At 44.5% G+C, this 254,669-nt stretch overlaps 4 protein-coding genes across 6 annotated transcripts in view; 1 reads left to right on the forward strand and 3 right to left on the reverse strand.

The window, feature by feature from the left end:
* Window positions 1-5,468, reverse strand: part of gnav1 (guanine nucleotide binding protein (G protein) alpha v1) — a 53,583-nt gene extending 48,115 nt beyond the window's left edge. The window contains exons 1-2 of the mRNA XM_055653814.1: window positions 4,834-5,468; window positions 8-99 (exon numbers count right to left, since the gene is read on the reverse strand). Of these exons, the coding sequence (XP_055509789.1) occupies window positions 8-99; window positions 4,834-4,963 (222 nt within the window). The 5' untranslated portion in view covers window positions 4,964-5,468. The remainder of the gene's footprint in view (window positions 1-7; window positions 100-4,833) is intronic.
* Window positions 5,469-11,891: 6,423 nt separating this feature from the next.
* Window positions 11,892-44,920, reverse strand: pcyt2 (phosphate cytidylyltransferase 2, ethanolamine). Of its 2 annotated transcripts, XM_055653815.1 has the most exons (14): window positions 44,707-44,920; window positions 34,962-35,050; window positions 32,856-33,017; window positions 32,575-32,641; window positions 29,657-29,741; window positions 28,440-28,484; window positions 20,368-20,506; window positions 20,182-20,264; window positions 18,503-18,580; window positions 18,320-18,385; window positions 15,014-15,079; window positions 14,026-14,065; window positions 13,802-13,910; window positions 11,892-13,433 (listed from the first exon to the last, which is right to left on the reverse strand). In XM_055653815.1, exons 1-14 carry the CDS (start codon window positions 44,790-44,792, stop codon window positions 13,313-13,315), a joined length of 1,236 nt encoding a protein of 411 aa, XP_055509790.1. In that variant the 5' UTR covers window positions 44,793-44,920; the 3' UTR covers window positions 11,892-13,312. The 2 variants fall into 2 exon arrangements, with proteins under 2 accessions (XP_055509790.1, XP_055509791.1); XM_055653816.1 differs by lacking the exon at window positions 13,802-13,910 and having other exon boundaries at window positions 13,977-14,065; window positions 44,707-44,916.
* Window positions 44,921-48,867: 3,947 nt separating this feature from the next.
* Window positions 48,868-58,067, forward strand: cenpx (centromere protein X). Its single transcript, XM_055653817.1, has 5 exons — window positions 48,868-49,126; window positions 51,697-51,748; window positions 53,180-53,233; window positions 54,645-54,733; window positions 56,640-58,067. Exons 1-5 carry the CDS (start codon window positions 48,905-48,907, stop codon window positions 56,652-56,654), a joined length of 432 nt encoding a protein of 143 aa, XP_055509792.1. The 5' UTR covers window positions 48,868-48,904; the 3' UTR covers window positions 56,655-58,067.
* Window positions 58,068-66,161: 8,094 nt separating this feature from the next.
* On the reverse strand, window positions 66,162-236,947 carry aspscr1 (ASPSCR1 tether for SLC2A4, UBX domain containing). Of its 2 annotated transcripts, XM_055653819.1 has the most exons (18): window positions 236,942-236,947; window positions 221,945-222,061; window positions 218,947-219,002; window positions 216,464-216,578; window positions 200,434-200,534; window positions 181,104-181,161; window positions 172,066-172,139; window positions 165,444-166,038; window positions 145,876-145,944; window positions 143,950-144,098; window positions 139,976-140,057; window positions 136,709-136,775; window positions 131,802-131,864; window positions 129,514-129,566; window positions 84,586-84,637; window positions 81,292-81,361; window positions 70,245-70,423; window positions 66,162-66,440 (listed from the first exon to the last, which is right to left on the reverse strand). In XM_055653819.1, the coding sequence occupies exons 2-18, from the start codon at window positions 222,035-222,037 to the stop codon at window positions 66,430-66,432; spliced, it is 1,887 nt and encodes a 628-aa protein (XP_055509794.1). In that variant the 5' UTR covers window positions 222,038-222,061; window positions 236,942-236,947; the 3' UTR covers window positions 66,162-66,429. The 2 variants fall into 2 exon arrangements, with proteins under 2 accessions (XP_055509794.1, XP_055509793.1); XM_055653818.1 differs by lacking the exon at window positions 236,942-236,947 and having other exon boundaries at window positions 221,945-222,238.
* Window positions 236,948-254,669: the final 17,722 nt, after the last annotated feature.

Here is a 254,669-nt window from a genome sequence, read left to right on the forward strand (position 1 = left end):
CCAATACCTTGAAACTTATGAGCTCCTCTTCAGTGAATCCGTGATGGTGAATTATCTTCATTTGTTTAACCAAAGTGCTCTTCCCACTCTCAGCTGCACCTGGAACAGATGTAGTTTAGTTTAGTTTAGTTTAGAGATACAGCACGGAAACAGGCCCTTCGGCCCAGACCGGCCAGCGATCCCCGCACACCAACACCATCCTACACACACCAGGGACAATTTACACTTATACCAAGCAAACCTGCACGTCTTTGGAGTGTGGGAAGAAACCGAAGAGCTCGGAGAAAGCCCACGCAGGTCACGGGGAGAACATGCAAACTGGATTGTACCAAATAAAATGAGGAAGGGAATTCCTCCGTGCCCAGGCCAACTCCGTGCCCAGGCCAGGCCACTCTCTGCGTGCTGGTCCCCGTAGATGATCTGCGGCCACTCTTTACAAGGGACGGTGGCGCGGGGGTAGAGTCGCTGCCTCACGGCGCCAGAGACCCAGGTTCGATCCTGACTACAGGTGCCGTCTTTACGGGGTTTGTACATTCTCCCTGTGACTTGTAATTCGAGTTTCACTGTATCTCAATTGGTCCATGTGACAATAAACTGATCTTTGACCTGCGTGGGTTTTCCCCGGGTGCTCCGGGTTTCCTCCCACTTACTCCAAAGGCGTAAATATTTATAGGTCAATTGGATTCATGAAGTTGTAAGAATTGTCCCTAGTGACTGTAGGATAGCGTTAATGTGCAGGGATCGCTGGTCGGCGCGGACTCGACGTGCCGAAGGGCCTGTTTCCGAGATGTATCTCTAAACTACACCCAACTGCTCCACTCTTTTAAGCCTCTCTAATTAAGAACACCAATAACTGCTTATTGTATTCCTGGCTTGTTCTCTCAAGCACCCTATGCAATGTGAAAATATTGCCCCGTTTCTGAACGGCAAGGTGATTTTGTACACTGAGGGTGGCTCGACTGTAGTCGTGTGTACTCGTCTCACTGACTGAAACCACGCCACAAAATAAAGATCTCGACCCGAAACGTCGCCCATTTCCTTCTCTCCATAGATGCGGCCTCACCCCCGAGTTTCTCCAGCATTTCTCTGCACTGTATCTCTAAACTGAACGGAATTGCATCATCGGTAGACAAAAATGCTGGAGAAACTCAGCGGGTCAGGCAGCATCTATGGAGCGAAGGAATAGGTGACGTTTCGGGTGTCCAGGTCTGCCAGCTCCGGTTGGAGTTCCAGAGCCCCCACAGATGTCCTGCGGCACGGTGGCGCAGCGGTAAAGTTGGTGCCTCACAGCCCCAGAGACCCAGGTTCGATCCTGACCTCGGGTGCTGTCTGCGTGGTGTTTGCACGTTCCCCCTGTGGCCTGCGCGGGTTTTCACCGGGAGCTCTGGTTTCCTCGCACACTCCAAAGACGTGCAAGTTTGCAGGTTAATTGGCTTCTGTAAATTGCCCTCAGAGTGCAGGATGTGAAGTTGGGATAATATAGAACTAATGTGAACAGGTGATCGTTGGTCCCCGTGGACTCGGTGGGCCAAAGGGCTTGTTTCCACGTTGTATCTCTGAACTAAAGGGCCTGTCCCACTGTACGAGGTAATTCAAGAGTTCTCCCGAGTTTCCCCCGATTCGAACTCGGAGATTTACGGTAATAGCCGCTCGTAGGTACTCGGGGCTCTCGTGGAAATTTTTCAACATGTTGAAAAATCTTCACGAGCTTACCACGTTTCCCAAGTACCTGCCGTTAGCGTTACGAGCCGCTAAGAGACGTCCCGAGCTCCGACGTACCCGCTACGTACATTCTACGTACTTACCACGAGTTTGATTTATTTTTTTTTAAACTCAGGAGAGCTCTTGATTTACCTCGTACAGTGGGACAGGCCCTTAAAACTAAACACAGCTTAAAATACTCAGCCTGGCACAGACTGATAGACAATGACACATGAAATCACCCACTCTCCCATTTATTTGTCATACCCGATACATCACATTATTCAAGGTATTTCTTAATGGGCAGGCCCAGAGGACAGGGTTTGGAGCAACCTTTTAGGTACTTGGCAAGACATGGAGTGCTGGAGGAACTCAGCGGGTCAAACAGTTTCTTCCCAGCTGATATCAGGCAACTGAACCACACTACCAACAACTACAGAGCAGTCCTGGACTGTCTACCTCATTGGAGATCCTTAGATCATCTTTTGATCGGACTTTACCTTGCACTAAACGTTTTCACTGGATATGTTGAGAAAGCAGGAACGGGGTACTGATTTTCGATGATCAGCCATGATCATATTGAATAGCGGCGCTGGCTCGAAGGGCCGAATGGCCTACTCCTGCACCTATTTTCTCTGTTTCTCCCAAGTTCTCCCCTCTCCAATCCCCAAGCCAAGACGTGCAGTAGTGTGAAAAAACACACCTCCAGATTCAGGGACAGTTTCTTCCCATCTGTTATCTGTCCCAATCCTATCAACAACTAGAGATCTGTCCAGAGCTATTAACTACCTCAATGGAGACCCTCGGACTATCTTTGATGGGACTTTATCTTGCATAAAACATTATTCCATTTGTCTGTACACTGTGGATGGCTCCACTGTAATCATTTATTGTATTTTCGCTGACAGGTTTAGCAGATAACAAAAGCTTTTCACTGTACCATGTGACAAACTCAACTCCAACTCATCTGTAAAAAGAATGAACTGAATACAATTCAAGCTGGGACCCTTCTTCAGATCCTGCACAGATTAACTCGAAGACTTTAGAGATACAGTGCGGACCTGGCACTCTGGCCCACCGAGTCCGCACCGACCAGCGATGCCCGGACACTAGGGACAATTCACAATTTTTACCAAAGCCAATTAACCTACAAACTTGTACGTCTTTGGAGTGTGGGAGGAAACAGGAGCAGGCGTTAGAGGTTATTGGGAGAAGGCAGGAGAATGGGGTTGGGAGGGAGTAATGGATCAGCCATGATGGAATGGTCTAATTCTACTCCTATTCCTTACGAGCACCCGGGGAAAACCCATGTGGTCACAGGGAGAACGTACAAACTCCGTACAGACAGCACCCGTTATCAGTATCGAACTCGGGTCTCTGGCGCTGTAAGGCAGCAACTCAACCGCTGCTCCAACGTGCCGCCCAAAGATGGGGCCCAAGATGGCCGCCGAGCCGCTGAGCTCCTCCAGCACTTTGTGTTTTGCTCACGATTCTAGCATCTGCAGTTCCTTGTGCCTCCATTTTAAGTGATTAGTATAGAGAACAGTCGCAATGCACGCTAATTAAGCAAGGTTAGAAAATCAATAGCCTCAGTCCCGCGATTGCATCTGATACCATCCAGGACTCCATTGTGTAGCCAATTTGAATTCGGATTGCCTAAAAGGCAATTGCCAATTTATGATTAGAACCATTTAAATTCCCCCTCTCTCCTGAAAAGTTTCTAACTTGTGACATTTTTAATGCCCTGAATTAAACACTTAATGACTAACTTAAAAAGGTTATTTTGAAATGAAGTGCAATTTGTGTTTGGTGGGTAAGGCAATGAATGACTCACAAGTTTCTCATTTAGCCCGACGTGAGGTCAGTCATGCTCTTCTCATCACTAAATGATTATTGAATATTTATCTCGGCTCCACACAATGGAATCCCTTATTTTTTGTTATTCCAACCAAAAAATTAAAATCGAAGTCATGTGAAGCTGGTTTGACCCAAATAGATGAATAGCAGCTTGTAAGAGTTTGGTTTGAACTGGGTCTTTACAATTGAAAAAAAGTTTTTTTAGCCGACTTTCGACACAAAAATAACCGCTGAAACTCAAATATGGGCTACAAGGTAAAGACTCGGCCACAGACACCTTCATCGTTAGCAGCTAGATCACCGTTGAATAGATCTTAATCCAGTGTCAATATTTTGCAACCCACCCAACAGGAGCTCAGTCCAAATTATTTAAACTCGGGGAAATGTTTTACAAAGTAATGGGGCGACCACTGTGCAGATTTGCTGCCTTACAGCGCTTGCAGCGTCGGCTTCGATCCAGACTACGGGTGCGGTCTGTACGGAGTTTGCACGTTCTCCCCGTGACCGTGTGGGTTTTCCACGAGATCTTCGTTTTCCTCCCACACTCCAAAGATGTACAGGTTTATAGGTTAATTGGCTTGGTATAAGTGTAAATTGTCCCTAGTGTGTGTGTGTGTAGGGTGGATCACTAGTCGATGCGGACTCGGTGGGCCTGAAGGGCCCGTTTCCATGCTGTATCTCTAAAGTAAAGTTTTGCTTATTGTCATGTGTACTGAGGTACAGTGAAAAGCTTTTGTTGCTGCTATCCAGTCAGTGGAATATAGATACATGCTAAAGGCAATAACGTCTAGAGCAAGGTAATGCCAGCAAAGACTAATCAAGGATAGGCCGGGGGGTCACCAATGAGGTACAAACTAGATAGACACAAAAAGCTGGAGTAACTCAGCGGGACAGGTAGGAATCTCTGGAGAGGAGGAATAGCTGACGTTTCAGGTCGAGACCCTTCTTCAGTCCAGGACAGCTCTCTGGTTGTTGGTGGGATGATTCAGATAACAGCTGGGAAGAAACTGTCCCTGAATCTGGAGGTGTGCGTTTTCACACTTCTGTACCTTTTGCTTCAGACAGAATCCAATGAGAATTGGCAGCAAACGCCTTCCAAATGGAAAAGGTACAAGTAATGCCAGAGACAGAGAGACAGAAAAATATTACCAAGAAGGAAGAGTGAAACTGCATCTAAATATAGGAGGGTTAAAAGTAACGTGTGTCATTACTGCCCGCCACAGCTCAAACCCACAGAACAAACAAACAAACTGAAGCCAGCAAACTTTTACTGACCTAGCAACAAGATCTTTACCGCGTTCATCTCCAGCTTGGCGTGTTCGTAGAGGGCTCGGTCAATCCTGTCGCTGTGCAGTCGTGCCTGGCGCTGCTCGGCGCTGCTCTCTGGTCCCAGGCACAGACCCATCGCCGCCGACCATTGCAAACTCAAAAGAGAAGCCAAGCGCCAGGTGAATAGTTTCACCCCCAAACTCTCAGGTCGAGCGGGGTCTAGTTCCCTCCCGGCTGCCCAGCGCGGTTGTTCCACATGACGCGGAGTCCTGCAGCAAACTTGTGTGTGTGTGTGTGTGTGTGTCCCTCTCTCTCTCTGTGTGCCCTACTCTACAAAAAAAGTTTGAATCACTCCCTGGTGAAACCTGAAGGAAATGACGTCTGCCTGTTAAATAGGGTGGCTCCTCGTTTTTGGGAATTGTTGAGAGCCAACTTTGCTAAATAATAATGTTCACTTTGTTTTGGCTTTTTTTATTTTTAAACAACATGTGAATAACGCAGATTATGTGTCTTGATACTAATGTACCTGCTGTAATGCTAATGACTGCTAGTCAAGTGTGTTTAATTGTCCTGTGTCCCAGACAGAACAATGACAATCTTGCTTGCATCAGCACAACACAATGTGTAAACAGTAAACAGTATAACAAATTAGAAAAAAAAGTTATGTGTATAATATATATATATTTACACACACACGTGCACATACACACATGTACACACACTCATATATACATATACACACATATATACATATACAAATGTACACACACACACACACATTTATACACATACACACATGTACACACACACATATATATACATATACACACATATATACATATACAAATGTACACACACACACACACATTTATACACATACACACATGTACACACACATATATACATATACAAATGTACACACACACACATTTATACACATACACACATGTAACACACACATATATATACATATACACACATATATACACACACACACACACACACACACACACACACATTTATACACATACATGTACACACACACATTTATATATATATAGGTGCTGAGAATTCCATTCTGCATAGCACTATGTGTCATTCCCTTTGCTCTATTAATCGATGGTTCCTTATTATCACAAGCAAAGTGAGTATTATTCTGCATACAGTTCAGTAAATTATTACTATGCCTGTGTTGAACCGAGCCGGAGGTTGTGCCACCGGGAACAAAGGAGTCGGTAAGGGGGGGGGCGCTGTGGGGGGGGGGGGGGGGGGGCAGTGAGGGGGGAGGGGGCAGTGGAAGAAAGAATAGGAGGACCCCGTGTGGGGGAGGGGAAGAGAGGGGGGGGGAGGATAAACAAAGGAGGACCTTGCGTGGGATACTTTGTAACTGTGGCCGCGCCCTTTACATGGCCACTATTTACATACTTTGGGTATTCAAGCAAAGAATTTCACTCTGATTTGTCACATGTATTCTATTCAATTCAATTATACATTTTCACAATCCCGGATTAAGTACAAAGCTACCTATTGTACTTGAGTTTGGCTTGAATGTGCAAAAATGGATAGGGAAGGAGTAGAGGGATATGGGCCAAAACGCAGGCTGGTGGGACTAGTGTAGATGGAGCATCTTGGTCAGCATGGGCAAGTTGGGCCGAAGGGCCTGTTTCCACGCTGTATGACCCCGTGACTGTATAATATTATCTGAAGGAATACCAGATAATATATAGATGGTATTGTAATAATATCAGTATATATATTATCCAATTTGATTGATAGCATGCAATAAAAGCTTTTCACTGGACTTTGTTAAACTTGAATGTACATGTTGTGTCTATCATCAATGTAAACCAGCATCTGCAGTTCCTTTCTACACAATAGAATTAGCCTTTTAGGTCAGTTTTAACAAACGGTCTCATATCTTAAACATTAATAAATGAATAAGTTTATTGGCCAAGTATTCACATACAAGGAATTTGCCTTGGTGCTCCGCCCGCAAGCGACAACATGACATACAGTGAGTTAGGAATGACACATAAACCAAAACCCACGTAACTATTTGTTTTTCCACAGATGCTGCCTGACCTGCTGCGTATTTTCAACATTTTCTGCTTTTTTTCCAATTTCAGATCTCCAACAATTGCATTTTGTTGGTGTTTTTTAAAAAAAAATTAGAGTTATCTCATGAATGTTGAACGAGCAAAAGGGCAGTGTTCTGGAAATAATGCATAATATTGTATCCAGGTACAAATTGACCTACTATGAGATGAATAAAACGGAAAATACTGGAAACACACACCAGATCAGGCAGCATCTGCTGAATGAGATGGTTGAGAGCCTCAGGTTCCTTGGCTTTAATATTACCAACAATCTCTCATGGACCGGCCACTTTGAGGCGACATCCTATTAGATTCCAGGCAGAGCATTTTAGTGCGGGAACGACATGGCGGACATGTTATAACATAGACAGATGTTTCAACATACTGTATGGCTGAACCTCTGAAGACATGTTATGTCTGGCAGAAGCCCTTGTGGAAATGTTGTCCAACTCTGTTACATACTAGACACAAAATAGACAATAGGTGCAGGAGTAGGCCATTAGGCCCTTCGAGCCAGCACCGCCATTCAATGCGATCATGGCTGATCATCCCCAATCAGTACCAAATGTTGTTCCTGCCTTTTCCCCATATCCCCTTACTCCGCTACCTTTAAGAGACCTATCCAGCTCTCTCTTGAAAGCATCCAGAGAACCTGCCTCCACCTGAGGCAGAGAATTCCACACACATAATGTATCAAAACCCTGACTCTCAGTCTGAAGAAGGGTCCCGACCCGAAACGTCACCTATTCCCTTTCTCCAGAGTTGCTGCCTAACCAGCTGAGTTACTCCAGCTTTGAGTGCCTTATCTTCAGTTTAAACCAGCATCCGCAGTTCCTTCCTACACATCTGTTTCATACACACCGAGCTGTCTGATTTACTGGCAAAAGATTATCAACTGTCATAAGATCTGTGCCAATATCTTTAAAAAAAAAAATCCATGTTCTTTTTTGGACGGGTAATACATTGTGACCTGCTATTACAGTTGCAATTGTTACCTGTGGATATAGTGCTCAAGTCTTCATAAAAAAAATAAATCAAGAATCAGTAGATATGCTGTATTTTTTAATCAATTGCTCATCATTCCCATTTCCTGAGGTAATTGAGGACAAGTTAATGTTTTGAGGATCCCGGCCCAAAATGTCACTTATTCTTTTCCTCCAGGGTGTTGCCTAACTCGCTAAGTTACTCCAGCATTTTGTGTCTATCTTAAAGTTTTTAATCCCTTGCCATCTATTGTCCCATAAGACTATGACTTTCATCCAGGATAAAGACTATATTTGGGCACTTAAACTGTAGTCAGACATGAGACAGTGTGGAATTGAGATCACAGAATATGGATGTATTCATTTATTATTGGCTACCTAGTTATTCTCTCCAAAGATAGATACGAAATGCTGGAGTAACTCGAGCGAGTCAGATAGCATCTCTGGAGGTCGAGACCCTTCTTCAGTAATTGTTCTCTCCCCTTTGTTCATCTTTTCCCCCATCTGGTTCCATCAGCCCATCATCCCCTCTCCACCTGGTCCCACCAGATGCCAAACCTGTCTCTCTCCACACAAACGCCGCCTTGTTTCATCCTCCCCTTACATCGTCGAGACCAAACGCAGACTGGGCGATCGTTTCGCGGAACACCCTCACTCAGTCGACCTGAACCTACCTGACCTCCCGGTTGCTGGACACTTTAATTCTCCTTCCCATTCCTACACAGACCTTTCTGTCCTTGGTCTCCTCCATTGTCCGAGTGAGGCTAAATGCAAATTGGAGGGACAGCATTCCCTCTCTCTCTATCCATCCCCAACCAAATTGCACTAGCTTCTCATTTTCACCCTACACACAACTAACAATGGCCTTTCCTTTATCTTCGTTACTTTTTTTGCATATTTATCATTTTGCATAACTTGTTCTTTATCTTTCCACATCACCGTCTGTATCTCTCATTTCCCTTATCTCTAACCAGTCTGAAGGGTCTCGACCCGAAACGTCACCCATTCCTTCTCTCCAGAGATGCTGCCTCTCCTGCTGAGTTACTCCAGCTTTTTGTGTCTATCTCCACTTAACACCCACTCGGCTAACCCCTTCCAACTACAATATACAGGTAACATTTCCTGGACCCTTTCAGCCATGATGTAGAATCTCAACCCAAAACGTCAACGTACGTACACTTTTTGGCTCCACAGATGCAGTTTGAACTGTTGGATTCTCTCCAGTATTCTGCTTTTTTTGTTCTAGATGTTCCAGCATCTGCATTCTCTTTTGGCCGAATGTTTTGGTGTTGCATTATTGGTAGAAAGCAGATACATACACAATTCAATGGAATCACAGGCAGTAAGTCGCATGTAGCCCTTGTAAATTAAAAAAAACTGGAATAATGCTCCACAACAATAAGTTTTAGAATTTACAATATAGAGCCTTGGGCATACAGATGAAGATATTTAGGAAACAGATCTTGAATTTGAATGTAATGGTCACACCATTCCCCCACCATGTCCCCCTGGACACCCGGTGGCGCTGTTACTAGCTGCCTCCGCCCACGGTCTGGTTGGCTCTTTTACTATTTGTTATGTTTAGAGTTTAGAGTGTGTTTTTTTCAGTTTTATGTGGTGGAAGCAGGTAGGGTAAGGGGGGAACCGTGCTTCAGTTGCTTCCTGGCGAGGATGCGGCTATTATCCGAGTCGCGTCCTCGCCCCCCCCCCCACGGCCTACCAACTGGATTGGCGCGGCGTTTCCTGCCGGGACTGGATCAGAGCTTCAGCAGCTGCGGCACTGCGCTGCGCTCGATACATCGTGGAGCGGGCGAGGCCTTACCTGGGATCGCCGCTTGGAGCTCCGGAATGTTGTGCCGCTGCTCCAACATCGCGGAGCTCCCAGCGCAGGTGGCGCTGACTTTAACATCACGGAGTCCTGGGACCCTATGCCGGGGGTCACCAGCGTGAATCTCCGCCCAGCGCGGCCTGTGGACATCGGGAGCCGCGGACTCCGGTGGAAGGTGGCCGATTCAGAGGTCCAGGCCGCTGAGGATGTTCTCCCGTTCGACGTCGGGTTCCATCGTTCCCGGCGAGAGGGCCTGAACATCGGGCCGCCCGTAGCGGCGACTACGGGGTGCTCGGGAGGCCCCGACCACGGGTGAACATTGGGGAATATCAGAGAGGAGGTTGACTGGACTTTGGTTCCTTCCCTCACAGTGGGGAACTTTAGTGCCGCTGCGGGGATGTGTGTGTTGTGGACTACTGTATTCTGTGTTTTTGTGGGGTTTTTAATTTTATTTTTTGTATGACTGTAAGGGAATTTCGTTGTCTCTTAATTGAAGGCAATGACAATGAATTAAATCAAGTCAAATCAAATAAAGTCTAGTCACCGGGGTCTATTCTTGTTCAATAAAACGTGTTCAATAAAGGAATCCAAATCCAGCAGTTATGCTGTAACTCTTACTTAAAAAATTAATTTCCACTTAAGTGCAGCAATGAAGAAACTCTTGTAGTTTCAGGTGAAGTACTAAATCAACGTCCCATCTACCATTTTAGGTACATGTTGGTAAATTCTCCAATATTGTGATTAACATTTCACCTTTGCTCAAAAGCACAAAATTAATTTGGTCGTTATCAGATTGTTGTTATGGAAACTTGCTGGGCACAAAGTCGCTGCCAGATTTCCTGTATTAGAACAGTGACAGTTACTGAAGATAGACACACAATGCTGGAATAAACTGAGCGGGTCAGGCAGCACCTCTGGTGAATGTTTTGGGTTGGGACCCTTCTTCAAACTTTTACATTTACTATATTAACCAAAATTTTCATTAAAGCTGCAGCATGAAAGAATTTAATTGTTCCTGTTCATTGACTTAACACTTAACATTTAAAAAATACTTAAGTATTCTTACACGCCTCGGAACTCTGGTATAATTGCAGGTGATATATTTTGTCATGGTCAAATTTGAGAACTGTACTATATAATAGATTCTCAATGGATAGCGATTTTAAAAGAAGCCAATATTCAGAATTACAGAGTGCAGCATAGGTTTACAAGGTTAATTCCCGGGATGGAGGGACTGTTATATGCTGAGAGAATGGAGCAGCTGGGCTTGTACAATCTGGAGTTTAGAAGGTTGAGAGGAGATCTCATTGAAACATATAAGATTGTTAAGGGTTTGGACACGCTAGAGGCAGGAAACATGTTCCCGATGTTGGGGGAGTTCAGAACCAGGGGCCACAGTTTAATAATAAGGAGTAAGCCATTTAGAACGGAGAAGAAGAAACACTTTTTCTCAAAGAGAGTGGTGAGTCTGTGGAATTCTCTGCCTCAGAGGACGGTGGAGGCAGGTTCTCTGGATGCTTTCAAGAGAGAGCTGGATAGGGCTCTTAAAAATAGCGGAGTCAGGGGATATGGGGAGAAGGCAGGAACGTGGTACTGATTGGGGATGATCAGCCATGATCACCCTTGAATGGCGGTGCTGGCTCGAAGGGCCGAATTACCTACTCCTGCACCTATTGTCTATACAACCAAACATATTTTCCTAAGCTGACTGATCCATTGACAAAAGGCAGTGGGAACAAAGCTTGCAATTGATCGTAGTATTTATATATGTGTTAAAAACACAGTTTGAAGGTCCAGCATAGAAACGAATGTCACATTTTTTGTGCAATCTATTCTCCAAAGACCTAACCTTATTTAGACATTAACTTTCCTCTTCCCTATATCATGACCTTTAATACTTCAGGGAGTAACTGTAATATAGATATCAATTAAGCGATAACATATTCTAAAAAAAGTCATGGTAATGCAAATAAAATATCCATGCAAAGATTGCTTGAGAAACAAAATATTAATGAAAAATGCCGACGAAAGCACATTAACATTAGATATTTGCAATGATTTCTGAAGTCAGTATCATGTTAATTCACCTATATATATATATATATATATAATATACCGTACGATATATTAAGACAAGAGACTTCTCTTAAATCACCATTGGTGTGAAGTTGACATTTAATTTCAAAGCTTTATGGACACAGGTTTGTCAGGACATACATTCATAGAAGTATAACTTTGGAGTTAAACATAAAATAAGATCTTGAAATGAACTCAGAAGCAAAAAAATGAAACAAACTAGAACAGTGATAAACAGATTTACAGAACATAATCATTACACAAAAAAATTCACAGTATGCAAAGGGAAAAACAACAAATACTATTTACTTGAGTCTCTAGTGACACATATTAAAATAATACCCTGACATTATAGTGTTATTGGCTCAGTTTCATAGCCCAACTAGTTCTCAATGTTAGTCATCTTCACCTAATTATTGGAGAATGTGGACCATGAAGGGGTAGGTGTAAAATTCAAAATAAAATGACATTAAATGGTACACCATAACTTCTAATTAGATGAACCTTAAGAGCAAGAACTTTGTTCAAGCTATTTACATTGCCAAATGCTGGAATGCAAACCAGATCTAAAGAAAAATGCAGACATTTTGAACTTTTATTTTCTTTAAACTGTCGTGAAAAGAGAATTTGAATATTTCTAATATATTTACCATCATACCATTGTTTATACGAGCAACTAGAATTTATTGGACAGTGTGTATTGCAGACTTCTATTGAAGTGCTGTGTGGTCCCCTGAAATAATAGTTACCAAAGTACATAGTGTTCATCAGATAAGAGTCAGAACTATAGCATTAATCGGAACTACTACATATGCAAAAAAAAAACGAATCAAAAATTCCATCAGTGCCAAGTTATTCTTCAAAACCACCGAGGGTTATCTTTTGGCCGGGACTGGGAGCAGTGGCGAGGTACCCCTTAAAGTTTTTATTCAACAAACTTAAAGATTTGAAATTGCTTCCTGCACTGTGAATAGAGGAAATTAAAATATAAACCCTGGCTTATTATCTGCAAATCGATTGTTACTGTTGTTTTGTTGGTAAACATTAAATCCGTCTCGATTTTCAATTGCACCTTAAAATACCTTTATAAATAGAAAAGCAGCATGATACATAAATAAAATCAAATCGCCTTTTAAGTGCAATAGATTTTGTGAAAAGTCTACAATATCAGAGCTTTTACATTCAATGAACTGAATATAGAATATGTAATCTTAAATTATATTCTTCAAAGTTGTTACTGCACTGTAAACACATTCACTAACCAACCATACACTTACAAGCAGCTGCCTTAGTACTCTCATATGTTTAGTACTCCCATACGTTTCGTGCATCCCATAATTTTAAATTAAAACTACTATTAAAAATTATTGCCAAACAAACCCACTGCAAATCTGAAATACTAAAATCTGGTAAACATAATAAAAAACAGTGCTGAAGTAAGATGATTCATTAGATTTAGTGTAATGATGTAAATGCCCATCACAATCGCGTGCCATATCGCACTACTGACAGTGTTTGTGCTCTGGGATTTCTTTAATTTGTTCGTCGGCTTTCTTCTTGATTGCTTCTATTGCAGCCAGCTCTTTCGCTTCTTTCTTTTGGTTTCTTGCCTCAAATTGTAACCTTTAAACCGGGATAAAAGAAAATATGTTCAAAAATCTGAGCAAAGAACGTATATAGCGCCCATTAATTGCTCAAAAAGTTGACCTGCATTACTTTAGTTTAGTGATATAGCATGGAAACAGGCCCTTTGGCCCGCCAAGACCACTGATTTTAGGGCTAAGGGAATCAAGGGATTATGGGGGGGAAAGCCGGAACGGGGTACTGATTATCGACGAACAGCCGTGATCATATTGGATGGGCTCGAAGGGCCAACTCATGCACCTATTTTCTATGTTTCTATGATCATCCGTTTACTCTAGTTCCCACTTTCACATCCACTACTTGTCCACACTTGTGACAAATTTACAGAGGCCAATTAACTTGCAAACCTGCATGTCCTTTGAGATGTGGGAGAAAACCGGAGCACCCGGAGGAAACCCACACCGTCGCAGGGAGAACGTGCAAACTCCACATCGACAGCACCCAGGATTTTTCCACCTGAAGTAAAGCAGAGGTACAAAGGAAATGGGCAACAGAAGCTGAGAATATATCTAATTCTATTACCTGTTCTTAATTATTCTTTGCACAATGTGGTCTGTAGTGAGATCATTACCACTGTGGATGGTTTTGAAGATGTTGCGTCTTTTAGGCTCCTTCAAGAAAAAAGATGAAATCAGAAAAAAATAATGAGGACTCAAAGTGCAGAAATAATTTAAGATCTATAATCATTTCACTTGCAAGCTTAAGCTAAAATTATCAATCTTCATGATAAATTCATTGAGAATGTGAAGTTGTTCATTACCATTTAATATAGACTTTTAGAGTTTAGAGAAACAGCGTGGAAACAGGCCCTTCGGCCCATCGAGTCCACACCGACCAGCTATCACCCCATACGCTAACACTATCCTACACACTACAACCAATTTTACAATTTTACAGAAGCTAATCAACCTACAAATTTGTACGTCTTTGGAGTATGGGAGGAAACCGGAGCGCCCGGAGAAAACCCACGCAGTCACAGGGAGAATGTAAAAAAATCCGTACAGGCAGCACCTGTAGTGAAGATTGAACCTGGGTCGCTGGTGCAGTAAGGCAGCAACTCTACTGCTGCACCACTGTGCCGCCGTGACATAAAGGTACATCTTGTTAACTTTTAAACGCCATCCCACAGTTACACATGAACACTGATATTGACATAATTCCAAAAATAATGAATGTGCTACAGATACCATCAAAGCAAGGCTTAAAAACACAAAAAACTGGAAACTTTTTTTAAATGTGATTTCTCAAAGAATGGTTCCAAAGCAGCTTTCCCCTGTCGATGATTTTATTAAATAATCTACTCAAGCATTATGATGTGTATTAGTAAAGAGAGTTCTAAATTTGCATACTGATACTTATCCATTGCCGGACCAGCAGGTTCAGGAACAGCTTCTTCCCTGCGGCTGTTACACTACTTAACTCTGCACCTTGGTGATCGCTTCAGCTCTTCTGGGTGAGATGCTAACTGCATTTTGTTGTCTCTGTACTGTACACTGCACAATGACAATAACGATTGAATCCGAATCTGAAGTTTATTACAGAGACAAATCTTAACTCACCGCATATGGATCTGTATTGTCCTTGTCGGCCATTACTTCTGTTTTACCGTGACAGACCAAGTCAACCTGTAGGGAAAAAAAAGGTGTAGGAAGGAACTGCAGATGCTGATTTAAACCAAAGACAGACACAAAAAGCTGGATCAGGCTGGATCTCTGGAGAAAAGGAATTAGTTCTTGAAAACATGAGTTCTCAGTCTTTACAGTAATTAATTATAACTACAGTGAATTGCCTGTTTTGTTGTATTTCCCTTTAGGCCATTAGCAAGCAGTTCACAATTCATTCTTCATTTCACAATGAATATATCCGTTAGAACAGCAAACAATTTGGATTTGGTCTGGCGCTTCAAGGCTCAAATTCTTTGATGTCACTAATCTTTTCACATTCCTTTGTTCCATTCAACACAGCTAGGAAATCAAAATATTTAAGATTCTTTGAGGGTTAGAAAGTGGGATCGTTTTTTTTAAAATCATTCATCCTGTAAATTTAAATGGACTTCAATAACATAAACTTTAAACCTAATGAAACAAAATCCTTGGTGCAAAGCTATGAAAATAATAACCAGAAGGTTCACGTGTGAGACCCAAGGTGAAATTCAATTGAGATAGTCATACTACGTGGAAACAGGCCCATCGGCCCAACCTGGCCATGTCCCATCTACACTATCTACATGTCCCATCTACACTAGTCCCAGCTGCCCGCACGTGGCCAATAGCCCACAAAACCTATCCTTATCCATAGCTCTCTGTGATGAATTTGTGGAATTCCCTGCCACAGAGGGCAGTGGAGGCCAAATCACTGGATGGATTTAAGAGAGTTAGATAGAGCTCATGGGGCTAGTGGAATCAAGGGATATGGGGAGAAGGCAGGCACGGGTTATTGATTGGGGACAATCGGCCATGATCACGATGGATGGCGGTGCTGGCTCGAAGGGCCGAATGGCCTCCTCCTGCACCTATTTTCTATGTTTCTATGAGGCATTTGAGAAATGATCAGATATATGGGTTAAGCCCCTCGGATGCACATTTGCTTTTTGTTTGTATACCAGGCCCACTATTCTCCAATATTGGTAAGAATGAAAGAAAAATTATTTTTTTAAAGATTTCTTAATCTCCAGCATAAATTCATTAAACAAAACACAAACATTTTCCTGCTGCAATATAAGTATACGTTGATATGGTTTAGCTGCATTGTTAATCTTATAGCAAAACATGATTTTGCAGAGTAAGGTTTTTTCCCTCACAAAGATAACAAGCAGCTGAATGTTTTATGAAATCTTGGATTAAAGAATTGCATGATAAAACAAAGTGTTATTTGTGCTCCAGGCAAGACAACAAAGCTATTCTGACAATAAAAAAAGGTCTTTAATTTAGAGACTGCGGCACTTTTGCTTTTGTCGATGTTTCACTGTATGCCCTCTAGTGGCCCATTACTGTTACAGACAATGAAAGAGAGAAGTGGCAAAGTATTGGAAAATGCTGATTCATTGATTTCCTTTAAAACTGCTGGCAAAAACAGGTTGCTGTGATTATTTTGTTAGCCAGTTATCGGACAACTCACTAATATTTTAAGAGTTAACAGTTATGTTTTGTAGTTTAGGAAGGAACTGCAGATGCAGACGTTACAAGGCCTTCTACGCCCACACCTCCAGACTCAGGAACAACTTCATTCCCAGAGCTATTGCGGCTCTGAACCGGCCCTGCTGAGTGCCCCCCACCCCCATGGACTGTCTCCCTCGGATGGTCACGTCGCACAGATACATCTGCACTTTAGTCTGTTTTGACTGTTTTACTGTTCTTTTTACAAACCATGTTCTCGGGGTATCTAAATCTAAATTGTATTAGTTATTTAAGTTATGACATTGGATGGAAGCTGCATACCAAATCTCATTGCACTTATGTGCAATGACAATAAAATATATTATTATTATTATTATTATTATTATTATACCGAAAATAGACTGAAAAAGCTGGAGTAGCTCTGTGGGGCGGCCAGCATCTATGCAAAAAAGGAATAGGTGACGTTTCGGGAAGGGTTCCGTCCCAAAACCTCACCTATTCCTTTTCTCCAGAGATGTTGTCTGACTTGCTGAGTTACTCCAGCTTTTTGTGTCTATCTTTGCTTTGCAGGTTAGTTTAGCTTGGAGATACAGCGCGTCAACAGGCCCTTCGGCCCACCGAGTCCTCACCGACTAGCGATCCCCGCACAATAACACTATCGTACTCACACTAAGGACAATATTTTTACATTTATACCAAGCCAATTAACCTACAAACCTGTCCATCGTTGGAGTGTGGGAGGAAACCGAAGATCTCGGAGAAATCCCACGCGGTCACCGGGAGAACGTATAAACTCCTTACAGACAGCACCCAGTAGATGGGTCTAACCCAGGCTATAAGGCAGCAACTCTACCGCTGTGACACCGTTCCACCCCAATCTTTATTCTTTAAGATCAACCATTTTAATTTAAATTTATATGAAGGAGCTCTCCTATTTTCTCCATATATTGTTTGTAGTATATGTCTAATGATTGGGATAACTTTGGATGGAAATTATATACGAGCTCAAAAACAGGAAGAAATAAATTGCATTTCAAAATATTTCAATTCCCTTTACGACTATATTTTCAAAAGGTACCTGCCAGCCATCATGACAACGAGTTTGTAGAGGGAAGAAAGTATTAGGTGGAATAGTATGCAGTCAATTTAAAGTGACACCAGAACCAGGGGCCATAGTTTAAGAATAAAGGGTAAGCCATTTAGAACTGAGATGAGGAAACACACAGGGAGTTGTGAGTCTGTGGAATTCTCTGCCTCAGACAAGAACGGAACTCACTATCAAAACATGGAGGGGACGGGGGACACAATTCTTTGGGCGGCTCAATCCAGCGCTAAATGCAGTTCAACTGCCTGTCTCACTGGGTTAACTAACAGCCCTGTCTGGACTGACGGGACACCAGCGTTGGCCAATATTTCCCGCAAGCCCAGGCAGGTTAACCTGGCAGGGTTGTCGCCCACCTCTCAAAACATGGGGGGGGGGGCGTGTCCCCTCTGCCCCCCCCCCCCCCCCCCCCGGGTTTTCCGCCCCTGGCCTCAGAGGGTGGTGGAGGCCGGTTCTCTGGATACTTTCAGGTGAGAGCTGGATAGGGCTCTTAAAGATAGCGGAGTCAAGGGATATGGGGAGAAGGCAGGAACGGGGTACCGATTGGGGATGATCAGCCATGATCACATTGAATGGCAGTGCTGGTTCGAAGGGCCGAATGGCCTACTCCTGCACCTATTGTCTATTGCCAATTGAAATAATCGTACCTTGAAGTGATCCACCAAATCCGCAGTCACCGAATAAGGTGCTCCGATGACTACTTCAGAGACATACTGAAAGGAAAATAAATTAAAGAAACACAAAAATGTGTCAGTAAAATGTGGAACTTCATGGTGTGCTAGAATTTGTAGTGGAGTTAAAGAAAGAACTGCTGAAATCTCAGTACTCACCCTGCAGGCCAGTACACTGAGTGTCCTTTCATGCACATTCATAATTGGATAATTCTTGCCTTTGTATCGGTTGACTTCCTGCAAAAGCAACAAGGTGTTTGATAAAAAAATGTCAAGCTGAGATCGCACACAACATAGAAACATAGAAATTAGGTGCAGGAGTAGGCCATTCGGCCCTTCGAGCCTGCACCGCCATTTAATATGATCATGGCTGATCATCCAACTCAGTATCCCGTACCTGCCTTTTCTCCATACCCTCTGATCCCCTTGGCCACAAGGGCCACATCTAACTCCCTCTTAAATATAGCCAATGAACTGGCCTCAACTACCCTCTGTGGCAGAGAGTTCCAGAGATTCACCACTCTCTGTGTGAAAAAAGTTCTCCTCATCTCGGTTTTAAAGGATTTCCCCCTTATCCTTAAGCTGTGACCCCTTGTCCTGGACTTCCCCAACATCGGAAACAATCTTCCTGCATCTAGCCTGTCCAACCCCTTAAGAATTTTGTAAGTTTCTATAAGATCCCCTCTCAATCTCCTAAACTCTAGAGAGTATAAACCAAGTAAACCAACAAGTACAATCAAGGTAGAAGGCAAAGCATGTGGGTCACCCCGAACTTGCTGAGCAAGAAGAGATAAAACACGATGAAAAGAGACAAAGAGAAATGTTCCAGAGAAAAACATGTCCTGGCATAACATGCAACACGCCCAGAATCTATTGACTTAATCCATAATAGAATTCCTGCCCAACCATGCAGAGTTTCCTCCTATTCAATGCACTGGCGGTAGGTAGGTCATTAAAACTGTTTGTTACTGCAGGCTAATATCACACACATTTCATAATGTTTAAGAAGGAACTGCAGATGCTGGAAAATCAAAGGTAGACAAAAATGCTGGAGAAACTCAGCGGGTGAGGCAGCATCTATGGAGCGAAGGAAATGGGCGACGTTTCGGGTCTCGACCCGAAACGTCGCCCATTTCCTTCGCTCCATAGATGCTGCCTCACCCTCTGAGTTTCTCCAGCATTTTTGTCTACACACATTTCATAATGTATTTTAATATCCATCTGTCTACATGAGCCCACCCAACATGCTTCAATGTCTCTACAGCCAGAAGAGTTCATAGGTGACTTCAAAATTTAAAGCAAAGCATGGCAAAATATTGAAATCTCACATTTAAATTAATAATCACTTAAAAGGTAACATAAAGTTACAATACTTTGACTGGGTAGAGCTACTGCCTTAAAGCACCAGAGACCCGGGTTCGATCCTGACTGCGGGTGCTATCTGTACATTCTCCCTGTGACCTGCGTGGGTTTTCTCTTGAGATCGTCAATTTCCTCCCATACTCCACGGACGTACATGTTCCTAGGTTAATTGGCTTGGCATGAATGTAAAATTGTCCCTAGCGTGTGTAGGATAGTGTTAGTGAGCGGGGATTGCTGGATGGTGCTGACTCGGTGGGCCGAAAGGCCGGTTTCCGCACTGTATCTCTGAACTAAACTACACTTAAAACCGGTGATACAACTGATGCACAGTAAAAATGAATAAACGAACGGCAAAACATTTCCACATCGGCGGAAGTGCTTACTTTCTCGCAGAAATTTATTATGGCTTCAAGAAATAAATGACACTGGAACATACTGTTAGAAACACATATCAAAATTGAGTAAATTGCACTTACTTGATCAAAATGCAGACCAACAATAACATAAGGCCTCTCTGCCAACTTGTACACACTTTCGAGAAAGTCTACATGACCAATATCTTCATGAATTGTAAAGGAATAAAAAATTGATCGTGCTATTTTATGGTCCATATATTATGCATGCATTAAACTCTGAACAAGATTAATTCTCAGTAAGGATACGGAACAAATCAAATGCTCCTGCCACGTAGATTATAGTATCATTCGGTTGAGGCTCTTTCCCAGATGCAAACTGAATAATTTTTTGAGAGGTCTGTAAAAACTGAGACACTCCAGTCCACGGGCTGTGACCTTTCGGTCCCTGTGAGAAAGAAAACAAAATTTAAGAAACTTGCAGTGAATGCCAAATTAACAGCCGAGGCGGCATGATGGCGCAGCAGTAGAGCTGCTGCCTCACAACGCCAGAGACCCGGGTTCCATCCTGACTACAGGTGCAGCCTGTACAGTTTATACGTTCTCCCCTTGGGTTTTCTGCGAGAGTTCCGGTTTCCTCCCACATTACAAAGACGTGCAGGTTTGTAGACTAATTGACTTCGGTAAAAATTGTAAATTGTCCCTAGTGTGTAGGATGGTCCTAGTGTGCGGGGGCTGCTGGTTGCGTTGACTCGGAGGGCCTGTTTCTGCGTTGTATCTATAAACTAAATAAAACCCTTAAATTGGACATCTACACACCTCGAAATGCATTCCCTGGTGGGTAAACAAAATTATTTCTTAGCGATCACCTGCAAGTGAAGACGCAGATTATATTGGTCACATTGTTCACAATAGACAGTAGGTGCAGGAGTAGGCCATTCGGCCCTTCGAGCCAGTACCGCCATTCAATGTGATCATGGCTGATCATCCCCAATCAGTACCCTGTTCCTGCCTTCTCCCCATATCCACTAACTCCGCTATCTTTAAGATCCCTATCTAGCTCTCTCTTGAAAGCATCCAGAGAACCTGCCTCCACCACCCTCTGAGGCAGAGAATTCCACAGAATCACCACTCTCTGTGAGAAAAAGTGTTTCCTCGTCTCCGTTCTAAATGGCTTACTCCTTATTCTTAAACTGTGGCCCCTGGTTCTGGACTCCCCCAACATCGGGAACATGTTTCCTGCCTCTCGCGTGTCCAAGCCCTTAACAATCTTATATGTTCACAATTTGTCCCATGAATTCCTAAAGCAGCCAGGTGATGTGACAGTTCTTTGTATCCACATTAACTCATTCAGAAGTTCTAGGAGCAGAATTAGGCCAGTCAACCCATCAAGTCTCCTCCACCATTCAATCATGGCTGACCCATCTTTCGTTCTCAACTCCATTCTCCTGCCTTCTCTCCATAACCCCAGACACCCGTACTATTCAAGAATCTGTCAATCTCTGCCGTAAAAAATATCCATTGACTTGGCCTCCACAGCCGTCTGTGATATAGATGCAAAAATGTAAAACCAAGCAGGGTGATTTCAGACAGCTATACTCTGGAATAAAGTTTTACCTAACACACTAAATGTGGACTAAATTACAACTCTAAAGTAAATTCAAGAGTATCAAGTTTTTACTTTAACTTTAACTAAGCAATATGATCTTGGTTCTAAAGCTGATGAACATAGTGTTCTGAATGTGCTCAACAAGATGAAAGCATTTCTTTATTCTTGCCCGTTTTACAGTCTTTATGAATTATTTCCAATTTGCAGCAGAACATGTATCACTGGAACAACTTAAGTGTTTTTTTTTTTCTTTTAAAAACAACATACTTTCTCCCTTCCACAATACTGGAATGGCATCTAGCTCGTTGGCAATTGACTCCAATTACTTATGATCTAAAGTTTGAGATTCATAAAACCCCAGTTGATGGAGAAACATGAAACAACTTTTGAAAAGTTGTACAGAATTCCAAAGATATATATCGTGTCACAGTCTTGGACGTTGCTACTCATGTTAACATGGAAGGTGAAGCAATGCCTTTAGATCTCAGAAAGGAATCTAAACCTGAAGTTTTGCATTGGGCAGCTACTGCTCTGGATAACAATAACATCAGAAAGTTTTTACTAAGGCACCTTTGTAGATCATTTGGTAACCGATTTTGTTTTGAAACTGAACTAAGAAGATTTAACAAAATTATACATCCGATTTAAAAAATGGCAGCGTGCAGCTTTGAGGTAAGTGAAGAATACATTTTCTATAAATGCACAATAATTATAAATTAGGTACTACCTGCACTTTGTTCATTGCACATCGCAGAATTTTTATAACCTAAAATTTCCTGTGCCACTCCCCAAAGACAAGTGACTTGTTAAGATAAGAATATTTTAATGCAATGGTTTGAATTATCTTTATGGGCTAGAAGGAGATGAACAAATATGGTATGGCAACATCCATGCTGACTCCCCCCCCCTTCATCTTCTTTCCTTCTTCTGTCAAGGATATTTTGTGGATTAGTACCAAGCCAACTGGTGGAATTAAGACATCTATCTTACAGCTTGGTAACACACTCACATCAATAAATTTTAAAATTCACAAAAAGCAGGTTATGTATCTATATTATAATTGAGGATCAGTGTACATAAAACTGTAGAACAGTATAGCCTGGGAACAGGCCCTTAGGCCCACAGTGTTTGTGTCGAACCTGATGCCAAGTTAAATGTAATACTACAATTGTGTTAAACTGTCATCAGATTTGAAATAAGCGGTTTCATGGTGCTAATTCTTTTGTCATTTTTAGACATTTGTCATGTTCCAATTTTCAGGACAACAATGAATTGACCAATTATAGATAACCAGCCCTTCCTGTTTAGCCTCACGTTCTCCTGCCCTACTTTAATATTTCTACCCTCACGAGCACAAGACACAGCGACTTATCCTGAGATAACTCCCTGGAAGTCTTACTTTTTAACCTCTACCTAATTCCCTAAACTCATTTTGCAGGATCTCATCCCTCTTTCTATCCTTTATAGACAATAGACGCAGGAGTAGGCCATTCAGCCCTTCCAGCCAGTATCGCCATTCAATGTGATAATGGCTGATCATCGACAATCAGTACCCCGTTCCTGCCTTCTCCCCATATCCCCTGACTCCGCTATCTTTAAGAGCCCTATCTAGCTCTCTCTTGAAAGTATCCAGAGAAACGGCCTCCACCGTCCTCTGAGGCAGAGAATTCCACAGACTCACCACTCTCTGTGTGAAGAAGTGTTTCCTCATCTCCGTTCTAAATGGCTTACCCCTTATTCTTAAACAGTGGTCCCTGGTTCTAGGCTCCCCCAACATCGGGAACACGTTTCCTGCCTCTACCGTATACCAGCAACAATCATAGATCAAATGCCTTTTGGTGAGTTTAGTATGTTTACCAGTTCCCCTTTATCCACAACACATTAAAGAACCCCAATACATTGGGTGAGCATGATTTCCTTTACATAAAGCCACGTTGGCTTTGCCCGAGTACCCTGATATGTTTAAGTGCTCTCCTGTTGCATCTGTTATGGTGACTTGTAGTATTTCTCCTGTGACAGATGTAAAGCTAATTGGCCCGTACGTAGTTTCCAACTTTCTGTTTCCAGTTCTTTTTGAAAATTAAAACCAACTCATCAACTACTTCACAAGCACTTCTTTTAAGGCCCTTCGTGAAAACCTAGAGTGTTGATCAACACACGGGAATATGATATTCTTGTAATCGCAGAGACATAGTTAATAGAAAGGCTGGTTCTGGCAACAATCCAGGGTATATAAGATTCAGGTAGATGGTGGAGGAAGTAAAAGAGAAAGCAATACAATATTGATTAGAGACCATTGCAGCAGTTATTAAGAAGGATTTCTTATAAGACTCTTCAAATGAAGCAATGGTTAGAGTTTAGTAAAAAAAAAGGACGATCACTTTATTAGGGTATACTACAAGCCTCCCAACAGTTAGTAGGAGATAGAAGAGTTAAACAATAGACAATAGGTGCAGGAGTAGGCCATTCGGCCATATGAGCCAGCATCACCATTCACCGTGATCATGGCTTATTATCCACAATCAGTACCCAGTTCCTGCCTTTTCACCATATCCCCCAGACTCCGCTATCTTTAAGAGCTCTATCCAACTCTCTATTGAAAGCATACAGAGAATTGGCCTCCACTGCCTTCTGAAGCAGAGAATTCCACAGATTCACAACCCTTTGTGTGAAAAAGCTTTTCCTCATATCCATGGTAAATGGCTTACCTCGTATTCTGAAACTGTGGCCCCTGGTTCTGGACTACCCCAACATCGGGAACATGTTTCCTGCGTTTAGCATGTCCAAACCCTTAATAATCATATGTTTCAATAAGATCCACTCTCATCCTTCTAAATTCCAGAGTATACAAGCCCAGCCGCTCCATTCTCTCAACATATGACAGTCCCGCCATCCTGGGAATTAACCTCGTGAAAACTATGCTGCACTCCCTCTATAGCAAGAACGTCCTTCCTCCAATTTTGAAACCAAAACTGCACACAATGTAGACAAGCCACAGCGAGGTGTACGAGCAACTAGGTTACAGTAGTAGGGGATTTTAACTTCCCCAGGATTAACTTTGATCACCTTTGTGTGAAATTAGTATAACTGTGATCATCTTTGTCCGATAGGTGTGGAGGGGGTGGGCCCAGGAGAACTATTTGAGCCCATGAGTAGTAGATTATCCCACCAGATAAAAGGCATGAAATGAGGTGAATGAAGCTGGGCAAGTAGTTGAACTGTACGTGATGAGCATTTGGGGATTGTGATTGTAACTCAGCGAGTTTGGATGACTGCCCTTATGGAATTCACAAATCACTACCAAACAATTTGAGATATGGAATTAAAATTTGCTCTTTGAAAATGTAAATGAGAAATAAATCAATCAGAAAATGTATCCAGAGAAGTAGTGTGCCAAGGACAATGATTGCACGCAGCTGGTACAATTAAGGGATTTGCTTTGCAAACTGACAAGGCAATTGCTTCTATTGAGACTGTACAACATCACGTTATCAAACAATGTAGACAAAAATGCTGGAGAAACTCAGCGGGTGAGGCAATGTCTATGGAGCGAAGGAATAGGTGACGTTTCGGGTCGAGACCCTTCTTCAGACCTGCTGAGTTTCTCCAGCATTTTTATCAAACAATGTAATGTGCATTTACAGTTAATTAAAACAGCCATTCTCTGGTTACACAATGTAGACAAGCCACAGCGTTCTTGTGCCTAGAACACAATCAGAATTCCATTGCCCATTGACTGTGAAAATGCAGGGGAGCTACTGTTGTGGGAAAACTTCCTGCAGGAATACATCTCTAATTATAACATGGGGTTCAATGGGGGAAAAAAGGATTAACGTTTCAGAAAATCATGATACATGCAATTTTCTACAAACACACACTTGCGGTACGCCATGATTAAAGACAAGGATAAGAATGACCCAGAAAATTTGCTCCAAACTGGGAGAAGGCCGATTTCAATATCATAAGACAGGGCTCGGCAAAAGTAGATTGGGTGTAATGTCTGGAAACAAGGAACTGCAGATGATGATTTACCAAAAAAAGACATAAAATGCTGGAGTAACTCAGCGGGTCAGGCAGCATCCCTGGAGGATGGACGACATTTAGGGTTGGCATCCTTCTTCAGACATGCTGTGCTTAGTTTTCCCTTTGTGAAATCTTGACTGTAGAAGGGTCCCGACCTGAAACATCACCCATCTATGTTCTCCAGAGATGCTGCCTGACCGCTGAGTTACTCCAGTGCTTTGTGTCTTTTTTTCTGGGTGCAACATCTTTTCGCTTGGGACCCACCTCTTGGCGAAAGCAAAACTCAATGGTAAAATTCATTATTGCCTTGAGTGCGCCAGCACAGCCTTTGACTACCTGAGGAAAACAGTGTTTAAAAATCAAGATCTCAACCCAACGCTGCAGCAACCCCTTCCCTCCTACATGCTTCTGAGAGATGGACCACAGGTAAGAGTTATCTTAATGGAGAAATGAAACGATACAATGATGTTGTGAAAGACTCCTGGTTCAAAATGAAATGGAAATGAGCATTGAGATGGAATTGAAAACCTCAAGTCCTTTTCTCAAGTGCATACACAAGAAACACATTATTCACCAAGCTACCCTTATGGGTCTGTCTCAATTAATCAACTTTTTCGGCGACTGCCGGCACCCGTCATGGGTCGGCGAAAATTTTCAACATGTTGAAAATTCAGCGGAGACCAGAAAGACGCAACGACTCCTTGGGTGACTGAGAGACTACTCACGACCATACAGGCGGCACCCTGGCGACATGTAGCGGGATGAAGCCTGTATTAGTCGTGAGTAGTCGCCCAAAGAGTCGTACCTTGTTCTGGTTGCCGCTGGATTTTCAACACGTTGAAAATTTTCAGAGACCTACTGCGACTATGACGGGTGCCGGCAAGTCGCCGAAAAAAAATGCGTAAGTGGGACAGGCCCTTTACATTCACCCACCCACATGCACAACCTTCCCCACCAATGGAAGTTTGCAAGTTCCACACTGACCTCATCAGCCATCTCAGAACCTCCAGTGGAAGTTAGTCATCCTCATTTCTGAGAGACCGCTCGTAATAGTCTGCAATGCAACTTGTGTCATGAGAACATTGGCCACAATAACATGCAATGTGATGCTAATTGCAGAGCCAACATTTGTGTGTAACTCCTGATACACCAGACAGGATGATGGTCTGAGTAGGAAATACCTAATGATAATCATATGGTCCAAAAATATGTTTGGCTTAACCTCTTCTATATTTAAGATTTTAATGGGAATGCAATATTTTGAAAAATTACTTGGGAGACACAAGAGACTGCAGATGCTGTAATCATGAGCAAAGCACAAACTGTTGGAGGAACTCAGCAGTCCATAAAGCATCTGTGGAGGAAAACGTTTCGGGTTGGAACGCTTCAAGACAGGAGGGGCGGGGAGCCTCGAATTCAGTTTTGTTGAAGGGTCTCGAACCAAAACGACGTATGCCTATTCCCGTCCACAGATGCTGTCTGGCCCGCTGAGTATGTCCAGCACTTTGTTTATTACAAGCCATCTGATGAAACAAAGTCCAGTCAACCTCCTACGCAGCATTCCAGACTTTGCTTTAGTAAATGAATTGCATGACATAAAAAACAGGAAATAAGTTTCAACATACTTATGGATATACACTACGGCAAATTGGTGGATAAAGGAAATGTATAACTTTAATATTTAATGCCAATATTTTGATTGTCAGTAATCCTAGTAATTTGTACACTTGATTCAATTGCAATGTTTATTATGTCTTTAATCATATTTGGCCAGCTGATAACTTCAGAGACATGAAGGAGTACTTTGATCTGATAAAAAATTTACACCGACTGCAACTGGCAAGCAAGTTTTCTGCAGCATGCCAATGGTTTTCTGAGCCTTCCAGTGCTTACTTTATCTTCATTTTTTCCCCCTTTGTTTATCTCCGAATTGCTATTTTCCATTGCAGAACAAAGAAGCTTCCTTAAAATGCAGTAGCACTCATTTTTATTTACCTTTAATTCACTAACACATATTTAAAAGACACTTAAACTGGTTGGATATTATGGCTGATAATAACACGACCAGGGCATTGTAAAACATTGTGTAGAAAGGGACTGCAGTTGCTGCTTTAAACCAGACACAAAATGCTGGAGTAACTCAGCATATCTGGATAGAAGGAATGGGCGACGTTTTGGATCGTGACACTTTTTCCATACTGAGTCAGGGGAGAGGGAGATAGAGATAAGGAAGTGTAAGGTGTGAAACTGAGACAAAGGGCACGGAGATCAAGGAAAATGTATAATAGATCATTGTTAGCCAGACCAAGCGCAGGCTCGGCGATCGTTTCGCTGAACACCTCCTCTCAGTCCACCTAAACCTACCTGATCTCCCGATTGTTAAACACTTTAACTCCCACGCTGAGTTTTCTGTCCTGGGCCTCCTTCGGTGTCAGAGTGAGGCCCAGTGCAAATTGGAGGAACAGCACCTCATATTTGGCTTGGGCAGCTTACACCCCAGCGGTATGAATATTGACTTCTCTAACTTCAAGTAACGCTTGCTTTCCCTCTCTCTCTCCGTCCCTCCCCCCTTCCCAGTTCTCCGACTAGTCTGACTGTCCTTGTTCATATTTTATCTTTGCATTATTTTGTTTTATTTGAGTTTCGATATTTTCATGGCATTGGGAATTTTAAAAGGTTTAATAAAATCACAACATTTATGAAAAACAAAGTACCTGCTGGGAATAAGAAACAAAAATGTAAGTGATACCTTGCCAAAGTTGTCCGTGTGCTCCTGGTAATCTGAATTTTTTTCCTGCGGAGAAAGTCAAGAGAAAATAGTTATTTCTTTTAAAAGGTATTATTTCATAGTATTAAATATAGTTTATAATACTTTCATCCAATTAAATTTTTTTTTTTAAATTTCTATCCCTTCCTGTGGAGAGCTCAAAGCATTAACCCTTTCTCTCTCTCTCTCTCTACAGATGCTGCCCAACCTGAAAGCAGCATTAACTTTTAAAAATTGACAGTAGAATGTGTCTGTGATTTTAGTTTCAAATTAAGTTCAATCTTCTGAATACCAAAAAATTCATCATGAAATGAATAAGCAGGCTTATGCATGGCCCTTTTTTAAGAGGGCAGGATTTTAAAAGATTTAGTAAAAAATCATTTGGACTGAACCACCGATGACAGGAACAAGGGGTCACGCTTAAGGATGACAGGGGAAATCTTTTAAACCGAATGGAAATTTTTTTCACGCAAAGGTTGAATCTCTGGAGCTCCGGCCAGAGGGTAGTTGTTTCATTGGCTATATTTAAGAGGGAGTTAATGTGGCCCTTGTGGCTAAGGGGATCAGGGGGTATCTCAAACGGGATACTGAGTTGGATGATCAGCCATGATCATATCATTTGAGTGAGGCTCGAACAAAGGGCCGAATGGCTTAACAGTTAAAAGATAATTTCTTTTTAAAATGATCCCTATGACAACAATAAAATGGAAATTACTGAAACTTTGTCAAAACAGTTAAATGTATTTAATAAATTATCTCAAACACACAAACATTTGAGTGACGTCACAAATACTTAACAGTTAAAAGATAATTTTTAAAATGATCCCAATTACAATAATATTTAGAAACTTTTCAACATTTTGAATATTTTCGGCGACCTGCTGCGACTATGACGGGTGCCGGCAGTCGCCGAAAAAAATCGCATAAGTGGGACAGGCCCTTTACTACAGATGGATTCAGATTTCCTCCATTATAAGATTTTAAAAAATTAATTAAAGATAGAAACAATTGCTGGAGTAACTCGGTGGGTCAGGTAGCATCTCTGGAGAAAATAGATAGGTGACGTTTTGTTTTTGGGATATTCTCTGGAGACGCTGACTGACCCGATGAGTTACTCCTGCATTTGATGTCCATCCATGGTATGAACCAGCATTCGCAGATCCTTGTATATAAACAAATAAATGATGTTGTTTACTCACAATGTTGCTATGATGAGCTTTAGTCAGGAGCAGCATTCGACCAACCAGGTCAGTAGTAGAAACCCCTTGTGTGCGTTTACATTCTCTGAAAGATTTGAAAAGAAACTAGAATGTACATTGTCATTCAATTAACCCATACAAACTGAACCTTTCCCTCAGCTTATTTGCAATTGAAATCCTTATTTATGTGCTCGCTTACCCGTGACCACTCCAACACCCTTCCAGCTTGCTCTGTCTGGAGATTTGGGCTCATCAATAACTCTGCTCCTCATGTTTAACTTGCACCTAGTTCCGTTCAAAGACAACCCCAGTGCCCGTTGATTGACCATCCATCCGAATCAACACCTTCATTTTTTAAATCTCCAGTCTTGCTCCCAAATTCCTCCCCATTTCTGTGACATACAACAAACAAGAATAATGGCTTGCTGATTTATATCCCGCTACCTTTGGCTGCTGTGCCTGCAGTTACTTTGTCTCTCTTTGGAATTCTTTTCTGAAACCTCTTCACCTCTCTGTGCTCTTAAAAGTTGGCTAACTTTTGATTGTATGTCCTAATATCTTCTTTTGATCAATGTCCAATTGTGTTTGATAATGTTTCTGTGAACTACCTTGGGGGCATATAAGTACATTAAGGATACGATACAGTGGCATCCCTTAATTTACAAAGGATTTATTATTTTGTTGTTGTAGTACAAATGATTCTTTGGGGTAAATGTCCTTGATATACAATGCAGTTTACACTTTAACAATTTTCTTAAGTTAGGGGATCGAGAGGGGTAATTGTTATATGACCAATTTGCGGCAACTTAAATTCTTGGAATGCTGTCTATACCAAAATTTCTCAGATTCAGTTCAACTTTAATTGTCATTGTGCAATGTACAGTACAGAGACAACGAAATGCAGTTAGTATCTAGTAGACTGATAACGAAGCTAAAATAGATTGCTGTTTGCACATTCATATAAATACATACTGAAACAAACCAGTACTCTTGACAAAATTAACTATTGAAAGTACACCTCAATTAGGTGTAGCAAAAACGTGAACTATAGAAGAGCATCACGTGTAATGTCAGGCAGAGATGTGAAAATGGAGAGAATGGAAAATAGGTTAGGTGTGTAATCAGAAGCTAAATGTGTCTGGGTTTGTGAATGATCCTTGAAAAAGCTACACTGTTAATGGCAAGACTTGAAAGTACAAGTAGCAGGGGGAGTGCGTAATTTTGAAACTTCTGAAAGTGCCAAAACATTCAATACTGGTTTGAATGTTTCAAGAAGCATGCAAATGTGCATAATATTTGTCTTGTAAGGGAGGCCTACAAGAAAACCCTAAGGAGCTGAAACAAATCTTTGAAAAAGCTGGCTATTATCCTGAACAAATGTTTTAAGGTAGATAAAATTGGTCTGCTTTGGAAGAAAATACCCTTGTGCATAGTGAATTTGAGGGGTGAGGAAACTGCACCAGACTTCAATATAGCCAAAAACTACATTGGGGACAATACCAATATTGAGTGCCAAATTAAAATTCTTAGTCTGGATTACTTTGACAGGATACTCAAAGGGATACTCAAAGGTCTAATTCCAATGTTATGGCTGTCCATGAATAATGCTTGCATGATAGGTCCTGCTCTTCAAAGAGGATATCATGGCATCTCTCTCCTCCTTCACTGACCTCCTTCAATACATGAGGAATAATCTGGACGATAAAAATTTGCTCATTGATGACAATGTATCTGGACGAGAGATGACAACTGAGGACATGGGTGACAACACCCAGTTAGCAATTTTCCCTTTAAGACTTTAAGATTGATGCATTCTATGGAGCATGGTGTCAGTGACAAACCCACTATTCAGGAGCCTTGGAAAACACAAAATATCAAGATAGCCCTGAACTACATCAGTACCTATATCTGGTCTGTCAAGCCCAGCTAGCAATGTTTAGGTTTCTGTGAGATATCATGCTTCTCATGCTTCTATACTCCAATAGATTGAAGTTTCACCAACCCAATCTCTGCACGAAACAGAATATATTACACTGGCAACACAATGGTTTTGCAGTTAGTGTAAATGTCTCACAGTCAATGACAACCTCCAATGCTGTGTGTGTGAAGTTTGCATGTTCTCCCTGTGACACTGCATGCTGGCTTCCTCTGGCTGCTCTAGTTCCTCTCACATCCCATAAATGTGTTATATAAAGACTAACAAAGTCACCATATCTTTGTGTTAGACAAAAATGCTGGAGGAACTCAGCGGGTGAGGCAGCATCTATGGGGAGAAGAAATAGGCGACCTTTCTGAAGAAGAGTCTCAACGCGAAACGTCGCCTATTTCTTCTCTATATAGATGCTGCCTCACCCACTGAGTTCCACCAGCATTTTTGTCTACCGTCGATTTTTCCAGCATCTGTTCTTTCTTAAACATCTTTGTGTTAAAATGGGTGTGTAAACATTTTGAGACAGTAGCCCCTAATTCTGCAATCTCCCACAAGAGGATAAGTTCACTCAGCCAAATCCCTTGAGAAACGTGTACTTCACTTGGTGAGTAAATAATGCATGTTTTTATTATATTAATTTCAGTTGAGCTTTTTTTTTTAAAGTCATTTTTTATGTCATATACATACACATACTCATGAATATATTCATGAATGTACATAGATGTTACAGCTCACTTTGCCAATTCCTCACAAGATACGCCCACATTATTTATGTAACATTACTGGTGAAGTCATCACCTATTGTCCAACCCTTGAGAAAGTAACAAAAAACAATATTTTTGATTCTCTGTTGACTTTCGGATAAGAGTCTTCGCACAATGTTGCTACATCGAGAATTCCAGGATTTAGGACAAGCAAAAATATAGGAACAACAATCTATTTCTAACAAAATAGGAAAACAGTGGAACTTTGTACTTAGTGCTGCTACCTGTATCTGCCTGCCTTCTTTACTTCGTCATATGTATCCTTTCCATCAGCAGTCAAGGTTATATCATCTACAAAGAAAACACAATTGTCACTGGACTATAGATAAGAAAGCAACAGAAGAAAATACCCAAGGAACCTGGCCTGAAATTAATGGTTCCCACTGAAGTTCAGTAGAAAATGCAACAAGCTTCCAGATAAATTAAATAGTTGATCATCATTATACCACCTTAAGCATCAGAGAAGTCGTACCATTTCTGTTTCAAATAATTTGATACAACATACCTCCATGGACACAGAAATCACAGTTGTATTTATCCAGTGTTTCAAGTGTTGTTACGTATGGTGCACCCTCGATGACCTCATCAACCCACTTGATTGCACGGACCATCTTGTAACGTTCCTCTTGTGTAAATACAGGTGGGCCTTTGTGCTTGGACACTTCCTCTGAAAACAGACCACAGAGGATTCAATTATTCGTTTTCTTAACCTTCCTTTTGTATGTTAAAATGGGGGTGAAAAGAAAATGAATTACATCTTGGCAACATATATTTTCAAATTCTAGCTATTACCAAATAACCATTTAATATATTATGACATTATGGTTGATTACTATTTCAGACTATTTCTCTGGTCACAATTTCATTGTTTTTTCTGTGTACAGCTGACATGTGACAGTGATTATACATCAAGAAGTGGCTATGTGTCTATAATACACTGGGATGTTGAGAACTTGTGAAAGGTGCCGTACAAAACAGACTCTCAGCGAATGCAGAACCAAACAGTCTCTCCAGTTTAGGTTCTCACTCATGTACCTGTGGAACATGCACATGATTCTATGCTTTAATCATAAAGAGAAATGTCTCGAGGGCACAGTTAGCTCAGATTATAGGTGATCGGACTTTGCTGGCTTTACCTTGCACTAAATATTATTCTCCTATCAACACACTGTAAATGGCTTGATTGTAATCAGTCTTTCTGCTGACTGGATAGCATGCAACAAAAGCTTTTCACGGTACATGTGACAATAAACTAAACTGATAACTGATTATCAGAGGTAGATAGAAATGCTGGAGAAACTCAGCGGGTGAGGCAGCATCTATGGAGCGAAGGAAATAGGCAATGTTTTGGATCGAGATCCTTCTCTAGTCTGATGTGAGGGTGTGGGTGGCGGGAAGAAGAAAGGAAGAGGCGGAGATAGTGGGCTGAGGGAGAGCTGGGAAGGGGAGGAGAAGGCAGGGACTACCTGAAATTAGAGGTCAATGTTCATACCGCTGGGGTGTAATCAGAGGTACTGAGAGGTGCTTTATTTACAAACATGAGTTTATAAGTACGTTTTCACGTCTTTTGCATTGCTAGGAAATGTATTGAGAGAGTTCAATACTGTTTGGATATACTTAAATGATTTAGATGAAGGAATTAAAAGTAACATTAGCAAATGACGCAAAGCTGGGTGGCAGTGTGAACTTTGAAGAGGATGCTATGAGGATGCAGTGACTTAGACAGGTTGGGTGAGTGGGCAGATGCAGTATAATGTGAATAAATGTGAAGTTATCCACTTTGGAGGCAAGAACTGGAAGGCAGGTTATTGTCTGAATGGCGTGAGGTTAGGAAAAGGGGAAGTACAATAAGACCTGGATGTCCTAGTGCATCAGTCACTGAAAGTAAGCATACAGGTACAGCAGGCAGTGAAGAAAGCTAATGGCATGTTGGCCTTCATAAAGAGAGGAGTTGAGCATAGGAACGAAAAGGTCCAATGAGACCACACCTGGAGTATTGTGTGCAGTTTTGGTCTCCTAATTTGAGGAAGGGCATTCTTGCTATTGAGAGAATGCAGTGTAGGTTCACAAGTTTAATTCCTGGGATGGCAGGACTGCCATATGATGAAAGAGTGGAGCGACTGGGCTTGTATTCACTGGAATTTGGAAGGATGAGAGGGAATCTTATAGAAACATATAAAAGTATTAAGGGATTGGACACACTAGATGCAGGAAACATGTACTCGATGTTGGGGGAGTCCAGAACCAGGGGCCACAGTTTAAGAATAAGGGGTAGGCCATTTACAACTGGGATGAGGAAAACGTTTTCACCCAGAGAGTTGTGAATTTGTGGAATTCTCTGCCTCAGAAGGCAATGGGGGACGATTCACTGGATGCATTCAAAAGAGAGTTCAACAGAGCTCTTAGGGCTAGTGGAATCAAGGGGTATGGGGCGAAGGCAGGAACAGGGTACTGATTGTGGATGATCAGCCAATATCACATTGAATGGCGGTGCTGGCCCAAAGGGCCGAATGGCCTACTACTGCACCTATTGTCTATGTATCTATGTTCAAATTATTGAGACCGAGTAATGATATGTAATACATGAGGAGTGATTTGTTTTACAACTTACCATCTGTATGTACTCCTACAATAAGATAGTCACCCATAGAACGAGCTTGCCTCAGCTGGTTGGAGTGTCCATAATGCACCATATCATAGCTGAAATACAGATAAATATATAAATATAAAACTCTCCACATTAATGAAAGGTGGTACAGTGGTTTATCATAACGGTGGTTTTATTAAAATGGCTCACAGAAAGCTCAAAACTTTAAAATCACATAATCCTCATTCACTTACAATTTGTTAGTTACAAAGCTCCCACTGATGTTGCTACTGTTTCAATTTTTCAAAAAATAAAATAAGAGACATTGTTGAATCAATAATTGATTTTTCATCGTTAGTACTACCACAATGATTAGCAGCAAGAATTGCTAAACTGGTATTTCCTTCTCAAATAGGACAGAGAACAGTACAGGAACAGGTCCTTTGGCCCACAATGTTTGTGCCAAACATGATGTCAAGATGAATTAATCTTATGTGCCTGCACATGATCCATATTAGTCCATTCCTTGCATATCCATCTAAAAATCTCTTAAATCCCACTATCACATCTACCTCCATCACCACTCCATGTAGTGCGTTCCAGGCTGGTGTGCATTCCCCCCTGCAACCTATTAGCTTTGTTTCTATCTGCATCAGAACTGACCTCGTCTACCTGTTTTGCTCTCTCCATTAGCACTGCCTAACTTGCTTGGTTCCCACACTCTGTTATTAATAACACACAAAGCAGCATAATCACCTTCTAGCCTCATTATTCATTTGAGCAGGCAGTTACCCAAAATTGTCAAATTCAATATTAAATCCTGCGAGTTGCAGCATGCCCAGAGAGAAGACGAGAGGCTGTTCCTCAAGCTTGCACTCAGCATTGTTAGAGATTGTGGGAAACTTACCACTGAGAAATCTCAATAGAAGTGGAATGGAAAAGTAAACTGATGACGGCTAGTTCAAGGTTGCCCCTGAACGGAGGCATTCTGCAAAATTGTGCAAGCCTTCAATGCTCCACAGAAAACCATCCAAGTTTGTCCAACCTCTCCATATAGCAACTACCTCAAATCCAGCCACATCCTGGTGAAGTAACTCAGCAGGTCACGCAGCATCCCTGGAGAAAACAAATAGGTGACATTTCGGGTCAAGACCTTTCTTGAGCCTGAAGAAAGTTCTCGACCAGAAGCATCACCTATTCCTTTTCTCCAGAGAGGCTGCCTGACATGCTGTTATTCCAACCTTTTGTGTTTGTCTTTGGTTTAAACCAGCATCTGCAATACCTCCCGGCACATCCTGGTGAAGTTCTTCATCTGCTCCAAAGCTTCTGCATCTTTCCTGTACTGCAGCAATGTCTTCATTGCTGCAGTACAGGAGAGATGTGGAGGCTTTGGAATGTCTTCTTTGCCTAATTCAAACCCAATCTACCAAATCTCCATGGATCGATCCAATTTTGTCGATCCAAAGATGTTATACCATTTAATTACACAAAAGGACATATGATCACATGCTTAAAATAAATATTTACAGAGTTTTTGACACCAAGTTGGAAGTTCTGTTCAAAGTATTATTGGGATGGCGTTGAACTTTGTAGATAAACATGTGCGCTGTGCTGATATTATCTGATAATGGCAGGAGTTACTGATGTGCTATTGCACTGCCTCCAATGATAAACATTTACAAAACAGCAAATCTACCTGATTATTTCTCAAGAAAAGAGAAAGCAAGGAAAAGGCAGGAGGGAAGGGGAGGAAGAGCAGTGAGTGAAGAAAGATTACGCAGGAGGAACAAAAGAAAGGATGGAGGGAGGGTGGAGGAAAATGGGAAGTAGGAGGCAAGAGAAGAGGAAGGGAGGGTTTTGATTGAGAGTAAAGGTGGATCTAGTTCGAAGCAAATATGTCAGAAAGCCTCCCTATAAAACAGATTGGTTTACATGGAAACCAAAGCACATCTATCCAAAAATTCAGCCACTTGCATTTTTTTAAACAAATGCCAACTCGGATTTCAAGGGAGAACAGAAAATGTAATTGTTTACGAGTACAGAAAAACATTACAACACAAAGACCTTTGATCTGACACGAAGCAAGTGAGTAATTAATGTGCATTTATGACGTGAATTCCCTCTGAGTGCAGAGGTTAGTTTCCTCTACAGTCATCACAAGGGATCACCCCCACACTACAGTGATTATGTTGCAATGCATCAACAACATTTCCTGTGACTTCATCATTCAGATCACTCAAAATAATAATAAACATTTATGATGAAATTCAAATAATACAATCTAACCTTGAAAGAACTGTTTGCATTTATCTCAATATTTCTCAGAAACAAATTTAATTCCTCCATTTAATGCTGCGAATAAGTCTGAAGCTGGTTCAATGGGCTAGTAAGTGCCTCAAAAGACTATTTGATAATTCTAACTAAGCCAAATACTTTTTTTAACAAGGCATCCACAAACATATACTTCCAGCACCGAATGCTTTAATTGGCAATAGAAATGTTACAAACTGTAGACCAGGGCTGAACATGGAACGTTGCTGGTTGTAAAATTAAGTATGGCTCATAAACAGCTAGAACCTACCCATGTCCTACAGAGATGCTGCCTGACCCACTGAGATACTCCACACTTTGTCCTTCTTCACCACAATTTCAAAGGAACTCATTTCTCAGAGATGGAGAACTCAGCAAAAAAGAAAAGACGAATACATGGCTGAAGTGAAAATGTAGCCTTGGTTATCTTTACTGTCTTGAAGATGTTGACTCACTTAGATGCTGGTCAACAAACATGGAAAGGGTGATAAAAATACTTCTGGATTTCACTAAGCTGACCTTGCCCAGGCAATAAAGTAATATCAAAAGAGAGTACTTTCCTGATTAGGCCAGCTCAGATATTGGGTACAGAAATCAAATACTTTCCACCCTTTTAAACTGATTTCTATTCAGTAGCTTTATTTATAAAAGCACAGTTGAGGTGTATCAGGAAGGAATTGACCTCCTTCACACATTTGGAAGACAAAGCATGAGTAAATATGTTTTCGATACATGATTGCTTTACATTCCATACATCTTCAAAAATTGCTAAAGGGCCTGTCCCACTTTCATGACCTTTTTCACTCGTGGACATTTTTCATCAGGCTAGAAAAACGCCCCGACCTACTCGATGCCACGAGTACCTACGACTAGCATCACGACCATGCTGCGAGTACGAGTCAAGGGCAAACTCAGCAGAGGTCGTGAAAGTGGGACAGGCCCTTAACTATTGGACTGCCTATTCCAAGTAAAATTCTCATGGCAAATTGAAATTTTGTAAAATATACTTCAATTGGCCATAATGCACTTTTCTCCAGAGATGCTGCCCGAACCGCTGATTTACTCCAGCTTTTTGTGTCTGTTTTCGGTTTAACCATCATCTGCAGTTCCTCCCTACACACTTGTGCCGATTAATAGTAATTGTGCAATGTAACACATAGATGTTTAAAACATGATATTTATGGGCATGGTAAATGTTATCAGAAGTTATCTTTTGAGCAATTTTTCTTTCTCCATCGCCCTCCCCCTTCCCAGTTCTCCCACTAGTCTTACTGTCTCCGACTACATTCTGTCCCGCCCCCTCCCCTGACATCAGTCTGACCCGAAACGTCACCCATTCCTTCTCTCCAGAGATGTTGCCTGACCCGCTGAGTTACTATATTGAGCAATTAATTTGTTTGCATAAAGATAATTCATCACAAAGGTGCAAGGTGTCCATCTGTACACAGGCTTGCCCATTTCCACATGATGGAAGATGGAAACATTGCCACAAATATCTAACATTGGCAGGTGATTAAGTTGGAAACAAGAAGTTTCATTTCAAAGATATCAGTAGCCGAATACAAATTTTGCAGATAATAAATCTATCAGAAGTCTTAGCTGAAGGAGGAACAAATTGATGCTCCTTTCTCAATCATCGTCCAATATAATGACAGGAAATATTAGAGAATTCACTGAAAGGTTTCATCAGTGCAGTAGCATCTAATATCACTGTGACTGATACAACACTTACCCTTCGTCACTTCCCTCCCCGACATTAAGAACCCCAATATTCCTTGCATGGTACGCTGCAATTCACTTGCATTTCTACCAGTTAAATATACTGTGTGCAATATGGTCTCCTCTGAATTGAAGATACTAAATTGAGACTGTGTGACTACTTCACAAAACACAAGTGATGTTTCTGACTGCTTGCCATTTTATTCAACCCACTCTTCTCCTCCAAAAACATCTTTGGCCTCCACCACACGGTTCCAACAAATCCCAATGCACGCCCATTAGACAACACCTTACGTGTAAGAAGGAACTGCAGATGCTGGTATAAACCGAAGATAGACACAAAAAGCAGGAGTAACTCAGCGGGACAGGCAGCATCTCTGGAGAGAAGGAATGGGTGACGTTTCAGGTCGAGACCCTTCTTCAGTACCTTAAATTCCTTATCTTCTGCCTAGGCACAATGTAGCTCGTGGGATTTAACAATGAGCTCAGCATCAACTTTAGTTAGTGCCATAACTAGCTAGCTTTAATGTAAAGTTATTAACCTGTCACAACGACTCTACTTTTCTCTCTCTATACCTGCTGCCTGATCAGCTGTGTAAATCAACCAATCTCTTTTATTTCAGACCCAGCAATTGCTGGTCCAACAATTGTTATGCCTTCTGTGTTTTGTTTTTTAAAGTGGACACAATCGTGATCTTATGGCAGAGTATGCTTGTGGGTTAGTGGCCTACTTTATGCTCCTAAATTATACTTATGTTTATATCTCACTTAAACAAGGGGCAGAAAGAATGGCATTAGAGTAGAGTTGAATGCCCCTTATTGTTTTTGGCAAACTATTCCCACATCAGTGTCACTAGATTAAATTAGATTAGATTCAACTTTATTGTCATTGCACATCGTACAAGTTCAGGTACAACGAAATGCAGTTTTGCATCTAACCAGAGTGCAAAGTAGAAAAGTGCTGATTAAGATGATATATACAAATGAGGATATATTGGTGTATGTACATAGGCATATACATATATACAGATAGTTGTTAGGGTGCAAAAGATTGACATGTGCGATATTCTGATGAATAAGAGCTTACTTCTGTTTGCCAGTAAGAATTAAGTGTTCCGTGATATGGTACACATGACAATTAAACAGTCTTCATCTTCACCTAAGATAGACACAAAAAGCTGGAGTAACTCAGCGGGACAGGTAGCATCTCTGGAGAGAAGGAATGGGTGACGTTTCAGGTCGAGACCCTTATTCAGAGTTCTTCAACTCCAAAGAGAATCAACTAAAGTCAAGCTATTCTTTTTCCACAATTCAACATTTCCACCCTGGCAAGATCCTCCTGGTGTTATCATATATTTCTGAAAAATATTGCAGTAATGAACAATTAAAAAAATTACAAAATGACCCATCACCACTTGCTTTTGTATTCCATGCCCTTATCAATTCACCTCACCTTGAGATCCTGTAACATTCAGAGAAATGCACGCTAAATCCTTCTCCACCAGTGCACTCACTGTATCCTTCACTATCCTAAAGTATGCATTCCCTTGTCTATCCTGTTCCCCCCCCCCCCCCCCCCCCCTCCCTCCCCCAAAGCACTGTCAATGTTGGCATTACATTAAAAGTTCATCATAACACATGACAAAGTCCAAATTATTATATCTAGTGATGCAACAAAGAAGGTATCTTTAGAACCAACAAACTGCCCTCAAGCCACTAATATACCCAGCAAGCATGCATAATTGCTTCTGACTCAGAACTAATTTGGAATTGGGCACATCTCCAAGCTTTATGCTTTTATGACCAATCTGTCACGTGGCTTATCAAATCAATAACTAGTGTAATAGTTTTGTAACAACCAATGGGACACAGCAATGTCATGTAAATGAAAGTAGTTATGTTTAGTATTTTGTTGCATATCCTTTCCATGCAATAACTGCTTGAAATCTGCAATTCATGGACATCACCAATTGCTGGGTGTCTTCTCTGGTGATGCTCTGCCAGGCATGTATTGCAGCCATCTTTAGCTTATGCCTGTTTTGGGGGCTAGTCCCCTTCAGTATTCTCTTCAGCATATAGAAGGCATACTCAATTGGGTTCAGATCGGGCGATTGACATAACCACTCAAGAATTGACAATTTTTTAGCTTTGAAGAACTCCTTTGTTGCTTTAGCAGTATGTTTGAGATCATTGTCTTGCTGTAGAATGAACCACCGGCCAATGGGTTTTGACGCAGATAGGATGTGTCTATACATTTCAAAATTCATTATGCTACTACCATCAGCAGTTGTATCATCAATGAAGATAAGTGAGCCAGTATCTTCAGCAGCCATACATGCTCAGGCCAAAACACCCCCACCACCATGTTTCACAGACGAAGTGGTATGTTTTGGAACTTGGGCAGTTCCTTCTCTCCTCCATACTTTGCTCTTGCCGTCACTCTGATATGTTAATCTTCGTCTCATCTGTCCACAAGACCCTTTTCCAAGAACTGTGGTTGCTCTTTTAAGTACTTCTTGGCAAACTGTAATGTGGCCATCCTATTTTTGCGGCTAACCAGTGGTTTGCATCTTGCAGTGTAGCCTCTGTATTTTTGTTGATGAAGTCTTCTGAAGATAGTGGTCATTGACAAATCCACACCCGACTCCTGAAGTGTGTTTCTGATCTGTTGGACAGGTGTTTGGGGATTTTTCTTTATTATAGAGAGAATTCTGTTATCAGCTGTGGAGGTATTCCTTGGCCTGCCAGTCCCTTTGCAATTAGTAAACTCACCAGTACTTTCTTTCTTCTTAATGATGTTCCAAATAGTTGATTTTGGTAAGCCTAAGGTTTGGCTGATGTCTCTAACAACAGTTTTATTCTTGTTTCTCAGTCTCATGATGGCCTTTTTGACTTTCATTGGCACAACATTGGTCCTCGTGTTGATAAACAGCAATAGAAGTTTCCAAAGGTGATGGAAAGCCTGGAGGAAAATCTAGGTGCTGAGACTATAAACACAGCTGTAATTTTTACATGGTGAAACCAAAATGTATAAAAATGGCCTTTCATAAAATCTGACAACGTGCACTTTAACCACATGTGATTTTTTTGTTACAAATCTCTAATTGTGGAGTACAGAGGCAAATAACTAAATGATGGGTCTTTGTCCCAAACATTATGGAGGGCACTGTATATATTAGCCTAAACCCCGATGGGGCAGTAGAAATGACATGAGAGTCAATTTGAATGTCCCAATTTGTTTTTGGCAAAATATCGGTACGTCAGAGTCACTACTTCTGGTTACCAAGCTGTATTCCATAGTGACAGCACTAATGCTCAAGTAGCACTGATTGTTACCTCATACAAATAAGACAACAACAGGAGAAGCTATAATTAAATAATAAATTAATATCTCAATGAGAAAAGGTGGCAAAAGCTTGTCAGCATGTAAAGAGAGCCATTCCATACAAATGCCTTGTCTTTTAATGCCTTTCACCCAATTTTCCAGTGAATATATCTTAGTCTAGGGTCTTCACTAAATCAATTACACACACATACTACAAAAGAGTAATGTGTTTATTTAGGAGAGTTTACTGATTTGGAGAGGTAAAGACTTCTCCAAATCAGTAAACTCTGCTAAATAAACACATTACTATTTTTGTAAACTAAAATCTAATGTCACCATAACCCAAGCGCAGTTTATTCCCGTTCAATCACTGGAATAGTCCGAGAGCAGGGAACTTGACAGCAGGGGATTTTGGTATTACTGAGAGACTGAAGGGTCTCGACCCAAAACGTCACCTATTCCTTCTCTCCAGAGATGCTGCCTGCCCAGCTGAGTTACTCCTGCATTATGTGTCTATCTTCGATTTAAACCAGCATCTGCAGTTCTTTCCTAATAGAGTAGCATCAAGTTATTTCAATTCATCAAAACGTGATACAGAAAAGTACTCACTCCCTCAGTTTACACAGAAACATTGAAATCAATCATATTTCTACCAAATCTTTAATTAAATGGGTAGGCTGATCAAGTATATGTGTCGCATGTAAGCCTAATGAACTTAAAACCATGACTCCTATTTACAAGTCACTATACTGGTGGAAAGCAGGCTTTCTACACCAATTGCCCCACATGGTCAATATGAAAAATGTGTGTAAAAAGGTAAAATTCATCAAAAGGGCCAGTGGGTAAGGAGTGAGCATTTTAAGAACGAGAAAGGGATTAGCATTTGAAAAGGAGAGGAAAATCAGGCAAGCATTTGAAGGATGTGGGAAGAGAGACAACTTTGCTCTTTTAAAAGACAGGCATGAGAGGTGGAATCCGAGACAGACATTTAAAGGGGCGAGGGAGGGAGGGAAAGGGGGAGATGCAACGAGACCTGGGTGTCATGGTACACCAGTCATTAAAAGTAGGCATGCAGGTGCAGCAGGCAGTGAAGAAGGCGAATAGTATGTTAGCATTCATAGCAAAAGGATTTGAGTATAGGAGCAGGGAGGTTCTACTGCAGTTGTACAGGGTCTTGGTGAGACCACACCTGAAGTATTGCGTACAGTTTTGGAGTCCTAATCTTAGGAAAGACATTCTTGAGGGAGTTACAGAGAAGGTTTACCAGACTGATTCCTGGGATGTCAGGACTTTCATATGAAGAAAGACTGGATAGACTCGTTTTGTACTCGCTAGAATTTAGAAGATTGAGGGGGGATCTTATAGAAACTTACAAAATACTTAAGGGGTTGGACAGGCTAGATACAGGAAGATTGTTTCCGATGTTGGGGAAGTCCAGAACAAGGGGTCACAGTTTAAGGATAAGGGGGAAATCTTTTAGGACCGAGATGAGGAAAACATTTTTCACACAGAGAGTGGTGAATCTCTGGAATTCTCTGCTGCAGAAGGTAGTTGAGGCCAGTTCGTTGGCTATATTTAAGAGGGAGTTAGATGTGGCCCTTGTGGCTAAAGGGATCAGGGGGTATGGAGAGAAGGCAGGTACAGGATACTGAGTTGGATGATCAGCCATGATCATAGTGAATGGCGGTGCAGGCTCGAAGGACCGAATGGCCTACTCCTGCACCTACTGTCTATGTTTCTATGTTTAAAGGGCGGAGATCAGGACAAACATTTAAAGAGGTAGAGATGGTACCAAGTATTTAAAGAGCGCAGCCCGGCGCAAGTATTTTAAGGGGGAATATAGGGGCAAGTATTTGAAGAGGAAAAACGGGGCAAGCATTTAAAAGGGGAGATCGGGGGGAAGTATTTAAAGGGGAAAGATAGGGTTTCGAGGATAGGAGGTCCGGGCATTTCGGGACAAGTATTTAGAGGAGTAGGCTATCGGGGCAAGTACTTAAAGGGGGAGAGGTAAAAACATGTAAAGAGGGGAGATCGGGGGGTGTATTTAAAAGGAGAAATTGGGGCAAACATTTAAAGAGGGAGATCTGGGCGAACATTTTAAAGAGGGAGAGATGGTGCCAAGCATTTAATGGGGGAGATCGGGGCAAGTACTTAATGGGGGAACGAGGAAAACATTTAAAGAGGGGAGCTCAGGGAGGGGGGGGGGGGCGATGTATTTAAAGGAGAGAGATGGGGGCAAGCATTTGACTTAGGCAAGTGTTGGCAGGGGGAGATCGGGACATGTATTTGGAGGAGGAGATCGGGACAAGCATGTGAAGTATTCGGGGTGTATTTGCCGCACACAGTGCTGGGCCTCCACCGCAAGGGGACATGGATAAGGAAAGGACACGGTCGACGCGGCTGCCTCTCACTCACCAGCCATCGCACCAGACCCTCACCACCCGCTTCCTCTTCTCGGGGGAAACGCTTTCGTGCGAGGAGGAGACGCCGTTCCGGAACATGTTGCCTTGGGCTGTGGAAGGGGGGCGACTGGACTGGAATGGACTGGACTGGACTGGATTGGACTGGACTGGACTGGACTGGACTGGGCTCCGCTGTCGGTCGTCGTCCTTCTCCCTCCCTCTCTCCCTCACTCACTCGCTCGCGCCCCCGGAACTGGCCTCAAGCCCCGCCCCCCCCCCACCCTCCACTCACGCCACCCGCTCTCCGCCAATCGGCGCTCTTCCCTCCCTCCCCTCCCCCACTGGCCACTCCCCTCCCCTCCCGCCGCCGGAAGTGAAGGCCAGAGGCTGGCAGGGTGGGCGACGGCACGGTCGGGAGGGCGAGTGCTGCCCCTCCCGCCCGCGAAAACCTCAGCGGATTTTCCCGATCTGCTGAGGGAAAAATGCTTAGTGGGCTTGGCCTTGGATAGGTGCGGTGGGTGGGATACGTGACTGATGGTTATCCAGTCGACCAGAGGTTAGAATACGTGACTGGGGATTTTCCTCAGTCGACAGCCACCCTTGGGCACCAGCTTTGGGCACCAGCACTGACGGCCAAAGATCGTAGAGGGACAAGATAGACCACTCCTTCGAAATTCAATGGGCTGACGTGTAGTACGCAACGGAACGTCATGGCCGCCATTTGTTACAGCGACACTCGACTTCCGGTATTCCACCCGCTGTGATTCAAAGCAAAGATTATAGAGCTCCGCTATAATCTTTGATCCAAAGCAAAGATCCTCAAGTATCTTGTAGCGGGAACAGACCCCTCCTTTGTGTAGTTTCCCTTGCATTGTATTGCTTTAACACACACTGCAAAAAATTAAATTTAACGTATATATATTTAATATATTTATATGAATGTGTGTCTGTGTGTGAGAGGCAAGTTAGAGATAATAGTTTATTCTCATGTATCAGAAGCTACTTTGATTTAAATAATCGCTATTAATTTATTTGTCTTGTAAGATGATATACATAAACCATAAAGGCAATTATATATATAATTATATAGTAATAAATATATGCATATATATATTTACACCACACATATATACACATACATATATATATATATATATATACACACACATATATACACATACATACATACATATACACATACATATCCACACATACAAATACACACATACATATGGATACATTTATATGCATACATACACACATATAAACATATATATACATACATATATACACACATATACATATACATGCATATATATACACATACATATATATTTATACATATGATTAACATGTAGAGGAACCAACGAGAGAGCAGGCTATTTTAGACTGGGTATTGAGTAATGAGGAAGGGCTAGTTAGCAATCTTGTTGTACTGCCCCCTTGGGCAAGAGTGACCATAATATGGTTGAGTTCTTCATTAGGCAGGCAGTGACTAGTGGGGTACCGCAAGGCTCAGTGCTGGGACCCCACCTATTTACAATATATATTAATGATCTGGATGAGGGAATTGAAGGCAATATCTCCAAGTTTGCGGATGACACTAAGCTGGGGGACAGTGTTAGCTGTGAGGAGGATGCTAGGAGACTGCAAGGTGACTTGGATAGGCTGGGTGAGTGGGCAAATGTTTGGCAGATGCAGTATAATGTGGATAAATGTGAGGTTATCCATTTTGGTGGCAAAAACAGGAAAGCAGACTATTATCTAAATGGCGGCCGACTAGGAAAAGGGGAGATGCAGCGAGACCTGGGTGTCATGGTACACCAGTCATTGAAAGTAGGCATGCAGGTGCAGCAGGCAGTGAAGAAAGCGAATGGTATGTTAGCTTTCATAGCGAAAGGATTGGAGTATAGGAGCAGGGAGTTTCTACTGCAGTTGTACAGGGTCTTGGTGAGACCACACCTGGAGTATTGGGTACAGTTTTGGTCTCCAAATCTGAGGAAGGACATTATTGCCATAGAGGGAGTGCAGAGAAGGTTCACCAGACTGATTCCTGGGATGTCAGGACTGTCTTATGAAGAAAGACTGGATACACTTGGTTTATACTCTCTAGAATTTAGGAGATTGAGAGGGGATCTTATAGAAACTTACAAAATTCTTAAGGGGTTGGACAGACTAGATGCAGGAAGATTGCTCCCGATGTTGGGGAAGTCCAGGACAAGGGGTCACAGCTTAAGGATAAGGGGGAAATCTTTTAAAACCGAGATGAGAAGAACCTTTTTCACACAGAGAGTGGTGAATCTCTGGAACTCTCTGCCGCAGAGGGTAGTCGAGGCCAGTTCATTGGCTATATTTAAGAGGGAGTTAGATGTGGCCCTTGTGGCTAAGGGGATCAGAGGGTATGGAGAGAAGGCAGGTACGGGATACTGAGTTGGATGGTCAGCCATGATCATATTGAATGGCGGTGCAGGCTCGAAGGGACGAATGGCCTACTCCTGCACCTAATTTCTATGTTTCTATTATTTTCCAACGATCAATAGATTTACGATCAGTTCCTGTGGATTGGAGGATAGCTAATACTATCCCACTTTTCAAGAAAGGAGCGAGAGAGAAAATGGGGAATTACAGACCAGTTAGCCTGACTTTGGTGGTGTGAAAGATGCTGGAGTCAATTATTAAAGATGTAATAATGGGGCATTTGGATAGCAGTAAAAGCATTAGTCCAAGTCAACATGGATTTATGATTTTACAATGCATTTAAGCCTCTCCCATTTTTATGAGATGAATTCCTGGAACATGCAGGAAGTTTATTGTAACCTAGTGCTACTTGCCTGAACAATGGATGATATATCACTTAAATGCAATTGTTTTCAGTTGTGTGGAGAGACCTGTATATTGAAAATGTGTTTTGCCTCTAATATGTCAATTTACCTTAAATGTAGAAGAGCTTATTAAAATCTTCTTACAAAGACAATTAAGTATTTTCTATCTATCCTCTTTTGGACCCAAGGCATAGCAGAGCTGCCAACTCTCACGAAGAGGTAAGGGAGGGAGAGATGGAAGGGTGGGAGAGAGGGAAGGGAAGGAGATCGCGAAGAGAGGGGGAGAGAGAGAGAGAGAGAGAGAGATCGAGAGGAGGGGAGAGAGAGATCGAAAGAGAGGGAGAAGGGGGGAAAGGGAGAAGGGGGGAGGGGAGAAGGGGAAAGGGGGGGGGGGACAGGGAGAAGGGGGACAGGGACAAGGGGGAGAGGGAGAAGGGGGGGAGAGGGGAGAAGGGGGAGGGAGAAGGGGAAAGGGGGGGACAGGGAGAAGGGGGGGAGGGAGAAGGAGGAGAGGGAGAAGGGGGGCAGGGAGAAGGAGGATAGGGGAGAGTGGAACGGTAGCACATTATAACGCGCAGCCGTCCCATTCCGACCAAAGATTATGGAGCAGAGCCCCACTAGTATCTTTGATTGCGGCCACCGCCACCGAACCCCCCTACCCACCATTGCACCCAAAGATGATAGAGCAGAGTTATATAATATTTGATTGCACCCTTCTTCACGGCGGGCTTGTGATGTCTTGTATGTATGTATGTGAGTGTGTTGTTTGCTATGTCCCTATGTTCGAGGAATATAATGGGTAACAGCCGCCCATTCTCGTACTCGAAAAATCTCCTGGTCACTGGACCTGATGTGTCCGCGGGCCATATTGTGCAGACTAATCCCTTACAAAACAAAACCAAAAACGTACAGAAGTGTTAAAATTGTCTTTATTATTGTGGTGAGTAAAGAACTATTAAAAATAAGTCTAAGAACTTTCTAATGTACCGACTAATGTTTCCCAATGGCCGTTGATGGGAGAACAGAAAATACCATTTTCACGACAGAATATCGACTGAAAATAATAAAAATATTTTCTCACCTTTCTTTTTTATTGGGGAACCTAAAGAATGACAGGTTGGGTCGTTTAGATTTACGATTAGAATACTTGATAGCGGAGCAGTGAGATGTAGATTTAGCTGAGGACGCCATTACAGCCCAATAAATGCTTAACAATATGGCGTCGACGGTCACACACGTCATACTACGCGTTTTTCGAGGAGTGGTCTATCTTGTCCCTCTACGATCTTTGCTGACGGCGTCAACGGATCAGGGGAGGGAGGCAGGGAGGGGGCGGGGACTCGATGATTGACGCTGGGACCCGCCAATCACAACGGGGGTGCTGTCAAAATGAGCGTGAAGGGCGGCCGAACGGGCCAATCAGCTGCCGGGCCCGCTCCCGACGTCATGAAACGGGGGGGAGGGGTGGCGCCCGAGCATGTGTTGATTGACGGCGGGTGTAACCAATCACAACGGCAGGAAATGTGCGGAGTGGGTGAATCACGTTGCGGCAATCCGTGGCCGGGGGGCGGGACTAGGCAGGGAGCGATGGAGTCCGCCAAGTTCAAGAAGGTTAGTGTCAATGGAGTCATACGGCCATAGAGCCACGGGGTCACAGATCTAGGGAGCCATGTAGGCGATTGGGGCCATGGAGTCACACAGTGTGGAAACAGGCCTTTCCACCCAACTTGCCCACACCGGCCAACATGTCCCAGCTACACTAGTCCCACTTGCCTGCGCTTGGCCCATGTCCTCCCAAACCTGTCCTATCCATGTACCTGTCTAACTGTTTCTTAAACATTGGGATAGCCTCAGCCTCAACTGCCTCCACTGGCAGATAGTTCCATACACCCTTTGTGTGAAAAAGGTTTCCCTTCAGATTTCTATTAAAATCTTTTCCCCTTCATCTGAAACCTCTGTTCTCTGTTCCTCGATTCACCTACTCTGGGCAAGAGACCCTTGTCTGTCTACCGGATCTATTCCTCTCATGATTTTACACACCTCTATAAGATCTGTAAGTGTGTAGGGAGCATCTGCAGATGCTGGGCTATACCGAAGATAAGACACAAAATGCTGAAGTAACTCAGCGGGCCAGGCAACATCCCTGGAGAATATGGATAGGTGATGTTTAGGTGACATTTCCTCAGACTCCTCGTCCTAGGAGTAGGTGGCTGTATTTATCTTTAGCTCATGTAATCAATGCAAGGCAGGTTCATTGATGCTATTTAACCTTCTGAAATGGGCTCCCAGAGGAGGACAGAATTCTTGCAAGAGATGTTTGATCCGATATTTGGATAGGAAGGGTTTAGAGACAGGTGAGTCAACTAGGACAGGTCCGGAATGGCCCTATTGCTTTTCTCCAGAAATGCTGTCTGATTTGCTGAGTTACTCCATCTTTTTGTGTCCATCTACAGAATGGGCAAGGTGGGCCGAAGGGCTTGTTTCCAAGCTGTATGATAAAGCACAATTGAACTATTGGTATAACTCTACGACTCTATTATGGCTCTGTCTCAGTTGGAAATATTTGACCTTTATAGTTCTTTTTGTAATCAAAATTTATGAATCAATTATTGCAGCCCTTAAATAGACACAGCATTCACTGCCCTCCAGTCTTCTGTCACGTCACCTGTCAGAAGTGTGAAAACGTACACCTCCAGATTCAGGGACAGTTTCTTCCCAGCTGTTATCAGGCAACTGAATCATCCTACCACAACCAGAGAGGAGTGCTGAACTACTATCTACCTTTTTGGTGACCTTTGGACTTCCATTGACTGGACTTTGCTGGCTTTACCTTGCACTAAACGTTATTCCCTTTTCATGTATCTACACTGTAAATGGCTCAATAGTAATCATGTATTGTCTTTCCGCTGATTGGATAGCAAGCAACAAAAGCTTTTCACTGTACCTCGGTACACATGACTATAAATTAAACTGGAACCTATGAGTATAATCCAGTTATTAACTGCACAGCCGTTATCTTCAAAATTTGTTATTTTTCATTCGAAATCTGAAGTTTGCATCTCTTCAATTTCCAGGAATGAATTTATAAAAGAGTTGATGGCCCAACTTGCCCACACCGGCCAACATGACCCAGTCACACCAGTCTCACCTGCCTGCATTTATTTGGTCCATATCCATCCAAACCTCTGGGCAAGACACTGCATCTCCCCGATCTATTCCTCTCATGATCTTATACACCTCTATAATAAGATTACCCCCTCATCCTCCTGCGCTCAAAGGAATAGTTCCATCCTACTCAACCTCTCCCTATAGCTCAGACCCTCTAGTCCTGGCAACATCCTCGTAAATCTTTGTACCCTTTCCAGCTTGACAACATCTTTCCTATAACACGGTGCCCCGAACTGAACACAATACTCCAAATGCGGCCTTACCAACGTCTTGTACAACTGCAGCATGACCTCCCAACTTCTATATTCAATACTCTGACTGATGAAGGCCGATGTGCCCCCTAATATACCACTGACTCTACCTTCATGGAACCATGCACCTGCACTCCTAGATCCATCTGCTGTGACTATCCAGAGGCCGACCATTCTCTGTGTTGGTCCTGCTCTTGTTAGACTTTCCAAAATGCAACTCCTCACATTTCTCCACAGTAAATTCCATCAACTATTCCTCAGCCCGCCTAGCCAATCGATCCAGATCCTGCTGCAATCTTTCACAACCATCTTCACTATCTGCAAAACCACCCACTTTTGTATCATCTGCAAACTTGCTAATCTTGCCGTGTATGTTCACATTCAAATCATTGATGTAGATTGTTGTTGATGACAAAATCATTGAAAAAGATGACAATGAGAATGAGAGGATGATAATCAAAATAACATTTAGTGCAGGATAAAGCAAGCAAAGCCTGAACAAAGATAGTACGAGGATCACCAAAGCGGTAAATAGTAGTTCAAGACTGCTCTCTGGTTGTGATAGGATGATTCAGTTGCCTGATAACAGCTGGGTAGAAACTGGTTTAAATCGATGCTGGTTTAAATCGAAGGTAGACACAAAATGCTGGAGTAACTCAGCGGAACAGGCAGTATCTTTTTTTTTGTGGGACAGGCAGCATTCTGTGTCTACCTTGGGTAGAAACTGTCCCTGAATCTTCAATATGAACCTTTTTGTTTCAGGAATTGGTCAGCAAGTTACTGCATTTCTATTTTATGGATCAGAAAACTAAAGGTAAGTTTATTTTTCTTCATCTAGAATAATCTTTACGTAATCATTGCTGCAAATTGCTACATCCATTAATTTAAGAAATTAACCTCCCAGATAAATTGATAAAATCCACCAGTACAATGCTGTGTGGTGTAGGCCAAAGCCTAAATATTTTTCCATTTTGAGACATATTTTCCAGAAAGAAATCTCTTCCTCCCTGCCATTGTGCAAGAGGTAAGAAGATAATATGTGGAAGAAATAAATTTTCCACAATAATAGTCCATTGACAAAAGATTCCAATTAAATGTAGGAATTAAAACATGTTGTTTTGCCAGAGATGGTCTTTCTTCACTGCAAATAATTCTCCCTCGAGATTTAGATTAGTTTTAGTTGAGAGATTGGGCGGGGAAACAGGCACTTCGGCCCTCTGAGTCCGCGCGACCAGTGATCCCCGTACTCTAACACTATCCTACACACACACACAAGGGACTATTTACAATTTTACCGAAGCCAAGTAACCTACAAACCCGTACACCTTTGTAGTGTGGGAGGAAACCGGAGTGCCACACAAGTCACAGGGAGAACGTACAAACTCCGTACAGACAGCACCGGTAGTCATGAACAAAGTCAGGTCTCTGGCACTGTCAGGCAGCAGCTCTACCGCTGCACCACCGTGTCGCCCAAGGTAAACAGTATGATGGTATAGGTGGTAAACAGTAAGGTTAGGTTTATTATTGTCACATTGCCAAGGTACAAGGAAAAAACTTTTGTTTGTTTACTATTCAATCAAATCAGATAATGCTGTATATGAATACAATCAAACCAAACACAGGTAAACTCATACAAGAGTGCAGAATATATTTTCTCAGCTTTGCAGCCTAACAGTTTCAGAGAGAAGGTTCAATGTCTGCAATGAGGTAGGTTAGAAAATGAGGAGAGTACGCTTTCTTATGGACTCTTCAGAAGCCTGATAACAGAAGGGAAGAAGCTGTTCCTGCATCTGGTGGTGCCTGCTTTCAAGCTTTTGTCTCTTCTGCCCGACGGGAGCAGGGAGAAGGAGTGACCGGGATGGGAATGGTCCTTGATGTAGAAGATAGCCACAAATAGCTGCAGTAACTCAGCGGGGTCAGGCAGCATCTCTGGAGAAAAGGAATAGGTGACGTTTCGGGTCGAGGCCCTTCTTCAGACTGAGAGTCGGGGGGGAAAGGGAAATGAGAGATATTGACGGTGATATGGAGAGATATAAAACAAATGAATGAAAGATATGGAAAGAAGTAACGATGATAAAGGAAACTGGCCATGGTTAGCTGTGGGCTAGTTGAAAATGAGTTACAGACAATGAGACTCAACAAAAACTTGATTATGTTAGTTAGTGGATACTAATTGCTGTTGTGAAAAAAATGTTTTTTAACTGAAATATAATCTTTACCTTCTGCGTTTTCTGTTTATTTGCAGTCAGTGGCGACGCTGTCATCATTATGTGTGAAATGATAAAGTTGTTTGTGATGGGTAAGCTTGCAAAATAAGTGGTGTAGAGTTATGATTTTATTTCATGAAATTTACGGATTTAATTAATTTACAATAGGATTACATTAAGAAGGGATTACAATAACAATACTAGTCATTTGATCCAACTGATTTGCACTATTTCAAAAACATGGAAGAGTACTTTATGGACTATCTTACAAATCAATCCAAACATTAAACATACAGTTTTAAAATAATGAAAAATGATCTAGGTTGAAACTGATTGCTGCCATTATTCTTAGCGGGTTTAGGAGAGGAAATCTTTTGCTCTGCACCAAAATCAGACAGATTTATCTGTCCAAATACACGGTGGCACAGCGGTAGAGTTGCTGCCTTACAACACCAGGGACCCTCTTGATTCAAAACATCAGCCATCCGTTTTCTTCAGAGATGCCGTGTGTCCCGCTGAGTTCCTCCAGCACTTTACGTGTATCAATAGGTGCCGTTTTGGGTTGCGACCCTCCTTCAGTCTCCAGTGTTGCTTCGTGACCCCTGTAGCTGCATTACTCCAACATTTTGTGTCCTTGAACCTCACGCTAAGTATAGTCTATGAATGCTGATGGTTAGTTGCAGTTAGACACAAAAAGCTGGACAGGGCAGCATCTCTTGAGAGAAGGAATGGGGGACGTTTCGGATCAAGACCCTTCTTCAGACTCACATAACCCGAAACATAGAAAATAGGTGCAGGAGGATGCCCTTCGGCCCTTCGAGCCAGCACCACCATTCATTGTGATCATGGCTGATTGTCCCCAATCAATAACCCGTGCCTGCCTTCTCCCCATATCCCCTGATTCCACTAGCCCCTAGAGCTCTATCTAACTCTCTCTTAAATCCATCCAGTGATTTGGCCTCCACTGCCCTCTGTGGCAGGGAATTCCACAAATTCACAACTCTCTGGGTGAAAAAGTTTTTTTCTCACCTCAGTCTTCAAAGGCCTCCCCTTTATTCTAAGACTGTGGCCCCTGGTTCTGGACTCGCCCAACATTGGGAACATATTTCCTGCATCTAGCTTGTCCAGTCCTTCTCTCCAGAGATGCTGCCTGTCCCGCTGAGTTACTCCAGCTTAGCGCTAAGGGAATCAAGGGATATGGGGGGAAAAGCCGGAACGGGGTACTGATTTTGGATGATTAGCCATGAACATATTGAATGGCCGAAGGGCCGAATGGCCTACTCCTGCACCTATTATCTATATTTCTATCTGCAGTTCCTTCCCAAACACGGTTAGTTACAGTTTATACCTTAGGGTTTCCTCAAAGCAATACTAATGGCAAATATCACACGTCATCGGAGTTGAGAGAGTTTGTTGGTCTGGTGGCTCAATGGTTCTATCGCAGACGAGTTCAGTGTTTTTGTCACAGTTTAAAAAAATACAAAACTCTTCTCACTGTTCCAGAGGCAGCAGCTCGAACAGCCCGTCAGGCTGTGTCTGAAGACTCTAAAGCAGCAGAGATCGACCACTTTGAGAAGATTTTGCCACAGTTGGTATGTAAACGGCCCCATATATCTCCTTCAGTCTTTGTCCCTCTCGTCTTAAGTTGAGACTGAGTTTGATTTATGGTCATTTCTTTTGCCCTCATTAATCTAGTTTAGTTCATTGCCACACACACCGAGTTACAGTGAAAATCTTTTGTTGCGTGCTAACCAGTCAGGGGAAAGACAACACGTGATTGCAATCGAGCCGTCCACAGTGTGCAGACACATGAGAAAGGGAATAACCGTTCAGTGCAAGATAATGTCCAGATAAGTTTGAAGAACATAGTTAAAGTTAGACATGCTGCAGTTGGAGTAGATGTTGCAGCGAGTGGAGCGATTGTGATGGGTGATTGCAGATCCACTTCTGGGGTCAGCACACATAGACTCGCCAGGCCTGGGCACCATCTTGGATCTTAAAGCGATGTCCTCCAGTCTTTGACATTTCCACCCTGGGGGGAACATAGTTCTGACTGCCCACCCTATCCATGCCTCTCGTCATTGTACATATCAGGTCTCCCCTCAGCCTCCAGCGTTCTAGAGAACACAATCCAAGATTGTCCAACTTGTGTGATATGCACCATGTTTACATATTTACATGTTCTGTTGTACTGCAGCAAGTAAAAATTTCATGGTCCCATCCGGGACACATGACAATAAAACACCCTTGACTCGTGACTTGACTCCTGTAGCTAATACCAAAGAGAAGAACAATAGAGGACCCGGCGAGGGGGGGACCGCCGTGAGGGAGGGGGGGGGGGGGGGGGGGGGGGGGGGGGGGGGGGGGAGAGGGAGAACAATAGACAATAGGTGCAGGAGTAGGCCATACGCCCCTTCGAGCCAGCACCACCATTCAATGTGAACATGGCTGATCATCCCCAATCAGTACCCCTTTTCCTGCCTTCTCCCCATATCCCCTGACTCTGCTATTTTTAAGAGCCCTATCTAGCTCTCTCTTGAAAGCATCCAGAGAACCTGCCTCCACCACCCTCTGAGGCAGAGAATTTCACAGGCTCACAACTCTCTGTATTTTCTCATCTCCGTTCTACAGGAACTCCACACTCACCACTCTCTGTGAGAAAAAGTGTTTCCTCGTCTCCGTTCTAAATGGCTTACTCCGTATTCTTAAACTGTGGCCCCTGGTTCTGGACTCCCCCAACATCGGGAACCTGTTTCCTGCCTCTAGCGTGTCCGAACCCTTAACAATCTGATATATGTTTCAATGAGATTCCCTCTCATCCTTCTAAACTCCAGAGTGTACAAGCCCAGCTGCTCCATTCTCTCAGCATATGACAGTCCCGCCATCCCGGGAATTAACCTTGTAAACCTACGCTGCACTCCCTCAATAGCAAGAACAATGGAGGACATTCCATTCCATACCCTGTAATCTGGGCAGCATTCTGGTGAACCTCCTCTGCACACTCCCCAAAGCCCACACATCCTTCCTACAAGGGGGTGATTAGAACCGCACGCAATATTCCAAATATGGTCGGTATCATTTACAGATGGGTTTGATAACAACAAAATATTTTGTCAAGGGTTTATAAACCCCCACTAGAACAAGCCAGCATTTGAGCTACTTCTTTAGTGTTAGACCCCTGGCTCAGTTGGGCTGATGAGGAACTGACATACACTTCCAACACCATGGGTGTCGACCCGAAACGTCACCAAGTCCTTCTCTCCATAGAGGCAGGCTCATCCGCTGAGTTACTCCAGCATTTAGTGTCTGCATGTGCATCCACCTGATCTATTCCTCTCATGATAATGACCATTATTTTATTCTCTGGCTAGTGATGGATGGGATATCCGCATTTATAAAATGGAGATGAACAGGTTGAAAGGAGCTACTGATGGAAAATAATTGGGCTACATTGTGCTGAAACTTTGAGTTGATGAAGTGAAACGTGTTGTCTTTCAGCTTCTGGATTTCTAGGATGGGGTATTGCCGCTGGGTGCCAGCCGCTGTGTACAGCTCGGGAATGGGTCCCTTCGTGCCGCCTCCAGCCTCTCGCTCAAAACCAGACCGTCCCCGCTATCGGAAACCGCTGCCACCGCTTGTGTAACTGATGGCACGATGACTCTTCACTATTTAAATGTGACGGACGTTGTAGATTTGAAGGCAGTTTTTCTCGAGAGGTTTATGTCAGCGATGCACTTGAGACCATTACTGTCGAAGGGGCTCGACCCCGAAACGTCACCCATTCCTTCTCTCCAGAGATGCTGCCTGCCCAGCTGAGTTACTCCAGCATTTTGTGTCTGTCTTCACTGTTCAATCTTATGTGCAGGAAGGAACTGCAGATGCTGGTTTATACCGAAGATAGACACAAAATGCTGGGGTAAATCGGCGGGTCGGGCAGCGTGACTGGCGTAAAAGAATAGGTGACGATTCGGGTCGAGATCCTTCATCTCCCCTCCTCCACCCTGGTCGTTTAACCAGTTCCACAGTTCACTGCATTGTATCTCTCTTGAGATCGCATCTTCCCAAGCCAACAGTGGGCCTAAGAAGGGTTCCAACCTGAAACATCACCTATTCTTTTTCTCCAGAGATGCTGCCTGACCCACTGAGTTACTCCAGCTTTGCGTGACTGTTCAATCTTATGCCAACTTTGAAGAAGTTCTCCTCTTCTCTCCGTTTTGTGGAGAGTTCTGTGAGACCTATCCATGTACTCCAGAAATGCTGCCTGACCCATTGAGTTGCTCCAGCACTTTGTGTCTTTTATTTCCCCTTCAATGTGTTCACTTTTTGAAGGAGCTACACTGTGTACCACTGCTGACCAGAATGGACATTCATGTCTTTCAATTATAGAGCTTCAAACTCTTGCTTCCCAGCTCGATCAATCTTTAACATAAAGCGAAGGAAGGTCGACACAAAATGCTGGAGTAACTCAGAGGCACAGGCAGCATCTCTGGAGAGAAGGAACGGGTGATGTTTCGGGTCGAGACCCTTCTTCAGACTTTAAAATAAAGCTACTGTCTTAAGGCAGCCGGCTAGAATACGAGCCAACATTCAACAAACGCTAATTCACAATATTGTGTTAAACGTTCAAAGACTTGAGTACTGAGAGACCTTGAAGGTTCTCAAGGTTCACAGTACATGAAACCATTAGAGCTGAGAAGAGCAAGTGAATGATTTGGATATCGGTATTATTGACTGTGTGCTTTTTGTATCCAGTACAGAATGTACATGTATTCAAAACAGAAAGTTATTAGTACTTTTTGAATTGCAAGAACATATGATAATTGTATCTGGCCTTTTCAATGTACTGTACAAAGTTACAAAGGGCAGATTAAACATGTTGCCTCTCTTTGTAAATGCATTTCCTAAATAAATGAAACTTAGGAAGAACTTGTGCAATGGGCAATTTATTTAAAGAATTGTAATTAAAATATTGTAATTAATTTAATGAATTACATATTCCCTCCAGGCAGATAGTCTTTTGAGTTTCGAGTAACAGACCAGATTATGACTCGTAGTCTGACATCAGACTCGATAATGCCTTGAACCCGGTGTCAGACTAGATAATGACCAGCAATCGAGCGTCAAACTAGATTATGACTAGTCATTGTGTCGGACTAGATAATAACTAGTGATCCCGTGGGTAGGAAGGCACTGCAGATGTCGGGCAATTACTCCAGCACTTTGTGTCTACCTTTGTAGTAAACCAGCATCTGCAGTTCCTTGTTTCGACAATCTTCTTAAAGCGTCAATAATCCTCCTCTTCCACAAGAGGGCAATGCATACCATGTTGGGAATCGCTGGAATAAAATCTGTTCATCAAACCCTTTACGATATGAGGCTTGTAAATCTTGCTTGCAGCTGCTATATATTTTTCTAAGACTTCATGTTTTAGTGGTCCAATTTCTCACAGTCTGTACCTCAACTCCATGGCATCTTGTATTAGTTTTGCATCTTGTGTAGTTAAGTTTAGAGAGACATCGTTTCTAAACAGGCCCTTCGGCCCACCGAGTTTATGCCGACCAACGATCACCTATACACTAGGTACACAAAAATGCTGGAGGAACTCAGCGGGTGCAGCAGCATCTATGGAGCGAAGGAAATAGGCAACGTTTCAGGCCGAAACCCAAGGGTTTCGGCCCGAAACGTTGCCTATTTCCTTCGCTCCATAGATGCTGCTGCACCCCATAACCTTCCTCCAGCACTTTTGTGTACCTTCGAACCTCTGACGCCTGGTGCAGTGGCTTCTGGATGCCCTATACACTAGTTCTGTCCCACGCATGCTGGGACGAATACACCAAAGCCAATTCACCACAGCGGGTCAGAGGTTATGGGGAGAAGGAAGGCAGGAGTTCGGGCCGGGGTTAGGAGGGAGAGATAGACCAGCCGTGATTGAATGGCGGAGTTGGCTTGATGGGCCGAATTGCTTATTCCTACTCCTATTCCTTATGACCTTATAAACCTGTACGTCCTTTTGGAGTGTGGGAGGAAACCGGAGCTACCGGAGAAAACACACGGGGTCGCAGGGGAGAACGTGCAAACTCCGTAGAGACAGCACCCGCAGTCCGGATCGAACCCGGGTCTCCGTCCGGCGCTGTGAGGCAGCAACTCTACCGCTGTGCCACTAATGCCCATCATGTGCATAATCCTTCAAGCAATTTGTCTCTGTATTACTCCAAAGCAAACATCTTGAAAAGAATAAAACACAAGAACCCAAAGTGGTTTTGTTTATGACTGCAACAATCAGCTGATGTCTGAAGAAGGGTCCCAACATGAAATGTTACCAATCCATGTTCTCCAAAGATTCTGCCAGACCCAGGTGCTGAGTTACTCCAGCACTTTGTCTTTCATTAGCTGTTGTTAATAATTGGCATGAAATTCTAAGTAGACGCAAGGAACTGCAGATGCTGAAAAAGACACAAAGTGCTCCTTTAGGCCCACCATATCCCTGTAAACCTGTCCTATCTAAGTAGCTGCCTAAATGTTTCGTAAACAATGCGATAGTCCTAGCCCCAACTACATAGAAAATAGGTGCAGGAGGCTATTCGGCCCTTCATTGCGATCATGGCTGATCGTCCCCAATCAATAACCCGTGCCTGCCTTCTCCCCAAATCCCTTGATTCCACCAGCCCCTAGAGCTCTATCTAACTCTCTCTTAAATCCATCCAATGATTTGGCCTCCACTGCCCTCTGGCAGGAATTTCCAGAAATTCACAACTCTCCGGGTGAAAAAGTAATTTTTCTCACCTCAGTCTTAAATGACCTCCCCTTTATTCTAAGATCTACCTCCTCCGGCACCCCATACATCTGACACCCTTTGCGTGAAAAAGTTACCCCTCCGACTCCTATTCAATCGTACCCCCACCCCCCACCTTAAACCTATGTCCTCTGGTCCTCGATTCCCCTACTCTGGGCAAGAGATTCTGTGCATCTACCCGACCTATTCCTCTCATGATTTTATACACCTCTATAAGATCTATAATAAGTGTGCAGGAAGTAACTGCCCGATCTATAGGGTGATTTCACGAAAGGTCACTGGAGCGTAGATCCGCACCCACGTGACCTAAAATCTGAAGTGGAGGACATGCGATACATCCGGTACATGTTAGTGAATGGGAAAACACGCACTTTCACACCCGTTAAAAACATCGAAAACGGACAGTTTTTGAGCTGCAATTTACTGTGCCAGTCGGGGTGACTGTGAGGCACAGCTACCTAGATTTACAGTCCAAAAAAAAGATAGAAACTAAGGTAAAATCAAGAGGGAGCTGAAGGTGAAAATCCAGCGGAAATGCTTATCGGACATTTGCCGTGGAGATTTAAACATCCGAAATATCGGGAATTATCGCGTTTACTCGCTGCATTTCATCAAAAGTAAGGCATTATTGACTTTTTTATCTTTATTGATGAAATGCAGCGAGCAAACGCGATAATTCCCGATATTTTGGATCTTTAAATCTCCACGGCAAATGTCCGCTGGTCATTTCCGCTGGATTTGCACCTTCAGCTCCCTCTTGATTTTACCTTAGTTTCTATCTTTTTTTTGGACTGTAAATCTAGGTAGCTGTGCCTCACGGTCACCCCGACTGGCACAGTAAATTGCAGCTCAAAAACTGGCCGTTTTCGATGTTTTTAACGGGTGTGAAAGTGCGTGTTTTCCCATTCACTAACATGTACCGGATGTATAGCATGTCCTCCACTTCAGATTTTCGGTCACGTGGGTGCGGATCTACGCTCCAGTGACCTTTCGTGAAATCACCCTATTCGACCCATTCACCTGCCCAATCTGTTCATCTCATTGTTACGAGAATACACTGAAGACAACTCATTTAGATTTGCAAGAAGTCTGAAGGAAGGGTCTCGACCCGTTCCTTCTCTCCAGAGATGCTGCCTGTCCCGCTGAGTCAACTCCAGCATTTTTGTGTCCGTCTTTTAGATTTACAAGAGCAACTGGTTGTGGTCATGTGGAGAGGAGCTAACGGTAGTTCAGCTCTTCCCCCCCTCCCCGACCTGCACTTTACACAGTGTGGCAGGTGCTCACAGCCTGCCTGCCACTTCAAAGGGCCTCGGGGAAAGAGAGCGCCAGGCTGCAAGGCGGCGGCAGCAGCAGCAGCAGCAAGTGCCAGGAACGCAAGGGGTTCCTGCACGGACTTTGAAATTCATTCAGCTCCAAAGTGGTGTTTGGTTTAGAAGAACGTGTCAGGCGTCAGTGCGGGGACCACACTAGTTGTGGCCGACAGAAGGAGTCCGTTTACTAATACGGAAGTGTCAGACCTCCTTTAGATAATCAGCACTTCATAATTATATGTAAGGGTTCATATTCTGTACACAAGTACAATGACTTCCTTTGTACCAGCTGATTAAAGAGCTCGCAGTGTTTGATTTCAATGAATATTTTTATTAGGAGACGGATGAAAGTCTATGTTTAACCTTTAAACCTCCTTTACCAAACCCTTTTCATTCTTTTCCTCTCTTCCTGTTCAGTTTTTTTTCTCGCAGCAATTCTGTGCTCAATGGATGAAATGCAGAGCAGACTCTCGATATACAAACTATAGAACTCTTAAAGAGTACACGAGCCACACCAAGATAATATTACGTTTAATCCATTCAACCAGTTGGAAGGAGCTGCAGATCATATGGTTCATAAGTGATTGGAGCAGAATTAGGCCATTCAGCCCATCGAGTCTACTCCGCCATTCAATCATGGCTGATCTATCTCTCCCTCCCAACCCCATTCTCCTGTCTTCTCCACATAACCCCTGACACCCATGCTAATTAAAAATCTATCGATTGCTGCCGTAAAAATATCCATTGACTTGGCCTCCACAGCCGTCTGAGGCCATGAATTTCATGAAACCAGATACTGGCTTACACAAAAAAGCTGGAGTAACTCAGCGGGGTCAGGCAGCATCTCCGGAGAAAAGGAATAGGCGACGTTTTGGGTCGAGACCCTTCTTCAGACCGAGAGTCAGGGGAAAGGGAAACAAGAGATATAGACGGTGATGTAGAGAGATATAGAACAAATGAATGAAAGATATGCAAAAAAGTAACGATGATCAAGGAAATGTGGAGCCCACAATGGTCCATTGTTGGCTGTGGGCGAGGTGATAACGAGTTATACAGACAATGAAACTCACTAGGACAACAGTGAAACTAGTGCAATGACTAGGGTGGGGGAAGGACGGAGAGAGAGGGGATGCAAGGATTACTTGGTGTTGGAGAAATCAATATTCATGCCGCTGGGGTGCAAGCTGCCCAAGCAAAATGTGAGGTGCTGTTCCTCCAATATGCGTTTGGCCTCACTCTGACAGTGGAGGAGGCCCAGGACAGAAAGATCAGTGTGGGAAGGGGGAAGGGGGAAGGGGAGGTAGAGTGTTGAACAAACCAGAAGATCACGTCGGCTAAGGCAGATTGTTGGCACAATAAGTAACGTGACATGATCAAGTTAACAGTGGAACTCTGGAAGAAGCAGCGCAAACATCTCCGTCCGTCTTGCAAAATACAACCATGGGGAGAAGGCGGGAGAATGGTGTTTAGAGGAAGGATAGATCAGCCATGATTGAATGACGGAGTGGGCTCGATGGGCCGAATGGCCTACTTCTGCTCCTAGAACCTATGAATTCAGCAGAGCACCACTCATTTCATGCCAGAGTAACTCAGCATGTGACTCAGAAGGGTCCTCGACCCGAAACGTCACCCGTTCCTTCTCCCCAGAGATGCTGCCTGTCCCGCTGAGTTACTCCGGCATTTTGTGTCTACCTTGGGTGTAAACCGGCATCTGCAGTTCTGTCCTACGCCACCCTTTTCACAGCAGGTTGGCTTTCCCTCTGCGCTAAACTATCGATTCAAAAACACGTCGTGTCAAAGGAATGCTGATAATAACGACACTGCAAATATCATGAATAAATATACTGCCCCAAGTAGGTTCAAATATGACATTATGTGGAGGCAACCTAGAATTTGTCATTTTATCTCATTTAAAAATTTGTGAGTATGTCATGATCGATATCCTGTGGAATTCTTGTTTAAAAAATAACGATTTGATTATCAGTCACCATAAAATGAATCTTTTATCTCATGGTTTGGAGGGATCTGGGCTAAATGCAGGCACATGGGACTAGCTTAGATGGTCTGAGGAAGAGTCTCGACCCGAAACGTCACCCATTCCTTCTCACCAGAGATGCTGCCTGTCCCGCTGAGTTATTTTGTATCTAGCTTCGATGGGGCATCTAGCTACATAGAACAGTACAGCACAAGCACAGGCCCTTCGGCCCACAATGTCTGTGCCGAGCATGATGACAAGTCAAAGGCGGCACGGTGGCGCAGTTGGAGAGTTGCTGCCACACAGAGGCCCGGGTTTGATCCTGATTACGGGTGCTGTCTGTCTGGAGTTTATATGTTCTCCCTGGTTTCCTCCCACACTCCAAAGACATACAGTTTTGTAGGTTAATTGGCTTCTGTAAATTATCCTTGATAATTGATAGAGAGAATGGAGCGGCTGGGCTTGTACACTCTGGAGTTTAGAAGGATGAGAGGGTATCTCATTGAAACATATAACATTGTTAAGAGTTTGGACACGCCAGAGGCAGGAAACATGTTCCCGATGTTGGGGGAGTTCAGAACCAGGAGCCACAGTTTAAGAATAAGGAGTAAGCCATTTAGAACGGAGACGAGGAAACACTTTTTCTCACAGAGTTGTGAGTCTGTGGAATTCTCTGCCTCGGAGGGCGGTGGAGATGGGTACTCTGGATGCTTTCAAGAGAGAGCTGGATAGGGCTCTTAAAAATAGCGGAGTCAGGGGATATGTGTTTATTGTTGTTTTTTATTGTATGTATGACTGCTTAAATTTCGTTCAGACTTCGGTCTGAATGACAAATAAAAGGCTATTCTATTCTATATGGGGAGAAGGCAGGAACGGGGTACTGAATGGGGAAGATCGGCCATGATCACATTGAATGGCGGTGCTGGCTCGAAGGGCCGAATGGCCTACTCCTGCACCTATTGTCTATCCCTGGTGTGTAGGATGGAACTAGTGTACGGGGCGGTCACTGGTCGGCACGGACCTGGTTGGGCCGAAGGGCCTATTTCCACGCTGTCTCTAAAACTAAAAGCAAACTCTTATCTGCCTGCACATCCATGTGCCTATCCAAACGTCACGTAAATGCCACCACCCTCTGTGTTGAACAAAATTGCCCAGCATGGACGATTCGGGCCGAAGGGCCCATTTCAATGCTGTGTGACTCAAGAGGTAAAATCTTCACAAAGTCATTTGTTGTTGATACTTGAATCGTTGTTTTTTTAACAAAAGCTGAATAAGGGGAACGTGGCCACTAAGATTCAAATTGCTGTTGCTGGCTCCACAGCACCAGCAGATGAAGAGGGAAAGTAGCGTTTCTCTGCAGCCTTTAGTTTATTGTCACGTGTTCCGAGGTACCTTTGTTGCGTGCTATAACCAGTCGAGCCGTCCACAGTGTATAGATCCATGATAAAGGGAGTAACGCTTAGTGCAAGGTAAAGTCCAATTAAAGATTGTCCGAAGGTCTACAGTGAGGTAGATAGTAGTTCAGGACCGCTCTCCAGCTGTTGGTGGGATGGTTCACTTACAAAATTCTTAAGGGGTTGGACAGGCTAGATGCAGGAAGATTGTTCCCGATGTTGGGGAAGTCCAGGACAAGGGGTCACAGTTTAAGGATAAAGGGGAAATCTTTTAGGACCGAGATGAGGGAAACTTTTTTCACAGAGAGTGGTGAATCTCTGGAATCCTCTGCCGCAGAAGGTAGTTGAGGCCAGTTCATTGGCTATATTTAAGAGGGAGTTAGATGTGGCCCTTGTGGCTAAAGGGATCAGGGGGTATGGCGAGAAGGCAGGTACAGGATACTGAGTTGGATGATCAGCTATGATCATATTGAATGGCGGTGCAGGCTCGAAGGGCCGAATGGCCTACTCCTGCACCTATGTCTATGTTTCTATGGTTCAGTTGTCTGATCACAGCTGGGAAGAAACTGCCCCTGAATCTGGAGGTGTGCGTTTTCACACTTCTGTACCTCTGGCCTGATGGGAGAGGGGAGAAGAGGGAGTGACCGGGGGTGAGACTGGTCCTTGATTATACTGCTGGCCTTGCCGAGTCAGTGTGAGGTGTAGATGGAGTCGATGGAAGGGAGCTTTTTCTTCAGCCAACAATGGACCATTGTGAGCTCCACCTTTCTCGGGTCTTCGGTCTTTGTTCTGTGCCTTTTCATGCCTCTAGATTCCCTCTCCCCTGACACTCAGTCTGAGGAAGGATCTCGTCCCGAAACGTCACCTATTCCTTTTCTTCAGAGATGCTGCCTGACCCGCTGAGTTACTCCAGCTTTTTCTGTCTATTAATGGCAGCACAGTGGCGCAGCGGTAGAGTTGCTGCCTCCCAGCGCCAGAGAGCCGAGTCCGATCCAGACTATGGGTGCTGTCTGTAAGGAATTTGCACGTTCTCCCTGTGATCTGCGTGGGTTTTCTCTGAGATCTTCGGTTTCCTCGCAAGCTGCAAAGACGTAGGGGTTTGTTGGTTAATAAGCTTGGCATAAATGTATAATGTGTCGGGTATTGTTAGTGTGTGGGGATCGTTGGTCGATGCCGACCCGGTGGGCACTGTTTCAACACTGTATCTCTAAACTAAACAATTGATGGGAGGTCGGTTTGTGTGATGGGTCTGGGCTGCGTCCACAATTCTCTGCAATTTCTTACGGACTTGGATGGAGCAGTTCCCGAACCAAGCTGCGATGCGTGCCGGTAAAATGCTTTCTAGGGACTGGGGTAACTACCACAGCACCTCCGCACCCCACTCTCGTCTCCTGCTGGAACCCAGGATGGAAAAAGTCCAGATTATCCGAGGAACGAGCATTAAAAAAAAAACTTCCATCCCACTTTGAAATGAAATACTTGAAAAGCAGCAACATCAAAGATTTCCCTTTTTAAAGGAATGTATTGATCTTAACGAACACTTAAGTATTATTTTCTGGCAGTCATTTTTTTTATTTCAAGCATAATAACGGAAGCGTTTCACAAAGCAGCTCCATTTGTGCTGAGTTTCCATTTGTTTTATTGCAAAACCCTTGCTAATCTAGGAGCAAATCTTTTACACGATTAATACATTTCAGATCATTCAATTCTTCAAGGGAAAAAAAAGCAACAAGAAAAAAAAAAGTTCTTTCCAGGCGAAGGACCAACGCTATTTGCCCCACAAGTTAATCTGTACCTTCCGAGACTTCTCTTCATCTTAGCGTTTTCCTGTAAATGGGAACAAACAAAAATGAGAACATTCTAGTGCCCTGCACTCATAGAACAGTGGAGCAAAAGAACTGGCCCTTCGGCCCACAATGTCTGTGCCGAACATGATGCCTGCACATCACCCATATCCCTGTGCCTGTCCAAATGCCACTATCGTATCTGCCTCCACCACCACCCCCCGGCAGCACGTTCCAAACAAAAACTTGCTCCCGCTGGGAAAGTTCATAATCTATTTTATTCAAACTCAACATGCTCAGATCAGTGAAACCAAGCAGTTGTAGCAGTCTGAGGAAGGGTCTCGACCCGAAACGTCACCCATTCCTTCTCCCTAGAGATGCTGCCTGTCCCGCTGAGTTACTCCAGCACTTTGTGTCTGTCTTCAGTTGTAGTCATACAGCTTGGAACGTCACCCATTTCTTCATCCCAGCTTGCCCATGTGGACCAACATGCAGGCCCCATCTACACCAGCCTCACCTGCCTGCTTTTGCCCCACATACCTCTAAACCTACCCTATCTTTGTACCTGTCTAAATGTTTCTTAAACGTTGTGGTAGTCCCTGACTCACCTACCTCCTCCTCCGGCTGCTCGTTCCATACACCCACAAACATTTGTGTAAAAAAAAGTTACCCCTCAGGTTCCTATTAAATCTTTTCCCCTCTCACCTTAAACCTATGTCCTCTGGTTCTTGATTCACCTACACCGGGCAAAAGACTCTGTGTGTTTACCCGATCTATTCCTCTCATGCTTGTGTGTGCTCAAACAAACAAACACTGCAGTGCACAGTGTAAAAGAAGTTTTAGACTGTAAAGCTGCAAGTGCTTTATTTAACCCTGGTAAAAATTGTAAATTTAAACAGGCATGTGCCACTGGAAAAAATCTTCTTCAACTATGTGTCTGAGCGCTGGATATTTCTGCGATCAGACAATTTCTTCAGAAGATCAAAGATTGCGAGCGGATCTTCGGAAAGGAACAACAAGTTCTTCTTTTCTTCACCATTAATTGCACCACATCCAAAGGACTCGCAGTATGGAATAGTTCACTTCCACCTCTATCCCTTCCTCTGGCTTCATATTCCATAACCTCTTCTCTCCGAGCTCACACCTTTTGTTTTTTCATCTCTAGCCTTTGTCCCACCATGTACCAATAAAAATACCCACCCTCCAGGGGTCACAGTTTAAGAATAAGGGGGAGGCCATTTAGGACTGAGATGAGGAAAAATGTTTTCACCCAGAGAGTTGTGAATCTGTGGAATTCTCTGGCACAGAAGGCAGTGGAGCCAATTCGCTGGATGTTTTCAAGAGAGTTAGATATAGCTCTTAGGGCTAACGGACTCAAGGAATATGGGGAGAAAGCAGGAACGGGGTACTGATTTAGGATGATCAGCCATGGTAGAATGGCGGTGCTGGCTCGAAGGGCCTCCTCCTGCACCTATTTTCTGTGTTTCTAATGAAACCGACAATCTCGGAGAAAACCCACGCAGGTCACGGGGAGAACGTGCCAACTCCGCCCAGACAACAGCCGTAGTTGGGATCTGGTAATGTGGAGACTGTTCAACACCGCTGTGTGTCAGGATGTGTCTGAAACACGTGCTGGAGAGTCTGGCAAACCACAGTCTGGTTTGGGCAGAAGACGAGAGTGATCTAAACATCTCACCTGTTGGCGCTTGGCTCCCCTCAATAGCAGGAGTGAGGATGAGCCAGTCCAGCCCAGCCAGCTAGCCTCCAACAAACCCAAACAGCTGAAACTCTTTGAGCTGATCCACATCTCCAGGGCTGGTGAGCGGCCAAGCTTGACGGAGCCAAACTCCAAACCTCAAACCATCTCTCTTGGCTTCATTTGAGACGGCTGTTCACATTCAGAGGCAATTAAACCTGCCGCCCCCCTGTTTACTCTCCAAAAACAGAATGAACAACTAAACAAACGCTTCCAGGACCTCCTGAAACACATGGAGATGTCACCACAAACTGCGCAGTTCCAGTGGTAGCTGCAGGAGTTGTTGGATAATTACATGTTGGCACCCATAAACACGAGGAAGAACAATTTCACAGAATTTTACTTGAAGAGCAAAAACAAAACAAAAAAAGCTGCAAATGTGGGAAACAGAAAATACAAAGAGAATGTGGTAGAAATGCAAAACAGGTCAGCCAGCATCTCTGGGGAAAGAGCAGAGTTAGTGTCGAAGGTAAACACAAAATGCTGGAGTAACTCAGCGGGTGAGAGAAGGAATGGGCGATGTTTCAGGTCGAGACCCTTCTTCAGACTGATGTCAGTGGAGTGGGAGGGACACAGATAGAATGTAGGCTGGTGGGAGAACTGGGAAGGGGAAGTGGATGGAGAGAGTGGGAAACCTGAACTATGAGAAGTCAATGTTCATACCGCTCGGGTGTAAACTACCCAAACAAAATATGAGGTGCTGCTCCTCCAATTTGCGCTGGGCCTCACTCTGAACATGGAGGAGGCCCAGGACAGAAAGGTCAGATTGGGAATGGGAGGGGGAGTTGATGTGCTGAGCCACCGGGAGATCAGGTTGGTTAAGACGGACTGAGCGGAGGCAGAGTTAGTGTTTCAGGTCAATGAGATTCAAGATAGACACAAAAAGCTGGAGTAAAGGGCCTGTCGCACTTTCACAACCTAATTCACAACCTTTTTTACTCGTGGACATTTTTCATCAGGTTAGAAAAACACCCGACCCATTTGATGCCACGTGTACTTACGACTGGCATCATGACCTACCTACGGCCTCGTGACGACCATAACGACCAGTATGAGTCAAGAGCAAACTCGGCAGAGGTTGTGAATTAGGTCGTGAAAGTGGGACATGCCCTTAACTCTCTGGAGCAAGGGAATAGGTGACGTTTCGGGTCGAGTCCCAGCTTTAACCTGTTTCTCTCTCCAAAGATGCTGTCTAACTTGCTGTGTCTCTTCCATGTTTTCTGTTTTTTTTTAATTTTTAGAATGATCGTTGCACAATCATTATGTGGCTCCGGGGAGTGATGTGGGGCAGAGAGAGCTCGGAGTACAGGCCTTGCAAGTGGCGTCACAGGTGGGTAGGGTGGTCAGAGTATTGAGTATAGAGGTTGGGAGGTCGTGTTGCAGTTATATAAGACAATAGTGAGGCTACATTTAGAGTATTGTGTTCAGTTTAGGGCACCGTGTTATAGGCAAGGTGCAAGGGGCTAGGAACCGGAGTGGCAAATGTTTTACTTCAAGGGTGGTGTACGCATGGAATAAGCTGCCAGGGAAAGTAGTTGAGGCAGGTACTGAGAAGACACTTGGAAAGATACATGATGGGAACGGTGTAGAGGGATAAGTTGGCCTAGTTTCGATGGGTGTCTATGTTAGCATGGGTGAGTTGGACATAAGATCCTGTTTCTGAGCTGCACAGCCTCGCAGGTGAATTCAGTACTACGAGCGAGAGACATGGGCAGCAAAGAAATGCTAATTATCATGTATTATTGCAGCGCCGGAGACCCGGGTTCCATCCTTACGGGTGCTGTCTGTATGGAGTTTGCACGTTCTCCCCGTGACCATGCGGGTTTTCTCCGGGTGCTTCGGTTTCCATCCCCCACACTCCAAAGACGTGCAGGTTTGTAGGTTAATTGGCTTGGGTTTGTACACTCACTATGGGTGTAAAATTGTCCCCAGCGTGTGTAGGCTTGTGTTAATGTGCGGGGATCGCCCGCCCGCCTGCCCGCCCGTCAATGCGGACTCGGTGGGCTGAAGGGCCTGTTTCCGTGCTGTGTCCCCGAAACAATAACTGAGCTAAAAGAGGGTGGAGATGAACACATGGCAGCAGTTTTTTACCTGGCAGCTTGAGCCATTTGGGCACTTTGCTCGGGGGAGCTGGCTTGGAGCCCGATGCTGATGCCGCTGTTCCCGCTTCCCTCCTCGTCTCCTCGTCCTGCAGGCTGCTGGCACAGGGTTGAAGCTCTGCGTCTGACGGCAGCGAACTGGTGGAAGGAGCTGCATTCCTGGAGATGGAGCTGAAGAGGACAGAGAATGAAGAAGGGCCTCGACCCGAAACAGCCCCCATTCCGCCGCTCCAGAGTTGCTGCCTGTCCCGCTGAGTTACTCCAGCTTTGGCGCAAGCCATCATCTGCAGTTCCTTCCGACACAGGGATGGCTGCGCAACTTGGATGCCGCTTTCAAAGCTTAAGAGGCCATGGGAACTCACTCACGCAGGGCTCTAACGGAACCCAAGCACCGTGAACAAAGCGGATTTTGTGACCCAGGAGGTAATTAGCTGATCAGAGAGACTCAAAGCTGCAGGGGTTAAATCAAACAGACAAAAGCCAGCATGCTAATCACCGCTCTGCTTCCGGCTTGCTATCATTGCTTCAGCTGCCTTGCTCTCTCTATCTGACCTGTCTTTACACCACCTGACTGCTGAGAGGAGGCCGTGGACTGTGAGGAGTATAACCAAGGTGCCCTGCTGAGGGGACTTAGTTGGCGGCACGGTGGCGCAGCGGTAGAGTTGCTGCCTCACAGCGCCAGAGACCCGGGTTCGATCCTGACTACGGGTGCTGTCTGTACGGAGTTTGCACGTTCTCCTGTGACCGGGTGGGGTTTTCTCCGGGTGCTCCGGTCTCCTCCCACATCCCAAAGACGTGCAGGCATGTAGGTTAATTGGCTTTGGTAACATTGTAAATTGTCCGCAATGTGTCGGATAGTGCTGGTGTACGGGGTGATCGCTGGTCAGCCGAGGGGCCTGCTTCCACGCCGTATCTCTAAAGTTTAAAATGCTCATAATGCGGTCTGCACAAATATACTTTACTCTAGAGACACAGCTCGGAAACAGGCCCTCCAGCCCAACGAGCCCGTTCCCATCAGTGATCACTAGTGTACGGGGTGTACACTAGTACTGCCCTACATACTCGGGACAATTTTACAACTTACCAAAGCCAATTAACCTACAAGCCTGTACATCTTCATAATGTGGGCCGAACACCCAGGGGAAAGCACCCGGAGAAAACCCACGCAGCCACGGGGAGAACGTGCAAACTCCGTACAGACAGCACACGAGGTCAGGATGGAACCCGGGTCTCTGGCGCTGTGAGGCGGCCACTTTATCGTGTTGCCCTATTCGCTGTTTGCCTTGGTCGAGAACAGTAACGTGAAGAATGAAGTTACCTTTGATGCACCCGTATATGTAAGATGTTTTGATACAGTTGTTTTCACTGGCACCTTAGTAAAGAAGCTCCAACTGCCAAGGTGTCAGTAACAAAGCGGTAAGGAGCTGATTTCTACACTCTGCTTCCAAGCCTGAGCTGTTTCTGTGATGCTTTGCTATAAATGTGGGTTCTGTGAAATCACCGTTGCCAACTCCAGCATTCTGCTGAGAGCGAAGGCACATGGTTCTCACTCACTCACTCACTCGCCTCCGGATTCAGGCTGAGTCGACTGAGGAAGCAGCACGGATTTCAAAGTCATGGAAGAACTCTTCCATTTCCCGGAGGATAGGCCACTGGCAGCCAAGTGGTGAGTGCAGAGTTTGAAGGAGAAACGCGTGGGGAAAGCCATTTAATTTTCTGAGATCAGATTCAGATTCAGATTCAGATTCAATTTTAATTGACATTGTCAGTGTACAGTACAGAGACAACGAAATGCATTTAGCATCTCCCTTGAAGAGCGACATAGCAAACGATTTGAATAAAAAAAAAATAATAATAATGTCCGGAGGGGGGGGGGGGGGGGTGATGGCAGTCACCGAGGTACGTTGTTAGTAGAGTGACAGCCGCTGGAAAAGAAGCTGTTCCTCGACCTGCTGGTTCGGCAACGGAGAGACCTGTAGCGCCTCCCGGATGGTAGGAGGGTAAACAGTCCATGGTTGGGGTGAGAGCAGTCCTTGGCGATGCTGAGCACCCTCCGCAGACAGCGCTTGCTTTGGACAGACTCAATGGAGGGGAGCGTGGAACCGGTGATGCGTTGGGCAATTTTCACCACCCTCTGCAATGCCTTCCGGTCGGAGATAGAGCAGTTGCCATACCATACTGTGATGCAGTTGGTAAGAATGCTCTCGATAGGATGGGAAACATTTCCCCCTTTTTGGCCTTTCTCATTCCCAGGTGTGGGGTGGGCTGGGCTGACCAGCTGGCTGCTAAGTTCATCATAGATTCTACCAGCAAAATGAGGACATTCGACCAATAGTTTTATCAAGTTTACGAAGTTTATGAATATGTTTATTGGCCAAGTATTCACATACAAGGAATTTGCCTTGACGCTCTGCCCACAGGTGACAACATGACATACAGTGACAGTTAGGAATGACACGTAAAACATTCAACATTAATAATAAAACATTATCGATTAAACATGTGAATTAAAGTCTACGCTGCCATTCAATCGTGGGTGGTCTATCTTTCCCTCTCAACCCCATTCTCCTGCCTTCAACCCATAACCTCTGACACTCTTATAATCTATCAATCTTCACCTTAAAAATATCCATTGACTCGACCTCCACAGCCGTTTGTGGCAATGAACTCCACAGATTCACCACCCTCTGACTAAAGAAATTTCCCCTCATCCCCTTTCTAAAGGCACGTCCTTTTATTCTGAGGCTGTGGCCTCTGGTCCTAGACTCTCCCACTAGTGGAAATATAATAATAATAATAATAAATTTAATTTTTATAGCGCTTTTCTAAGACTCAAAGTCGCTTTACAATAGTAACAGACAATAGCAAACCTGCAAAATATCCCCAGCACATCTACTCCATCTAGGTTTTTCACTATTCGGTACATTTCAATGAGGGTCCCCACCCCATCCTTCAAAACTCCAGCGAGTACAGGCCCAGTCCCCCCAAACGCCCATCATGTTAGCCCAATCATTCCTGGGATCATTCTCGTAAACCTCCTCTGGACCCTCTCCAGAGCCAGTACATCCTTCCTCAGATATGGGGCCCAAAACCGGGTAGATTCACAGTCTCTTGCCCAGAGTGGGTGAATCGAGGACCAGCGGGCATAGGTTTAAGGAGAAGGGGAAAAGATTTAATAGGAATCTGAGGGGTAACTTTTTCACACCAAAGGTGGTGGATGCATGGAACAAGCTGCCAGAGGAGGTAGTCGAGGCTGGGACTATCCCAACATTTAAGAAGCAGTTAGACAGGTACATGGATAGGACAGGTTTGGAGGGATATGGACTAAATGCTGGCAGGTGGGACTAGTGTAGCTGGGACATGTTGGCCGGTGTGGGCAAGTTGGGCCTTAGGGCCAGTTACCACTCTGTATCACTCTATGACTGTAAAACCGCTCATGATACGCCTGGCTTCTGACAGCGTACGTCTGACCATCAGCAGGGGAACGACTCTATTCAACGTGAAGAATCGTTTAGTCTCCGCCCTGTGCCACTTACAGTTCGGGATGTCTGCGGGGCCAGCCTTTTGTCTGTGTGGGAAGGAACTGCAGATGCCGGTTTACACCGAAGATAGACACAAAATGCTGGAGTGCCTCAGCGGGTCTGGCAGCATCTGGGACCAAAAGGAATGGGCGACGTTTCGGGTCTGAAGAAGGGTCTCAACCCGAAACGTTACCTATTCCTTTTCCCCAGAGATGCTGCCTGACATGCTGGGGTTACTCCAGCATTTTGTGTCTGTCTTTGGCCTTTTGTCTTTGTTCCGCACCAGCACATCACTGGAAGGTCAAACATCATGACCCACGGCAGTGGACACTGGCTTGAACTGTGTCTCTGCCCGCTAACTTATTTTTAGAGCAGAATCACCCACAGGCCAGCTACAACGTAGATCCAAGAGAACAAGAGTGTTGAATTGTCATGGAGGCTGTGAACAGAACAATTACATTCTTAAATGCTGCACACCAACACAACGACAAATAAATCCACAATCATCAAATGCAGTATGTTTTCAGTAACACGAGGGAACCAGAACAGAATAGGTGTGCAGCTATATCACTCCTTGACAGTAGATTCACAGGTGGACAAGGTGGTCAAAAAGGATTTCGGCACTTTGGCCTTCGTCAGTATTGAGTGTAGAAGTTGGGAGGTCATGTTGAAGTTATATGAGACGTTGGTGAGGCCGCTTTTCGAGTATTATGTTCAGTTTTGGGCACTGCTATGGGAAAGATGTTGTCAAGTTGGAATGGGTGCAGAATAGATTTAAGAGGATGTTTTTCAGGATTAGGGGGGGGGTCTGAGCTATAGGGAGAGGTTGAGCAGGCTGGGACTCTATTCCTTGGAGCGCAGGAGGATCTTAGAAAGGTGTACGATCACCAAAGAAATAACGGTGTCATCCATTCCACATGTCTCCAATTCACTCCCAGGTATTTCATATCATTTGAATGTTCTGCTGTATCCAAGAAGATAGCCAACTGCTCATTCAATCAAATTGACCAGCAGTGAAGAGCTTAATTTAGTTTAGAGATCGACAATAGACACTGCATGGAAACAGGCCCTTCGGCCCACCACGTCCACCCTGGCCATCGGTCTCTTTTCACACTAGTTCTGTGTTATCCCACTTTTTCACCCTCTCCCTACACACTGGGGGGGCAATTTACAGAGGGCCACTCAACCAAAAAACACACACACGTCTTTGGGATGTGGGAGGAAACCGGAGCACCTGGAGGAAACCCATGCGGTCACAGGGAGAACGTGCAAACTCCACACGCACAGAGAGCACCCAAAGTCAGGATTGAACCTGAGACTGGCGCCGTGAAGCACCACAGTGCTCTGTTGTAAAGAGGTGCGTATACCTAACCCCCCCCCCCCCCCCCCCCCCCCCCCCAAAATCTCTCCAAGCAACTGATGAAACATTGTACAATCTCAGTAGATTCCTGCAGACCACAGGATCTGAAGAAGGATCCTGACCCAAAACATCACCTACCCATGTTCTCACAAGTTCACGTTATAGGAGGAGAATTAGGCCATTCGGCCCATCGAGTCCACTCCTCCATTCAATCATGGCTGATCTCTGCCTCCTCATCCCATTTCCCCGCCTTCTCTCCATAACCTTTGACATCCGTTCTAATCAAAAATTTGTCTGTCTCTGCCTTAAAAATATCCACTGACTTGGCCTCCACAGCCCCCTGTGGCAATGAGTTCCACAGATTAACTACCCTCTGACTAAAGAAGTTCCTCCTCACCTCCTTTCTAAAAGTGCGCTCTTTAATAATGAGACTAAGACCTCTGGTCCTAGACTCTCCCACCAGTGCAAACATCCTCTCCCACATCCATTCTATCTATGCCTTTCATTATTCTGTACGTTTCAATGAGGTCCCCCCCTCAACCTTCTAAACTCCAGCGAGTAGAGGCCCAGTGCTGTCAAACGCTCCAGAGATGCTGCCTGACCCCCCCCCTGAGTTACTCCAGCACTTTGCGTTTTTTTGGGGGGTAAACTGGCATCTGCATTCTCTTGGACAGCAAATGGCAACGTAAGGTTTGTTATCTAATCGACCCTGAATGCCACCAAGAGCTGGCTGTAAATGATTATAAAATAACGCACGATGCTTGCCCCAAAACAGAATTACTGCTTCTTATTACATATGTTTTCTGTCTTTAGATGGGCTGAGAAATTGAGCTGAAAGAATTAACAAGTTTTAAAAAGCAGGAGACTCTTTTTGGAGTTTGGGTCCAAGTAATGAATAAATACCACCTCGGCAGAGGCACATTTCTGTGGATGGTCTGGTCAAGGAAGCCCTTTGGAGAGCCATATGTTACCTACATTAGGAAGTTTTTCCTCTTTGAAATGCTGAAATGTGTGTAAAATTTGCAGACTTAGAGACCATTATTAGTTGTTCTTGGAACCAAGAGTTAGAATCGGAGAACAGGAGGCCATTCGCCACGTTGTACCGGTGCCAGCTCTTTGAAACATGGATTCAATCAATGCCACTCCTCTCCACTTTCCCCACAGCTCTGCCAATTTCTTTTCAAGTGCATATACAGACCCCGTTCGAAAGTTCCTACATCTGCTTCCAAAGCAGTTCAAGGCAGCACGTTGCCAATCGTTAGACTCACTGCTCAAACAAAGGCCACCGTGGGTTGACAATCACCGCAGACGGACCTGATCCTCTGCTTGTGAACAGTCCCTCAGCAAAAACAAACAATTCCTCCCTACCTACGCCACCACAACAGACTTTAGACGTTCACACAGAGAGTTGTGAGTCTGTGGAATTCAAAGTTTGAGTCGGTTTATAAGACCACAAGACCATGAGATATACTGTAGGGGGCAGGATGAGGCCATTCAGCCCTTCGGGTCCGCTCCACCATTGCATCGTGGCTGAGAGAATGGAGCGGCTGGGCTTGTACACTCTGGAGTTTAGAAGGATGAGAGGGTACCTTATTGAAACATAGAAGATTATTAAGGGCTTGGACACGCTAGCGGCAGGAAACATGTTCCCCAGAGTTGGGGGAGTCCAGAACCAGGGGCCACAGATTAAGAATAAGGAGTAAGCCATTTAGAACGGAGACGAGGAAACTCTTTTTCTCACAGAGAGTGGTGAGTCTGTGGAATTCTCTGCCTCAGAGGGCGGTGGAGGCAGGTTCTCCGGATGCTTTCAAGAGAGGGGGGGAAAGAGGGTACGGTAAGGGGGAAACCGTCCTTCATCGCTTCCTGGTGAGGATGCAACTATTATTTGAGTCGCGGAGGTCAATCCAGTAGGTAGGCCGCGGCCTTTCCTGCCGGGACCGACCAGAGCTCCAGCAGCGGTGGCGCAGCGCTGGATACATCGCGGAGCGGGCGATGCCTCACTTGGGATCGCCGTTTGGAGCTCCGGAGTGTTGGGCCTGCTGCATCGAAAATCCCAACGCGGGCGGCGCTGACTTTAACATCGCGGAGTCCTGGGACCCTTTGCCGGAGGTCACCAGCGTGAATCTCCGCCCAGCTCGGCCTGTGGACTTCGGGAGCCGCGGACTCCGGTGGAAGGTGGCCGATTCAGAGGTCCAGGCCGCTGAGGATGTTCTCCCGTTTGACGTCGGGTTCCATCGTTCCCGGCGAGAGGGCCTGAACATCGGGCCACCCGTAGCGGCGACTACGGGGTGCTCGGGAGCATCTGGGAAGATCAGCGAGAAGGTTGACTGGACTTTGGTTCTTTCCCTCACAGTGGGGAACTTTGGTGCCGCTGCGGGGATGTTGTGTCGTGGACTTCTGTGTTTTGTGTTTTTTTTAATTTATTTGTATGACTGTAAGGAAAATAGCATTTCGATGTCTCTTAATTGAGACAATGACAATAAATTGAATCCAATCCAATTCGATCCAAGAGAGAGCTAGATAGGGCTCTTAAAAATAGCCCTATCTAGTCAGGGGAGACGGGGAGAAGGCAGGAACGGGATACTGATCGGGGATGATCAGCCATGAACACATTGAAGTTGTAGTTGTACAGTTGTACAGGGTCTTGGTGAGACCACACCTGGAGTATTGCGTACAGTTTTGGTCTCCTAATCTGAGGAAATACATTCTTGCCATAGAGGGAGTACAGAGAAGGTTCACCAGACTGATTCCTGGGATGTCAGGACTTTCATATGAAGAAAGACTGGATAGACTCGGCTTGTACTCGCTAGAATTTAGAAGATTGAGGGGGGGTCTTATAGAAACTTACAAAATTCTTAAGGGGCTGGACAGACTAGATTCAGGAAGATTGTTCCCGATGTTGGGGAAGTCCAGAACAAGGGGTCACAGTTTAAGGATAAGGGTGAAATCTTTTAGGCCCGAGATGAGAAAAACATTTTTCACACAGAGAGTGTTTAATCTGTGGAATCCTCTGCCAGAGAAGGTAGTTGAGGCCAGTTCATTGGCTATATTTAAGAGGGTTAGATGTGGCCCTTGTGACTAAAGGGATCAGGGGGTATGGAGAGAAGGCAGGTAGAGGATACTGAGTTGGATGATCAGCCATGATCATATTGAATGGCGGTGCAGGCTCAAAGGGCCGAATGGCCTACTCCTGCACCTATTGTCTATTGTCTATCAGTGTTTCCACTGACTGGTTAGCATGCAACAAAACTATTCACTGTACCTCGGTATACGTGACAATAAACTAACCTAACTAAACTAAGTTAATGAAGGGAAAATAAGTCTCAACAGGCAAGATATAATCAGAATGCTTGCATTATTGAAAGGAATCGGATTTAATAGCTTTAAAAAATGCCAGCCAAGTTGGAAGGGGAAAATTGTCTGTGAAAGACAAATTATGGAATGAACGGGGTCTCAACACGAAACGGCGCCTGGCCATTTCCCTTCACAGATGCTGCCTGATCCGCCGAGTTCCTTCAGCAGTTTGTTTTTTACTTCTGGAATGCATTTCGGCCACTGCACATGAACGGGTTTCTTTCACTGCTGTTTTCCAAAATGCCCATTTTACATTAATGGATGCATTTATTCCAGGAACAAACAGAGAAAACTTTTAAACATGTAATTTATTTTGCAATCCCTTTCCACCTCTTCACTGACGTATTTTATTCTGTGATTTTTGCCCGACTGCAAAATAAATAAATCAATCACTTTAAAAAAAAAAATAAAAAATGCTGTTATCTCCATATTATTTATGATCGATAAGTAACCATGGAAATGGCAAATTGTTGATAAAAACACCTGTGTTTATGAATATTGTGTGCCAGTAAAGACCAGCCAGCTGTAAAAGATTACCTGCACTCTTGCTCGCAAACAACAGAATACATTCACAACCCAAATCACAATATAAAATTGTCTTCCATCAGTATGTGGTCAAAAATTGCTGGAGAAACTCAGCGGGTGAGGCAGCATCTACAGAGAGAAGGAATAGGCGACGTTTCAGGTCGAGACCCTGAAGGTCTATTCTTGCTATTGAGGGAGTGCAGCGTAGGTTTACAAGGTTAATTCCCGGGATGGCAGGACTGTCATATGCTGAGAGAATGGAGCGGCTGGGCTTGTACACTCTGGAGTTTAGAAGGATGAGAGGGCATCTTATTGAAACATATAATATTGTTAAGGGCTTGGACACGCTAGAGGCAGGAAATATGTTCCCGATGTTGGGGGAGTCCAGAACCAGGGGCCACAGTTTAAGAATAAAGGGCAAGCCATTTAGAACAGGGATGATGAAACGCTTTTTCTCACAGAGAGTTGTGAGTCTGTGGAATTCTCTGCCTCAGAGGGTGGTGGAGGCCGGTTCTCTGGATGCTTTCAAGAGAGAGCTAGATAGGGCTCTTAAAGATAGCAGAGTCAGGGGATATGGGAAGAAGGCAGGAACGAGGTACTGATTGGAGATGATCAGCCATGATCACATTGAATGACGGTGCTGGCTCAAAGGGTTGAATGGCCTACTCCTGCACCCAGGGGCGGAAAACCCAGGGGGGCCAGGGGGGACACGCCATGTTTTGAGAGGTGGGGGACATCCCCCTCAAGTTTTTGTGATCCCGATTTTAAAATCTCCGCTTTTAGCGCTGGATTGAGCCTCCGAAGCCTCGCGCGCACGTGCGTGTGTGCGCATGCGCGCGAGGCTGCCAAAAAATTGTGTCCCCCGTCCCCTCCATGTTTTGATAGTGAGTTCCGCTCTTGCCTGCACCTATTGACTATTGTTCTGTCTTATACCAGTATTCATCCAACACCTTTCTCTGTGAAGTATCACTTTCACCCATAATCATTTTCAGCTTCAGTGGGTTATACATGCCGGCCAGCGACTACAGCAGTGTCCAGTTAGTAAAACAAAGAACATTTCAACACTAACTACAGCGTCAGCAGTTTACTGTGCACTGAATAATAACATCAAAAATGTTCTATTTGTTGAGTGCAGCAACAACAATGCATTCATTAATTTTCAATTTGTCAACGCTGCATAATCTGATCCATGGGGTTGAGCCTGGAAGAACTTGGCAATGACAGGGGAGGGATGCATGGTGGCGCAGCGGTAGAGTTGCTGCCTCACAGCGCCAGTGACCAGGGTTCCATCCTGGCTACTGGTGCTGACTGTACAGAGTTTGTACGTTCTCCCTGGGACCGGGTGGGTTTTCTCCAGGTGCTCCGGTTTCCTCCCAACTCCAAAGACATGCAGGTTTGTAGGCTAATTGGCTTCTGTAAATTGTCCCTAGTGTCTGGGATAGTATTAGCGTACGGGGTCGGCGCGGACGCAGGGGGCCGAAGGGCCTGTTTCTGCACTGTGTCTCTGAAGTCTGGATTAACTCAGCGGGTCAGGCAGCATCTGTGGAGACCAAGGATAGGTGAAGTCCCTTCTTCAGACTGATTGTCGGGGGAGAGAAGAAAGCTGGAAAAGAGGTGGGGCAGGACAAAGAGTGGCATGTAATACAGTCGAGAAGGGGTTACTTTTGGCAGGCAGGAGGGTGGAACAAAGGCCAGAGATAAGAACAGGTGCAAGACAGGTTTGAAGAGCTGTGCATTGTGACCTACCCATGTTCTCCAGATATGCTGCCTGATCCACTGGATTACTCCAGCACTCTGGGCGCTTCATTCATTTTGACGCTAGGAACAATTTTCTCATTTCTAGAAATGGAGGCGGGAAACATAGATGGCCGAGCGAGGAAAGGAGAGGACAGGAGAGGGACGTCGGTTCACGGGCCGATCCGGTCGAGGTTGACGGAGGAAGGCCATGCAGGAGCCTGGGGCTCGCCTGGATCGGGAGCCGCTCCAGTAGACCGAGCACGCAGGCAGATCGGAGTTTGGAAATGGGCCAAAACAAGGGCATGCCCACATGGGCAAATATGTAAAAAGAATGTCACTGTGCACTTGCACACGAGACAAATGAAGCATTCAACCATTAAGGCAGTCAACTTCACAAGTGTATACGGCGATGCAAAGATCATTGAACAATCAATGTCTGTTCGATTTTAAGTTTAGAAAATTGGTTTCACAAACAATCTCGCAATTACCTCTGGATTAGCAAAAGACTACACGCAAAATGTTACTGCAATGAAGGTACGAACCTGATTAAAGCAAGGTCTGCCTGAGACACAGAGACGGGTGGCTTCAGGAACTCTTCACACAAGTAGTGATCTAAGTGGGATAAGAGGAGATCAAAATATTTCAAGGGACAACTAGCCCTCTTAAAAAGAGACCCTGGCCTGTAAAGCAGAGAGTCAAGAGAGAATTCAGACACTCTCTAATGAAAAATGTTCTTGGGCTCCGACCTGAAAGGATTTCCCATTATCCTCCAAGATGCTGCCCGAGTCCTGGACTTCCCTAACATAGAAACAGATCTTAGGTGAGCCTGTCCAAACCCCTTAAGAAATCAATAGATTCTAGAGAGATCAACCAACTCTATCCCGTACCTGCCTTCTCTCATAAGAATGTCTAATCAAAAAGCAATGAATGGTCCCCCCACTGTGGCAGAGAGTGCCAGGGGGTCACCAAGACTCTGACAGAATGAGACATTTAATGACTGATGCCCCCTTACCTCAATAGCTGGTGACCCTCCGCATGGACTCCCCCTGAAACACCATGCTGTCCTCCACAATATGATGCCTCATTCTAGAGAGCCTATTACTCCAGCACTCTGTGCTCTATGCAAGGTTCCAGCATCTACAGCTCCTTGTGTCTGCATTTAATGTAAAGTGTTTTTGATCCAGAAAAGTTACAAGGAGGTAGCTGGTCATAGTGCGAAACAGCACGGAAATAAGCCCCTTGGCCCAACTCATCCCTGATGACAAAGAGGCGTAATCAAAGCTAGTTCCACTTGCTTGACTTCCAAACATTTCCTCTCCATGTCATTGTCTTTTAAATGTCATCATTATATCTGCCTTTACGCCGATCACGGGCAGTTGCGGTGGCGCAGCGGTAGAGTTGCTGCCTTACAGCGCCAGGGACGCGGGTTCGATCCTGACTCCGGGTGCTGTCTGTACGGGGTTTGAACGTTCTCCCCGTGACCTGCGTGGGCATTCTTCGAGATCTTTGGTTTCCTCCCGCACCTCAAAGACGTACAGGTTTGCAGGTTAATCGGCTTGGTAAATGTAAAAATTGTCCCTGGTGGGTGTAGGATGGTGTTAATGTGTGTGGATCGCTGGTCGGTGCAGGCCCGGTGGGCCGAAAGGGACTGTCTCTAGTGTGTGTAGGATAGTGTTAATGTGGGGGGACCGCTGGTCGGCGCAGACTCGATGGGCCGAATGGCCTGCTCCCGCGCCGCAACTCTAAACTAAAATTAAATATTTCAGACAAGTGAAGGTATTTGACCCAGCCATCGCATTCATTAATTTAAGCTATCATTTATCTTAATTATACAGGTGAAAACTGTCAAGAGGTGCATGGTAGAGCTGCATCACTCCACTGGGTAGATGGGACAAAATGCCAAATGACAGGGAGAAACTATCCTGTTACACAAGGGTTCACAGCTATCACAGTCTATACCAACACGTAGGAATCAATGATGTAGGCTGATGAAGCGCCTCGACCCGAAACATCACCTATTCCTTTTCTCCAGAGATGCTGCCTGACCAGCTCAGTTACTCCAACATTTTATGTCAATTTACATAGAAACAAAGAACTGCAGGTGCTGGCTTGTACCAAATGATAGACACAAAGTGCTGGAGTAACTCAGCGGGCCAGGCAGCATCTGTGGATAGAAGGAATGGGCGACGTTTCAGGTTGGGAACCTTCTTCAGACTGGTCATGTGCAGTGCTTTTAAGGTTTCTCCTGCACACTTGACACCTGGCTGTGCCAACCACTTCCTGGTCCAGCACAGCCGCTCACAACCTGAAAATACATGCAAGATGGACATAAAATGCTGTAGTAACTCAGCGGGACAGGCAGCATCTCCGGAGAGAAGGAATGGGCCACGTTTCGGAACCTGACCCTTCTGCGGACTGAATCAGGGAAGTGGGAGACACAGAGATAAGGAAGTGTAAGGTGTGAAAATGTGACAAAGGGGATGGAGATCAAGTAAAAATGTAGAATAAATCATTGTTTGCTAGGAGAAGTTAACAACAAAGCAAACAGAGATAAAATGTAAACGAGAACAGTCAGACGAGGGGGAGGGATGGAGAGAGAGGGAAGGCAAAAGTTAGAAAAGTCAATATTCATACCGCTGGGGTGTAAGCTACACAAGAGAAATATGAGGTGCTATTCCACCAATTTCCATTGGGCCTCATTTTGACAATGGAGGAGGCCCAGGACAGCAAGGTCAGTGTGGGAATGGGAGGGGGAGTTAAAGTGTTTAGCAACCGGGAGATCAGGTAGGTTTAGGTGGACTGTGTTCAGCAAAACTGACATAGCTGGAAAGCTGCTTATTTCGTTGATTGCCGTCGTCAATGAATCTGTCAAGTTTAGGAATGGGCTGAGAGGATCCTGGTGATTCTTGCAATGGTCAGAGATGCATTAAGATCAGCACAAGATGCAATTCCCTCATAACCTTATTGAGCTTAGCTACCTGGGCGGCACAGTGGCGCAACGGTTCCATCCTGACAACGGGGGCTGTCTGTACACATTCTCCCCGTGACCGCGTGGGATCTCTCTTGGTGCTTCGGCTTCCTCCCGCACTCTAAAGATGTACAGAATTGTAGGCTGATTGGCTTCGGTAAAATTGCAAATTGTCCCTAGTGTGTAAACTGATCTGAATGCATCTGTGACCATTGCAAGAATCACCTGGACCCACTGAGCCCATGCCTAGTGTGTAGGGTTTAAGAAGGAACTGCAGATGCTGGAAAATCGAAGGTACACAAAAATGCTGGAGAAACTCAGCGGGTGCAGCAGCACCTATGGAGCGAAGGAAATAGGCAACGTTTCGGGACGAAACGTTGCCTATTTCCTTCGCTCCATAGGTGCTGCTGCACCCGCTGAGTTTCTCCAGCATTTTTGTGTAACTAGTGTGTAGGGGGGCATGGCTGGTGTACGGGGTGATCGCTGGACATGGACTTGGTGGGTCGAAGGGCCTGTTTTCCTCGCTGTATCTCCAAAAGTTGAAGTAAAGCCTAAAGTTTGAATTCTACTGTTCAAGTCAATCAACTGTTCTTTAAGCCAATGGACCTTATTTCCTCTGTTGCCGTTAATTCACGCTGAAGATCAATTAGTTAAGATTGCGGGCGGGAGGACCAGAAATAGGAGATTGCTTATTTTAATATGTAGACCCATGCCGAACACCAAAAAGGTAGCAGGTGGAAGAAGAAGCATCATGAAGCCAATTCCAGAAGAAATTACACAACGTATCCAGGGGCAGGAAGAGTCATAGAACAAAATCACTGAAACAGTAACTCGTGGAAATCAAAATAAGTAAGGTTATGTTACTCACCCATTCTAACTTCAGAGCCAAAGTGGACAAGAGCTGCAGGAAATAAGTTTGCCTGAAGCAAAAAGAACAAAGAATAGTGATGTATCTCCACAGATGGCTGTCATTATGTCTTCACTCTCAAGCTAACGCAAACCCAACAACCCAAAGCGCCGGCCATGAAGCCACAGAAATGAATACTAAACAGATTTTCTCTCTCCCTTTACCGAGACCCGCCAGGACACTTGCAGATCTGCGCTCTTGTAGCTCGCAGATGTGGGGCTGCCGTCTACATTAAGCCCGGATGAAACATGGACAAATATAGCAATGCAAAGAAAAAGAAAATAAATCAAGTTTTATCAAATTTGGCAAAGAAAGCTTGCACCTAGATGGAACCGTCAGCACATTCTAAAATGCTTTGCAAACACGAAAACAGTTCTTCATGCAATTTCACACCGCAGATGAGTAAAAAAGTTTTGCATAGATAGATATGCCATTTATTGTCATTATACATGTACAATGAAATTAAAAGCTGCTCGTACTCAGTGCATACATATAATTTAGTACAAAAAACAAGAAACAGAAAACAAAAACAGTTCTAAAACAGAAGGGGGAAGGGGGGGGGGGGGGGGGGGGGGGGGGATAGGTGCACAATTCTGCGGCGCTATATACATATATACAGATGGAAGTCCGGGTGTTGGGCTGTGAAGTCAGTGCATGTGTGAATTTGAATTAAGAGTAGTTATAATTTTCGGAAAACAATTATTCCTGAGTCTATTTGTCCTGGATTTGATGCACCTATAGCATCGAACAGTCCAAGCGCAGGATGGGAGCTGTCTTTGATGATATTCCTTGCCCTGCTAAGGCAGCGGGAGGTGTAGATATCCATCAGGGAGGGGAGAGGGCAACCAATGATCTTCTGTGCTGTCCTAGTTACCCTCTGAAGCCTCTCCCTGTCTGCCATGATGCAGCTGCCATATCATGCTGTAATGCGGTATGTCAGCAGGCTCTCGTTTTGCATCTTTGATGACACTAGTTGGTATGGGGAAGTCCAGGACAAGCGGTCACAGCTTAAGGATAAGGGGGAAATCCTTTAAGACCGAGATGAGAAAAACATATTTCACACAGAGAGTGGTGAATCTCTGGAACTCTCTGCCACAGAGGGTAGTTGAGGCCAGTTCATTGGCTATATTTAAGAGGGAGTTAGATGTGGCCTTTGTGGCTAAAGGGATCAGGGGGTATGGAGAGAAGGCAGGTACGGGATACTGAGATGGATGATCAGCCATGATCATATTGAATGGCAGTGCAGGCTCGAAGGGCCGAATGGCCTACTCCTACACCTATTTTCTATGCATCTATCTATGTGATCAGAATCTCAGCTCTTTATTAAAAGTTTTATCACCTGCTGGGCATTATTGATTTCTCTAATGTCAAGTAACCCTTTCATTCCCCTCTCTCTCCGTCCCTCCCCCACCCTAGTCACCGTACCAGTTTCACTGTCGCCCTGTTGAGTTTCACTGTCTGTATAACTCATTATCACCTAGCCCCACAGCCAACAATGGACCATTGTGGGCTCCACCTGTCCATTATCATTGTTACTTTTTGCATATATTTCATTCACTTGTTCTATGTACCGTCTATATCTCTCGTTGCCCTTTCCCCTGACTCTCAGCCGGAAGAAGGGCCTTGACCCGAAACGTCGCCTATTCCTTTTCTCCAGAGATGCTGCCTGACCCGCTGAGTTACTCCAGCATTTTGTGTCTACAAACAGCAAACAGTTTCTAGAACCTCCTTCTTATCTGGAAGTTAACACCTTCAACAATGCGGCCAGGATTATGAGCAAGAATCCTTTACTTAAGATGGACACAAAAATTGCTGGAGTTAAGGGCCTGTCCCGCTTACGCAACCTTTTCGGCGGCTGCCGGCATCCGTCATAGGTCGCCGAAAGTTTTCAACATGTTGAAAATTCAGTGGGGACCAGAAAGATGCCATGACTCTTTGGGTGACTAGGAGACATCTCACGACCATACAGGTGACCTCTGGCGACATGTCGCGGGTGTCACCAGGGGGCATTTCGCCAGGGGTCGCCTGTATGGTCGTAAGAGGTTTCCAAAGAGTCGTAGCGTCTTTCTGGTGGCCGAAAAGGTCGCGCAAGTGTGACAGGCCCTTAACTCAGCAGGGTCAGGCAGCATCTCTGGAGAAAAAGAATGGGTGACGTTTCCGCTGAGTTACTCCAACGCTTTCCGTCTTTTTTCTTGTAAACCGACATCTGCAGTTCCTGTTTCATACAGCTGAATAATTACACATTATGACTGCTGAGAAGTTGTTGGCAAAGTGTGCTGAGTAAAGTAGATGCGGTTCAGTACTTTCAATACACATCACATGTCGTGTGGAAGCATTGCTTATTCAAACCAATCCATCAGACGCCGATTCTCTCTACGACGTCTATTCCGGGTGTGGGTAGGGCCGATACCTGGAGTTCAGGGAGAGCAAGATCTATCTACATTTCTTTATGGATGATATATCCCAGGGACACGAGGCAGAGCTGATCAAAGACCGTGTTAACTGCCCACATCTGGTCCACTGACCTTATCCACAGCATCCATGCACATGGATAGAGTGCACTGGTTTGCATTTATTTTCTTGTGAATTCGAATGCAATGCCCCTACTCCCGGAATATTTATCTGCACGTCGTTCTGCTCGAAACGTGGCTGATTGATTTATTTGAACATAGAAAAGGGGGCAGGGGACTTAGAATCAACTTTGGGCCGAATGATCCCAGCGAAAGGCTGTGGGGAGAAGGTCTGAAGAGGGGGGTCTCGACCCAAAACGCCACCTGTTCCTCTTCTCCAGAGATGCTGTTTGACCCGCTGAGTCACTCCAGCTCTTTGTGCCTAGCTTCGGGGAGAATTACCTAGTGAATAGTCAAAAGGCAGTCGGGGCCCCTGCCAGCTGTACCTCAGAGTGAGAGACAGGGGTCGCTCTCCGCTTTGCAGCTCCGAGCTGCGCATTCTTTGGGTTTTAAAAAAAAAACCCGCTGTGAATCTTTCATGGGATAGGTTACATCAGGCTGATGATAATCTTATGGGGGAGCATTCCACAGCATCCTTTGCCTTTGAATCACATACAAAGTAATCGACCGCGTCAAGCAAGTGTCAGCGACTTCCCCTTTCTTCCACACAACAAATCATTTCACTTCCTCGTGTTTAGGTTGTTATATGTCCCTTACATCCACTGTGTGAATCTTTGGAATGCAGGAATTAATTACTGGATGGAGTCGGGGGGGTGGGGTGGGGGGTGAGGGTGACAGTGGCAGAGATCGCTAAGAGTAAGGCTGTCTCTCTGTTTCTCCATGAGCCAAGTGGCAATTAGCAATAAATTAAACTATATCTTAATATTCCAGTTTTGATCAACTTTTATCATACGTGGGTCTGGCACGCTTCCAAGTGGCCCCGTTCTGCAGCTTAAATTATACCAATTAAACTTGATCTGAAATCAGAAGGCTTAGGCAGCGCTGGAATTATTTTTGAATGCTAAATGCCCTGAGATAAGTGCAACAAACGACAGGTAGCAATCAAGATCTCTACGGCTTACTCTCTCATTAAAGGGCATTTCCTGTCAATTAGTTCCCACGCAGTTATTTTCTGCCCATTTGGCAAGGGGAAGGCAGTGCAGCGTGAGGCTGTAAAAACTCCATAATTCTGGCACATCAGCTCCTGTCATAAGCAGAAAACAGTGCATTGTTTGCAGTCGGCAGCCAGGCACAACTTGGCACCGCGCCTGTCACACACTGAATCTTCCCATTCTCAAGGACATGTATTTAGTTTTGAGTCCACCTCTTGGTTCTTTGCAACGTTTGGTTTGAAAATAACGCGCTGCACAAAAAAGTCTACCTTGCAAGGTGTCTTCCACTCCCCGCGCGGTTGCTGGTGGGAAGACCAGGGTCTTACACGGCAAAATAAAACCCAGGGGCCACAGTTTAAGAATAAGGAGTAAGCCATTTGGAACGGAGACGAGGAAACACTTTTTCTCACAGAGAGTGGTGAGTCTGTGGAATTCTCTGCCTCAGAGGGCAGTGGAGGCAGGTTCTCTGGATGCTTTCAAGAGAGAGCTAGATAGGGCTCTTAAAAATAGCGGAGTCAGGGGATATGGGGAAAAGGCAGGAACGGGGTACTGATTGGGGATGATCAGCCATGATCACATTGAATGGCGGTGCTGGCTCGAAGGGCCGAATGGCCAACTCCTGCACCTATTGTCTATTGTCTATTGACATTTGTCAAACAACTGCATCTTTGTTCGAAATTTTAACCGGGGAGGAACTGTGGTTTCGTGGAGTGAGGGTGGTATTCCAGACTGGGGTGCCAGGCATAAAGAGCCCAGGGATGGTGACGTTCCCATTTTCCAACTAATACACAAGCTCCGTTCCCCAGCGAACCATGAATGGAGATATTAACCTACGGTGCACAATCCATTGAAATAATCGAGACGGGTAGCACAGAAACAGGCAACACAGAAACAGCCCTTCGGCCCAACTTGTCCGTGGCAACCGATACGCCCTGGCGGAGCTACGCGTAGAAAGGAACTGCGCGTGCTGGTATATACCGAAGATAGAGACAAAGTGCTGGAGTAACTCAGCGGGTCAGGCAGCATCTCTGGAGGAAAAGGATGGGTGGCGTTTCGGGTCGGGACCCTTCTTCAGACTGCAGCCTCAGCATTGCAAACATTGGTGAATCTGATTGTTTCTACGCTAAGGTGTGGGAAAGCTTCATCCAAAAGATGATTTTTTTTTAATGGTTTTCTCTCACAATCACAGTGGACTTTGTATTGAAGCCTAGACTTAGCAGGGATATCTGTTTATAAAGAAAAATTCTACATAAAGTCAACAGAGAAAATGAAGCCAAGGAGACTTATTTAATTAGAATGTGATGTTCAAGAAAGGAACTGCAGATGCTGGAAAATTGAAGGTAGACAAAAATGCTGGAGAAACTCAGCGGGTGCGGCAGCATCTTAGAGTGAAGGAAATAGGCAACGTTTCGGGCCAAACCCCTTCTTCAGACTGATGCAGGGGGGGGGGGGGGGGGGGGGCTGTTTGAGGGCGGCACGGTGGCGCAGCGGTAGAGCTGGGGTAGAGTAAATGCAGCGCCGGAGACCCGGGTTCGATCCCGACTACGGGTGCTGTCTGTACGGAGTTTGTACATTCTCCCCGTGACCGGCGTGGCTTTTCTCCGAGATCTTCGGTTTCCTCCCACACTCCAAAGACGTGCAGGTTTGTAGGCTAATTGGCTTGGTAAATGTAAAATTTGTCCCTGGGTGGGTGTAGGATGGTGTTAATGTGCATGGATCGCTGGTCGGTGCAGGCCCAGTGGGCCGAAAGGGCCTGTCTCCGCGCTGTGTCTCTCAACGAAACTAAACGAAACCTCAGAACTAATTCATAGTATTCTTGAAGTTGTGAAGAAGGGGAGGCGGGGGAGAAGTGTGGCGTGTGGAAGAGTTTAAAAGAATCCTTTATTAATGCGCTTAAAACATTCCTAAAGCTCTCACAAACGCAATGTGGAAATATACATTACATTAAAAATTCAAATGATCAAACACATCCAGATGGTCACCTCTACAATGCCGGGCAACCTGGAGCCTTCCATAAATTACACCAAGAACAAAGCAGACGAGGGAGCATATTATAGTCGATTCTTTCATCCAAACTCATTGTTGCAATTCGACAGTGTCACACTGCAGGTCACGTTCTGCTGCTTAGTAAATAATGAGATAATTTGTCTTACAAGACAAGGTTACAGGATTATGAAAATATAAATCACATTTCCACACGTATGAATTTATAATTCTCCATCATAAGCGGTAGAGTTGCTGCCTCACAGCACCAGAGAACCAGGTTCGATCCCGACCACGGATGCTGTCTGCACATTCTCCCTATGGCCGTGCGGGTTTTCATCGGATGCTCATGTTTTCCTCCCACATTCCAGACAGCTTAGCTTAGTTTTAGGGATACAGGGTGGAAACAGGCCCTTTGGCCCACTGAGTCCATGCTGACCAACAATCACCCCTTATACAAGTTCTAGCCTACACACACCCAGGGACAATTTTTACACAAGCCAATTAACCTACAAACTTGCACGTTTTTGGAGTGTGGGAGGAAACCCGGAGCACCTGGAGAAAACCCAATGCGGTGATAGGGAGAGCGCACAAGCTCCATACAGACAGCAGCCGTGGTCAGGATGGAACCCGGGTCTCTGACACTGTAAGGCAGCATCTCTACCCCTGTGCCCGCCCCTTTTATTTTATCTTTTTAATTTTACATTTCTAACATCTGCAATTTCTTTGATTTTTACTTTTGACTGTGTTTTCCTTAATAGATGTCTCAGCTATCTTCAAAACTGCTCCCCTTTGTGGAGATGCATCAGCACACTCTTACTCCCGCCCATCTCACTTGATGATTCCATTATTAAACATAGAAACATAGAAATTAGGTGCAGGAGTAGGCCATTCGGCCCTTCGAGCCTGCACCGCCATTCAATATGATCATGGCTGATCATCCACCTCAGTGTCCTGTACCTGCTTTCTCTCCATACCCCCTGATCCCTTTAGCCACAAGGGCCACATCTAACTCCCTCTTAAATATAGCCAATGAACTGGCCTCAACTACCTTCTGTGGCAGAGAATTCCAGAGATTCACCACTCTCTGCGTGAAAAATGTTTTTCTCATCTCGGTCCTAAAATATTTCCCCCTTATCCTTAAACTGTGACCCCTTGTCCTGGACTTCCCCAACATAGGGAACAATCTTCCTGCATCTAGCCTGTCCAGCCCCTTAAGAATTTTGTAAGTTTCTATAAGATCCCCCCTCAGTCTTCTAAATTCTAGCGAGTACAAACCGAGTCTCTATCCTGTCTTTCTTCATATGAAAGTCCTGACATCCCAGGAATCAGTCTGGTAAACCTTCTCTGTACTCCCTCTATGGCAAGAATGTCTTATCTTAGATTAGGAGACCAAATTGTAGTTTAACTTTTGTTTTGCACTACTCGATATTGCACTACAATCTTGAGCCACTCTGCTGATCACGTGTATTTGACAATACATTAGCCGAGATTACTGACACGGCTGCAGATGCTGATTTATACCAGTTAGACATAAAATGCTGGAGCATTTGAGTGGGCCAGGCAGCATCTCTGGATAGCAGGAGTGGGTGACGTTTCGGGTCGGAGCAGTAGCTGAAGAAGGGTTCTGACCCGAAACGTCACCTATTCCTTTCCTCCAAACATGCTGCCTGGCCCGCTCCGTTACTCCAGCATTTTATGTCTAACTTCGGTATAAATCAGCATCTGCAGTTCCTTCCTACACAGTTCCAGCACTTTGTGTTTATCTTACTGACAGAACTACTTTGTACTGACGAGAATGTACAAATGATTCAGGTACATCCAATGAATAAACACTCGGAGAATCTCTCATCCAAAAGATAAATCACCGGAAGATTTCAGGACGCCACAATAGGCAGATAGAGCGTTAGTTTGTTTAACTATTTGTCCAAAGGGCAGCACATCCTTGCATGAAGCAGCAAGGCTGAGGTTTCTCATGTGGAGAACTCACTAAAACCCACACACCCAAAAGACACTTGACAGAGATCGGGTATCAGCCAGTAAGCAGGCAGCCAAGGGGCTTCTAATGTTGACAGGATGTAACTGTACAAATTGAGAACAGTTTCAAACAGTAAATACATGTCATCTGAAGGTGAGGGCACACACTGAAGGGTCTCGACCCGAAACGTCATCTATTCCTTCGCTCCATAGATGCTGCCTCACCCGCTGAGTTTCTCCAGCATTTTTGTCTCCCTTCGATTTTTCCAGCATCTGCAGTTCCTTCTTAAATTATATTATTAGTGAGTAACTTGTTGAAGTTGGATAAGTTTTGTATCTGAAATATAGTGGAGAGTCAAAATACTCTGCTGGTTTAAACCTGGAAACATGCCAGGGCGTCACAGTGCCAGAGCCCCGGGTTCGATCCTGGCTACGGGCGCTGTCTGTACGCAATTTGTGCATTCTCCCGGTGACCTGCGTAGGTTTTCTTCCGGGTGCCCCGGTTTCCTCCGGTTTCCTCCCACACTCCAAAGACGTGCAGGTTTGTAGGCTAATTGGCTTTGGTAAAGATTGTAAATTGTCCCTCGTGTGTAGGATTGTGCTAGTGTACGGGGATTTCCGGCCAGCACGGACTCGGTGGGATGAAGGGCCTGTTTCCACCCTCTATCTCCAAACCAGGTGGACTTGTAACTCAGACAAAGTTGCTTTTTTTTTTGTTGTTGCACACTCCTGGAAAACATTTCTGACTTTTGGATGACAGATTAGTAATGATGCCAAGGGTGACGGGGAGAAAACAGGAAAATTGAGGTTGAGAGGGAAAGATAGATAATCTGTGATTGAATGGTGGAGTAGACTCAATGGGCTGAATGGCCTAATTCTGCTGCTATCGCTTATGAACCAGCCGCTAACTAGATTACCTCTCTGTACGATAAAACAGTTCCATCTGGGGCTCCCTGAAACTTTTTCCCATTGAGGCTTACCCTGTGTTTGTAAGCTGTTAATATAGAACTTAAAAGCCTCAACATTTTGCGATTTTTAACTGGAATATTAATTCCAGATAATTATTGGGTAGAATTGGAAGTAAAATATCGAAAATAATACTGCTGGAGAAAATGAGTAATTTGATTTTATTTTGGTTCATTAATGTTAATGTGCTTTGTGAAGAGGTTAAGCCTGTGCATTAAAAATGCTACTGTCCAGAGTTGATTGTAATTTATTTAATCGACCCAATTCCCAAATATCAAGTAAATCCTCTCGAGTAGGTCGTGCTCCAAATGTGGTGAAAGATTCCTTTCTTTCTTCTCCATTTGATGCTTATGGACTTGGGCTGTTTGTAATTAAAACCACTTGCCTGCACTATCTGCTCTTTGCATGGCTGAAAGATCAAACAAAGAAATTATCGCTAGACACCAGCTTTAAACAAAAACATGGAATGGAAAAGGCTATCTCCAGCCTGAATGGGACCCATTGAATGTATTTTAAATGAGTACAACAAATGTAATGGCACCCTTCCACTGAGCAGCCTTCTCTACCAAATAACTCAAGTCAGGATCGCAAGTTTAAAAAAAATATATATATAAATAACTGTAGGGTAAAGTCAAACCCTTGATGTTCTCACCCGCACCTAAAGTATGTGCTTTTCATTGACGCTGTACGCAGTGGACATCTTTTGCAGTTCGCAAGCCATGCATATGTTTCCCATCAAACAGCATCTGCACAGGAATGCCTTCCCAACATTTCGAAAGCTAAGCAGGGAAGACACTCCATTCTAGTTTTCCGATTAGGAACTGCTGCCTCTAATTGTACAAAGTAGTCAAGCATCATTTGATGCTTAAATGACCAGTCAGAAAAGCAAGTGCAAGGAGCTGAAAAGTGGAATCGACCTTGTATGGGTTTGTTCTTTCGCAACGACCATCCATCTCACTTTTGATGAACTTAGTATAAAGTAGTCTTGCATTCGGGATACGGTGGCACAGCGGCAGAGTTGCTGCCGCCCAGCGCCAGACCCGGGTTCGATCCTGACTACGGGTGCTGTCTGTGCGGCGTTTGGACGTTCTCCCTTCGACCCGTGTGAATTTCCAGCAGGCGCTCTGGCTTCCTCCTACACTCCAAAGGCGTGCAGGTTTGTAGATTAATTGGCTTGGTAAAATTGTAAATTGTCCCTAGTGTGCAAGATAGTTCTGGTGTATGGCGATCGCTGGTCGGCGTGGACTCGATGGGCCAAAGGGCCTGTTTCCTCGAAACTAAACTAAAGGATATGGGTAAGAAAGAACTGCAGACGCTGGAAAAATCGAAGGTAGACAAAAAAGCTGGAGAAACTCAGCAGGTTTTCATATGGGTGACATGATGGATATGGGTAACATTTTCTCTGCTTTTGTAAATACAAGACTCCATCTCCTGTCAGCAGTTTATTAACCCGGACTCCAAAAGAAACAGGAGACTGTGACCCGAAAACCTAACAAACACAACAGCTTCAAGACTTGACAGGACAGAGTGTAATGTCAAAATCTGCCGATTACACACAGGGCTCAAGGATATCTTCAACAATGCGAGGATAGTGACAGACTACTGTGGGAATGGATGGAATGGGTTGGCACATTTTCAGCTGAAACTCAGCTCTATGAACGAAAGGACTTTGTATATGAATGCACAGGAAATGCAATTATAACTTAAACGTTGCACTTTTATGCAAATCTCTGAAGATAGCTAAGTAAGATGAGACGGCTAGCTTCCACACAGAAGTATGAAAGTAGCACAAAAACGTTACAAAACACCAGCCAGGTCTCTGAGGTAATTGTTTAACTCTGAGCATCGCACCCAAGGACAGGCGTCAAAGTCTTAACGAAGGAAACAAGTTTACTGCAATATTACCAGGGATGAGGGACTTCATTTACGAGAAGAGATCAGAAAAGCTGGTGTGTGGGAAGGAACTGCAGATGCTGGTTTACACCAAAGATAGACACATAAACGCTGGAGTAACTCAGCGGGTCAGGCAGCATCTCTGGAGAAAAGGAACGGGTGACGTTTCGGGTCAGACTGAAGAAGGGTCTCGACCCGAAATGTCACTTATTCATTCCTTCTCTCCAGAGATGCTGCCTGTCCTGCTGAGTTACTCCAGCTTTTTGTGTCTATCTTCGGTTTAAACCAGCATCTGCAGTTCCTTCCTGCAAATGTATGAATAGTATGCCAGGGTATTTAGGAACAGGGAGAAATCATTAAAGTTGACATAGCTTTTATCTGACTAAGTGGTCAAGAATGGGAGTGATTATGAGAATGAACATCACTATAGATGCCTGAAGCACCAGTTTTCAGGCATTTAGCATTCTAGCCAGAGACCGGAAATGTGAAATATTGGTGTTTTACAAAATCACCCAATGCAGCCAGACAGTTTCACACCACCCTTTCTTTTTTTAAAAAGCTTTACCTATTAAATCAAATATGACAAAAGAGATTTAATGGGGCTTGAAATCAATGAAACTAGTCTATTTGAAAGCTTTAGTTTAGTTTACAGAGAGGTGGCACAGCGGTAGAGTTGCTGCCTCTCCACGTCGGAGACCCGGGTTCCATCCCGACTGCGGGTGCTGTCTACGGAGTCTGTACGCTCGCCCCGTGACTGCGTGGGTTTTCTCTGAGATCTTCGGTTTCCTCCCACGAGTCCAAGTTCAAATGTATTTGTCACATGCACCATAAGGTGGGGTGCAATGGCATTTACACACTCCAAAGACATGCAGATTTGTAAGTTAATTGGCTTGGTATAAAATGTAAATTTTCCCTAGTGTGTGTAGGATAGTGTTGGGATCGCTGGTCGTTGTGGACTCGGTGGGCCAAAGGACCTGTTTCCGCACTGCATTTCTAATCTAGTTCAGAGATACAGTATGAAAACAGGCCCTTCAGCCCACCGGGTCTAGGCTAACCACAATCACCCATACACTAGTTCTATCCTACACACACACACGCTAGGGACAATTGACAAAAGCCACTAACAGAAGCCATTTAACCTAAACACCTGTACCAACCTGTAAGTCTTTGGAATATGGGAAGAAACTAGATCACGCGTAAAAAATCCATGCGGTCATAGGGAGAACGCAAAAACTCCGTACAGACTCAGGATCAAAGCAGGGTCTCTGAAGCGGCAGCAACTCTATCGCAGTGCCACTCTGAGTGTTTTATTTTTGAGTATATACTCATTTAATTACACATAAAAATCATAAGGCAGAATAATACCATCTCATGATACAGTCCTACCTAACCAAGATTTTTCATTTTGACCGGGAATACAAGTCAAAACAATTTCACAAATTACCAAACAGGCAAATATGGCAAATGCTTCAGTTGAGGTGGAGTTTAAAGAGCCAGCAGATCATCTGAAAGCTTCAGAAATTGTGTTATAGCGGATTCTGTACGTTAAAAGTATCATGTTTAAGAGAGAACTGCAGATGCGGGAAAAATCGACGGTAGACAAAAATGCTGGAGAAATTCAGCGGGTGAGGCAGCATCTGTGGAGCGAAGGAATAGGTGACGTTTCGGGTCGAAACGTCACCTATTCTTTCGCTCCATAGATGCTGCCTCACCCGCTGAGTTTCTCCAGCATTTTTTGTCTACCTTAAAAGTATCGTCACATCTTTGAGCAAGCTCAGAAGATGTGCCAATGACATTGATTGAGAGGTGATCAGTGTCAATAACATTGATCGACAGCCGATCAATAAAATTGATTTTCCCTCAATCAATGTCATTGACACAGATCTGCCAGAGCACTGAACTCCAAGGGAAGTGGTCAGGAGCTAAATATGTAGCACTTCCGACGACAGCATTTCAACATGGCATGGGAATGTTCGCTTGGAATTGACATTCTATTCAGGACTGGTGGCCCAGTGCGTCACGGTGGCGCAGAGTTGCTGCCGTACAGCGTCAGAGACCCGGGTTCGATCCCAACTACGGGTGCTGTCTGTACGGAGTTTGTACGTTCTCCCCATGACCAGCGTGGGTTTCCCCCGTGTTGCTCTGGTTTGCTCCCACACTCCAAAGACGTACGGGTTTGTAGGTTAATTGGCGACGGTAAAAGTTGTAAATGGTCCCCAGTGTGTAGGATAGTGCTAGTGTACGGGGCGATCGCTGGTGGGACGAAGGGCTTATTTCTGCGCTGTATTTCTAAACTAAACTAAGATGGTGGTTTATACCAAAATGGAGACAAAGTGCTGGAGTAACTCAGCGGATCAGGCGGCATCTCTGGAGATTACAAAACGGTATGGAAATGTTAGTGTGGAATTGACACAGGACTGGAGACACAGTCACTGCAGTTGCTGCAATCTGCACCAGAAACAAAAGACTCACACCCCTCTATACTGGCTACTTTCTATTCAAAAAGGCACAACAGAGGATGTACTTCCTGCGGCAGCTGAGAAAGCACAATCTGCCACAGGCAATGATGGTCCAATTCTACACGGCCATCGTAGAGTCTGTTCTCACCTTCTCCATCATGGTCTGGTTTGGCTCAGCCACCAAGCACGACACCTGGAGGCTGCAGCGAATCGTCTGATCAGCAGAGAAGATTATTGGCTGCAACCTTCCCTCCATTGATGAACTGTACACTGCAAGGGCCAGGAAGCGAGCGGGCAAGATCATCTCTGACCCCTCTCAGGTACACAAAATTGCTGGAGAAACTCAGCGGGTGCAGCAGCATCTATGGAGCGAAGAAAATAGGCGACGTTTCGGGCCAAAACCCTTCTTCAGACAGGGTTTCGGCCCGAAACGTCACCTATTTTCTTCGCTCCATAGATGCTGCTGCACCCGCTGAGTTTCTCCAGCAATTTTGTGTACCTTCGATCTTCCAGCATCTGCAGTTCCTTCTTGAACACTCTGACCCCTCTCACCCTGGCCACAAACTCTTTGAATCACTTCCCTCTAGAAGGCGACTCCGGACTGTCAAAGCTGCCACAGCCAGACATAAAAACAGTGTTTATCCACCAGTAGTTGCTCTACTCAACAGCCAAAAATCTGTAGCCTCCCTTTGATCTGGTATTTTGTTGGTTCACATGTTTGATCAATGGTGTTTTATCATTAATGTTTTATTATTATTAATGTTTAGTGTTTTCTGAGTCATTCGTAACTGTCACTGTATGTCATGTTGTTATTTGTGGGCGGAGCACCAAGGCAAATTCCTTGTATGTGAATACTTGGCCAATAAACTTACTTACTTACTTTCAGTCGTGAAGAAAGGTCTCAACCCTGAAACATTCCCTCCACAGATGCTACCTAATCTGCTGAGTTCCCCCATTGCTCTCAAATCCAGAGCTTACTGATTACTAGGGAGGCTACCGCCTCACTAAACAATTTAACGGACAAAGCAAAACCACAGGCATTTTCTTTAGAAAATATAGCGTGCAATTTTTTTTAAGTTAATCACTTAAAACAAAGAAAAACATCACTACATTAGTGTTAAGCCTCACCAGAAAAAAAATGTTGTTTGATGGTCCAAAATTAGCATCCAATTTAGTTGCCTCCCTTGTTTACCAAGAGTTTAAATTTAAATCTGAGTAAAAGTTGAAAACTGAATGAAATATGTCCATCTTAAGGTCATTCAGATCTAACATGTATCACAGTCACTTGTGTAGGAAGGAACTGCAGATGCTGTTTTAAATCGAAGATAGACGCAAAGTGCTGGAGTAACTCAGCAGGACAGGCAGCATCTCTGGAGAGAAGGAATGGGTGAGGAATGGATGACTTCAGTCTGAAGGGTCTCGACCCGAAATGTCACCCATGGGAACCGGTGAACCCACACACACCACTCCCACCCCGCCTCTCCCCTATACCCACCTTCCCCACACCCCCTCGCCCCCACACACCTCACCACCAGCCCCCGACAGGCCTCGCCTGAAGCCGTCCCCCCGGCTACAGAACACTCCTGCCGTTGCGTTGGGGGAACTGGTGAGTGGTGGAATATTGCATTGGGGAATGGGTTACGTTGGGTGACCAGGCCTCCCGCATAACTGGGACCCAATGGGTCCCACTTAGTCTAGAATCCTTCTGAACCATTTCTTTCCATGTACAGATACTGGAGGGAAAATTGGCAATTTACATAAAGAAAAAGTGCCTCATCACACGGTGCTTAATAAAAATCTGCGCAATGTGCCTCCGCCTTATATTAACTACTTATGATCACTGTATCTTCAGATCGCCCAGCGCGGGGGAGCTGAGACTGCCCCCCGATGCAGGAGCTTGATCGCCCCGACGCGAGGGCCCAAACTCCGCCAGCTACGGGAGCCAAGATCGCCCCGTCAACGGAAGGTTCGAGGCCCCCGACCGCGCAAGAACAAAGAAGGGAAGAGATTGAACTTTGTTTCGCCTTCCATCACAGTGAGGAATGTGGAGGAGTCACTGTGGTGGATGTTTATGTTAAAATGTGTTTTGTGTGTTCCGTTGCTTTTTATTGGTATGGCAATGAAATTCCTCGTATGTTGCAAAACATACTTGGCTAATAAAGTATGATTATGATGATGATGATTGTGAAGTAGTTATTAAAAATAACTTTTTGATTGAAGTGCTATTTGATTGAAACATGCTAGATTTTCCTGGTCTTAATAAGGTAACCCCAGTGGCAATTTTGAAAATTAGAGTCACTGATTCAAAATTAGGAGTCATCCATTCTAGCCAGAGGTGAGGTGTTGTTTTTTTTCCTCTCTGAGACTTGTGGCTTTTTATTTGCAACATAAATGCTTGCCCATTATTCCTGCTGATGGCTTCCGACTATTTTTTCCACGATGGCCTATCTTGGCAAAAGATCAGTTGCCAAAAGGAGCTTTGTTCTCGGTCCGCAGCGCTCTGCGTGCTGTCTTGGCAAGAATAACCACTGAGAATTAAAAGAGATCCGATGGCCTGATGCACAGCCGACATGGCGGTCAAAAACAAGCAAACACAATCAATGGATGGACAAGGGCCCCGACCCAAAACAGTGCCTATCCAGGTTCTCCTGTGATGCCGGCCACTCTTCACCCCTCTCCCATCAGGCAAGAGGTACAGAAGTGTGAAAACGCTCACCTCCAGATTCAGGGACAGTTTCTTCCCAGCTGTTATCAGGCAACTGAACCATCCTACCAACAACTAGAGAGCAGTCCTGAGCTACCATCTACCTCATTGAAGACCCTTGGACTATCTTTTATCGTGCTTTACCTGGCACTAAACGCTAGAACTGTAGTGCGTGGGTCTCAAAAGGAAGCACGAAGTCCAGTGTTTTGAGAGGCACCTTTTATTATGTTCCTCCCGGTTGTAGGGAAGACCAAACAAGAGAAAGATGGCACCCAAACCCCTGCCTTTAAACCCTCTGGCTAAGAGCCGCCTCCGGACTGAACCACTCCCGTGCCGAGGGGTTCGACAGTATGATGGCACGACCCTTGGGAGCCGCCACAGAACCTTCATCACGTAACAGTACACCATGGACGGCTCAATTGTAATCATGTATAGTCTTTCCGCTGACTGGATAGCACGCAACAAAAAGCTTTTCACTGTACCTCGGTACACATGACAATAAACTAAACTAAAGAAGCTGCCAGAGCCGCTGTTACTCCAGTTACTGAAAGTAAGCATGCAGGAACAGCGGGCAGTGAAGAAAGCGAATGGCATGTTGGCCTTCATAACATGAGGAGTTGAGTATTGGAGCAAAGAGGTCCTTCTGCAGTTGTACAGGGCCCTAGTGAGACCACATTGTATGCAGTTTTGGTCTCCAAATTTGAGGAAGGACATTCTTGGTATTGAGGGAGTGCAGCGTAGGTTCAAAAGGTTAATTTCCAGGATGGCGGGACTGTCAGATGTTGATAGAATGGAGCGGCTGGGCTTTTATACTCTGGAATTTAGAAGGGTGAGAAGAGATCTTATTGAAACATAGAAGATTATTAAGGGTTTGGACACGCTAGAGGCAGGAAACATGTTCCTGATGTTGAGGGAGTCCAGAACCAAGGGCCACAGTTTAAGAATAAGGGGTAAGCCGTTGAGAACGGAGATGAGGAAATACTTTTTCACCCAGAGTTGTGAATCTGTGGAATTCTCTCAGAGGGCGGTGGAGGGCGGTTCTCTGGATGCTTTCAAGAGAGTTAGAAAGAGCTCTGAAAGATAGCGGAGTCAAGAGATATGGGGAGGAGGCAGGAACGTGGTACTGATTGTGGATGATCAACCATGATCACATTGAATGGCGGTGCTAGCTCGAGGGCCAAATGGCCTAATCCTGCACCCATTGTCTATTGTCTATTGTCACCTCGGGTCAATTTTTCAAACAAAATCAATTGTCTGTCAAATTGCTTTTGTTGACGACCTAGTGTGTGGATAGTGTTTGCCATATCCCTTGTTAAAAATAACAAGGGCTTAGTGCGGGGTATGTCAACACTTTCCTAAGATTCCTTAAATGTTATTTTTGATTAACCATACAAAGTCTTCAATCAAATACAAATCGACTGCAGCATAAAGCAGGTGTTTTCAAATTTGTGCTTTGTAATTCTGAAGCTCTTGGGGAAAAGAAAGTAAGGTCCGCACTAAGTCTAGCTTAAAGCAAAGGCTTTATAAGTTTAGTAGGCGATTACAAACATTTCACAGCGTAATCCTCAAGCTCAGTCTTGAAACACTTGCATCCATTCTGCAACAGCGAACGCACAGACTCTGGCGACTTTAGTGAGGGGGTCGGCTTAATATTGGACAGCCAAATTTATTTTTATTTATCTTTGAAGCATCAGTCCCAGGACGCAGTTTATTTATGATTATTCTGGTGACCTTGCAAAGGAATGCTTTTGGCTAAATCAAGAAAGAGTCCTGGCTGGCATGGAGCAAAGCACACAAAGTGCTGGAGATACTCAGCGGGCCAGGCGGAGAGAATGGACGGGCGACGTTTCGGGTCGGGACCCATCGTCGGACTAAAAAGGGGAAAAGTTCTTCTGAGCGGGCACACTTGTAGCTGATTTTGCAGTGGAGCGGTAAAATGGAGACACAAGATTCTACAGATGTTGGTATCTTGAGCAAAACACAAAGTGCAGGAAAACCCAGCGGGTCAGGCAGCCTCTGTGGAGGGAATGGACGGCTGACGTTCGGGTTGGTTCTGTCGGCATTGGTTACTTTTAAGTAAAATGATAATTTAGGATAAAGATATGATGCTAATCAAAAATAAACAAATGAGTTTCCTGTGTTTCCTCTGTATCCTATTTTAAATATATATTATAGACATATAAGATCTGTATTTACATATACACATTTACCTAACAATCCCGAAGTACTTTAGTTGGTTTCTAATAATTGTAGAGTATTTTAATATGTAGAAAAAATTGAACTGTCTTCATGGGTGGCATGGTGGCACAGTGGAAGAGTTGCTGCCTCACAGCGCCAGAGCCTCTGCTTTCCTCCCACACTCCAAAGACGTGCAGGTTTGTAAGTTAATTTGGCTTCGGTAAAAATTGTAAATCGTCCCTAGTGTGAGGGATGGTGCTTAAGTACGGGAATCGCTGGTCAGCGCGGACTCGAAGGGCCGAAGGGCCTGTTTCCACCCCATATCTCTAAACTAAAAAAAAAGATCAATGCAAAAAAACAATCTAAGGGAGGCTTACAGAGGAATTTAACTTTGAACAATTTTGGAGGGGCACCATAACATACTTGTATGCCTGCCCAACGTGTCTGTAAAGTACTTCAACGATGTCCAGGGGCACTCATGTCCCTGTTGGTTGTCACATCTTCCCCCATTCCTGGCTCACAACTCGGGCCATCGTAGCGGCGATTGCGGAGAGCTCGAGGCCCCGACCACGGGTGAACAAAGAGGAAGGAAGATGACTGAGCTCACGGTGGGAAACGCTAATTCCGCTGTGTGGGGATGGTCATGTTAAATTCTATCGTGTGTTGTGCTCTTTTTATTCGCATGGCTGTATGGTAACCCAAATTTTGCTGTACCAATTGGTACAGTGAGCAATAACTGTAAACTTGAAACTTGAACTTGATCTCTGGAGAGAAGGAATGGGTGACGTTTCGTGAAGGGCCTCGACCCGAAACGTTACCCGTTCCTTCTCTCCAGAGATGCTGCCTGTCCTAACTCAACCATCTGAGTTACTCCAGCATTTTGTGTCTATCTTCGGTTTAAACCAGCATCTGCAGTTCCTTCCTACACGTTAAGGTTAATTTATGTGCCTTTAAACACATTCTGCTCAGCCTCATCTCAAGATATTCTGCAGCAGAACCTCACATTCCAATAAAATTCTGTCAAAGCACAACCATAGGTGGATTTTGTAAAGAACTTTTGTTTGGATAAAAGATGATCAAAAGAAAGAAAGTGACAGCTGCTACTGAATGGGTGCCAGTGTCTGTACCAAGTGGACTAGAAGAAAGGTCTTGACCTGAAAAGTCACCCATTCCTTCTCTCCAGAGATGCTGTCTGTCCCGCTGAGTTACTCCAGCTTTTTGTGTCTTTCTTCGGACAAGATTAACTGGCTGATAGCTACATTAAGACTGGGCTTTCCTGCTTTTGCTTCCATTTTCATGTTCATGTTATAGGTGCAGAATTAGGCCATTCGGTCCATCAAGTCTATTCCGTCGTTCAATCAGGGCTGATATTTTTTCCTTCTCAACCTCATTCTCCTGCCTTCACCCCATAACCCCAGACACCCTTAGTGGGAGAGTCTTGGACCAGAGGTCATAGCCTCAGAATAAAAGGATATACCTTTAAAAAGATGAGGAGGAATCTATTTAGTCAGATGGTTGTAAATCTGTGGAATTCATTGCCACAGACTGCTGTGGAGGCCAAGTCAATGGATTCTTGATTTGTAAGGGTGTCAGGGTTTATGGGGAGAAGGCAGGAGAATGGGGTTGAAAGGGAAAGATAGATCAGCCATGACTGAATGGCGGAGTAGACTTGATGGGCCGAATGGCCTAATTCTGCTCCTAGAACTTTTGAACTTACTAATCAAGGACCTGTCAATCTCCGCCTTACCCATTAATTGGCTTCTGTAAATTGTCCTTAGCGTGTAGGATTGAGCTGGTTGTACGGGTGATCGCTGGTTGGCGCGGATTTGGTGGGCAGTGGAGCCAGTTTCCGGGTTGCACCTGTAAAACTATAAGACTAAAAAAGATTTAATCTTGGGGCTGGTTCAAATCGAATTTAGACTCAAAATGCTGGAGTAACTCAGCGGGTGAGGCAGCATCTCTGGAGAGAAGGAATGGGTGACGTTTCGTGTCTCGACCGGAAACGTCGCCCATTCCTTCGCTCCAGAGATGCTGCCTCACCCGCTGAGTTACTCCAGCATTTTGTGTCCACAGTGGACTGAAGGCCTGTTTCTGCTGTACAGTCCCATGGTGGTGCGTCTACAGAGTTGGTATATTTGCTCATATTTTTTCCAATACAAAAGGTTATTTCCAATTTGTACCCTTAACAAAGGTTCCTAGCTAGAGTTTTTTGACGTACAAAATGTGCAGACTCTTCACCAAAGGATTAAACAAAGGTCTTGGAATAATTTACAAGATTTCATTTTGAGTTTTATGTCAATAACAAAGTTGAAACATCAAGGCGTACGGCCCCTTTGATTCAATGCTATTTGTTCTGTGAGATGACAGCGAGTTTACTCTTCTCTGAAGGATACAAGATAGAAACAACTCCTGTGTTAGTGATAAATGCTGACAGATGTTACACATACACAGTATATGTACTTGGAATAAACACAGCTGAAGGCCAGGATGGATATGTCAGACCTACCATTAACACGCAGGCCAATTCAAGTTTGATACGGATGCTGGCTCACTTTACATGGAATCACAATGTTTGCAGCTAATTCATTTTAACGGAATAACTGGATGACCATAGGGTGCTTAAATATTTATTCAAACTTTTATGCCAACATATATCAACATATTCAGAATTATTAAAGTGAAACTCTGATAATCCTTAGGATTTCAGTAGTGCAGGATAATTGGATGCCATGCCACATAACATTCCAACAAACTTAGGTGGATAAAAATGCTGGAGAAACTCAGCGAGTGAGGCAGCATCTATGGAGCGAAGGAATAGGTGACGTTTCGGGTCGAGACCCTTCTTCAGACTGATGTGAGGGTGGTGGGGGCGGTTTCCCGCTCCAGTTTCCACCCACACTTCAAAGATGTATAGGTTTGTAATTGGCTTTGGCAAAATTATGAATTGTGTAGTGTGTGTAGTGTGTAGGATAGTGCCGCTGGTTAGATATAATTGGATAATTCAATGCTCAGGGTTATCAGCTACTCAAGTACATCTAGGACCTTCAGCAAGGTCTACCAAAGTGAATATATTGGCAATGCTCGATATAGTGAAATTTAAGGCATTTGAATATGTGCTGAACAGTTTGATAAATGGATTAATTAAACTGATAAATAAAAAAATCTACAAAACATTAAATCCTATTCAATCACACAAACAAAAAGTAAAATCCAACCTTAGTTTGTTCAGCCCAGATCGTTCTCTGTGTTTAACACACATTATGTTTGTGATCTAAAAGCTAAATTCAGTCACACTGCTGACTCCTGATGAATGTACAACACTATTGCCAAAGAAAACGTGACACTTGGAATAGGCTTTTGACTTAGAAACTGCAACTAACAATAGCCATTAGGCAAAGTAAAATCAGGCAGAAATTTAGTTTCATTATCAAACATATAATATTCCTAAAACAGAGGATAAAAGGGAATGAGGAGGAATTTCTTTAGTCAGAGGGTGGTGAATCTGTGGAATTCATTGCCACAGATGGCTGTGGAGGCCACGTCAATGGATATTTTTAAGGCCGAGATTGACTGATTCTAGATTAGTAATGGCATCAAGGGTTATGGGGAGAAAGCAGAAGAATAGGGTTGAGAGGGAAAGATGGATCAGCCATGATTGAATGGTAGAGTAGACTTGATGGGCCGAATGGCCCAATTCTGCCCCGAGAACCTATGAAGGTATAAAACATTTAATATGTGATTTTCATAATAATCACCAGAAGTATTAACTCCCTGCTCCCCATCAATGTGTTTACATACCTGACACTTGTTTATTCCTCGAAATGGTGATTTTTTTGCTTCAGATTTCAATTATTAAAAACGTTTCCATTCTCCAGATAAGGAAGATATCTTAATTAAGACATTTTACCATAAAGTAAAAATAGGGACGAGAGTAGTTAAACTCCCTGCCCTGTTTTCTTTTCTCCAAATGGAAGTTAGCTACACTTAACTGTAATCAGGAGGCAAGTGGCTTGGCATACAGATTGGATGTAAACATGCCAGCTATCATCTTCCCTCAGTGTGTGAGAGAGACATAGTTTGATTCAGAAAGAGACACGTGCCAACTAGATTGAAGATCACACAATTTACTGAAGGCAATTTTAATATCCTATTGGGACAACTTTCGGTGTTAAACATGACATTTTGTAAACCAATTTATATCTTTATCTCTATATAGCTAAAAGTATTTGTGCCCACGATGTGTCTCTGTGTGTGTCAATCTGGTTCATTCCTATCTTCTTCCAAACGCTAGGCCACAGCCTTCCCATTTTCAAACATCCTACTCACATTTTTCCCGTGGTGGCGATAAACATCGTCCCGTCGCATTTCCAGCTGTATTTCAGGAGTTATTAATCGTTGAAATTTTAAAAACAGCCCGATTTCATCAAAGTCACCCATTGCGGAAAAAAAATCCGAATGACGTCACAAGTCACTCGCAAGGCAGGACGGGCCACTCCGGCAGGGAGGGGCACTCCAGCACTCCAACCCCCCCTTCCCCCTCCCCTCTGCACTTGGTCTAGTATTTATTAAAATCAATGAAGACAAAGTACTGATTGGAATGAACAATATTCTCCCCCCTCCCATGTTCTGCTATATCATTTCCCCTCTCCCCTTCCACCTATATTCCTCCCTCTGGCTTTACATTTCTCTCCTCTGCTCTCCTTATCTGTCACCCTGTTGTCTCCCTTGCCACTTGGTCCACATAATTGCCAGTTCAACCCCTCTGCACTGTATCCACCTATCACTTGCCAAGCTTTGTCCCGCCCTCATCCCTCTTACCCAGCCTTCTCCCCCCTACAGCCAGTCTGAGGATGACCTTTGTCCCAAAATACTGTCTGTCCATTCCTTCCAAAGATGCGGGCTGACCCGCTGAATTCCTGCAGCACTTTGCGTTTTGCTCAAGATCACAGCATCTGCAGTTCCTCGTGCCTGCAAAGGAATGATACTCTTCTGCAAACACTTGGCATGCAAACAGATGGTAGAGGTGGCGTGGGAGACAGGAATTACTACACAGGAGAAGGAGAGATACTCAAGAGGATTTCTGACATGTTCAGGTTCACAATAATAAATGAACACTATATGGGATGATAATGGGAACCCCTTGTAAATACAGGTGAGAGAAGATGTCCTAAATGTGCAGGTCGTCATAGAGTCATGGATGATGAGTCATAGAGTGGAAACAGGCCCTTCAGCCCAACTCGCCCACACCAGCCACCATGTCCCAGCTACACTAGCCCCACCTGCCTGCGCTTGGTCCATATCCCTCCAAACCGGTCCCATCCATGTACCTCTCTAACTGTTTTTTAAACGATGGGATGGTCCCTGCCTCAATTACCTCATCTGGCAGCTTTTTCCCCTTTGTGTCAAAAAGTTACCCCTCGAATTCCTATTAAATCTTTTCCCCTTCGCCTCTGGTCCTCGATTCCCGTACTCTGGGCAAGAGACTCTGTGCATCTACCCCATCTATTCCTTTCATGATTTTGTAGTTGTAAATTCAAAATCCTTTATATAGTATTGTAAATATGTTTGCAATTTCTTCACATACAACGCTAAGGGAACATTCATAAGTTTCAGGTGCAGAATTAGGCCATTCGGCCCATCAAGTCTACTCCGCCATTCAATCATGGCTGATCTGTGCTTCCCTCTCAATCCCATTCTCCTGCTTTCTCCTCGTAATCCCTGAAATCCTTACTAATCAAGAAACATTAATCGATTGGTTATTTTTAAACGGGCTCAGTCTAGTGAATGATTCGCTTTGTAACATGAAAATATTTTGGTCTACTGTATATCTGCAGAATCACGATCTGGAACTCTGCCGTGAGGTCATAGATACTGATTCATGTTCATACCAAATTCCTCTTGAAATCCTTGGAGAAATAAACTCCGTTTTTTGAGTTGACTGCACTCAAGGATGAGTAGTGGGGTGGTAGCCGTCTGAAGAAGAATTCCGACCCGAAACGTCGCCTATTCCTTTTCTCCAGAGATGCTGCCTGACCCGCTGAGTTACTCCAGCACCTTGTGTCTATCTTTGGTATAAACCAGCATCTGCAATTCCTTCCTACACATTATGTATGGGCAATTGTTAATTTTAACAAGCTAGATAGGCTTGTGCTAACCAGAGGTAGTAGTTTTTTTTATTGGACAAAGATATATTTGGTCCCAGCAATAAGGTCAAACTGTACAGATAAACCCTGACTGCATAAATAGGTTTTGGAGGGTTCAACAACTAACCACTGTATCCCATTTTCCTGTTAATCTTGCTTCTAGACTAGGCTATACAAAAGAAAATTACCCCAGGATTTCAATGTCATTTTGAGTCCTTAACATCTTTCCGCTGCCAAAATCCCACGACAGTCACCTCCCAGGCCACAATGAAAATAGGCATTTAAAAAAACAGGTCCTAGTCACAAATCCAAAAATGAGGCAGAACCACAGAACCCACAACACAATGATTCATGTGGTGCAAGTTTAAAAACACTTATTTACAGAAAGTCTTCGGAAATACTTTTAGACTTTAGAGATACAGCACGGAAACAGACCCTTCGGCCCACCGAGTCAATGCCGACCAGCGACCGCCCTGTACACTAGCACTATCCTGCACACTAGGGACGATTTACATTTTTACCGAAGCCAATTAAAACTACAAACCTGTACGTCTTCAGAGTGAGGGAGGAAACCAGAGCACCCGGAGAAAACCCACGCGGTCACAGGGTGAATAACAAACTTCTTACAGACAGCACCCGTAGTCGGGATCTAATCTGGGTCTCTGGCGTTTTAAGGCAGCAACTCTACTGCTCCAAAGATCCAAGAATTGGTAATTTGCCTTTAGCATGAACTGCAACAGAAGCATGCTGAGTCTGACGAAAGGTCTCGACCCGAAACGTCACCTATTCCTTTTCTCCAGAGATGCTGGTCTGACCCGCTGAATTACTCTAACCTTTTGTGTCTAGAAATGTTGTTTTCCACGGAGAATTGTGATTTAGGATTGTACCAGCCCGGCTAAATGTATCTTATAAAGACATTAACGATTACCTGTATTTGAAGATTTCATTATTGGCACGCTTGCTGGAAAATCTATGGAGTACCTCAGTGGGTGAGATGGGCCATGTGAAAATTGCCAACATTCAAAATGGTGTTTGTTCCCCCTCAACTCTTTCGCTTCTTAACACCTGGATATTTTTCAAGCAGGAAAATCAACAAGTGGCGAGCGCCAAGCCTGTTTTGTTTTTGCGTGCCTGGTTCAAATCTAAATCCAGCTATTTAGCAGCAAACCGATGTATAACATTTTCCTAAATGCCTTAAGTGGCCACTACATAATGCTGAATGACAACAGTGCAATCAATTCTCCAACCATAATGCCATCGCCAGGGCTCTCGTGTTTTAAAAGGAGAATTTTGAAAGTGGCAGCAAATAAGTTTCTAATCGTCATCAGTCTGAAGAAGGGTCTCGACCCGGAACGTCACCCATTCCTTCTCTCCAGGGATGCTGCCTGTCCCGCTGAGTTACGCTAGCATTTTTATGCCTATCTTAAGCTTATAATCTTAACGCATACGTCATAAGGGGAACAACATTTAAAATCTCCTCCAGGTTTACATTCCCGTGCACAATAATACACCTTCTAATGGCTTGGAAGGAATTTCGATAAATGCCGAGTTGTCCTCTTCCAATTATCAAGCAGAATAATTAACATTCTAAAAGATAATCAAGAACACAGCACCGAGTTCTTAACAGATTTCAGTTCAAAGTCCTTCACTTTTTCATTCTCCTCATGCCGCCACAGAGTGTTGTCAATCACCATCTGGGCAGGCACATCAAAGGGCTGGGGACAGCCTGAAGGGGTCAGGGAAAATTCATGGCAGAACCATGGACACTCACAGAAGGAAGTCCTGAGAATAACAGTTGCTCTATATAGACTAAATTAACGATGGCAACCGAAACTTCAAAAGGCCCCTGCATTGGCGAATACATTCATTCACAGAGAAAATTGCACACAGTCGGGTCGCTTTATTGGCAGACTATACACAGACAGACATCAGTTGGCTGCTCAATGCACTGAATGGCACAAAACAGCATTCCAATCAAACTTGTCCATTTGAAGGCAGAAATTAAAGCTGTTAAGGATGGGAAAAATTCCTTCCATCTCATGATTCAAAATGAGTGCGGCACCACAGGTCTGCTATGAATTTAATGGGTAATCTAATGGGAAGTGGGTTCTTCAGTGGAATGTCTGAAGCTTGTTCCCCCCATTGTGTATCCTGAGCTGCGACCCCTACACACAATCAACGGCAACCCGGAATAAAACGGCTGATGACTTTAAAGCCTCAAAGCTTGGGTTAAAAACAGCTCTCTTTTTGTTTTTATTAAAAATACATTTAATATGGGGCAATTGTCTAATTGTGTGTAAAATCAAGATGAAGTGTTGCAATGCGTAGATGCAGACCAAACGGTTTGTACGGTTAGGGAGGGGGCAAAGTGGCATCTTCAGTTTGTCTTGCCGAAGCAAATTACAAATTGTTGACAGCGCAGCATACCCTCAGAGCCTTGCTTGAATGTTGACTTAGATTATGTGTTTAATTTGAACATGGCAATTTGATTACAGCCTTCAAACGAAAATGGTGATGGGTATATGGAAGGAGCTGCCACAGGAGAGAGTTGAGACAGGTACTATCATTGCATTTAAATGACACCTGGACAGGTATAGGGATAGGAAAGGAATGGAGGGATATGGACCAATCGTGCGGCAAATGGGACTAGCTTAGATGGGCCCGCTAGGTCGGCAAGGACAAGATGGGCCGAAGGGCCTGCTTCCCTGCTGTGTGACTATGACTTGAGCTGATGTTCAACTTGGATGTATGGTAAATCTGGGTCTGGATGTTACAGGCTCGTATACCAGCATCAACTAACATTAGTCGATGAGGTTCTCGAAACATATCCCACCGTCACCTGCCTTTTGCAGCTTTCTAGCCCCCTACTCCCATCAGTCGCTGTCCGCTCCCTACTCAGTTGGTGCTTGACCTGCCGAGTTCCTTCAGTTCTTTGTGTTTCGGTCACGATTCCAGCATCTGCCGTTTATCGTGTCTTCAATTTTAGTTGTACTCTTGGGTTTAACACCCAGCAGAAGAGTGAACATTTTAAGGTTGTACTTCAGCATGCGAGGTTCTGCACACACATCCCTACATTATAGACAATGTTATCAATACATAGTTTGCGTATGTACAGCTTTGAAGGACACAAGGTGCTGGAGTAACTCAGCGGGTCAGGCAGCATCTACATCCTCCACTTTTGTTGCATAATGGTCTTTTTCAATAAACAACAGGCACCACAATGGAGGAGGGGAATATGGGGCTGCAGAGTGGGAGTGAGATGCTTTCACATTGATCTTATATTTTACAAGTTATTGCCATTTTAAACTTTAAAAGCGTCAGCCGCTCCCGCGCAGTTGGGGGCTATGGGTGAGTGGTGGAATGTTGCGTTGGGGGAACGGGGCCCAACGGGTCCCACTTGGTCTAGTACACTAATAACAGTTGGGAACCATTAAGCATCCATTGTTATTTTGATCCCAGCCTTGTTTGCTCACTGTTATTGTGAACATTTCGCCTGATACAGTCATCTTGAGTACAATAATGAAAAGGACTCACATTCTGAAACTATCTTTCATTATCTGAGCGCATCCTAAAACACTTTATATCCAATTAAATCTTTACAGTAGGCTTGGCAACGCATGCTGTGAAGTGGAATAAAAACAAAGCTATTAAATTCATGCCTACGACAGGATACGATAAAGAGGGAGGGAATTTGGGGAAGGAAAGATGAGACAGGCAGGCACCGACAAGAGTGGAGACACTTTTACACACAGTTTCATTATTTCTGTTTTTTAGTTCAGTTTAGTTTGTTGTCACCAGTCAGCGGAAAGGCAACATGTGATTGCAATCGAACCGTCCACAGTGTGCAGATACAAGATGAAGGGAATAACGGGAATAATGTTTTGTGCAAGATAGTCTGATCAAAGACAGCCCGAGGATCTCCAGTGAGGTAGATAGTAGCTCAGGACTGCTCTCTAGTTGTTGGTAGGATGGGCTCCATTGCCTGATAACAGGCAAGTTCAAATGTTTTGTGAAAACATTTGAAGTTTCTTTCATGCCATTGTTAAAGGTTGTCAGTGGGTATTTTTAAGGCAGAAATAGATAGATTCTTGATACAGGTGTCAGAGGTTATGGGGAGAAAGCAGGAGAATGGGGTTAGGAGGGAGAGAGATCAGCCATGATTGAATAGTAGACTTGATGGGCCGAATGGCCAAATCCTACTCCTATCATTCATTACCGTATGACCATATGACATGATTAGCAGCACAATGCAGAGTATTTTAAGGGCCTGTCCCACTTGCCGATTTTTTTGGCAACTGCCGGCGTCGTTGTATCAGGGTCGCCGAAAGATTTTGAACATTTCAAAATAAAATGTTGCGACACTTGAGGAGACACCGCGCGCCAATACGTCGTCACGCCGCGTCGCCGCCGTGACTTTTATCGGTGACCTGATACGTCAGTCAATGATACCAACAGCCGCCGAAAAAAATCGCCAAGTGAGACAGGCCCTTAAGAGGTCTTTACAACATGCAGTAAGTAGCGAGCATGGAATCGGTAATCCGACAAATGAAGGAAAACACAAATAAAAGAGGGCACTGGGATTGTGGAGGAGTCGCCCGCCACGTTTAGATTGGTGGGCACCAAATTGTTCCTGAAAATATTACTAGCTATTAATGGAAGTTGTGCAAGACGTCGGTGAGGCTGCATTTGGAGTACCCTGTTCCGTTTTGGACACCCTGCTATGTGAAGGATGTTGTTATGCTGGAAACAATGCAGAGAAGTATTATGAGGATGCTGTAAGGATTTGAGGACATGAGCTATAAGGAGAGGGTGCGCAGGCTAGAATGTTATTCTTTGGAGCACAGGAGGCTGAGGGGGGTGATCTTATAGAGCTGTATAACATCATGAGGTGCATAGATTGTTTAATGCACAGTCTTTTACCCAGGATAGGGGGAATCAAGAACCAGAGGTCAAAGGTTTAAGGAAAGAGGGGAAGATACCAGCAACTTAAGGGGCAACTTTGCCCCACAGTGGGTCTACGGAACAAGCTGCGATAGGAGGTAGTTGAGGCTGGTGCAATGACAACATTTAAAAGACATCGGGACAGGTATGTGAATAGGAAACATTTAAAGGAACAAGGGCAGGTTGATGGTCAGTGTGGGGAAGTTGAGCCGACGGATCTAGTTCCGGGCTGAATGACTCTTGGACTCAAAGTTAAAAACAGTATTCGAACATATTACTAGTATTAGAAAAAGCATCATCTCATTTGTTTTCATACTGACAGCTATTCCAACTACAATCAGGCTGACAGAAAACAACATGATTACAGTCTGCATACCCAATAATGGGTAATGATAAACAGACACTATCCAAGGCTTGAAGTTTAGAAAAGTCCTGACTTTAGTTGAAGAAACAAGTACATGAACAGCGTTATGCTAATTTTAGCCAGAGCGTTGCCTAGTTATTCATGAATGGATGCACACTGCTCTCACGTTTGTGCAATAACCCATGCCTTTTACAAACAGTCCAGCCACATGTGTTTGTGAGTTTATTTTTGTTCCTTCCCAAGTAATCTGATGGATTAAATCAGCATTGGAAATTACTATCATCTTGTGTGCCCTGGGCAAGCATACTTTTGGTATTGCCGTACATCAATGGAGACTTCTGGCTCTTCAGCCAAATAAGCAAACTGATTTGAAGTCTTTTATATAATTGCACGAGTGTAACAAAAATAAAACCCACCGAAAATTAACCCTAACTGATTAAAAAAAACAAATTTTGACTTCTTCTCAAGGCTGCGATGGTTCTTACACATAAGCCGTAGACTTACAGTGTATATTATGGAATATATTTCGTGTGTGGGAAAGAACTGCAGATGCTGGTTTAAATCGAAGATAGACACAAAATGCTGGAGTCTTATTTGTAATGACTAAATATATTACTAAATAAATATATCTGAAGAAGGGTCCCGACCCAGAAACGTCACCCGTTCCTTCTCTCCAGAGATAGTGCTGCCTGCCCCGCTGGCAGAGAAGGAATGGGTGACGTTTTCGGGTCGGGACCCTCCTTCAGATATATTTATTTCGTAATATATTTAGTAGATTACAAATAAGAATCGCTGACTGGTTTAATGCAGAGGACCTTCAGGTTTTAAAAATACAAATAAGTGTTGACTTTGTGTCAGGGTTGCTAAACCACACTGATCCGAGTGTTCAGCGGTATATTGATAAGAATGTGACATTCGGAAGTGAGCATCGACACCAAAGAGCCTAAGGGCAGCTGGGTGTCAAAGATAACAGAATAAAGAGCTACTCTAATGTCCATCACTCACATCTGTCAGCTTCCTATTCCTGCCCCATTAAAAAAGCTCCAGCTTTCTTCCTCCTGACCTGAAGCCATTAATTTCTTTTTTACATCAAGGCTGCGGATTGTCAGGCTGGGCCAGAAAACATCAAGCTACCATCAGATAAACAAGTCTATTATTGGCAGGAGTGATCAAAGCACTGCATATCACTCAGTTTGCCAATTCTCCTTGGCTTTCTAGTTCAGAAAATCAAACACAGATGAAACATCATAGATCCTCAAAGTGGAATTGGTATCAACTCCCTTCAAAAAAATTCTATTGTTCTTTAAAAAAAAAAAAAAAAAGAAAAAAAAAAAGAGCATGATGAAAATATCATTAAACTTTTGGATCGGCCTGAAAGCGAATTGAAGTTGAAGTTGACGCACCACAAAAATCATTGCGTTTGGAACCACTACTTATTGGCATCAAACTCCGATTGTTCCCGTCGAATTGCGAATGTCCCATTGCAAGTAAATAGATAGAAACGAACGGCCACATACGGAGGAAGGTGGCTTCATGGTCAGGGATAGAAATAGAAATGACTCCGCTGGGCCTGTACAATGTCGCAGGTCGGAATCGAAGTTGTGCATCCAGGTCCACATAGTGAATGCCATGCCTACCCATTTTAATTGTGTGTGAAATCTTCATTGTTGGCACCCAATATTACATTGCAATTCAAAACTTCAACTAATCCTTTGTGGTTCTGCTCATTCACCCTCAATAAAAAGGATGACAATATCAGTAAATACAATAGGATTCAAAGTATTACAGAATATTCTTTTTTGGTCCCTCCGACAAAAGTTAATGGGCCATCATTGTTGAGAGCGATATAGGAACGGTTTTAACATTCGCCAAGCATACAGATGCCCAGAGGCTTCTCATGAGCTATTCAGCAGATTTCTACCAATCCAATATGAAGCTCTTTGTAAAAGATCTGAAGCTTTCGTGAGCAGGAGCAGCAGCAACAAGGAGAATCTTCAACCAGAGTGAAGAATCCCCAGAGATTACAGACTCCCGAGGGGGAAGTAAATGCAAGGAATTGTTATGGTCACACGGCACGGAAACAGGGCCCTTTGTGACACTGATAGACACAGAGTGCTGGAGCAACTCAGCGGGTCAGGCAGCATCTCTGGAGATAAAAGATGGTTGACGTTTGGTGTCGGTACTCTTCTTCAGACTGAAAGTAGAGGGGAGGGAACTGCAGGTAAGAAAAGGCCAGAACAAGGTAGGGCCAGCAACAGAGACTAAGGAAGTGTGGAGCCCACAATGGCCCATTGTTGGCTGGGGAAGTGGTGATAACGAAGGGATACGAGGATGCGATTAGTGGAACTAGTAGGACAACCAGGGTGCGAGGAGGAGGGGGGGGGGGGGGGAAGCTTAGATGGGTATTTGGTTGGCATGGACTAGTTGGACTGAGGGCCCGTACTAGTTGAACTGAGCGCCCGTACTAGTTGGGCTGAGGGCCCGTACTAGTTAGGCTGAGGGCCTGTACTAGTTATGCTGAGAGCCTGTACTAGTTAGGCTGAGGGCCTGTACTAGTTAGGCTGAGGGCCTGTACTAGTTAGGCTGAGAGCCTGTACTAGTTGGACTGAGAGCCTGTACTAGTTAGGCTGAGGGCCTGTACTAGTTAGGCTGAGGGCCTGTACTAGTTAGGCTGAGGGCCTGTACTAGTTGGGCTGAGGGCCTGTACTAGTTGGACTGAGAGCCTGTACTAGTTGGACTGAGAGCCTGTACTAGTTAGGCTGAGGGCCTGTACTAGTTAGGCTGAGGGCCTGTACTAGTTGGACTGAGGCCTGTACTAGTTGGGCTGAGGGCCTGTACTAGTTGGACTGTGGGCCTTACTCCATGCTGTACGGCTCTGTGACTAAATTGGATTGGGAGAAACAAGAGGAAAATCTGGAGAAGTTATATTTATTACAGTAACAAGAAAAATGAATTTGCTTGAAGAAATTGAAGTTCTTTATTGAGAATTTATTTTTTCAGTTTGTTTGGCAGTGGTTATCACGAGTACATGCTCATACTCTGACTGTACAATTCTGTGGAAACTGCTGTTGCAAAAGATTGCAAGAGGTGAGCCTATGCAAAGTTATGACTATATATTTCTGCACATAAATCTGCCTGCGGGCAGCATATACTTTCACCCAGTAATAATGGAAGGAGCAGTCATTATTAGCACAGCATTCTCCATGCCACTGTTTAAGCAAGGTTTGACATTTTGAATTATTTAGAGGTTCAATAAAGAAACTGAGAATAATATTGTTAATTTGTTTCATACATGAATCAAACTTATAGAGCGGCGCAGCGTAAATGTTGCTGCCTCACAGCGCCAGACCCGGGTTTGATTGTGGCTATGGGTGCTGTCTGTACGGAGTTTGTACGTTCTCCACGGTTTTCTCCGGGTGCTCTGGTTTCGTCCCACCCTCCAGAGCCATACAGGTTTGTAGGTTAATTGGCTTCATAAAATTGTAAATGACCCCTAGTGTGTGTACTATAGTGATAGTGTACGGAGTGATCGGCGCAGAGTTGGTGGGCCCAAGGGCCAGTTTCTACGCTGTCTCTCTAAAGTTTAAATCTGAAAACAAATCGAAATGCAATAAATTTAATTACGAGTTTGGGTAACAAATTAAGTATAAGCCACTTCAAAACTTAAAAGGGTGAAGAGTTTACAGACAGAGACAGCAAGGGATAGTTTAGTTTAGTTTAGAGATACAGCACGGAAATAGGCCCTTCGGCCCACTGAGTCCGTGCTGACCAGCGATCCCCACACACTAACACTACTAGAGGCAGGAAACATGTTCCCGATGTTGGGGGAGTCCATAACCAGGTGCCACAGTTTAAGAATAAGGAGTAAGCCATTTAGAACGGAGACGAGGAAAAAACGTTTTCACAGAGAGTTGTGAGTCTGTGGAATTCTCAGCCTCAGAAGGTGGTGGAGGCCGGTTCTCTGGATGCTTTCAATAGAGAGCTAGACAGCGCTCTTAAAGATAGTGGAGTCAAGGGATATGGGGAGAAGGCAGGAACGGGGTGTTGATTGTGGATGATCAGCCATGATCACATTGAATGGTGGTGCTGGCTCAAGGGGCCGAATGGCCTACTCCTGCACCTATTTGTCTATCCTACACACACTAGGGACAATTTACAATTTTATGAAGCTAATTAGCCTACAAACCTGAATGTCTTTGGAGTGTGGGAGGAAACTGGAGTTCCTCGAGAAAACCCACACAGGTCATGGGGGGAACGTACATATTCCGTACAGACAGCGCCCCTAGAGAGGATTGAACGTGACCCTGGTTCCGCAAGGCAGCAACTCTACCGCTTCACCACCGTGCCGCTCACTCAGTGCTTACCTAAATTACCTACAGACCTACACAATGGCACTAAATACCAACTGAAGTCTACAAGCTCGGAGGTAAAAAGGAACTAGACAATACAGCCACATAACCATTTTTCTGTTCAAAATTTACTATAATGAGAAGCTGTCAGAGGACCAGAGAAATATCGTCCTTGTTACTGTAATGCAAGGGTTAAGCAGACTGTGAGATGAAATGGAGCTGTCAGCTCATTTAGCAGCACCGTATTTGAAACCCTGCTTCGGAAAAGAAGTCAATGTTTTAGAAGAATGCTTGGGCTAATTGAGAGACCTGTAGATCATGAGGACACCTGCGAGGTCACTGAGATATGCTTTGCTTTTCCAGAGACATCCGAGACTAGCTCGGTCGGTGTCTGATAGGACACATAACTCACGCCATTATGGTACCAAGGAGGATGGCTAGCTTGACACATAATTACCTGCGTAGGCTTGGCGATCGTTTCGCCGAACATCTCCGCTCGGTTCACATTAACCGACCTGACCTCCGTGTGGCTCAGCACTTCAACTCCCCCTCCCATCTGACCTTTCTGTCCTGGGCCTCCTCCATGGCCAAAGTGAGCATCACCGGAAATTGGAGGAGCAGCATTTCATATTCCGCTTGGGCAGTCTGCACCCCAGCGGCTTGAACATTGACTCCTCCAATTTCCGGTAGCCCTTGCTGTCTCCTCCCCTTCTCAGCTCTCCCTCAGCCCACTGGCTCCTCCTATTCCTTTCTTCTTCCCGCCACCCCCCCGGCATCAGTCTGAAGAAGGGTTTCGGCCCGAAACGTTGCCTATTTCCTACGCTCCATAGATGCTGCCGCACCCGCTGAGTTTCTCCAGCATTTTTATCTACTCTTGATTTGAGAAGTTGCTGCTGCTGATTAGTTTAGTTTAGAGATGAAGCACTGGACTATTGTCTGGAGCCAACCATGCCAAAGAGAAAGCAGGGAGCAGGGTAAAGTATGTATTTCAGCAGGGGACTGTACCATTCTGCAGTAGTTAGGCTAAGGCCCCATGTTACATTCGTGAGACCAGGCCAATATCTGTGTTTAGAAATGGCCACAATACATCATACACTGGGCACTGAATGAATATTATGAAGTTCAATAGTTGAGCTTCAATAGTTGTCAATTCATCTGTCAATAGTTGGGCAGACTAAACAAAAAAAAGTCTCACAATAGCACAGCCTCACTCAGGTGGGCGAATAATAGAGCTGAGTAATTCAGACTAAATTCAATCAACCTGAAAAGAATAATTACTTCCCTAAGTCTATAAAAATGTGTTTTTTATAATAGACCAACAAAGGTGGAGGGAATGAATGCCATGAAGAAGTTATACAAGCGAATGGTAAACAGAGTTAGAGTACATGGGACAATGCCTTAATGAAATCAATAGGTTTTCACAGATGCAGTTAACAAGCTGTGCTTTAATGGCCTGTCCCACTTACACGAGTGTTTCGGCAACTTGCCGGCACCCGTCATAGTCGCAGCAGGTCGCCGAAAATTTTCAATGAGTTGAAAATCCAGCGGCGACCAGAAAAAGGTACGGCTCTTTGGGCGACTATTCACGACCATACAGGCGTCACCTGCACAAGCAGCATCTGCAGTTCCTTCTTACACACCTCTGACATCCACACTAATCAAGAATCTATCTATCTCCGCCTTCAAAATATCCACCGACTTGGCCTCCACAGCCTTCTGTGGCAAAGAATTCCACAGACTCACCACCCTTTGACAAAATAAATTCCTCCTCATCTCCTTCCTAAAAGAACGCCCTTTAATTCTGAGGCTGTGACCTCTGGTCCAAGACTCTCCCACTAGTGGAAACATCCTCTCCACATCCACTCTATCCAAACCTTTCACTATTCTGTACGTTTCAACGAGGTGCCCCCTCCTTCTTCTAAACTCTAGCGAGTACAGGCCCAGTGCCGACAAACGCTCAGCATAGGTTAACCTACTCATTCCTGGGATCAGAGACAACAGAGGGCAGCATGGTGAGGCATGGTGGTGTAGCTGCCATGTTTTAGCGCAGAGATAGATGGGTTCTTGATTTTAGGGCATCAAAGGTTTAGGGGGAGAAGGCAGGATAATGGGGTTGAGAGGAAAATATAGATCAGCCATGGCCGAATGGCAGACCAGAATCAACGGACCAAATAGCCTAATCTTACTCTTCTGTCTTATGCTCTTAAAAGGTCGGGCAAATACGTGGATTATGTTGTAGGCTGGCAGCAATCTCACTCAAATATTAATAATAGGCAATGTTATTACTGTGTGTAACTCAGAGCATATTTTCTCATCACCAACTCCAATGGTATTGTTCCACGCTCGATATTAGTTTTTAGCTTAGTTTAGAGATACAGCGTGGAAACGGGCTCTTCGGCCCACCGTGTCCACTAGTTCACCCGTACACTAGTGCTATCCCACACGCTAGGGCCAATTTACAGAAGCCCGACACAATCACAGGGAGAACGTGCAAACTCCGAACAGACAGCACCCATGGTCAGGAACGAACCTGGGTCTCTGGCGCTGTGAGGCAGCAACCCTAGCGCTGCGCCTCTGTGCCACCCATTTTTATTACAACGGGCATGCCAAGATCTGAATGGCTGGATAAATGAAATGTATACAATGCTGTAACCATTCAAAAGCCAGCTGGCTCCGTGACAGGCCGATTAATGTAATGGTTCAAATGATACAAAGAATTATGGATAGCTTGGGAGTAACCTCATCAAACAGTTCAGATGACACTATAAATGCAAAAGCCTTGAGTGGTAACCCGAGGAATAGAAATGTCTCAAAGTTGCCCCGAGGCTGCCGATTTTTAATGTCATTTATTCTCTAATGACAGCAGCTCGCATGATAGATGCCAGCTACTATTCAGTCCCTTATTCCTGGAGAACAGGAATGTACAGACACAGAATTATTCACTCCAGGTTCAATAGCTGTTCGCCTTGTCGAGTAGTGAATGTATGATGGGAACAGCGGCTTCTTAATAGGCAACCACTAAATTTGTGCACAATACGTTTTTCTTTAAAGGTTCCGTTAAATAATTAAAACCGTGTATGCACGGAAGGATGCGCACTCACGCTGCCGTAGAATGCGTAACTGAATCCATTTCTAATGTGGTAAATGGTTAACATGCATGTTTGCCTCTGCTCTCTCTGGTACGCATCAAGATCAAAAAGCTGGTGTTTGCGTCTACAAATGCCTACAGAATACCTTTCTCTCGGAGACTGTTGTAATTTGTGAGTACACGTTTGGTACTTATCATGATTGTTCGTGTCTGTTTTGATACTCATTCAGTCTTAAGTGTTTCCGTGTGTCGAGTGACCATCTACAAAGGGGGCTCAGACACCGAAACATGCGCACGAGATAAAACCAGCTTGTGATGTTCAACCTTTTAAAAAAAAAATACTGATTGCAGCTGGACATAAAGAAGAATCTGCTATATTTATAAATTACACCAACATCACAGGCAGGAAGCAGAGAATTGATGTTAGCCTCTCATTAAATAACATTTCAAAGGAGGTTCTGCAGACTACCAGCATAGCTGTCAGGTAAAAAGAAGATCCCACTGTGTAATTTGTTTTTGCTGCACAGCTTAAGCAATTAAATGATTCATTTATTAATTTTTTTTCATACACTACCAGAGTTCAAACAATTCGGTAAAGACCCTCTGATCCATCCCGCCTGATCTTAACTGTGATAACTTCTATATCACAATTCACACACTCTCCAAAACCATGCTGGACACAAAATGCTGGAGTAACTCAGCGGGACAGGCGGCATCTCTGGATAGAAGAAATGGGTGATATTTCGGGTTGAGACCTTTCTTTGAGTCTATCTTCGGTTTAAACCAGCATCTGCAGTTCCTTGGTAGACACAAAATGCTGGAGTAACTCAGCGGATGAGGCAGCATCTGTGGAGGGAAGGAATGGGTGACGTTTAGGGTCGAGACCATTCTCCGGAATGGCCCAAAACGTCACCCATTCCTTCTCTCCATAGATGCTGCCTCACCTGCTGAGTTACTCCAGCATTTTGTTTCTACCTTCAATTTTATCCAGCATCTGCAGTTCTTTCTCACACATCTGTAGTTCCTTCCTACACACTCCAAAATCATGCAACCTTTTCCAAGAAACCCAAGCCACTTTACCGTCAATGCATCCATGCTGTGTGCCACAATTAATACCTTTACTAGGGAAATCCATACCCTCCTTAAGGGCCTGTCCCACTTTCACGATCTAATTCACGACCTTTTTTACTCGTGGACATTTTTCATCAGGCTAGAAAAACGCCTGGACCTACTTGATGCCACGAGTGGTGCAGTGGTAGAGTTGCTGCCTCACAGCGCCAGAGACCTGGGTTCGATCCTGACGACGGGCGCTTTCTGTAAGGAGTTTGTACGTTCTCCAGGTGACCGTGTGGATTTTCTCCAGGTGCTCTGCTTTCCCCCCACAAGACATTCAGGTTTGTAGGTTAAACTGTAAAATTGTAAATTGTCGCTGGTGTGTTAGATAGCACTCGTACAGTCAAGTCAAGTCAAGTCAAATTTATTCGTCACATACACATACGAGATGTGCAGTGAAATGAAAAGTGGCAATGCTCGCGGACTTTGTGCAAAAAACAAACAAACAAACAAGCTACAAACAGAATGGAACAGAATCACGTATTCTTTTACATATTAAATATTGTGGGCGGAAGGAAAAAGGGGGGAAAAAACCCAACATTAAAAAAAACAGTAGAATGGTACAGTAAAGTTAGTCCCTGGTGAGATAGGAGTTTGCATTCCTAATGGCCTCTGGGAAGAAACTCCTTTAGGTGGTGATCGCTGGTCGGCGCGGAATTGGTGGACCGAAGGGCCTGTTCCCGCACTGTATCTCCAAATTAAAGTCAACATGGAGTCAAATAATACTCAATATTCCTCCTGATAAAAGTTTTTAAGAAAGGATGCAACAACATTATTACTGTATGTTTAAGAAAGAACTGCAGATGCTGGAAAAATCAAAGGTAGACAAAAATGCTGGAGAAACTCAGCGGGTGAGGCAGCATCTATTGAGCGAAGGAATGGGTGACATTTCAGGTCGAGACAATTCTTCAGACTGATGTGGGGGTGGGGGTATGGAGCGAAGGAATAGGTCCTTCCCCCGCCCCCACCCTCACCCGCTGGGTTTCTCCAACATTATTTCTGTAAATATCTGTCGAGAAGTCTGCAGCATGTGACTTCTGAGTAGCTCATTGCAAACCCTGTGCGCTTTATAGTTATTGTAACAAAATAAAATGCCCCTAATACACAAGATGAAAGACCCTTATAAGTGAAAGGAGACAAGGTATCTGACCCACATTAGGGTATCAGGCGCTATTGGGTGGATCTAAAAGGTCCATGGTAATTAATGCACACCTTTGGAATATGCAGAACCTATACTTTGTTGTAAATACTGCACCATTATTAACAGGGCCATCTGTAAAAAGAAAGCTTCAAAATACATTTCTGTGCTGCTTTTATGGAATGGCGAATCATTCTTTTAAAGTTCCAAACCACTCGAAAATGTAACCCTTCAATGACACATCTCCTTCATCGCATTTTTTAAAAAAAACATCAAGGGATAATTAAGCCTTCATTCAAAGGAAAAAAAGGATTACTTAGATGATAAAAAAAACTGCACTTGTTTACCAGCTAATTTTAAGGTTCTTATAGGATGATATATATATATATATATATATATATATATATATATAGCCAAAGGGCTGAACTGTTGAACATGAGGAAAATCTTTGTGCGTTGCAGATATATTTTATATAAAACGCGGCACTCGGAGAAAAACAGCTTGGAAATGCTGTACATCGAGTCCACACTGGCCATCGATCAATCGTTCATACTAGTTATAAGGTCATAATGGATAGGGGGACAATTAGGCCATTTGGCCCATCAAGTCTACTCCGCCATTCAATCATGGCTGATCTATCTCTCCCTCCTAACCCCATTCTCTTGCTTTCTCCCCATTACCTCTGACACACACACTAATCAAAAATATACCTAGCAAGGCCTTAACAATATCCACTGACTTGGCCTCTACAGCCTTCCGTGGCAAAGAATTCCACTGATTCACCACCCTCTGACTAAAGACATTTCTCCTCATCTCCTTCCTAAAAGAACATGCTTTAATTCTAGTTCTATGTTATCCTGCTTTCGCATCAACTTCCTACACTCACTAGGGGTCAACTAATCGACAAACCGGCAGGTCTTTGGGATGTGGGAGGAAACCGCAGCACCCGGAGGAAATCCCTGCGGCTGCAGGGATAACGTGCAAACTCTGCACAGGCAGTACCCGAGGTCAGGATTGAACCCGTCTCTGGCGCTGGAAGGCAGCAGCACTACCAGCTGCGCCGTCACGCCGCAATGTGAAGTGATACATTTGTTTGGCTGCTTGGAAAGTGAAGACGAAAAAGACTCTGGAAAAAAAACAAGCCGACTCAGCGTGATGGGGAGGGTTTTGTGTTCAATTTGATAAAATGCCCTCCAATTGTCCAACTAAAGATACGCAACATCACTCCTCCTGCAACCCATGATGGTCCCCTTCCTTCCACGACCACGTTAGCGGACCAATTTGATAATATGATTATATAAGAAAGCTTGTCATAACAAGTAACATTGTTGCATCATTTTATCAGTAACCCACAGGATATAAAGAAGGAAACAGCCAAGATGAGAAATCTACCCAACCAAATTGAGATGTTAAACATACGGACTCCAGTGACACCACTTTTTGGCATTTCATCTTTTCAGCATCAAAGTGCATCACAAGTACATAAGTAGGCCACGGACTGCCAGTATATATTTTGACAGTTCATTTTGCAAACTCACACTGTTCAATGTTTTTTAAATATGATCTGAAATGCTCATTTTACTCTGTTGTTGGAAAGTTCAGCATCACGATAGTTCATTAAAGAATAATTTTGTTGACAAGTTTGGCTTGCCGGATGTTTCAAAGTAGCCTTCCGATTGTGCTAATGCATTCAATTTTTACATATAATTATAGAAACCCATAATTACAGATCATTGCAAAAGATAGCCTTTAAATATATCCTTAAAAAGCCAGAGTTGATCTTGCAATTGGCAAGTTAGAAAAGAAAAGTAAGTTTATGCTAAACCTATCCAATTTTACTTTTTTCCAAACAAATTAAAAAAATACAGAATCCCATACTTATTGATGCCAGAGACACTAATTTGCTTGTCAAAGATGTACCAATTATTCCCCAAATTGACTCAAAGTATTCCAAGTCCTCGAGCATTTCACTGGATGTAAAAGTTTCCGATTGTTGAAGACTTCAAGTGATGAACAATAACGCAATGGTACTCAGAACACGTATATGTTTTGCAGCCATGTGGTCCAAGTTAAATGGGTTCTTTACAGACAGAGTTGAACAGAAACATCCTGTTAACTGTGTGTAACATATTTGACAACATTTCTGACAAATAGGTAATTTATACAGTTTTGTAGGTTAGTCAGCTGCAGTACAGATTGTAAATTGTCCCTGGTGTGTAGGATGGTGCCAGTGATCGGCATGGACTCTGTGGGCTGAAGGGCCTGTCTGTCCGTGCTGTATAACTAACCGCAACTAAATTAATTAGAAAAAGTATTAACCCAAACTATTATTGTCCCAACTATTCAATTTGGGTCCCTTACGTTGTCAAAATTAAGGGAGAACTTGTAGACATTGGGTAGCCTTTGAATTGACTGAATATGTGTAACCAAGTGTATGTGCCCTTTCCTGGGAATTTGCAAATAATAGTCTGCCCAAAATAACAGCATTAATTAAACTGTGTTGGAGGGAACTCCAGATGCTGGTTTACACCGAAGATCGACACAAAATGCTGGAGTAACACAATGGGACAGGCAGCATCTCTGGACAGAAATGCGTGACGTTTCAGGACGAGACCCTTCATCAGACTCTGGTCCTACTGAGTTACTCCAGCATTTTGTGTCTATCTTCGCTTTAATTAAACTGTTCAAAACATGCTAACTAATGCTTCGTTCCTGCGACAGAGGTTCACCTGCACCTCCTCCAACCTCATCTGTTGCATCCGCTGCTCTAGATGTCAGCTGATCTACATCGGTGAGACCAAGCGTAGGCTTGGCGATCGTTTCGCCAAACACCTCCGTTCGGTCCACATTGACCAACCCTGATCTCCCTGTGGCTCAGCACTTCAACTCCCCCTCCCATTCCGAATCCGACCTTTCTGGCCAGAGTGGGGACCACTGGAAATTGGAGGAGCAGCACCTCATATTCCACTTGGGCAGTCTGCACCCCAGCGGCTTGAACATTGACTTAGGTGACGTTTCGGGTCGAGACCCTTCTTCAGACTGATCCATAGATGCTGCTGCACCCTCTGAGTTTCTCCAGCACTTTTGTCTAACTAATGCTTTATGTCTGAGAAAAATCGAAGGTGGACGTAAATGCTGGAGAAACTCAGCGGGTGAGGCAGCATCTATGGATCAGTCTGAAGAAGGGTCTCGACACGAAACGTCACCTATTCCTTCGCTCCATAGAGGCTGCCTCACCCGCTGAGTTTCTTCAGCGTTTTTGTCTACCTATGCTTTTATGTCTGTTGTTGAGCCATTCTCATTCAAAGACAGTGTTAAATACAGGTGTATAATTACATGGATCTCAGCACCCATTAGCAAACATACATTGCCAGCCATGGGACCCGCATGACAAAATTACATGACTGGACACACTAGGTGATCTAGCGCTCCCAAATCTGGTGCAGTGTGATGAATGGTAACCACTTCAGTTGGGCAAGGTTATCTCAGACCAGGCTGGGAATTAAGTGCGATACTTTACGAAATGCACTAAATATGGTACTGAACTAATCTGTGGGATTAAACACCAAGATATGTGGAAACACTAAAAAAACGCGCATTGTAAAAGATTACCAATACTTATATTTCATGAGCATTGGGAAGAGACTTATTTTAACTGAGCAATTTGCCCAGGAACAAATGCACTCATTAATATTATTTTTTAGTTTAGTTTGGGGATACAGCCCAGAAACAGGCCCTTCGGCCCACCAAGACCGTGCCGACCAGCGATCACACCGCACACTAGCATTATCGTACACACACTAGGGACAATTTACAATTTTTACCAAAGCCACTTAACCTACAAACCTGTGCGTCTTTGGCGTGTGGGAGGAAACCGGAGCACCTGGGGCAAACCCACTTGGCCACGGTGAGAAAGTACAAACTCCGTAAGGACGCCACCCATAGTCAGGATCGAACCTGGGTCTCTACAGCTACACCACCGTCTGTTGTATGAACCTTACGCAGGAAATATTGATAATATATCAAGTGTGTAGGCAGGAACTGCAGATGCTGGTTTAAACCGAAGATAGACACAAAATTCTGGAGTAACTCAGCGGATCAGACAGCATCTCTGGAGAAAATGAATAGATGGGTCGAGGCCCTTCTTCAGTCTCTTGACTCGAAACATCACCCATTCCTTTTCTCCAGAGATGCTGCCTGACCTGCTGAGTGTGTCCAGCTTTCTGTGTCTATCTTTGATAATATGTCAATGCAGGAGTCAGATACCTCATTGTTGATGAACAATCACAGCCTGTCCTTTGACATTTTGAAGTGGAGGGCAACTTGTATCATGCAACTGAGTAGCTGCTGGCAATCTAGAAAGGCTTCTATGCTCATCACAACTACATGGCAATAATTACAACAGCAAGTGCGCGCGCATAACCTTATTAATCAAACTCTTCTGCGTTGGATACTTCAAAGCCCAGTACACAGCAATGATCAAACAAAAGATCAGATGTGTATTGCGAGTATGAAAAACATTACTGCCCAAGACCCGATTGAAAATTAGTGAAAACCTGGAACACAGAACCCCTTCAGATATCTAGTCGAGGGTTGGCATACAGAACAGTAATATTAAAGAACAGTTGGCATCTACAGTTATTATACCCACCCTCCTCTGTCGTAAGCTAATTAAGACTTTCTGAATCATCTTTCAAATTGAAAACATAAGTATTTTCGGTTTAACTTTCATTGCAAATCTCTAATTAGATTTCTGTTATTAATTATACATAATCTTTTATATAATACAACCATTAAAAGGAAACTTAAGTTTCTTTGAAGCAATGTCAACACAATAAGACTGGCTCGTCATTACTAAGTACTCCAGCTGGTTTCCAGAAAAATTAATAAAAATACTTCCAAGCACATCATTCACGTTTCAGTTTGCAGCTAGAATCAACATATTGAATATCAACATACGTACTTTTTTGTAATAGGTTAGAAAATTAAATGTTTGGTCAATCAAATGTTTAAATGGCAGTGAAATTATTCTCTCAAAACACGCTTGGTCCCCTACGGTAATTTTAATAAGTAGCAGTTCTGCTGAACTGTTACCAGGGGGAGCTGGGGTAACGGGGCAAAGGCCGCGGACGCTAACAGAATTCACAAGCTCGTCAGGAAGGCTGGCTCCATCCAGGGGGCGGAGTTGGATTCATTGGAGGTTTGTCTTGCAGGGGAGGATGCTCCTCAAACTGTGGGAGCATCCTGGACAATACAGCTCAACCCATCCATGACACACTGGTCAACCTGAGGAGCACCTTCAGCAACAGACTGGTTCCACCAAAGATGCAGCACTGAACGCCACAGGAGATCCTTCTTCCCTCTGGCTATCAAACTAGTACAACTCCTCCCTCTCGGTCGTGGGATAGACCGACTCCTCTCCCCCCCCCCCCCCCCCCACCCCATCCTCAATCTCTGCACATCCCCAATTCTGGATTTTCCACTCATCACTTTAATTTCATGTTTCATGTATCTTGTGTTTAAGAAGGAACTGCAGATGCTGGTAAATCGAAGGTACACAAAAATGCTGGAGAAACTCAGTCTGAAGAAGGGTTTCGGCCCGAAACTTTGCCTATTTCCTTCGCTCCATAGATGCTGCTGCACCCGCTGAGTTTCTCCAGCATTTTTGTGTACCTTCATGTATCTCATTGTGTTTTATGACAGTTGGCAGGCCAATTTCCCTCCTGGGATAAATGTAGTTCTATCGTATCGTATCATATCGTTAAGTATCCAAGATTATCCCAAGATTAAAAAAACTCCTGCGCTATTCAGATTCAACAAACGTCAAGCACAAGATCTTCCCCAAAATCACCAATTGGAAATTTATTTTGGTCATAGCTCAACAGCATAATACAATGTGGGAAAAGAGGAAACAAAAAACATTTTAATGCAAGATAAAAACACATGAAGATTACTTTACAAAAGCTTTTACAGTTGGCTTTCATTCAGTTCCATGTAGGTAATGCATAATGTAGAGTGTCAGTGGACCTACCTGGAACAATGTAACCGTTGGATCACTGAGGAGATCTTTAGGCGGTGTTTTAACTGAAACAAAAATAGAAATCTTTGAGAATAAAGCAACTCTCAATAACGTTCAAAAGCCATAGGAGCAGAATTAGGCCATTCGGCCCATCAAATCTACTCCACCATTCAATCATGGATGATCTATCTTTCCCTCTGAACCCCATTCTCCTGCCTTCTCCCTATATCCCCTGACACCCAAACTAATCAAGAACCTGTCAATCTCCATTTTAAAAAGACCCAATGACTTGGCCTCCACAGTTGTCTGTGGCAATGAATTCTACAGATTCACCACACTCTGACTAAGGGAATTCCTCCTCATCTCATTTCTAAACATTCGTCCTTTTATTCTAAGGCTCTGGTTATGTAAACTGAAGATAGACACAGTGCTGGAGTAACTCAGTGGGTCAGGCACCACCTCTGGAGAACATGCAGAGGTGATGTGGATTTTATACCCAAGGCATTCAGTAGGCTTTCATCCCTTTCGATTTCAAAATCAATTCAGAAAAAAATGATTGGATTCTAAAATTGTTACTATACCTATGAGAATCTTTTTGCTTCAGATCAACACATAAAGTGAGTTGTAAATCCCTGAATTATTCGCTAAATTCATTGTGAATCTAGTCATTTATTTTATTCTTGCATGTGATATGGACGTCATTGGCCAGCCAGGCATTTATTAGTTATTTATTAACTATTTCTCTGTTCTGCTGGAGGTTGAGGCGGAGACCTGATAGAGGTGTATAAAATGACGACAGGCCTAGATAAGGGTAGAATGTCCTATAAAAAAAATCTCCCGTGCTATTTGGATTCAACAAACGGCAAGCACAATATCTTCCCCAAAGTCACGAATTGGTAATTTATTTTGATCATAGCTCAACAAACCGGAGCACTCGAAGAAAACCCAGGCGGTCACAGGGAGAACGTGCTAACTCCGTACAGATAGCACCTGTAGTCAGGATTGAACCGGGATTTCTGGAGCTGTGAGGCAACAACTCGACTGCTGCCACACCGTGCTGCCCCTTTAGTTTATTATGGCGTCGGTGCCTTTCAGCGTGACTGAAATAGCAGAATTTTGAATGTATGGTAAGATAACATGCTTTTCTGGTGAGTGGATCTTGGAAGTGATTTGGATTGTAAATGTGGCCTGTCTGCGAAAAAAACATGTGTGCCATGAGCCAAGGTCACCACATTTGATCTCTTTCTGCTTTTGATTACAAAGTAGACAAAAGAGCAACAGGCTCATCGCAGAAAAGAAACTGTTAATCCTTGCTGCTCTTCTGATGACCCGCTTCTAAACCACATTAACACAGCGAGTAACCAAACTGAGGTTAGGCTTGAAACCCACTCAATTCTAGCTGGTGAAACATTCTGACCAAATAAATGGAAATGATTATAAAAGCCAGCTTCAACAGAGTGTGGCGGGCCAAGATGGGATAACATTCAGAAAATTAAAAAAATTTAAATGGTAAATAACTTGACTTTACGCAAATCACCCTTGGATAAACGATAAAATAACTGTAGAGCAAAGTGGAATACGGTTTTGCAGATAAATATATAATATCCATCAACACCCTTTATAACCACCAACACAATAGCTTAGCTTGATCGCAAAATACGTTAGTTTGACTTAAATGATGTGCCTCATATTTACGGTAAAATAATTTTAAGAGCATTATTTAGTTTTGTTCAATTTAGTCTAGAATTACAGTGGGGCAACAAGCCCTTCAGCCCATCGAGTCCTCACCGACCTGAAAAACCCCCCCCCCCCCCGCACACTAACACTACCCAACACATACAAGGGACAATTTTAGATTTAGACCAACCCAATTTACCCATATACCTGCACGTCTTTGGAGTATGGGAGGAAACCGAGGATCTCGGAGAAAACCCATGCAGTCATGAGGAAAACGTCCAAACTCCATGCGGACAAGCACCCCGTAGTCAGGATCGAACCCGGGTATCTAGTGTTGCAAGGCAGTAGTTTTACCGCTACGCCACCGTGCTGCCCAGTTGTAAAATAATATTAAGAACGTTATTCTATTAATATTCCCTCAACTTAATTGATTGATCTGTTTGAGAATCACCACCGAAAAAAATCATACTTGGAAAAGATTTGTAAACATTTTTTAGAGGAAAAGTGAATGATATTTGGTTGGCATCAAGAAACTAAAAACTTTGAGGATTGTCCATTCTCCCAAACAGAATCAGTGGTTTTAATCTGTGCAAACTCCATTCACCTGTAATGATTTTACTCACATAAATAAAATGATAAACCCGGCTCTTTCAGATGCATCTTCACAAATTCCATCAGTGCCCCAACTGTGGGAGAAAAAAAATGAAGTGGTTTTGCAAACAGTAGCCTCAATAATTGTTTGATTTTAGAGGTAACAGTATTAGAATTACCAAATTAATTCTGGAGGTAGACAAAAATGCTGGAAAAAAATCAGCGGGTGAGGCAGCATCTATGGAGCAAAGGAATAGGTGACGTTTTGGGTCGAGATGCTGCCTCACCTGCTGTTTCTCCAGCCATTTTGTCTACCTTCGATTTTTCCAGCATCTGCAGTTCTTTCATAAACAAATGAATTCTGAGATCAGTTTCAGTTTAGTCTATTGTCACGTGTACCGAGGTGCAGTGAAAAGCTTTTGTTGCGTGCTAACCAGTCAACAGAAAGACAATATATGGTTACAATCAGTTAAATTACAGTGTATAGATACATGATAAGGGAATAACATTTAGTGCAAGGTAAAGCCAGCGAAGCCTGATCAATGTAGACAAAAGTGCTGGAGAAACTCAGCGGGTGCGGCAGCATCTATGGAGCGAAGGAAATAGGCCAAGATTCGGGCCGAAACTGATGTCGGGTGGGAGTGGGATGAAGAAAGGAAGAGGAGGAGCCAGAGGGCTGAGGGAGAGCTGAGAAGGGGAGGAGACAGCAAGGGCTACCGGAAATTGGAGAAGTCAATGCTCAAGCCGCTGGGGTGCAGACTGCCCAAGCGGAATATGAGGTGCTGCTCCTCCAATTTCGGGAGGTGCTCACTCTGGCCATGGAGGAGGCCCATTTTAGTCCAAGGGTCACCAGAGATAATAGTCCTGCATTGCTGACTAAGTTGTGGTAGGATGATTCAGTAGCCTGATAACAGCTGGGAAGAAACTGTCCCCGCCTTTGAGAACCAGTTGTGCTTTAACACACTAGTCTCCTCATCCTTCAGCTATCATCCACGAACTTTTTTTCCTGGGGCCACCTTTCGCTAACTTTCCAAATGCTGACATCTCTTAAACATTTCCTCATCTCTCTTTAAGATTTTTATCCGGTGATTTTGGTCCAACACCTGGAAAGAGTGCAGAGAAAATGTACGAGGATGTTGCCAAATGAATAGGAATAGGAATCCTTTATTGTCACATGTGACTGGGCACAGTGAGATTCTTTGCTGCACACACAATGTATACAAATAGCAGCTACCTAAGGCACCGACAAAGTTAAAAAGCACGCTGGCTCCTCCTTTTGTCCCCCCCCCCCTCCCAACAGTTTCCCCACACTGGGTCCCCCCTTTGTCCCCCCCCCCCCACCATTGTGCATTGCTTTCCCCAAACTCCCTCCCGACAGTGGCCCCAAGCCGGGTCCTTAATTGTTCTTTCCCTTCCCCCTCACGGGGGTCCTCCACGCTCCCATCGACCGCGGTTTGAATTTACCCTTGTCCTTTATCTCACTGTATTTCCAACAAACTGGTGGGGTGCATAAGGTTTGGATTCTGCATTAAAAATGCAACTGGAGAAGAAACATCTGAGGAATTTTTAACAACCATTACAGGAGGTCTCTAATAAAACCCATCCAATACAACAAGAGAGGGGCAGACTTCAAAGGCAAGTGGAGAGTCACCTCAAGTCTGACCCTGCACTTAACCATTTACATGCGTAACAACTTCCATAGTTGACACATTTTCATTCACGTTATAACACGATGTGTGAACTTCTACTGGCAACACTGCAACAACAACAAAAATAATTCATAACATATTTTTAGAATATGTTTGAAAACTAAACTTCAATATACCCAGTGTAATGTTACTGTGGTATCCAAAGGGTTAAGAAGCTCTTTTGCCATCGCTGCTACAATGCCTGGCTGTTCGCTGACAAAAGCACGGTTTGGTACAGTATTTACCCTTTTTTTTTCCAAGGGAGAAATTCCAGTCATTCTTCCTGAAACACGGCTGCAGGACCTCAGCACGCAGAAAGGCCGCTCTTGTCGCAACTTCAGAGAGCTCGGCATGTACGTGCAAGTTGTATAAATGAAATATTTCATTCAAATTTCCATAGCAAAACAAAACCTCATTAGACGCTGCTGACACACACAAAGTAAATTCCTTCCCAACATGAAAATGCCGCTGTTTGTGTTCAGCGCATTTTATGGCGGGGACGAATTACAATTGGACTAGTCTTTTATGAACATGCAAAGTTTTTAAAGAAAGCATATTTTTCCGCAGAAATGTCGCTTTGGTTACAAATATGCATTAGTCACACAGCGTGGAAACAGGCCCTTCGGCCCCACTTGCCACCACCGACCAACATGCCCAAATGTGGGCGGCACGGTGGCGCAGCGGTAGAGTCGCTGCCTTACAGCGCTTGCAGCGCCAGAGACCTGGGTTCAATCCCGACTCGGGGTGCTGTCTGTACGGAGTTTGTACGTTCTCCCCGTGACTGCGTGGACTTTCTCCGAGATCTTTGGCTTCCTCCCGCACTCCAAAGCCGTACAGGTTTGTTAGTTCATTGGCTTGGTATAAGTGTAAATTGTCCCCAGTGTGTGTAGGATAGTGTTAATGTGCTGGGATCACTGGTCGGTGTGGACTCGGGTGGCCTGGTTTTTGTGCAGTATTTGGCCCATACCCCTCCAAACCTATCCTATCCATGTACCTGTCTAAATGTTCCGTACACTTTGTAACAGTACCTGGCTCAAGCACCTCCACCGGCAGCATATTCCATACACCCACCGCCCTTTGTGTAAAAAAAAGTTACCCCTCAGGCTCGTCTTCCCCCCCCTCCCTCACCTTAAACCTATGTCATCTGGTTCTCAATTCCCCTACTCTGGGCGAGAGACTGCGTGTTATGTTTATTATGTTCAGTGAATTCTGTTTGACATACTTGGTCCATCTAAACACCGCGGGTCTGAACTGATCTGAAAACAACACACGACTGCCTCCTATTCCTTCACTGTTCATCAAAAAGACAATTTCCTCAAAAATCCATCTGGTATCCATGATACAACATATACAGCAAAAAAGTAATTTGGCCCAAAAAGTCCTCGCCTTGGTCTTCACCCGACCCAACTCGTCCAACATTAACTGATCTTTCATGTTCTTATCTGGCTTCTTTAACTCTCGCTATTTATCTTAACTAAACTCTGTGTCAGCAAGATCCACATTCTCCTCCATTGCCTGAGTAAGGCCTCACGCAAACTGGAGAAATAGCATCTTATATTCCGCTTGGTTAGCTTACAACCCAAGGGTATGAACACTGAATTCTCCAATTTTATAGACAATAGACAATAGGTGCAGGAGTAGGCCATTCGGCCCTTCGAGCCAGCACCGCCATTCAATGTGATCACGGCTGATCATCCCCAATCAGTACCCCGTTCCTGTGTTCTCCCCATATCCCCCGACTCCGCTTATTTTTAAGAGCCCTATCTAGCTCTCCTGAAAGCATCCAGAGAACCGGCCTCCACCGCCCTCTGAGGCAGAGAATTCCACAGACTCACCACTCTCTGTGAGAAAAAGTGTTTCCTCGTCTCCGTTCTTTAGTTTTTTAGGTAACACTAGCCCAGGCACGTGCCGTCAGGGTGGGCAAGGTAGACACTGCCGACCCTGACTAAAATTATAAACTGGTAATTACTAAATATAAATAGTAAAGGCATGGGGGAATTATGCCTATTTAAGAGATCGATCTCTTAGGTCGGCATAATTCTCCGTGCCTTTCATCCGCATCACTTGCAACATGTGAAGGTCTGTGCAGCCCACGTGCCGTCAGCGCTGCTTCAAGCCGTCAATGACAAGCGGGGCTGAAGGCAGCAGAAATTCTGCCTTTGCTGGACTGCGCATGTGCAGCGCTAGTTTCTTGGCGGGGTTTTCAAATACGGATTGCCATTATCTTAAGTGTATCTTAGGAAACAAAGAGAGAAGAATGGAGTTTGTGTACCAATAATGTGGTAAGTACATTTCTTAGTGCTATTTGTTTTCAAATACCGTATTTCCCGGGGTGGGGAGTTCCTTTAACAGCGTTTGGGGAGTCTGGCCCGGGGTAAAGTTGCGGGGAGGGCAGGAGTGTTGTGAAGGAGGGGATGGGGATCATGCCACTTTCGACGCTCCTTGCACGGAGGCGTGCAATGCCACCGCATTGAGGCCGGGGGGGAGAAGTAGCTAGGGTGGCTGTGAGCGGCCTGCCGGGCCGGACAGCGGAACCGCCCGCCACCTCAGAGCCTTCTGCCGGCCCCCGCTCACCTCTAGCAGCTCTCTGTCTAAAAACCCTCTCTCTGCCGCTCGGTGGCCTCACTCATGTCAGCCGCTTCCCGCAAATCCTTAAATTCCGACAGCGCGATTGAGGTTACTCGGCCATAAATGAAAAAACAAGCTCTCGATACAAAGTTTGGTGTCAGATTTAATTTGGGTCTGAAGCTACAATAAGGTGTCTTGACATGGCACGATTTTTGTTTCTCTCAGTTCTCAGTTTAGTTTATTGCGAAAAGATTTTGTTGTGTGCTAACCAACCAACGGAAAGATAATACAAGCCATTCGCAGTGTACAGATATAAATACATGATAAGGGAATAACTTTTAGTGCAAGGTGAAGCTGTGCCTTGAGACGGGAACAAAATGGATGGCAGATTGAACTATTCTTCCCAAGTGTTTAAGAAAGAACTGCAGATGCTGGAACAATCAAAGGTCGACAGAAAATGCCGGTGAAACTCAGCGGGTGGGGCAGCATCGATGGAGAGAAGGAATAGGCGACGTTTCGGGTGCCGAAACGTCGCCTATTCCTTCTCTCCATAGATGCTGCCTCACCCGCTGAGTTTCTCCAGCATCTTCTGTCTATTCTTCCCAAGTGCTGAGTTGGTCGACACGGGGCATGCATCGGAACCAAACTAAAATGGGAACAAATAATTAGTACAAATAATTCACCTGTTTCAAGCGGTCTGAAGAAACCCTGCAGGACGTGTCTATCGGGGAACTGCACTCTTAGAACAACCTATGAGTTCAAAGATGAAAAAAAAATGAAATCAAAGTAAAGATGATTTATTGAGCCACATGAAAGGAAAAAAAAAAACATTTGAGTAACATTGCGGCATATTTCTGCAAGCTTTTGATCCAAGTCACTATCTTTATGTTTTAGGTACTCCCATGCAGCCTTTTATACGTGAATAAACTAATGCCGTTAGATTTGTCATTCTTTTCAAAACAACTGATCAAAGTTTGATCCTGCTTTCTATTGGGTAAGAACCCCAAATAATTCTCCTGACCTGATTGAGGGCACTGTTTTGAACTCGGCTGACAAAGGGAACAGTTCAAAGCAGTACGCTGCTTCATGTCATATAGGCAAGGACAATGCAATTCCTGCTTACTTTTATAACTCTAAATAGTGGTCGATGTGTGCCTTCATTGTCAACAAACGCATTGTGGCTGTAAGGACAGTGTAGTGCGAGAACATATTAGAAAAATTGGGGGGGGGGGGGCATAGTGGCGCAGCGGTAAAGTTGCTGCCTTACAGCGCCAGACACCTGGGTTCCATCCTGACTACGGGTGCTGCATGTACGGAGTTTGTATGTTCTTCCCCCGTGACCACGTGGGTTTTCTCTAGATTCACCAGTTTCCACCCACACTCCAAAGACGTACAGGTTTTGTAGGTTAATCGGCTTCGGTAAAGATTGTAAATTGTCCGTAGTGTGTAGGATAGTGCGAGCGTGCGGGAAATGCTGGTCGGCGCAGTCCCGATGGGCCTGTTTCTGCGCTGTATCTCTCACCTAAACTGATTTAAGGAAATATTTGTCATAATGCAATGAACATTCTCCCTTTCTGTACAAATTAACAACTTACACAGTTTGCTGCCTTTTATCCACACGTGCACACACGCACGCACGCACACACACATGCACACACTCGCACGCACGCGCACACGCACATGCACTCGCACACACATGCATACACATATGCACACACTCGCACGCACACACGCACGCACACACTCGCACACACACGCACGCACACTCACACACACGCACAATTACACATGCACACACACGCACACAGGTGACTCCTGGTGTAATAATAGCCTAATATTGCCACGCTTTTAACTTTTTACAAACATAAATTGTTGCTTGTAACAAATATATTGTTTTGGAAGCAATATTTGAAACACCATCAACATTCATGTCCATTTGCAACTGTTACATCAAATTCCTTTCCTGAAATTATTTAATTTTGTCAAATTATTTGAGTGCCGTGATTTTTTTTTTTTTAAGGATAAAACATGTTTTCCAAATATGATTAGTCGCAGTGGCTTATCCACAACCTTCAGCAGAAAACTTCAAAGTAATTTAGCAAAGGATCTGGAATATCAGTGGAACATTACAACCGATACCATTTCAATCTGGCCTAAAGCATTCCACAGTGAACATTCCCCGTAATATCAAACAGACTGGATCATACATGGCCGTGCTTAAACCCCTAGAACCAACAACTCCATTTTTAACCAGATGTTTGTTTCCGTGCATTTTAAATTTCATTATGTAACCACCTTTGACAGAATGCACTCCATCTATCCATCTATTTTGGTAACGGGAGAAAATTGTCATAATCACCCTTCAAATAACATGCATTGAAATGACTTGGATAAGTTGTTTCGCCCAACATTTTAAGCACTGATTGCGCAAAGTGGCCAGGAGAGACAAAGGCTTTTGTTGAGAGCAAAACTAATGAGATGGTCCCAGAAAGATGGGATTACTTAAAAGTTGAAAGGGTCATGCTAGACTTGAAAGAAATAGCAAAGGCACTTCATAAATATTTTCCTCCAGTTTAACGGAGAGAAGGAATAGGTAGCTGCAACGCAAGATCAAGTGACGTTGCCTATTTCTTTCGCTCCGTAGATGCTGCCGCACCCGCTGAGTTTCTCCAGCACTTTTGCCTACCATCAAGCAGGATGGAACAGGCATTGCTGGAAATAGATTTCCCTACACGTTCGGCTTATGGGTATGTCATTCGGACTAAAAGGTAGTGAATATTGCAACTTATTTGGAAGGGTTTCTTAATCGACTAACGCTGGACGATGAGGCAGTGCAATTTGACATGAGGATCCATTGGGCAAAATGCTTTTCAGGTTGTGCCGAGGAGGTTATCATGCCATATTAAATGCGTGATGTTACAGGTCCACCACTCATTTTCCGGCAACAGGTCCTTTACTCTGGACAAAAATACGACAGTGCACTTGAATCTCTACCGGAAGCCCCCCCCCGCCCCCCCATGAAAGTGTGGTACCTCAGCCTATTGAGGCGGCCCAACTAGACCTCATCGGGACTTCCACGCCGATCGAATTTGCCGCCTCTGAAACTCAGGGAATGCTCGACTGCAGTGATATTTTACTAAGTCATTCATTTATTTACGGAGTGTTGCTGCATTTAGCAAAATAAACATTGATTCTCTTTTAAAAACAGACTCCACATTAATAGTTTAAAAAAGAACTGCAGAAAAATCGAAGGTAGACAAAAATGCTGGAGAAACTCGGCGAGTGAGGCAGCATCTACGGAGCATAGAAACATATAAATTAGGTGCAGGAGTAGGCCATTCGGCCCTTCGAGCCTGCACCACCATTCAATATGATCATGGCTGATCATCCAACTCAGTATCCCGTACCTGCCTTCTCTCCATACCCTCTGATCCCCTTGGCCACAAGGGCCACATCTAACTCCCTCTTAAATATAGCCAATGAACTGGCCTCAACTACCCTCTGTGGCAGAGAGTTCCAGAGATTCACCACTCTCTGTGTGAAAAAAGTTCTCCTCATCTCGGTTTTAAAGGATTTCCCCCTTATCCGTAAGCTGTGACCCTTTGTCCTGGACTTCCCCAACATCGGGAACAATCTTCCTGCATCTAGCCTGTCCAACCCTCTATTTCCCGAAGGAAATAGGCAACGTTTCGGGCCGAAACCCTTGGGTTTCGGCCCAAAACGTTGCCTATTTCCATCGCTCCGTAGATGCTGCCTCACCCGCTGAGTTTCTCCTGCACTTCTGTCTACGTTGATTGGGCTTCGCTGGCTTTACCTTGCACTAAACGTTATTCCCTTCTCATGTATCTATACACTGCAAATGGATCGATTTTGTCTACCTTCCACATTAATAGTAGTTATTTACTGATATCAGGCATTGTGATCCGTCGGGAAACAGGGTGTTCACCAACCTTTGGATAGCGTGTTGTCTTCTCTGTCATTTGAGAATCTCGCATGGATTTTGTCATCAATGGGGCCTCTTCAAATAACTGCCTAAGCACACAAAAACAACGTACATCTTCTCATTAAGTGTTATTTTTTTTTAAATCTTTACTTCCTGGTGCCCCCCCCCCCCCCCCCCCCCCGGGTTAATGGGTTAAGGTAACACAAAAAGACGATTTAAATAATATTTTATTTAATTGTTTTGTTTTGTACAAAGCAACGCTTGTTAACGGGAGAAAAATGTCGTCATTACCCCTCAAATAACATGTATCGGAATGACTTGGATGTTTCGTTCAACATTTTAAACACTGATTGAGCATTTTCATATCTCTCGTCTCCCTCTCCAACCCCCGACTCTCAGTCTGAAGAAGGGTCTCGATCCAAAACGTCCCCCATTCGTTTTTTCCGGAGATGCTGCCTGACCCGCTGAGATACTCCAGATGTTTGTGTCTCTCTAGTATAAACCAGCATCTGCATTTCCTTCCTACACATTTAAACATAACTGTCATATGACGAAAGATTGAAAAGATTAGGCTTGTATTCACTGGAGTTTAGAAGGATGAGGGGGAGGGATCTTATAGAAACATGTAAAATGATAAAAGGACTGGACGAGCTAGATGCAGGAAAAAAGATTCCCAATGATGGGCGAATCCAGAACTAGGGGCCACAGTCTTAGATTAAAGGGGAGGCCATTTAAGACCGAGGTGAGAAAAAACCTTTTCACCCACAGAGTTGTGAATTCGTGGATTTCCCTGCCACAGAGGGCAGTGGAGGCCAAATCACTGGATGGATTTAAGAGAGAGTTAGAGAGAGAGCTCTAGGGGCTAGTGGAATCAAGGGATATGGGGAGAAGGCAGGCACGGGTTATTGATTGGGGACGATCAGCCATGATCACAATGAACGGTGGTGCTGGCTCGAAGGGCTGAATGGCCTCCTCCTGCACCTATTTTCTATGTCCATGTCTAAACAAGCTAGTTTTGTCCTTCCAATTCTCTAATATGTGGTTAGATCAACCAAATGATTTCTATTTTTGAGGAACAGTCATGGATAATGGAGGAAATTAATTTGAAATAGCTATGCCAATTTGAGTGTATTTACATATAAGTTGAGGTCATCATTTACCCTTTCAAAAATCACACATCTATCTCAATCAATAGTTTTCAACCAACACCTCATGCTAAGAGGCAACTTTAATCTCCGTTAGTTTCGTTTTTAGCGATACAGCGTCGATCCTGACCACGGGTGCTGTCTGTGGGGAGCTTGCGCATTCTCCATGTGATCACGTGGGTTTTCTCCGGGTGCTCCGGTTTCCTCCCACACTCCAAAAATGTGCAGGTTTGTAGGTTAATTGGCTTCTGTAAATTGTTCCTAATGTGTAGGATAGAATGAGTGTACGGGTGGTAATTGGGGTGGGCCGAAGGGCCTGCTTCCACGCTGTACCGCTAAGCAAAGCAAAACACCTAAATTGTCAAACTGACGGAGCCCAAACACCAGTCGTTGTACCATTAATAATCACGAACGTAAAGTTAACTTGAAGTGTTGCCCTAGATAATATAATCTAGTGTCAAAGATACATTTCTCTTTATCAGTCAGTAATGTCATGCTGCTCAAATAATGGCATGCCAGTGCAAGCGACTAATCACAATCAACAAACCTGATTTCCTTTTCACATCCAATCTTCGACACACAAATCAGGGAACGCTCTAAGTATTATGGCACTTAAAAACAAGGTGTATAATAGAAGCAGAGATTCCAGAGTGAATTACAGATATAACTGTGAAATATTTGTATATTTAGAGTTACAGTGCGGAAACCTGCCCACTGAGTCCGTGCTGAGTCAGCGATCCCCATACGCTAATATTATCCTACACACTAGGACAATTTACAAATTTTACCGAAGCCAATTAACCGACAAACCTGTACTCCTTTGGAGTGTGGAGGCAGATATGATGGTGGCATTCAAGAGACATTTAGATAGGCACATGGATATGCCTAGAGGGATATGAATCATGTGCTCATATGGATCATATAAATCATGTTACACAATTTGTTCTAGTATTTTATTTCATTCACATGTTTAATCGATAATGTTTTATTATTAATGTTTAATGTTTTAATGTGTCATTCGCAACTGTCACTGTATGTCATGTTGTCACTTGCGGGCGGAGCACCAAGGCAAAGTCCTTGTATGTGAATACATGGCCAACAAACTCATTAATTCATTCATTTCATTCATGGTCAGGCAGATGAGGTCAGCTTAACTTGGCATCAAACATCGTGGACCGAAGGGCCTGTTCCTGTGTTGTACTGTTCCAGTTTAGTTTAGTTTATTGTCATGTGTACCGTGGTACAGTGAAAAGCTTTTGCAGCTCTGCCTCAAAAGGTCGCCGGTGTTCGGCGATGGAGGACACTCACGGCTCCCGAGAATCTTTGAAAGAGAGATTTGGAGAACCATGGTGGGAGAGTGGACAAGGTATGTGAAGAATCCTGATCACACAGAGCACAGAAAGGTCTTTCTGCCCGACTTCCACTTCTCTTTCTTATGTATTGAAACAGAATAAACATCATTGCCCTGTAGCCAGCAACTCTTTCCTGGTCCTCTTCCTGTTTAACCTTCCCCGTTTACATTGCACAACCAGAATGCAGATATTCGTGAGATCCCCCCGCATGTAATTAATGCAAAATTCTGTTTACAACTTCAGTCTGGCTGGAACATTTTCCAACCTCGGAAAATTTGCAATATTAACCCCATGTTGGCAACTGAGGCTAAAATTCAGCAGCAAACTTTGTGTTACTTATCGGCAGCCATCACAGGTTCAAGGCAAACACCGTTCTCAAGGCTACCACAGTGGCTAAGAAATGATGTGTAGGAAGGAACTGCAGATGCTGGTTTACAATAGACAATAGACAATAGGTGCAGGATTAGGCCATTCGGCCCTTCGAGCCAGCACCGCCATTCAATGTGATCATGGCTGATCATCCCCAATCAGTACCCCGTTCCTGCCTTCTCCCCTTATCCCCTGACTCTGCTATTTTAAAGAGCCCTATCTAGCTCTCTCTTGAAAGCATCCAGAGAACCGGCCACCACCGCCCTCTGAGGCAGAGAATTCCACAGACTCACCACTCTCTGTGAGAAAAAGTGTTTCCTTGTCTCCGTTCTAACCGAAGATAGGCACATACACCGAAGATAGGCACAGAAAATGGAGTAACTCAGCGGGTCAAGCAGCATCCCTGGAGAAAAGGAATAGACGACTTTTCTGGTCGAGACCCTTCTTCAGACTAATGTCGGGGGGGACTGAGTGGGGAGGGGGGGGTAGAAGAAAGGAAGAGGCGGAGACAGTAGGCATTGTGGGAGAGCTGGGAAGGGGGAGGGAAAGGAAGGAGAAAACAATGGCTATTTAAAATTAGAGAAGTCAAAGTTCATACCGCTGGGGTGTAAACTACCCAAGCGAAATATGAGGTGCTGTTCCTCCAATTTGCGCTGGGCCTCACTCTGACAATGGAGGAGGCCCAGGACAGAAAGGTCAGATTGGGAATGGGGGGGGGAGTTGAAGTGCTGAGCAACCGGGAGATCAGGTTGGTTAGTGCGAACTGAGCGGAGATGTTGGGCGAAGCGATCGCCGAGCCTGCGCGTGGTCTCGCCGATGTAGGGAATATGACACCTGCAACAGCGGATGCAGTAGATGAGGTTGGAAGAGGTGCAGGTGAACCTCTGCCTCACCTGGAAAGATGTGGGCCTGCTCTTTTTTGTTTCCCCGTGAAGGAAGAGTCCTATTTGACGTCAGAAATGAATTAAGCAAACCGTGTCAAACATTCATTGCCTCGCTAGTGGGATTTCTTCCTTATTAGATTATCTATTGTGGTTTTTATTTTTACACAAAATACAGTTATTCTGTCTACACAACATAGTGATAAAATACTAGGCAAGCAAAGAAAAAATTACCTTGCACTTTTCAGTTGAGCAAAACGTTTTCTAACATCATCCACCGTAACTTGAAAGAACTCATCAGGTAGCTCTTCAAGTTCAGGACCTACTTGCACATGGTGGTTTTTCATATCCAAATGGTAAACAAGTGCCTCTCTGTCAACAGGCTTGAGACAGAAAAGAAATAAGTTGTTAGAACATAAACATTTTTACTTCAGTCAAATCCGAGCTAAAACGGAACAATCCCCTCCGGCTCAGCAGAGAAAACGGGTATAAATATTTCTTAAGATGGACACAAAGTGCTGGAGGAACTCAGCGGGTCGGGCAGCACCTCTGGAGAATAAGGATGTGTGATATTTCGGGTCGGGACCCTTCTTCAGACTCAGTCTTTTGTGTATTAACCAGCATCTGTGGGTCCTGGTGCCCATATATTTAAACTACATGGAAATAAAGAGGTGAATGACAGAATGACAGAGCAGGCTCAGGGGATATTTATTCCTAGAAATGTATTCCACTTGTATGCAGTAGACTTGGGTATGTGTACCACTTCGCTTCCCGAAGACGATCTCCTTCGTCATGCTGACATCGAGAGAAAGGTGATTGTCTCGACACCAGATCATGAGCTTCTCCATCTCCTTCCTGTACTCCGTCTCGTCATTATTTGACATACTAGCTTAGTTTAGTTTAGAGATACAGCGTGGAAACGAGCCCTTCGGCCCACCGAGTCCGTGCCGACCAGCAATCCCCGCACACAAACACTAGCCGACACACACCCGGGCCAATTTTTTACTTATACCAAGCCAATTAACCTACAAACCTGCACGTCTTTGGAGTGTGGGAGGGAACTGAAGATCTCCGCGAAAACCCACGCCAGGTCACGGGGAGAACGTACAATCCGCACAGACAGCACCTGTAGCCGGGATCAAACCCGGGTCCCTGGCGCTGCAATCGCTGCAAGGCAGCAACTCCACCGCTGCGCCACTTGTTCTGAACATCTCCAACATGAAAGCTTTTCACTGGACCTCGGTACAATCCTAGACCTCACGCGTGCCACTGTCAACATTGTTTTCTGATGCTCTGGATAAGTGATTGTGTTTATTTTACCACATTAAAAAGGCGAAGATTGTGGTTGATGTTGTAAAGGGCCAGTCCCACTGTACGAGGTGATTCAAGAGTTCACCCGAGTTTCTCCCTGATTCAAACTCGGAGAATCGCGGTAATGGCCGCTCGTCGGTACTCGGGGCACTCGTGGACATTTTGCAACAGTTGAACAATCTTCACGAGTCTTCACGAGCTTACCGCCTTTCCCGAGTACCTGCCGTTGGCGTTACGAGCCGCTGAGAGACGTCACGAGCTCCGACGTACCCGCTACGTACATTCTACGTACTTACCACGAGTTTGATTTTTTTTTAACTCGGGAGAGCTCTTAAATTAACTCGTACAGTGGGACAGGCCCTTAACTGCGGGGGGGGGGGGGGGGGGGGGGGGGGGGGGGGGGGGGGGGGGGGGGGGGGGGGGGGGGGGGGGAAGATATATCTCCATCTTTTCTTTTCTTATATCCTTTCTTTTCTTCTGCACTGCTTTGGTAGCTTAGGGGTCTGTTTCCTGCTCTTTTGTATTATTTAGTTTATTTCTTTTTTCTTTATTCTTTTTCTTCTTCTTTCTTTGTTTTCCACTTTTTTCCATTTTTCTTTTTTTTTGGATTTAGGTTATAAGGTTAAAATTGAAGCTGTACAATATTTGTATAATTGTTATGCCAATCGTCTTATCCTTGTACAATTGCTTCTAATAAAGATAAATTTAAAAAAAAACACAAAAAAACTGCGTTGGCTCTTTGGGCTTGGTCCGAGGGACAGCTCCTCACTTTTTGGCGTTACATTATGGTATCACCAATTGAATTTGACGCAATGAAACCGCACACCATACAAACCAGGCAGTATCTACCTTCAAATATTCCTTTGTGGAGGATACTTCACAGGTCTCCGACTTCAGTGGCTGAATATCATCTGGGCGCTACAAAAAGACGAAGGAACCAGTGTTTACAGATTGTGTTAAGTAAGAACGGCAGATGCTGGAAAAATCAAAGGTAGACAAAAATGCTGGAGAAACTCGACCCGAAACGTTGCCCATTCCTTCGCTCCATAGATGCTGCCTCACCCGCTGAGTTTCTCCAGCATTTTTGTCTACCTAGGGTTTACAGATTAATCAGCGTTACCTGCATTAGCTATTTGGACATGTTTGAGATCAAGTCAAGAGTTAAGAGAGTTTTATTGTCATGTGTCGCAGATAGGACAATGAAATTCTTGCTTGCTGCAGCACAACAGAACATGTATACAGAACAGGAGATAAAAGTTCAGTGTGTCTATATACCATAGACCATATGTATACACAATAAATAAACAGATAAAGTGCAATAGGATGTTAAATTTGAAAAGATAAGCAAGCTTGGGTGGTGCTATTTTAAAGGGGAAATTTAGCAAAGTAGATTATAGTACAGTGGGTTCAAATCGTCTTAATGATAGTTCTTTTTGAAGGGGTAAGGTATGTCCACATTCAACATCACACTCCAAAACAATCCAGTTCCATTATTCTCATGCCTTCTCAAAGCAAGCCAGTGTCTTCCTTGAGGTATATTTAGAAGGGCCATTATAGCTGATCATCAATGTGTAGGAAGAAACAACAGATGCTGGTTTAAAACGAACGCAGACACAAAATGCTGGAGTAACTCAGCGGGTCAGACAGCATCTCTGGAGAAAAATAGGTGATGCTTTAGGCCAAAACGTCACCTGTCCCTTTTCTCCAGAGATGCTGCCTGACCCGCTGAGTTACACCGGCTGTTTTTGTCTATCTAATGGGGCTGTCCCACTGTACGAGCTAATTCAAGAGCTCTCCTGAGTTAAAGAAAAAAAAATCAAACTCGTAGTAAGCACGTAGAATGTACGTGGCAGGTACGTCGGAGCTCGGGACGTCTCTTAGCGGCTCGTAACGCTAACGGCAGGTACTCGGGAAACGCGGTAAGCGTGAAGACTCGTGAAGATTGTTCAACATGTTGAAAAATGTCCACGAGAGCCCCAAGTACCTATGAGCGGCTATTACTGTAATTCTCCGAGTTCGAATCAGGGGAAACTGGAGAAAATCTTGAATTAGTGGGACAGCCCCTTTAGGATCATCAGTGTAATTCCCTTTGATAGAAAACAAATAATTGCTGGTGTTCAGAAACCGCAACTGAATGAACCCTGGTACTAGAAACAAGACCTTGAGCGAGCGTCTGAGAGGAAGGCCGTGATGCTGGAGCCAAAGATCTGTTTGCAAGGATCACAGGGCGTTAAAAGTGTACCGTTTATTCCAAGTGTAAATGAAGGTCTTGAGGAGCAAACTTGGCCAGTGGTTTCATTTGGACGAATGTATGAATGCTACATTAGCTTGATGTAGTCTGTGGTACAATTCTATCAAGGCTCATTCATAAATCTCACGCGAGCCTACCCTTCATGGAAAGTCGACCTGCCAGGAAACTTTAAATAAATGTTATGTTCTTGCGAATGAATACAGCGCTGCTGCCAAAATGACGTCAAGTGAAACGCATTAATTGAAGATTACCTTAATACGTCCCCAAGTTTCAAGGGCAAATTTTTTATTTCGCAATGTTCCGGCTATTTGTTTTAATCCCTTCTTCATTGAATTTGGATCAGTGCGATTTGGTGTTCTTACAGTAAAAAGGTGGCCTGGTTTCAAATAAAATTCGCACTGCGCTCATGGGACTCGAGGCCACACATTGTGTACCAAAGCTTCAGAAAGAAAAATCTTAAACAATATTGCAATTTCCTCAAGGAATGCGAGAAAAATCTCAATAAATCAAATCTCGGTAAAGAAACTCTTGCCATCGTAACGCCTCTGGACAATGCTGTCTGTGGGCGGCATTGATGTGGGAAATTAAAAAGGCCTGAATTGTTTGAGCTACTGCGAACTGGGAATGACTGGAGTGGAATGAAGTGGGGACACGGTGACGCCGCAGTAGAGCTGCTGCCTTATGCCCCTGTCCCACTTAGGAAACCTGAACGGAAACCTCTGGAGACTTTGCGCCCCACCCAAGGTTTCCGTGCGTTTCCCGGAGGTTGCAGGTGGTTGCCGGAGGTTGCAGGTAGTGGAAGCAGGTAGGGAGACTGACAAAAACCTCCGGGAACCGCACGGAATCCTTGGGTGGGGCGCAAAGTCTCCAGAGGTTTCCGTTCAGGTTTCCTAAGTGGGACAGGGGCATTAAGTATCATCTAAACGACACAAGCGCTGACTAAAAGAAAATTAATTAAAAAAACACACCTTTATATCATTTTGACAATATGGAATGTTGTTTAGTTCATAAGTGATATGGAGCAGAATAAGGCCATTCGGCCAATCAAGTCTGCTCCGCCATTCATTCATGGGTGATCACTCCCTCTTCACCCCATTCTGCTGCCTTCTCCCCATAACCCCTGACACCTGCACTACTCAAGAATCTATCTCTGCCTTAAAAATATCCATTGACTTGGCCTCCACAGCGTTCTTTGGCGAAGAATTCCACTTTACAGAATAAAGTGATCATCTGGGTAGAGCTGGCGATGCATCTGTTCCAGCTTCACATTTCACAAACTCTCAAACAAGTTTGCAAAGGGCAACATATCTTTGTGCTGCATTTCACCGGTTATATTTACCCGCGTGCAAATTTTGTTTCGTTTCTCTCTTTGACATTTCTCTTTGGAAACAGGCTCTTCGGCCCAACTTGCCCACAGCGGCCGACATGTCCCAGCTACACCAGTCCCACCTGCCTGCGCTTGGTCCTATCCATCCACCCAAAGCATCACCTACTCCAGCACTGTGTGTCTTTTTTTGTAAACCAGCATCTGCAGTTTCTTGTGTCTACGTCTTATATCTTCACCAGCTGCTAATGATTGGGTGGCACTGCGAGCTGGCAGCCTCGCCAGCAGCTGTTCGTCCTTTCCACTTTTTATTTGGTTTTAGTATGTCTAAAAGTGTGTTTTAGTGTGAATAAGTGTGTATTAGTGTGGGGGGTGGGGGCGGAAATTGGGGGAAACTGTTTTTTAGTCACTTACCTCGGTGGAATGCAACTTTCCTCCCAGTTGCATTTCGCCCTCCCTCGCGGCATAACAACTTGGATTGGTGCGGCCTGTCCCGGAGTCGGATCCAGAGCTTCAGCAGCGGGCGCAGCGCGGACTTTCCATCGCGGAGCCGGGCGATCCCTTGCCGGGGGTCGCTAGGAGAAGTGCTCTGATCGCTGGCCTGCGAGCTATAACATACTGAAGCCGCGGTCTGCGGAGCTTCTAGCCGCGGTGTGGGCTTTAAGAGCGCCGACCTTCGGCCTATAACGTCGTGAAGTCCCGGTCTCCGGTAGGAAGCGGCCGATTTGGGACTTCCGAGCTGCGGAGTGTTTATCCGTCCCGACGTCGGAGTTTCGAGCATCCCGACGAGAGGGCCCGTACATCGGGCCATCCGTAGCGGCGACTGCGGAGGGTTCATGGCCCCGACCACGGGTGAACAAAGGAGGAGGACTGGCAAAGTTATTGCCTTCCACCACAGTGAAGAATGTCGATTCCACTGTGGTGGATGGTCTATTGTGTATTGTGCTCTTTTGTTTGTATGGCTGCATTGTAAATCATATTCCACTGTACCTTACCTGGTGAATGTGGCAATAAATGTGAACTTGAACTTGAAATGCGGCTTATTAAACATATCTGTGCTCTTGCATTATGATTCTGTAACGTACTCTCACTTTGTTGGAATGCACCACACAAAATAATAAAATTAAACCGCCGTTGGCGCTCCATCGAGTCTACGCTGACCATGATCACCCGCACTCTGGCTCTATCTTACACACCAGGGGCAATTTACAGAAGCAATCAGCCTTCAAACCAGCACCTCTTTGGAATGTGGGAGGAAACCGGAGCACCCGGAGAAAGCCCACGTTGACACAGGGAGAACGCACGAATTCCGTACAGACAGCGCCCGCAGTCAGGATCGAACCCGGGGTCTCTGGGCTGTGAGGCAGCAAAAGCTACCACAGCGCCACCCTCCAAATTGTTGAAATGAGGATTTAAAAGAGTGGAACGATTGTAATAGATAATAGAAGATCCTCTGTGCAGGAAGGAACTGCAGATGCTCGTTTAAACCGAAGATAGACGAAAAATGGTGGAGGAACTCAGCGGGCCAAGCAGCATCTCTCGAGAGAAGGAATGAGTGATGTTTCGGGTTGAGACTAAGAAGGGTCTCGACCCGAAACGTCACCCCTTCTTCTCTCAAAAGATGCTGCCTGTCCCGCTGAGTTACTATTTGTGTCTATAGAAGATCCTCTTCTTGGACTAGCTGGCAAAGAGCCACCACACTCCTCCATTGGTCATACTTCTACCTGTGCCTATTTATATCACCATGTATTCATTGATAAAAATGCCTAGATTTCAGCAACTCCGTGTGGGGCAAACAAGGCTGGCGCGATAAAGCACAAACATGTTTGCTTGTATTCTCTTCCGAAGATGGAGCGATTGAGGGAGGAGGATTGGAAACTCACTTTACTCCCAGCATCACTTACTGCAACAATCTGGACAGAATGGACATGGGAAAAACCGGCGATAACATTCGTTACTCATTAAAAATGGACACGCTGCATGGTCATTGCTAAAACGTCCGGTTTACCATCATTTTCCAAAACTGCTCCTTTTGTTTTGGTTTCTCGAAAGCTCTTTTGCATCATAATCTCAATTATGGCATTTGTACTGGAAGATCAAAGGACGACCTGGAATGCAGCCAACAGTTGCATAGCAATCAAAGTAACATTTTTAATAAAGTACAATATTCAAAGAGTTCTCCGCAGACCATCCGAGTCCTTTTCAATTTTAACCTCCTCCTCAAAAACTTTGCTCCCCGTTTTGAGTAATTTGCCTCTCAGGAAAAAACAAATCATCGCACGGCCACATGATGCAATCTGAGCAATTTAATCAACCAAACAAATATCTATTATTATACATTGACAATTATTCAACCCTTCTGTGCTATTAATGAATGATTGGGGCGTTGATTTAGAGGCTTTTAGTTCGGCTTCATCAATCTGAAGGATGGACCCGACTCCACACCTGGAGTATTGCGTGCAGTTTTGGTCTCCTAATATGAGGAAGGACATCCTTGCTATTGAAGCAGGGCAGCGTGGGATCACCAGGTTAATCCCCGGGATGGCGGGACTGTCATATGAGGAAAGATTGCAAAGAGTGGGATTGTATTCACTGGAATTTAGAAGGATGAGGATCTTATAGAAACGTATAAAATTATAAAAGGGCTGGACAAACTAGATGCAGGAAAAATGTTCCAAATGATGGGGGGGGGGGGAAAGTCCAGAACCAGGGGCCACAGTCTAAGAATAAAGGGGAGGCCATTTAAGTTCAAGTGTTCAAGTGAGTTTCATTGTCATGTGTCCCTGTATAGGACCACGAAATTCTTGCTTTGCCTAAGCACACAGAAAATAGTAGACATTTACTACAAAACAGATAAATGTGTCCATATACCATGATATAAATATATACACACGTGAATAAATAAACTGATAAATAGCAGAAAGTGGTTATTAATAATCAGAGTTTTGTCCGAGCAGGGTTTAATAGCCTGATGGCTGTGGGGAAGTAGCTATTCCTGAACCTGGTTGTTGCAGCCTTCAGGCTCCTGTACCTTCTACCTGAAGGTAGCAGGGAGATGAGTGTGTGGCCAGGATGGTGTGGGTCTTTGATGATACTGCCAGCCTTTTTGAGGCAGCGACTGCGATAAATCCCCTCGATGGTAGGAAGGTCAGAGCTGATGATGGACTGGGCAGTGTTTACTAATTTAAAACTGAGATGAGAAAAAACTTTTTCACCCAGAGAGTTGTGAATCTGTGGAATTCTGTGCCACAGAAGGCAGTGGAGGCCAATTCACTGGATGAATTTAAAAGAGCGTTAGATAGAGCTCTTAGGGGGCTAGTGGAATCAAGGGATATGGGTAGCAGGCAGGCACGGGCTACTAATTGTGGATGATCAGCCATGATCACAATGAATGGCGATGCAGGCTCGAAGAGCCAAATGGCCTCCTCCTGCACCTAGTTTTTTTTCAATGTTTCTATGAAATGTCACCTGTCCATGTTCTCCAGAGATGCTGCCTGACCCGCTGAGTTACTCCAGCATATGTGTCTTAAGTTCTCGGAGCAGAATTAGGCCATCTGATCCATCAAGTCTAATCCACAATTCAATCATGGCTGATCTATCTTTCCCTCTCAACTCCATTCTCCTGCCTTCTCCCCATAATCCCTGACAATATTCCTAATCAAGAATCTGTCAATCTCCGCCTTAAATATATCTATTGATTTGGCCTCCACAGCCATCTGTGTCATTTTAGATAGGCATATGGGTATGCAGGGAGTGGAGAGGTGTGGATCACGTGGAGGCAGAGGTTAGTTTTTCTCGGCATTACATTTGACACAGACATTGTGGGCCAAAGGGTTGATCCTGTGCTGTGCTTTTTCTATTGTAATGTAATGGGTGATGGAGAGCATCAAGGGGCAGCACAGAGGACCAGCGGTAGAGTTGCCACCTTACAGCGCCGGAGACCTGGGTTCAATCCTGACTACGATTACTGTCTGTGCGGAGTTTGTACGTTCTCCCTGTGACCACATGGGTTTTTTCCCGGGGGCTCCGGTTTCCTCCCACACTACAAAGACGTAGTCGCCCAATCCTTCTCTCCAGAGATGCTGCCTGTCGTGCCGAGTTACTCCAGCATTTTGTGTCCACCTCAGGTTAGTAGAATAATTGGCTTAGGTAAAAATTGTAAATTGTCCCGAGTGTGTAGGACAGTGTTGGTGTACAGGGTGATCGCTGGTCAGCGCGGACTCAGTGGGCTGCGGGGCCTGTTTCCGTGCTGTATCTCTAAAGCCTGCTGTTAGGCATCAATCCCTTTTGCCCGCCTATGGTTTAAGGTTGCGGTGATTGCTTCGTTTTGTTTGAATGAAAGAGTGTTTGAAACTAGTGTGTAGTTTTGTTTTCTCAGTCTGAAGAAGGATTCCATCCCAAAATGTCACCCATTCTTTCTCTCCACAGATGCTGCCTGACCCGCTGAGTTACTCCAGCACTTTGTGTCTCTCGTCAAGTGTTTGAAACCAGTTGAATTCACGACTGCAAAACACGACTATTAATCCATCAAAAGCAAAACTGTGTATAAACTGGTTATTTCTAGTGGCCGTCTCGAAGGGACAAAGTAACGAGGTCTCTCTTCCAGGTGATTATACTCGAATATTCAGATACAACTAATTTGGGTAGCTCAATAGCTGCCAATAATCACCTACATTTTCAGGCTTAACTTGTTTTTTACTTAAATGACAATATGGATCAATTCTACACTTACAACAGAGACATTTAGTGACTGATTTTACTGAGCGCTGCCAAAAACACAAAGTGCGGGAGTAATTCAGTAGGTCAGGCAGCACCTGTGGAAGAAAAGGACAGGCAATATTTTGGGCTGGAACCCTCCTTCAGACCAGTCGCCTATCTATTTCCCCCTCAAATGCTGGCTGACCTGCTGAGTTACCTGCATCTGTTTTGTTCTTGCCAAAGAATACAGCATCTGTAGTCTCTTCTGTCTCCATTCTTCCAAGGCCGGGAAAAGCGTTCTCATTTCTCCTCACTTATACCGGGAGGGATGGGCATGCCTTGATTAGTACGGGTGTCAGGGGTTACGGGGAGAAGGCAGGAGAATGGTGTTGAGAGGGAAAGATAGATGAGCCATGATTGAATGGCAGAGTAGACTTGATGGGCCAAATGGCTTAATTATACTCTGAGAACGTATAAACAGGCTCATAACTTGGTACGAGTATCACACTTGGAGCCACCTTTTGGGAAGCACAAATTGATGACCTCATAGTACCTCCTCGCACCATGTGTCGACCATGCTGCGAGTTTGAGTCGAGGGCAAACTCTTCTAAACTCGCAGATTAGGTCGCTGCAGTGGGACAGCCCCGTAATTGTTCTAAGCATCAAGCAAGAGCAGATGCTAAATGGTTCAGGTTAGAGAGGACACAAGCTACTCACAAAAGCTGCTTAGGTTGAAGGAGAAAACAATGTGAAAACCTCAAACTGCAGCAATATGCCTTTAAAATAGAGGGCCAGTGTGCACAACAGCCAAACTTCCCATCGTTGCTGTGAAACCTGCATCATCTCAGGCTTCTTTGTGTGGTGCCATCCTTGCCTCCCATCATTCCTCCACCAACCCCAGCTCAAGCCTCGCTGGAGTCATGGCTAATATCATCGTGCTGTATTTACAGTTATCTAGTGCTTTACAGGAAGCAATCAGTTCTGTTCTGGATCACTGCTTTAGCCTGGGACAGGGCAGCAAGGCAACCAATGCAAACTTCAAAGTGAGGTGTTCTTCACAGTTGCTGTAACTCTGGACTACAAACACTATAATCAAGGAAATTTCAGCTCTGATCTGCAGCTAGCTCAGTGAAACTACCTTAGAATAATTAAGGTTAGACATCAAAGGCTTTTTGCTTCGGTCTGCTAAACATCCATAGCAGAAGAAAGCAGAGTACATATTTTATCCTGTTCAATTTTTGATTGCAAACCGCACTCTATCAAAACTGAGTGAAAAATGTACTGGTTTTCTTTTCTTAAATTATTAATCAAGCATACCTTTGAAGTACAAAATCTTGTTCTAGTACAAGTTGCAAAAAAAAAAAAAAAAAGGGGGGGGAGAAAAAACACTGATGCAAACGTAAGCACGTGCTTACAGTTTCCAAACTACCAGCCGGGCCCGTATTAGCTGATCTCCAACATCAGCTACAAATGTTCATGAGCAAAGATTACAGCCTGCAATCCAAGTTCAAGCAATTAGATCTCATTACATTCAAACGGAAGTCATAATTGTTGAGCCGAAATATTCAGTGTGGTGCACCACTGCATATACAGAATTATGCCAGCAATAATGGCACGAGTTATTCTCGACGAGTTATGGGCTTCCAGTCACACCGAATCAACAGAAGCCATGTAGGAAGGCGGCAACTCCATGCCAAGAAGAAGGGATAAAATTACAATTAAGTTTTGTTGAGGTGGAACTGAGAACCTCCCACTGGATGAACTTTGACAAAATACAGCAGAGGTTCTTCTTTCGTATGGCGTGCACAGCTTAAAATTGTAGGACAACTTGTTGTATTTGATCTTATTTGATTGTGCACGCCAGGTTGATTGCATTCGTCGAAACAGGGCGGACCACGTGAAGGTTGCAATCTCTCACCCCACACCAGAGGTTGAAGAGCAGCCAAGATGTAGCAGCAAATTTACAGATCTAATACACATACAGTAAACCCTCGATTTAACGGACCTCTTTACCATGGACTTTGGTTATAGTGGATGGATTTACCAACAGCTGTCGATGTCACCCCTGGCTCCTGCAGTCTCCCCAACCGCTCCTTCTCTTGAAGAAGGGTCTCTCCCCGAAACATCACCTATTCGTGTTCTCCAGAGATGTTGCCTGACCCGCTGAGTTACTCCAGCATTTTGTGTTCTTTTGTGTATTAACCAGCAACTCCAGTTGCTTGTTTCTACTGCTTATACAGTGATAATACCACACTTGGTTATAGTGGAGAATTGGCAATAACTGACATAATTCGCCCTCCCCAGGGTCCGCTATCATGAGGATTTACTGTACGGCACAATTAGAAGTAGCTACAAGCAAATATGGGTAAACAATTCTTTGTTGGAAAAAGAAAGTTTAACATGCAATGTATGAAGTTCATAACATTACGAGACTCAAGATCAACGCCTGATTCATATTTCTCCCTGCGTGAATATCTGGAAATATCGCCCTGTATTTCTCCTTCCCATTAATAACCACTCCTTCTGAACAGCTTCAAGTGGGGCTTTTTTCGGTCTGTGAACGTACATCTATCATAATGCTGCTCTAATTAAATTCAGAACCTGGAGGGTTAAAGGGCGGCATTCTGATTTATAGCTTGCTAAACAATTGGTTCAAGTTACATCATTGTGAATACCGCTTCTTGCAAATGCGTGCTTCGAAAATAAAATGAACACAAGCTATTCAGGAGCTCCTTTACAGACTGATGAATCAAAAATCATTATTGACAATTGAAAACCTGTTGAACGGTTTACTTTGCAGCAAGGACTGAGGACTTTATTCTGCACTCTGCCCCCCCCCCCCCCCCCCCCCCCCCTTTGCTCGATCCATTATACCAGTTTAGAATGTATTTATATCTTGTTTGATCTGTTTAGCTAGCATTCAAATAAAGGTTTACTCAAGTATTATGATAGGATAACAATAGGAAGATGTCTTAAGCTATTTCATCCTAAAGTTCATTGCAGATATGCATGTACACAATAGTACATAATGAACCTTCATAGCTGATCCATAAAGCAGGCCCGTGACAATGTACACGTGACAATCAAAACCTAAACCTAATTGGAAGGAAGGAAAATATTTATAAAGTAATGCGCCTGCTTTATGGATCAACTATGAAGATGCATTTTGTACTATTGTGTATATGCATATCTGAAATGAATTTTAATATAAAATAGCTTTAAGACATCTTCCTATTGTTATCCTAACATAATACTTACAGGTAGTGGATGAGGCCTGAAGGGCTATTTATCTAAGTGTTGCAAAACTTTGGAGTTGATTTTGGAGGTTGAGTTATTATGTTCGAAGCTGTGATAGAGTCTGAAGAAGGGTCTCGACCCGAAAAGTCACCTATTCCTTTTCTCCAGAGATACTGCCTGACCCGCAGAGTTACTGCAGCATTTTGTGTCTATGATGTTTCAGTCACAGCTGCACATTTCCACATCAACCTTAGCCTGCACCAAGATCAGTTCCAGACGCTCTGTGGACCAGAGTGCGGGGCTGCGATACGATCAGCTAAGGAGAAATGTGTCCGAAAGAACAAACTATCCTGATCAAACCGGACGACATCGGTCAATGACGAACGAACACGTTTTGCAACAAGACCTTAGTGCTGGGACGTGTCCACCACTGGTTATCCGACACCCTTGGTTCCAGAGCCTTGTTGTATTATCCATTTTGCCAGAACAATAGAGGTCACGTAATAATGATACAACAATACACCTCTGGTCCACTAGTTATACCCCTCCCATATCTCTAAAGCACCATGGACTGCTAAAGCCTTGGCCGCAGTGCGCAAATTCGACTTGCGGAATTCAGATCAGCCACCTTACCCGGCCTAGGCGCCACATTTCCGGGGGGGGCGCTGGGAACTTTGGGATGGGGGGGGGGGGTTCATTGTTCAAGTGCGCTCTTGTAATTTTGTCCGGATAAAAAGAGATGCCGGTCTACCAGTTGCCTGAAAATCAGCGGTGGACACATCCAAAGAATGTACGTGACATGGTCAGCACTGATTGAAGACACCCAGTTATCTACGTGCAACTGATCAGATCTATGAAATGTGCCACAACTTTGGGGGGGGGGGGGGGGAAAGAAGAGTTATAGGGGCAGTTTTGTTACTGCAGTTGTAATGCTGGAGTACTAAATATGCCTGTCAAACAAATTCAAGCACTCACTGGCATTCCTCTCATTTCCGACCTCACGGCTTCTCATATATTGCAGGTTACAGCTGACCCAATTCCATCACTTCACTGCCATTTACACTTTATTCAGGTGAGGCCCAGTGCCGCCAAATGCTCATTATTTATTACCTCAAAGGGGCGGCATGTATATTTTCACACCAGGGTGGATTGTCTGAGAAACATAGAAACATAGAAAATAGGTGCAGGAGTAGGCCATTCGGCCCTTCGAGCCTGCACCGCCATTCAATATGATCATGGCTGATAACTCAGTATCCTGTTCCTGCCTTCTCTCCATACCCCCTGATCCCATTAGCCACAAGGGCCACATCTAACTCACTCTTAAATATAGCCAATGAACTGGCCTCAACTACCTTCTGTGACAGATAATTCCAGAGATTCACCGCTCTGTGTGAAAAATGTTTTTCTCATCACGGTCCTAAAAGATTTCCCCCTTATCCTTAAACTGTGACCCCTTGTTCTAAACTTCCCCAACATCGGGAACAATCTTCCTGCATCTAGCCTGTCCAACCCCTTAAGAATTTTGTAAGTTTCTATAAGATTCCCCTCAATCTTCTAAATTCTAGCGAGGGATGAGGAAACCAGAGGAAATGGTTGAGGTATACAATAATATTATTTAATAGACCATTAGTTGGGTATTTGAATAGGAAAGTCTGAGTGGGATAATGGATCAAAACGCAGGCAAATAGAACTGGCTTAGAAGAGCATCTTAATCAGTGTGGGAGAGTTCAGCCAAAGGGCCTGTTTCCGTACAGTGTGACTATGACTGTGTAGTTTTTACTGATTGTAAAACCAAGACATTTTTCCAACAAAAATCACAATACGGAAGATAAAAAGATGTCATGCCACAAGAAAATGACCACCTTGGAATGCAAAGAAACAAAAACCCTTGCATTACTCATTCTTCACACGCAGGATTAATGTTACCTAAGCACATTGCTATGTGGCAAAGATTCATAATACTGGTGATATATATATATGTATATATATATGTACATATGTGTGTGTGTGTGTGTGTGTGTGTGTGTGTGTGTGTGTGTGTGTGTGTGTGTGTGTGTGTGTGTGTGTGTGTGTGTGTGTGTGTGTGTGTGTGTGTGTGTATATATATATATATACACATATACACATACATATATATATATAATATAAATGTATGTATGCACATATATGCGCATACACATATCTATATATATATACATATACATATATATACACACACACACATGTGTATATATATATATATATATATATACACATATATACATATGCATACACATATATATATATACACACACACATATATATATATACATCTATACACATAGACATATATACTTTCTTCATCCCCGACCCAAAGCATCACCTATTCCTTTGCTCCATAGATGCTGCCTCACCCGCTGAGCTTCTGCAGCATTTTTTATCTACTTTCGATTTGTCCAGCATCTGCAGTTCTTTCTTAGACTATAGTTGAGTATCATTAGTTTTTTTTTTAAATGGTCATATCAGTATCTTCTCTTACACCAAAATGTAGAAACCAAGCACTGCAGATGCTGGTTTATCTCAAAGATAGACACAAAGTGCTGGAGTAACTCAGCGAGTCAGGCAACATCTGATAGAAAAAGGATAGGTGAGATTTCGGGTCGGGGATGAAGAAGGAGTGTTTTTCTCCTTTTTCTACGTCCAGAGACGCTGCCTGACCCGCTGAGTTACTCCCGCACTTTGTGTTTAATCTCCCACATATCATCTCCTTCCTGCAAAGTTTCGGTGACCTGGCCCACCTTGTTCAGTACTCTATACCATGAGGTGAAGAACCATTTCTATTGCTTTGATTTTGCCATCCCATGAATGCCACAACATAAAGATTTCTACCCTCTAATTGCTTTGACACTAAGAAATATAATTTGTTAAAACACCTCAGAGGGCACAATACATAAAAGATTCCAGTAGGTCTTTATCGTGCTGTTTTGAAACCTGTAATTAATCCGGGATCAAAAGCTGTAAATTTGGCAATTGGCGAGCCAAACCATTATTTAGAAAAATACTTCAGTTGTGGTTTCAATACAACTGTTCGTGATTATATAAACACAGTGTACATGATTCACACTCATGATATCTTTAGCAAAAATTCAAAAATCATTGCAGGATCCAGAAAATAAATTGAACAGAATGCAACTGAAAGAGTAATATCACATGGTGGCGCAGCGTTGGAGTTGCTGCCTTACAGCACCAGACACCCACCCCGGGTTCGATCCCGACTAAGGTGCTGTCTGTACAGAGAGTGTACCTTCTCCCCGTGACCTGTGTGGGTTTTCCCCAGGAGCTCTGGTTTCCTCCCACACTCTCAAGTTGTGCAGGTTTGTAGGTTAATTGGCTTGGTAAAGTTGTAAATTGTCCCTGTGTGTAGTGTGTGTAGGAGAGTGTTAGTGTGCGGGGATCGCTGTTCGGAGCGGGCTCGGTGGGCCGAAGGGCCTGTTTCCGCGCTGTATCTCTAAACTGAACCGAAATCACATCTTCAGAAGATCACATCTTCAGTTGCACTAACTGCATTGCACAAAATAATTTCACTGTACCTAGATGTACATGTGACAAGAAAGTGACATCATCAGAACTACACAATCCCACCAACGATATATCATAGCGTTCACTTTCCATTTCTCTTCAGGGTCGTAAATGTTGTCTGCATAAACAATCTCACTATGCTGGATCATAACTGTGTAGAACATTTGCTACAAACCCATGAGTTTTATTTTTGGGTACTTCTTTCATTCCCGAAGATTTACGATTGTCCAGGTTAACTTTCATTTGCCGTTCCTTTGTCCAATTTCCCTGTTGATCCGGTTGTAACCTTGGACAACTTTCCTTCGCTGTCTACTCTACCACCAACTTTGGTGTCACAGCCAAACTTACTAATCATGCCACCTCCATCTTCATTCAAATCATTAATAGATATGACAAACAATCGAGGAGCCAGCACCAATTCCTGTGGGACACCGCTGCTCACAGACCACCAATCTAGAAGAAACAACTCTCCACAACCAGCAAGCCAACTGTGTATCCGTGGAGAAACAAAGAATTGCAGATGCTGGTTTACAGGAAAGGGCTGTACAGAATGCTGGGGTAACTCAGCGGGCCAGGCAGAACTCTCTGGAGAACATGGATAGTTGATGTTTCGGGTCGGGACCCTTCTTCAGTCTGAAGATGCTGCCTTCTTCTTATCGAGTCCACACACAAGATGAGAAGATGTTCAGCCAGAGCTGAACACACTTTGCGGCATCTGCATACATAGTGTCTGTCTTGTGATTCTTGTGTGTGTGTTGGTGGAAAGATTGGTGAAAACGGGGCCGCGACGTGAACTCTCTTTCCATGACCCCAAGATGCTGCCTGACCCACTGAGTTACTTCTGGCATGTTGTGCCCAATTTTATATCTCACCATGTACCCCTCGATCTATCACCTTCTGAACCTGCCTACCATCAGTGACCTTGTCAATGACCTTGCTAAAGTCCATGTCCTAGTCCCCTGTGCCTGCCTTTCTGTATTTCCTGGCTTCGTGTATCCTGCACGTGGGTACGCACGACCTTATTTTAATCACCAGTTATCTTTTCACCCGTAACACATAAGGCAAGTTAATTTGCCTTCACATTAAAGCCAAACTTTATCTACGATTGGCAACTCAAAGAATTAAATCTTTGCAATGCAGATTTGTTGATACATTTTGTAATTATTTTTTCCCCCCTCTCTAACAAAAGTCACCACAGGTTAGTTCCACTGATGGCGGCCACTGTCCAGTTTAGTTTAGTTGAGAGATACAGCGCAGAAACAGGCCCTTCAGCCCATCGGGTCTGCGCCGACCAGCGGCCCCCGTACATTAACACCATCCTACCCCCACTAGGGACAATTTTGACATTTACCAAGCCAATTAACCTACAAACCAGTATGTCTTTGAAGTGTGGGAGGAAACTGAAGATCTTGGAGAAAACCGGGGAGAGCATACAAACTCTGTACAGACAGCACCCGTAGTCGGGATCGAACCCGCTCGCCTGTAGTCAGGGTGGAACAGTTGCTCATATGGACACTGTGCATGTATGAACCTCACACAAGGAGTATCTGTGAATGACTGCAGAGGGCACCACAGTCTAGCCCGACCTTCCTCTTGCCCTTTGTACAGACATGCACGATTCAGCAGAGGTCACTGCACACCAGTTTGAAGCAGCCATTCCCCCCCCCCCCCCCCCCCCCCCCCCACCCCCCTCAAGTGCCAAAGTTAAGTATAACACCACTTCTGCTTTAAGGCATAAAATGCTGGAGTAACTCAGCGGGACAGGCAGCATCTCTGGATAGAAGGAACGGGTGACATCACCCATTTCTTCTATCCAGAGATGCTGCCTGTCCTGCTGAGTTACCCCAGCATTTTGTGTCTATCTTCGGTGTAAACCAGCATCTGCAGTTCCATCCTACACACGACTGCTGCATTTCCCCAGCTGGGATCCGACAAATCAAAAGACTGAGATGAAAACATTGAACATTTCAACATAAAGAAGCTGCCCATTGTTTTGATACGGCACGGTGTACTGGAGTAACTCTGTGCAAATTTCACTGGTGGGAGAGTCTAGGACCAGAGGCCATAACCTCAGCATAAAATAATGTACCTTTCGAAAAGAGATGAGAAGTAATTTCTTCAGTAAGAGGGTGGTGAATCTGTGCAATTCGTTCTCGTACACAGCTGTGGAGGCCACGTCAATAGACATTTTTAAGGCTGAGGTTGGTATATTCTTGATTAATACGGGTGTCGGGGTTATGGGGAGAAGGCAGGAGAATGGGGTTGAGAGGCAAAGATAGATCAGCCATGATTGAATGGCGGAGGAGACTCGATGGGCTGAATGGCCTAATTCTGCTGATATCACTTATGAACTCAATGGGTCAGGCGGCATCTCTGGAGAAACAAGGAACTGCAGATGCTGGTTAATGCACAGTGGAACAGCAGTAGAGTTGCTGCCTTACACTGCCAGAGACCTGGGTTTGCGAGCAATAATCTCCATGGGTTATAGGTTCTCCTGGAGGAAACTCTCTCTATAACCATCCTATCAAGACCATTAAATACAAGATACAAAAACATTATTAGCCAAGTATGTAAGAACATACAAGGAATCTGATTTGCCGTACAGTCAGACCAACAAAGCAGCAAGACACACAACTACATAAAAATGAACATAAACATCCACCACAGCGTGATGTTTCAATCAAATCGCTCATCATTCATCTGAATTCCAGCAGATTCAGGTCTAGCCTGTCCAACCATTCCTCAATAGAACCTCATCCCATTTGGGAGGAAGTGCAATGCCTGGAAGGTGGAGTGGGCCGCTGGAGGCCCGGCAAGAGCCTGGGCCTGGGCTGGACCGAACACCGCTCCAGGAGGCCCAAGCGCTTGGACCGGCCGTGGCCGACAGCGTTGGAGGACACCACGGCTATGCTTAGCCAGGCCGACTCTGTAACGCCACCAGGACAACGGGCTTTCACAGTCGGGTCAAGAACCCTACACTTACTAACTTGGACTCGAAAATTGCACCAAAATAGATAATAGACAAGAGGTGCAGGAGTAGGTCATTTGGCCCTTCTAGCCAGCACCGCCATTTAATGTGATCATGGCTGATCATCCCCAATCAATACCCCGTTCCTGCCTTCTCCACATATCCCCTGACTCCGCTATTTTGAAGAGTCCTATCTAGCTCGCTCTTGAAAGCATCCGGAGAACCGGCCTCCACCGCCCTCTGAGGCAGAGAATTTCACAGACATCTGAAGATGACACAGACATCTCCAAAATCTGGAGACTATGATACTGTCTCAGTGTACTACTGCTGTACACTTGTACTGTCTCAGGAGATGTTTATCTAAGATGTATCTAAGTGCTTATGCATAGTTATACTTGTACTGGACTGTAGGTAAAAATGAATTTCACTGTGACAAATAAGGCACCATTGAACCGCTCACTGTATTAGTCTGGTATGGCTTTTCATAAACAAGACCACCAATGTTGTGTAGGAAGGAACTGCAGATGCTGGTTTAAATCGAAGGTTGACACAAAATTCTGGAGTAACCCAGCGGGTCAGGCAGCATCTCTGGAGAGTCTCGACCCGAAACGTCACCCATTCCTCCTCTCCAGAGATGCTGCCTGACCCGCTGAGTTACTCCAGCATTTTGTGTATACCACCAATATTGTATATAATCTTCCAGATGTGGTCTCACCTCTGCCCTACATAACTGATGCATACATAACTTCCCTACTTTTATATTCATTTTCCCTCATAACAAAGGATAACTGTTCGTTTTCCTAATTATTTTCTGCGTCCGAGTACTATTTCCTTTCGCGAATCAAGCCTGACGATACCAGATCCTTCTCTATTTCACCGTTACCGTAATATGCTATTCAGAAAAAAAGTACTGCCAAAATGAAACAACAGACAATAGGTGCAAGAGTGAGCCACTCGGCCCTTCGAGCCAGCACCGCCATTCAATGTGATCATGGCTGATCATCCCCAATCAGCACCCCGTTCCTGCCTTCTCCCCATATCCCCTGACTCCGCTATTATTAAGAGCCCTATCTAGCGCTCTCTTGAAAGCATCCAGAGAACCGGCCTCCACCGCCCTCTGAGGCAGAGAATTCCACAGACTCACCACTCTCTGTGAGAAAAAGTGTTTCCTCGTCTCCGTTCTAAATGGGTTACTCCTTATTCTTAAACTGTGGCTCCTGGTTCTGGTCTCCCCCAACATTGGGAACATGTTTCCTGCCTCTAGCATTAGAGGGGATGTTTTTTATGTTTCATTTTCTTTATTATTGTTATGTTGTATTCCTTTTTAATGCGCTGCAATGCCAATCCGCATTTCACTACACCAATTGGTGTATGTGACTAATAAAGAGCCTTTGTACATTGGAGGCTGACCTTTGTGGTTGTTAAATCATGAGGGGGATAGATAAAGTGAATAACCACCATCTTATCCCCAGGGTAGGGGAGTCAAAACTAGAGGGCTTAGGCTTAAGGTGAGAGGGGAAAGATTTAAAAGGGATTTCAGGAGCAATGTTTTCACACAGAGGGTGGTGTGTACTTATATCGTAATTGCGATTTTTGGAAAGAACATTCAATCAGAATTCAGCATTAAAACTATTTCAGAGACAAGGCTAGTCAAAAGGAAATGACTGAAACTAAACACCAGTTTTAAAAGCTTGTGGTTCAAAGAGGAAGGCAGAGGTTGTGGATGCCAAAACCCAAACATAACTATCACATCACACTTGTTAGAACAAATGACATCTGCAAAGAAAAAGATTTCTCTTGGAACCAAAGGTGTTTAGACTTAAATAGTAACTGCGAGAATCAAAGGGTCTAGCACAATTGAAGTAGCTTGTTAATACAAATTAAGGAACCAGAACCAGGTTCTTGATTAGTAAGGGTGTCAAAGGCTATAGTGAGAAGGCTGGAGAATGGGGTTGAGAGGGAATATGGATCAGACATGAATGAATGGCAGAACAGACCCGATGGGCCGAATGGCTTCATTTACTTTATTTTCGGCTTTAGAGATGCAGCGTGGATACAGGCTCTTCGGCCCACTGAGTCCGAGCCAACCAACAATCATCCTATCTATACACCAACCTACGCGCACTAGGGACTTACTAATTAACCTGCAAAATCCTGTGCGAGTTTTTAGTGTGGGAGGAAAGCGGAGCACCCGGAGAAAACCCACACAGTCACAGGGTAATATATACCAACTTCCTACAGGCAGCGCTTGAGGTCAGGATCGAACCCGGGTCCCTGGCGCTGTGAGGCAGCACGTCTACCGTAGTGCCAATGTGGTGAACCTTTCTGCTCCCATGACTTATGTGGATGGAAGTTTTCAAATAAAACATCTAATTTCCTACCTTTGGGGATGATTGAACAGTTTTCGATTTCTTTGGATGCGGTGGACCAGCCGCACACGAAACGGATGCTGATGCTGATGCCCTCAGTGGCTCATTGGTGGTCAACTGATGGCCACATGCTTCTGACTGGTCTGGCTGCAGATCACCCAGTGGAATTTCATGATGGACGGGACTATGATTTTGTTCTTTGGACAAGGCACTGGAGTCTGACTCAGGAGGGTGAACTGGCCCAGGAGTGGCAGGTTTTTCTGTGCTGTGACATGGCTTTTCTGATGGCTCTGACCTGATCTTTTCTGTTGGCGATTCCTTTCCACCTTCATTCCTTTGGGGAGTGGCTTCAGCCTTCTTACTTGGTTCTCGAGTCAAGTCCTTTTGTTCTACGACTGCTTCCCCAGTTCCGCTCGAGTTGATTTCTCGGATCAGCTCTTTGGGGTTAGAATCATCCATAGAATGAACAGAGGCCGACTCAGCTGGAGCTCCATCAACAACCCCAATCGCCACAGTGCTGGATTTATTCACTGGGTGCTCATCAGATGATGCTACCAAATCCATAAGGTCATCTTGCCCATCCACACTGGGTTTCTTCAAAACATACCTTTGTGAAAGAATAACACGGAGATAAAGTCCAATCATATATATATAGCACAGCTGACCACACAAACTGTTTATTTCATATTATATGCTCCAAATTGACTCATGGAGCAGGGAAAAGAGAAATCAATTTTAACCTGCTCGGTGCGACCCCCGGGTACACTCAGGTCATGGTCAATAGTGAAAAAAGACGTGGCAGTGAACAGGTTAAAAGGCTGTACATGAATGTATTTGACGCAGTTCTGCTCAGCTGGGAAAGCTATTTCTTGAAAAGTGCTGGTGTTGCATTAAAACACTGCTATTTAACATGTTAACAAACTTACAAAACAAGTTAATTAACCTGTATTACGCAGTTAAGAGTCAAGAGTATTTTATTGTGTCATGTGTCCCAGATAGAACAATGAAATTCTTACTTGCTGCAGCACAACACAATATGTAATCATAATAAATAATATAACAAAAACCCAGAAAAGGAAAAAAAAAGAAAAAAAACAGCACGGAAACAGGCCCTTCGGCCCAACTTGTCCCTGCCGACCAAGGATCGAACCTGTTTAAGAAAGAACTGCAGATGCTGGAAAAATTGAAGGTGGACAAAAATGCTGGAGGAACTCAGCGGATGAGGCAGCATCTATGGAGCGAAGGAATAGGTGACGTTTCGACATCTCAACCCAAAGCGTCACCTATTCCTTTGCTCCATAGATGATGCCTCACCTGCTGAGTTTCTCCAGCATTTTTGTCTAAGGGTCGAACCTGGGTCTCTGGTGCTGTAGGGTAGCAACTCAAACACTGCACCATGTACATGTGCAAATGTTGTTATAGTCCCTGCCTCAACTACCTCCTCTGGCACCTCGTTCCACATACTCACCACCTCTGTGTGAGAAAGTTGCCTCTTGGGTTCCTATTAAATCTTTCCCCTCACACCTTAAATCTATGTCCTCTGCTTTTTGATTCCCCTACTCTGGGTAATAGTCTCTGGGCATCTACCCAATCTAATCACTCAATACTTAATCTTAAACTGATGCTTGATCAAGTGACAAGTGGCCAGAAGTTCAGGCTGCAATGCTACAACGTGGGCTTTAAGCTGCTCAACAAGCCTGGAGTTCTCTCAACATACTGGCCAGCATTCCTGTCGTTACCAACATTGTGAAAAATAGATCGGCTGATCATTCAGCACACTGCTATTTGTGGTATCTTCCTGTGTTTAAAATTGCAGCCATACTTCCCTAAAATAACACTCACCATTACAAAGTAACTGATAAGTTTCTTTAAAAAAGATTGCACATCTAGCTTTTGTTAATTTCCACGGAATGCACACTGATGGCACAACTACCATTGCAGGTATCATCGCAACATTTAAGAAACATTTAGACAGGTACATGGATAGGACAGGTTTAGGGAGGGGGATGTGGGCCATACGGAGGCAGGATGGACTAGTGTAAATGGGACATGTGGGTTGGTGTGGGCAAGTTGGGCCAACAGTAGTGTTGCTGCCTTACAAAACCAAAGACCCGGGTTCAATCCTGACCATGAGTGCCGTCTGTACGGAGTTAGTATGTTCCCCCTGTGACCGCGTGGGTTTCCTCCAGATGCTCCGGTTTCCTCCCACACTCCAAAGACAGACAGGTTTGTAGGTTCACAAAAAAGCTGGAGAAACTCAGCGGGTGCAGCAGCATCTATGGAGCGAAGGAAATAGGCAACGTTTCGGGCCAAAACCCTTCTTCAGACCTCGTCTGAAGAAGGGTTTTGGCCTGAAACGTTGCCTATTTCCTTCGCTCCATAGATGCTGCTGCACCCGCTGAGTTTCTCCAGCTTTTTTTGTGTACCTTCGATTCTCCAGCATCTGCAGTTCCTTCTTAAACACAGGTTTGTAGGTTAATTGGCTTTGGTAAGTTGTAAAATTGTTCCTGATGGGTGTAGGTTAGTGTATGGAGTGATCACTGGCCTTGGTAGGCCGAAGGGCCTCTTTCCGTGCTGTATCTCCAAAGTGAAAAGTGTTCCTAAGAGAACTGTGCAAGCAGAACTATTAACCATCATTTAACCATTTTTTGCTTGTTTCAAGTTCTGATTAAAAGTTCAAGGAACGACTTTTGACAAAGCGATAGCTAATATAGGCAAGTTCGGAAAACGTCCACTTGCCAAGCAAAATATTTTTCTCGCGCTGATTTAATTCTAAACTTTTTACTGCTCTTGACACATCTTTTTGAAAGTGCTTCCTATTAACTGATGCTTTGAACTATTTGAGAAGTGCTTTGTTATGATTTGGATATGTACGGGTGGCAGGGGATATGGAGAGAAGGAAGGAGAATGGGGTTAGGCTGGAGTTATAGATCAGCCATGATTGAATGGCAGAGTAGACTTGATGGGCCGAATGGCCAAATTCTGCTCCCATTACTTATGATCTTATGACCTTACGGCAGAGGGTGTTGAGGATTTTTGGGTGAGGGTGGTCTAATGTTAGACCAACCAGGAACCTGTTGAATGGAGGAGTTCATGGGGCCGAATCTGCCACGTGGTCATGAAATAAACTCTTTGGATATTGAATTATGCCATTCCTTCAATCTCTACTAGAGTCGGAGGGAGATGCAACACAGATGCAGGCCCTTTGGCCCACGAAATCTGTGCTGATCACCAACCAGCCATTTACTTGGTTGGTTGGTTGGCAATAGCTGCAATAATCCCATTGTTCATTCTTCCCCATTCTCCTCCACTCTCCGCAGATTCTACCACTTATTGGGGGCTATTCCCAGTGGCCAATTTAACCCATCAACCCACCTCCTCCACCCCATCATCTTTGCGACGAGTAAGTAAGAAAACCGGAGCATCCGACAAGAAACCAACAAGATCACAGGAAGAAACAAAGGACTAGACAATCTGCCGAGTTCTTGGTTGCAATGCATTTTTTTGTTTCAGCCATGACTACAAAATGTAATGTTGCTGCTGTGAACACCCATTGAGCAGTGGTTACATTTCAGGGTTAAACTATGATCACACAAATGCTATTTTGCAACCCCTATAAATGAATTCAATTAACCTAGTAATTGGAAATCTATTGCTTGGAAAGAAAAAAACATTAAGCTGTCCGAATAAATCACTATAAACTTAGCAAGCCTGCCCGATTCACGACTCGTTCACACTGCGTCAGTGGATCTGATGTGACCTTGCAAGCCACTCAACTGTTTAATTTAAAAAAACAACCCTGAAACATATGCCATCTGAAGACGTGTTCCGACCCAAAATGTCACCTGTCCACGTCCTCCAGAGATGTCAACTAACCCGCTGAGTTACTCCAGCATTTTGAGTTCTGTGCAGTCTTAATAAGGTGGCCTGTCACCACTTTCTGGCACGACCAGTGGAACAAAAAGTGCCCGTTCCAGCTCCCTCACATATTGAGAACAATTTTTTTTTAAATTTATGATCTTTCATTTGTTCTCCGTTATAACTGAAGCGAATTATGACTACTTCAGAAATTTTATTCAACCTTGAAATTTTAGCAGAAAGTAAAATACGATGCTTTCAAGAATTTGTACTGAACATTTAATTGCATTCCACCTGCCACTTGAAGTACATAATCCATTCCAAGAGTGTCAAGAATCAACTTTCCTTTAATACATTCCATATGAAGATATCAAACAGTAAAATGAGGATTACGCAAAAAAACATATGTAATCAATTACTGCTTTTCAAAACAGGTACTTGAAAGCACATCATGAGAACAAGTTTCATTTAAGAGCCAGCCTTACCTCCTCACACCTTAATGATCAAGACTACACCAGTCTTGCGTTAGACGTGCAGCACTTCACTTACAAACATGTTTTTCTTCAAGCTATTACAAACCCTTCAGCAATTAAAAATGTTTTTGCAATTATTTTATCCTTTATTGCAGGTCGATGTCAGTTATTTTTGGTCATCTAAAATCAAATAACGTGTTTTTGAAAGGGGATTATTTGGATCATTTAATTTCAAGAATTTAGGATTCCAAAAAAAAATTAAACCAAAATATCTTGATAACATTGCGTAGGAAGAAACTGCAGACAAAGAAGGGCTCCGACCCGAAACGTCACCTGCTCTTTTCCTCCAAAGATGTTGCCTGACCTCCGAGTTGCCCCAACGCTTGGTGTGTCTAACATTATCTACTATTTAAAATCTTAATCTTATCCAGTAGCTGTTGGAGTATGATGCTTCTGATTAGTTTATTGCCACGTGCACTAGGGTGCAATGAAAGTCCTTGTTCGCATATTCATAAAGAAAACAGTATATATAAAAACGACGATGAACTCAAAGCAGCAGAATGGTGCAAAGACTGTTGTGCAATCTGAAATAGTGTAACAGCAATTACTCAAGTGTAATAGTGGAATTTCATAACAAGAGGATTTCAGTATAGGAGTAGAGAGGTTCTTCTGCAGTTGTATAGGGCTCTGGAAAGACCACATCTGGAGTATTGCATACAGTTATGGTCTCCTAATTTGAGGAAGGACATCCTTGTGATTGAGGCAGTGCAGTGTAGGTTCACGAGATTGATCCCTGGGATGGCGGGACTGTCATATGAGGAAAGATTGAAAAGACTAGGCTTGTAAAGACTAGACTCCGGAAGTAGCGGCGCTGTTGAACAGCTGCGGCTCGCCTGCAGTCCGTCTGTTTTTGTCTTGTTTAGTTACATTTTTGGTTATTAGGTTGTGTTATGTGTGGGGGGTGGGGGGGGCTGAAACAGGGCTTTCTGTCTCTCCCTTCGGGGGAATGCGACTTTTTCCTGTCGTATCCCCCCCTTCTCTGCCTCCGTCTGCGCTGAGGCCTAATGGCGGAGCTGGCGGCCTCCAACCTGCGACCAACCTCGTGACTCCGGAGGTAGAGCCAGCCAGGACTCACCAAGCTGGCCGTCTTCGAACTGTGGCGGCGTTCGGGCGCTCCAGTGGCAGCGGCACCACTCGGAGCTCCGGTGAGGGCGGCCCGGCACGGGGCTGAGACGGTGCTGGCTGAGACGCTCCAGTAACAGCGGCACGACTCGGGGCTGGGACGACGCTCCCGTGAGGGCGGCCCGGCACGGGGCTGAGACGGTGCTCCGGTGGCTGAGGCGGCCCGCGCGCGGGGCTGAGACGGTGCTCCTGAATCCGGGGCTCGGCCGTGGGCCAGTGGACGACATCGTCGGGAGCTCGCGGGTCACAGGCTGGTGCCTGTTTTCCGGAGCTCCCGCGGCAACAGCTGCATACGCTGGACTGGAGGGCAGCAGCTATGACCACCCCGGGCCGCGGAGAACCGGCCCATTCGCCGAGCTCGGTGAGCCGCGGGATTGATTACCATCGCCCGGTGGGGTATCGCCTCAGCGCAGAGGGACAAAAGAAGGGAAGAGACAGTAACCCTAAGATTTTTGCCTCCATCACAGTGAGGAGGTGCCTGGTGAACTCACTGTGGTGGATGTTAATTTGTGTTTATTGCGTGTTTTGTTGTTTAATATTATATATATGGCTGCAGGCAACAACATTTCATTCAGACCGAAAGGTCTGAATGACAAATAAAGGATCTAAGTCTAAGTCTAAGTCTAAGTATTCACTGGAGTTTAGAAGGATGAGGGGAGATCTTATAAAACATATAAAATTATAAAAGGACTGGACAAGCTAGATGCAGGAAAATTGTTCCCTATGTTGGCCGAGTCCAGAACCAGGGCCACAGTCTTAGAATAAAGGGAAGGCCATTTAAGACTGAGTGGGAAAAAACTTTTTCACCCAGATAGTTGTGAATTTGTGGAATTCCCTGCCACAGATGGCAGTGGAGGCCAAATCACTGGAAGGATTTAAGAGAGAATTAGATAGAGCTCTAGGGGCTAGTGGAATCAAGGGATATGGGGAGAAGGCAGGCACGGGTTATTGATTAGGGACGATCAGCCATGATCACAATGAATGGCGGTGCTGGCTCAAAGGGCCGAATGGCCTACTCCTGTACCTATTGTCTATTGTCTATTTTACATTGCTCACAAATAGGATCACAGATTTAACACAGCATTCACTCATATGCCAGTCCTGAAGGACACATGTCTTACCTAATTATGGCACTACCATCAATGAGTCCAATTGACTTTAAGGTAGTTTTCTTCAATGCAGATTCACCAGCTATCTGAAACAGACACAGAATTAAAGAATATACACACAAAAAATATAAAACAAATATCTATTTATATCTGATATGCAAATTATATTTCAACATAACTTCTGCACAACACAGTTATGGACAACGCAGTTCTTGTCTTGGGATAGTCAGATAGACCCAATCTCTCAGAATCCCCTCTAGTAACGTTTCCACCACTGATGCTAGGCTCACTGATCTGCTATCCTCTGGCTTCTTCTTGCAGCCTTCTTATATATGGTCACAGCATTAGGCACCCTCTAGTCCACTGGTTTGACTCCAAGACTGAGAGGCGCAGAGCCTGGAAAGATGCCAACACCAACAACGGAGAGGTCATCACAGATCCCACAGTGAAACCACCGGGTTTTGACCTCCATCGTAAGCAATGGCGAACCCTGACCAGAATCCACACCATCCATGCAAGAACAGCCCATCACCTGCATAAGTGGGTGGTGACAGACAGCCCTGCTTGCGACTGCGGACATCCAGACCAGACCATCCCACACATCATGAATGACTGCTTTTCCCCGAGGCTTTTCCCTGGGGGCATCAAAGCCATCCACCCAGTAACTGATGCTGTCCTGGCCTGGATGTCTGCCCTTGATCTACAACTTTAGACCGTGCACGCCATAAGAAGAAGTTCACTGGTACATCATCCATTGTTGAAGAAAACTCTGCCAGAGGTGCAGCAATTTCTTCACTTGCATTCCACTATATCCTAGAACACATTTGCTCAGGCCCTGGGGATTTACCCACCTTTATGCGCCCCAAGACCGACAACAGCTTCTCTTTTATGCTATCCATATTTTCCCTGTCGTCACAATTCTCTTCCCTGAATTCCCTCACTTCCATGGTAAATGGAGACGAGAAGCAGTTACTTAAAACCTTGTCATCTCCCATGGCTCCATATATTGATGACGACACCAGCTCTTAAGGGGACCTATTCACTCCCTATTTTTTCTTTTGGTCTTAATATCCTTATAGATCTTGTGAGATCTGGGCCATCTATCTATCTATCTATCTATTATTATTATATAAAAGTCTGTGGCTGCCGCCTGCCGTCGGTCCGTCCGGCTGCCGGCTGCCTTTCTTCCTTTTGATTCGCTGCTCCTTCCTATCAGCTTCCAACACACTTCAAAACAAAGTTGCAAGACAGGAACACTCTGAACTTTTCACCTCAATGGGATATCACAGCAAGTGCTTCAACAGGAGGGGGAGGGCCAATTGGTCTTGCAATTGGAACTGCTGCAGCAGGCAGGGTAGGTGCAATTGGAATTTTTTTTCAATCCACTGCTGAGGGAGGCAGGGGAGTGCTGGAATCTTACATTTGGGAACGGCTTCAGTTCCGTTGGAGGAGACGGGTGCATGGTGGAATATTGGGTTGAGGGATCACACCATTGGGGGAGCAGACCCAAAGGGTCTGCACTTGGTCTAGTAAACCATTAAAAAACTAACCAACATAGACCCAACATTTTCTTTTGCCAGGGAAATGTGACCATGTCACAGAAATAGGCGAATGAAACTGAGATATAGTTGAGTCATGATCTAATGAAATAACAATGAGCATAAAGGGCTAAATAATCAACTCTTCAGAGAATCAAATTGGAGATGAAATTATCCAACTGACGGACATGTTAATTGTAACAGAAATAACAATCAACATAATAGCAAATATTTTAGACTTTGGAGATATAACGCGAAATAAGGCTCTTCAGCCCAGTGAATCCATGTCGACCAGCGATCGCCCCGAACAGTAGCACTATCCTACTCATCAGGGACAATTTACAATTTTTACCGAAGCCAATTAACCTACAAATTCACATTTCCTCATTTTGTGGGAGGAAATTGGAGCAACCGGAGGAAACCCATGCGGACACAGGGAGAATGTACAGACCGCGCCCATAGCCAGGATGGAGCCGGGGTCTCTGGCGCTGTAAGGCTGCAACTCTACCCCTGCGCCACCCCTGTCAAATTCCTGTCGGAGCCCAAGTCTGAGTCGGGGTGGGAGGCTGCACTACGTTTAGACTCAACGGCCAGGAATGGGAATGGGAATGAAATTGATTCCATCCGGCTTCATGGGAAAGGAATGTTCCTTCTGTGCTATAATGTCAAACATATTATGTGTAACATTAATATTTAAGCAATGGCTCAGCATCATTTGATGAATCAACACACCATCACCTTGACCACCCATAATTTTAACAGCCATGTCTTAGAAAGAAACCAGTTATAAAGCCTGCAAACCAAAACTTTAAAATGTGGTTTCAAGCATTTCTTCCCTGTAAAACCACTTCTTTATAGCTTAAGATATTACTTCTCAGTACATCTTGATAGAAATGTGATGTTTATTGGTTTGTTATTGTCATGTGTACCAACATTGTGAGAATCTTTGCTTGCGTGCTGTGTTACAAGCCAACAGTCTGCTTTCCATAGTGCATCTGTAGAAGTTTGTCAGTCATTGGAGACTTGTAGAATTGTCTCTATCTCCTGGCGAAGCAGAGGTGTTGATGTGCCTTCTCAGCAGTCACATCACTTAGGGTTGGTCCACGACAGATGATTGGTAATATTAACGCCAAAGGAATTGAAATTGTTACTGATTTCAGTTTCTGTTATCTTTAACACGTCGATCAGTTGGATCACTTCTGCAACACGAATATAGACAATAGGTGCAGGTGCAGGAGGCCATTCGGCCCTTCGAGCCAGCACCCTCATTCAATGTGATCATGGCTGATCATCCCCCATCAGTACCCCGTTCCTGCCTTCTCCCCATATCCCCTGACTCCGCTATTTTTAAGAGACCCTATCTAGCTCTCTCTTGAAAGCATCCAGAGAACCTGCCTCCACCGCCCTCTGAGGCAGAGAATTCCACAGACTCACCACTCTCTGAGAAAAAGTGTTAACAAATTGTGAGAACATCCAGGTTTGCAAGTAGCAGCTAAAGACTCTGAAATTCTCCCTGTGTTTGAGAAACTATCACCGACACAGTCTTTCAGAGTCATGTTATTGTACTGTAAAGTAATGTTAAAATATTAATTTGCTTGTATCTACCGACTTGATTGCTGGTCCTTCCATGTATAAATTATACAAGCTTTCCTCATTCGGTACTTGCTCACAAAATAAGTTCATAAAGTTTCAAGATAGGAGCAGAATTCGTCCATTCGACCCATCAAGTCTACTCCGACATTCAATCATCGCTGATCTATCTCTCCTTCCCAATCGCATTCCCCTGCCTTCTCCCCATAACTCCCGACACCCGTACTAATCAAAGTTGACATATCCAATTCAAAACAAAACACTTCTCAAATAGTTCAAAGCATCAGTTAATAGGAAGCACTTTTGAAAAGATGTGTCGAGAGCAGCAAAAAGTTTAGAATTAAATCAGGGCTAGAAAAATATTTTCCTTGGCAAGTGGACTTTTTCCGAACTTGCCTATATTAGCTATTGCCTTGCCAAAAATTGTTCCTTGAACTTTTAATCAGAACTTGAAACGGGCAAAAAAATATTTGCAGTGTAGATGAGTAGAAATGAGTTGGGCAAAGTCAACCTGCCTGGGAAATAGCATGCCTACAAAAGCAGGTCAAAGCCTGGGGACTCTGGCGGCAAGCGATTCATCTCCACATTCCCCAAGGTCTTCCACCATTTACAGGTCAGAAGTAATTTGTGTGAAATGCTCAGCTCCTGTGTGGGCAAGTGCAGTTTCAACAACATTAAGGAACTCAACAGCGGCCAAGACCAGGCAGCTCACTTAACTGGCACCCAATCTAACAGCGTGAACATTCGCATCTTCCAGCACCAGAACATCATGCGGTTCTCACCGTCCATGAGATTCACTGCAGCGAGTTGCCAAGACTTCCTGAATACACCACCCAAAAACCACAACGTCGATCAGGAAAAGGGCAGTAGGTGCAGGAAAACAGCACCATCTGCAGTTCTCTTCCAATCTGCACACTATCCGTGCTCCTTGCAATCTTGTGTACTTCTATGTGCTCGAGGCTGCTGACAGGAAGATTTTGCACTGTGCCTGTACGTCACCATATTTGTGCACGTGGCAATAAACGTGATTTCCTTCTCCTCATCCTCTTCCGATCCGAGGACATACACTCTACAAAAAACAGGTTTACATCACCCATTCCTTCTATCCAGAGATTCTGCCTGTCCCACTGAGTTACTCCAGCATTTTGCATCAATCTTTGGTGTAAGCCAGCGTCCTTCCTCCACAAGTTTACGTACAAGTGTTCAGTGATAATGGAGACATGCTCACCTTCGCTTATTTCTGATGCCTAGACATTGGCCTTTAGATTCCTACCTTAGGCTACGTACATTGAATTAAATATTGTACCGACAGATGGATAAGCAGTTTCTGCCCTTGTTGTAGAACTCCAAAGTAATATTTCTTTGTTGGAATAACAGAGTTTTAATCCTGGACAGATGCTTCGAGGTGCCAACATCGCACCAAAGACAAGCCTATTGAACGAGCCACGGGAGCCGTGTAGAACAGCTCCACGCAGTGCATTTGTTTACATTGGCTGAAGCCTTTGAGTTGTTTGGCCTTAAACCTTTTCAATTTGAGCTCAAAAGGTTTGAAGGAAGAACAGATCCTGCAACAATCAATCCCAGCCAAAACACATCCCTCAAGCAACACAACCAAAAAATATGTAATCTTTTATCTTATTTGCAGTATTTGGGACTTTGCTGTGTTCAAATTGTTTGCTCCATTTGGCTGAAAATCAACAAGTTCACTGACTCCGAAATGCCTTAGGACAGAACATGAAAGGCAAACGCAAGCCTTTCTTTCGCAGAGCCATTGCAAGATATGACGCAGGAACTTCAAAGCTGGGGCAGTATCTGAGGCAGTATCTTCCATGCCAGCTACAGTTCATCTCTAGGAAGTCTCAGCGTTTAAAGAATTTTGAGTTCAAAGCCGAGGCTCCCCTTTCAAAATACCTACATTCCACCTCCATCGAGGACCAAGAACACATTTCTATCAGTAATTCCATTAGTCCCAACATTGATCGATGACATTAACAAAGTTCTGGCAGCTTCATAAAATTGTAAGACGTCTACAACAATAGCAGCTGCCATTCTGCCCGTCATGTCCATGCTGGCTCTCTCCCCAAGGCAACATTTCAGTTCCACCCACCAGACGTTTCTCAGTAACGTTGCAAATTCTTCTCCGCAATCTGTCTGTCCCAACCCTCTCTTGAAGGCAATAACACATCCTGTCGTCACCACGTCTGCAGGCAGTGCTTTCCAATTCCAATCATACACTGTGTGAAAGTTTTTCCTTGTGTCACTTTGAATACTAAAATCGAACAAGCACGAATATTTTGAGGGTGAGACGGTGACAGCTTGAAAAATATTAAAAAAAATAACCTGCAGATGTTAGAAAACTGAAATAAAACAAATAGCTGGAAAAGTTCTCCTGAACAACAATTGCACTTTCACTGTGCCTTTGATGCTGACATCATACCAGTTCATACCTGGCAAGTTGAAATCACATACCACGATAACCCCAGTTCTTTGGCATGTCTTTGGGATTTGTCTACACTTCCACTCCGATAGCTCTTGCTAAACCAGAATCTAATGGGCAATATCAAGACATCAAAAACAGTTAACAGGGAGGTTAATAATCTTTGAGCTTAACCAAGTGTTCACCCTCTTCTGGCTCCTAATCTTTGGCCTACTGGGATATCCACCATTATTGCAGTAATGGACTCCTTAATCAACACTGCAATGCTGCAGCAACCTGCAGATGTTAGAAATCTGAAAAAAAACAAATTGCTGGAAAACCTCCTGTCGAAAGCGAACAATTAACTTTTGAGTAAAGCTAAAACAAACCATTGTGTTCAAGAAGGAACTGCAGATGCTGGAAAATCGAAGGTACACAAAATTGCTGGAGAAACTCAGCGGGTGCAGCAGCATCTATGGAGCGAAGGAAATAGGCAACGTTTCGGGCTGAAACCCTTCTTCAGACTGACGGTCTGGAGAAGGGTTTCGGCCCAAAACGTTGCCTATTTCCTTCGCTCCATAGATGCTGCTGCATCCGCTGAGTTTCTCCAGCAATTTTATGTACCTAAAACAAACCATTGATGTTATTAGAAATCTAAAAACAGAACTTGCTGAAAATACTCAGCAGGTCATCAGAGGTCGAAGGGGCTGGGACTTGAAACATGAACTCTGTTTCTCCTCACACGGATGCTGCCTGACCTCCTGGTTATTCCCAGCGCCTTTGTTTTTTATTTGTGTTAACTTTTCAGGTCTGGCTTGAGGAGGCTCCCCCTTTCCTCACGCCACTCACCAACAACAACACCACCACAGTCACATCTGTGGAGTCTTTTAAGTTCCTAGGAACCATCATCTCCAAGGACCTTAAGTGGGGGGGCTACCATCGACTCCACAGTCAAAAAGGCACAACAGAGGATGTACTTCCTACGGCAGCTGAGGAAGCACAATCTGCCACAGGCAATGATGGTCCAATTCTACACGGCCATCGTAGAGTCTGTTCTCACCTTCTCCATCATGGTCTGGTTTGGCTCAGCCACCAAGCACGACACCTGGAGGCTGCAGCGAATCGTCCGATCAGCAGAGAAGGTTATTGGCTGCAACCTTCCCTCCATTGATGAACTGTACACTGCAAGGGCCAGGAAGCGAGCGGGCAAGATCATCTCTGACCCCTCTCACCCTGGCCACAAACTCTTTGAATCACTTCCCTCAGGAAGGCAACTCCGGATTGTCAAAGCTGCCACAGCCAGACATAAAAACAGTTTTTATCCGCGAGTAGTTGCTCTACTCAACAGCCAAAAATCTGTAGCCTCCCTTTAATCTGGTATTTTGTTGGTTCACATGCTTGATCAATGGTGTTTTATCAATAATGTTTTATTATTATTAATATTTAGTGTTTTCCGAGTCATTCGTAACTGTTACTGTATGTCATGTTATTACTTGTGGGCGGAGCACCAAGGCAAATTCCTTGTATGTGAATACTTGGCCAACAAAGTTACTTACTTACTTAACAAAAGATGACAGCATTAGGCTGGCAGAACGTCTTTGCACAAGTTAATTTGCAGCAATAACTTGCATTTGAAACAAATGTCCGCGGCTCTATGCACATTCCAGGCGCAGATCACCATCAGGAAAGGTGTGATTCACTGATTGGTGACGCTCGGGCTATCCTTGATTGGACTTGGCTGGCTTGACCTTGCACTAAACGTTATTCCCTTATCACGTATCTTAACACTGTAAATGGCTCGATTGTAATCATGTATTGTCTTTCTGCTGACTGGATTTCACGCGACAAAAACCTTTTGTTGTATTTCGGTATGCGTGACAATAAGCTAAACTGAAACTGAAAACTGACCTGAAAAATCAGCTCAAACAGCTATAAAACTAACATTAAATGCTTTTACACATTTTATTCTGATATTATTGCAGCAAAAAAAAAAATTTTTAAATCACATCTAGTAAAGGTGTATGCTTTGAAGGTCAGAGAGCTATAAAGGGATTCTTATGTAATTCTGGAAAAGACCAGATTACTTGAACAACAATATGAAAACGTTTTCATGTTTGCATTTATTACGTTAAGACATCCTTAAAAAAAAATTCCAAGGGTTTATGGGCAGCGCAGCGGTTGAGTTGTTGCCTTACAGCGCCAGAGACCCCGGTTTGATCTTGAGTACGGGTGCTGTCTTCGCGGAGTTTGTACGTTCTTCCTGTGACCACGTGGGTTTTCTCCGGGTGCTCCGGTATCCTCCCACACTCCAAAGACATGCAGGTATATAGGTTAATTGGTTCCTGTAAATGTACATTGACACTAGTGTGTGTAGGATAGTGCTGGTGTACGGGGTGATCGCTGGTCGGCACAGAATAGGTGGGCCAGGGGGTGTGTATCCACACTGTATCTCTAAAGTCTGAAGCAGGCCAGTAATCTTCAGTGCAAGTTAATATTCTTGACAAAGGTGGAATTTCTTCAAATTAGCTTGCTAGGATTCACAGCTTATTCAAATAGCTGTTGCTGTAAAAGCTAAAGACCTTGGAGTGCCTGGGCTGCTGACCTATTGTGGGAAAATTTTCAAGTTATCGGTGAGGTCACAGCCCAATTCTCTGGATGCTTTCGAGAGAGCGTTAGATAGAGCTCTTAAAGATAGCGAAGTCAAGGGACATGGGGAGAAGGCAGGAACAGGGTGCTAATTGTGGATGATCAGCCACGATCACAATGAATGGCGGTGCTGGCTCGAAGGGCCGAATGGCCTACGCCTGCACATATTGTTTATTATGTCGTCTCCAGAAAGGCCATTTTCTGTGTCGTACAGCTCTGTGACTCTATGAGTATTTGGGCCGCCAAGGTTTCAAAGTGCAGGTTAATTGAGATGAATATAGTTTTAGTTTAGCTTAGAGATACAACATGGAAACTGGCCCCTCAGCCCTCTGAGTCTGCGCCGACCAGCGATCCCCACACATTGGCGACACTATCCTACACACACCAAGGACAAGTTACAATTATACCAAGCCAATTAACCCACAAACCTGTACGTCTTTGGAATGCGGGAGGAAGCCGGAGATCCCAGCGAAAACCCGTGCGGGGAAAACTTAGACTCCGTACAGATAACCCGTCGTCAGGTTCGAACCCAGGTCTCTGGCGCTGTAGGGCAGCAACTCTAACGTAGCTTCACCGATATAGATGAGCATTTCATAGTTAGTGTGGACAGTGTGAAAAGCCCAATTCTGTGTTGAATGACGTTGGACAATAAATTTGACGTAAATGTGACATCGTCCTTGCTCCTTCCTTCAGGAAACGTGTAACAGCAGATAATGAATCTGATGAAAGTTTACGACCATTGGACCAGATGTAAAAATATGGTCAATCTGGACAAAATGTCACAATAATGTGATGGCATTATGTTGAGAATTTGTAGACAGTACCTAATTATTAAAAAGCAGGAAATTCTTCTTACTTACCTCATCTCTCATATAAACGCAGACTGGAATAGCTTCCAACAGCTGCTGATCAGCAACCCTGACAAAAGAGGAAAAAACTGTCAACATTTGATCTTGAACAGAGCAAAAATATTTATCACCTTGGTGTAGGGAGCACTCATTAAAACGTTTAGGAGCAAGGAGGTCCAACAGTTGTACGGGATCCTGGTGAGACTGCACCTGCAGTATTGTGTGCAATTTTGGTCTCCTAATTTGAGGACGAACATTATTGCTATTGAGGGAGTGCAGCGTAGGTTCGCCAGATTAATTCCCGGGATGGCGGCACTGACGAATAGGTCAACTGGGCTTGTATTCACTAGCATTTAGAAGGATGAGAGGGTATCTTATAGAAACAGATAAAATTCTGAGAGGATTGGACAGGGTAGATGCAGAAAAAATGTTCCCCATCTTGGGGAAGTCCAGAACCAGGGGTCACAGTTTAAGAATAAGGGATAGGCCATTTAGGACCGAGATGAGGAAAAACCTTTTCACCCAGAGAGTTGTGAATCTGTGGAATTCTCTGCCACAGAAGGCAGTGGAGGCCAGTTCACTGGATGTTTTCAAAAGAGAGGTAGATTTAGCCCTTAGGGCTAAGGGAATCAAGGGACATGGGGGGGAAAAAGCCAGAACGGGGTAATGATTTTGGATGATCTGCCATGATCACATTGAATGGCGGTGCTGGCTCGAAGGGCCGAATAGCCTACTCCTGCACCTATTTTCTATGTTTCTATGTCAAAAAAAATATCGTGAACCCTTAAGTCTTTTCACTGTGTTTTTTTTCTCCAGAGGTCAACAGCACACAAATTTTAATTTGATCCACAAAAGCATACCTTGGGTAACCCGGTTGCAACTGCTAACATGTAACTATAAACAGCTGTTAACATCTTCACACTCAAGCCACACTCCAGATGCTTATCCATCTGCCACAAGCTGAGAGGTGTTGACAGTAAACACAGCGTATATGGAGGCCGCAGCACTCTGTGGTGTCACTGCTACTGCCAATATGAAAGTGAATTAAACCTCACCTGACTTTGGATATGGTGCGGTGTTTGATCATTTTAGCACCATCTGTGGCCAAAGAATCTGGTTCCAAATTGTTGACCACACTGATTTTAATTAAGTGCAGTGCAAATCCAACTGGCCTGGCTGGCAATTCAGTGATTGTCAATCACTTTCAACTACAGGGGCAGCACGGTGGCGCAGCGGTAGAGTTGCTGCCTTACAGAGACCCGGGTTCCATCCTGACCACGGGTGCCGTCTGTATGGGGTTATTCTCGTATCATGTATCTGGACATTGCGAATGGCTCGATTGTAATCACATACTGTCTCTCCGCTGGCTGGTAAGCGTGCAACAAAACCTTTTCGCTGTACCTCGGTACACGTGACAATAAACTAAACTCAACTGAGTTTGCACGTTCTCCCCATGACCTGTGTGGGTTTTCTCTGGGTGCTCGTGTTTCCTTCTACAATCCAAAGATGTACAGGTGCGTAGGTTAATTGGCTTTTGTAAAATTGTAAATTGTCCCCAGTGTGTGGAGGATAATGTTAGTATGCGGGGATTGCTGGTCGGCGGGGACTTGGTGGGCCAAAGGGCCTGTTTCCGTGCTGTATCTCTAAACTGAAAAAAAAATCTGTCAATTCTAAGAAAATCAAGTAGGCTGTAAATGCCTTTCGAGGCAGTATATCAAATTTTATTCTAAAAAAACGACTGTTATTTTATTAATAGACAGGTACACCCTTTCATACCATTAGTGTCTCTCTCTCCCCCCTGACTCTCAGTCTGAAGAAGGATCTCAAACCGAAAAGTCACCTAATGCTTTTCTCCAGAGATGCTGCCTGACCCACTGAGTTACTCCGGCATTTTGTGTCTAATTCGGTGTAAACCAGCATTTGCTGTTCCTTCTTACACACATCCCATCTGTCATGAATGGCGGTGCAGGCTCGAAGGGCCGAATGGCCTCCTCCGGCACCTATTTTCTATGTTTCTATGTTCTTTCAGTACGCCATCAACTAAAACACGGTGTTCAAATACCTTCAGAAAGATATCCCACCCCCAATATGCTGATGGAAAGTCATTGAATATGGAGAAAGCTAGAATTAATATTTTCAACCTCTCTAGTTAGGTATTGACTTCAGGAGACAAGGTGGTGTACACAGCCCAGTCATCATCAAAGGTGCAAAAGTGTAGAGAGTCGAGAGCTTCACGTTCCTAGGCATAAATATCACCAATAATTTGTCCCTGACCAAGTACATTGAAGGTACGACCATGAAAGCACACCAACGCCTCCACTTCCTCAGAAGACTATGGTAGTTTGGCATGTTTTGGTGTTTGGCATCTCTTATCAACTTCTACAGATGCCCCATATAAAGCATTCCATTGGGATGCACAGTGAGCTTGGTTTGGCAACAACTCACTTTGCAAATTAAACTACAAATCTGCACTTCTTTGGGATGTGGGTGGAAACCGGAGCACCCGGAGGAAACCCACGCAGTCACAGAAAGTACAAACTTCGTACAGACAGCACCCTGGACTCTGGCACTGTAAGGCAGCAACTCTGCTGCTACGCCACCGTGCCACCCCCTAGGTTCAGAAATAAACTGAATGAAAATATATTACTCTAAAATGTATATTAAATTAAACATTTTCTTTACCAAGGACTGAGGAATTGCAAAGATAGACACAAAACGGCGGAGTAACACAGCGAGACAGGCAGCCTCTCTGGGTGACGTTTCAGGTCGAGACCCTTCTTCAGACTTTAAACCAGCATCCGCAGTTCCTTCCTGCATTGAGGAATAGCAAATGGGGACACATTCCTCCATTGTCAGCCCATCTATCTTGGCCTTCTCCCACCAAGAATGCTTCATGAAGAGTTGCTTTACAGTAATCCGACCCCAGCTCCTATCGCAAAGCTAGCGTCAATACTCAACATGTTGACAGGTCAGCATGCAGGAAGGAGTCATCCCGACACTTGTAAATCAGCATGGCACGGTGCAATTAAAGGGAGTGTTGTTTTTGTATACTTTAAAATAGTGCAACATGATGCAAAATTAAATCCTTCTAAATTGCTCACACTTCAAATAAACCCAATTTGATAAATAATACCACACCTTCAAAATGCACGGGCCTCCACCTCTGTGCACACATTGTTTCCAAAGGGTTTCATCACATCAATAAGACGAAGCATTTGGCATATGGTGAAAAACGACTGTTAAACCTTTGAGCATGCCACAGAAGTGGTATCACACAGTGCGACAGGAATCTTAATAACCAACACACACACGCAAGATCAAAAACTTGAAACATGACACATTCTGCAAGACCACATCATAATGTGTCCATAATAAATTATATAAATAGTACCATTTCTTCGAGTTAATTTGAAAAACATTAATTTCACCTGTATAAATATTGGAATCCTCACAAGTTTCGGCATAACAGGAAAATTGCGGGCAAAGGATAGAATTTTGCAAATGCCGAACTAGCTTCTGAATATGTTTATGAAACAAAAAAAAAAACACATTTATAGCGTGCACTTCAAGAATTTTGACAGATCAGCATACTATTTGTCATTTACAAATTTACATTTCAATTGATTACTCAGACTGGTATTTTGTATTTTGTAAGTAGGTTTGTGCAGTGAATATTCATGACCCAAAATAAATGGTAAGTTCCCTTCAAATGCAGTGGCAGTCTCATGCCTTATTTTATGGAAGAATGCACTGTTCCAGCACAATGTCCGTCCGAGAACATCATAACCTAGTGCCACACAACCAAGATTCTAGTTTGCGTTCAGTGTGTGTATTCTGAGCTTCTAGATACCCCGAAAGAGAAAAGTGAAAGCACGATTGGAGTAAGGAGTAAGCCACTTAGAACGGAGACAAGGAAACACTTTTTCTCACAGAGAGTGGTGAGTCTGTGGAATTCTCTGCCTCAGAGGGCGGTGGAGGCAGGTTCTCTGGATGCTTTCAAGAGAGAGCATTTGGGTGCTCCGGATTCCTCCCACATCCCAAGGATATGCCGGTTTGTAGGGAAAGTGGGATAACATTGAACTAGTATGAGTGGTTCAGAATGGACTCGGTGGTGCCTAAGGTCCTGTTTCCTTGCTGTATCTCCAAACTCCAAATTAAATAATTATAGAGAATAATAACGTGGCCAAACGTTATTAAACGTTATCTTATTGAGACTCATGCTGCAAGAAAGAGGAATTTCTTGACTAGTTTAAAAATCCACATTTTGACAGATGTATGTGAATAATTCTACTCCAAAGTACCTCAGAAAATCAAAACCAAAGGCATTGCATTTCCCTACTGGCCATCTGCTCACCAGGTCCACAAAGTAAAGGCTCTTCTGATTCGATGCTAATGCTGTACCTAGGGGTGTGGCAATGTCATTTTTCTTTGAAGAAATAAACTGCAAAGTTTAATTTCTTCCACCTGGTTCCGATACTAAAATAATCCGGCTTTGAAGCTCGTCGCCCTGTCACTTCACCACGTTCCAGTTTACTCACCACAACTTCGTCTCCCCCAGTCTCACTTTAATGCTACCTGCCAAATGTTGATTTTCACACCTCTAATTTTGCCAGTGACCAACTTCAGCCCCAAACTTTAATTTGCAAAACTAAGGTGTTAAAAGTCAAGCTCGGGTTTCTTGGAATAACAGTTTAAAAAAAAAATAATTAAAAAAAATGAGGTCTTTGCTTTGTTACAACTGTAGCCACAGGTTCAACTGGAGCAGTAAATTAACATGATATTCGCTTCCAGACAAAGCTGAACTTTGCACGCTTCTACAAACTGTGCAACGTTATTTAATTCAATTCTGTAAATTTATCAGATCCAACGTCAATGAAATTTGGAGAGATTTAAGGAAAAGCGGGAGAGGATTTGTGGCGAAAACTTGGCTGCAACTCAATAGTTGTTTTACTTAAAAGCAGGCATCATATTCTGACAATAATTATCCCGGGGCAATCGCTGAGCAACACATTTTAAGGACCAGGAATCTGTAATGTCACTATGACACAATAGCATATAAAGCATTTCGCATCATACAGGGTGGAAACAGGCCCTTCGGCGCAACTTGCCCATGCCGACCAATATGCCCCATCTAAGTAAGTAAGTAAGTTTATTGGCCAAGTATTCACACACAAGGAATTTGCCTTGGTGCTCCGCCCACAAGTAACCACATGACATACAGTGACAATCACGAATGACTCAGAAAACACTAAACATTAATAATAATAAAACATTAATGATAAAACACCATTGATCAAGCATGTGAACCAACAAAATACCAGATCTACCTAGTCCCACCTGCCTGCGTTTGGCCCATATATCCCTCTAAACCTATCCTATTCATGTACCTGTCTAAATGTTTCATAAACATTGTGATGGTACTTGCCTCAACTTCTTGATTAGTATGGGTGTCAGAGGTTATGGGGGGAAGTCAGGAGAATGGGGTTGAGAGGGAGAGATAGATCAGCCATTATTGAATGGCAGGGTAGACTTGATGGGTCGAATGGCCTAATTCTGCTCCTATCGCATGTGAGCAGACTCCCCTGGCAGCTCATTCTATACACCCACTACCCTTTGTGTAAAGTCCTCAGGTTTCTATTAAATCTTTCCCACCCTCACCTTAAACCTATGTCCTCTGGTTCTCGATGCGCAAATGTGCCTGTTGCATCAATTTACATTTGCTAGCTCAGTTCCCCCTCCCTCAACTCAATCCCCCTTCTCAGATTCTGTATAAGGGTATAAGACCAAGTCACAATTGAATATTTAGTTCATTTTAGAGATACAGCACAGAAACAGGCCCTTCGGCCCACCGAGTCCATGCCAACCAGTACACGAGAACTACCCTACACACTTAGGAACAATTTACAATTCTTACCAAAGTCAATTAGCCTACAAACCTGTACGTCTTTGGAGTGTGGGAGAAAAAACCTGGAGCACCCGGAGAAAACCCACATGGTCCCGGGGAGAATGTACAGACAGCATCCACTCAGGATCAAACCGGGATCAGGCAGCAACCCTACCGCTGCGCCACCGTGCCACCCAACTCTGACCGTCTTACTTTGAGCTGAGCTTCTAACTCTACTTCCTGACCAGTGGGATAGCCTGTCTCACTCTGTTGCTGAAGTTCTTTTGTTACCCACAGAATCAGCTACTCCAATAATCTCCCAGTTGTCCTACTGTACCCTCACCGTAAGCATGAGCAAATAAACTCTCGCGGAAGTACCGAACATTCGTCTGTCGGTTAACACTGGCTCAGGTAGAATTATATTTGTTTACTTTAAATCCTTCTACTGCTTCTACCCTCACCTCTTCATGCTCCTTCAGGCCTGAAATGCCAAATTCACGTTCTAGGAGTAGCATTAGGCCTTTCGGCCCATCGAGTCTACTCTGCCATTCATTGATGGCTGATCTCTGCCTCCTAATCCCATTCTAATCAAGAATTTGTCTATCTCTGCCTTAAAACAATATCCACTGACTTGGCCTCCACAGTCCTTTGTGGCACTGAGTTCCCCAGGTTAACTACCCTCTGACAAAAGAAGGTCTTCCTCACCTCCTTTCTAAAAGAGCGCCCTTTAATTCTGAGGCTATGACCTCTGGGTTCTGGCTCAATCCACATTTTGACAGACATCTGATCACCCTGATCTCCAGAGACACGGTCCGCTAAGTTACTCCAGCATTTTGTGTCTATCTTCGGTATAAACATGCATCTGCAGTTCCTTCCTGCCAGGGGCGAAAAACCCGGGGGGGCCAGAGGGGACACGTCCCCCCCATGTTTTGAGAGGTGGGCGACATCCCCGCCAGGTTAACCTGCCTGGGCTTGCGGAAAATATGGCCAGCGCGGAGAAGCAGCGCTGGTATCCCGTCAGTCCAGACAGGGCTGTTAGTTAACCCGGTGAGACAGGCAGTTGAGCTGCATTTAGCGCTGGATTGAGCCTCCGAAGCCTCGCGCGCGTGTGAGTGTGCGCATGCGCGCGCGGCCGCCAGAAAAGTGTGTCCCCCGTCCCCTCCATGTTTTGATAGTGAATTCCGTTCTTGCTTCCTGCACATTCGTTCACGATGGCCAACTCTGCCTTTAGCTGCAAGATTCAACATCACATGTAAATTTGGTGACAAACCTTGTCTGCCTTGGGATGATTAACAATATCAAATACACTGTACCAGTTGTGGTACATTGACTAAAACACTAAAAATATCATGGTCAAATATCAAGTCAACTTGAGGGTGCAAACACAGATGACATTTAATGACTTGTTGCAACATTTTCAGCAAGTGGTCTGTATCTTTTTGCATGTTCTTCAATAATACGAAGACGGTAAGACTGCCTTGGGAGCCCATTATCTTTTAAAATATAACTTTTTAAGCCTCAGCTTGCAATGGAACAATGGAATGAACATGTAATTTGTAACATTTGATGTTTCCCAGGAGAGAATATACTTTAGGCGGCCTGGTGCTCCGGTTTCATAGAAACATAGAAAATAGGTGCAGCAGGAGGCCATTCGCCCCTTCGAGCCAGCACCGCCATTCATTGTGATCATGGCTGATCGTCCCAAATCAATAACCTGTGCCTGCCTTCTCCCCATATCCCTCGATTCCACTAGCCCCTAGAGCTCTATCGGACTCTCTCTTAAACCCATCCAGCGATCTGCCCTCTGTGGCAGGGAATTCCACAACTCTCTGGGTGAAAACGTTTTTTCTCACCTCAGTCTTAAATGGCCTCCTCTTTATTCTAAGACTGTGGCCCCTGGTTCTGGACTTGCCCAACATTGGGAAATGTTTTCCTGCATCTAGCTTGTCCAAGTCCTTTTATAATTTTATATGTTTCTATAAGATCCTCCCTCATACTTCTAAACTCCAGTGAATACAAGCTTAGTCTTATAGAAACGTTTCCTCCCGCATTCCAAAGACGTGTGGCTTTATAAATTAATTGGCTTCTGCAACTTGCCCCCAGTGTGTAGGGTGCGAAAGTGGGAAAACATAGTACTAGTGTACAAGTGATCGATGGTCGGCGTGGACTGGGTGGGCCAAGAGGGCTTGTTTCCACGGTGTATCTCTAAACTAAACAAAAATGTGAACATTGATTAATCAAATTGAAATGAATACATTTCCTTTTGATAGAGAAAGAACTTAGCCAGTTTTCATGCATTCATATTAGACACAAAATGCTAGAGTAGCTCAGCGGGTCAAGCAGCATCTTTGGAGAAAAGGAGTAGGTGATGTTTCGGGTCAGAACCCATCTTCCGACCCGAAACGTCACTTATTCCTTTTCTCCAGGGACGCTGCCTGACCCGCTGAGTTACTTCAGCATTTTGTGTCTATCTTCGATATAAACCGGCATCTGCAGTTCCTGCCTGCACATCATGTACACACTTTTCCAGATTTAGAACACCAGACCTCACTAGCCCCTAGAGCTCTATCGGACTCTCTCTTAAATCCATCCAGCGTGATTCTTATCTTGAAAGATAATCTCAGGCTTGTTTCTTTAAAAAAAAAAGAACAAGCGAGTGGTGCTACAAGACAGAAAATGCAGGAAAAACTCAGCAAGACAAACAGCATCTGTGGGAAGGGAAATAGTCAACTTGGATCTGCGACCCCCCCTCTTAGAATCCAGCATCTGCAGTTCTGTTGATTTTCAGACTACGATGCTGCTGGCCTTTCAGCTTTATTAAAGAGAATTCACTGATTAATTCTGTCCAGGCTAAGATGCACTTGTCGAATACTTTGAACTACACTTTGAAGGACAGACAAGAAGATGCTCTTGGATGAAAGAGCCATCATTTCATCTGATCTCACTCTTTACAAATTGAGTATAATTAATAGCAGATACCGCTTAATCTTTCAAAAGAGTATCGGGTGTCTGAAGGAAATGGAGTAAACATCAATGGTATGGAAAAAACTACTAAGTAAAGAATCATAAAATGGCAGCAGATATTAATTATCCTTTCATATTTTTTTTCCTCTTTATTCCTTTCATTTCTATCAAGATAAACCCCAAAAGTGAAACATCAAGATGCCAACAAAAAGAGCGAGAATTTAGTTAAAATTCACAGAAGGAACAAACTACAAATCAAGCAATAAAGTTGTTCCTACTCTCTTCTCCGGGAACAGAGAAACTGGGCAAACTGCTGGGAGTTTTGTAAGAATAATTCCAGGAATTTCTGCATTACAAATTAAACCACTATTCTGTGCAATTATCACCATATTTTATCTGGTAAATTCAACTTTTAAAAGGCTACCATTTCTCTGCACAACAAGTAGAAGTATTCTATTGAATTAAATTATAGGACACAAAAAGCTGGAGTACTCAGCAGGTCAGACAGGATCTCTGTTTCGGGTCGAGTCAGGGGAAAGACTGAGAGTCAGGGGAAAGAGAAACAAGAGATATAGATGGTGATGTAGAGAGATATAGAACAAATGAATGAAAGATAAGCAAGAAAGCAATGATGAAAAAGGAAACAGGCCATTGTTAGCTCGGGGCTCGGTGAAAACGGGTTACTATGAGACTCAACACATGAGATAGGGGTGTGTAGGAAGGAACTGCAGATGCTGGTTTAAACCAAAGATTGACACAAAAAGCTTGAGTAACGCAGTGGGTCAGGCAGTAGCTCAGGATCAAGGACGACTTGCTTCTATTTTGGTTCTGAGGTGTGAAGCATGGCAGTAAATGATTTTTTTTTTAAACACAAAGTGGCCGCTATGCACAAGATGTCACACAATTTCCAACTGGTTTTTCTAAATCACAAACTGGAAAGTCTATTTTTTATCCATCTACACTCGGAACTCATGCTAACAACTCAAACACCATTATAGATGAAGTAGGGTCCCGGGCCGTAACGTCACCCATCCATGTCCTCCAAAGATGCTGCCTGACCCGCTGATTTACTCCAGTACTTTGTGTCTCTTTTTCCATTACAGATAAGGCAGCTTAGACTAGAAAGCAACCCAGTTATTCTGCATTACCAAGTTATTTTGTTTTTGTTTGTGTGAAGTCAAGTGAAGTTAATAAGTTATAGGAGTAGAATTAGGCTATTCAGCCCATCAGGTCTACTCCGCCATTCATCATGGCTGATCTATCTTTCCCTGTCAACCCCATTATCCAGCCTTCTCCCCACATAACCCCTGACACCCTCACTAATCGGTATCCCGTATTAATGGTACAACTTTGCTAATTTTAATACATGTCATTTTCTCATCCATACAGGTGCAGTCTGAAGAAGGGTTTCGGCCCGAAACGTTGCCTATTTCCTTCGCTCCATAGATGCTGCTGCACCCGCTGAGTTTCTCCAGCATTTTTGTGTACCAGGTACAGTCAACCCTTTGCTTCTTATGGGTTTTTGCTTGCAGAGTGCTTTTACAATTTTAAATCAAGCTACCGAACGCAGTTATTTTCAGGACAAAAGAACGTTCCGTTGTCCTCCAAATATTCGGCAAGTAGCTGCTGGCATTTTAAATTGAACGGGAGTCAAGAACGGTGTTAATATCGTATCAACGTCACAATAGGTGTTGGTATGGAATTTGCTGTTCACATGAAGATATAATTTGCAGAGTTCGCCTGCGTGCTGTTGCAACACTGGCTTCCAAAACTCCGAAGATTTGCAAATCAGACCAGTTCAATTATCTAGCAATCTACCCAAACCGGTAGTAATCAAACGCAAGTGAACCTAGTCAATGATGAAAGGCAAAAATGTCCAGCATTTCACTAGCTCAGTTCTACCGGTTATAAAATTCATCTGCCTCTTCATTACCTCTTCCACAGATAAACTTAAAGGAACGCACGGATTCTTAAATCCTTAATATTCTACACAGTTCATTATTTTGATTCAAAATAAAGGAATTTGAAAAGGACATCCAAACCCAGAAAGAATTAGACAGCTGGCGATGTCATATTGCTGCATTCTTGAAACCCTGTTCATAAAAGATTAAATAGAAAACAGGTGTTAACTAACATTTTTGACAAATATCTTCCTTTACTGAATGGAAGTATAGGTGTTATACACCTACCGTAAGTATAATGTTAACAAGAAACTTAGTTCCATTGTTTTCTTGCAGACGGCATAGAGGTTTTAAGCATGCTTGCAATCTTATTGCCCCACTAGATCCAACAAAATCTGATGCCCTGCCGGAGCGTGGCGACTCTGTGCGTGCCGACTCTGTGTGTGTCAGTCCCTGAAAAGGATCTGCAATCATCCGTTACAGTTGCTCCACTCTATTAAAACTTTATTTCAACAGCGCCATTACTTACACTAACTATGTTCTCTTTACCACTGTGCACTCTGGAAGGTTCGATTGTAATCACGTATAGTCTCTTCTTTGACATTGCTAGAATGCAAACAAAACGTTTGGGGGTGGCGCAGCGATAGAGTTTCGGCCTCACAGCACCAGAGACCCAGGTTCGATCCCGACCACGGGTGCTTGTCTGTACTGTGTTTGTACGGTTCCCCCCCCCCCCCGATCACGTGGGTTTTCTCTGAGATCCGTTTCCTCCCACACTCCAAAGACGTGCAGGTTTGTAGGTTAAATGGCTGTCCCTAGTGTGTGTAAGGTAGTGTTAATGTGCCGGGATCCCTGGTTGGTGTGGATTCGGTGGGCTGGAGGGCCTGTTTCCGTGCTGTATCTGTAAACTAAACGCAAGGCATTTCACCTAGGTGACAATAATAAACGAAACTAAACATGATAGATGTGCTGGTGCCAACTGCAATTCAAATGAGGCGCAAGTGTCAAGCCGTCACAGACCACGCAGAAATCCATAAATTCTCAAACAGTAGCCTCAAAATGCTGCAATTAATCAACACTAACCTCTGTCAACAGCCGAGGCAGTAGCATCAAAATCAAATTACCCTTGTTACCTTAATCCTTAAAATAGGATCAATAAAATAACTTTTTTTTCTTCCCGGCACAATCCTGTATTCTCTTGTTCATTTGAGACGGTATAACTTGCCAAGATCAGATGGCAGCGTAAGGAAATGAAACACTTTATACTGATCCCGAATGAAAAAAAACCCTTTGGCATAGAGTATACTGCAGAAAAAAAATCTTTCTGCACTTAACTCCAACCATATTCATTAATTTCTATTTAAGAGAAGGAATCCTTACAGGATCCAGACAAGTTTCTACTGAACTTCACCAGTTTATTTTACCAACACACCTGAGCAAAGAACTTCACAATATAGTTAGTCGACGAACACGTCGATGAAATCCAAAACGTAAGGTGTGTAGGAAGGAACAGCAGATGCCAGTTTATGCTGCAGATAAGACACAAAACGCTGGAGTAACACAACGTATTAGGCAGCAACTCTGGAGAAAAGGAATAGGTGACGTTTTGGGTCGGAAGTCTTCTTCAGATCCTCATCACTCTGAAGAAGGTACCCGACCTGAAACGTCACCTATTCCTTTTCTCCAGAGTTGCTACCTGACCCACTGAGTTACTGCAGCATTTCGTATCTATCCAAAATGTAAGTTTCTTTTCTCATAAACGAAAAATGGAAATAGAAGTAATTTGGACCTATTTTTACAATAGTTAACTGCTAAAAGGTTGAAAGAAATACTTCCAAAAACTCACTAGAACAATTTATACACGAGTTCCAAGCTGGACAAATGTTTGGTGAAGGTACAAAGTGTTGCTGTATCCACAAAACCATTGGTGCCTGACTCCTGTGGACAACAACTAGTCTGTCTTTGGTCTGTTCGAGCAGGTAAAGGACATGGTATGATTTTTTTTGTGTGCTCTCAAACTTTCATCATTCCTTAACCACACTAAGCCTCAAAGTTAATGATAAGGATGTGGTTAAGTGTGGAAAGGTTTTAAAGACTTCCTCCTCAATCACTTCAAATCAACCTCTTCGGCCTCGAATACTTCCTGCAACTCTTACTTTCAAGTGCATGATTTAACTAACTTTCTCTGATTAGAAGTCCATTGATTCATTCGACATCCCAATTTTAAGGTCTCGACCCGAAACGCCACCCATTCCTTCTCTCCAGAGATGCTGCCTGTACCGCGGAGTTACTCCAGCATTTTGTGTCGACCTCACAATTTTGAAAGACAGAGCAGGCCACACTTCATAAATTGGTCTTCCAGAAATTCAACACTCTTGTTTATTAGATCGCATGGAACCCAAGGTGATCTGGACTATGGATTTATAAGTTCATAAGTGATAGGAGCAGATTTAGGCCATTCGGCTCATCAGTCATGGCTGATCTATCATTCCCTCCCAACCCCATTCCCCTGCCATCTCCCCATAAACCCTTACAGCTGTAGAATCAAGAATGTATCAATCTTCAGAACGGAGGAAAGAGTCAAAGGGTAGTAGTGGACGGTTATTATTCTGATTAGAGGCGTGACCAGTGATGTGCCACAGATGTCGGTGCTGAGTCCACAGATGCTTGTTATTCACATTCATGATTAGGATGACAATGTAGCTAACAATGTTAGTAAATCTGCAGCCGATACCAGTATTGATGGTTTAGTGGACAATGATGAAAAATATCCAAGGAACTAGATCATTTGGGAAGCTGGGCCTAGGAATGGTAAATGGAATTTAACTGTTCCTGTTTCCTTCCACATACTAAAGACGTGCAGGTTTGTAGGTTAATTGGCTTCTGTAACTTGGCCCTAATATGTAGGATATTTGGAACTAAATGTGAGGTGTTGCACTTTGGTATGTCAAACCAGGCATACAAACTTACAAAGTAAATTGTGGAACTCAGGAGAGTGTTGCAGAACAGAGAGATCGGGGAGTACTTTACTCGACTTTATCTTGCACTGAAAGTCATTACCTTAATCCTGTATCTGTACACCGTGGCCGGCTCTATTGTTATCATGAATAATCTTCCCACTGACTTGACAGCACGTAACAATAAAGCTTTTTGAAACGTTTAAGATTATTAAGGGTTTGGACACGCTAGAGGCAGGAAACATGTTCCCAATGGTGGGGGAGTCCAGAACCAGGGACCACAGTTTAAGAATAAGGGGTAAGCCATTTCACACAGAGAGTTGTGAGTCTGTGGAATTCTCTGCCTCAGAGGGCAGAGGAGGCCGGTTCTCCGGATACTTTCAAGGGAGAGCTAAATAAGGCTCTTAAAGATAGCGGAGTCAGGGGATATGGGGTGAAAGCAGGAACAATGTACTGATAGGGAATGATCAGCCATGATCACATTGAATGGCGGTGCTGGCTCGAAGGGCCGAACGGCCGCATCTATTGTCTATTGTCTATTTTCACTGAACCTGTGAGAATAAACTAAAGAGGTGCATGGTTACCTAAAAGTGGCGATTGAGGTTGACCGTGTGGTGGCGAAGGCGCTCATGCTAAATTGTACAATCTTGGCCAGTCAATAAATATGTTTTCCTCAGCATTGCAGCTGATTTCAATCATATTACAGATTCTTTCCCTATAATCCATCAATCTGGCCATCAAAATTAACATGAAATTTAAAAACTGGAACTCAATTTTAAAATGTCAACATTGTAGCACAACGGCAGGGTTGCTGCCCCACAGCGCCAGAGACCGCAGGTTCGATACTGACCGCAGATGCTTTCTGTGCAGAGTTTGTACATTCTCCCTGTGACTGCATGGGTTTTCTCCGGGGGGTTCTGTTTCCTCCCACATACCAAAGACATGCAAGTTTGTAGGTTTTTGCCTTCTGTAAGGCGCCCTTGTTGTGTAGGAAATAGAACTAGTGTACGGGTGATTGGTGGACAGCATGGGTTCGGTGGGCTGAAGGGCCTGTTTCCACACTGTATCTCCAAACTAAACTAATTGTTGACTCACATAGCCAAGTCTTTGGATTAAGCTATTACTCGGCAAATCTTTCACTGCTCCATACTGACTGCAAGATATTCAATGTCCAGTATAAAAAAACGGCGACAAAGTTATTTGGAATCAGAATACAAGATGCACGCATTGCTAAAGTAATCAATCACTGATTCCAACATTCAAATGCTGACAAGAAACCAGCAGAGGGATAACTTTGTGAAAAATGATACAAAGAGCTGGAGTAACAGGCAGCATCCCTGGAGAACATGGACAGGTGACTTATTGAGTCAGGACCCTTCACACTGACGGCGGGAGGGCGGGGAGGAGATTGCGGGAAAGAAAACTGGAAGAGAGGAGGGGAAGGGCAGAACATGGCCTGGTAATAGTTGAAGATATACACAAAGTGCTGGGGTAACTCAGCAGGTCAGGCAGCATCTCTGGGGAACATGGATAGGTGATGGTTCGGGTCAGGACTTTTCTTCAACATTTTATGAGAACGTTTCAGTCACAAAAAGAAATTACCTGAATTCTTATTTACCGCCTGCATTTCCTTGCAATGGAAACCTATAGTTCTCAATGTCAGGAATTCTATTCCAGGGTGTTGCACAGTGGTAGAGGTGCTGCCTTACAGGGCCAGAGACCCAGGTTCGAACCTGACTAGGGGTGCTTTTCTGTACGGAGCTTGTACGTTCTCTTCGTGACCTGCGTGGTTTTTCTCTGAGATCTTCCGTTTCCTCCCACATTCCAAAGGCGTACAGGTTTGTCGGTTAATTGGCATGGTATGAATGTAAAATTGTCCCTAGTGGGTGTAGGACAGTGCTAATGGGCGAGGATCGCTATTTCGGCATGGACTGGGTGGGCCGAACGGCCTGCTTCTGCGCTGAAACTCTAAACTAAACTAAGACATTGACGTGTCACAGTAAAATTATTTTGTGCAAACAACCTCAAGATGCGTTTACATAATATTTGAGGTCAAATTAACTTCAATTTAACAATGCTATTTATTTTTTAAATCAGTGAAGAGCAGCAGATAAAGCAGTGAGAAAAATATGGACACAAAGAGCTGGAGTAACTCTGCAGGTCAGTTTACAGAAGGGTCCCTAGCCGAAACGTCACCTATCCATATCTTCCAGAGGCGCTGCCTGAACCGCTGAATTACTCCAGCACTTTGTGGGGGTTTTTTGTGAAACCAACATCTGCAGTTCCTTGTGTCTAGAATATCACGACACAGACTGCACTAGTATTTTATATCTTAGATTATCACATCAAGAAATAGTTTGTGCAGCCTGAGTTGATCAGGATCTTTTAAATTTTACAGAATCATGCACTGGAAGCACCATGCATCATATTTCTTAAAACATAATAATATTTGTTAAATTCACTTCTCCAACAGCTCAGCTGATTCATGCAAGGATAAGCTTGGCTTTACAGACCAAAACATTCCTATGTTTAATCATCAGTCTACATTCAGCTATGTCAGCCAGTATGGTTGAATAAGAGGTAAAGCTGGTCAGCTTATCTCCTTCCAACTGATATCCTTGCGGGAAATATCCTTGCGGGAAATACTTCCGTATCCATTTCAAAAGCGATGACTCCCAAATTTAACCACAACCCCACAATTCATTCACGTGGTTGAATAATAAAAACAGTGCCGTGGGTGAAATGATAAATCATGCTTTCAGAGGGTAGGGATGGGGAAGTTCATGTGATAGGAGCTGAATTAGGCGTTTCGGCCCATCAAGTCTACTCCACCATTCAATCGTGGCTGATCTATCTTTCTCTCTTCACCCCATGCCTTCTCCCCATAATCCCTGACACCCATACTAATCATGAATCTATCTATCCCTGCCTTAAAAATATCCATTGACTTGGCCTCCACAGCATTCTGTGGGGAGAGGAGTCCAAGATATAAGGGCAGAAAATCTGGCAAAAATGGAGCAGAGTGAATGATACCGGGAGTTAATTTTGTGCTGCCAACACATTTGTGTTTAGTTTAGTTTAGAGATACAATGTGGAAACAGGCCCTTCGGCCCAAGTCCGCGTCGACCAGCGATCCCCGCACATTAACATTATCGTACACAGGCTAGGGACAATTTACATTTATACCAATCCAATTAACCTGCAATCCTGTACGTCTTTGGAGTGTGGGAGGAAACCGAAGATCTCCGCGAAAACCCACGCGGTCACGGGGAGTATCCGTATAGACAGCACCTGTAGCCGGGATCGTACCCGGGTGCCCGGCGATGCAAGCGCTGTAAGGCAGCAAGTCCACAGAGAGAGTCTCAGTTTTCCTACACATTTATTATTTTCACCTTTAAAAGCAATTTTGAAAAATGATGGTCCTTTTGAGCTGATTGATGCAGCAGAACAATGCAAGAGACTGATACATCTCAGCCATCCAATAAATCAGTTAATTGTTTCCTTCAGCACCACTTTCCTGTACTAACGCCTTATTTCCCTTAATAACTAAGAGCCTATTGATCTCTTTCCTGGCTAGACCAACAACAGAGACATGTGGTGATGTGAATCACCCATGCCTCAGGGCGAGAATCCCAAAGATTCACCTCCCTGTGGGTGAAGAAACGTCTTCTTATCTCTGTACTGAACAGCTGTCTGAAGAAGTGTCCCATCTCAAACGTCATCTGTCCATTTCTCTCTATAGATGCTGCTAAAAACTGTTAAAAAAATATGATGAAAAAAAGGCAAAGTGCTGGAGGAACTCAGCGGGTCAGGCAGCATCTGTGGAGAGAGATGGACAGATGACTTTTGAGATGGGACACTTCTTCAGACTTATGGAGTAGCGAGGAGATAGCCAGCATGCAGAGGTGAGGGGAATGTTATTCCTGGTACTGGACTCCAGGGGCAAGGATAACATCATTAAACTAAAACTAAAGGGCCTGTCCCACCTAACGCGATTCTTTTGGCGACTTGCGGGCAACCATCATAGTCACAGCAGGTCACCAAAATGTTCAAAATGTCAACGCAATGACATCGCGAGGCGACGCCTGTTTGGTCGTGAGTAGTCGCCCAAAGAGTCGTACCTTTTTCTGGTCGCCGCTGGATTTTTGACATATTGAATATTTTCGGCGACCTGCTGCCACTTTGACGAGTGCTGCCGGCAAGTCGCCAAAAAAAATAGTGGTAAGTGGGACAGGCCCTTTAGGGTGGTGAATCTGTGGAACTCATTGCCACAGAAGGCTGTGGAGGCCAAGTCAGTGGATATGAAACACAGAAATAGATAGATTCTTGATTAGTATGGGTGTCAGCGGTTATGGGGAGAAGGCAGGAGAATGGGGTTAGGAGGAGGAGATAGATCAGCCATGATTGAATGGTGGAGTAGACTTGATGGACCGAATGGCCTAATTCTACTCCTATCACTTATGACCAAATGAAAGCTTTTCACTGTACCTCGGTAAAAGTGAGAAAAAACCTGCTCCTTTCACTTATGATCTTATGTGATCTAAATACTTTGTGTGAACATTCTCTTGACTAGTGATCCAAGGTAAAAACAATAACAGTGCAACCTGCATTTTAAATAATGATTTATTATTTGTTAAGTTTGTCTTCCTAATTGTCCTTGTTACACTTTCAGTGATTCATGTACAAGGACACTTGGGCCCCTTTGAACACCATCATCTTTCAATCTGTCTCCATTTTAAATATACCTTGCCTTTCTATTTTCTCTACTGATGTGGATGACATCATATTTTTCCACACTATGTTCCATCTGCCATGTCTTTCCCCATTCACTAAAACCTATTTATATCTCCTGAGGCTTGTCGGTATGTTTCTCACAGCCCACACTAACATCCGTCACCAAAAGAGAAAGGCCAAAGGTCTACAAAGGCAGCGTCCAAGTCAAACAGAAAACTGTCGCCGATAAGAGGGCGGCACGGTGGCTAGCGCAGCGGTAGAGTTGCTGCCTCACAGCGCCAGAGACCCGGGTTCAATCCTGACCACGGGTGCTGTCTGTATGGACTTTGTACATTCTCCCCGTGACCGCGTGGGATTTCCTCAAGCGCTTTGGCTACCTCCCACACTCCAAAGACGTACAGGTTTGGGAGGTTACTTGGCTTCGTAAAGATTGTAAATTGACCCCAGTGTGTGGGATAGTGGTAGTGTACGGGGATCACTGGTCGGCATGGACTCGGAAACTAAACTAAGTGAAGAAACTTAGCAGCTTGCAGGAGAGGTCAAAAAAGTTTCACTAATCCTGCAGTGCAGTGCACATAACTCTTATTTGAACCACATCGTTATTATTTCTTACATCTCTACAATTTCATCAACTTTAAAAGAAACTCTCCAAAGAACTACTTGGAAGAACAAATTAGAGGAAAACGGTGAGATAATGTTGTACAAAAATGAATATTTGTCAAACTTGACTTTCAACCTAGAATTTAAAACAAAAGCTTGTATTTTTGCCTTTATGAGTGATAGTGTGAGTGTGGGGGGGGGGGGGAATCGCTGGTCAGCCAGGACTCAGGAGGCTGCAGGGCCTGCGACCAGGCTGTTTCTCTAAACTAAAGTCATACGTGGGAGAAATAAGGATGATTCACCTGCTCTGAGGAAAGTGATCAAGTAGGTTCCACAGCGTCAAACTAGAAGGAAAGACATGTTGAAGTCTGGACCCATCTTCCAGCTGTAAAGCGATGCGAACCTGAAAAATATGTAACAAAAATGTTCAAATATTTCTCAATTACACTAGAACATACAAATTAATCCATTCTGACTTTGATGCAACATTATATTAAGAATTACTGAATTTGGAGGATATTTCCCTCCGTTTTCAATTCAGAGTTAATAACTTTACAGATCGTTAAAGGGAGTGTCGAGAACCAAACAAAAATTGAAACAGAAGCGGCACATTGGCGGAGAGCACGGCTTTGCTTTAGCAAGTGAAAACTGGTCGAGACCCCTCTTCAGATGGTCTGAAGATGGTGTCAGGGGTTATGGGGAGAAGACAGGAGAATGGGGTTGGAAGGGAAAGCTAGATCTGCCATGAATAGACTTGATGGGCTGAATGGCCTAATTCGGCTCCTATCGCTTATGACCCGAAAAGTCACACATCTGTGTTCTCCAGAAATGCTGCCTGACCTGCCGAGTTACTCCAGCCGTGGGCGGAAATCCTGGGGGAGTTGGGGTGGGGGGGGGGGGGGGGGGCGGGGGAAATGGAGGCACGTCCCTCCTATGTTTTGCGAGGTGGGGGACAATTCCCCCCCCCCCCCCCATGTTTTGTAATCTGGATTTTGAAATTCGGTGAAACATGTTTTTATAAAAATGGTGCCCGCTAAATTGTGCACCCCCCCCCCCCCCCCCCACCCCCCCATGTTTTGATTGTGATTTCCGCCCCTGACTCCAGCACATTGTGTCCTTTTGTGTATTAACCATCACCTGCAGTTCTTTACATCTACAAGGATAAGGGTATGATTTGTTAAACTAAAAATAAAACAAAACATCATTGGTGAAGGTACTTGACATGTGTCTAGGTCTTTGCAAGTCGTCTGAAAACATTCTCACAATAAAATGGGGATAATGTGGACACAGCGGTTAAGGGAAAAGTAAACTATAACAGAAGCTGCGTGCAATAACAGGGAAAATATCAAAGGTTTAGGCATCTTTGAAACGAGATTAATTGCCGGGCTTAGATCAAGTGCGTTCCAGGATGCTAAGAAAATGGCTAAAGCATGTGTTGAAGGATAACAACGCCACAAATATCGTTTAGACAAGATGAAAAGATATACACCAACTACTCTTATCCTTGTGCTGCTATCTTTCGGCTTTCACTAGGTAACGTACATATTTGCCGTTTTAATTTTTGCCCTGCTCTCTGGGCTTGAGACGTTCTGCAGCACTGAGTCTTGGACATGTGTGACAGCCTACAAATCACTAAGTAGTGGCAAGGGCACTCTCTCTGCTTCACCTCGCGAACTAGCAAATCACTGAAAGGATTTGAGTCATAGGCTCGCCAATGCAGAAAGGTCCTGAATCCATGCCCTTATATTCCCAGACGCTCCCTCTGGATCAGAGGAGTGGGGCAATAGTGGTGGGCAGGTAGCGTGGGGAATGGTGCAGTCATTCTGCCATTTATGCTGACTTATTCAGGCAGCATCCCTGGAGAACGTGGATGGGTGAAGTTTCGGGTCGGGACCCTTCTTCAGTCTGTTTCAGTGCTGCTTTATGAGCAGCACAATTTTGAACTTCAATGCAGTGCTCGCCATGAAATTGCTGGACTAAGCATTTGGAACAACAAAGCATGAAGTTCTGGTGCAGGGAACCATTGCTGATGATGACAAATGCACACAACATGCATTGCAGCTGATAAATTAAACAGATACAACAGAACAAAGAACAGTATGCAACAACTTTGGTTCGTCTTCTGCCATTAAGAATAGCATTACGTACTCCCCCCCCCTCCACAGCAAGCCACCCTGACCCAAAACGTCACCTATCCGCGGAGATGCTGCCTGAACCGCTGAGTTACTCCTGCACTGTGTGTTCTTTTGTAAGCCAGCATCTGTAGTCCTTTGTATCGCCTGGAAATGTATCACCTTCCTTCGCACAGAGAGTTGTGAGTCTGTGGAATTCTCTGCCTCAGAGGGCGGTGGAGACCGGTTCTCTGGATACTTTCAAGAGAGCGCTAGATAGGGCTCTTAAAGATAGCGGAGTCAGGGGATATAGGGAGAAGGCAGGACTGATTTGGGGATGATCAGCCATGATCACATAGAATGGTGGCGCTGGCTCGAAGGGCCAAATGGGCTACTCCAGCACCTATTGTATATTGTCCTTCATTAACATTGGGACTGAATCCTGTCAGCTTTCGCCCATAATATAGTGGAAGGAGATTCAACAGAACTGCAAAGATAGACACAAAATGCTGGAGTAACTCAGCAAGTCAGGCAGCATCTCCAGAGAAAAGGAATAGGTGACGTTTCAGCTCGAGAGCCTTCTCCCTGCTTCAACAGAGCTGCAGCAGTTTAAGGAGGTAGTTATTTGGAATAAGCAATAAATGCGGACACACAAATCCTAAAACCTACGCACACGTGCTTAGAAAATTCAACTTTAAAAACATAGTTTTTTTTAAATCCATTTGGAAAAAATAGCACCTTTATCCAATCAGCTTCCCCGACTATTCCCAATAACGACAATTAAACTAAATTTAAATTAAAGTTGATAAAACTACTTTGAAACAAACACCGCTTGTTCTTCGAAGCTTGCTGTCTCACACAATTACATTCTCTACCATGGGTATCTACAACATACCCAGAACACTGCAAGCAATCTACTACAAACAGATGTGGGGGGGAAAATGTATGTTTACGGAAACTAGAAATTACAGTTTGTCCCGGGCTATTAATACCAAGTTGTTTTTGAAAAAAAGCAGTATTTATGGAAAAGAATGATTCATACAACAACAATAAAGGATGTTCTTAACCCATCGCCAGTCTCCCACAAAATACCCCTAATATATCAAAGACCATTAGCCTTGGGAGTTCTTTCATGTGGTTGGAACAATGCTGCAAAGCTTAGCTCATGCAAGACTCGTTTAAGATTTGAAGGCGCATATGAAGCCCTAAATGCAACCCGGGCTGACATCTGCAGCAATATACCACTGGATCAGAAAGCACGTTTCAAATCCTCTCCAAACAAGCAACTCTCAATCCAATTACACCGCTTATTCACTGCAGCAGAATGTTTCTGCGTGTTTGATTTGACCATTTAACCCAATTCCACTGTTTCCTCTTATTCAAATCCATTATTCTACCCTGAAGTTTTAGGAAAAATGTCAATCGCCACCTGTACAAGTAGTTGGTACTGCACATTTTATTAAGCAACACCCAAAATGCTGGAGTAACTCAGTGGGTCCGGGCGGCATCTGTGAAGGGAATGGAGAGGCGGCGTTTCGGGTCGGGATCCTTCTTCAGGCGCTGGTCAGACTGCAGCTGCAGTATTGTGAGCAGTTTTGGGCCTCATATCTGAGGAAGGATGTGCTGGCGTTGGAGAGAGGAGGTGGCATTGGTCCAGTGGAGGTTTAGGAGAATGATGGTCCCGGGGATGATCAGGTTAACGTATGACGAGCATTTGACGACACTGGGCCTGCTCTCGCTGGAGTTTAGAAGGATGTGGCGAAACCTCATTGAAACTTACGGAACAGTGAAAGGCCTGGATAGAGTAGACGCGGAGAGGATTTTTCCTCTAGTGGGAGAGTCTAGGACCAGAGGGCTTAGCCTCAGAATAAAAAGACATACCTTTTGAAAAGAGATTAGGGGGAATTTCAAGTGGTGAATCTGTGGAATTCATTGCCACAGATGGCTGTGGAGGCCAAGTCATTGGGTATTTTTAAGGCAGAGATTGACAGATTCTTGATTAGTAAGGGTGTTGGGCGTTATGGGGAGAAGGCAGGAGAATGGGGTTGAGAGGGAAAGATAGATCAGCCTTGACTGAATGGCGGAGTGGACTTGATGTCGCCTATCCATTCTCTCCACAGATGCTGCCCGAACTGCTGAGTTTCTTCAACCTTTGTGCTTATTCAAGATTCCAGTATCTGCGGTCCCTTGTGTCTTCTGCATTTTATTACTTGGATACCCAGTAAATAAGGATTCAAAACTTCATTAGTACAATAAAACATGCTAAAACTTACTAAAAGGCTTTGAAACACAATGCGTCGGAGAAATGGGCTAAGAAGAGGCAGATGGAATTTAATTGTGATAAACACGAGTTGATGAGGCTTGGGGGTACTAATGAGACTAGAACGTACACCTTCCGAGCCAAGATCCAAGAAAGCATTGAGAAATGCAGGTAACTTGGCAGGCAAGTGAAAGATCCTTGAAGATGGCAACATGGTTAAAAAGCCACAAGGGACACGGAACTTCATTAGTCGGGACTTTGAATAAGTTATGCTCCAGCGTTATTAAAGAATGAATGAATGAATACGTTTCTTGTCATTGCACAATACTGTGCAACAAAATTCCATTGCATCTCCTCCGGTTAAAAAATACAAACACGACACCCATTGACACATATGTACACTTATTAGTAAAAATAATAAACAAGTATTTAAAAATAATTTTTTTAAAATGTTGCATTTCTTGGAATTACATTTTGCTTCCCCAGTGTTCTCTGTTGGAATTAAGTTCTTTTATCGCACATGGGTAGAAACTATTTTTTAGTCTACAGACTACAGGCGAGCCTTCAGAGACCTGAATCGCCTCCCAGAGGGTAGCAGAGTGAAAAGGTGGTTGGCAGGGTGGGATGTGTCCGGCTTGATGTTTGTGGCCCGGCGCAAGCATCCGGCCCTATATATATCATTATAAAACATTTATCACCAGGAGTACCACGTACAGTTCTGCTCACCACACTATAGGAAACATATGAAAGTACTGGAGCGGGTACAGGGGTGATTCATCAGGATATTGCCTGGGATGGATTGCTTTGAGGTATGAGGAGAGATTGGAAAGGCTAGGTTTGTTTAAGAGGGGACATAATTGAGGTGTATAGAATTGACAGATATAGGTAGGATAAACTGCAGGAAACTATTTCCCTTTTCAGAGGTTTGTAAAACTAGAGGACATAGATTTAGAGTAAGGGATAAAAAATAAAGGTTCAAGAAGGAACTGCAGATGCTGGAAAATCTAAGGTAGACAAATGTGTTGGAGAAACTCAGCGGGTGCAGCAGCATCTATGGAGCGAAGGAAATAGACAACGTTTCGGGCCGAAACCCTACTTCAGACCGAAATATAGAGGGGATCTGACAAGGACCTTCTTCGCCCAGCGACCTGAAAGAAACTGCTTCATAGAGTGGTGTAGCTAGCAGCATTTAATGAGGTAACTGAAGCACCCGGAGAAAACCCACACGGTCACAGGGAGAACATACAAACTCCGTACAGACAGCGCCCATAGTCAGGACTGAACCCGGGTCTCTGGCGCTGTAAGACAGCGACAGTACTTAAAGTGGTAAAGGGAATTCATTTGGTGAAGGTTAAATACACGAGTCTAACATCAAAGTGCAGTCAGCAAAACTCCACTGCAGTCTGGAAAATGTTGATTGCTCAGTGAAGAATTGCCAACGTTTCCAGCAGTTTCCAGGGCACTAACGAGAAGCCACTAAATACTCAATTTAAAGCTTTGCCTGAAACACACACAAACATCTCTGAAAATTAGTGGTAGTCATTTTATTAAATGCATTGAATAATTCAATCATCTATTTAAATATAGTCCCAATGGTTCAGGCCAACACCCAATTACACATCTTATTGACGTTTTCCCCCCAGTTTCACAGAAACCTTTTGATCGGACTTTAGCTTTATCTTGCACTAAACGCTATGGACATTATTCCCTGTCATATACTTGTGCGGGGATCGCTGGTCGGCGCGGACCCGGTGGGCTGAAGGGCCTGTTTCCGCGTTGTATCTCTAAACTAATGATTAGTACATGCAAGTACAGCATGGAAAACTATCTTACCTCAGTGGGGATGGTGGGAAAATATAGTGGGATCTACTTGTAATAAAACGCACTGAATTGTTAGAAGTGACATGAATCAAACTATCCAGAATTGATTAGTGTGATACGACACTGCATTGCCATGTAAACCAAACATAGAAGGAGAATTATGGTACATAGTCAATGACGAACACCTCCTTCTCCTGATCATACGTTATTTAAGTTTAGGAGGGAAGTGCAGATGCTGGTTTACACTGAAGATAGACACAAAATGCTGGAGTAACTCAGTGGGGATAGGCAGCATCCCTGGAAAGAAGGCAAGGGTGACGTTTCAGATCGACCCTTCTTCAGTTTGAAGAAGGGTGTCGGCCCTAAACGTTACCCATCCCTTCTCTCCAGAGATGCTCCTGTCCCGCTGAGTTACTCCAGCATTTTGGGTCTATCACTCGTATTTATATTGGTCAAAAACTAATTTACAGGGATCTCAATTTAATTCTTTTCTTGAAAGTGTTGGGCAGATGTCTTACATTAATATTCTCTCACAGAAGATATATTAGATGCACTTTTTGACATAACCCAGACATAACAGATATTTTTATTTCATAATATGAAAACCATATGGAAGCGAGGTTTTACACCATAAAACAATTGTCAATGGTTACATTTAATATCGACAAGTGGGAGGTCGCGGTTAAACAGATTTAAATGTAAAAAGCCTAACCAAAATCTACTCTACATTATTCAATAGGATTTAGACAATAGACAATAGGCGCAGGAGTAGGCCATTTGGCCCTTCGAGCCAGCACCGCCATTCAATGTGATCATGGCTGATCATCCCCAATCAGTACCCCGTTCCTGCCTTCTCCCCATATTCCCTGACTCCGCTATTTTTAAGAGCCCTATCTAGCTCTCTCTTGAAAGCATCCAGAGACCTGGCCTCCACCGCCCTCTGAGGCAGAGAATTCCACAGACACCACTCTCTGTGAGAAAAAGTGTTTCCTCGTCTCCTTTCTAAATGGCCTACTCCTTATTCTGAAACTGTGGCCCCTGGTTCTGGACTCCCCCAACATCGGGAACATGTTTCCTGCCTGTGGCGTGTCCAAGCCCTTAACAATCTTATATGTTTCAATAAGATTCCCTCTCATCCTTCTAAACTCCAGGGTGTACAAGTCCAGCTGCTCCATTCTCTCAGCATGTGACAGTCCCGCCATCCCGGGAATTAACCTTGGGGATAGGAATTACCTTCCTTTCCAAACTATGAGACCTAGCACCCACAATAGAAACAATCGGCAATTTGCGTTGAAGTTCTGGATATATTTTCCCAGTTTTATTGGACGTATTCAATATTAAGCTTTTGGAATGTCAACTTCAGTGAAATTGAACAAATTTCCAATTATTTGGCTTGTCTGTTAAACTTAAGTACCCTCTCAATCATCATGTCTCTTTTATTTTTATACTGTCCTTGACTTCCCTTGTCAGCCATGGTCGCCTCTTACTCCCCTTAGAATCTTTCTTCCCCTTTGGAATGAATTGATCCTGCAACTTCTGTATTATTCCCAGAAATACCTGCCATTGTTGTTCCACTTTCATCCCTGCTAGGGTCTCTTTCCAGTCAACTTTGGCCAGCTCCTCCCTCATGCCTCCATTGTCCCATTTACTCTAATACTGACACCTCGAATTTTCCTTTCTCCTTCCCTAATTGTAGATTAAAACTTATCATACTATGGTCACTACCTCCTAATGGCTCCTTTACCTTGAGTTCCCGTATCAAATCCGGTTCATTACACAACACTAAATCCAGAATTGCCTTCTCCTTAGTAGGCTGCTCTAAGCTGCTCTAAGAATCCATCTCAGGTGCACTCCACAAACTCCCTTTCTTGGCCAGTACCAACCAGATTTTGAAATCTCCCATAACCACCGTAGCATTACCTTTTCGACATGCCAATTTTAATTCTTGATTCACCTCACACCCTATATCCAGGCTGCTGTTTGGGGGCCTATAGATAACTCCCATTAGAGTATTTCTACCCATACAATTCCTCAGTTGTATCCATACTGACTCTAAATCGCTAAATCATCCCCCCTCTGCCCACCTGTCTGTCTTTTCAATAAGATGTATACCCCTGAATTTTCAGTTCCCAGCCCTGGTCCTCTTGCAGCCATGCCTCTGTAATTCCCACAACATCATGCTTGCCAACTTGTAACTGAGCCTCAAGCTCATCCACTTTATTTCTAATACTTTGTGCATTCATTTATAATACTTTTAATCCATTATTCACCTCACCTTTCACATCGATTCCTATTTCACTTCGGTCTCATACGGAAGTGCTACTGATCTTGCCGAAGATGCCCACATCAAAAGTAAAAGTTTTTAGAAGTTTGACTATTAACTTTTGCAGCTGAATGTTTCTCTTCCCTCACATTGTTCTAAAGGTACAATTCAGACAGGTTTTGAAGAATGCAATAGACACAAAATTCTGGAGTAACTCAGCTGGATCTGCTGTTCCTTCCTACACATTTTGAAGAATGTTGTTCTCTCCTCCCTTAACTACCTGTGTATCCCCAATCTAAAATAAACAATATAAACACTTGGGCAGCTTGCAACCAAACGGTATGAATTTTGATTTCTCTAACTTCAGGTAACCCTTGCATCCCCTCTCTCTCCGTCCTTCCCCCACCCATCGTTATACCAGCTTCAAAGTTGTCTTGTTGAGTTTCATTGTCTGTGACTCATTTTCACCTAGCTCACGGCTAACTATGGCCTATCTCCTTTAATATCGTTACTTTTTTGCACATCTTTTATTAATATGTTCCATATCTCCCTATATATCACCTATATCTCTTGTTTCCCTTTCCCCTAACTCTCAGGAGGGTCTCAACCCAATACTTCACCTATTCCTTTTTCTCCAGAACTGCTATCTGACCCCCTGAGTTGCTCCAGCTTTTTTATGTCTATCTTTGGTTTAAACCAGCATCTGCAGTCCCTTCCTACACATATTGAATTACCTTATTGTTTTATAATTTGTCATGAATTCAAAAACTGTAAAAACTTTACATAGTCAAGATACACCGTTAAACATTTACATACAAGTCCAAGCTAACATCGATGTTCTACATTGACATTTTACCATCTATAAAGGACATGGAGATTAAATGAACAGAATTTCAGATCATGTCCATATTCTTGGACACCCATGGATAATATTGTTGCCCAACAACTAGAAAAAAAAGTACAGAATGTGGTATGACTTATAAACTCAATAAAATAGTTCTTTTAAACAGAAGTATCCAACCCAATGTTTTTTATAGGTAGTTGGCACTGATACACAGATGTTATAAACTTCAAAGTCTACACCTCTATCACCAACTTGTTGGCAATGTGTACATTTTTTTTAATGAATGTTTTTGATACTAAGCAGGTAGACACTGAGCTCCATCCAATTTCAAATCTATTCCATGTTGCTGCTGTGCCTCCCAACATACTTCAATTCCAATTATGCGTAGGATAGAAGATAAACACAAAGTGCCGGAGCAACTCAGCGGGTCAGGTAGAATGGCTGGAGAAAAAGGATGGGCGATGTTTCAGGTCGGGACCCTTCTGGATAGGATTAGAGGGATATGGGCCAAACGCAGGTAGGCGGGACTAGGGTTGATGGGGCATGTGGGTGGGCGTGGGCAGAAGGGCACGTTTCCCCGCTGCATGACTCTGCGGCTAACAGGGAGATGACACAGGAGCTTGATAGCTTGGTTCAAACTTTGGTACACTTTCTTCACCACCAGTGCAGACTCTTGACCAAATCACCGTTCACACCCCCTTCCCAGAGGTGCCGTCACATAGCTTTAATTCTACCTCATTCGGTCTTTCTGTTATTGCACTCTTTTGCATTATATTTCAGTGCACTCCATCCTTGCACCATTTTGAAGTTCTGCCCTCGTCACCATCTATACCATTACTATGAATATTGCTAACTCTATGACTTCACTCGAACAAGACATTTCAATGCACCCTGGTGTATAGGACAAACTAATCAGAATCTGAATCTTTAACAAAAAAAGCATAAATGATGGCAAATTTGCTACCAAGAATAGAAAATGCAGTCCAAAACAAAGCACACTAGTTAGGAAATCCTAACCAGTTTTTTTTTTAAGATCAGATTCTAAGATCTGATTATTAACAAATCTTTACATACCCAATTCCCATAACTGGTTGTGTAGGAAGGAACTGCAGATGCTGGTTTAAATCGAAGATAGACACAAAAAGCTGGAGTAACTCAGCGGGTCAGGCAGCATCTCTGGAGAAAAGGAATGGGTGACGTTTCTAGTCGAGACCCTTCTGAAGAAAAGGTCTTGACCCGAAACATCACCCATTGCTTTTCTCCAGAGATCCTGCCTGGCCCGCTGATTTACTCCAGCCTTTTGTGTCTATACCATAACTGGTTGCAACGGCTTGGTGGATAATCAATTTAAAATCTAGGTAATATGACCCCAACAAAATCAGAACATTTAAACAGAGTTCTTAGTACAATTGCAAGCTGGATTTAAAATCAAATTGGAGTACTGGTACTTAAGCTCTACTCCCACCAAGAGTGTTCAACCCTTCCAATCTCCCAGTTGCCAGGGACTTTCCCAAGGGCCCAAGCTCTCGCCTCGTGTCACATGCGAATCCTTGCATTTGTTGTTAGATGGGGAATGTTCACTAGGTCCTGCCAGCAAGTTCCACAACGACTTCCACAACTCTGACCGTGCCAAGTTTTTTGGCCATTTTTGGAATCTCCCCCATTCCCCCGACAGACCTCAAGGTCCAGAAATCGGTGGACTATTGCCCGGCATTTTTACACTGCTCGCTTCATTCCATCAACGCCACTGGCAGCCCCACAGACCCTTGAAATCTAGACATAACACCGTAAATGCAACGGAGGTTTCCAGACTCCTGGAATTCAAATTAAGAACATGTAAAAAAATGACTACAGAGACTTTCATCTCATTGGTTTTGGATACGTTTGAACCAAGATCTGAGTGTTGAATAGGTCGATGCGAAAAACCATGCTGTTAAGTCATTCACGCATGCTGCGTACATAAGAAGATTAATCGCGGAAGCACATTTCGTTTGTTTTTAAGCTGCGTTGGAATTTTACACCTCGATTACCTCATTTAATGCGTGATAACCTTTCATTTTATTCAGCTTTTTATCCTTTCAATTCACGAAACGCAGCCACAAATGTAAAAATTTCAAAGAGCATACATAAACAATCGGAGGAATTGAAGTGCGGGTCTGAAGGCCTTTGCAGAAACTTAGTGGGAAAACTCTAAGAAATATAATATTTATCACTACATTTCAGTGGAAAATTTAAATTATTATAACAACCGAAAGACATAATTCAACTAAAATAACCTAATTCAATGCTAATTGTATAGCTCAAAGATGCTTTAAAGTGCTTTCAAATAAAACGTGACAAATCCAATAAAAACTGGAAAATGGACATGAATTTAAGAGACAAAATTGGTTATTTTGAAAGATATTTCAGCTTCTATTGTAATCCTTGCTCTGATATTTATTTTCAGCTCTGTAAAATGTTTGAAACATTAGTTTAAAAGCTGTTTAAAATCTCAGTTTAAAACGGGCGGCGCAGTGTTCTAGTTGCTGCCTCACAGTACCAGACCTGGGTTCGATCCTGACTACAGGTGTTGTCTGTATGGAGATTGTACGTTCCCCCCTTGACGGCGTGGGTTCCCTCCGGGCGCTCAGGTTTTCTCCCACACTCCAAAGACGTACAATTTGGAGGTTAATTGGCTTTGGTAAAATTGTAAATCGTCCCTAGTGTGTAGGATAGTGCTAGTGTACGGGGTGATCGCTGGCCGGCGCGGACTCGGTGGGTCGAAGGGCCTGTTTCCACAACTGTATCTATAAACTAAACGACATTTTACTTTCTCCTTGAATTCTATTAGAACAGTTCAATGTACCAAGCAAGCTTGATAACAATAACTGAAGACAGACACCTTTTACCCTTTACACCTGATGACCGATGGTGCCAGGCATAATTTAAAAAGAGTTTCTCCAGCATTTTTGTCTACCTTCGATTTTCCAGCATCTGCAGTTCCTAATTAAACATTAAAAAAAAGTCTGTCAGAGATTGCTTGCTCCTTCTGGTGATCTTTGTTTGAGGTTGTCAGTGAGTGCTGTCCTTTTTCACTGATGACTGCAATACCCTGATCTAGCTAAAGGATGAGTTTTTTTACCTGGCACCAAATCAGCAAGTGCGGTTAATTACAGATTCCACCTTCCAAGAACTGCTGGATGAACCAACGTTGCAACAATTCTTTGAACTCTACTCCCAGAGTTCTTTAGTCACTTCTGGCTGTAGATTTGAACAATTTCCAGGTTGGAGCTACTGCTCTTTGATATCCAGAGGACTGGCCAAAATCAAGCTTCACAAGCCACAGGCAGCGAGCACAACACTTCCTGCCAGACAACAACGTTGATGGCCCATGAGTTGTTTCCACCAACCCACTTGGATTGGCCGGTAAAGAGAAGGGTGTCACGATTGGAAAATCTGATTGGCTCCACTTTGCGTCCCCCACCGAAAAAAAAGATTCTGCAATCGAGGGTTCCAAGTTCTCTCCTACAATCGTTCGTAGAATGTGGGTGCAATTCAAATCTGCTGGCAAGGAACAGCCCCAATGTAAGTTGGGTTGAGGGTCACTTCTACAATTCTCCCACACGGACAGCACCCGAGGTCTCCAAAAACGTTTTTAAAACCCCCCAAAAATTACTGGTGCACCAAGTGTCTGCGATATAAACGGGTTGGCAAGACTTCAAAACCCACGTTAAACTTCATGAAGAAGATTCGTGATGCAGTTGCTGGTTTATATCGAAGATAGACACAAAGTGCTGAAGTAACTCAGCGGATCAGGGAACATCTATGGAGAAAAAGAACAGGCGACGTTTCAGGTTGAGACCCTTCTTCAGACTGAAGAGTCAGGGGAAAGGGAAACGAGAGTTTATAGATGGTGATATAGAATTCTATAGACCAAATGAATTAAAGATATGCAAACAGATTTTTTTTCAGATTCTTGGGATATATTTAGTGCCATTTCCTCGTTGTCTTCAGAAGAGACAGACACATGGGTGTCCCTCATCCTCATCAGTTTGTCCTGGACACTCGATGGAATTTTCTCACAAGAAGAGATTGAGGAACATTTCAGTTTAAATATACAGCGTGGAAACCGGCCCTTCGGTCCACTGGGTCCTCATTCGATTACCCCATTCACACTAGTTCTGTGTTATCCCACTTTTTCAATAGACAATATGTGCAGGAGTAGGCCATTCGGCCCTTCGAGCCAGCACCGTCATTCAATGTGATCATGGCTGATCATCCACAATCAGTACCCCGTTCCTTCTCCCCATATCCCCTGACTCCGCTATCTTTAAGAGCCCTATCTAGCTCTCTCTTGAAAGTATCCAGAAAACCGGCCTCCACCACCCTCTGAGGCAGAGAATTCCACAGACTCACAACTCTCCGTTCTAAATGGCTTACCCCTTATTCTTAAATTTTGGCCCTTGGTTTTGGACTCCCCGAACATTGGGAACATGTTTCCTGCCTCTAGCGTGTCCAAACCCCTAATAATCTTATATGTTTCAATAAGATCCCCTCGCATCCTTCTAAACTCCACAAACATTATGGTTATTTTACAGATAGTCACAGGAAGAACTTGCAAACTCCACGCAGACAGCTCCTGAGGTCAGGATTGAACCCAGGTCTCTGGCACTATTGGGGGTGTCAATTCCAGGTAGAAGAGACACTCGGGTTACGGCCTCAACATGGACACATACTTATACGAACCAGGAGCAGGTCCAGTGGATCGGGATCACTTGGAAATGACCTTGGAACCTGAATCGTCTCTCTGAAATGGAACATTTGAGCCTTTGATCTCCTCACTATCAATTACTTGAAGATACTACGGATCTGGTTCAAATGCCTCAGGCCTGCTCCAAAACTTGGAGAAACAAGTGCCAAGCCCAAACAAAAGCTGATGAAAGGATTGGGTGCTCACTCACCAGAACTGGAAAGAAAACTGATACCTGGGTACGAGATGCTGAACATTTTACTCCAAGTGGTGTGCGTCTGGCCCAATCCCCAGAACATCGCTGGCACAATTCTGTTTGGCAATCTAGAACTGAAATAATTCTCAAGGACATAATATATCCGTCATATGGAGGAAGTGGTTCGGGAAACAAGAATCTAAAGTGCTGATACTTCTAATGTCCATTTTCTTATCAATCTGCTTCAGATGGTGCACATAATATTTATATTATTACACATTGAGTTGGGATGGGAGATTGCAACCTTCACGTGGTACGCCCTGTTTCGACGAATGCAATCAACCTGGCGTGCACAATCAAATAAGATCAAATAGAACAAGTTGTCCTACAACGTTAGGCTGTGCACTCCATACGCAAGAAGAAGAAGAAGACACATTGAGTTCCATCTACTTGACAGGCAGCATCTCTGGAAAAAGGAATAGGAGACGTTTTTGGTCGAGACCCTCCTTCAGACTGAATTTTTGATAGACCCGCTGAGTTACTCCATCTTTTTGCGTCTATCTTCAGTCTAGACCAGCATCTGCAGTTCCTTCCTACACATTCTGTCTACTTGACAGTTTGGAAAGGCTGGGTCTAGCTACCCTGAACAAGTGTAAAAGGACACAGTCAGCACAAAACCAGCACTTCATTTCTCCTAGATAATTCAATAATAATTTTAAAATTCATATAAATCTACTTTAATTAACCTGTTGCTATTTAGGCATTTGCAACTAATTTAAAAATTACTTGTGTTGTTCAATAATGGTTTATCAAGAAACTCTTTCCAAAAGCATCATGATAAACATATCATGATAAATTTAGTGTATTAGTGTATACGCAACTGCAAATACTGGTTAATACTGAAGATAGACACAAAATACTGGTAGTAATTGGTACCGTTGCTGTTTTCTCTCCAACAGTATGAACACTGGATTCTCCAATTTTAGATAACACCCCCCCCCCGCCCTTCTTTCTTTCCCCCTCTCTCTTTCCTGCTCCTCACCCTGGAATGCACCCATTTCTCTCATAATACCACACCCCACCTCCCTTTAACCTATATCCCTACCTCTGCTTTATATTCACTCCACTTCTCTCCTTATCTGATGCCCTTACATCTCTAGACTTTGTCAACCCACCTTCACCTATCACTATACCTCTCACTTGCAACCTCTTTTCCAGCTTTATCCCCCTTACTACAATTAGTCTGAAGAAGGGTCCCCTAATTTGTCCCTCATGTGTAACATAATGCTAGTTTACGGGTTGATTGCTGGTCGGCGCGGACTCGGTGGGCCGAAGGGCCTGTTTCCGCACTGTATCTCTAAAGTTCCAGTACTGGGAAACTATATTTGTACGCCACCTACTTTCAGCATATCTTATTACCAATCTTCTGGCCATTTAATATGGCCCACAGTTTTCATAGACTTCAACCCATGTTTATGCCTTGATTTCCAATGTAGTCAGCATACACCTCTTAAAACTCATGCAATTGAAGCTGCCTCCTCTGACAGCTCAATCCATATACGTACCACCCTCTGTGTGAAAAAAGGTTTCCCCTCAGGTTCCTATTAAATTGCTCCCCTCTCACCTTGAACCCATGTCCACTGGTTCTTGATTCCTTTACTCTGGGTAAAAGTGTAAACGTTGTATTTAAGAACTTAATGTCCTTTGTTGACATCAATATCCTGATGAGAGCATGGTTGTGTTTTTATAAAATATCACTTTAATGTAAGAATTAAATAATAAGATTGAACAAGTCAGTAGCACAGGCGGCACTTGTGAAGAATAAAAGAGCTTTACGATTTGGCTGAACAACTTTTCATTGGAAAGATTCTGATGCAAGGTTATCAATGGAATCATTAACTGAGTTTCCCTCAGCACGGATGTCTCTTGACTTACTGAGAACTTCCACAATTTTCTTTTATGTCAGATTTCCAGCATCTGTCGGGTTTTTGTGGGTTTCAAAAAAGAAAACAAACCTAATTACAGTGCTTTCAATTAACACTGCCGTCGCTGAAAGTCCGAACATTGAAATTTGTTTCTTGATTCAGTAACAAAAATTAGCAACCTACCTTGGTCTCTGTTCCAACACGTTGACGTGTAGCTGCAACCATCTCCAATTTAGCATTGTTAGGTACATTGGCAAATCTCCACTGCTGGGACAAATCCAAAACTGTTCTCTGGAACCTATAATCAAATGATCAATCTTCAACGTTCTGCATAAGTAAAAACGTAGTGAACACTGGCAATATGCAGAAAAAGCTGGAGTAACTCAGCGGGGCAGGCAGCATCTCTGGATAGAAGGAATGGGTGATGTTTCGGATCTTCAGACTGCATCGGGGCTACCTCCTGCACCCATGCAGAACTCACAGACTTCATTAACTTCACCACTAATTTCTATCCTGCACTCAATCTCTGACATTTCCCTGCAGTTTCTTGATCTCACTGTGTCCATCTCAGGAGATAGGCTATTGACTGACATCTATAACATTTTATTTGGCACCCATTCCTTCTATCCAGAAATGCTGCCTGCCCCGTAGAGCTACTTCAGCATTTTGGGTCTATCTTCGGTGTAAACCAGCATCTGCATTTCCTTCCTACACTGGAAATATGCCGGTCGGTTAACATAGGTGATGTAGAACCAGAGTTCACAGTTCATATCATTGACTTTTCATGGGATGACCTTTCAAGGAAACGTGCTGAGTATTTTCATCATTTTTTGCTTTAAACGCAAATATTCTGTTTCTGCCGTATTTTGATAAATAACCTCAAATTCTTTCAAACCACATAATTCAGGAGAATAGTTGCTGGATTCATGATCAAGGGCAATGCAATGTTTATCCTAAGAACCCATAGCTCTGATTATTTTACTTTTACATTTGAAAGAACTTTTATATTAACTGATCCTTCAAAGTATTATTTTTAGAGGATATGGAATTGTACAATATGAAATTTGAATGGTACGATAATTTGGATTTTGAGATGTGTCGGTGATGATAAAAAAAGGGATTGATTGCTTGTTGACTTCAGCATGCAAACCAACACAGTGGTACAGCTGGTGGAGCTGCTCCTTACAGCACCAGAGGCCTGCATTCGATCCTGACCTCGGGTGTTGTCTGTGCAGTTTTCACGCTCTCCTTATGACCGAGTGGGTTTCCTCCCACATACCAAAGGCATGCGGGTGTGTTGATTAATAGGACCTCTGTATAATTTCACCCAGTATGTGGGGAGTAGGTGAGAAAGTGGGATAATATAGAAATTGTGTGAATGGGTGATTGATGGTAGATGCGGTCGAAAGGCCCGTTTCCATGCCGTATCTCCAAAGCAAATGAAGCATTCAATGAACGGATTGTGTGGGAAGGAACTGCAGATGCTGGTTCACGCCAAAGATAAGACACAAAATGCTGGAGTAACTCAGCGGAACAGGCAGCATCGCTGGAGAGAAGGAATGAGTGACGTTTCGGGTCGAGGCCCTGAACAGATACTAGCAGATCTTATGTAGACAAAAATGCTGGAGAAACTCAGCGGGTGAGGCAGCGTCTATGGAGTGAAGGAATAGGTGTCGTTTCGGGTCGAGACCGAAGGGTCATCTATTCCTTTGCTCCATAAATGCTGCCTCACCCGCTGAGTTTCTCCAGCATTTTTGTCTACCTTTGATTTTTCCAGCATCTGCAGTTCTTTCTTAAACAACTAGCAGATCTGATGAGGATTTGCATAAGGACAATAATGTCTGCAGGCAACAATATAGCAAGTAGAACCATTATTCTGTGAAAAAGGGAATTCTGTGCTCAACCTCGACACAGACTCTCAGATCAAAAGATCCAATCGAAAAGTAATAAAGACTTCAAGCGAAGGACAATTACACAGCATTTTCTCAGCTGGTTCAACATATATTCAGCAACTCAAGGCTACCCTAGAAGGAGGTTACATTACATGGAGCTCAATGAGGTACATCATTTGTCCATATTAGTCTATGCTGTAAATTATTGCAAGATTATGATGCATCTGCAACCAAATGAAAGGTCTGGACACACAGATGTACCATTTGGTAGTATCGTGCTCGCAGAACCAGTGTGACACAGCTCCCAACTATCCCAAAACATTGGACTGAAGAAGGGTTCCAATCCAAAACGTCACCTATCCTTTTTTCTCAGGAGATGCTGCCTAACCCGCTGAGTCCCTACAGCACTTTGCATCTATCTTCAATTCCAAAATATTACAGTGAAACTGTTGTCTCATACATTCCAAATTTCTGACAGTCCATTAGTATTGAATATCCATCCAAAAATAAACGATTCAACGTTAAAACATAATTTATGCTGATGGATTAAATATAACTGAAAATGATCTTGATCTAAATTTAATTGTTGCTGCAGGAGATTTTCCTGGTCCGGGGAAATTACAAGCACTGGGAATGGCATATTTTTACGACAAAGTATTATAAAACACATGTTTAATCATATATACACCTATAACAATAACAGATTGGTTCCTTTTCTCATTGAAGTGAAAGACTTAAAACAAAAGTAGACAATTTTAATTTAAAAAGTCTTACTTGAGAGCATATTCCTCAGGATCCAAGCTATGTTTTCTGCACACTTCTTCTAAAACCTAAAATACAAAATCAAAAATAAACTGATTTTTATCTTGGGGAAACCGAAGTTTAGTTTAGTTTTGTTTATTGTACGATGTACCGAGGTACAGTGAAAAGCTTTTTTGTTGCATGCTATCCAGTCAGCGGAAAGACTGTACAAGATTACAATCAAGCCATCCACAGTGTTACAGATACAGGATAAAGGGGATAATGTTTAATGCAAGATAAAGTCCCGTAAAGTCCGATTAAAGATAGTCCAAGGGTCATCAATGGCATAGATGGTAGGTTTGGACTGCATTCTAATTAATAATAGTATGGTTTTGTTGCCTGATAACGGCTGAGAAGAAACTGCCCCTGAATCTGGAAGTATTCATTTTCACACTTCTGTAACTCTTGCCTGAAGGACAAAGGGAGAAGAGGTGCGACTCATCCTTGATTGTGCTGGTGGCCTAGCGAAGGCAGTGTGAAGTGGAGATTGAATCAATAATAGCTCACAAAAAATATAGTCAAGGTGGTGAAGAAAACCTTTGACACGCTGGCCTTCATCAGTCAAGGTGTTGGGTATCAAAGTTGTGATGTTACGTTACAGTTGTCCAAGATATTACGAATATCTTGGTCAGTTTTGGTCACCCTGTGATAGGAAAATGCTATTAAACGGGAAAGAGCGCAGAAAAGATTTACACTGACGTTGCCATGACTCAAGGAACTGCGCTATAGGGAGAGGTTGGACAAGCTCGGATTTTATTCCTTGGAGCATAGGAGATTGAGGGGTGATCTTATATTATAATAAGGGTGTGTAAAATCTTAAGGGGGGACCAAGTGAATGCACACTTATTTTCAGGGAACAAGAACTAAAGGGCAAAAGTTTATGATATTTAGTAGGAACCCGAGGGGCAACTTTTTCTCGGGGAATGGTGGGTATATGGAATGAGCTGCCAGAGGAACTGGCTCAGATAGTACAACAACAACAACAACATTTAAAACATTTGGATTTAAAAGGTTTAGCGGAATATGGGTCAAATGCAGGCAAATGGGACTAGCTTAGATGGGCATCTTGGTCCGGCTGAAGGTCTGTATTACTGTAGGCTCTAAAGTGTTCAGTGTTCAGCATTTTGCCATCTGCCAACACCAATCGATTTTATTGATTAGTTTAGTTTTGAGATATAGCGTGGAAACAGGCATTTTGGCCCACCAATCAACAATCACCCATTCACACTAGTTCTGTCCTAGAACTGATCAATCCAGTTTGTGGTGATCTCTGTGCAAATGAGTTGTACATGACAATGAGTTACAGTTCAAAATAACAAGGCTAGAAACCCGATTTACTGAATATTGTTCATGATTAGGTTTATTATTGTCACGTGTGGTAAGGTAGAGTGAAAAGCCTTGTTGTGCATGTTATCTGATCAAATTAGATAATACTATACATAAATACAATCAAGCCAAACTCAAGTGCAATAAGTCTTCTTCTTATCGAGTCCACACACAAGATTAGAAGTTGTTCAGCCAGAGCTGAACACACTTCTCGGCATCTGCAGAAAATGGTGTCTGTCTTGTCGCTTCTTGAGCGCGGTGGTGGAAAGATTGGTGGAAAGAGGGCTGCCACGTGAACGCTCCTTCCTTGACCCCAGTGCAATAAGTAGAGCAAAGAAAAAGATATAGTGCAGAATATAGCTCTCAGCATTAAACATATAGCACTCTCGGCATTGAATATTTTGCTCTCAGCATTGAAAAGCCCTCTCAGCGTTGTATATAAAGCCCTCGGCATTGAGAATATGGAGTACATTCAGGTACAGCTTTCTGGATTGCTTAGATAATGGTATAACTGTATTTTTGCCAAGGACATGCATACCTGCAACACTATGTGCAATCTAAGGACTATTGTACTTGAGATAGATACAACGTTCTGGAGTAACTCAGTGAGTTTGGCAGCATCTCTGGTGAAAAGGTATAGGTGACGTTTCAGGTCAGACCTTCAGTCTAAATTAGCATCTGCTGTTCCTTCCCACAATTATTGTACTAGAATTTGGCTTGATGGTGTTTATGCGCAGAATTATCTGATCTGTTGGGATAGCATGCAGAACAAGGCTTTTCACTGTTCCTCAGTGCACTATAATAAATCTAATGCTCCGATCAGGAGAGGATTGGTGCCAGGGTGCAGTATCCTATTGTATTTATGTATAGAATTATCTGATCTGCCTGGATGGCATGATGCAGAACAAGGATCATCACTGTACCTCGCTATACATGACAGTTATCCATTATCATGTACACTGTGAACAGCTCGATTGTAATCATGTATTGTCTTTCCACTGACTGCTTAGCACGCAACAAAAACTTTTCACTGTACCTCAATACACATGACAATAAACTAAAAGTGAAACTGAAACTCGACCATTAATGTTACAATCAGGGGTGGATTGGTTCCCTATTTACCATTACATTCAAAATTGGCGCCAGGGTGCAGAGTCCTATTGTAGTAATGTCCAGAATGATCTGATATGCTTGGATAGAATGCAGAACAATGTTTTACACTGTAGCTCTGTACACATGACAATAATCAATCTGATGCTACGATCAGGAGAGGATTGGTTCCCTGTTAATCATGACATGCAGGATTGGTGCCAGGGTGCAGCGCCCCAGCAGCAGGAGTAGAGCTGCCCGCCCACAAGTGTGAGGGGCACCGCCTCGGTGGACCGGGGACACGACACGACAGCAGCAACAACAACAGCAGCAGAGTTGCCCCCATGAGTGAGGGGCACAACCTGGGAAGAGGGCCCGGTAACAGCAGCAACAGGGTTGCCCCCATGAGTGAGGGGCACGGCCTGGACCGAAGGCCTGGCATCATCAGCAGCATCAGTACCAGAGTTGCCCCCATGTGTGAGGGGCACGGCCTCAGTGGGGGCGGGGGGACAGGGCACCAGCAGCCAGAGGCCGGGCCCTTGTCTCCGTCGCTCACCTGTAACAGCCGGGTGCCGGCCGCCACCTTCACCTGCTGCCGCCGCCCGTTCGGGGCCAGCACCGTCACCGTCGTCACCCCAGCGGCCGCCATGGCAGTGACGCGCCTCCCGCACAGTGAGCGGTGTGTCGGCGGATGGCGGGTCTGCGTCGGCGCGGTGCCGGCAACTGGGGGGGGGGGGGTTGCAGGCGGGTCTGCGCAGGTGCGGTGCCGACAGGGGCGATGCGAACGAGTTTGCGCAGGTTCGATGCCGACAGTGCCGGCGCTGCGCAAGCGCATTACGCGGAGATCCGGCACCCACCGGCACCAGAATCATTGCGCGTGTGCACGCCGCATATTCCCCCCACCCTCCAACTACAGGGGCGCAACAGCATTAGTTGAACGTGACAAGGAATGTCAACGTGTAAAGGAAGGAACTGCAGGTGCTGGTTTATACTGAAGATTAACGCAAAATGCTCAAAGAGTCAAGAGAGTTTTATTGTCATGTGTCCCAGATAGGACAATGAAATTCTTGCTCAGTGGGACAGGCAGCATCTCTGGAGAGAAGGAATGGGTGTCGTTTCAGGTGGAGACCCTTCTTCAGACTCTTCTTCGACCACGAAACATCACACATTCCTTCTCTCCAGCTCATTGCGTCCGTCTCGACTCTAGCACTTAATTCCGCGCACAGTAAGGAGCCAACTGTTGCAACGATTTTAAAAGCCAAGCCAAGGCAAACAATTTGGCTGCCACCCGACAACCAAAATTCATTTTGTGAACACAAACTTTTTAAAAAGGCGAGGCAAACAATTGGGCAGCAACCACTTTACAGCAGCATTCAGGGGAGTAACCGTGGAGTAGACGTGCGTTCAGTATTATTCGCAGCTCAGAGAGCCGTGACCGTCTTGCTTCCTGGGTCTAGCAGAGATTGAGTGAGGGACTACACTTCCAGGTTTTATAGTCCTTCCACCCCCCCCTGCCACCAGCGGGGGCAGCAGAGAAAATGGCAATTTAAAAAAAAAAAACATTAATATCTCTCCGATTTTTCATCGATGGGAAAAATCCACTGGTCCCGGAAGCCGGAGGGGGGCTCTAAGCGAGGTGGCCAAAAATGACGGCCGTAGGTCGCGGCGTTCTCTCGGGAAATCGCAGCACAGTGGGCCAAAAGCGATCAAGATCAGACTTTTAGTAATATAGATTGAGCTTCAGTCGAGCAGATTTATTCAGTTCATTATAGAGTGATACAGCGTGGAAACAGGTTCTTAGGTCCGACGATCCTTGTCACTGTTTTTCCTGAACAGCTCCGTGACGGAGGACTGTGATTTATGGGCTGTTCGTAGGGACAAGGTCAGACACGGACATCAAGTGCTCCTGGAAGGTTTATTGGCCTCCCAGCAGAGCAAGATGTCCGTCGGGGAATGTTACCGACTGCCCCGCTTCAGACTGCAGGAGTACGTGCTGAGCGACGCACTGAAGCCAATGCCAAGGCTCTGTGGAGGAGGACCATAGTCTAGGGTCCTTCCCCTGCTAGACATTGGGGGGCAGAATCTGCTGGAGATGCCCCTCAACCAAGGGAATGGATTTCACCCCAGGATCATATTGTAAATATTGGCCAAAATAAAAAATAATACAAATGGAGGATCTTTGCATCTGCAGGGCCTGATTGGTCAATTTCTGGGTAAAAGTGCAAGCTGCGAGCTGGCGCCAGCTAGTCTGAACCCTAGATTGATATGCAAGATGGGGAAAGATCCAGATGTCCTGTCTATTGTTAAATGTATGAGGACTTTGCAGAAGAGCTCAAAGGTGTTGCAGATGCATTAGCAGGACTGGCCGACTGCAGAACGGCTGTAAATACTGTTAATAATGTTGTAGGGTGTTTGTGGTACTGTTTGATGATTGGCTGAAGTGAAGCCTTGTTTGAATTGTTTATACTCCTGGGAGAATGTTGCATTATTTAATTAGTTGACTTCCTTTCCGAAAGCTTCTGTAGAAACATTATTATGGGGTGCTTTGTAATTAGGTTCGGGTAACTGTCAATAACACTTTAATGTAATCAATATCTGTGATTGGTTTGTAGGGGTTACCACCCCCATGTAGATCTGCCCCACAGGGTTCGATGACCTATAAAAGGTAACCCCCCCAAGAGGTTTATTGTCGATCTTCTGGAAGAGTGCTTGGGCTTGCATAACCTTTTGGAGGTGTCTGCTTGCACGAGGCTGAAGGCCTTGGACAAGCAGAGACAAGGATCGATCCCGTGGTGTGGTTAGGTATTGTATAGGGGATTCGTTACTGTTTCATAAAATAAAGTTTAGTGGTCCAGTGCTTGACTCTGTGTTTTACTGAAACATAGACATAGAAATTAGGTGCAGGAGTAGGCCATTCGGCCCTTCGAGCCTGCACCGCCATTCAATATGATCATGGCTGATCATCCAACTCAGTATCCCGTACCTGCCTTCTCTCCATACCCCCTGATCCCCTTAGCCTGAACTAGACTAAGGGGGGGGGGGGGGGGGTAGCTCTAGGCTGCCTAATGGCACCAGAATGACAAGGGCCTCGTATCCTGGACTACAGGCGCAGTGGTCAGCCAGAGGAGCTGTTGGCACCAGTGACCCTCGATCCTGACTACAGGCGCTCTGCATGGGTTTTTTCCCTGTGACTTGCCTGGGATTTTTCCGGGTGCTCCTGTTTCCTCCCACATACCAAAGACTTGCAGGTACGTAGGTCAATTAATTGGCTTCTGTAAATTGTCCCTGGTGTGCAGGATACAACTGGTACATGGGTTGGTCGACGTGGACTCGGTGGGCCAAAGGGTCTGTTTCCGCGCTGTACCTCTAAAATAAATCTAAAGTATGAAACTGTGTGGGAAGGAACTGCAGATACTGGTTTGCATTGAAGATCGACACAAAATGCTGGAGTAACTCACTCGAAACCTCACACATTCCTTTTCTCCAGAGATGCTGCCTATCCCGCTGAGTTATTCCAGTTTTTTGTGTCTATCTTTAAAGTAGGAAGCTGTTTTATTGTTTGTTCAAAGCTAACCCAGCTCTTATCAGCATTTTTTCAATGATCTCTTTGATGACAATTAAAGCAATCTAATTAAGTGTAGGAAACGCAAACATTCCTTGTTGACGCATTGAACGAAATTGAATGAGTTCTCAACAAATAGACAATTGAATTGATGAATGGGGTCAACAAACTAAAGATTGCTCAGACTGGAGAGACAAAGCAAGTGACAAGAACAAAAAAACACATAATACATCTCCAGGTGTCAATGCAGTGATCAGAAAGTGAAAGACATGGTCAGATCTAATCTATTTGACCACGTAAACCATGCAGACAGACAGATAGATGTTATCATATTTAGATTAATGTTTAAGAAAGAACTGCAGATGTTGGTAAAATCGAAGGTAGACACAAAATGCTGGAGAAACTCAGCGGGTGAGGCAGCATCTATGGAGCGAAGGAATAGGCGACGTTTCGGGTCGAGACCCTTCTTCAGCCTGTATTAATTGGCTAACTAAACTTAGGCTAATGATGGTTTCTGTATTGTGTAGGAATGATATGCAGATTCTGGTTTACACCGAAGATAGACCTTCTCCACTGCCAACAATGAACCATTGTGATTTGCTTTGATTTGTCCTTTTGCATAGCTTTGTTCCTTTGTTCTATGTACCTTTTCATATCTCTCATTTCCCTCTCCCCTGACTATCAGTCTGAAGACGGGTCTCCACCTGAAATGTCACCTGTTCCTTTTTCTCCAGAGATGCTGCCTGACCCGCTGAGTTACTTCAGCATTTTCGTGTCCATCTCCACTGTCTCTGTATCCGCCTGGTGCCTCACAATGTGCTACCCAGGCTGTCCAACATTGCCTTTTAAGATCATGGTGCTTTCTATTACAATAGACAATAGGTGCAGGAGTAGGCCATTCGGCCCTTCGAGCCAGTACCGCCATTCACTGTGATCATGGCTGATCATCCACAATCAGTACCCCGTCCCTGCCTTCTCCCCATATCCCCTGGCTCTGCTATCTTTAAGAACTCTATCTTATGCCCCTGTCCCACTTAGGAAACCTGAACGGAAACCTCTGGGGACTTTGCGCCCCACCCAAGGTTTCAGTGCGGTTCCCGGAGGTTGCAGGTGGTTGCCAGAGGTTGCAGGTAGTGAAAGCAGGTAGGGAGACTGACAAAAACCTCTGGGAACCGCACGGAAACCATGGGTGGGGCACAAAGTCTCCAGTGGTTTCCGTTCAGGTTTCCTAAGTGGGACAAGGGCATAACTCTCTCTTGAAAGCATCCAGAGAATTGGCCTCCACTACCTTCTGAGGCAGAGAATTCCACAGATTCACAACTCTCTGGGTGAAAATGTTTTTCCTCATCCATGATCTAAATGGTCAACCCCTTATTCTTACATCTCAGTGTTCCTGTGAAGCAATTGTAAACCCCATGCTGCCTCTAATATCTCAGGCCAGGCATTTCACATCCGAACAAGCGCCGGGTTAAACCCCTCTGTCTTAGAGATAGAATGAAAGATGGTAGACACAAAAAGCTGGAGTAACTCAGCGGAACAGGCAACATCTCTGTAGGGAAGGAACGGGCGACGTTTCGGGTCGAGACCCTTCTTCAGGCTCGACCCGAAAGGTCACTCATTCCTACCCTCTAGAGATGCTGCCTGGTCCCGCTGGGTTACTGCAGCATATTGTGTCTATCTTGGCTTTTAAACCAGCATCTAAAAATCGAAGGTAGACAAAAAATGCTGGAGAAACTCAGTGGGTGAGGGAGCATCTATGGAGAGAAGGAATAGGCGACGTTTCGGGTCTCTCCATAGATGCTGCCTCACCCGCTGAGTTTCTCCAGCATTTTGTGACTACAATCGCTTTTGCCGGTTCACTAAGAGCCTTAGATCAATCCAAGACGCCATCATTAATGGCACCACATTTTTGTTTAAGTGTCTACTTAAAGAATGCCTTCCGTCTGGTCAGTCCGTGTTTTAAAAAAAAAGTAAATCAAGTGCCTATTCACTCCAGTCTAAGGTATTAAAGTTGCGTTGTCTTATTTCTGTGCGCTGGGGGCTGCAAGCTAGCCAGTGGCACTCTGCACCTGTTTCTGATGATGAGCCTGTCTGCATGTAATGACTGAATTTTTTTTGCCTATTCTCTTTGATGTAACCTGACCCGCGCATTTCCATATTATGGGATTTGCGGCTTATAAAACCACATTTGAAGCACGTGCAAATCAAAAATAACCCGGGGAGGGGAGGTCGCGGGAAGGAGAAAGGTCGCGTTTGCCATTGAATATGCAAAATATGTAGAGTAATGAGGGTGATTTAGAGCGCAAAGATGGGCGTGCTGAAAGACTGAAGCCGGGACAATGATTACCATCCAGCCCCGTGCATCGGTTGGAGTCCGATGTAATATTCCCGATGTTGGGGAAGTCCAGAGTCAACATGTTCCCGATGTTGGGGGTGTCCAGAACCAGGGGCCACAGTTTAAGAATAAGGAGTAAGCCATTTAGAACGGAGACGAGGAAACACTTTTCCTCACAAAGAGTGGTGAGTCTGTGGAATTCTCTGCCTCAGAGGTGGAGGCCGGTTCTCTGGATGCTTTCAAGAGAGAGCTGGATAGGGTTCTTAAAGTTAGTGGAGTCAGGGGATATGGGGAGAAGGCAGGAACGGGATACTGATTGGGGATGATCAGCCATGATCACATTGAATGGCGGTGCTGGCTGGAAGGGCCGAATGGCCTACTCGTGCACCTATTGTCTATTGTCTAATAGAAATACCTGGAACACAATTTAAAAAGAAAACAGAGAATAAATAGCAGGGCAGCCGCTTCCAACATCACCAGCAGTTGGAATGTTATTAACGCCGGAAGAAGACTGCGGATGCTGGGTGGTTCACACCGAAGGAAGGAAGACACACAAAGCTGGAGTAACTCAGCGGTTTAGGCAGCATCTCTGATCGTCTTTCCTGACTGCTATTTATATGTTCAAGAAGGAACTGCAGATGCTGGAAAATCGAAGGTAGACAAAAGTGCTGGAGAAACTCAGCAAGTGAGGCAGCATCTATGGAGGAGACGAGGAGAACTTCTTCAAAGTAGGCATACCAAAGTAGGCTATTTATATTATGACTTGCCTCAACTCCTTTTCTCCAGCGATGCTGCCTAAAGATCTTTGATGCTGCCTGGCTCGCTTAGTTACTCCAGCACGTTGTGTATTAACTAGCATCTGCAGTTCTTTGCTTATAAGTTATGATACTCATACTCATACTTAATGTATTAGCCAAGAATGTTTTGCAACATACGAGGGATTTGATACAGTCACACTAATAAAAAGCAACAGGACACACAAAATACATTCTAACACATTTCATCATGATTGGACGCCACAATCCATTATCTTGTGGGAAAGAAAATAACCCCAAGAGTATTGGAAGCAAGGAACTACAGATGCTGATTTATTTTGTTTAAAAGACACAGTAGACAATGGGTGCATGAGTAGGCCATTCGGCCCTTCGAGCTAGCACCGCCATTCAATGTGATCATGGCTGATCATCCCCAATCAGTACCCCGTTCCTGCTTTCTCCCCATATCCCCTGATTCCGCTATCTTTGAGCCCTATCTAGCTCTCTCTTAAAAGTATCCAGAGAACTGGTCTCCACCGCCATCTTCACTGAGGCAGAGAATTCCACAGACTCACAGACTCACAACACAAAGTGCTGAAGTAAATCTTTGTGTGTAACTTCAGTGTAAAGCAGCATGTGCAGTTCCTTCCTATTAAACTAATCTTTGTTTGGGCATTAAACTAAGTTTCACGACCTATATATTGTTGTTATACCCCCCCCCCCCCTTTCCCGGACTATGAATTTATGATATCTTTGTGTATATATTCACAAATTCCTTATCAATCAGCGGGTGGTGTGTATATCGAACGAGCTGCTAGAGAAGGTCGTTGGGAAGCAGGGGTGGCACAGTAGCGCAGCGGTAGTGTTGCTGCCTCACTGCGACTGAGTCCTGGGTTCGATCCTGACCTCGGGTGCTGTCTGTACGGAGTTTGCACGTTCTCCCTGTGACCGCATGGGTTTTCGCCAGGTGCTCCGGTTTCCTCCCGCGCTCCAAAAATGTGCAGGTTTAGTATTGGGTTTGTTTAGAGATACAAGGTGGAAACTTCATCCCTCCGAGCCCACGCTGACCATTAATCACCTGCACACTACTTTTCTGCCCTACACACATACGGCAATTTACAGAAGCCAAGCACCTGCACGTCTTTGGAATGTGAGAGGCAGACAATATGGAACCAGGCCCTTCGGCCCATCGAGTCCACGCCGACCATCGATCACCCGTTCACGCTAGCTCTATGTTATCATTGCTATATTCTAGAGTCCCGTAGCCGGTGGCGTTCGGGCCCTCCTCGTCGAGGCGTTCGGCTCCTGCATCGGGGGGGTTCTAGACACTCCCTACCCACCAGGAGCAGTTTACAGAGGGCCTATTAACCTGCAAACGCCCTCATCTTTGGGATGTAGGTGGAAACCACAGTGACCCATAGAGTCACAGGGAGAACGTACAAACTCCATCACAGACGGAAGCCGAGGTCAGGATCGAACCGGGGTCTTTGTCGCTGTGAGGCGGCAGCTCTACCCGCTGCGCCACCGCGCCGCCTATGTTGTCGTACCATTCTGAGACGTTCAGCCATTACAGTGCAATAACTAAAATAATATAGGAAGGAACTGCAGATGATGGTTTAAACCGAAGATAGACACAAAAAGCTGCAGTAGCTCTAACGGGCCAGGCAGCATCTCTGGAGAGAAGGGATGGGTGACGTTTTGGGTCGAGACCCATTTCCAGCATTGGGCTCAGAGAGCTATGTAGACGTAGTTATGGGTGAGTTTTCTGAAGCACAATAGCTGGCACAAACACCCTGGTAATTCCAACCACATTTTGTTGCCACTGTGGATGCACGGCTGCAGCGTGGAGTCTGGTCTCACTTACGGAGAGCAATCATTTTGTGAGATATCGGACGGCTGCTGATCCCGTGTAAGTAATTCCCAGCTAAACTTACCACCTTCCGCAGAGGCAGAGAAAAAAAAGTGAGGTGAAAATTGCATTTAATGCCAGCATTCAAATTCTCCTTCCTTATTCCTTGTTCCCAATATCCATTCTTTTTGTTTAGTTTAGATTGTTATTGTCACGTGTGCCGTGTTTGCGCGTTCTCCAGTCAAAGCAACTACTATGCATGAATACATGCAAGCAGTCCACAGTGTACTGGTAAAGGTGAAAAGGGTAAGGTAGACGAAATGCTGGAGAAACTCAGCGGGTGTGGCAGCATCTATGGAGCGAAGGAATAAGGTTCATTTATTGTCACATACACCAATTGGTGTAGTGACATTTCACTGGCCAGGTCAGTCATACAATTTTAAAAAGCAGCAGACTCAAAAACACATTTTAATATGAATATCCATCACAGTGACTCATGCACATTCCTCACTGTGATGGAAGGCGAAATAAAGTTCAAGTCCTTCCCTTTTTGTTCTTCCTTGGTCGGGGGCCTCGAGCCCCCGGTTGACGGGACGGTCTTGAGTCCCGTAGCCGGTGGCGTTCGGGCCCTCCTCGTCGAGGCGTTCGGCTCCTGCATCGGGGGGGTTTGTCAGCTCCCCTACGCCGGGCGATCGAACCTCCCGTCGGGGCTGGACGAACCTTCTGCGGCGTTAGAGCCTCGCCCGACACTGCGAGCCCTTGATGGTAAGTCAGTCCGCAGGCCGCAGTGGGAGCGCTCCCAGGCAAGGGATCCGCTCCAATGTTAAGTCCGCGCCCCGCGGTGGGGCCCACGACAGTCCGAGGCAGCTTTTTCAACTCCAGCGATGGTAGGCCGCAGAGTCCGGAGAATGTGTTCCGAAACTTGATCACCTCTCCAGGAAGGTAAGAACCTGAAAAAAAAAAGTCCCCCCCCCACAAAAAAACAAACAAACAGAAGAACATTAAAACAAACATTAAACAAACACTAAAAATAACAAAAATGATGAAAAAAAAACGAACAGCCTGCTGGCGGGGCTGCCATCTCCCTCCTCCGGCGCCCCCTGGAATAGGTGACGTTTCGGGTCGAGATCCTTCTTCAGACGTTCTAAAGGTTAAAAGGATACAACGTTCAGTATAGTTTTAGTTTGGTCTTGCGCCCAAGCAACTGGAAGCCTGTGTCAGTGTCAGTGGCAGAACAGCAGCCAGCAGCTTCGAGGATCGGCGTGTAGAGGGCTGACCAAAGCCAGGGAGAGGAGAAAGTCTGCCGCCCAGAAGCTGCCAGCGATGACCTTCATCTGTCCCCACTGCCCTCGAGTGTGCGCTTCACGAATTGGACTCGTGAGCCGGGATCAGAACTCACCAGAATTGAGACCAAAGATCTTTGATTGAGAATGCACAAGCCGCCATCGCCGGTACCGACGGGCCAGCACCACTAGTTTAGTTTAGTTTAGTTTAGTGTATGGTCACATGTGGATTGTCACCTTGTCGTGGTGGGGAAGCTTGTGTGGTCCTGAGATCATGAGATCGATGCCGTCTGGAGCTATGCTCCTGGTAGGGCCACCCATGGCGGTAAGGTCGAGGGGGAGGTCTCTGACAAAGAGCAATCCAACCAAGATCTCAACGGTGGAACAGGCGGAGGACGATGGCTGGCCTTAGTGGAGCGTCACAACGGCTGGGAAGGCGGATGAAGGCTGCAGCAGAAAAGAGTCTCCGGTCGTCTTGGACTCCATGCCACTGGATCCTGACCCGGCCGTGTGGTGGCTGTCTGTGCACCAGTCTCCCCACGTTCAACAAAGTCACACACAGGCGTCCTCCATATAGGTAATAGCACCCTGGAGACACCCTTGGTCAGCCATGATCGAAGGGAGCCTAAGATGGTCACATGGACCAAGGCACAGTGTAGATGGGTGGTCAGGACCAGAACAGATCCCATTGTCAGTGTGCAACAGAAATAAAAATGCCAATATTGAAATTGGCTTTTAGTTTTTGTTGAACATTCACATGTTTAAACTGGAGATGAAAGTCCAATCTCCGTTCCTTGGTTTGGACTTTGGACAACTAATTGGGGCAAAAGTTGACCTGGACCAACCAAGCACCCGAGGAGCAGTTCGCTTCTGAGTCATGCGTTAAATAGTGGAGTAAAGACCCTGTCCCAATTAGGAGACCTAAACAGCAACCTCTGGTGACCTTGCCCGCCACCCAAGGTTTCCATGAAGTCACAGGAGGTTTTGGTCACTCTCGCTCATGGTCGAAAGTGGTTTCCACGTGGTCGAGGCTTCATCTAGGTTGCTGCTATTTTTTCATCATGTTTAAAACCGGCCTCGACTAAAAATAGGTTGCCGTTTTTAAAATCGATAATTTTTTAGTCACAGGTCTAGTCGAAGCCGGTTTTCTTCATAGTCGAGGAAGGTTTTCAACATATGTGTGGGAGGTGGTAGGAGGTTGCAGGTCACCTCGACCTTGATTTTTTTTTGGGTGGCGGGCAAGGTCACCAGGGTTTGCTGTTTAGGTCTCCTAAGTGGGACAGGCCCTTAACTCAGCGGGCCAGGCAGCACCTCTGGAGAGGAGGAATGGGTAATGTTTTTGGGTGGAGACCTGAAATGTTTCAGGGACTTGACCCCGAAACATCACCCTTCCTTTTTCTACCAGAGCTGCTGCCTGGTCCCGCCGAGTTACTCCAGCACTTTGTGCCTATCTTCGGTATAAGCCAGCATCTGCAGTTCCTCCTTGCACGTTCTTTAGCAACACAACTGCGCTGCTCTCCAGTATCAGTCGTGAGTATCTGTGGAATGGGTGACGCTCTCAGCGGTTCCATTTTGTTTCCATCTGCGAAGAGTACCTTGGGATGGATTCTTGTGTGTGGTGAAACAGAAGCAGGGACTGGAGCAGATTGTAATAAATGAGTGACAGCTCTCAGCTCCTGGGGTTTCCACATGTCCGAACCCATTTAAACATCTGGTTGAATTTTCCAATTAATAACACAACATGCCAAGCCACTTCGTATCATTTACCAACGTTTCCACTTAAAGCAATCACCATCTTCATAATTTTGAATCAAGAGCCAAGAGTGTTTTATTGTCATGTGTCCCAGATAGAACAATGAAATTCTTACTTGCAGCAGCACAACACAATATGTAAACATAGTACACTATGAACAATATATTTAGTGAGAGAAAAAGCTCAGTGTGTGCATATATACTCATACACATATATATGTTTGTATGTATGTGCGTGTGTGTGTGTGTATATATATATATATGTAAATACACGCACACGCGCACACACACGCGCACACACATGCACACACACATGCGCGTACACACGCGCACACACATGTGCACACACACACATACGCGCACACACATGTACACACACATACGCGCATGCACGCGTACACACACACACGCATGCACACACAAACGCGCACACGCGCGCGCGCACACGCGCGCACGCACACACGTACGTACACATGAGAAACAAACAAACAATAACTGCAATAATAACAACAATAGTCGGGGCAGTTCAGAGCTGAATGGCTGATCTGTTAGATAGAGATCTAGGGGCTGGTGGAATCAAGGGACATGGGGAGAAGGCAGGCACGGGTTATTGATTGGGGCCGATCACTGTGTTCACTGTGTAAGGAAGAACTGCAGATGCTGGTTTAAATTGAAGGTAGACACAAAATGCTGGAGTAACTCAGCGGGTGAGGCAGCGTCTCTGGAGAGAAGGAATGGGCGACATTTCGGGTCAAGACCCTTAGGTGAGGCAGCATTTTGAGTCTACCTTGCAGTGTTCACTTCTGACTGGGACTGTATTAACGACATCACCTGTCCCACCCTCAGTGGTTGCAGCCACTTTAGAGAATCTATCTGTATTGTACACCGTGCTTTCGAGGAGCTCTCAATGAGTCACTGTTCATTTCAATAGACAATAGACAATAGGTACAGGAGTAGGCCATTCGGCCCTTCGAGCCAGCACCGCCATTCAATATGATCATGGCTGATCATCCACAATCAGTAAAATCAGCGGATTCCTGTAAAATCAGCACATCAAAACCTATGACAGCAAAGACGTGAACACATTCCTCGGATTGGAACTTGCAGCAAGCCGGGCAATATTCCCTAAAAGGAGATTCCCCAGCTTCTTTTTTGTCTATCTTTGATTTTTCCAGCATCTGCAGTTCCTTCTTAAACATTCCCTAAAAGGAACTCACATTTCCATCCGAAAACACTCAGGTCCACCGCCGCGTACTACAAGGCCATAAATATCCCGGCGAGCCAGGAGGTGAACCATTTTAGGGAAGTAGGCGCGTTGTACCTATTTAAAATATCGGGCATATTTCAGCGATGAATCTTTGGATGATTCCGTTTAAATCCTGCTTATAGTTGGATCACTTTGATCTAATATAACAGATCCCATTTAAGATGTGCTCTGACAAGATCAAATACATGTTAAATAAATGTTCCCATGAAAAAAAAACGGTTGGTCTTATCAGAGCTCTGCTGTACCACTTTGAGGTCAGTTGTGCTGTAGACAAACTCGAGTCGGGCTGCTTTTGAAGTGGCTATTGTAGTCTAGTACTATTTTCCAACAGCTGTGCTTTACGTTCTTGGAACCTACTCGCTAATCCCCGAGCTGACCTGTCCTACATAGCTTCCAGTTTTAATTTGGATTCTTCAATGCTGCAATATTAGTCCTGAAATAGGACTATTAATGATGTTTACACCACAGGAAGGGAGGATTTTTAAAAGGGGATAAAAAAAGAAGATAGACACAAAATGCTGGAGTAAAGGGGCTGTCCCACTTAGGTGACCTAATACGCGGGTCCTGGCGAGTTTGCCCTCGACTCATACTCGCAGCATGGGCGACACGAGGTCGTAGGAGGTCTTCGTAACTCTCCTTCATGCTCGAGAGTGATCTCCGCGTACTCGAGGCCTCAGCTAGGTCGCGGCGTTTTTTTCAACGTTAAAAAATGCCCGCGAGTAAAAATAGGTCGCCATGGAAAAAATTGATACTTTTTTAACTCGTAGGTTTAGTCGTAGTAGGTCGTGGTAGGTCGACATGTTAGTCACAGGTAATCGAAGGTAGTCGTAGATAGACTTTATCATAGTCGAAGGGAGGTCAAGGAGATCGAAAGAGGTCGTCTTCACTCTCCACTATTTGGTGTCCAATTTTCCCGAAGTTAGTCGTAGCTAGTCTTCAACATAGTTGAAGGAGGTCTTCAACATGTCATTTTTTTAAACTCTTCTAAACTCGCCAATTAGGTCGCCCAAGTAGGACAGCCCCTTAGCGGGACAGGCAGCATCTCCGGAGAGAAGGAATGGGTGACGTTTCGGGCTGAAGAGGGGCCTGAAGAAGGTTCCTCGACCCGAAACATCACCCATTCCCTCTGTCCAGAGATGCTGCCAGACCCGCTGAGTTACTCCAGCATTTTGTGCCTTATCTTCGATGTTAAACCAGCATCTGCAGTTCCTTCCTACACAAAGTGCTGGAGTAACTCAGCGGGTCTGGCAGCATCTCTGGAGGGAAGGAACAGGTGACATTTCGGGTGGAGACCCTTCTTCAGACTGAGAGTCAGGGGAGAGGGGAACAAGAGACATAGTGGGTGCTTGGGCATTGAGAAAACACGCATGGCCGTGGCAGTAGTTCTGGATTAAAAAGTGTTACTGTAGGAGGAGGAATCACAAGAGGGGGAGCAGCAAGACAGGGACTTGCAGAAGTCTCGCTGGAGAGAGGAGAACTTCTTCAAAGTAGCCATTCCTTGAGGAGATTTCACAGTGGAGCAGAGGAACTGTAGATGCTGTTCTACACCCAAGGTAGACACAAAAATCTGGAGTAACAAGACACTGCAGATTGAGGGTGTTGCTGTTCAAAGGGACCTGGGTATCCTTGAGCATGAACCACTCAAAGTTAACCTGCAAGGAGGGGGATTACTATGTTGGCCTTCACTGTGTGAGGAATGAAGTGCTGGAATAGAGACAGGCGCAATGAGCTGGAGTAACTCAGCGGGACAGGGAGCATCTCCGGAGAGAAGGAATGGGTGGCATTTCGGGTCTGAAGAAGGGTCTCCGCCTGAAACGTCACCCATTTCTTATCTCCAGAGATGCTGCCTGTTCCCGCTGAGTTACTCCAGCATTTTGCGCTTATCTTCAGTGTAAACCAGCATCTGCAGTTCCTTCCTGCACAAAATGCTGAAGTAACTCAGCGGGACGGGGCAGCATCTCTAGAGAGAAGGAAGAGGTTGACGTTTTGGGTCGAGACCCTTCTTTCAGACCCGAAAGATCTTCTTTTAGAGCAGAGAGACATCTTATTGACCCTGGTAAGATTTAGCTGGGGTCTTGTGTACAAATCTCCCTCTCCGGTGAGGCACATAGTCACAATGGAGCTGGTGCACCAAGTGTTGCTTGGAAAGAGGAAGCCAGCAGAGGCTGGGGTTACAGATGGGGACAAGTCTTCTGTGAGCTAAGACTAGGCCTGTTTTAAATCCCATATCCTTCATCACCTTATCAACCCGTGCTGCTGCCAACAAGATTTAAAGAAGGCAGTGTTTACTGTTCATCAAGCCATAAGTTATTGGAACAGAATTCGGCCATTTGGACACAAAGTGCTGGAGTAGCTCAGCAGGTCAGGCAGCATCCCTGGAGAACATGTGTTTAAGAAGGAACTGCAGATGCTGGAAAATCGAAGGTACACAAAAATACTGGAGAAACTCAGCGGGTGCAGCAGCATCTATGGAGCGAAGGAAATAGGCAACGTTTCGTCCCGAAACGTTGCCTATTTCCTTCGCTCCATAGATGCTGCTGCACCCGCTGAGTTTCTCCAGCATTTTTGTGTACCTTCCCTGGAGAACATGGATTGGCGACGCATCAGGTTGCGACCCATCTTCGGACTGATCGGTTTGGGAGAAGAATAAATACACAAATAAGTTATAGGGGCAGAATTAGGCTATTCGGCCCATCAAGTCTACTGCCATTCAATCATGGCTGATCTATCTCTCCCTCTCAACCCCACTCTCCCCATGTACCCCTGACACCAGTACTAATCAAGAATCTTTCCAACTCCGCCTTAAAAATATCCATTGAGTTGGCCTCCGCAGTCTTCTGTGGCGATGAATTCCGAAAATTATTAATCATTACTGCATGTATAATGTTTACACTGAGCACCCTGCTGTACATGACAAATTAACTCAGAATTGAAGGAGGTTCTTCGCCACAGAAGGCTGTGGAGGCCAAGTCAGTGAATATTTTTAAGGCAGAGATAGATACTGGTGTCAGGGGTTATGGGGAGAAGGCAGGAGAATGGGGTTAGGAGGGAGAGATAGATAGAAACATAGAAAATAGGTGCAGGAGGAGGCCATTTGTCCCTTCGGGCCAGCACCGACATTCATTGTGAACATGGCTGATCGTCCCCAATCAATAACCCGTGCCTGCCTTCTCCCCATGTCCCTTGATTCCACCAGCCCCTAGATCTCTATCTAACAGATCAGCCGTGATTGAATGGCGGAGTAGACTTGATGGGCCGAATGGCCTAATTCTACTACAATTCCTTATGACATGACCTTATGACCTTTTGATAACTAATTTAATCTCATCAACTTAGTTAATGATCTGCACCAAACGTGATGTCTAAGAGCAATGCAGTGCCGTTATTTATTATATTTTCCCTTCCCTTTTGTGAAGTCAACACCTTCCATGTCAGCACCGCTGGCTGTGTTACCTGTGTCAACTTAGAGACAAGATGCAAGGGCTCATTTTTCAACGATGCATCTTATCACCGCTCACCTGAATCATCATCATCTCACAGCTCTCTCTGTTAGCACTACCTAGCAAATTTGCATTGCCAGAGGCGATTGAGTGTAGGTCGATTGCAATGCAATTCTCGATTTGTACCACCTATGTTATTCCTCTCTGGCAAGAACTAACAATGTTGGGGCAGTCATGGTGGCGCAGCGGTATAGTTGCCACCTTACGGCGCCGGAGACCCGGGTTCGATCCAGACAACGGACGCTGTCTGCACGGAGTTTGTACATTCTCCCCATGACCTGCGTGGGTTTTCTCCGAGATCTTTGTATTCCTCCCACACTCCAAAGACGTGCAGGTTTGCAGGTTAATTGGCTTGGTATAAATGTAATAATTGTCCCAGGTGTGCGTAGGGTGGTGTTAGTCCATGTAGGATGGGATCGCTGGTCGGCGCGGGCTCGGTGGGTCGAAGGGCCTGTTTCCGCGCTGTATCTCTAAACTAAACTAAACCACAACTTCCATTGATACCGCTCCGTTGAAAGTAGCTACACATCGCAGCTTGACGTCGGTGTTGTCGGAGGTAGAGAGAGGCAGAGGGGTTTAGGAAAGAATTTCAAAGCTTAGGGCTTTTGGCAGCTGCAACACAGCCACCAATGGTGAAACGATTAAATCCAGGGACCAAAGTGAAAGAGGCAGAGGGAAGTCGTAACTACGACAGGCTGGAGGACGTAGTAAAGATAGAGGCAAAACCACGTGGAATTTGAAATCAAGGGTGGAAGATTTATAATTGTGGTGTTGCCTCAGAACTGATAGTGGGAAATAAACAAAGACTTGGTATGACTTAAGATGCGGGCAGCAGAGTTTTGCTTAGAATGTATGAAGAAGGAACAATTCCTCATATGTTGCAAAACTTGGCTAATAAAGTATTATTGTTATTGTGAAAAAGCTGGAGGAACTCAGCGGTTCTGGCAGCATCTCTGGAGAAGAAGAATAGTGGCGTTTCTTCTTTAGACCCTCGAGACCCTCCTTCAGACTCTGGCATTGGACCACCCGATATTTAGATAGAGTCATAGAGTGATACAGTGTAGAAACAGGCCCTTCGGCCCAACTCGCCCACACTGGCCAACATGTCCCAGCTACACTAGTCTCACTTGCCTGTGCTTGGTCCATATCCCTTCAAACTTGTCATATCCATGTACCTGTCTAACTGGTCCTTAAATGATGGGATAGTCCCAGCCTCAACTACCTCAACTAGCAGTTTGTTCCATACACCCACCAGCCTTTGTGTGAAAAAGTTACCTCTCAGATTCCTATTAAATCTTTTCCCCTTCACTTTGAACCTATGTCCTCTGGTCCTCGATTCACCTACTCTGGGTAAAAGACTCTGTGCATCTACCCGATTATTCCTCTCATGATTTGATACATCGTTGTCATGGCTATCCCTCACGGTCGAGGATGATGGTCTACGTTCTGCTGTTTTATGGCCTCTCATGCCTTATTGGCTTCTGAGTCCAACCCTGGCTTTGCATCTCCCAGAACAAAGACTGCCTGTGTGTGTGTGTTTGTTTAACGTGTACTTGATGTTGCACTCCAAGACGAACACAGTCCTTCACAAATCAATCAACTAATTCCAATGGCAAGGGAACCAAGCCGATTGGAGCTGATAGATCTGTTGCGACCTCCATCCGCCTTCACAGCCGTTGAGTTCAAGATAACTTTGCCCACCTGTTCCGCCGTTGAGATCTTGTAGGTTGGATGGTTCTGAGTCTGGACCCTCATCCTCGACCTTACCGCCACGGGTGGCCCTACCTGAAGCTGGTGCTTCCGACGGCTTCACTCTCGGAATCATGGGGTCACGCAAGCCTCTTCACCACGACAAGATAAACGCTCCAAAGAGGATTTAGTACACCGCTATAAGATCTCCCCTAATCCTCCTGCGCTCCATGGAATAGAGACCCAGCCTACTCAACCTCTCCCTATAGCTCACACCCTCTAGTCCTGGCAACACCCTCATAAATCGATTCTGAACCGTTTCAAGCTTGACAATATCTTTCCAATAACATGGTGCTCAGAACTGAACACAACATTCTAAATGCGGTCTCACCAACATCTTAGACAACTGCAACATGACCTCCCAACTTCTATACTCAATACTCTGACTGATGAAGGCCAAAGTGTCAAAAGCCTTTTTGACCACCGTATCTACCTGCGACTCGACCTTCAAGGAACCATGCACCTGTACTCCTACATCCCTCTGTTCTACAACACTACCCAGAGGCCAACCATTTACTGTGTAGGTCCTGCCCTTGTTCGAGGTCCCAAAATGCAACACCTCACACTTTTCTGTATTAAATTCCATCCACCATTCCTCTGCCCACCTGGCCAATCGATCCAGATCCTGTTGCAATCGTTCATGACCATCTTCACTATCTGCAAAACCACGAACCTTTGTATCATCAGCAAACTTGCTAATCTTGCCCTGTATGTTCTCATCCAAATTATTGATGTAGATGACAAACAGTAACGGGCCCAGCACCGAACCCTGAGGCACACCACTAGTCACAGGCATCCAATCTGAGAGGCAACGTTCCACCATCGCCCCCTGCTTCCTTCCATGGAGCCAATTTGCTATCCGTTCAGCTATCTCTCCTTGGATCCCATGCGATCTAACCTTCCAGGGCAGCCTACCATGCGGAACCTTGTCGAACATCTTACTGAAGTCCATGTACACAACATCTACAGCTTCATCCTTCATCAACCTTTTTGGTCACGTCTTCAAAAAAATCAATCAGATTTGTGAGACACGACCTCCCACGTACAAAACCATGCTGATTGTCCTTAATCTGCCCTTGCCCATCCGAATGCCTGTATATCCTATCCCTCAGAATACTCTCCAGTAACTTACCAACTACAGATGTTAAGCTCACCGGCCTATAGTTCCCAGCATTTTCCCTGCAGCCCTTCTTGAAAAGAGGCACAACATTTGCCACCCTCCAGTCTTCCGGCACCTCGCCTGTATTTAAGGACCACTCGTAAATTTCAACCAGGGCTCCCGCAATTTCCTCTCTAGTTTCCCACAACGAACTCAGATATATCAGAGCAGGCCCTGGGGATTTGTCTACCTTTAGACACGCCAATACCTTCAGTACTTCTTCGACAGTAACCCTGACTGCTCGCAAGACACTTCCAGCGACTGCTCCAATTTCCTCCATCCCACTGTCTTTCTCCTCAGTAAATACAGAGGTGAAATACTCATTGAGGACCTTGCCCATCTCCTGGGGATCCACACAGAGCTGACCGCTTTGATTCCTGAGAGGTCCCACTCTCTCTCTCTCTCTCTAGTTACCCTTTTATCCCTTATGTATTTGTAAAATATTTTGGGATTGTCCTTAATGCAGCCCGCCAGAGGCATCACCTGGCCCCTTTTTGCCCTTCTGATCTCCTTTTTTAGTTTACTCCTTGGTTCCCAAAATTCCTCCAGGGATGCCCTTGATCCCAGCTGCCTATATCTGTCCCGTGCAACCTTCTTGCTTTTGACTAACATCTCAATTTCTCTCGTCAGCCAATCTTCCTTACGTTTGCCTGCTTTGCCCTTCACTCTAACGGGGATATATATATACGTACACATCCTGAGCTTTCGTCAGTACACTTTTAAAAGCATCCCACCTGGCCGATGTTCCTTTCCCCTCTAGTAACCTGCTCCAGTCAACTTGAACGAGACCTTCTCTTACACCCTCAAAGTTGGCCATGCCCCAGTTGAGCATTTTAACACGTGGACCCTCTCCGTCCCGATCCATAACTATCTTAAACCTAATCGAACTGTGGTCACTGGTCCCAAAAGGCTCCTCCACACACACACACTTCATTAACTTGCCCTTCCCAATTTCCCAATACTAGATCCAGCGTTGCCCCCTCACATGTGGGGGCCTCCACACATACTGCTCAAGAAAACTCTCCTGAACACTTTTGAGGAATTTCACCCCATCTAAACCCTTCGCGCTATGATTTTCCCAGTCTATATTGGGAACGTTAAAGTCCCCGACTGCAACAACCTTATTTGACCTGCAGCTGTCTGCAATCTCCCGGCACATTTGTTCTTCTAATTCCCGTTGACTATTCGGGGGTCTGTAGTACAACCCCAACAGACCCTTTCATGTTCCTCAGCTCCACCCACATGGCCTCAGTAGACGAACCGCCCGTAATGTCACCTCTGAACAAAGCCGTGACATCCTCCTTAACCAACAATGCAGCCCCCCCCCCCCCTCCTCTTTTTCCCTGACCCCTGTCTCTCTGAAGGAAGTCTCACCCCTGTCTCGCCAAACCTGTCCTATCCATGCACCGATCCAATTGTTTCTTAAATATTGTGACAGTCCCAGCCTCAACCACCTCCTCTGGCAGCTTGTCCCATACACCCACCACCCTTTGTGTGGATAACATTCCCATTAAATCTTTAAGAAGGAACTGTAGATGCTGGAAAATCCAAGGTAGACAAAAATGCTGGAGAAACTCAGCGGGTGCAGCAGCATCTATGGAGCGAAGGAAATAGGCAACGTTTCGTCCCGAAACGTTGCCTATTTCCTTCGCTCCATAGATGCTGCTGCACCCGCTGAGTTTCTCCAGCATTTTTGTGTACCTCCCATTAAATCTTTTCCCCTTCACCTAAATCCATGTCCTCTGGTCCTCGATTCACCTACTCTGGGCAAGAGACTCTGTGCATCTACCCGATTATTCCTCTCATGATCTTATACACCTTATACACCTTATCCACCTCATGATCCAGAATAAGGGGTCATAGTTTAAGGATAAGGGGGAAATCTTTGAGGACCGAGATGAGGAAAACTTTTTTCACACAGAGAGTGGTGAATCTCTGGAATTCTCTGCCGCAGAAGGTAGTTGAGGCCAGTTCATTGGCTATATTTAAGAGGGAGTTAGATGTGGCCCTTGTGGCTAAAGGGATCAGGGGATATGGAGAGAAGGCAGGTACAGGATACTGAGTTGGATGATCAGTCATGATCATATTGAATGGCGGTGCAGGCTCGAAGGGCCGAATGGCCTACTCCTGCACCTATTTTCTATGTTTCTATGCTGCCTGACCCGCTGAGTTACTTCAGCACTTTCTGTTTTTTTTAAAGAGTTTTAGAGGCCCAGAGTGGAAACAGGCCCCTTCTTTGGCCCACCGTGTCCACACCAGCCATCAACCACCTCTATACTAGTTCTATGTTAAGCATAGAACTATCCTATCCATGCAAAGAACTGTCTATCGCACCCTACCCACTAGGGGCAGTTTACAGAGGCCCATTTACCTGCAAACCTGCACGTCTTTGGAATGTGAGAGGAATCCGGAGGTCACTGGGAGATGGCACAGACAGCACCCGCAGTCAGGATGGAACCCGGGTGGGTCTCTGGCGGTGTGTGGCAGCAACTCTACCGCTGTGCCACCGTACCAAGAGGGTTTATTGCCATGTGTCCCAGATAGGACAATGAAATTCCTGCTTTGCTGCAGCACGACAAAATATTTTAGGCATAAATACAGAACAGATCAGTGTGTCCATACACCATAGACCATGTATATATACACACATAAATAAACAGATAAAGTGCAATAGACTGTTACAGTTCAGAGTTTGTTTGTTGTGTTTAATAGTCTGATGGCTGTGGGGAAGTAGCTGTTCCTGAACCTGGATGTTGCAGGTTTCAGGCTCCTGTACCTTCTACCTGATGGCAGCGGGGAGATGAGAGTGTGGCCAGGATGGTGTGGGTCCTTGATGATGCTGGCAGCCTTTTTGAGGCAGCGACTGCGATAGATCCCCTCGATGGTGGGGAGGTCAGAGCCGATGATGGACTGGGCAGTGGTCACAACCTTTTGCAGCCTTTTCTGCCCCAGGGCGCTCAAGTTGCCGAACCAAGCCACGATGCAACCGGTCAGCATGCTCTCTACTGTGCACCTGTACAAGTTCGAGAGAGTCCTCCTTGACATACCGACTCTCCGTAATCTTCTCAGGAAGTAGAGGCGCTGATGTGCTTTCTTTATAATTGCATCAGTGTGCTGGGACCAGGAGAGATCTTTGGAAATGTGCACGCCCAGGAATTTGAAGTTCTTGACCCTTTCCACCATCGACCCGTTGATATAAACGGGACTGTGGGTCCCCATCCTACCCCTTCGGAAGTCCACAATCAGTTTCTTGGTTTTGCTGGTGTTGAGAGTCAGTGCTATAGCCAGTGCCCTACAGCAACGATAAGGCGTGATGTGGCTGAGTTGGAGATCGAGGGGGAGATGCGACCTTTGGGAAGTCGAGGGTAGATTAGTTGATTCATGGGTTGGAGTTGGAATTTGAAGATGGCTCACAGAGACTCCTGGAGGCCAAATGGGAGCAATGCGCCAAAGCCCACATGACTCTAATTAATTGTTTGAAAGATACAGCATGGAAACAGGCCCTTCGGCCCACCGAGTCCATGCCAACCATCGACCACCCGCTCATATCCGTTCCGTTTACAGTGAGTTTAGCTTGGAGACACAATTTTGGAAATAGGCCCTTCGGCCCATTGAAACCACTGATCACCCATTCACTGTTGTTCTATGTTATCCCACTTTCTCATCCACTCCCGACACACTAAGGACTCAAGTGGCCAGCGGGGGTCGCTGGTCGGCGCGGACTCAGTTGGCCGGAGGGTCACTGTATCTCTAAACTAAACTATAAAAAATATCTAAAGTCTAAAGGAATTTAATACATTTGGATCTCTTATAGCGTGTGTCTGAAGAAGGGTCTCGACCCAAAACTTTTATCCAGAGAGAAAAAGTATAGAAGTGTGAAAAGGCACACCTCCAGATTCAGGGACAGTTTCTTCTCAGCTGTTATCTGGCAACTGAACCATCCTACCACAACCAGAGAGCAGTCCTGAACTACTATCTACCTCTTTGGTGACCCTTGGACTATCCTTGACCAGACTTTGCTGGCATTGCCTTGCACTAAACGGTTATCCCTTATCATGTATCTGTACACTGTAAATGGATCAATTGTAATCATGTATCGTCTCTCCGCTGACTGGTTAGCACGCAATAAATAGCTTTTCACTGTACCTCGGTACACGTGACAATAAACGGAACTGAAACTGTTGTCTGACCCGCTGAGTCACTCCAGCTTTGTGTGCCTATCTTCCCTTGTAGTAACTTTGGGTTATTGTTTGATCTCAAGGCACATTATTGCTTAAAGGGCAGTGATTTAGGCATCATCCCTGTGCCTTATTCTGGATTTCACGTTGAGCTTCACAGCTTAGCGACTTTTGACAGCACAATCAAACCTTGTCTTGTAACTTATACCGAGCCACCATGTTAAGTTTTAACACTTCTTAAAGATAGATTGTCATTCAAACAGTCACGTTGAAAACTAACTCGGTAAATACTTTGAATATATCCCTCTGAGTTTCTCTGCTCACATGTGGAATTCTTCAGAGATTGGGGCAAAGGAGGCAGAGAGAAGATTTTGTTGAAGGTCCAGCTGTCCTCTCGATTGAATTTTCTGTTTGTACGCCTCGTTGTCACCTCCCCCCCCCCCCCCCCCGCTAACAATGAACCGTTCTACATTTCCCTGAGCATCGTCTGCTTTGATCCATCGTTTTCACACCTTACCCTTCCATATCTCTAGTCTCCCCCCTCCCCTCACTCTCAGCCTGAGGAAGGGTCTCGACCCGAAACTCAACCCGAAACGTCACCCATCCCTTCTGTCCAGAGATGCTGCCTGCCCCGCCGAGCTACTCCAGCACTCCCCACCGATGTGTTCTGCACCATCCTCAACCTTGTCTGCACTCAAACCGATTCCTGCTCTCCAGAACCGAAGAGCCTTTCACTCCTGCATCCTTCATTATCCAAACTTAGCCCTCCTCATCACCCACATTGTTTCATAGAAACATAGAAACATAAAGAACAGGTGCAGGAGTAGGCCATTCGGCCCTTCGAACCAGCACCGCCATTCAATGTGATCATGGCTGATCATCCAAAATCACTACCCCGTTCCTGCTTTCTCTCCATATCCCTTGATTCCGTTAGCCCTAAGAGCTATAATCTAACTTTTCTCTTGAATGACATTCGCCTTCATCAGCAGGGGATGGGGGTCAAGGAAAGATCGTTCACGTCGCGGCCCTGTTTCCGCCACCACACACAAGAAGCGTCAAGACAGACAACATTGCGTGCAGATGCCGAGACATGCGCTCAGCTCTGGCCGAACAACTTCTAATCTTGTGTGTGGACTCGATAAGAAGAAGATGAGCAGGGGGGGTTATTGAGTACAGCAGTTGGGGTGTTACCTTGTGGTCGTACAAGACGTTGATGAGGCCGCGTTTGGAGAGAGTTGTGAGTCTGTGGAATTCTCTGCATCAAAGGACGGTGGAGGCCAAATCTCTGGATACTTTCGAGAGAGAGCTAGATAGGGCTCTTAAAGATAGCAGAGTTAGGGGATATGGGGAGAAGGCAGGAACGGGCTACTGATTGTGGATGATCAGCCATGATCACATTGAATGGCAGTGCTGGCCGAATGGCCTACTCCTGCGGCTATTGTCTATTGTCTATTGTCTGTTGTCTAATGTTGAAGCAGTCTGTGTGTGTTGTGAGAATCCATCTGTCAGCTCATCCAGTCTGACTTGTGGAGGGATCCAGGCCAGTTAGTGGAGTTGATCGCTGACGGCCCTTTGAATTGTGCCTGGCAGACAGACAGAGATTTATAATAACAAACGCAGGCTTTGACAATAACATCCACAAACCGTAAACGTGAATGGAACTGCTGGAGGACACAAGAGAAGTGGAAGCAATCAGTCTGGAGGTCAAGAACGGGTGGCGCGGTGGCGCGGCGGTAGAGTTGCCGCCTCACAGCGCCAGGCTGTCTTCGGAGTGTGGGGGCGGAAACCGAGGATCTCGGAGAAAAACCCACGCAGGTCACGGGGAGGAGAACGCACAAACTCCGCACAGACAGCGCCCGCAGTCGGGATCGAACCCGGGTCTGCGGAGCTGTGAGGCAGCAGCTCTACCCGCTGCGCCACCGTGCCGCACAAACGTTTGACGATTCACGCAAGAATCAGCCACTCGTTCCCACCGGCCTTTGCGTATCCCAATTAGTGAGCATTTTAACACCAAATTTACACGTTGTCCCGCTTTGCAGGAAATGTGTTGAACAGCTTCGAGTTGGAATGTACACCTGGCATTTGATATATGGGCACTGAAGACTGTAGTTGTAAACTGTAGCCCTGAGATCACAGAGACGGCATGTATAAGGCCCGAGGTCAAAGGTTAAGGTCACCAGTGTGCCCTCCAGGTCAGAAGTTATTAAATGTAGCCCGAAGACTAGTCCATATTTATTTAATTATAGTTTTGGATTAAACTCAGACAAACTAAAGGTGAATGTTTCAAGGCAAGGAGTGAAGCTGGGTACAGAGTGCCTGTTTAGCCCACCAGCTTTCTTCTTAAGTCCCCCGACTTAGTTTATGCAACACCAGACAGTTTTCTAAACAGTGCCAGAGACCCGGGTTCCATCCTGACTACGGGTGCTGTCTGTGTGGAGTTTGCACGTTCTCCCCACGGCCAACCTGCGTGGGTTTTCTCCGGGATCTCCAGTTTCCTCCCCCACTCCAAAGACGTACAGGTTTGTAGGTTACTTGGCTTGGTACCATTGTGAATTGTCCCTAGTGAGTATAGGGTATAGTGCGCGGGGATCGTTGGTCGGTGCGGACTCGGTGGGCCGAAGGGCCTGTTTCCATGCTATAACTCTAAACTAAACTAAAAAACAAAACTAGTTCCAAAGACGTGCAGGTTTAGACGTTCTCCCTGGGACCGCGTGGGTTTTCTCTGGGTGCTCCGGTTTCCTCCCACACTCCAAAGGTCACAGTGAGAATGTACAAACTCCGTACAGACAGCACCCATAGCCAGGATTGAACCCGGGTCTCTGGTGATGTTCGGCAGCAACTCGAATGCTGTGCCACTGTGCTGCACTTTTAAACATTTGTGATTTGTTTTAAATGGTTGAATTACATTGATATCAATTGAGAGATTTTGTATGGTAAACATAGTAATACTAAGACACCAATGTACCATTACACGTGAATGTAGAAATTCACAGAATGTGTCAGGAAGGCATAAGATCATAAGTGATAGGAGCAGAATTAGGCCATTTGGCCCATCAAATCTGATCTACATCTACACCACCAGCTAAATCAAGGACCAGTCTCACCCTGGTCACTCCCTCTTCTCCCCTCTCCCATCAGGCGAGAGGCACAGGAGTTTGAAAATGCATTCCTCCAGATTCAGGAACAGTTTCTTCCCAACTGTTGTAAGGCAACTGAATGGTCCTCTCACCAACTAGAGAGTTGTCCTGATCTCCCATCTACCTCACTGGAGACCTTTGAGCTATCTTTAATCAGACTTTATTGGATATCAATGTTATACCTTGCACCAAATGTTGTCGCCTTTACACTTTATCTGTGCAGTGCGGACGGTTTGATTGTACTGTATTCATGCATAGTCTTTTCTTTGACTGGATACATAGAAACATAGCAAATAGGTGCAGTAGTAGGCCATTCGGCCCTTCGATCCTGCACCGCCATTCAATATGATCATGGCTGATCATCCAACTCAGTATCCCGTACCTGCCTTCTCTCCATACCCCCTGATCCCTTTAGCCACAAGGGCCACATCTAACTCCCTCTTAAATAAAGCCAATGAACTGGCCTCGACTACCCTCTGTGGCAGAGAATTCCAGAGATTCACCACTCTCTGTGTGAAAAATGTTTTTCTCATCTCGGTCCTAAAGGATTTCCCCCTTATCCTTAAACTGTGACCCCTTGTCCTGGACTTCCCCAACATCGGGAACAATCTTCCTGCATCTAGCCTGTCCAACCCCTTAAGAATTTTGTAAGTTTCTATAAGATCCCCCCTCAATCTCCTAAATTCTAGCGAGTATAAGCCAAATCTATCCAGTCTTTCTTCATATGAAAGTCCTGACATCCCAGGAATCAGTCTGGTGAACCTTCTCTGCACTCCAACAAAACATTTCTGTGTACCTCTGTACACCCGACTGTAATAGAGTAAATTAAACTAAACTTTTTCAACTAGTGTCTGATACAGCAAGCGTGGAGAATGGTGCGTTCAGTTAAATTAGGAATTGACGTCCTGTTTGCTGATTAGTTCGATGTTAAAAATAAAAATCCAAGGCACTTTGGCAACCTGGAAAGAATGGGTCGACTGGGCTTGTATTCACTGGAATTTAGCAGGATGAGAGGGTGTCTTATAGAAACACATCAAATTCTTAAGGGATTGGACAGACTAGATGCACGAAAAATGTTCCCCATGTTGGGGGGAGTCCAGAACCAGGGGTCACGCAGTTTAAGAATAAGGGGTAGGCCATTTAGGACAGATATGAGGAAAAATGTTTTCACCCAGAGAGTTGTAAATCTGTGGAATTCTCTGCCACAGAAGGCAGTGGAGGCCGATTCACTGGATGTATTCAAGTCAGAGTTCGATATAGCTCTTAGGGCTAACGGAATCAAGGGATATAGGGAGAAAACAGGAACAGGTACTGATTCTGGACGATCAGCCATGATCATATTGAATGGCGGTGCTGGCTCGAAGGGCCGAATGGCCGACGACTGCACCTATTGTCTATTGTCTATATTTCTATGACCTTGGAATTGTGATATTCATGGAATATCACAATATGGCCCATTTTCTAGGAACATGTGTAACATGGCGATGGCTGGTACAATATATGTTGACTTGGTCCTCAGCCCAATGTTCTCTCTTCCAATGAGTGACTCAATGGGCAGTAAAAGTAATTAACTTTTCCCTTCTTTAACCAGCTGATGATTTATTTGGCTGCATTAATTGAAACGTCTGGTTTGAAATGCACAATGAATGATGTTTCTCCTGATATGAATCACCGCTGTTTCGACTTTGGCCAATGCGCTCGCGCCTTCCACAGACTCAATGGTCCCACTACAATACTGCCCTACCCCGCTGCTTAAGAGGGGTCTCGACACAAAACGTCACCCATTCCCTCTCTCCAGAGATGCTGTCTGACCCGCTGAGTTACTCCAGCATTTTGTGTCTACCTTCGGCCAAAGTAGACCCTGCTCACCTTCCTCCAAGTGAGCTGAGAAGGTACAGGTCTACTGACTGGAGTATTGTGGAGTATTGTGTGCAGTTTTGATCCCCTAATTTGAGGAAGGACATTCTTGCGATTGAGGGAGTGCAGCGTAGGTTTACAAGGTTAATTCCCGGGATGGCGGGACTGTCATATGCTGAGGGAATGGAGCAGCTGGGCTTGTACACTCTGGAGTTTCGAAGGATGAGAGGATATCTCATTGAAACGTATAAGATTGTTAAGGGCTTGGACACGATGGAGGCAAGAAACATGTTCCCGATGTTGGGGGGAGTCCAGAACCAGGGGCCACATTTCAAGAATAAGGAGTAAGCCATTTAGAACGGAGACGAGGAACACTTTTTCTCACAGAGAGTCGTGAGTCTGTGGAATTCTCTGCCTCAGAGGGCGGTGGAGGCAGGTTCGCTGGATGCTTTCGAGAGCTAGATAGGGCTCTTAAAAATAACGGAGTCAGGGGATATGGGGAGAAGGCAGGAACGGGGTACTGATTGTGGATGATCAGCCATGATCACATTGAATGGCGGTGCTGGCTTGAAGGGCTGAATGGCCTACTCCTGCACCTATTGTCTATTGTCTCTTGTCCACTAGTGAGCTGAGAAGGTACAGATCTACTGACTGGTCCCTGACGGTGAAACATAAAACATTCAAGAATCTAGAGTGTTTTATTGTCATGTGTCCCGGATGGGACAATTAAATTCTTATTTGCTGCAGCACAACAGAATATGTAAACATTGTACATTATGGGGAAAAAAAATGAAAAGTTCAATAAGTAACAAATATAGTGCAAATAACAAATAATAATATAGTCTTTTGCAGTTCAGAGTCATAGCTTATTCGTTGTGTTAAATAGCCTGATGGCTGTGGGGAAGTAGCTATTCCTAAACCTGGACGTTGCATTTTTCAGGCTCCTGTACCATCTTCCTGATGTCAGTGGTGAGATGAGTGTGTGGCCAGGATGGTGTGGGTCTCTGATGATGTCGGCAGCCTTTTTGAGGCAGCGACTGCGATAGATGCCTTCGACGGTGGGGAGGTCAAAGCCGGTGATGGACTGGGCAGTGGTGACAACCTTTTGTAGTCTTTTTCGCTCCTGGATTGTTGATTCCATATTACGTCTAATAATCAGCAAACAGTTGTGATTTACAGATATTGTCCACAAGAGGAAGAAGAAGAGCGTTGTCAAATGTCCCAAAACCGAACAATGAAATCCTTACTTGCAGCAGCACAATAGAATATGCAATCATAGTTCTCTGCCTGCCTGCACCACGATAAACATCAACAAAATCAGACGCAAAATACTGGAGTAACTCAGCAGGTGAGGCAGCATCTCTGGAGAGAAGGAATGGGTGACGTTTCGGGTCGAGACTCTTCTTCAGACTGATGTCAGGGGAGTGGGCGGGACAGAGATAGAATGCAGTCGGAGACAGTAAGACCGGTGGGAGAACTGGGGAGGAGGAGGGATGGAGAGAGAGAGAAACCAAGGGCTACTTGAAGTTAGAGAAGTCAATGTTCATACCGCTGGGGTGTAAGCTGCCCAAGCGAAATATGAGGTGCTGTTCCACCAATTTGTGCTGGGCCTCACTCTGACAATGGAGGAGGCCCAGGACAGAACGGTCAGATTGGGAATAACGCCGCCAATTTCTTCTCTCCATAGATGCTGCCTGACCCGTTGAGTTACACCAGCATTTACAACAACAACAACACAACAATCATACCCACAAGTAAAAGAACCAAGACACAACACTATTTACACCAACATCCATCACAGCGAGTCTCCTCCTCACTGTGATGGAAGGCAAAGCCTTATCTCTCCCCTGCACTCCTCATTCTCCTCCCGATGTCAGAGTCAAAGCCCCCGGCGGGCGATGGTAAGTGTCCCGCGGCCATTAAAGCCGCGCCGGGTGATGCAAGGCCGCACTCCGGGTCTTGGTGTTGGAGCCCCCGGCGGGCGCTAGCAAGTCCCGCGTCCAGGTACTTTTCCACCCCGCAACTAGGGCAGGAGAAGTCGCCGTTGCGGAAGCCCCGAAAAAGCGGTCTCCCAGCAGAGACCCGCGGGCTCCCGGTGTCACCGTCCACCAGACCTGCGGTTGGAGCCTCCGAATCTCCTGGGTCGGGCCGCAGCAGCGCGCCACCACCGCTCCTCCCGCTCCGAACTCGGCCAGCTCCACGATGGTGGGTAAGTCCACAGCTCCGTGACTGGAGCCCCAGGTCGTTCCGGTTGGAGGCCGCTCCACGGTGCTAGGCCCCAACGACAACGGAGACCCGACAGGGAAAAGGTCGGATTCTCCGTGCAGGGGAAAGATTTTAAAAGTTTCCCCCCCCCCCCCCCCCCCCCAATCCCCCCCCCCCTCCCCCCCACACACATACCCAGTTTTTTTAAAAACCCACTTTAAACTACATTCAAACGAGACAAAAAATAAAACACGACAGATGGACTGCAGCCGCTGTGACGTGAGTCTACCAAAGAACTGCAGATGCTGGTTACACCAAAGATAGACACAAAGTGATGGAGTAACTCAACGGAGCAGGCAGCATCACTGGAGAAAAAGGATAGGTGACGTTTCCTTCTTCACACTGTCAACTTCATGAAGTCCTGGTGGACTTTGACGGTACATTATTGCAAACTACTCTGCCAGCCTGTACTATACAATATTCTTTCATCAGGTTGTGATAACCAGGTTAAACTCAGACTGAAGAAGGGTCTCAACCCAAAACGTCACCCATTCCTTCTCCCTCCAGAGATGCTGCCTGTCCCGCTGAGCTACTCCAGCTTTATGTGCCTATCTTGGGTTTAAACCAGCATCTGCAGTTCCTTCCTTCGCCTGCTCCACTGTGACATCTCCTCAAGGTATATCACTTTTCTCTGTCTGCAGACAGCGAGGCCACACCCTGCACTGACTGGTGAAGGGTGTAATCCAGCCACTTCCCACTGAGCCAATACGCAGGGGCCACGCAACTCCACAAACCTTGTCAATTCAAGGTAAAAGTGAGTCAAATTTGTGACACGTTGGGACAGATACGCAGCCTGGGGCTAGTCTGGAAATTGACTATTCGTTTCAAAGGATGTTGTTTGACGGGCGTGCGGTTCAGGCGGAGGAAGGGAGGGGCGAGCGAAGGGGGTCCCGGGGAGGACCATCAACACGTAGGCTTGGCGATCGTTTCGCCCAACACCTCCGCTTGGCCCGCATTAACCAACCTGATCTCCCAGTGGCTCAGCGCTTCAACTCCCCCTCCCATTCCCAATCCGATCTTTCTGTCCTGGGTCTCCCCCATGGCCAGAGTGAGCACCACCGGAAACTGGAGGAGCAGCACCTCATATTCCGCTTGGGCAGTCTGCACCCCAGCGGCTTGAACATTGACTTCTCTAATTTCCGGTAGCCCTTGCTGTCTCCTCCCCTTCTCAGCTCTCCCTCAGCCCACTGGCGCCTCCTCTTTCTTTCTTCTTCTTCCCCCCCCCCCCCTGCATCAGTCTGAAGAAGGGTTTCGACCCGAAACGTTGCCTATTTCCTTCACTCCATAGATACTGCCGCACCCGCTGAGTTTCTCCAGCATTTTTGTCTACCCATCAATAATAAATGGGCCGAATGGACTGTCTATCCATTCCAATGAAGACAGTCCAGCCCCCAGAGGTAACATCGAACCCTGGCTGGTTGGAATGAAGTCAGAGAAGATATCCTTCACAAAACAACAACATTGACTTGTTGACTTCGAGGAGCAGAATTTGGCCATTCGGCCCCTCATGTCTACTACACCATTCAATCATGGCCGATCTATCTCTCCCTCTCAACCCCATTCTCCTGCCTTCTCCCCATAACCCCCGCCACCAGTACAAATCAAGAATCTGTCAATCTCCACCTTAAAAATATCCATTGACTTGGCCTCCACAGTTGTCTGCAATGAATCCCACAGATTCGCCACCCTCTGACTAAAGAAATTCCTCCTCACCGCCTTTCTAAAGGTTTGTCCTTTTATTCTGAGGCTGTGTTCTCTGGTCCTAAGACTCTCCCACTAGTGGAAAGACTTTGTCCACATTGATCTCTTGTTTTCACACCTTACTCTTCCATATCTCTCGTTTCCTTCTCCCCTGACTCTCAGTCTGGAGAAGGGTCTCGACCCGAGACATCGCCCGTTCCTTCTCTCCAGAGATGCTGCCTCTGTCCCGCTGAGTTACTCCAGCGCTTTGTGTCTATCCTTGTAAGAGTGGTCAGGTCATACCTCATCTTCCACCTGAGTAGTTAGTCTACAACTGAAAACACAACAGCATGAACACTGCAGATAGGCACGAAATGCTGGAGTAACTCAGCGGGACGGGCAGCATCTCTGGAGAGAAGGAATGGGTGGACTGAAAGTCACAGGGAAAGGGAAACAAGACATGCAGATGATGATGATGATGTAGAGAGACAAAGAACAAATGAATGAAAGATATGCAGAAATGTAACAATGATAAAGGAGCAAGGTGATTGTTAGCTGTTGCTAGGTGAGAACGAGAAGCTGGTGTGACTTGGGTATGGGGTATGGGGGGGGGGGGGGTGGTGGAGAGAGAGAGGGAATGCAGGGGTTGAAGTTAGAGAAATCAATATGTATATTCAAAGTTAAGTGTAGGAAGGAACTGCAGGTGCTGGTTTAAACCGATTACACACAAAAAGCTGGAGTAACTCAGCGGGACAGGCAGCATCTCTGGAGAGAAGGAATGGGTGAGGTTTCGGGTCGAGACCCTTCTTCAGACTGATGGACTTCATTAACTTCACCACCAAACTCCATCCTGCGCTCAAATCCACTTGGACCATCCCCCCCCCCCCCCCCCCCCCCCCCCCCCCCCCCCCCCCTTACAAATTCCTTCCTCCGTGTTAAAGTCAACTTTTTGT

Source organism: Leucoraja erinacea, chromosome 23 (genome assembly GCF_028641065.1).
Source record: "Leucoraja erinacea ecotype New England chromosome 23, Leri_hhj_1, whole genome shotgun sequence".
NCBI lineage: Eukaryota > Metazoa > Chordata > Chondrichthyes > Rajiformes > Rajidae > Leucoraja > Leucoraja erinaceus.

Bases quoted from the DNA above. Each gene is read 5' to 3' on its own strand.
- pcyt2 (XM_055653815.1), bottom strand. From the start codon at position 44,792: ATGTTCCGGAACGGCGTCTCCTCCTCGCACGAAAGCGTTTCCCCCGAG. The intron at 35,051-44,706 runs GTGAGTGAGAGG...TCTGTATTTCAG, and splicing joins AGGGTCTGGTGCGATGGCTG to CTATGATATGGTGCATTATG. The intron at 14,066-15,013 runs GTGAGTTAAGAT...TTTTTCTTGAAG, and splicing joins ACAATACAGATCCATATGCG to GAGCCTAAAAGACGCAACAT.
- cenpx (XM_055653817.1), top strand. From the start codon at position 48,905: ATGAGCGTGAAGGGCGGCCGAACGGGCCAATCAGCTGCCGGGCCCGCT. The intron at 49,127-51,696 runs GTTAGTGTCAAT...TTTTTGTTTCAG, and splicing joins AGTCCGCCAAGTTCAAGAAG to GAATTGGTCAGCAAGTTACT. The intron at 51,749-53,179 runs GTAAGTTTATTT...GTTTATTTGCAG, and splicing joins TATGGATCAGAAAACTAAAG to TCAGTGGCGACGCTGTCATC.
- aspscr1 (XM_055653818.1), bottom strand. From the start codon at position 222,223: ATGCGCTTGCGCAGCGCCGGCACTGTCGGCATCGAACCTGCGCAAACT. The intron at 181,162-200,433 runs GTGAATCATCCT...CTCTTTTGTCAG, and splicing joins GATCACTTTCCTCAGAGCAG to GGTTGCTGATCAGCAGCTGT. The intron at 81,362-84,585 runs GTGAGTAACATA...TATCCCACTTAG, and splicing joins TGGCTCTGAAGTTAGAATGG to ATCACTACTTGTGTGAAGAG.